The 288,358-nt window shown below is 43.1% G+C and overlaps 1 protein-coding gene and 1 non-coding gene across 3 annotated transcripts; both read right to left on the bottom strand.

The window, feature by feature from the left end:
• Positions 1-102,064: 102,064 nt before the first annotated feature.
• Positions 102,065-273,021, bottom strand: LOC126292118 (mRNA decay activator protein ZFP36L1). Of its 2 annotated transcripts, none has more exons than XM_049985945.1 (2): positions 272,538-273,021; positions 102,065-105,778 (listed from the first exon to the last, which is right to left on the bottom strand). In XM_049985945.1, exons 1-2 carry the CDS (start codon positions 272,598-272,600, stop codon positions 104,792-104,794), a joined length of 1,050 nt encoding a protein of 349 aa, XP_049841902.1. In that variant the 5' UTR covers positions 272,601-273,021; the 3' UTR covers positions 102,065-104,791. The 2 variants fall into 2 exon arrangements, with proteins under 2 accessions (XP_049841902.1, XP_049841901.1); XM_049985944.1 differs by lacking the exon at positions 272,538-273,021 and adding an exon at positions 147,620-147,791.
• Trnas-cga (transfer RNA serine (anticodon CGA)) lies at positions 268,693-268,769 on the bottom strand. Its single transcript has one exon. It is a non-coding gene; the product is annotated as a tRNA-Ser (tRNA).
• Positions 273,022-288,358: the final 15,337 nt, after the last annotated feature.

The following is a 288,358-nucleotide window of genomic DNA, read 5'->3' as shown; positions in this document are numbered from 1 at the left end:
GAAAGTTAAAACATAAAGCAAGGGGTGGCAAAGCAAATAAAATACACAGGAGTCAGACAGGGAACATAGTAGACAGACAATTTAAAAACATGGCGACAGTCTTGTTTCTGTTCGCAAGAAATATAAAAATCACACCCTGCGACAGTACGATGTCCGTACGCAACACTTCGGAGAAGACACACAACACTGAACACTCCCTGTAAACACTGTACTAAAATGTCGGCACAAAGAGGACACATCATAACCGAGGGCAGATGGGGGGTGGACCTGGGCAGATGGGGGGGGGGGGGGAACAGGGAGGGAGGAGAGGAAAAACGAAAAGGGGGAACCAAAGGTGGGAGAGGACTCATAAGGGGGGGAGGGGCAGGGCAGACGCGCGAGAGAATAGCAAAAGGCAGAGGAGGGAAATGCAGAAGGCCTCGGGCGTGAGAAGGGGGGCATTGAGAGCGTAGGTGGGGAAAAAAGGGCATGGAAGGGGGGAGAGGAAGCCCAGGAAAAGGATGGAGGAAAGGAGGGGAGTGAGGATAGGAGGGATAAATGGAGGGAGAGAAGGCAGCATCTGGGAGGGGGAGTTGATGGAAGCCACCTTGGGAAAGGAGATGCTGTAAAGATGGAGGGTAGGGGGGACAGAACAGTGAACAAGTGGTAGGGGGCGGTGATGGGAGAGGAAAGGAGCAACCAGGAAGTGAGGGGGATGAAGGCGGCAGGAGGTGTAGAGGATGTGGATATGTTCGAGGAACAGGAGCAGATGGGGGAAAGGAATGAGGTCACAGAGGATCCGCGTGGGGGACGGGAGGCGTATATGGAAGGTGAGGCTGAGTGCATGATGCTCAAGGATCTGGATGGACTTATAGAATTTGGGGGGGGGGGGGGGGCAGATATACAGTCAGGACTGGCATAGCAGAGGATGGGACGGATTAAGGATTTGTAGGTGTGGAGGACGGTAGAGGCGTGCAACCCCCATGTCCGGCCAGAGAGGAGTTTGAGGAGTCGGAGGCGGTTGTGGGCTTTGAATTGGATGGAGCGGGGAGGGAATGGGAAAAGGCAAAGTGCAAATTGACTCGGGGGAGAGAAGGGGGGCAGAGAGAGGGTAGGCGTGGAAAAAAAGAGGATGGAAGGGGGGGAGAGGAACCCAGGAAAAGGACGGAGGAAAGGAGGAGGGTGAGGATAGGAGGGATAAACGGAGGGAGAGAGGTGACGATCAATGGTAAGGCCAAGGTAGGTGAGGGTGGGGGTGAGGCGGACAGGACAGGCGCAGTAAGGGAGAAATCCAGGAGCCGGAAGAAGCGAGTGGTACGACCTACGATGATTGCCTGGGTCTTGGAAGGATTGATTTTCAGGATCCACTGGTTACACCATGATTCACAAAGGTCAAGGTGATCCTGGAGAAGACATTGGGACCGTTGGAGGGTAGGAGCGCGACTGGCGAGCTCATAGCGCCCCTTAAATGCACGTGAACAGGCAACCTTTCCCCTTTCCCTCCATAGGGAGACACCAAAGCTGCGATTGCCACAGCGGCGCCACCGCCAGAAACGGACGGCGACTGCTTCACACTACGCGCTGTGGCACGCTCTTCAAAACAGCAAATTTTACTGCGGCTCAAAAACAGTTGCTCTGTGTGATATGAGAACAATATAGATTTGCGGAGACGTATAGTGTCCACTGTTCGCATCTGATCATGGTTCAGAAATCATACGATGCCTGCATCAGGCCTATATATATAAAATGATAGTAGCGGGGGATACATCCTACAAGGAAACAGATAAACGCATAGCAGCAGCGTCCAACATGTGAAAATTACAAGCCATTCCGTCACTAATTCTGTAAACAGCACATCAGTCGGGCAAATGTGTACACAGGGATTGCAGCGCATCACAAGCTCTTACCGCTAAGTTAGTAGTGACCCTGTAGTCTCGATTTTACACCCAAGATGCGACAGGGGGATCAAAATTCGTTTAGAGGAATGTGTCCAGATGGAAGTCCTCTGATGACCGAGAGGTTTACCGTTAACGATCGCAAATAGACACTGTTTTAAACCACATACCGAACACGTGGCTGTATACGAGTAGAACGCAGGCTATGTCACGTGACTCATGCATCCGGATGGAACACTGGAAAAAAAATTGACCTGCACCAACTTCTCCTTCTCTAGAATGATTTACTCAACCTTTAAATCGTATCTCGTTACAGCTCTTTCTCGATCGATCAGCGCCTCCACTCTCTGTTGTCCTATAACGCAGATGCAATAAGTATAGAGGTGAAACGATCTCTGTACTCCTCAAAAGCACCAAATACAGTAGTCAACTCGCGTGTATCACTGATACCTCAATAGACATACAGAATGATACTGACTCAACGGGAAAAAGTTGACTCTCGCTGGTTCCACTTCGTTTCGATGTCAACGTTTTCTCGCATTCCTCTTGTTGGCGCGTACTTGATCCCACGCACAAACTGTTCAGCGCTAACCAGAACATACACAAGTACTTCCTCACTTTTCCCTCATTTCGGTGTATATTCGATCAATTTATACCAATTCCCTAGACATTTTTCGCAATTCTATCGACTTTATGTCGAAGATGCAAAGCTAGTGCTTTTTGCCGATGATAAAAGTGTAGCTATCACACCCAACAGACAAGAATTAACTGGTGAAATTGTAAACTATGTTTTTCAGAAAATCATTAAGTGGTTCTCTGCAAATGGCCTCTCATTAAACTTTGACAACACACAGTATATACAGTTCCACACAGTAAATGAAATGACGCCATTAATAAATATAGACTTCGATCAGAAATCGGTAGCTAAGGTAGAATATTCAAAATTTCTAGGTGCATGCATTGATGAGGGGTTGAACTGGAAAAAACACCTTATGCTATTAGGGTCATTGCAAATTTTGGCAATATACATCTGAGTAAATTAGCTTACCACGCCTATTTTCATTCTCTGCTTTCGTATGGCATCATATTCTGGGATAACTCATCATTGAGTAAAAGAGTGTTCATTACACAAAAGCGTGTAAACAGAATAACTGCTGGAGTTCATCCAAGATCATCCTGCAGACACTTATTTAAAGAGCTAGAAATCTTCACTGTAGCCTCACAATGTATATATTCACTTATGAAATTTGTTATTAACAATCCAAACGAATTCAAAAGTAATAGCAGTGTACATGGCTACAACACTAGGAGAATGGATGATCTTCACTACTCACGGTTAAATCTAACTTTGTCTCAGAAGAGGGTAACATGCTGCCACAAAAGTCTTTGGTCACTTACCTAATAGCATAAAAAGTCTGACAGATAGCCATATAGCATTTAAAAGGAAATTAAAAGAATTTCTTAATGGCAACTCCTTCTACTCATTAGATGAATTTTTTGATATGGTAAGTGGCTAATTTCCCAATACCCACAAAATATTTTTTAAAAAAAATTTGAGTGTCATGTAATTTTTTGTGTAATGAAATATCTTGTATAGACACCTTTTATTAACCTGACACGTTCCAAAAAAACATGGTTCAAATGGCTCTGAGCACTATGGGACTTAACATCTGTGTCATCCGTTCCCATAGAATTTAGAACTAATTAAACCTGACTAACCTAAGGACATCACACACATCCATGCCCGAGGCAGGATTCGAACCTGCGACCGTAGCAGTCACGCGGTTCCGGACTGAACGCCTGAACCGCTAGACCACCGCGGCCGGCGACACGTTTCACATCATTACGAAGTCTCGTATTCATGATCTATGGAACAAGTACTAATCTAATCTAATCTAATCTAATGTCAGATCTGTCCATGCGATCACGACGTAACCGCTCGTTCTGGGTTCTAAAATTGCCTTTAACTTTAACACAGCTGCCTAGCCCAAATGCATTAATCGGGAGGCGTAATACACCACTGTACTCTACTGTTACCTCCACATTCTGGGAGCGTTTGCTCTGTTTTTTGCATGTCTGGTGTATATGCACGTCTCGCAGACGGTTCTCAGAACCCGTAGTAAACCTGAGTTAGACTCCAAACATAGCTGCGTATATATAGTCCGCGGCAGATCCACACCTGAACGCTAACTCGGATGTGGTATATTGTGGATCTGCATCCCAACACCACTTCGTACATTGCGAGTGCAGTTTTAATCTGCCAGGAAGTTTCATATCAGCGCACACTCCGCTGCAAAGTGAAAATCTCATTCTGGAAACATCCCCCAGGCTGTGGCTAAGCCATGTCTCCCCAATATCCTTTCTTCCAGGAGTGCTAGTTCTGAAAGGTTCGCAGGAGAGCTTGTGTGAAGTTTGGAAAGTAGGAGACGAGGTACTGGCGGAAGAAAAGCTGCAGTTTTAATCTGCCAGGAAGTTTCATATCAGCGCACACTCCGCTAAAGAGTGAAAATCTCATTTTGAAAACTCGAATATCAATTCGAGAGCTTACTGAAGAACTTACCAACTCCTATAGGTGCGCTGCGAAGTACAGGGTGTATCAAAAACAATCATTTGATTTGGCACGTCTATATTTCTGACACTAACAAAAACATAAAATGAATTTAGTTTTTTAATGAACAGGAAACCCAAAAACGGTTTTTCATAGCTATTCATAGGCGGTCAATATACTCCCCTTGAAATTCACGGCATATGTCAGTAATCAAATTGTTCCCACACTGCAGCGAGTATGTCTCGAGTTTCAGCTTCCACAACTGCTGTTATGCCATGTCCCAGTTGATTCATTCTTGTTGGTGACAGAGGCACATGAACAGGGTCTTTTATAAACCCCCACAAGAAATAATCACATACAGTCTGGCCCAGTGACCTTGAAGGCCAGTAATGTAGGGCTGAATCATTTGGTACACTGCGACCGATCCATCGTTCAGCAATCCTTTGATTTAAAAAATTCCCCCACCTCCACATGCCAATGTGACGATGCCCCATCCTGTTGGTAAATGAAGTCGTTTGAATCAGTCTCCACCTGTGGGATAGGAAAGTTCTCAAGCATTTTGAGATATGTGCTTGCTGTAACAGTGACCTTGGCAAAGAAAAATGAACCATACTTCTTTTCCTGTGTAGCTGCACAAAACGCATTAAATTTTCGAGAGTCCCACTCATGTTGTACAACTTCATATGGTTGTTCCGTACCCCTTTTTTTGTCGTCAGTCTACTGACTGGTTTGATGCGGCCCGCCACAAATTCCTTTCCTGTGATAACTTGCAACCTACGTCCTCAATTATTTGCTGTCTTCCTCTACAGTTTTTGCCCTCTACAGCTCCCTCTAGCACCATGGAAGTCATTCCCTCATGTCTTAGCAGATGTACTATCATCCTGTCCCTTCTCCTTATCAGTGTTTTCCACATATTCCTCTCCGATTCTGCGTAGAACCTCCTCATTCCTTACCTTATCAGTCCACCTAATTTTCAACATTCGTCTATAGCACCACATCTCAAATGCTTCGATTCTCTTCTGTTCCGGTTTTCCCACAGTCCATGTTTCACTACCATACAATGCTGTACTCCAGACGTACATCCTCAGAAATTTCTTCCTCAAATTAAGGCCGGTATTTGATATTAGTAGACTTCTCTTGGCCAGAAATGCCTTTTTTGCCATAGCGAGTCTGCTTGCTGCGTCCGTCATTGGTTATTTTACTGCCTAGGTAGCAGAATTCCTCAACTTCATTGACTTCGTGACCGTCAATCCTGATGTTAAGTTTCTCGCTGTTCTCATTTCTACTACTTCTCATTACCTTCGTCTTTCTCCGATTTACTCTCAAACCATACTGTGTACTCATTAGACTGTTCATTCCGTTGAGCAGATCATTTAATTCTTCCTCACTTTCACTCAGGACAGCAATGTCATCAGCGAATCGTATCATTCATATCCTTCCACCTTGTATTTTTATTCCACTCCTGAACCTTTCTTTTATTTCCATCATTGCTTCCTCGATGTACAGATTGAAGAGTAGGGGCGAAAGGCTACAGCCTTGTGTTACACCCTTCTTAATACGAGCACTTCGTTCTTGATCGTCCACTTTTATTATTCCTTCTTGGTTGTTGTACATGTTGTATATGACGCGTCTCTCCCTACAGCCTACCCCAACTTTTTTCAGAATCTCGAACAGCTTGCACCATTTTATATTGTCGTACGCCTTTTCCAGGTAGACAAATCCCATGAACGTGTCTCGATTTTTCTTTAGCCTTGCTTCCATTATTAGCCGAAACGTCAGAATTGCCTCTCTCGTGCCTTTACTTTTCCTAAAGCCAAACTGATCGTCACCTAGCGCATTCTCAATTTTCTTTTCCATTCTTCTGTATATTATTCTTGTAAGCAGCTTCGATGCATGAGCTGTTAAGCTGATTGTGCGATAATTCTCGCACTTGTCAGCTCTTGCCGTCTTCGGAATTGTGTGGATGATGCTTTTCCGAAAGTCAGATGGTATGTCGCCAGACTCTACACACACCAACGTGAATAGTCGTTTTGTTGCCACTTCCCCTTATGATTTTACCCCATATTCCCACATTATGACGGTTCACCTTTCCATTTAACTGGAATGTTCCCTCGTCACTAAACACTAAGCATGAGAGACAACTGTCATCCTACATCTAGTTAAGAATGACACTACAGAGCTCCACACGTTGTTGTTTGTCACCTTCACGAAGAGCTTGCAGTAGCTGAATTTTGTGTGGTTTCATGTGGAAACGCCGACACAACACACACCAGACGGACATCAGGGTCATGCTGAGCTCTCAAGCTACACGGCGAACGGATTTCTGCGGACTCCCTCTGAAACTGTGGCGGATGCGTTCGACGCGTGTGTCAGACACTCGGGGACGGCCCGGCGATTTGCCTCTACACAATCAACCTCTTTCTTGGAATTGTTCGTGCCATCGTCTAATGCTCTGTGCTGTAGGAGGGTCCACACCATAGAGTAGATATCTCTGGAGTGAGCATTCACATGCGCAGAACAGGTTTTCTGTTGTCAACATACATTGCCGGCCTGGTCACGTGTTCTCGGGACGTCGTGTGTTTGTCCGTATAGCGCCCTGTATATTTGGAATGTCACTACATCCCTAGTACAGACGGATTCTTTTCGTACGTGTCGTGGATTATTTATATATGTTGCGCAAACATTTTAACAGTGGCCATTTGATACCGGGAATAAACCAGCTACGTAACTTTTAAGGGCAAGTGATATTGCATTCTGCTTCTTTGCGATGGGTGCCACAGTTGAGATGCACTCAATTTTTTGTAGTTTTCGGTATAATACGGCACTTTGTAGTATTACACAGCCTGGCGTACATTTTTGCAGTGATAGTCTTGCAAAACGACTTGACAGGCCGCAAGTACTTTTGCAAGTCTCCGAAAAACACCGAATTTGCCACACATTAACGATTATATCCCTGCTAGTTCGTCCTTTCTTTCTGCTATTTCTGCCTATTTATTTTCTCGTTTCTGCGACCTAAAGCAGAATTTTTCTTACTGCTGATACTATGAAGTGTTTATTTAACGCATTGTACGTACTTGCTTCCAGTTTGTTAAATAAATGGTTCAAATGGCTCTGAGCACTATGGGACTTAACATCTATGGTCATCAGTCCCGTAAAACTTAGAACTACTTAAACCTAACTAACCTAAGGACATCACACAACACCCAGCCATCACGAGGTAGAGAAAATCCCTGACGCCGCCGGGAATCGAACCCGGGAACCCGGGTGTAGAAAGCGAGAACGCTACCGCACGACCACGAGATGCGGGATAAATAAATGGTAGACTGAGTAATAAGGGGGGGGGGGGGGAGGCGATCGGAGAACAAATGTACTGTAAGGCAAATACAGTTGGTCGTGTAACAGTCAACCCATATAACATTAAGGGAAGTGGCAAGTGACACAAATGAAAGAGTTTGGGGACATGTTTACTAATATTTTACGCTTCTTAATCAAATGTTGAAGAAAATAAATTGAAGGCAAAATACACCAAAGAAGATGAATGTGTACTTCGATTAGCTACACTATTGTGTTTAGCATTTGATTTGTGCAGAAAATGTATTTAAGCTGAATGCAGAAATTGGTAGTAGGTGCTGTGAAAAATTAAAAATAGGTGGTATAGCATCTACCTTGAGCCACACACGTCCAAATTTTTCACTGTCTAAACATTCCTCTTCAAAGTGTTTTGAACATACTTCGGAATATTTTGTGGGGACAAAATTACTCCTCCTTATTTTCTGGAGCCACATCTTTACTCGTTGTTCATCCTTCGGGAAACTAGAATATAAATCACACATAGTCATTCTCCATATCCTAGACACACTTAACATGGTCTGCTACTGTAACTTTATAGTAAAGAAAAAGGTTTGGACACACATATTATACGAAGAAAATTACAGACTGCCACTCTATTGAATTTATCTGTCTCCCGTCTTTCAAATCTATATACATAATCGACAAGTCACTGATAAATGCATGGAGTATAGTATTTGCTGAAACAACTAACCATTCCCTTTCCTGCTCCACTAGCAAATTTACGAGAGGAAGCGATTGTTTGTAAGCTTTTGTACGAGCCGTAATATCTATTACATAGTGATAAAATCGTAGAAAAATAGGTCGACAGAATCAAGCCTTAAGTATAACGTGTCTCGAAATTTTTAATCATAGTACCTACGAAAAGTTACTATCCCTGCTTTCACATACTTTTCTGTGCATCCGTAGCAACAACAGTAATTCAACATAGCTATTACGCTTTCAACAAACGGTGAAAACACAACAACAACTCTTGATATTATAAACTTCAAACTCTGCAGAAAGCACACACGCACAACGAGGCCCCGAAAACACGTGACAATTCTGGTTTAATGTTGACAACATGCGCACAACGCAATGCTCACTCCAGAGATATTTACTCTATGGTCCACATCATACCTATTACGAAAGTCACGCTGAACAGTTACTATGACGCGCACTGCGCCAAACGTAGACCACAGAAAGCTCTTTGTTGTGCCGACACCATTTTTGCTAGAACAGACGTGGGCGCACACTGCTGCTACCTAGCGGGATCCACGTAAAATTGTAGAGTTTGCTGTTTCCAACAGCACGTTGTTCACGCGCACATCTCAAATAACATAATAGTTATGATTTTTTTTTAAATCGGATGATTCTTTTTGATACATCCTTTATTTTGACAATAATTTCCAATTTGGCAGAGTGAGTGCAAAAATTTTTCCCACAATTCTGAGTAATCAAAAGAAGGAAATTCGTGTCTCAGTTTGCAAAGAATTGAAGGATCGTCTCCATTCATTTCCGGACTTCGTGTCCAAAATTGAAACTGGAGATGAAACTTTCGTCTATGGGTATCACCCTTAGACGAAATTCAGAGTTCCCAACTGAACACAAGAGAATCTCCTCTCCCTAAAAAGGCACATCAGTGAAAATTGAACATCAAAAACATGCTCATGGTTTTTTTTCGATATTGAGGACTTAGTCGGATCAGAGTTCGTTCCGAGGGCAACAACTGTAAACGACGAATTGTACAATGAAGAGCCAAAGAAACTTGTAAACCTGCCTAATATCGCGTAGGGCCCCCGCGAGCACGGAAAAGTGCCGGAAGGCGACGTGGCGTGGACTCGACTAACGTCTGAAGTAGTCCTGGAGGGAACTGACACCATGCATCCTGCAGGGCTGTTCATAAATCCGTAAGAGTACGAGGGGGTAGAGACTTCTTCTGAGCAGCGCGTTCCAAGTCATCCCAGATATATTCAATAATGTTCATGTTTGGGGAGTTTGGTGGCCAGCGGAAGTGTTTCAAATCAGAAAAGTATTCCTGGAGCCACCCAGTAGCAGTTCTGGATGTGTGGGGGTGTTGCAGTGTTCTGCTGTCCGCCCACGGTAGCTGAGTGCTCAGCGCGACGGATTGTCAATACTAAGGGCCCGGGTTCGATTCCCGGCTGGGTCGGAGATCTTCTCCGCTCAGCGACTGGCTGTTGTGTTGTCCTAATCATCATCATTTCATCCCCAGCGCTTTTCGCGGGTGATGCTGTAGTATACAGAGAAGTTGCAGCATTAGAAAATTGCAACGAAATGCAGCAATATCTGCAGCGGATAGGCACTTGGTGCAGGGAGTGGCAACTGACCCTTAACATAGAAAAATGTAATGTATTGCGAATACATAGAAAGAAGGATCCTTTATTGTATGATTATATGAGAGCGGAACAAACACTGGTAGCAGTTACTTCTGTAAAATATCTCTAAGTACGCGTGCGGAACGATTTGAAGTGGAATGATCATGTAAATTTAATTGTTGGTAAGGCGGGTGTCAGATTGAGATTCATTAAGAGAGTACTTAGAAAATATAGTCCATCAACAAAGGAGGTGGCTTACAAAACTCTCGTTCGACCTATACTTGAGTATTGCTCATCAGTGTGGGATCCGTACCAGATCGGGTTGACGAAGGTGATAGAGAAGATCCAAACAAGAGCGGCGCGTTTCGTCACAGGGTTGTATGGTAACCGTGATAGCGTTACGGAGATGTTTAACAAACTCAAGTGGCGGACTGCAAGAGAGGCGCTCTGCATCGCGGTGTAGCTTGCTCGCTAGGTTCCGAGAGGGTGCGTTTCAGGATGAGGTATCGAATATATTGCTTCCCCCTACTTATACCTCCCGAGGAGATCATGAATGTAAAATTACAGAGATTAGAGCGCGCACGGAGGCTTTCAGACAGTCGTTCTTCCCGCGAAAAATACGCGACTGGAACAGGAAAGGGAGGTAATGACAGTGGCACGTAAAGTGCCCTCCGTCACACACCGTTGGGTGGCTTGCGTAGTATAAATGTAGATGTAGATGTAGAAGTGCTCTAAACATTCAGGGTGGTGTCTGTTTGTACTATATCGTGTCTCCCTACCACTTTCGCGCAACGACGCTCTGAGCGTGTTTTTTTAGGGAATTAACTACTTTGAACCTGGGGCCTGTTGCTGGTAAGGAGACGCCAGACCACACATGACATGTAGAATTCAGAAGAGTTCAGTGAGACTAGCGATGATATAACCAAATACTAAATGATCTCAGCGTCAGCTCCACTGCACTCCCTGTAAAAGAATCTTAATACTAACTAAATTTAGTGGAAAGGGTTCAAGGCTTTCCTATTTTTAGTTAGCTGGTAAAATAACGTCGAAAAAGCAGTTAAGTTTACCATTGGAAATTTTATTCTACTCACAAAACATCGTTTATAAATTGCACTATTGATAAAAGGAAATGTTTTAATACAGGATGGTAAAAACCAACTGCGTTCAACAAAAATGTGAACGAATATTCCCTGAATGGGTTTCCAAGTTCTACAATCGATCGAAGGATGACCTATGCCATATCACATCTATAATCTAGGTTTAAATTAAGTTTCACAAAAGAGCAAACTATCAAAATGGTCTACAGTGACCCTCAATTATCTTTAATTACTTATCTAACTTGTCGTAAATTACAGTGGCTGATGTGGCTTCTCAATAAGTATATAACAGAAAAATTATCGCGTTTTAGATTCTTACTTCAAGCGGCAAATGTGAAAACTATGAGTTTTAATTAAAGGTCGACACTAGTATTAAGCAAAGAAAAGGGTGTAACAGATGAGACTTCTGCAGTTCTGAGTGAAGCCTTATGCGCTCAAAAATGCGGCATCGCGTGCGTTCATTACCTTGTCGGTGTTTAGGCAGCGTCAGGGCGACAGCGGCCGGCGCAGCAGCCATTCAGCTCGCCGTCTAGGAACCAACTCTCTAACTTCTCCTTACTACAATTTACCGAAGTTGGTTTAAAAAAACTATCTGGCTGTCTTTTTATCTGACCAATCAGGGTCTTAATGTTAACCTTAAGCTCCGCCTACAAAAATTCTGTCTATCCAATGAGAAACGTTATACTTTTCGTGGTGGGGCAATGTTTTTAATGTTTGCAACGTAACAGAGACGCTAAAAAGTCTCACGCTAAAACCTGCAGCTGGTGTGGTCCTTTTAGCGTTATCGTGAGATCTATACTGTTCTTCTGGAGGGCTCTATCTTTTAACATAGGCTGGAGGATTGTCCTAATGTAACATACACGCGAAAAAGTCTCACGCTAAAACTTGCGGGTGATAGTGGCCCTTTTTGTGTTATCGTAAGATATATACTGCTTTTCTGGAGGGCTCTAGCTTTTAACATGGGCTGGGGGTGGTCCTTGACGTACCTGAGACGCGAAAAAGCCTCACGCTAAAACGTGCGGGTTGTGTAGTCGTACAGGTAGTCTGGTGGCGTGGGTGTCAGCTCCTCCCTTAACGTAGGGCCTTTTACCTTAACACGGTTCCGCTCTCGGCTTCTGTTCTCGTTTCTCCCCTCGGAACTGCGTCTGTCTCACGGTGGGAAGGTATGACATGCATTTAGGCATTCTCGTGTTAGTCTGTGGTATTCCATTTGCTCACTCGTTACTCGTATTTCTTTGGTTAATTAAATGTCACGATTTATTCGGAGCTATGTGACATACTAGTAGATTTGCTTATTATGTCAGGATTTTCATGGAAGGTGTTGGATTTACCTGACACCTTACAGTGCGTCGCATCGGAAGACGTGCAGCCGGCGAACGGTCTATCCGACGAGAGGCCCTGGTCACACGAAATTTTAGTAAAAGGAACAAAAGAAAAGATCGGACTAGGTATTAAAATCCATGGAGAATAAATAAAAACTTTGAAGTTCGCCGATGTCATTGTAATTCTGTCAGAGACAGCAAAGGACGTGGAAGAGCAGTTGAACGGAATGGACAGTATCTTGAAAGGAGGGTACAAGATGAACATCAACAAAAGCAAAACGAGGATTATGGAATGTAGTCGAATTAAGTCGGGTGATGCTGAGGGAATAAGATTGGGAAATGAGACACTTTAAGTAGTAAAGGAGTTTTCCTATTTGGGGAGCAAAATAACTGATGATGGTCGGAGTAGAGAACATATAAAATGTAGACTGGCAATGGCAAGGAAAGCGTTTCTGAAGAAGAGAAACTTGCTAGCATCGAGTATAGATTTAAGTGTCAGGAAGTCGTTTCTGGAAGTATTTGTATGGAGTGTAGCCATATATGGAAGTGAAACATGGACAATAAAGAGTTTGGACAAGAAGAGATTAGAAGCTTTCGAAATGCGGTGCTACAGAAGAATGCTGATGTTTAGACGGGTAGATCACATAATTAATGAGGAGGTATTGAATAGAATTGGGGAGGAGTTTGTGGCACAACTTGACTAGAAGAAGGGATCGGTTGGTAGGACATGTTCTGAGGCATCAAGGGATCACCAATTTACCAAGGGAGGGCAGCGTGGAGGGTAAAAATCGTAGAGGGAGACCAAGAGATGAATACACTAAGCAGATTCAGAAGGATGTAGGTTGCAGTAAGTACTGGGAGATGAAGAAGCTTGCACAGGATAGAGCAGCATGGAGACCTGCATCAAACCAGTCTCAGGACCGAAGACCACAACAACAACAACAACAAGAACAGTTTCACTACCGGGAAGGTCACAATTAATAAAATGTATTTCACCTTAAAACCCAACGTTTCGTCCCCAAATGTTGAGGACATTTTCGAGGGGGATGGCAGCTACTTGGAATCTCCGATTCACAGCTTGGCTCGCTAAATTCCTCCTCGGCGTTCTTTCGTGCAATGGAGTGACGTCACATGTTTTGAACGCGCGACTGCCGTCCTCCGCTGTTGCTGAGACCCCTTGGTGGAAGATTCGAACATGCTTCTTCAGCACCGGAATCCATATTTCATCCAATTTCAAGCCCTCCTACATCCTATTAAAATTCTTGACGTGTTTCACAGTCTCTACGGCATCTCTGCATAACCTTTCGTGGTATCCGTTTGTGGCTTCCGGTACTTGAGTCGTATCAAAAAGAATGCGGCCGTCTCCTGGTTACAAAGCATGATCCGCAACAGCTGGTCTGTCAGTCTCCCCTCTTCTGCAATTACCCTTGTGCTGTTCTAGTCGTTTTCCTCACCGTTCTTGCCGGCCACTGTGGCCGACCGGTTCTAGGCGCTTCAGTCCGGGACCGCGCTGCTGATGCGGTCGCAGGTTCGAATCGCCATGCCTCGGGCATGGATGTGTGTGATGTCCTTAGGTTAGTTACGTTTAATTAGTTCTAAGTTCTAGGGGACCGATGACCTCAGAAGTTAAGTCCCATTGTGCTCACAGCCATTTCTTTGACGCATTACATATGTTACAACATGAATAACGTTTTACCTATCAAGGAAAAACTGACTTCACGAATGTGTTTCCCGTCAAATTTTACCCGTAACGCACGTATTATTCGACCCACTCCCATTGAAGACATGTAAGCTGAATACAGTATGGCGGGTATCAAGATGGCGGACGGCTCTCGCAGATCATCCTCAAAGTTACCCCTCACCCCACCTGTTAATAGCCAGATACACTCCATGTCTGCGTCCTACCATTTTCGCGACATTTAGCCCTGTCCCGACTTTTGGGACAACCTCTAGGTTTTTTATGAAGCACTGTTCCGAGTAAGAACTATTTATTTATTTACACTCCTGGAAATGGAAAAAAGAACACATTGACTCCGGTGTGTCAGACCCACCATACTTGCTCCGGACACTGCGAGAGGGCTGTACAAGCAATGATCACACGCACGGCACAGCGCACACACCAGGAACCGCGGTGTTGGCCGTCGAATGGCGCTAGCTGCGCAGCATTTGTGCACCGCCGCCGTCAGTGTCAGCCAGTTTGCCGTGGCATACGGAGCTCCATCGCAGTCTTTAACACTGGTAGCATGCCGCGACAGCGTGGACGTGAACCGTATGTGCAGTTGACGGACTTTGAGCGAGGGCGTATAGTGGGCATGCGGGAGGCCGGGTGGACGTACCGCCGAATTGCTCAACACGTGGGGCGTGAGGTCTCCACAGTACATCGATGTTGTCGCCAGTGGTCGGCGGAAGGTGCACGTGCCCGTCGACCTGGGACCGGACCGCAGCGACGCACGGATGCACGCCAAGACCGTAGGATCCTACGCAGTGCCGTAGGGGACCGCACCGCCACTTCCCAGCAAATTAGGGACACTGTTTCTCCTGGGGTATCGGCGAGGACCATTCGCAACCGTCTCCATGAAGCTGGGCTACGGTCCCGCACACCGTTGGGCCGCCTTCCGCTCACGCCCCAACATCGTGCAGCCCGCCTCCAGTGGTGTCGCGACAGGCGTGAATGGAGGGACGAATGGAGACGTGTCGTCTTCAGCGATGAGAGTCGCTTCTGCCTTGGTGCCAATGATGGTCGTATGCGTGTTTGGCGCCGTGCAGGTGAGCGCCACAATCAGGACTGCATACGACCGAGGCACACAGGGCCAACACCCGGCATCATGGTGTGGGGAGCGATCTCCTACACTGACCGTACACCTCTGGTGATCGTCGAGGGGACACTGAATAGTGCACGGTACATCCAAACCGTCATCGAACCCATCGTTCTACCATTCCTAGACCGGCAAGGGAACTTGCTGTTCCAACAGGACAATGCACGTCCGCATGTATCCCGTGCCACCCAACGTGCTCTAGAGGGTGTAAGTCAACTACCCTGGCTAGCAAGATCTCCGGATCTGTCCCCCATTGAGCATGTTTGGGACTGGATGAAGCGTCGTCTCACGCGGTCTGCACGTCCAGCACGAACGCTGGTCCAACTGAGGCGCCAGGTGGAAATGGCATGGCAAGCCGTTCCACAGGACTACATCCAGCATCTCTACGATCGTCTCCATGGGAGAATAGCAGCCTGCATTGCTGCGAAAGGTGGATATACACTGTACTAGTGCCGACATTGTGCATGCTCTGTTGCCTGTGTCTATGTGCCTGTGGTTCTGTCAGTGTGATCATGTGATGTATCTGACCCCAGGAATGTGTCAATAAAGTTTCCCCTTCCTGGGACAATGAATTCACGGTGTTCTTATTTCAATTTCCAGGAGTGTATTTATCGTATGGCAATACAGACACATAAGAAAGAAACAGACAAATCACTAATATAACAAACGTTAATAATTGCAAACAAACATTACTAATATAACAAAGTTTAAGGATTACAAACAAACATCAAGTCTATTAATATAATCTATCGACTCTGATGTTGCGCGCAGGAAGTCGTCGTGGCTCCCATTATATGCTCTTCTGGAACACTTTTCAACAATGTGGCTGATGGTCTGATTTTCTCCGCAGTCACACTGAGGGGATGGTATTTTACCCCAATTATACAGGGAGTAAGCACATCTTCCATGAGTTCTAATCCTTTTTAGACTGGACCACGTTTTGCGTTATGTTATGATTTTGCCATGCGTTCCATTTTTCAGACCATGCGTTTGTGATATTGAAACCTTCTTGTACACAGTTCCTTGCTGTTCTTGTTGGCGTGTTCCTAGATCGACGCCTATTAATGTTTGCAGCCTCAATGTCTTGGTGGACTGACAGGCTTCGATTTCCCATGATGTTTTTGTATTTGACGTACAAGGGCGTCAGTACGTCGCAGATGTGGCGGCGAGATGTGGCATAATATTGGGAGCCAATGCGTTGGAGTGGCTTTAATTACTCCAGAAATAATCCTTAGAGTGTTATGCAACTGGACATCCACCTTTTTTTACATGGCTGTTTAGCCAAATCGGAGCACAGTATTCGGCACCCGAGAATACAATTCCTAAAGCACAGGTGCGGAGAGTGGAGGCCGTTGCTCCCCAGGTGGTACCACAGAGCTTTTGAATAATGTTGCTTCTTGTCTTAAATTTTTCTACAGTCTTTGTTAGGTGCTCATTAAAAGATAGTGTTCTGTCCAGCGTCATGCCCAGGCACTTCGGAATTTTATTATGGCTGAGAACGGTGTTTTCAAATCGAATGTTGACTTCCTTCCCAGTGAGTATGTTGTTGAGATGGAAGCAACTAACCTCTGTTTTGGAAGCATTTGGTTGAAATGTCCACTTACGGAATTATTCACCCATTATCTTCAGGTCTTTCGTTAGGATGTCCTCAGATGCTTCAATTGTGCTACATCTTGTAGCGAGGGCCCAATCGTCAGTATACCCGAATTTTTTTGATTGTGTTTCCGGCAGGTCTGCAATATAGAGGCTAAACAGCAGTGGTGCGAGCACTGATCCTTGTGGTTAGCCATTCTTTAGTTCTTTTGATGGAGCTCTAGTCAGTGTCCATACCTATTTGGAACACCCTGTCATTGAGCATGCTGCCTATTAAGAACTGACGAAATTTATACAAGAGCATATGAACTATTTGATCATAACTGTTTATTATTGCAAACCTGCCATTATTAGCATTCCGTCTAATACATTTTAGCCCGAGCTTGGAGCATCTGGCGGGGCATAATGCTCTGCCGCTTTTTTAGATACACACATAGCATTACTATGGGGAGTTGAAAACTGAAATTCCGAATCATTTAAGAATTGCAACCCCCGCCAGAGGACTAATGTAAGCCCAAAAATGAAGTGCATACCTGACGTAGACAACATAGTCTTCTCTGCCAAGTACTGTAAATTTTAACCATGCCCTCATACACCGCACTTAATGTCCGCCTCCCGGAAGACAGTATCAGTAAGAAAATCATCTTATCTGTCTCAAAGTAATTAGACGCTTGCCAAAGATAATCTCGAAGATGCAGTACTTATTAAATACAGTGACACAGTGAGATAAATGAGGGAGTATGTTGCCATGAAACCAAATAACGGTGCAAAAGAGCACTTTTTTGTTTCTTTTGAGCAACGGTCAAGTACGCTTTCAATAAAACTTTCTCTTCTGAGATGTTTACATCTACGTCTTTGACTTAAGAGCAGATGTCTAACCCAAAGCCGGTATCAGTTTTGATGTTGTTTTGACAGTATCATCATATTTTAAGCACATCTGATAAGATCCTTGTGGGGGATATAATCAAACTGGGCAGTGTCGCACACTTAATTTTAGTAAACAATGTGATACATCATTTCAGTAAACAGTGCGGTACATTAATGATACATACACGAGTCATTGGGTCTGTTTTATGTTATAATTTGCGAGTCATTTATACGAGGGCTGACCAGCATAGACTGAGACTTTTTGTTTCCACAGATGTTTGTTCATTTTAGTGCTTACATGATCTTTTTCGAAGTAATCCCCTCTTACTTGAATGTACTTTTATAGTCTTTGCCAGTCCACGAACACATAGTTCAGGCCATTCACGTTTCTTGAGTCTTCAAATCGAATGCTCTGAAGCTTTGACTTTAGCGATGGGAATAAAAAAAAATCACAGGAAGCAAGACCAGGGCTATAAGTAGGATGCGGTAGACAGGTAATTTTGAACCAGAGCCAGAAACTGCTTAACCTGATTTACAACGTGAGGCCGGGTGTTATCATGACGAAGTTGCCACCCAGTCTGAGGAAGTTCTGGTCCTTTCCTTACAGTGCGCTTCCTCAGTTTACCCAATGCTGACGTGTAGTACGCTGCTGTTACAGTAGTGGGAAGGGACTCTGCGTGCTGGTACGTCATTTCATTACAAACAAAAAATGTGATCACCATAATTTCCCCTGCCGATGGATGTGCTAGTTAGACCGAATGCCCTCTTGGGCATTCGGTTCATCGAAAGCCCGCACATACTGATTTGTATTTAAATTCGTCCAGCTGCCATCACCCATCGCAAACAATGAGTGTACTTAAAACACTTGTCCACAGAGCTCATGTAGTGTCAGACGCTGATAGTTTGCCTGCAGAGCTTGCCCATCTGAAGAGGGTTTTCAAAGAGAACGGATATTCTACCCGGCAAATTAGCAAGGCATTACAATTAGGCCAAAGAAACAGGGAGTGGAGAAAGAAGATGGTTGGTTGGTTGTTTGGGGAAGGAGACCAGACAGCGTGGTCATCGGTCTCATCGGATTAGGGAAGGATGGGGAAGGGAAGTCGGCCGTGCCCTTTCAGAGGAACCATCCCGGCATTTGCCTGGAGCGATTTAGGGAAATCACGAAAAACCTAAATCAGGATGGCCGGACGCGGGATTGAATCGTCGTCCTCCCGAATGCGAGTCCAGCGTCTAAGCACTGCGCCACCTCGCTCGGTGCAGAAAGAAGAGAGCACGCCTACTAAATCTTTAGCTTTTCTTCCCTTTGTTGACAACACTGCCTTCAAAATTGCAAGAATCCTCCACGGTTTCGAAGTGAAAGTAATTTTCCGTCCACCATCGAAGATTTCCAACCTGCTGGGATCAGTGAAAGACGATCTGGTATTGCGGAAGGCGGGAATTTATAAACTACCTTATCAGTGTGGCATGTCATATATAGGACAAACATTGCGAACAGTGGAAGAACGCTGCACTGAACATCAACGCTCTACTCGTCTTTTGCAACCTAGCAAGTCTGCAGTTGCTGAGTATTGCATTTCCAATGGAGTATGACAAGACAACAATTTTGGCCACAGCAACATCCTTTTGGGACTCCGTCGTAACAGAATCAGTGCAAATTCGCACGACAGACAATCTTATGAACCGTAACAATGGCTACCAGCTAGATAATGCGTGGAACCCCGTCATCTCTAGGATCTGCTCCAGACGAAGACGTCAGAGTACTTCGACGGCCGCGGCAACTGACAACGCCGAAGACAGCTGAGCTCTGCAGCTCCACCAGCGAGGGCGCTGCTGGCGGGCGGTATGGTTCGTCCGTCCATACGATTTTGACGCAAGAGCAGAATACTCACTGCACGCTATATATTACGAAACAGAGGACGTCTTCGTCAGTCTTCGATGGCTCACCTGTGGATGGCTGGCAAGTGTCCAGTCGAAATATCGGGGATGGGAGCTAACGAAGACGGGAAGCAAGCCCGAAATCTGTTTTGAATATTTATTTCGCCGAGAAAATTTTAAATTTCACGATAGAGCACATCATTGAAATAGTGGGCTGGTGGACAAAGTGGGAAAGAGCCCATTCTGTTTACCTGCCGCGGGGGGAAAGGGGGGGGGGGGGGGAGAGACTTGTGCCGGCAACAGCTGAGCATTCTGGGTACACGCGGCTGCAAATCGCGGTTCACGTCGACACAAACGACGGCTGCCGCATGGGTTCAGAAGTCACAGGCCATCCGTGGTTCCTGGGGGCAGATGGCTCTTCTGGGGAAGACAGCTAGATTCGCTCGCGGTGTGAGTAGCACTGTTCCCAAATCAGACGCTCGTCCGGTTCTCTTGCGATCGTGGATGAAGATTTCTGGACGGCCGCTGTCGGGTGAAGAAACTTGGGACCCCTCTTAATAGGTCAGCCGTGCACGACATACAAGAGGCAGTACCAGCGTAACGGAATACGTGTGGCGCGCGCTTGTGTTTTATTTTACACTGCTGGCCATTAAAATTGCTACACCAAGAAGAAATGTAGATGGTAAACAGGTATTCATTGGACAGATATATTATATACTAGAACTGACATGTGCTTACATCTTCACGCAATTTGGTTGCATAGATCCAGAAAAATCAGTACCCAGAACAACCAACGCTGGCCGTAATAACGGCCTTGATACGCCTAAGCATTGAGTCAAACAGAGCCTGGATGGCGTGTACAGGTACAGCTGCCCATGCAGCTTCAACACGATACCACAGTTCATCAAGAGTAGTGACTGGCGTATTGTGACGAGACAGTTGCTCGGCCACCATTGGCCAGACGTTTTCAATTGGTGAGAGATCTGGAGAATGTGCTGGCCAGGACACCAGTCGAACATTTTCTGTATTCAGAAAGGCCGGTACAGGGCCTGCAACATGCAGTAGTGCATAATCCTACTGAAATGTAGGATTTCGCAGGGTCGAATGAAGGGTAGAGCCACGGGTCGTAACACATATGAAATGTAACGTCCACTGTTCAAAGTGCCGTCAATGCGAACAAGAGGTGACCGAGACGTGTAATCAATGGCACCCCATACCATCACGCCGGGTGATATGCTAGTATGTCGATGACGAATACACGCTTCCTATGTGCGTTCACCGCGATGTCGCCAAACATGGATGCGACCATCATGATGCTGTAAACAGCATCTGGATTCATCCGAAAGAATGTTTTGCCATTCGTACACCCAGGTTCGTCGCTGAGTACACCATCGCAGGCACTCCTGTCTGTGATGCAGCGTCAAGGGAAACCGCAGCTGATAGTCCATGCTGCTGCAAACGTCGTCGAACTGTTCGTGCAGATGGTTGTTGTCTTGCAAACGTCCCCATCTGTTGACTCAGGGATCGAGACGTGGCTGCACGATGCGTTACAGCCATGCGCATAAAATGCCTGTCATCTCGACTGCTAGTGATACGAGGCCGTTTGGATCCAGCACGGGTTTCCGTATTACCCTCCTGAACCCACCGATTCCATATTCTGCTAACAGTCATTGGATCTCGAACAACGCGAGCAGCAATGTCGCGATACGATAAACCGCAATCGCGATAGGCTACAATCCGACCTTTATCAAAGTCGGATACATTATGGTACGCATTTCTCTTCCTTACACGAGGCATCACAACAACGTTTCAGCAAGCAACGCCGGTCAACTGCTGTTTGTGTATGAGAAATCGGTTGGCAACTTTCCTCATGTCAGCACGTTGTAGGTGACGCCGCCGGCTCCAGCCTTGTGTGAATGTTCTGAAAAGCTAATCATTTGCATATCACAGAATCTGCTTCCTGTCGGTTATATTTCACGTTTGTAGCACGTCATCTTCGTGGTGTAGCAATTTTAATGGCCAGTACTGTAAAATACAGAAATTCCTCGACAGACTCGATAAGATGCGGCCTCAGTGCAAACAGGGTAGCATTCGTCATAGCTGACGGGAGAATATTAATGTCGTATTAATCTCGTGTTAGTTAACTGCAGGAGGCTCTGGAAGAAGCCCGGAATTCTCTTAGACGAAATAGCCAAACACAATGGTACGCCTGTTTAAGACCGTGTGGCACACGGAAGTGCCGTAACACGACGTGGCATCGGGTCGATTAACGTGTGAAGTAGGGCTGGAGGGAACTGACACCATGAATCCTGCAGGGCTGTCCATAAATCCGTAAGAGTACCAGGGGGTGCAGATCTATTCTGCAAAGCATCCCATATTTGCTCAATAATGTTCATTTCTGGGGAGTTTGGTCGCCAGCGGATGGGTTTAAACTCAGAAGAGTGTTCCTGGAGCCACTGTATAGCAATTCTGAACGTGTGGGGTATGGCATTGTCCTGCTGGAATTGCCCAACTCTGTCGGCATGGACAATGGACATGAATAGATGCAAATTATCAAACTGGATGCTTACGTGTGTGCCGCCTGTCACAGTCGTATCTAGACGTGTCAGGGGTCCCATGTCACTCCAGCTGCACAACACCTAACTCCATTACAGAGCCAGCACCAGTTTGAATAGTCCCCTGCTGACACGCAGGGTTCTTCGACTCATAAGGTTGTTTCCATACCCGTACACGCCCATCCGTTCGGTATAATTAGAAATGACACTCGTTCGACCAGGCAACATGTTTCCAGTCATCAACAGTCCACTGTTGGTCTTGATGGTCCCAGGCGAGGCGTAAGGCTTTGTGTCGTGCAGACATGAAGTGTACACGAGTGGGCCTTCGGCTCCGAAAGCCCATATCGATGATGTTTCGTTGAATGGTTCGCTTGCTGACACTTGTTGATGGCCTAGTATTGAAATCTGCAGCAATCTGCGGAAGCGTTGCATTTCTGTCACACTGAGAAATTCTCTTCACTAGTCGTTGGTGCCGTTCTTGCAGGATCTTCTCCGGCCACAGCGATGTCGGAGAACTTGTAAGTAGGCTGTTTACGTTTTTACATTGGTACACCATGTAGCGGTCTGTGTGAAAATCACTGGCTGTGCTGTGTGCAGTCTGTGGCTCTGTTACCCTACAAAATAAGAGGAGCCGGTGGAGGGCACAGAGAAATGGTATCCCCCAAGGAAGTACGCTAGCCCCACTGCTGTTTAATATTTACACTAATGACCAGCCTGTTAATTCTGTCACAAGATCTTTCGTTTATGCAGATGACACAGCACTTGCAACGCAAGGAAGAACCTTTGAGGAGGTGGAAGAAAACAAGTCTTGAGGCATTGTCTAACTACTACGATAGCAACTACCTGAAGCCAAACCCCTCCAAAACACAAGTGTGTGCATTTCACTTACGGAACAGAGAGGCACGGAGGAAACTGAGAATAACCTGGAGAGGTCAACAGCTGGCCCACTGTGACACCCCAAAGTACCTCGGAGTGAAGTTGGACCGGTTCCTCACCTTCAAGGACCACTTTACAGATACAAAAATGAAAGTCAGTGCTAGGAACAACATTATTAGGAGACTCACCGGCAACAACTGGGGAGCACATCCACAGGTCCTCCGCACATCTGCCCTCGCTTTGCGCTTCTCCACTGCTGAATATGCAGCACCTGTATGGCAGAACTCCAGCCATGCCAAACAGGTAAATATTGCCCTAAATGAAACGGGACGAATTCTAACCGGCTGCTTGCGGGCAACCCCTGTTGACAAAATTTACCACCTCATGGGCGTAGCACCGCCAGACATCCGAACGAGAACAGTAGCTGAAGTGGAAAGAAAGAAGCAGGAGACAGATGAGAGACACCCCCTGTTTGGATGCGAACATCAAACGCCAAGACTCAAGTCGAGAAAAAGTTTTCTCCAGACAACGCGAACCAATCCAGACATCACCTGCAGACCATAGGATACAACTCTGGCGTAGCTCATCATCAGAGAAATATTGGGACAACCCCAAGGAAGAACATGCTATAGGTCATCATCTCCCATACACAACATGGAAGGTACTCAATAGACAGAACTGGCGTATCTCGATGTAAGGAGAACATGAAGAAATGGGGATACATCGCAGGGGACGAACTATGAGAATGTGGTGAACCTCAAGACCATCAGCACCTACTCAACTGCAGGAAACTGTCGGAACCTGTGTCCATGGACGATCTGATTATCGCCAATGATAAGGCAGTCTGTGCAGCGGAATACTGGGCAGCACATGGAATATAAAGACGCAGATATTCTCTGTAATACTTCTAATATATATGCTATGTATGATATGCTATGTGATATGCTATGTATGATATGCTATGTACTATGAGTTATATTTAATATGTTATGTTCTGGACACGTATGAATAAATAAAGTCTGTGGCTGGTTGGCATTGTTGGAATAGTCGCTATTGTAGTGTTGGGCAGTTGAATGTCAAATGCGGGTAGCGTTGCGCAGTTGGAGGTGAGCCGCCAGCAGTGGTGGACGTGGGGAGTGAGATGGCGGAGTTTTGAGAGCGGATGATCTGGACGTGTATCCATCAGAGACATGAGCTGATATGGTGACTTTTGAACACTATTAAGGTAAATACATTGTTTGTTGTTTATCAAAATCTTTCATTTGCTAACTATGCCTATCAGTACTTAGTCCCTTCACTAATTAGAAACTTTTATTTAGCTGGCAGTAGTGGCGCTCGCTGTATTGCAGTAGTTTGAGTAACGAAGATTTTTGTGAGGTAAGTGATTCATGAAAGGTATAGGTTATTGTTAATCAGGGCCATCCTTTTGTAGGGATTATTAAAAGTCAGATTGCGTTGCGCTAAAAATATTGTGTGTCAGTTCAGTGTTGATCAGAATAAGTAAATAGCGAAATGTCTGAGTACGTTCAGTTTTGCTTAGCCGTTTGAAAATCAAATAACGTAAGGGGTTTATCAGCACAGTAATTCATTAATTTTTCTATGGGGAAGTTTCAAACTGTTGTTTAATCGGATTCTTCATAATCACGGTACAGTCGTGAATCCGCCGAAGGGGAAAACCCCACTTCATCGCTACCTCTGACATGCTGTGTCCCAACGCTCGTGCGCCGATTATAAAACCCCGTTCAAAAGCGCTTACATCTTGATAACCTGCCATTCAAGCAGCAGTGATCGACCTAACAAGTGCGCCAGACACTTGTTTTACGTAGGCGTTATCGACGGCAGCACCATATTCTGACTGTTTATGTATCTCTGTATTTGAATACGCATGCCTATACCAGTTTCTTTGGCCTTTAAGTGTGTAAACGGTAAGAATGTCCACATCCAATGGAGACAAACAGCTGGGTGAAACCATATCTTAAAAGGCTTAAGATTCTGAAATCCGGCTGGAATTTATATGGCAACGAAAGAACACTGGTGGTGGAGCCGTGATTATGGCAACAAAAAAAAAAAAAAAGAAGAAGAGCGTATCAGACCAGCTGTGTGATTGGATTGAAGAGTAAAAAAATACCAAATAGGACCACAGTAGGTCACTATGGACAAAGTATTCATACGTAAAACTACGTTCGGGTATGGTCGAAGGGAGTGTTACAATAGTTACGTTTTCAACAAAATGGTTGAAATGGCTCTGAGCACTATGGGACTTGCTGATGAGGTCATCAGTCCCCTAGAACTTAGAACTACTTAAACCTAACTAACCTAAGGACATCACAAACATCCATGCCCGAGGTAGAATTCGAACCTGCGACCGTAGCAGCAGCTCGGTTACAGACTGTAGCGCCTAGAACCGTTCGGGCACCCCGGCCGGCGTTTTGTTACAGTTTCATTTAATAAGCAAGAAGGCGTCACGGAGCCGCTCAGCCGACTCCAGTGGCAGACGCTGTAGGGACACGATCTGCATCACGATCAACCGTTAAAACCCCGATAGCGTGCATTCCTGGAAGAATCACCTAATGTATTGCTTCCTCCTACGCATGTCTCGCAAAGAGACCTTCAACATAAAATCAGCGAGGTTACCTCGGGGTAAGACGGTTCGAATCCGGATGGTGAAAAAATTTTCGCTGCCAGCATTTGGTCGGCAGTGGGAGGAGAGGTGGTGACGTAAAGCTGCTGGTCATCAGTCTTTGCGCCAGCTGTAAGTAGGCTGTTTAGGTTTTTTTATTGGTAACGCCGCCGCCACGTATCGCTCTGTATGAAAATCACTGGCTGTGCCGTGTGCAGTCTGTGGCTAACATGTTCTCTGCTTGAGCTTTGTCATGTTTAGGTATAAGTTATAGCATTTGCTGGTGCTGTTTGCCATGCATAGTGCTACTGAATGTCACTTTGTATTACTAGGTTAAGCCAATTTTATAAATGATTTATTTTTCTTGTTTGCTGCGCATTGCCTTATATTAGTTGTAATATTGCTGCCTTTTTTTTTTGCCAATTTCCATTTTTTATCATTGCTGTTTGTGTTAATTGTTTTGTGCTGCTGCATTGCCTCGTCCCTTAGTTTAGCATCTGAGCTCAGTAGATTTAAGTTAGCTTAAGAGGGGTAGACTATATAAAAGAATGAGTTGCAATGAGTTGGAAGAAATGCACTGAGAGGTTATACGAAAAATGTACAGAAAGCAGGTATAGGTAGGATTCTCTTGGAAATAAACGATGAGGTAAGATACTGGAAAATAAATGATGAGGTAAGAAATATGTAAACATATAAATACAGAAAGCATGCTTTGATAGGATTTTTTTGGTGGTAACAAATGTTGAGATATGACGAAAGATTTACAGAATGAAGTTTTGGGTTGGACTGCAGTACCAAATGTCACACTGAAAACAAACCCTGTCCTTTCCTTGTGTTATCCCACTATGTGTTTGTGTATTTATGTTCTACCGGTCTTTATATGTTTATCTGATAAGACAGAATTTTTGTAATACTAAGCTACATTCACTAAGATGAGGAATACTGTTATCCTCAAATATAATTTGCATTAATAACATGTTATTTACTTTGTAAAGATGTTTACACATTATTTATTCTGTTTTGTTCTAATGCTCATGTGTGAAGTTGATGTTTCAAAAGTTATTCTGATCTTTTATGTATGTACTTATGTCATAATTTTTGTAACACTGATGTATTTGCTATTTCGGTTCTTTTGTAAAGCCTGTACTACTGCAAATGTTATCTGTATTGTTATGTTCTTTAATGATATATTTTGTACCTTTGTTATTGTATTCTTATGTTATAAAATTGTAATTGACACCAGTTGATCAAATTAAGTTATTTGTAAGTTACATTTCATTGCACACGTTTCTGTTGGTCATAGCATATGGACAATATGTGAGTTGTAGGGACTGATAGTGTTTGCACATGTGTTAATAATTCAGCAAGGGACTCGATAACAGCATTGTTGGTTCTAAGAACATTTCAAACAAATTCTTTGTCAGTGGACAAGTCGTGGTTTATGGACTTCCTGTATTCTCTGCAAGACTCTTCAATGGTGATTGTGCACCTGCACAGTTGCAAGAGATGGCTGCTGGCCGTCTCTACAAGGACTACAGTGGGTCTACACCTTTGATGACTCACCAATACCATTATTTCTACAAGGACTGCAGAGGGTCTGCACCTCTGGTGGCCCACCAATACCGTAATCTCTACCAGGACTACAATGGGTCTACTCTGTGTTGATCTACCTACCAATATTCTTCAAAACTTCGACTGACTCTGCTGTGGGTTTTCTTTGTTGTGGCCCATTACCTGTCTGCATGTCAAGAGTCAGCACTGTCTTTCCGTTGGAAGGACAACACTACTTCTTCAAGACTGCATGGAAATCCACTACTTCTGTGTGCATTTTATTTTACTACTCAGACTTTGAGAAAAACATTGCAATTTTACTTTGATGAATGATCAGGACTGTCTTTATAGACTGTGAGAAAATTTTAGCTTTTGACCAACATTGTATCGATACGTGTGTGCATTTCATTTCATTTTCATTGTAATTATGAAAAAAAAATTCAAATCTGTATTGGCCACTGCCCAAAACAATTTATAAATTTTTTTGTGGGGAGCATGGGGGCTATGTAAGTAGGTTGTTTAGGTTTTTTTATTGGTAACGCCGCCGCCACGTATCGCTCTGTATGAAAATCACTGGCTGTGCCGTGTGCAGTCTGTGGCTGGTTTGCATTGTTGTCTGCCATTGTAGTGTTGGGCAGCGGCAGCTGGATGCTAACAGCGCGTAGCGTTGCGCAGTTGAAGGTGAGCCGCCAGCAGTGGTGGACGTGGGGAGAGAGATGGCGGAGTTTTGAAATTTGTAAGAATTGGTGTCATGAACTGCTATATATATTATGACTAGTGAGGTAAATACATTGTTTGTTCTCTATTAAAATCTTTCATTTGCTAACTATGCCTATCAATAGTTAGTGCTTTCAGTAGTTTGAATCTTTTATTTAGCTGGCAGTAGTGGCGCTCGATGTCTTGCAGTAGCTTGAGTAACGAAGATTTTTGTGAGGTAAGTGATTTGTGAAACGTATAGGTTAATGTTAGTCAGGGCCATTCTTTCGTAGAGATTTTTGGAAGTCAGATTGCATTGCGCTAAAAACTATTGTGTGTCAGTTTAAGCACAGTCGTGTGTATAATTTTTCTAAGGGGCGTTTCACAGCGTTCTGGTTTAAGTATCATACCTCTCCGCAGTGTCTCATGAAGTGATAGTGTTGACTGCGATCCGTCCTTCGGATGGAGAAGTTAAGCTTGGTAAGCTATAACCTGGATTCAGGTTTCAATCTCTTGCTTCATTATCATCATCATGATCATCAAATAACACAAACATTACACTCCACACACACACAGTACATAGATGTAATAAATATTGTAAGGGAAGATCTTGTAAATAAATATAAAAAAATATTGATACGATTAACTTTTCTTGTCATTTACACAAACACACAATCACACACACACACACTCATACACACACACACTCACACACACACAATATATACATATCGTATTATATCGTAATGCAATATCTTATAATAAATAAATAAAAACATATTCAAACAACGGAGTTTTTTTGTCGTTCAATAAATAAAAAATTATTGGAATGCAATGTCCATTAATTACCTCAAACATTGCAAACAGATGACAAAGAAACTTTTAGCAGTACTTGAATCTTCCATCAACGTACATTGTGTAACACTCAGCAAGTATTTTAAGGTCTTCAGAGTCCCCGAACATTACAACTCTTTCGTCAGCATTGTTTTATTGCAAGAAATTTGTCTCGTCTGTAGTATCCACATTTAGCGTGTCGACACCATGAGGTTCTCCAACACTCGTCGGCAATTTCTGCAGGATTTTCCGCCTGGCTTTGTAAACAGATTTACGAAAGCCGTCATCATCGCTGATGGTTATTTCCTGCTTATCGTTTCCTTTTAACAGACTGGAAATTTGTCTTCATGGTCTCTCACAAATATCAGCTGTGACTCTTCAGATTACAAATTGTTTTTCGGCTCCGAATTTTGTCACAAGCTATATCCGCTTGACTGTGGTCTTTATCAATCCCAACTCCTCCACAGAAGATATTACAGATTTGTTTCACACTTCTGAGAAATAACAAAACAGGGAGGAAGTTATGGTAACAGTAATAAATTAAAAATTTAACGGCTCATCCATAGTATACAACAAAAATGGAAAGTAGTTGATCTACTACCTGTTGTTGTTGTTGTGGTCTTCAGTCCTGAGACTGGTTTGATGCAGCTCTCCGTGCTACTCTGTCCTGTAGAAACTTCTTCATCTCCCAGTACCTACTGCAACCCACATCCTTCTGAATCTGCTTAGTGTATTCATCTCTTCGTCTCCCTCTACGATTTTTACCCTCCACGCTGCCCTCCAATACTAAATTGGTGATCCCTCGATGTCTCAGAACATGTCTTACCAAGCGATCCCTTCTTCTAGTCAAGTTGAGCCACAAGCTCCTGTTCTCCCCAATTATATTCAATACCTCCTAATTAGTTATGTGATCTACCCATCTAATCTTCAGCATTCTTCTGTAGCACCACATTTCGAAAGCTTCTCTTCTCTTCTTGGCCAAACTATTTATCGTCCATGTTTCACTTCCATACATGGCTACACTCCATACAAATGCTTCCAGAAACGCCTTCCTGACAGGTAAATCTATAATCGATGTTTACAAATTTCTCTTCTTCAGATACCCTTTCCTTGCCATTGCCAGTCTACATTTTATATCCTCTCTACTTCGACCCTCATCAGTTACTTTGCTTAGGAAGTAGTAAAACTCCTTTACCACTTTAAGTGTCTCATTTCCTAATCTAATTCCCTCAGCATCACCCGACTTAATTCGACTACATTCCAGGATCCTCCTTTTGCTTTTGTTGATGTTCATTTTATATCCTCCTTTCAAGACACTGTCCATTCCGTTCAACTGCTCTTCCAAGTCCGATCGGTCTAGGGCGCTGCAGTCATGGACTGTGCGGCTGGTCCCGGAGGAGGTTCGAGTCTTCCCTCGGGCATGTGTGTGTGTATGTGTGTGTGTGTGTGTGTGTGTGTGTGTGTCTGTGTGTGTTTGTGTGTGTGTGTGTGTGTGTGTGTGTGTGTGTGTTTGTGTGTGTGTGTGTGTGTGTGTGTGTGTGTGTGTGTGTGTGTGTGTCCTTAGGATAATTTAGGTTAAAGTAGTGTGTAAACTTAAGGACTGATGACCGTAGCAGTTAAGTATCATAAGATTTCACACACATTTGGACATTTGAACATTTCTTCTCCATGGATTTTAATACCTACTCTGAATTTTTCTTTTGTTTCCTTCACTGCTTGCTCAATATACAGACTGAATAACATGGGGAAGTGGCTACAGACCTGTCTCACTCCCTTCCCAACCACTGCTTCCCTTTCACGCCCCTCGACTCTTATAACTGCCATATGGTTTCTGTACAAATTGTAAATAGCCTTTCGCTCCCTGTATTTTTAGCCCTGCCATCTTTAGAATTTAAAAGAGAGTATTCCAGTCAACATTGTCAAAAGCGTTCTTTAAGTCTACAAATGCTAGAAACTTGGGTTTGCCTTTCTTAATCTTCCTTCTAAGATAAGTCGTAAGGTCAGTATTGCCTCATGTGTTCCAATGTTCCTACGGAATCCAAACAGATCTTCCCCGAGGTCGGCTTCTACAAGTTTTTCCATTCGTCTGTAAGGAATTCGTGTTAGTATTTTGTAGCCGTGACTTATTAAACTGATAGTTCGGTAATTTTCACATCTGTTGACACCTACTTTCTTTGGGATTGGAATTATTATATTCTTCTTGAAGTCTTAGGTTATTTCGCCTGTCTCATACATCTTGCTCACCAGATGGTAGAGTTTTGTCAGGACTGGCTCTCCCAAGGCCGTCAGTAGTTCTAATAGAATGTTGTCTACTCCCGGGGCCTTGTTTCGACTCAGATCATTCAGTGCTCTGTCGATCTCTTCACGCAGTATCGTATCTCCAATTTCATCGTCATCTACATTCTCTTCCATTTCCATACTACTGTCCTCAAGTACATTACCCTTGTATCTATCCAAATTAAACACCTTTATCTCCATGTAGCCCCTGAAAATGTGGAAATTAACATTAAGAGTAGAGCTCTTCAGCCACCTCTGTGTGTGGTGTGATCACCGATTACAACACGATTCTTGAACAGAGTTTTAAAAAATTAGAATCAGTATTAGAATACTGATGATTTTTTGGTAGAAATCAACCACTTATCGCTTTTCAAGAAAAGCAGTTACGATGGACGGGCTAAGTCTTCTTTTATTTGTCTATCCAGTTTAATATTTTGAGTCTATGTATCTTGGAACTGAGTGAATGAAGCAAAGGGAACTTCACAACAAACATAAACATAGCCAAAGCCTTGCAGACAAACAAAAATTACGCGAAGAGAAATGTAGTGTGAGGAGGGCTATGCGAGAGGCCTTCAATGAATTCGAAAGTAAAGTTCTATGCACTGACTTGGCAGAAGACCCTAAGAAATTTAGGTCTGATGTCAAAGCAGTAGGTGGATCAAAACAAAATGTCCAGACACACTGTGACCAAAATGGTACTGAAACAGAGGATGACAGACTAAAGGCCGAAATACTAAATGTCTTTTTCCAAAGCTGTTTCACAGAGGAAGCCTGCACTGTAGTTCCTTGTCTAGATTGTCGCACAGATGACAAAATGGTAGATATCGAAAAAGACGACAGAGGGATAGAGAAACAATTAAAATCGCTCAAAAGAGGAAAGGTCTCTGGACCTGATGGGATACCAGTTCGATTTTACACAGAGTACGCGAAGGAACTTGCCCCCCTTCTTGCAGCGGTGTACCGTAGGTCTCTAGAAGAGCGAAGCGTTCCAAAGGATTGGAAAAGGGCACAGGTCATCCCAGTTTTCAAGAAGGGACGTCGAACAAATGTGCAGAACTATAAGACCTATATCTCTAACATCGATCAGTTGTAGAATTTTGGAACACGTATTATGTTCTAGTATAATGACTTTTCTGGAGACTAGAAATCCACTCTGTAGGAATCAGCATGGGTTTCGAAAAAGACGGTCGTGTGAAACCCAGCTCGCGCTATTCGTCCACGAGACTCAGAGGGCCATAGACACGGGTTCCCAGGTAGATGCCGTGTTTCTTGACTTCCGCAAGGCATTCGATACAGTTCCCCACAGTCGTTTAATGAACAAAGTAAGAGCATACGGACTATCAGACCAATTGTGTGATTAGATTGAAGAGTTCCTAGATAATAGAATGCAGCATGTCATTCTCAATGGAGAGAAGTCTTTCGAAGTGAGAGTGATTTCAGGTGTGCCGCAGGGGAGTGTCGTAGGACCGTTGCTATTCACAATATACATAAATGACCTTGTGGATAACATCGGAAGTTCACTGAGGCTTTTTGCGGATGATGCAGTGGTATATCGAGAGGTTGTAACAATGGAAAATTGTACTGAAATGCAGGAGGATCTGCAACGAACTGACGCATGGTGCAGGGAATGGCAATTGAATCTCAATGTAGACAAGTGTAATGTGCTACGAATACATAGAAAGATAGGTCCCTTATCATTTAGCTACAATGTAGCAGGTCAGCAACTGGAAACAGTTAATTCCATAAATTATGTGGGAGTACGCATTAGGAGTGATTTAAAATGGAATGACCATATAAAGTTGATCGTCGGTAAGGCGGATGCCAGAGTGAGATTCACTGGAAGAATCCTAAGGAAATACAATCCGAAAACAAAGGAAGTAGGTTACAGTACGCTTGTTCGCCCACTGCTTGAATACTGCTCAGCAGTGTGGGAACCGTACCATATAGGGTTGATAGAAGAGATAGAGAAGATCCAACGGAGAGCAGCGCGCTTCGTTACAGAATCGTTTAGTAATCGCGGAAGCGTTCCGGAGATGATAGATAAACTCCAGTGGAAGACTCTGCAAGCGAGACGCTCAGTAGCTCGGTACGGGCTTCTGTTGAAGTTTCGACAACATACCTTCACCGAGGAGTCGAGCAGTATATTGCTCCCTCCTACGTATGTCTCGCGAAGAGACCATGAGGATAAAATCTGAGAGATTAGAGCCCACACAGAGGCATACCGACAATCCCTCTTTCCACGAACAACTCGAGACTGGAATAGAAGAGAGCGCCGATGGAGATACTCAAGGTAACCTCCGCCACACACCGTCAGGTGGCTTGCGGAGTATGGATGTAGATGTAGTCAAAGTTGTTCAATCTTCATCTTATATCCTCGTTTGTTACAGGAAATAATAAGAATTATAAAAAAAAAACGGAAAATCGGTTATTTCAGAAACCGGATAATTTGATGGGTTTCAGCAGCCTGGTTGAACTGGCGTGTAAGAAAACAGACACAACTGAGAACCGGTTGTTTGAGCCGTGAGTGCGGAGCGGCCACGCCTGGACCTCCCTCGGCCTTGGCCAGCGCCGCCGTCCCACGCGGCACGCGGGCTGCTGGAGCCTGCTGGACGCGCTGGAGTGGCGCTGGAACGACATCCGGCTGCGCCAAGGACGCCGCCTGCCGACTCCGCCAAATTTCTGCACGCGCCGCGGTCTGGCTGCGCGCCTCATACCGAGCAGGTAAACAGCGCAGCGCAACGAATGCCGGACATCTGCCACGCCGGACATTTGCCACACTTGCCCCTTCTCCAGGTAGCGATTGCTCAGGTAAGGGACGCCCTTCCTCGTACTTCTTCTGTCCACTTTCAAACCGCCGTCTCCACATCTTACTCTATACTACCAGTACATAAGGGACCTTCTTCTTCGACATGGTGGCCAAACACAGAGCTTCTTGTCCGATATCGAAATATTTACAACTTTTGGGAAACGAAAGCAATACCGACGATTATGTCAGTATGTAATTAGTTCCGCCAAAGTATAAATATACCGGGCGATCAAAAAGTCAATATAAGTTTGAAAACTGAATAAATCACGGAATAATGTAGATTGAGAGCTACAAATTGACACACATGCTTGGAATGACATGGGGTTTTACTAGAACAAAAAAAAATACCAAAGTTCTATAAATGTCCGACAGATGGCCCTTCATCTGATCAGAATAGCAATAATTAGCATAACAAAATAAGACAAATCAAAGATGATGTTCTTTACAGGAAATGCTCAATATGTCCACCACCATTCCTCAACACTAGCTGTAGTCGAGCAATAATGTTGTGAACAGCACTGTAAAGCATGTCCGGAGTTATGGTGAGGCATTGGCGTCGGATGTTGTCTTCCAGCATCCCTAGAGATGTCGGTCGATCACGATACACTTGCGACTTCAGGTAATTGCGACTTCAGGTAACCCCAAAGCCAATAATCGCACGGACTGAGGTCTGGGGACCTGGGAGGCCAAGCATGACGAAAGTGGCGGCTGAGCACACGATCATAACCAAACGACGCGCGCAAGAGATCTTTCACGCCTCAAGCAATATGGGGCGGAGCGCCATCCTGCATAAACATCGTACCTTCCAGCAGGTGTTTATCAGCCACGCTGGGGATGATGCGATTCTGTAACATATCGGCGTACCTCTCACCCGTCACAGTAGCAGTTTTGCTGGAAAACCCCATGTCATTCCAAGCATGTGTGTCAATTTTTACCTCTCTATCTACATTACTCCGTAGAGTATTAAGTTTTCAAATTTATTCTGACTTTCTGATCACCCGGTAGAGCCCTCTGTCTGTACGGTATCTTCCATTCACGCTTACTGATTGCGATAGAAACAACCCATCGGCATGGGAGCAACAAGGGAGGAACGTTGTAAAGTCAATGGGAATGTACGTTAATCATTTCTTTTTGATGACTGCGTTTGTGCCCACTTTAATTACTACAACTGCATGCCTAAAAGACAATAAGGAAAGAACAAATGGGTATGTGAATGTTTGAAAAGAAGAACGACATACTCCATATTAATTTACTCTCTAAAACCCGATATCCCTTGCGGCGAAACAATATTTTATTGTTGACATGTCATCTAAAGTCTACTACAATTTTAAAGTGTTAGAAATACGGAAATGAAGTATAACAGAATGCTGTGCTTGTAACGTACGTTGTTGTTCTACATTGTTTAGCTCTGGTATTTACAGGGTCACAGAGAAAGCGTCCTAGGTTTTGGAGGGAAAAGCCATAATTGTAATGGTCTACACTAAAACGGAAACAAGAAGCACAACTTAAGGAAAAATAATGTAATGTGTGTTCCAACACACAAGCGAGATTGAACCATATAGTTCCTGTGACTTAGTGTGGGCAGGGGTTGTATTCGACAACCGGAATAAATTAATCAGTGACTCCTTCTACCGACCCCAGGTCTCAGATAAAACAGTTGCTGAACTGTTCAAAGAAAACTTGAGTCTCATCGCAAGTAGGTGCCATACTCATACAATTATAGTTGGCAGTGACTTCAATCTACCTTCTGTATGTTAACAAAAATACAGTTTCAAACCCTACTGTATATAGAAAACAACTTCCGTAATAGTTCTAATTTTTTTAAATTATTTTGAACAATTAGTTCACAAGGCCATTCAAATTGTAAATGGTTACAGAAACACACTTGACCTCTTAGCCACAAATAACCGCGAGCATCAGGACGTATACAGGAATTAGTGAACACACAGTCTTAACGAGGCTCAATTCCGGAAGAAAGAAATTCACCAAAACTAAATGCGAAATATATCTCATTATGAAAGCAGCTAAAATTTCGATTGACGTCTTTCTAAGACACAGTCTCCAATCCTTCCAAACTATGTAAGTGAAACCATACGTGGCTTAAGTTCAAAGAAATAGTATCAACAGCACTCGAGAGACTCGTTGTTGTTGTTGTTGTTGTTATGGTCTTCAGTCCTGAGACTGGTTTGATGCAGCTCTCCATGCTAATCTATCCTTCATATCCCAGTACCTATTGCAACCTAGATCCTTCTGAATCTGCTTAGTGTATTCATCTCTTGGTCTCCCTCTATGATTTTTACCCTCCACGCTGCCCTCAAATGCTAAATTTGTGATCCCTTGATGCCTCAGAACATGTCCTACCAACCGATCCCTTCCTTTAGTCAAGTTGTGCCACAAACTCCTCTTCTCCCCAATTCTATTCAATACCTCCTCATTAATTATGTGATCTACCCATCTAAACATCAGCATTCTTCTGTAGCACTACATTTCGAAAGCATCTATTGTCTTCTTGTCCAGACTATTTATTGTCCATGTTTCACTTCCATACATGGCTACACTACATACAAATATTTTCAGAAACGACTTCCTGACACTTAAATCTGTACTCGATGTTAGCAAATTTCTCTTCTGCAGAAACGCTTTCCTTGCCATTGACAGTCTACATTTTATATCCTCTCTACTTCGACAGTCATCAGTTATTTTGCTTCCCAAGTAGCAAAACTCCTTTACTACTTTGAGTGTCTCATTTCCTAATCTAATTCCCTCAGCATCACCCGACTTAATTCGACTACATTCCATTATCCTCGTTTTGCTTTTGTTGATGTTCGTCTTATATCCTCCTTTCAAGACACTGTCCATGCCGTTCATCTGCTCTTCCAAGTCCTTTGCTGTCTGACAGAATTACAATGTCATCGGCGAACCTCAAAGTTTTTATTTCTTCTCCATGGGTTTTAATACCTACTCCGAATTCTTCTTTTGTTTCCTTTACTGCTTGCTCAATATACAGACTGAATAACATCGGGGAGAGGCTACAACCCTGTCTCACTCCCTTCCCAACCACTGCTTTTCGTTCATGCCCCTCGACTCTTATGACTGCCATCTGGTTTCTGTACAAATTGTGTAACTGATTTAGGTAGTCCCATATATTCTCGGTTGGTATTCATCTTGAGGTTGAAGCTTTTTTGTCTTTGTTTGCCCCACCCAAAAACATATTTTATTCTCGACTGGCATTAAATTCGAGGAGTACGGTAAACACAACCTGGTGCTGTCTCAACAACGCACGTCCCGTGTGAGCTGTGTGACACGTAGCACTGTTCTGCTGCTATGCCATCACGGAAGAACAAAGTGCTTTTAAGGGTGTACATGGTTCCCAACGATGGATGTTTGCCTTCTATGATGTTTTTAAAACAACTGAAAAGTCAGGATCGCTTCAATATCGTTTACTAGATGACCGGTTTCAGCACTCTGAAGGTGCCATCATCGGATCTGTGAAGGTGTAACATAACAGGTTTGAGGGAGGGCTTACATGAGTTAACTATATACATTAGAATTATTACAGAAACACATACCTAAAACGTGGATTAACATTTATAAAACCATATGGAACTCATGGCATGTGAGACACACCATCTGACAAAATCATTGTCACAACCAACAAAAAAATAATAAAAAAATCTGCTCTCGGGTCGTTCTTTCCATAAAATATAAAACTGGAGTCACCGGATAAAACCACCACTGCTCGCCTAACACCGGTCGGCATTATCACTGCCCTATTCCGCGCAGGCTTACCTGCTGCGATTCCAGCGGTTCACAACCGGCCACCAGATAGCGCTGTCCAAGCAGCGCACACTCACTCCCACAGTATAACCACTCATTACTACTAAAACACAACTTTACTATAACTGCTTGTCACATACCCACATTTGCGCATGCATTTCGTGTACATACTACAATCACTATTGAAACCTTCCCGTCTCCTCTCCATCTTTTTTTTTTTTTTTACGCAATAACCGTCTCCTCTGTATCACTTTTGTTATGCAACTTTCGGTTTTTTTACAGTAACCTATGTAACCTTCCCTTAGGATTTCTAACTCTTGCTTAACAATAACAAATGAAATCTTCCCTTTGAAATTTATTCTCTTTCTTAATCTTCACATACAGATTTAAATGCTGCTTATTAAAAGTTATTTTCTGATTATTTCGACGAAACATAGAATGTGTCGTCGTCGTGGCCCTCAGTTGTTACTTGCAATAACCCAAAACTGTTCCTTACCTTTTTTACTGTTACTGGATCGCCATGTGATTGCTACACCGTACTGCGACATGATTATACACTCCTGGAAATTGAAATAAGAACACCGTGAATTCATTGTCCCAGGAAGGGGAAACTTTATTCACACATTCCTGGGGTCAGATACATCACATGATCACACTGACAGAACCACAGGCACGTAGACACAGGCAACAGAGCATGCACAATGTCGGCACTAGTACAGTGTATATCCACCTTTCGCAGCAATGCAGGCTGCTATTCTCCCATGGAGACGATCGTAGAGATGCTGGATGTAATCCTGTCGAACGGCTTGCCATGCCATTTCCACCTGGCGCCTCAGTTGGACCAGCGTTCGTGCTGGACGTGCAGACCGCGTGAGACGACGCTTCATCCAGTCCCAAACATGCTCAATGGGGGACACATCCGGAGATCTTGCTGGCCAGGGTAGTTGACTTACACCTTTTAGAGCACGTTGGGTGGCACGGGATACATGCGGACGTGCATTGTCCTGTAGGAACAGCAAGTTCCCTTGCCGGTCTAGGAATGGTAGAACGATGGGTTCGATGACGGTTTGGATGTACCGTGCACTATTCAGTGTCCCCTCGACGATCACCAGAGGTGTAAGGCCAGTGTAGGAGATCGCTCCCCACACCATGATGCCGGGTGTTGGCCCTGTGTGCCTCGGTCGTATGCAGTCCTGATTGTGGCGCTCACCTGCACGGCGCCAAACACGCATACGACCATCATTGGCACCAAGGCAGAAGCGACTCTCATCGCTGAAGACGACACGTCTCCATTCGTCCCTCCATTCACGCCTGTCGCGACACCACTGGAGGCGGGCTGCACGATGTTGGGGCGTGAGCGGAAGACGGCCTAACGGTGTGCGGGACCTTAGCCCAGCTTCATGGAGACGGTTGCGAATGGTCCTCGCCGATACCCCAGGAGCAACAGTGTCCCTAATTTGCTGGGAAGTGGCGGTGCGGTCCCCTACGGCACTGTGTAGGATCCTACAGTCTTGGCGTGCATCCGTGGGTCGCTGCGGTCCGGTCCCAGGTCGACGGGCACGTGCACCTTCCGCCGACCACTGGCGACAACATCGATGTACTGTGGAGACCTCACGCCCCACGTCTTGAGCAATTCGGCGGTACGTCCACCCGGCCTCCCGCATGCCCACTATACGCCCTCGCTCAAAGTCCGTCAACTGCACATACGGTTCATGTCCACGCTGTCGCGGCATGCTACCAGTGTTAAAGACTGCGATGGAGCTCCGTATGCCACGGCAAACTGGCTGACACTGACGGCGGCGGTGCACAAATGCTGCGCAGGTTGCGCCATTCGACGGCCAACACTGCGATTCCTGGTGTGTCCGCTGTGCCGTGCGTGTGATCATTGCTTGTACAGTCCTCTCGCAGTGTCCGGAGCAAGTATGGTGGGTCTGACACACCGGTGTTCTTTTTTCCATTTCCAGGAGTGTACTTACTCTGTTTTACTATACTCTATTAGCTGCTGGTCATAATAAGTGGCTGTATTTTTTACCAAAGCCGACGTTATTCTTTAATAGCATAGCTGACGTTATTCTTTAATTATTTTGACTGAAGTTACTTAATTCATAGTTACACTTTTTCTTGACAACAATAAAATTTTTGCAAACTGTTATGTTGATGGTTTTTGGGATGGATTATAATCAGTAATACAACATTGCTGGCAAAAATTTATTATATTCTGAAAACGCTTCAGATATTTACTGATGTTAATGAAATTATTTTACAAACGAACAAATGGGACTTACTTTTTACAATAATCTTATAACTAGCATTGTGCAAACATACCTTCAGTGGTCTTGAATTTTGCAAAGAAAATAATTCAATAATATTAGTTCCTCTGATAATAATAGTTAGTTGATGTCTCTGTACATCCGTTTATAATCTCTTGTAAATCATAGCTGGTGGCTGGCAGGCACACCGCTCCTCTCAACCTCTCGCTTCAGACCTGCTACCGACTCGCTTCACACCTCGCTTACTACTGACTTCCTACGAACGCTAAAGTGCGGTCTCTTCTGCGAACAATGATTTGGTGCAGACATTCCCTGCTACCACCATTATTTCCAATATGACAAATATTAATTATTCCTACTTAATCCTATTAATCAAATATAAACTGTTGTGTACATAGTTCCGTGTCGTCAGCCCGTACACAACTTTCCCAATAGAGTGCACCCCGCTAAGCACAACATCGCAGGCGCAGCGCTCATCTGTCTCCCCACTACGAGATGGCGCTGCCATAGAGACGGACCAAATTCTGCTTCCGCCGATCCGCGTATTAATATGTAACGCAGCCAATGAGATTGCTGCTACCGTAGAACCTTTTCTCCTCGCGGATCACACTCACGCAGTGATACCTGAATGCTCGATGTACTATAACTAGTGTACAGACCTCCGATTAGTCAGTCTGCATTAGTCTATAGTCAAGTTTCAGTCTGCACCTGAGAAGATTACCATATTCCTGTACATAGCCATGAACATAAATGAATAGACACTTTTCAAGTATCAGAGATATGTGAGAATAACATTAACGTACCAAGACCAAAGGAACTTCAGATTGTCAATTCTAAATAGCATCCAGAACCAAGTTAAGTTATTTTTATGCTTGTTATTATTAATAAATGTGTGTGAAAATTAATCAAGTTCTGTTTAAAGTTGGTCACCGTCAATCTGCTACTCTAAACGTGCAAGTGGCATTTCTATCGTCTGACCTAACGGCAGAAGATAAACACACCACTATAACATCACGAGACATATTGCTGACACTCGCCTACTTCGTTAGAGCGACAAATCAAATAATCTGATGGTGTGTGTGCCGAAGGTCTTACAGTACGCACACCACATAAACATCTCTCATAAATTGTGATTCGACCATAGACAATAGAAATATACACGTGGTACACTATAAAGTATGTCAATTACAAAGTAAAAGAATCTGAGGAACAGACATTATCCACTAGCGCCCTACAAAAGTACATATTATAATTTACCTTCATTCATATAAGGACGTCAGGAATATGCACACAGGAAGCTATGTGGTTCTGTAATAATTGTAATGTACGTAAACCCTCCCTCAAACCTGTTGCGTTACACCTTCACACATCTGAAGATGGCACCTTCAGAGTGCTGAAACCGGTCATCTAACAAACAACTGCAGCGATCGTGGCTTTTTAATTATTTTAAAAACATAGTGATCGCTCCACGACACACCATGTGTTCACCGCTTTTTTGATGTATTATTCCTTCCAGAATGACGGAATCACCTAGCGAATGGGGCGAAAAGTTTCCCCAAACCATCACGCTCCCTCCTCTGCCCTAAACGTTTTGCTTTCAGACGTATCACGCCATACTCACAAAAAGCTGTCTGTCTGAAGGGGCACAACACGTGGTTCATCTGGTAAAGCCACCTGCCATCACTCAATGGACGCCCAGTTGCGTTACTAGAGCGCAAGTTCCAGACATCATCACCAATGAACAGCAATCAGCACGGGTTCATAAACGAGGTGCCAGCTACAGAGAGCCACACTTGTAAGCAGCAATGTTCGCTTGTAACCTCCCCCCTCACTTATCGACCTTAATGACAGTGAAAAACTTAGACCGCGTGCACCTAATGGAAATTTGGGAAAAGCAGTCATCACCGACGTTAATTTGTCGGTAAAGGGGGAGGAAAGGGTTACATCGAAATGAAAGGAAAAATGCAAATGAAATTGGTGGAAATTAATTTTGAGAAAAGGGTAAAATTAATAAAGAAAGTAAATTTGGCGTCATTACGTTAACAATTGTTTTGTTGTTGTTGTGGTCTTCAGTCCTGAGACTGGTTTGATGCAGCTCTCCATGCTAATCTATCCTGTGCAAGCTCCTTTATCTCCCAGTACGTACTGCAACCTACATCCTTCTGAATCTGCTTAGTGTATTCGTCTCTTGGTCTCCTACGATTTTTACCCTCCACGCTTCCCTCCAATGCTTAATTGGTAATCCCTTGATGCCTCACAACATGTCCTTCCAACCGGTCCCTTCTTCTGGTCAAGTTGTGCCACAAACTCCTCTTCTCCCCAATTCTATTTAATACCTCCTCATTAGTTACGTGATCTACGCATCTAATCTTCAGCATTCTTCTGTAGCACCACATTTCGAAAGCTTCTATTCTCTTCTTGTCGAAACTATTTAGACTTCCATACATGGCTACACTCCATACAAATATTTTCAGAAACGACTTCCTGACATTTAAATCTATACTCGATGTTAACAAATTTCTTTTCTTCAGAAACGCTTTCCTTGCCATTGCCAATCTACATTTTATATCCTCTCTACTTCGACCATCATCAGTTATTTTGCTCCCCAAACAGCAGAACTCCTTTACTACTTTAAGTGTCTCATTTCGTAATCTGATACCCTCAGCATCAACCGACTTAATTCGACAACCTTCCATTATCCTGGTTTTGCTTTTGTTGAGGTTCATCTTATATCCTCCTTTCAAGATACTATCCATTCCGTTCAACTGCTCTTCCAAGTCCTTTGCTGTCTTTGACAGAATTACAATGTCATCGGCGAACCTCAAAGTTTTTATTTCTTCTCCATGGGTTTTAATACCTACTCCGAATTCTTCTTTTGTTTCCTTCACTGCTTGCTCAACATACAGATTGAATAACGTCGGGAAGAGACTACAGCCCTGTCTCACTCCCTTCCCAACCAATGCTTCCCTTTCATGTCCCTCGACTCTTATAACTGCCATCTGGTTTCTGTACAAAATGTAAATAGCGTTTCATTTATGTATAATGTCAATGGCAACGGTCCTACGACACTCCCCTGCGGCACACCTGAAATCACTCACTTCGGAATTCTCTCCATTGAGAATGATATGCTGCGTTCTGTTATCTAGGAACTCTTCAATCCAATCACACAATTGGTCTGATAGTCCTTATGCTCTTACTTCGTTCATTAAACGACTGTGGGGAACTGTATCGAACGTCTTGCGGAAATCGACAAAACACGGCATCTACCTGGGAACCCGTGTCTATGGCCCTCTGAGTCTCGTAAACGAATAACGCGAGTTGGGTTTCACACAATCGTCTTTTTCGAAACCCGTGCGGATTCCTATAGAGTAGATTTCTAGTTTCCAGAAAACTCATTATACTCGAACATAATACGTGTTCCAAAATTCTAGAACTGATAGTTCTGAACATCTTTTCGACGTCCCTTCCTGAAAACGGAGATGACCTGTGCCCTTTTCCAATCTTTTGGAACGCTACGCTCTTCTAAAGACCTACGGTGCCGGCATCTCGTGGTCGTGCGGTAGCGTTCTCGCTTGCCACGCCCGGGTTCCCGGGATCGATATCCGGCGGGGTCAGGGATTTTCTCTGCCTCGTGATGGCTGGATGTTGTGTGCTGTCCTTAGGTTAGTTAGGTTTAAGTAGTTCTAAGTTCTAGGGGACTGATGACCATGGATGTTAAGTCACATAGTGCTCAGAGCCATTTGAACCTACGGTACACCGCTGCTTCGCGTACTCTGTGTAAAATCGAACTGGTATCCTATCAGGTCCAGCGGCCTTTCCTCTTTTCAGCGATTTTAATTGTTTCTCTATCCCTCTGTCGTCTATTTCGATATCGACCATTTTGTCATCTGTGTGACAATGTAGAGAAGGAACTAGAGTGCAGTCTTCCTGTGTGAAACAACTTTGGAAAAAGACATTTAGTATTTAGTATTTAATGTGACTGGACTGCGTACACAGGGTGGTTCTTACTATCCTGTAAGAAACACCAAACACTCGAGCGCCAAAGAAACTGGTATGAGTATTCACATACAGAGTGCATAAACAGGCACAATACGGCGCTGCCTGTATGAAACAAAAAGTGTCTGGCGCAGTTGTTAGATCGGTTACCGATCTTACAATGGCCGGTTATCGAGATGGAAGTGAGTTTGAACCTGGTGTTATAGTCGGCACACGAGCGATGGGACACAATATCTCAGAGGTAGCGATAAAGTGGGGATTTTCCCTCACGACCATTTTACGAGTGTATCGTGAATATGAGGAATCCGGTAAAGTATTAAGTCTCCGACATCGCGGCGACCGAAAAAAGATCCTGCAATAACGGGACTAACGACGGCTGAATAGAATCGTCCAACGAGACGCAAGTGCAACTCTTCCGCAAACTGCTGCACATTTTAATGCTGGACCATCATTTTCACATGATATCTTGCGAAGCATGGATGAAGGGTATCAGTCGGATGCCATATTCCTTGACTTCCGGAAAGCGTTTGGCTCGGTGCCCCACTGCAGACTCCTAACTAAGGTACGAGCATATGGGATTGGTTCCCAAGGATGTGAGTGGCTTGAAGACTTCTTAAGTAGTAGAACCCAGTACGTTGTCCTCGATGGTGAGTCTTCATCGGAGGTGAGGGTATCATCTGGAGTGCCCCAGGGAAGTGTGATAGGTCCGCTGTTGTTTTCTAACCATATAAATGATCTTTTGGAGAGGATGTATAGTAATGTGCGGCTGTTTGCTGATGATGGAGTGGAGTACGGGAAGGTGTCGTCGTTGAGTGACCGTAGGAGGATACAAGATGACTTGGAGAGGGTTTGTGATTGGTGTAATGAATGGCAGCTGACTCTAAATATAGATAAATGTAAACTAATGCAGATGAATAGGAAAAAGAATCCTGTAATGTTTGAATACTCCATTAGTAGTGCAGCGCTTGACACAGTCACGTCGATTAAACATTTGGACGGAACATTGCAGAGCGATATGAAGTGGGACAAGCATGTAAGGGCAGTTGTGGGGAAGGCAGATAGTCGTCTTCGGTTCATTGGTAGAATTTTGGGAAGATGTGGTTCATCTGTAAAGGAGACCGCTTATTAAACACTAATACGAGCTATTCTTGAGTACTGCTCGATTGTTTGGGATCCCTATCAGGTCGGATTGAGGGAGTACATAGAAGCAATTCAGAGGCGGGCTGCTAGATTTTTTACTACTAGGTTTGATTATCACGCGAGTGTTACGGAAATGCTTCAGGAACTCGGATAGGGGGCTCTAGAGGAAAGGAGGCGTTCTTTTCGTTAATCGCTACTGAGGAAATTTAGAGATCCAACATATGAGGCTGATTTCAGTACAATTTTACTGCCACCAACTTACATTTCGCGGAAAGACCACAAAGATAAGAGAGATTAGGGCTCGTACAGAGACATATAGGCAGTCATTTTTCCCTCGTTCTGTTTGGGAGTGGAACAGGGAGAGAAGAGGCTAGTTGTGGTACGAGGTACCCTCCGCCACGCACCGTATGGTGGATTGTGGAGTATGTATGTAGATGTAGATGTAGATGCAGATGTAGAAAAAGTATCAGCGTGCGAACCATTCAACAAAACATCGCCCATTTGGGCTTTGGGAGCAGAAGGCCCATTCGTGTACCCTTGACGACTCCACGACACAAAGCTTTCCGCCTTGCCTGAGGTCGTCAACATTGGACTGTTGATGATTGGAAACATGTTGCCTGGTCAGACGAGTCTCATTTCAGATTGTATCGAGGGGGTGGACGTGTACAGGTGTGGAGAAAACCTCATGAATCCATGGACCCTGTATGTGAGGAGGAGAGTGTTCAAGCTGTTGGAGGTTCTGGAATGGTGTGGGGCGTGTGCAATTGGAGCGATATGGGATCCCTGAGACGTCTAGATACGACTCCGACAGGTGACACGTACGTAAGCATCCTGTCTGATAACCTGCATCCATTCACATCCGTTGTGCATTCCGACCAACTCGGGCGTTTCCAACAGGACAATGCGACACTCAGAAGTTCATAATTGCTACAAAGTGGCTCCAGGAACACTCTTCTGAGTTGAAACACTTCCGATGGCCACCGAACTGCCCAGACATGAACATTATTGAGCATACCTGGGAAGCCTTTCAACGTGCTGTTCAGAAGAGATCTCCACCCCCTCGTACTCTTACGAAGTTATTAACAGCCCTGCAACAGTAATTCAGACATTAGTCGAGTCCATTCCATGTGTTGCGGCATTTCTGCGGGCTCGCGGGAGCCCTACACGATATTTGGCAGGTGTACCAGTTTCTTTGGCTCTTCATTGTAGATTACACTGATACGCGTAATTTATTATAAGACACATGGAGCCATAACCGTCTGGAAATATCTCAAAACTGGGTGACAAGTGTTGAACATATGAAGTAACCACATGACGCACCTCTCTGCACGTACAGCCATTGGGTTTGTCGATCCTAACCTCACCGGCAGGCCTCGGTGAGGCTACTCTGTTTTCAGCCACTGAAGATCTGTTGTAAATGAAAAAGTTACAAAATTATTGGCCTCGCTGTAACCGAGCAAATGTTGTTTTTCTTTTGAGTTTCTTTCCTTTCGTCTCTTTTATTTTTTATACACTTTAGTAACTATATTAAATAAAACCGTCGTAACTTCTGAACGGTTTGCGTTAGGACGTCCAAACTGTAAGGCTGGCCGCGGGGCATGATGGGAATTAGTGTGCACTTACGCGACGAAGCCCACTTTCGTTTGGATGGGTTCGTCAATAAGCCAAATTGGCGCATTTGCGAGACTAAAAATCCGCATTTCGCAATCGAGAAGTCTCTTCACCCTCAACGCGTGGCTGTGTGGTGTGCAAAGCGATTTAGAAAAGATTGCTGTATGGTGTGTCAGGTGGCAGTTGACGCTAAATAACGAAAAGTGTGAGATGATCCACATGAGTTCCAAAAGAAATTCGTTGGAATTCGATGTCTCGATAAATAGTACAATTCTCAAGGCTGTCAATTCAACTTCAGTTGGAAAGACCACATAGATAATATTGTGGGGATGGGGAGCCAAAGGTTGCGTTTCATTGGCAGCACACTTAGAAGATGCAACAAGTCCACTAAAGAGACAGCTTACACTACACTCGTTCGTCCTCTGTTAGAATATTGCTGCGCGGTGTGGGATCCTTACCAGGTGGGATTGACGGAGGACATCGAAAGGGTGCAAAAAAGGGCAGCTCGTTTTGTATTATCACGTTATAGGGGAGATAGTGTGGCAGATATGATACACGAGTTGGGATAGAAGTCATTACAGCATAGACGTTTTTCGTCTCGGCGAGACCTTTTTACGAAATTTCAGTCGCCAACTTTCTCTTCCGAATGCGAAAATATTTTGTTGAGCCCAACCTACATACACTCCTGGAAATGGAAAAAAGAACACAGACCCACCATACTTGCTCCGGACACTGCGAGAGGGCTGTACAAGCAATGATCACACGCACGGCACAACGGACACACCAGGAACCGCGGTGTTGGCCGTCGAATGGCGCTAGCTGCGCAGCATTTGTGCACCGCCGCCGTCAGTGTCAGCCAGTTTGCCGTGGCATACGGAGCTGCATCGCAGTCTTTAACACTGGTAGCATGCCGCGACAGCGTGGACGTGAACCGTATGTGCAGTTGACGGACTTTGAGCGAGGGCGTATAGTGGGCATGCGGGAGGCCGGGTGGACGTACCGCCGAATTGCTCAACACCTGGGGCGTGAGGTCTCCACAGTACATCGATGTTGTCGCCAGTGGTCGGCGGAAGGTGCACGTGCCCGTCGACCTGGGACCGGACCGCAGCGACGCACGGATGCACGCCAAGACCGTAGGATCCTACGCAGTGCCGTAGGGGACCGCACCGCCACTTCCCAGCAAATTAGGGACACTGTTGCTCCTGGGGTATCGGCGAGGACCATTCGCAACCGTCTCCATGAAGCTGGGCTACGACCCGCACACCGTTAGGCCGTCTTCCGCTCACGCCTCAACATCGTGCAGCCCGCCTCCAGTGGTGTCGCGACAGGCGTGAATGGAGGACGAATGGATACGTGTCGTCTTCAGCAATGAGAGTCGCTTCTGCCTTGGTGCCAATGATGGTCGTATGCGTGTTTGGCGCCGTACAGGTGAGCGCCACAATGAGGACTGCATACGACCGAGGCACACAGGGCCAACACCCGGCATCATGGTGTGGGGAGCGATCTCCTACACTGGCCGTACACCTCTGGCGATCGTCGAGGGGACACTGAATAGTGCACGGTACATCCAAACCGTCATCGAACCCATCGTTCTACCATTCCTAGACCGGCAAGGGAACTTGCTGTTCCAACAGGACAACGCACGTCCGCATGTATCCCGTGCCACCCAACGTGCTCTAGAAGGTGTAAGTCAACTACCCTGGCCAGCAAGATCTCCGGATCTGTCCCCCATTGAGCATGTTTGGGACTGGATGAAGCGTCGTCTCACGCGGTCTGCACGCCCAGCACGAACGCTGGTCCAACTGAGGCGCCAGGTGGAAATGGCATGGCAAGCCGTTCCACAGGACTACATCCAGCATCTCTACGATCGTCTCCATGGGAGAATAGCAGCCTGCATTAGTGCGAAAGTTGGATATACACTGTACTAGTGCCGACATTGTGCATGCTCTGTTGCCTGTGTCTATGTGCCTGTGGTTCTGTCAGTGTGATCATGTGATGTATCTGACCCCAGGAATGTGTCAATAAAGTTTCCCCTTCCTGGGACAATGAATTCACGGTGTTCTTATTTCAATTTCCAGGAGTGTAGGTAGGAATGATCATCAAAATAAAATAAGAGAAATCAGAGCTCGAACAGAAAGGTTTAGGTGTTCGGTTTTCCCGCTCGCTGTTCGGGAGTGGAATAGTAGAGAGATAGTATGATTGTGGTTCGATGAACCCTCTGCCAAGCACTTAAATGTGAATTGCAGAGTAGTCATGTAGATGTAGATGTCGAGACGTGGAATAATCGGTGCGACATTCCTTGATGCAAGTCGTAACCTAAATCCGAATACCTGCAGTGACATGTTGAATAGATTTTCAAATAACTTCCGGAAATTCAGCCAGGTAACACTTTCAGCGACCGCCGATATTTCGGCGGGAGAACACCACGCCATTTTTTAGGCAAACTGCAACGGACAGGCGGCGTACGTGGTAATTTAAAACCTCGGTTCTCGGACTGAATCAGGAAAGATAACACACACACTAAACACGAGTGCCACCAAAGATGACCAAAGTCAGAGACATCGATAGTGAGACTATGAATTCGAAGGTGAGGTAGCGTTGACTCTGTCCCTCTGTTTTTTGACAAGGGAGAGAGCCGGGTTCCAGAGTTTAAACAGAAACCTCCATCCCTGTTAACGAGATTGGCCGCTAATTTAATCTCAACTGCCTCCCTAATAACACTGTCCCAACAGCTGGACGTGCATGCAAATACCTCGGTATTATTATACAACATGGGGTGACCAGTATCCAAGCAATGTTCGGCAATAGCAGATTTGAATAATATGTTCTCGGGTTTCCAACCGCGTCAATTGGTTAAAACTACACGAGCTTTCGGCCAAGCACTCCTTGGCCATTGTGCTTGGCCGAAAGCTCGTGTTGTTTTAACCAATTGACGCGGTTGGAAACCCGAGAACATTTTATTCAATGTTATCGCCGCGAGACTCTGCATTCATACAATAGCAGATCTATTTGGCTGCTGTAATCGTGTGTGCCGTTTACGCTCAGTACATCGGTCCTTCACGGTCCTGATAGTTTGACCAATATATGTCATGCCGCAGCTACAAGGAATACGATATACACCCGCCTTACGCAGTCCACGATCATCCTTAACGGAACTCAAAAGTGCTTTAATTTGAGATGGAGGTCGGAAAACACATTTCACATGGTATTTCCGTAAAATACGACCGATCTTGTTGGACGTGTTTCGTACGTAAGGCAAAAAGGCAGTTGACTTAGTTGTCGACTCAGAATTATCATCAATCACCCGATGTACATTTGGTCGATAGCGCAACACACGTTCAATCTATCACTATAACCATTTTGACGAAATGTAACTTCAATATGTGACAGCTCAGCTGGCAAAGTCTCACCGTCAGAAACGACATGCGCCCTGTGTACCAAGGTACCCCTTCACGCTGAGCCGGATGATGACAACTATTAGCCTGTAAGTACAAGTCGGTGTGAGTACGTTTCCTGTAGACTGCATGCCCCATGATCCTTCATCCATCCTCTTAACCAACACATCAAGAAAGGGACGGCAACCATCCCCTTCCACCTCCATCGTAAAACGAATGTTCGAGTGGATCGAGTTCAAATGTTCTAGAAAGACACTCAAATTCCTCCTATCATGAGGCGAAACAACGAAGATATCATCAACGTATCTAAAGAAACAGGCACCGACTCCAATGCACGTTCCTCGAAGTCTTCCATACACAAATTTGCGATCACAGGAGACAACGGACTACCCATCGCAACTCCATCTGTCTGCTCGTAATACTGGTCAGTAAATAAAAAGTAAGTGGATGTCAACACATGCAGGTCTCACATGTTGAATAAAGTGTGTGTGCACGCCGTAGTTCGTAACTAATTTAAATTTTTGTTCAGTAATGGTGCCCTGTAAACAACTTGCCTTAACGTCGACTACGTGGGTTTGGGGTTTTTTAAACGTTAATAAGAATCGCGCTGTATGTAACACGTTAGAATTCGGGTGGGCGGTAAGTTAGATTCACTGGTGTGGAAGACTGAAATAAACTGTGAATCCCCCGCAACCGTCTTCGATACTCACCTGGAACGCTCAGTCTGTTTAACCTGAACTGCTTCTGGGCGCCGGTGAATCACATACAGCAGCAGTCTTAAAGGTTTTGAGTCAATGCCTAGTTGCACTTACGTCGGCCGCTCTGCTGGCTTAAACATTTATGAGAAGCTAATAGATTTCAATGGGACTCACGCACTCCCCGCCGATAAGAAATTCAATCAGCAGCCTTTGTTTCTGTCGCGCTGTTAGCATGCATCAGCTGTGAACGTGCCAGGTGACGCAATCCTGACTGAGCTACTGTGTTTGTCTCCTAATACGGCCAACTGGGTGACGTCTACTCTGGTGGGTGGACTGTAGTGCGAGAAACAACTGACAGGTCGCATCGAGCGTAAATACCGTGGAAATGGTTCAAACGGCTTTGAGAACTATGGACCTTAACTTCTGAGGTCATCAGTCCCCTAGAACTTAGAACTACTTAAACCTAACTAACCTAAGGACATCACACACATCCATGCCCGAGGCAGGATCCGAACCTGCGACCGCAGCGGTCGCGCGGTTCCAGACTGTAGCGCCTAGAACCGCTCGGCCACCCCGGCCGGCAAAATACCGTGAAATGACTGCTTCTGTGTTTGGGTGTCAGGTGATATATGATTACATTTGCTGCCTCACTACACCTACATCTACATCTACATCGAGAGTAGAGTGTAGTGTGGGGTCCTGGCCACTCGTATAGGGTGCCAGAAGGATGCTGCGTTCTCGTAATGCTTTACAACAATTCAAGCAAATAACATTAATAGCTTTATCTCAATAGATTTGACAATACTTAATTTGTATGAACAGCAAGTGCCGCGAGCGATGGGCAGCATGCAAACAGCAATGTTCTTCGCTATAGACAATGTCCAAACAAGCAATGGATAGGGATCACTAATAACTGTTGTGCGAGTGCCGGTCTACAACTCTCCGAATACAGTCCCAGTACTGAGCCGATACTGAGCACTACAGCGGCGCCTGTATTCACCTCTTGTAGAAGCCGCACCTGTCGTAGCGCGGTCGTAATAGGCGCACCATTCGCCGATGTCGTTTCACCGCCTTCTCTTGTCTTGCGTTCTTCATCTCCGTCCCGGAGCTTGTGGTTAGCGCCAGAACATGTGGACCACCGTGAAGTGCATGGCAGAGAATATTTATCACGGTACTAAATGTTAGGATATCTTCCCGTTCCATTTATGCAAGGATTGTATGAAGAGTGACCGCTTAAATGTTTCTGCACATACTGTACGGTCCAGTCACGTTAATGCGACAATCAGCCACATTTCGCGTCAACTTGCAGTAACGACTCATAACCGGCAGATGGCAGCAGTAGCAGCGGAGCGTATACAGGGTGGTCCATTGATAGCGACCGGGCCAAATATCTCACGAAATAAGCGTCAAACGAAAAAACTACAAAGAACGAAACTTGTCCAGCTTGGAGGGGGAAACAAGATGGCGCTATGGTTGGCTCGCTAGCTGGCGCTGCTATACGTCAAAAGGATATCAACTGTATTTTTTAAATAGGAACCCCCATTTTTACTACATATTCGTGTAGCAAAAACAGACATAATGTCTTATGGGATAACAGCAATCAGTGACTTTATAAAAACCGTCTTGATTGCAAATTTTTATTCATTCATATGACCGGGTTTGGGTCACTCAGATCCATCTTCAGATCTGATATTTCAGTTACAGGAGTAACCCGTCCAAATCCAGCAATTTTCACATGCTATGTCACATGCTATGCGACGTAGCATGTGAAAATTAGCATGTCACATGCTATGCGACGTAGCATGTGAAAATTAGCATGTGACGTATTATGTGAAAATTGCTGGATTTGGACGGGTTACTCCTGTAACTGAAATATCAGATCTGAAGATGGTTCCGAATGAACCGAAATCGGTCATATGAATAAAAAAAATTTGCAATCAAGACGGTTTTTAAGTAACATTATATTCGTGTAGTACGTAAAGAAATACGAATGTTTTAAAAAATTGTTCAGATGGCTCTAAGCACTATGGGACTTAACATCTGTGGTCATCAGTCCCCTAGAACTTAGAACTACTTAAACCTAACTAACCTAAGGACGCCACACAGATCGATACCCGAGGCAGGATTCGAACCTGCGACCGTAGGTGTCGCGCGGTTCCAGACTGAAGCGCCTACAACCGCTAGGCTACACTGGCCGGCATGAATGTTTTAGTTGGACCACTTTTCTCGCTTTGTGGAAGATGGCGCTGTAATAGTCACAAACATATGGCTCACAATTTTAGACAAACAGTTGGTAACAGGTCGCTTTTTTTAAATTAAAATACGGAACGTAGGTACGTTTGAACATTTTATTTCGGTTGTTCCAATGTGATACATGTATCTTTGTGAACTCATTATTTCCGAGAACGCATGGTGTTACAGCGTGATTACCTGCAAATAACACATTAATGCAATAAATGCTCAAAAAGATCTCCATCAACCTCAATGCATTTGGCAAGACGTGTAACCACATTCCTCTCAACAGTGAGTAGTTCGCCTTCCGTAATGTTCCCACATACATTTACAATGTACTGACGCATGTTGTCAGCCGTTGTTACTGGATCACGATAGCAAACATCCTTCAACTTTCCCCACAGAAAGAAATCCAGGGACATCAGATCCGGCGAACGTGCTGGCCATGGGTATGGTGCTTGGACGACCAATCCACATGTCATGAAATATGCTATTCAATACCGCTTCAACCGCATGTGAGCTATGTGCCGGACACCCACCATGTTGGAAGTACATCGCCATTCAATCATGCAGTGAAACATCTTGTAGCTACATTAATTAGGAAATCGTCATACATTGCACCAGTAAGATTTCCATCGATAAAATGGGGCCCAATTATCCTTCCTCCCATAATGGCGCACCATACATTAACCCGCCTAGGTCGCTGATGTTCCACTTGTCGCAGCCATCGTGGATTTTCCGTTGCCCAATAGTGCATATTATGCCGGTTTACGTTACCGCTGTTGGTGAATGACACTTTGGCGCTAAATAGAACGGGTGCAAAAAATATGTCATCGTCCCGTGATTTCTCTTGTGCCCAGTAGCAGAACTGTACACGACGTTTAAAGTCGTCGCCATGCAATCGCTGGTATGGTACGGGTGCAGTCGACATTGATGTAGCATTCTCAACACCGACATTCTAGCGCAATTTGTCTGCTACTTATGTGCAGAATAGCCGCGACATCAGCTAAAACACCTACTTGGGCATCATCATTTGTTGCAGGTCATGGTTGACATTTCACATGTGGCTGAACACTTCCTGTTTCCTTAAATAACGTAACTAACCCGCGAACGGTCCGGACACTTGGATGATGTCGTTCAAGATACCGAGCAGCATACATAGCACACGCCCTTTGGGCATTTTAATCACGATAGCCACACATCAACACGATATCGACTTTTTCCGCAATTGGCAAACGGTCCATTTTTAACACGGGTAATGTATCACGAAGCAAATACTGTCTGCACTGGCGGAATGTTACGTGATACCACGTACTTATACGTTTGTGACTATTACAGCGCTATCTATCACAAAGCGAAAAAGGTGGTCCAACTAAGACATTCATATTCTACATGAGTATGTAACAAAAAATGTGGGTCCTATTTTTAAAAAAACGCAGTTGATATCCGTTAGACCTATGGCAGCGCCATCTAGCGGGCCAACCATAGCGCCATCTGGTTTCCCCCTTCAAGCTAGACGAATTTCGTTTTTTTGTAGATTTTTCGGTTGTCTCTTATTTCGTGAGATATTTGGCCGGTCACTATCAATGGACCACCCTGTATAAAGTGCGTCTAGAGGCCGCAGAAAACGAACGATTTATCTGCTGTCCAAATGGTCTTGATTAGCAAGGGTGGAAGCATTCCTGGGCTATGTTTATAAACTGTTGGTGTGCCGCTATGTTTAAAGTACACCTTGCAATGCAAAACGGCGTTATGCCAACCGGCGCCGGGGGAGCTGCGGTGCGCCACGAGACATAGATGTCGTGGGTGAATGACGGCTGTGGAGATGTGTACAGGCGGATAGATGTGTAACTTCTGAGCGACCGGCCACCCAGATGGACCAAGGGGCTACCTACAGTGCCTCCTCAATGACCGTTCAGCGAGCGTTGCTGCTTATGGACCTCTGCACCAGGTGTCTAGCACGTGCAGCCATTCAGACTGGTGTTCATCGGCAACAAAGGCTGGAACTTGCACGCCAATAGCGCATCTGGATGTCCACCGAGTGGTGACAGGTGGCCTTTTCAGATCAATCATGTTTTACATTCCATCAGATCCGTGGGCGTTGGCGTGTACGGCGTGAAATGGTTGAAAGCAAACGCCCTGCAACGATCACAGAGGGGTTCAGACTCGAGGACAGGGGGAGCATTAAGGTCTGGGGAATGTTTTAATGGCATCCACTGGGTCATGTCGTCACTCTGGAGGGCACAATGGACCTACACAAGTATGGATCTATCCTTGGGGACCATATCCACCCCTAAATGCAGTTTGTTTTTCCTTGGCACAATGATGATGATAAACATTTTTGGAACAGTGATCAATAGAGTATTATATTTTAACTTGAGTGCAGTCTTGATCACAACGCTTATGTCTCAATAACATAGGTGACCGGTTTCGGTTATATTTTTATAACCATCTTCAGACTTGTGAATTAATTTTAGAAAATATTAGAGCCAATCTTAAAATAAAATGAAAAGTGTCTAATGACAACAAAATTTTAACAAGATAAAATAAAACTTATTATACCCATGGCTTCCTCGGAGGATGGTAGGCGGAGCTCTCCTCCGCTGCTACGGAGGCAACTCATGGTTATGAGTGCTGAGCATGAGCTTAAATATGCAGAGGCCCCACCTACTTCCTGTCACACTACTTCACAACTGCCAATCAGCCTTCGTAATATGACGCTATCGTCAAAGTATAAAAGTACGAAATACACTAATAACATAAAATTTATTCATATAAAATGTCTGATTAACAGATAGTTAGTATGTGTAAAACTTACTTATATTTTGAGTAAGAACGGTAAACTACGATGTGCAATAGCTGTGCCCTCTGTGGGCAACCTTAACACTATTACAGTGTCAGTTAAATCAAACATGTAAAAGTCCTTGGAGTTGTGGTATATATCGATTATACCGAGTCACCTACATCACAATTGCATCTTTGATGGATGTTGAAGAATCATCTTACTTTAACTGTAGTTTTCTTAGTGACATTCTTTATAACAGTAGGGTAGCAGCCAAGAGTACATTCTGCATTATGTATGTCTGAATAACTGAGGAGACCGCTGATTAAATATTTAGAACTAATCGATCTAATAGTTTTTATAATAATCAATCTCAATTTAATAAAAAATTTATATATTGTATAGCGTATTTTTCATACAAAGCTTTTGCCATGGGTATAACCTTATATTTTCAAAGAGTAGGTGCATCTTCATGCTATGGGAAGGAGGAGATGCAGCAACTCCCTGGATGTGACATCTAGGCGGTGGTATATGTCACATATCATGCACTCTTTCCCTTACCAGCGCGAGGCTGGCACAGTATTTGATTCTGTTCGCCGTTCTTGTGTTGACATGATGCTTGAACCTGGGGAAACAGGAACTCTCGGCATCTCAGAAGGAAACTGAGAGGACTCAGCATCCTCCCCTTCCTCTGTTGAAGCTTACCCAGCTTCTTGATATTAAGGTACATCCACACTGTAGTCTTCTGATGTAACTCTTACCAATCCAAGTGCTTTCTTAGGTATGTCGATGACACTTCTGTCATTTGGCCCCATGGCAGGGAGAAGCTAGATGCTCTTTTTGGAATATCTAAATTCGCCCCACCCAAGTATACAATTTACTATGGAGCTAGAGAAGGATGGACAGCTCCCATTCGTGGATGTCCTGGTCAAGAGGAAGGCAGATCTCACTCTGGGGCACGGTGTGTATCATATTCCCACCCACACTGAGTTACACCTTCAAGCCAATAGCTGCCACTACCCGGCACAAAAGAATGGAGTCTTGAAAACATTAGTTCACAGGGCTCGGGCTCTGTCTGATATGGAAAGTCAGGCCACAGAGATAGAACATCTACAGCTGTTGTTCAGTAGAAATGGATACGCCCCCACAGACATCCAAAGGGCACTTCATGCTGCCAGCCAACCACAGAGTACAGAAGAGGAGCCAGAGGAAGCGAAGAAGGTATATACCTTTCCTGCAAATATCAGCAGAATTCTTTCAAAATATGATACAAAGAGTATCTTCCGTCCACCCTCCAAAATTGGGACAATGCTAGGGAGTGTGAAGGACAACCTGGAGCTATGTAAACCAGAAATTTACAACATCCCGTGCCAGTGTGGAAAATCATACATTGGCCAGACAACCAGGACGGTGGACGTCAGGTGCAAAGAACACCAGAGGCACGTGGACAGGCAACCAAATCTGGCATAGCGGAGCACTGTCTGGAGCTCGGTCACTAAATGGACTACAACAACACCAAAATTGTGACACAGACTTTGGGACAGTGTCATAAAGGAGGCCATCGAAATCAAGATCACAGACAACCTAATAAACCGAGACAGCGGTTAGCAGCTCAGCTTGGCGTTGAGTCGGGGTCTGGAGCTTATCAGGGCCCAAAGAAAGTAACGAAGAAACTCCTCAAGAAGTAGTAACACCGAGAATCAGCGCCATTTGAACCATTTCCACGGTATTTACGCTCGATGCGACCTGTCAGTTGTTTCGCGCGCTACAGTCCACCCACGAGAGTAGACGTCACCCACTTGGCCGTATTAGGAGACAAACACAGTAGCTCAGTCAGGATTGCGTCACCAGCGCCGCGAACGCAACTCCCGACTCAGGACGGGCCCCTGACAGCCGCCACGAGCGCAGATGATGGACGAGCCGAACGCAGACGACCGTCAGAGCACCAGGGAAGCGCTAACACGTCAGGAGCAGCGCCAGGCGAGCGCGGACCGCGAATGGAACGCCCAACAAACGACGGGCCTCAGAGAGCTGCCACAGATGGAGACCAAGTCGGTCGCGGACTTCCGAGGGAGCACCAGGGAAGAAACAACAACTTACAAGCAGCGCCAAGCGGGAGCGGGCGCGGACCGCGATCAGCGCGCCCGACGCGAGACGGGCCTCAGGCAGCTGCCACAACTGCAGATGGTGGACGAGGCGGGCGCGGACGTCCGTGGGAGCACCAGGGAAGTGCTAACACCTCAGGAGCAGCGCCAATTAGGCGCGGACCACGAACGGAACGCCAAACGCGTGTCCGGCCCCAGACAGCTGCCACGACCACAGATGATGGACGAGCCGGGCGCAGACGTCGGTGGGAGCACCAGGGTAGGATCAAAACCTCAGGAGCAGAATCAGGCGGGCGCGGACCGCGAACGGAACACCTGACACAGGACAGATCTTAGACAGCTGCCACAGATGGCGACCAAGTCGGGCGCGGACGTCTGAGGGAGCACCGGGGAAGAGACAACAGATTACAGGCAGCGCCAGGAGGGAGCGTACAGCAGAGAGAGCACCCAGCGCCGTCTGGGCATAAATACTGGACAAGATCCTCCAATACGGCAGTCTCAGGTCGCACCTGAAGAAGGCAACGAGTTACGTGGCGGAAATATTGTGCCAGAGTGACACAAACATCCGGCAGTAGACCCGATTATTCCACATGTCAAGATCTCGCCAAGAAAGCTTGAAGAGTATTTAATTGATGATTCATTTATCATTATATTTTTATTTCTAGTTAGGAGGGGAATAAAAGAAAGTAACCTGATCTCAAGTCCTATTCAAACCCCAAATCAGGAATTTGATGAAATATACAGAATTGTTCCTATCATTAATGTTGATAGGAAGAGAAATTTTGTATAGTTGTTGGTCATTAAAAAGGAGATGGTTGATACCTCTATAAAAGGGGTATAAACCCATTAGGTTGATTAGCTTACCTTTTTACATTCAGGTGTATGATACACATTAGTTTTTGATACTAAATGAGGTAGTTTAATGCTATCTTATGTAATTAGTTTAATGAAGGTCATTTTTATTTACTTAATTTTCCCTATCAAGGTAACCCTTGCATTAGGCACTTCATTTATTTTATACATAAATCAAAAGTTTTTTAGAAATGAGGTTGTGTATTGTTCTGGATATTTTGAATTAATTTTTTTCGATTTAACATATTTTCTTCGTATATATATATATATATATATATATATATATATATATATATATATATATATATATATATATATATGTGTGTGTGTGTGTGTGTGTGTGTGTGTAGAATTTGTTTAATGTATTACATCTAATTAAATATAAATACTTATACATTTATTTTATTACTATTAAGTGATTATTTTAATTCATTTATTTACCAAGGATTATAGCTACTTATGTTCTTATCTTAAAATAATTTATTGCATTATAAAGTATACAATAATATGTAGATTAATATAAATATTATTATAACTTGATATAATAAATAAAATTAATAATATTAAATTTAATATCTTATATTAATATAAATAATTATATTAATTATAATAATATAATTATGTAATTATCTATAATTAGATTATAAGTTAATTTTATATTAATAACATATTACATTCATTTACATATTTATATCGAATATATTTATTATATTATTTAATCTTTCTTTATTATTAGCGAAAAGAAAGATTAAATAAGGAAGAATACAATACATTTATTGGTATATGTGTTCCATATCTATCTTTATTTACATATAATAGAGAAGTAATTGTGGTCGAAAAGGGGTCTGTTTCTCTTTTTTGCTATTATTTGTAATTTTTGCTATCTTTTTTGTTAAATATTTGTACCTTTTCTTTTTTTACTATTTTGATTAATTTCTAAATTTCTTATTTTTTGTTCCTAGTAGTCTTATTCTTGCTTGTTTATTCACTTTTTCTTTGTATTATATGTAAGTTTTCTTAAACTAAATGTTCTTTTTTGCAGTAATTTGATTTAATTATCAAGTGATTTTTGGATTTAGCAATTGATTTAGTATTGGCATAATTCGTGCCAGCAGCCACAGATATATGATTCATACAAGTGAATATTCTTTTTTTACTATTTTGATTAATTTCTAAATTCCTTATTTTTTGTTCCTAGTAGTCTTATTCTTGCTTGTTTATTCACTTTTTCTTTGTATTATATGTAAGTTTTGTTAAACTAAATGTTCTTTTTTGCAGTAATTTGATTTAATTATCAAGTGATTTTTGGATTTAGCAATTGATTTAGTATTGGCATATATCGTACCAGCAGCCACAGATATATGATTCATACAAGTGAATATTATTGGTTAAAACTGTTGTTTTTAGTTATTAGGGTTAAAATATTCATTTTAAATTATATTTACCAGGGTACTATTAGTTGAGGTCTTTAAACCCAAAGAATTTGGTGGTATCTCATTCCATTCAGAAGAACCTACCTTGTGATTGATAATACATGATTAACTCTACTTAATTAATTTGTTTGTATATCTGTGTTATCAGAGAGTCTTTTTAGAGTTATAATTCTCAATATTTATAATTATAAAATATTTCAGGTCAAGATGCAGCTTATAGTTAAGAGGAGGAAGGTTATAATTTTTGTTTGTAACGGATTTTACGGTGAAACACAGTTGATGAAGTTGGATTTGATAGTAATTTGATTTATTTAATTTAACTGATATTGTCTCTGAGGTGTGTACACATCACCCATCGCTCTCATTATTCTATTTTGATTATTGTAAGGTAGCTTCAATTTAGATGAGATAAGTTGTAATATAGTAGATGTAGTGGAAAGTGAATCTAGGAAGGGGCTCAAGATATAACTTATTAGTAATATGTTCCACTTACACTGAAAATTTTTCTGTGCATATCAGAATTTCTCGATTATTTATTTTATTGTATTGAATTTTTGTTTATTTAATTATTTAATATAAATAATTTTGTTGGTTTTTGTCTTAGTATATTTATAAAATTTTAAAATTATAGTTTATTGGTAATGTTAAATGTTTTATAAAATACTATTTTAAATTTTTTAAAGAAGATTTTATTTATTGTACCTTTTGTACCAGGGTTTATCAAAATTTTAGTATTTATTTTAGTTGTGGGTTTGATTTAAAAATAATTTATACTTAATGTATCATAATTATTATTAAATTATTTATAGAAATGCAATGTTAATCGTTTCCTAAGCCATCTAGTTTCTTAATGAAAAATTTAATTTTTCAATGTTAGTTGGTTTTATTTAATTTTTTAAGTATGAATATTAACTAATTTACTCTTTAAGGAATAAGCTTTGAAGTTATTAACCTATAATTTGGTTTTTAAAATAGAATAGTTAGCTTTAAACCAGTCATCTTTAACATTACATTTTAGTTCATCATTTTATATTTTGATTTAGTATATTTAGTTGTATAAAATTTTTACCTGTTAAGTTTATTATAAGGAACTAGGCAAAATTTATTTCCGCCTGTTTATCGAAAACATGTTCTCTTGAAAATATTTTGAGATTTGGCCTGCTCACTGAGCGGATTTTTAAAGAGCCATGGTATTTTGACAATGCAAAGGTAGCATAATCATTGGTCTCTCAATTAGTGGCTGGAATGAATGGTTTGATGAGAAATCAACTGTCTCTTAATAAATTTTCGAATTTAACTTTTGAATCAAAAGGCTTAAATTCTTCTTTAGGACGAGGAGACCCTATAGAGCTTAACATTTTCTATTTATACAGTTTTTTGGATGTCTTTCTATATTTAATGACGATGTTTTGTTGGGGTGACATGAAGAATAAATAAACTCTTCATTATTATATCATTGATTTATGTTTGTTATTTTGATCCATAATTTATAATCATAAGATGAAGTTCCTTAGGAATAACAGCGTTGTTCTTACTGAGAGCTCATATCGACAAAGCAGATTGCGACCTTGATATTGGATTACGAAAAATTTTGACTGCAGGAGCCCAGTGATTAGGTCTGTTTGATCTATAAATTCTTACATGATCTGAGTTCAGATGGGTGTGAGCAAGGTCGGTCTCTATCCTAAGACTATTAATCGATATTAGTATGGAAGGACCATATGTTTAAAATATTTTTACTATATTGATTAATATCAATTAATTTACTGCTTTGACAGATTAATGTGTCGAATTTAGAATTCATTTATATAGATTTTTTCTACAAATATTATTGATACTTAATGATTTATTTATATTTATTTTAAATTTTCTTTTATTAGTTATTTGTGTTTTAATTAGTGTTGCTTTTTTAACTGTGTTGGAGCGAAAGGTTTTAGGTTATATTCATATTCATAAGGGTCTGAATAAAGTAGGATTTATAGGGAGCCTTTTAGTGATGCTATTACCTTAATTTGTAAGGAGCAGCCTATTCCTATTATATCTAACCTCTTGTTTTTAATTTCATGATTTCTTTGGCTGTTTGAGTAGTTTCCCCTTACCTAACTTACATGTGTTCGTTTTCTTGTGGGTCTTTGTTTGTTATACTGTACTAGTTTAGGTGTTTATACTGTTATAATTGCTGGATGATCATGTAATTCAAATTATTCTTTATTATGCTAACTCTGTTCTGTTGCTCAACAATTTCATATGAAGTTAGCTTAGCTGGTTTTATCGTCTTTAATTATTTTAATTGGTAGTTTTAACATGTTTGAATTTATATATTATCAGCTTTATTGCTGATTTCTTAGTCTTTCTTTTCCCTTTGCTTTAGTTTATTTAGCTTCTTGTTTGGCTGAGACTAATCGTACACCTCTTAATTTTGCTGAAAGTGAGTCTGAGTTAGTTTGAGTCGTTAATACTAGAACCGTTTTTAAAGAATATTCTTAGCTTTAATTTTTTAGAAGGTGATTTTTATTATTTTATTTTTTATTAAGCTTGCTATTATATCTTTTGGTTTTATTTGGGTTCAAGTTGATACACTTAGCTTGAAAAAGTTTTCTACCTTTATCTTTAATTTATTTTATTTTATTTTATTTGTTGGTTGAAAGATATTATTTATCTCATTTATCTAGTGAAATTTTTAGGATAAGTTAATAGAACAGTTATGGTTTTAGTTTTATGTTTTCAATATGTCTGAAAGAACAGACACCATATCCATAAAAGTATATATGTGCAACAAGGGTCCTGACACACTTCTCTGGGGCACACCTGAAGTAGCTTCTATTCTGCCTATGCTCCATGCAAGATAATTTGCTATGAACTCCCTACCAAGAAATGCTCAATCCAGTCCAAATTTTGTTTCATATCTCACACAGGCATATTTTCGTTAGGAAATGTTGATGTGGTACCGAGTCAATTGTTAATTGAATGTCAAGGAAACCTGTACTTATCTTCTTTCCGTGATCCATGGCTTTCAGGACGCCAAGTGAGAAAATCTCAAGTTGTGTTTCATTTGATTGATGTTTTCGGTCTCCACCCTCATTGGCTGGAGGAGATCAGTTTGCTGGATATAGCTCGTTACTCTTGAGCTCCGAACATGTTCTGAGGTTCTACAACAGACAGAAGCCATTGAGACTGCTTGAAGCATCTTAGAAAATTTGAATCTTTTTTCCTATTAGATAGCCCTGAAAAACCTATAAAGGGAACTAACCTGAACAAATCCGTTCTGGTGCTGCAATATGCAGATGATATTGATAGAACTACAATGAAAGAAGTTGGTTGGTTTGTTGGTCTGTAGGGTAAAAGAACTAAACTGCATTGTCAGCAGTCAAAAGAGCTGCTAAAAAGAGGAATCTACTGATAAATGGTTCTGCTAATGAAACCCACTCACAGAAAATGATTTTGTAACTTCCATGCTGTGTCTACTTTCCCTTGGATTGGATTAGACAGTAACTGTAAGAAATAATATCAGGTCTGAAGTCAAAAATGAATACTGTCGAGCAACAAGTCCTAACATGGCCTCAGAAAACATCTTAAATCGAAGCTGCTGTTCAGGGAAAGTAATGATGTACAATGTTTTAGTGAGTTCAGTGCTAACATACGATGCTGGCATCTGGACACTAATGAAATTCGGTGAAAAGCAACTTACTATATTCGAAAGCAATATCTTCAAACACATTCTTAGCCCAGTGGAACAAAATGTTGTCAGGAGAAGAAGATTCAGCTATGGATTATGTAGTCTAGGGCATATGATGAACCAGAGATCGCAGTTGCATTAAGATTAAAAGGTTCAAATATGCTGGACATGTAGTGAGAACTACTAGCAGAATGATTAAGAAGGTACTCAGCGCAGTGTCTCAAGGAATCAATAGGTTTGGGAGGCCAAAGTTAAGGTGGAAGGTAGGTTGAAAGGTTGCTGTACCATCTCTGTGATTGAACTCCATGCTTAGTATGGCGTCTTTTTCGCGGTAAAGCCATTCTTGGCTAAAATCAACCTGTAACGTTCTTTAAAGAATATATCTGTGTCATTCAAATATACTGTGTGTTATGTTGTGTTGATGTTTTATTGTAATCCAAAGAAAAACCAAAAGCTTTATCTGGAAAACCAGTATGTGATGCCTATACTGAAATCAATCCCTCTGAAATTTACTCAGTCTCATGAGCCCCGACTTCTATTGCCCTGTGCAATAAACTGATAAAATTCCCTATGCAAATATACAATGAAATACATTTTTCTTAGCTCTCGAGTTGCAACAGATGTAATTTTGATATTTTGTTCTCTCCATAGAACACATACTAAATATTCAGTCTTGGCACAGTAAAGTACAATGCTGGCCCAACAATAGCTTCATAGAAATAATGTCAATAGATTAGTTGATAAAAGAAAAACCTTGCAAATGTTCATTGGTAATTTTGGATATTGGTTCAGCGCTGTGTAATTCTGCCCACATTGAAACTGTTACAAACATCAATACTTTTCTGATTCTGGCACATTAATATTTTTTCTAACTATGATGGAAAAATCATTTCTTTTTTTAAAAAATATTCATCAGTTTTCAACAAACACGACATGGAAGATGATGAGGTCCTGATACCAGGATATGCTAAGACCAAATTCTTTAGTTCAAAATAAAGTTTCTCCTTCACAAAATTTGATATGAAATATCAGTGTTCTTAGTTATTCTACAATTCTCACTTACTGACGTAATTAAACGCCCTTGGGTTGTTGCAAGACAAAAGTCTAACTCGTTTAACAAAATAGATTCCAAAATTTAATTTCTTTGTATCAGAATTAGCAAAATACACAAAATATTACAAATCAGGAATACCTAATCAACCTAAACATTAAACCCGATGTCAAATACTTGGTTCTGACATTCAAGAGCTGGTACTGTTAGAATTAGCAAAATCCACAATGCGCTGCTGCAATCTTAAAACTAAATATGCAAGTTGAAACAAATGAGCCCTCAATCACAATTTTTAGTCTTATTAACCAGATTTCAACACTTCTAAGAGTGTCTTCATCAGAATTTAAATGTTTAAAATGGCTTAAAACATAATTACAAATTTGTGGCAAAAGAAATTTTTTTATATAAAAGTGTAAGTACTCACTATCAATACAAGACAGAGACAGTACTTACATGTCACATATAGGCCAGAAGGGCTTTAGTCACAATTTTTTTCAAAAAGAATGCATGAAGGCGAGCCTCTATGGGCTGCACATATCTGTAAAGCCACAGGTAGCAACAAACTGATGCGCCCGCGTTAACGAGTGCAGGCAGATGAACAGGACACCAAGAGTGCCATCTGGTAGCCATAAATATAAGTAGACTACTTAACATTTAGAATATAGACAGCTGAATGTTGAAATGAACAGTATTTAGTACTTAAACTCACAGGTAAAGTTTCATATGACAACAGCAGACATGGTAACAATTTGCTTAGGTAAAAACATAGAAATACAGTTTGAAAACTGAAAACCGATTAAAGGTACAAAAATAAGCAGTACTTACATGTCACGTATAAAATAAATATAAAGCGAAACAGCTTTAGTCACAATCTGAAGTAAAATGTGTGGAAGGCGAGGCACAGCGGGCTGCTCGCATATGTCTTGCTTCAGACTGAGGTGCCCGCGTTAACAACTATGGGCAGCTCTACACTGCACTGAGAGTGCCATCTAGTAGCTGCATCTACAACTAGGCTACTTCACATTCAAATGTAGACAGATGAATATTACGATGGACATTATTCAGTACATGATGTAAAAGGCAATATTTTGTTTAACAGTGGCAGATAAAGTAACAGTTTTCTACATCAGAACTTAGAAGTAGAGTTTGAAGTATAAAAACATCACTATAGAAAATGGAACTTAGAAGTAGAGTTTGAAGTATAAAAACATCACTATAGAAAATGGAAAAAGGGGTGAATGACACAGCCTGTAGAAAGCTATCATGTTTAATGAGGTATGTTTAAAACTTTAAATATACAAAGTTTCATTACCTTACAAAACTGTATTATGGTATGTATGTAGGCCAACAGCTAAATCCTCACAGCTAGCCCCTAGCTTAAAGTCTTATATACTACTTTTAACAGAGTGCAATGACAACTGCTACTGCACTCTGTGCTCCCCTACTTACAATCGATTCTGCCACTCAGGCAACATCTTTTGTTCAGTGGTGTCAAAGATACAATCTCTTCTACATGTGGTAAATATTTCATGTCATTTTTCATGAAACATTTCACAAAATCGGGATCCACATACAAATGGATCCCTCACATAACCCTCCAGTGCACTTTGTTAAATTTGGCATACTGTATGGATGTGCAATGAACGCCAAATGTAGGCTAATTTTTTCTATTACATCAGGATTTACAATATGAATAATAGGTATTACATAATCATTACAATATAATCCTAAAGACAGTACAAATCATTGTGCACTGGTGCATAAGTAGTAAATGTAAAGACTGGTCATCTCATATGCAAAATATTCTAAAATCATGTTGCTGAAAGGTACATAATATTAGCAATACTAAGAGTAAAGTATACCCTATTGGTCAAGAAGATAATGGGAAAAGGGTTAAGGAAAGGGTGTTGCATAGCTGAAGCTTATAACCACGTAGACATGGGTGCATTATAAAGTCCAATTCTTTGCAGTCTCACATCTGTGCATTAGCCATAGTAGGTTGGTCCCATGTCCAGGAACACCTAAAAAAGTCTCCATAGTCTCACTCCAGTACAAAGGTACATAGTTACCAACACCCAAAGTTGGTCTTTCTCAGTACATCAGTATTGTGACGATCATCATCAAACTATATCTGAAATTGAAGATTCTTCATCGATCCATATTGCGCATACCAACACTGAAGTATGAATGCTGATATCCCATAGCTCCAAGGTCTTGAGTAGAGGGAGGTGGTGGTGGTGGTTAATGTTTAACGTTCCGTCGACAACGAGGTCATTAGAGACGGAGTGCAAGCTAGGGTTAGAGAAGTATTGGGAAGGAAATCGGCCGTACCCTTTCAAAGGAACCATACTGGCATTTGCCTGAAACGATTTAGGGAAATCACGGAAAACATAAATCAGCATGGCCGGAGACGGGATTGAACCGTCGTCCTCCCGAATGCGAGTCCAGTGTGCTAACCACTGCGCCACCTCGAAGTAGAGGGAGGAAATTGGATGTTGGAAGGTGTGAAGCAGTAAGACAGGTAAGGTAGTGGAACATATCCTAATAAATGTAGTAAAATGTCTATGTAAGTTCTAAATTAGCCTATACTGAGTGTTGCAGCATGACAACTTCTAATAAATACGGCAGCAGTGAACACAAAGATACAACATCATAATAAAACCATGAATTGGACTAAACCATAGTGATGTACATTATGGCATATTAATACAATATAATGAGAAACGTGGCACAATCTGCCTGTAAGTATAGTAATTATCCAGAAATGTGGCATCAGTCTGTCTCTGAGAATGTCAGTACTGGCATATGTGCTAAATAAATAAGACATAAAGACTTAATCAAAGACAAAATTATTGGTAATCGATAATCCTTCATAATGACCTAAAGTGGCCTATTTAACTATCATACTGCATTTATCACTGGCTAGACATATGAGAAACATAGTGAGATGGCTACAAACTCATTTTACATAGTAGACATCCTGACAAAATATTTAAGAAGATAATAAGAATTATTGTATGTCTGCATATGGCCAATATATAAGTATATATATATATATATATATATATATATATATATATATATATATATATATATATATATATATATATATACTTACAAATGTATACTTATATAATGGCCACACACACACACACTCATATATATATATATATATATATATATATATATATATATATCTGTGTGTGTGTGTGTGTGTGTGTGTGTGTGTGTGTGTGTGTGTGTGTGTGTGTGTGTGGCCATTATATATAAAGTGTAGATGGAATGTCATAGGTTGGTTACAAGTGACCATTATAGAGTATGCATGATTGTATAGCTACCTAAAATTGTAATGTAAATTAAAGTTCCTGGATCTCAATGGCCATTTGACATAAATGCTTACACAAACTCCTCATAAAATTCATGAAAACTACAGTGCTGGGTCTCAGTGGTCTTATTTATGCAATACTGTGACACAGTTACTTAAGAAGACCTAACAGTAAAATCAAGAACTGAATGGCTCCAAGTTGCCTTCTATTTGGAATATATGAAAATCTTAATATTTAAAACAATCGCATAGAAAATATCAAGCAGAGGCTCAAACTGGCCTTCCTACATACCTAAATACTGGTCTTAATAGCTATAAAATGACTGGGGCTCAAAGTGGCCTAGTACACGAAATACATGCCAATCTTTATATTTAAAACAACTGATTAGAAAATATAAATCAGAGGCTCCAAGTGGCCTTTCAACAAACATAAGTGCTCATGTTAAGAGCTATAAAATGATTGGGTCTCCAAGTGGCCTAGAACTACATGAAGAAATTGTTGAATTTAATAACTATAAGAGACAAGAATCTTCTTTGCAGCTCATAGTGGCCTGATGTAACATGGCATAAACATCAAAGCTAAGAAAGTATCATAAAATACCATTTACCTATAACTTTGTATGGCACTTAGAGGCCTATGCATAATTCGTGATGAGAACACATAACTCGATATGGCTTTTAAAAGAACAAGCAGTATTATATAAAAGTGTGGCTCTATATGGCCTACATTAGTATGTACTAGACATATAGAATCATAGAATCAACAAAGTATTTCATCATGTGAGTAAAGACACAGTATTTATAGGTTGTGTAGCACCTGTGGGGCTTCATACAACTGTTAAATTACCTATATCTCTAACAATGCACATTGCTACAGGGAAGGATATGGGAATGAATGATAAGGGCAGTGAACTTAAGCTGTAAAGAAAATGATTAACAGTCAATTGTTATTCATCTTGTGTCAAGAACTGCTACAGGCAAAGCGAAGAAAAAATGTGATTGTAGTATATGCAAGCTTAAAGACAGGAGGAGTAATTGCTATATAGCTTACTGACGAGGTAAATGAAACATATCACAGTGAATCATAAGATAAATATGCAAAGATACAAACGGATTGCAGAAATAGTGGAAGATGAAAATATGATTATTAACCTGAAGAAAAAGGGAGTCTTACATGCTAACATAAGAAGGCAGCATCATATGCAATATGGAAAGGAATGGTGAAAAATAATGTTTTTAGGTGCAAAGCGTCTATGACAATCTCCCACACACACCTCCAAGCATTTGGCATAATGCAAGACAGATTTTCCTAATAAGGATTCAACATACACAAATACATATTAGCATCATTATGAAAAATCATCAATATGTCAATATAATCCTCATTATTGGAGTGCAGCTCATAGCATGAACACTTATTACACATCAATATGCCATCATTAATCCACAAAATTGGTGCAGCTCAGGGCATGAACACTCATTAAATATTCTAATAATACACTTATATCTAACATAAAATTCAGAGAAAAAATATCCTTAACCCTAAATATTTTAGGCAATCTGCCTAATTTACCTATTACACTAAGAGGAAAATGTTTATAAAAGGTCTGCCAGGAAACAGTGTGAGAAGTTTCAATGGTGTTTAATTCCATATAATTTGCTTAGATAGTGCTTTCTTATGTACTGTGTTTCCTGCACTTTCATGTGCTTCTATTTATGAGCATAATGTCTCGTTTCTATACAATGAGACTTGGGTAAAATGGTTCTGCAAAGTATACAAATTAGATGAGTATATGCAATGGGCATGAGCTACAGGATACACTGATTTCTTAAACCTACATAGGTGAAAGCAAATAACTAGTGACATCATCAAGAACAAGAGATGTAGCAAATTAGAGCACAAAACTGGGCATAAATGAAACATGCCAGAATGAAACAGCGAAAAAATCCATCAAACCGAGGAATCTGCATAGTTGTTTTTTGGTGGGCGGAATTGTAAAGTCACGGATGGCTTGTAGTTTGTTGGGATCGGGCATAATGTCGTCACCCGGAACTACATGACCTAGAAATTTAATGCAAGCCTTGCTAAAATGAGACTTACTGAGGTTCACAGTAACAACTTCTGTAAAAAAAAAAGTTTGCAATATCATCTGAAGAACAGAATTGTGTTCCAACCAAGAAGGTTCTGCAATTAGAAATGTCGCCAATGTAGGTGGTGATTCTGTCTTTTAATTAATTTGGAAGAATGGTATTCATCGCATGGATGAATGCAGCGAAGCTATTTGTTAAACCAAAAGACAATTTAAAAAATGGTAGCAGTTGCCGAAACAAAGGAAAGCAGTGTATTTTCTGCAATTAGGGTCGAGTTGAAATTGCCTAAATCCAGATTTTAGGACCAAAATGCAATAGATTGACGTTCTGTGAAATTTTTTCAAGAGCTCTTCCAGCGATTGCGGACGATCGGTTTCCGTAATGATGATTTCGTTGATCTGATGTGAATCCAACACAAGGCGAAGTTAATAATGTGAAAAGGGTTAGTATATTGACTAACGGCTGGTTCAATGACACCTTGGTCTAACATAGCGTGCAGTTCTTGCTTCACTTGATACCTACTGATGCAGGGAATGGACTAATGTTTTGAATTAAATGTATCATGCGGTTTTACTTAGAATTCGTAAATAAAACTGGACATGGTTCCTGGTACATTGCTAAATACTTCAGAGTGCTGTAAAAGAATATCCTCAAACTGTAGGGGCTCTTCGTCGGTTGAAGCTTTACATTCATTCTCCTTACTGTAAAACATACCCTTAGAGAAATTATAAATGACTGTGCTTAAACTAACACACAATATTTTTAGCGCAACGCAATGTGACTTTTAATAATCCCTACAGAAGAATGGCCCTGACTAACAATAACCTATACCTTTCACAAATCACTTACCTCACAAAAATCTTCATTACTCACACTACTGCACTACAGCGACCGCCGCTACTGCCAGCTAAATAAAAGATTATAACTACTGAAGGCACTAACTACTGATAGGCATAGTTAGCAAATGAAAGATTTTGATAAACAACAAACAATGTATTTACCTTAACAGTGTTCAAAAGTCATAACATATATCAGTTGATGACATCCAGTCTTACAAATTTACTGTCTCTGATGGACACACGTCCAGATCATCCGCTCTCAAAACTCCGCCATCTCTCCCCACACATCCACCACTGCTGGCGGCTCACCTCCAACTGCGCAACGTTACGCGCTGTTAACATCCAACTGCCCAACACTACAATAGCCAACAACAATGCAAACCAGCCACAGACTGCACACAGCACAGCCAGTGATTTTCATACAAAGCGCTACGTGGCGTTACCAATTAAAAAACCCTATACAGCCTACTTACAACTGTTGATTATCTGCACAATGCCGTAATTAAATTCCTCAGGGATATTGTTACTACGGAAATATGTGTGTGTAAAGAATGTTGTATGCCAATTAGTATTCTTGGCTGTTGATATGACGTCTACTCTCTTAATGTCTTGCACCTCTACTGACAAAGATTCTGAAAAGTGACAGCTAGTTGTTCCGTGTCATATTTCAGTATAAGCAATGACTTCCTAAAGTTAATAACAGCGTCATGTTCCACAAGGAGATCCATGCCAAGGACGACGTCGGTTGTAAAGAGGGGAACGACACAGAAATTAGCATAAAATGTGTGATCAGCAAGTGCAAAAGATAGGTGGGTTTGCAGTGTCACTTCTACTCACTTTTCAGAGATTGCGCCTCGGACTTCCGTTTTACCAGGTGGACAGGTAGGACAGGTATTGTCAGCGATACGTTTTTGGAATGCTGTTTCATTTATCACTGTCACGGTTGTACCAGAGTCGATCACTGCAGAAAATAAATAAAAACCAATTTTAATTTCAACTACGGGCTGACAAGGGAACCTCCCCATCTCACCCCCCTCAGATTTAGTTATAAATTGGCACAGTGGATAGGCCTTGAAAAACTGAACACAGATCAATCGAAAACACAGCAAGACGTTGTGTGGAACTATGAAAAAAATAAGCAAAATATACAAACTGAGTAGTCCATGCGCAAGATACACAACATCAAGGAGAATATTAGCTCAGTAGCGCTGTGGTCCCGTGGTTAGCGTGAGGAGCTGCGGTACGAGAAGTCCTTGGTTCAAGTCTTCCCTCGAGTCAAAAGTTTATTTTCTTTACTTTCGCAAAGTTATGATCTGTCGGTTCGTTCATTGGCGTCTCTTTCGCCGTAATAAGTTTCGAGTCTGTGTTTCGCGACCGCATCGCAAAACCGTGCGACTGGTAGACGAAAGGACGTGCCTCTCCAATGGGAAGCGAAAACATTTGGTCGCAAGGTCATAGTTCAAGCGATTCCTCCACAGGAAAACACGTCTGATATATTCTATACGACACTGGTGACGGCATGTGCGTCATATCACAGGATGTAGATGTAGATGTAGATGTAGAATATGTTGTTGACCCACCTAACTTGTACACTTGGCGAATGGGTAAAAAGATTCTTCTACCTTGCCCGATTTAGGTTTACTTGTGGATGTGATAATTACTCGCAATAAAGTGATGAAAACATAAGAGTTTGTCACATAAACTGCAACAAAAGAATGCAACAGTTTCACAGTCGCACAGTTTTCCCTGTGCTCTGTCAAAACATATGTTTTTAACGTTTTCAAACTTTTCCGTGTGTAGACCGTCAAATCCTGCATGTGTCCAAGCAAATCTGAACATGCCCTGGAATTCTGGAGAGCTAAGTTGATTATATAAAATAATTAAACTTTTTACTCGAGGGAAGACTTCAACCAAGGAACTCTTGTTCCGCAGCTGCTTACGCTAAACCACCGGACCGCGACGCTCCTGAGTTCGTACTATCCTTGATGTCGCCTATGTTGCGCATGGAATACTCAGTTTGTATATTTTCCTTATTTTTTCATAGCTCCACACAACTTCTTCCAGTTTTCTCGACTGATCTGTGTTCAGTTTTTCAAGGCCTATCCTCTTTGCCAACTTATAACTAAATCTGAGGGTGGTGCGATGGGGAGGTTCCCTTGTAAAAAATATTCTTTTGAGGTTGGTGTCTCTCTTGTAATAATGTGTGCCTAATGTCGTCAAAGGTTATGACGATTTGCTGAATAGTATTATGAATAGAAGAATCGCAATGAACGTTTTTCGATTGAACAGCGTCGGTAGTTTCTAGTCACTCATTACTACTGGAATGATTGGTGGCAGAGGATTGCTTTGGTGGTTCAATTATATATACTGTACGGTTGTTTTGGCCCGCAGAATGCCGCGGTGGATGGAAACGAAAGTTAGGTTCTTTGAGAACCACCTGAGGCTGATTCTGATGAAAGCTGCAGTTGCCGAAATCACGCTTAAATAGTTGATTATTCCCAAGGCCTGTGGTAAAAATTTCATTGCTATTGATCGTTTCGATGTTACTGTGGCCATTGGTTTTTGTGGGAGAAGTTATTCCCTTGCGGTAGCGTAAAATTACTGGGCTGGGCTGTACTGGCAAAGCCGGGCGGTGGCACATTGAGCATCGACTGGACTAGTTGGCCGCATTGTTTTTTGGATATTTCCAGGCTGCTGCGGCTGCGGCAAGAATTGCGGTTGGAAACTGACTGTTGGCCTCGAAATTCTGATACAGCTGCTGCTGCTGAATACACTGGTTATCAAAATGTTGTCTCTCGTTAGCATTTCCATCTTTTATTTCTTTTGCTGTGCAATGGGCGGGATTGTTCGTCGTAAACGAATGAGTTGTTACCTTGATTGCCGTAATTAAAGTTCTCATTGACAAAAGAGTAGTCCGAGTGCTGAACTTCTAATACATTTACATCTACATTTATACTCCGCAATCCACCCAACGGCGTGTGGCGAAGGGCACTTTACGTGCCACTGTCATTACCTCCCTTTCCTCTTCCAGTCGCGTATGGTTCGCGGGAAGAAAGACTGTCTGAAAGCCTCCGTGCGCGCTCGAATCTCTCTAATTTTACATTCGTGATCTCCTTGGGAGGTATAAGTAGGGGGAAGCAATATATTCGATACCTCATCCAGAAACGCACCCTCTCGAAACCTGGCGAGCAAGCTACACCGCGATGCAGAGCGCCTCTCTTGCAGAGTCTGCCACTTGAGTTTGCTAAACATCTCCGTAACGCTATCACACTTACCAAATAACCCTGTGACGAAACGCGCCGCTCTTCTTTGAATCTTCTCTATCTCCTCCGTCAACCTGATCTGGTACGGATCTCACACTGATGAGCAATACTCAAGTATAGATCGAACGAGTGTTTTGTAAGCCACTTCCTTTGTTGATGGACTACATTTTCTAAGGACTCTCCCAATGAATCTCAACCTGGCACCCGCCTTACCAACAATTAATTTTATATGATCATTCCACTTCAAATCGTTCCGTACGCATACTCCCAGATATTTTATAGAAGTAACTGCTACCAGTGTTTGTTCCGCTATCATTTAATCACACAATAAAGGATCCTTCTTTCTATGTATTCGCAATACAGTACGTTTGTCTATGTTAAGGGTCAGTTGCCACTCCCTGCACCAAGTGCCTATCCGCTGCAGATCTTCCTGAATTTCGCTGCAATTTTCTAATACTGCAACTTCTCTCTATACTACAGCATCATCCGCGAAAAGCCCCATGGAACTTCCGACACTATCTACTAGGTCATTCATATACATCGTGAAAATTATACTAAGTCCCTGAAAACTGAAATGCTTTCCTTTTGCTGTCCGGTGAGAAGGCAAAGTCTTGATGAGTTCGGTCAGGTACTGGTTTTGTTGAAACATATGTTAAAAAAACTGGTTGATAGTTGGAAAACTGGAGTGTTCAAAATTGGGTCAACTAATTAGTTGCTCTTCAACGCGTCGCTGAGTCGTTTCCGACCAATATGCAGATAGAAACGCATTTTGAAACTCTTCCATGGAGTAATATTGTCTTGCTATGGGCCTCATACGCATCGAAGGTTCTTCCTCTTACAAAGCTACAGATAAAATCGAGCTTGTGCGTCACTGGCCAGTTTGGTGACAGCAAAAATTAAAACTGCCGCACCCAATCAAAGGGATGCAGATCTGTGCGGTTATTTCTAAATACCTTGAATATTTTCGAGACAGGAAATGTTTATAGTCGAATCCTTCGCGTTGTAGATTTTGAAAGGGTTCGGAGAACTGATTGTGAGATAAGTGGCTTGTATCAGTCACGTACTCTTTTTAGTCTGCTCATATTATTGTGAGGCTGAAAAGCAGGGGACTTGCTGTGGCACATTAGTTTGTAACTGATTACGTGGAGAAAATTTTCTGATATTTTCTACTTCCTGATGTAAAACGTTAACTTTCCTATGTAGCGACCTGTTATGTGCATCAAGCTGATTTAATGTTTGCTGCATGGATTGATATTCTTGAGATTCGGTGAACGGAGTAGGAGCTGTGTCGTCTGATTTATTTTCTGTTTGATTTTCAAGTGTTTCTAATCTTGCCGGTAGCTCATCACATCTTTCCGTGAGCGTAAGAAAATTAACAAGCAGTGAAGGAAACAAAAGATAAATTCATAGTAGGTATTAAAATCCAAGGAGAAGTAATAAAAACTTTGAGGTTTGCCGATAACATTGTAATTCTGTCAGAGACAGCAAAGGACTGGGAAGAGCAGTTGAACGGAATGGATAGTGTCTTGAAAGGAGGATATAAGATGAATATCAACAGAAGCAAAACGAGGATAATGGAATGCAGTCGAATTAAGTCGGGTGATGCTGAGGGAATTAGATTAGGAAATGAGACACTCAAAGTAGTAAAGGAGGTTTGCTATTTGGGGAGCAAAATAGCTGATGATGGTAGAAGTAGAGAGGATATAAAATGTAGACTGTCAATGACAAGGAAAACATTCCTGAAGAAGAGAAATTTGTTAACATCGAATATACAGTTAAGTGTCAAGAAGTCATTTTTGAAAGTATTTGTATTGATTGTGGCCATGTATGGAAGTGAAATATGAACGATAAATAGTTTGGACAAGAAGAGAATAGAAGCTTTCGAAATGTGGTGCTATAGAAGAATGCTGAAGATTATATGGGTAGATCACATAACTAATGAGGAGGTATTGAATAGAATTGGGGAGAAGAAGAGTTTGTGGCAGAACTTGACAAGAAGAAGGGACCGGTTGGTAGGACATGTTCTGAGGCATCAAGGGATGACCAATTTAGTATTGGAGGGCAGCGTGGAGGGTAAAAATCGTAGCAGATTCAGAAGGATGTAGGTTGCAGTAGGTACTGGGAGATGGAAAAGCTTGCACAGGATAGAGTAGCATGGAGAGCTGATCAAACCAGTCTCAGGACTGAGGACCACAACAACAACAAAAACAACAACAACAACCACAACAACAAGAAAATGTGTGGAAGTGTTTAAATCCATGGAGTCGATTTCCTTCTTTAGTTTGCGTGTAGTTTCTTTTCACCTTTTTTAAATATGCCTTAATCGTGTCAGGGTCCTGCACCAGCTCTGTTTGTTCAAGACAGAAGCTTAACGAACCAATGTCTTTTCTTCAACTTTGCTGGATTCCTGCGACAACAGTCGTTTTGAAATCAGTTACGCCTGCCTCTTGTGATTGCTTTATTGTGTTACACTCGTCTGTAACGGAAGATACACTAGCGTCAACATGGGTTGTAAGACTAGTGACCAACTGCTGTTCTACTTCTGTCTTTGTGCTGCTATTGACTGTAAAAACTGATTGTTGTCCTCTGTGTGTTTACGGAGAAATATGGCGTTTAGAGGCCTATGCATAATTCATAATGAGAACACATAATTCGATGTGGCTTTTAAAAGAACAAGCAGTATTATATTAAAGTACGGCTTTATATGGCCTATATGAGTACATATTAGACATATAGAATCATAGGATTCACAAAGTATTGCATCATGTGAGTAAAGACACAATATTTATATGTTGTGTAGCACCCGTGGGGCTTCATAAAACTGTTAAATGAGCTATATCTCTAACAATACACATTGCTACAGGGAATGTTATGGGAATGATTGATAAGGGCAGTGAACTTTATCTGTAAAGAAAATGATTAACAGTCAATTGTCATTCACCTTGAGTCAAGAGCTGCTACGGTCAAAGCAAACAAAAAATGTGATTGTGGTACATGCAAGTATAAAGACAGGAGGAGTACGTGCAATATAGCTTCGTTTTGAAATCAGTTACGAATGCCTCCTGTGATTGTTTTATTGTGCTACACTCGTCTGTAACGGAAGATACACTAGCGTCAACATGGGTTGTAAGACTAGTGACCAACTGCTGTTCTACTTCTGTCTTTGTGCTGCTATTGACTGTAAAAACTGATTGTTGTCCTCTGTGTGTTTACGGAGAAAATCTTTGTATCTCTTTTCTTATGTGTTAGTGTGAACTCCAAGCCGTGTTCGTAATCGAGTGTCTTGTTGATCTGTTCTTTTATAAACTGGTTGTATTTCGTCTGTAAGCTTTTTATACAGGGTGAAAAGTATTTATACCGACAAACTCTGGGAAGTTGTAGGGGACACCAAAACAAATATTTGTCGCTAATGTCATTTTTTCCTATGAGGAGTATTTAAAACGATGGAGGGCGTATTATGGTCTTCAGTTGTTAGAGGCCGTATTATGCTCTTCAGTTGTAGGCAACTGCTGTCCACCAGTGTAGTAGTGCATTGTCTCTCTTTACTAATGGAGCGATACACCTGAAGTGAGTACACTGATATGGTTGGTGCGTACTACGTAGCGCACCCCAACGGACGAGTTGCACAGTGGGTTTATCAACAATATCCTAATCGCCGTATCCCGCATCATACGACCTTTGCTGCTGTGTACCAACGTCTGCGTGAGATCGGGTCATTTAGCAGATTACCTCGACAGCGACGCCGTCGCACGGTAAGAACGCTGTAATTTGAGGAAGCTGTCTTGCAGCATGTGGAGCGGAATCCTTCAATCAGCACTCGTGCAATTGCACGTAACATGGGGACGAATCAGACGAATGTAAGAACAGTCCTTCGAGATCAATTTCACTTACAGCTTGTCCACATCTTGGAACCAGTTGATTATCCAACCCGGAGCACAGTTTTCGCAGTGATACCTGGAACACTGTGAAATGCATCCTACATTTCCATCCTCTGTGTTGTTTACCGATGAAGCAACGTTCGGGCGTGATGGAGTCTTCAACATACACAATTGGCATGTTTGGAGTGATGATAACCCACATGCCACAGTTACTGGCGCTCATAAATTGCGGTTCTTCGTTAAAGTGTGGGTCGGTGTTATTGGGGACTGTTTAATTGGGCCGTATCTGCTACCTAGGCCATTAAACGGCAGGCACTGTTACAATTTTCTCGCCAGAGCATTGACAGAACTGCTGGAAGACGTCCCGCTCCCTACAAGACAACGCATGTGGTTCCAACATGACGGGGCGCCGGCACATTTCAGTCGTCGTGTGCGTCGATTCCTGGACCGACGGTTCCCAGAAACGTGGATTGGCAGAGGTGGTCCTGTACCATGGCCTGCTCGATCCCCAGATACGTCCCCTCTGGACTTCTTTGTGTGGCGAGAGATGCGCAACCTTGTTTACGCAACTCCTGTAGCATCAGAAGAGGATCTGTTTGCCCGGATAGCAGCAGCACCAGGAACAATTCAGGATGCTCCTGGGGTTTTTGCCCGTGTCAGATAGAACATGGTCCGACGGTGTAACCTTTGTTTACGTGTCAATGGAGGCATTTTTGAAAATCTACTGAAATTGAAATTGGGTTATGTTAATGTGTTGTCTCTTGGTCATAAAAAAATGGAAAAGTGTTTGTTGGTTTAATTAATTTGCCGCCAGAGAAATCTTTCTCCACCGGTTTAAATATTCCTCATAGGAAAAAATGACATGAGGGAAAAATATTTGTTTTGATCTCCCCTACAACCTCCCAGAGTTTGTCGGTTTAAATATTTTTCACCTTGTATGTTTCTCTACATTGATGTCTTAAAGCATTAATGTCAACTGTCAAAGGTTTGGAGCTGTCTGCGCATTGCGTGGCTATGGCTTCATTTTTATGCCAGAGACGTTTTTAAGTGGCCTTAATGTCTACATGTACCTGTTTGAAATGGTTATCAGTTGTTTCTCCGTATGATTTAAGCTCGTTACGTATGTTGGAAAACTGTTCATTGAACTGATAGGTTTTGTTATTCTGTTTAACCATCATTTCATCGGACTTATTAAATCGTAGACTGAAAGTGGTTGTGTCAGCTTGTATTTCTCGTATCCCTTGTCGTAACTGAGTGCTGGTGTCGACCCGTATTTCTCGTATGCTGGAAAATTTCTCACTGAACTGAGTATTCTGGTTAACTATCATTTTCATGAGATTTTGAAGCGTCGCTTCTGTATTCTTTTCAAGTGATGCGTCGTGCGTCACTTGTCTAGTGTTACGCAGTGTGGAGACATCATCTACAAGCGTGGACGTTTAGTTTGTTGCATTATCTGCACGATTACCGTTAATAAAATCTCACGTGTGATAAGTACCGGGAATCGAACACGGGACCTCGTGAACGGGAAGCGAGAACGCTACCGCCTGACCACGAGCTTCGTAGAACTCTGACTGACGCCCGAACAACACGGACTTACATGCATTGAGAATAAAAGATAGCGGATTTAGAATGGCTAGGTACTAGTCGAAATCTGGATTTGCATAATAAAATATGAAGAGGACAACTGATTGCTGCACTCTATAATTTATAAATTAATGAAAGAGTTTCAACAGGACTCTTTCAAGGTGTCAGAGAGGACAGAACGAAAACTGGAATTCAGAACAGAGTAATTCGATTCTAAATAGGAATGAATAGATTAACCTTCTACGAAAGACCAACCCAGATCTGCCATGCCACTGGAGGTGACTATATGTGAACTGAAGGTGGAAAAGGAAGACAGTTCGCCAGCTGGCGTACTGTGACAATCCTATGGGACAGGACAGCAGAACAGAGTGTGACTTCGTACCGAGGTGCATGTGAGCCTCGCCTGGGGGTAGGGAGCCACCTGTGATGCAGAGCACGGCATTCTCTTCCCGGCTGCGGCGGGAAAAGCGTTGCGCAACGCTCCAAGGACAGCAGCGACAGAACACGGAGACAGACGGAAAGGACAGGCTGCGACAGACGAACCGTCCTCTGCACGCAGCCGCTCACATCGCGTACTGGCAACGGATGCTCTGAAGGAGAAACGATACAAGTCATCCTTAAAAAGTACCAAGTGGCGCCAAGTACACAATTGGCCACTAAAATAGCTACACCAAGAACAAATGCACATAATAAACGGGTATTCATTGGACAAATACATTATACTATAACTGACATGTGATAACATTTTCACGCAATTTGGGTACATAGATCCTGAGAAATCAGTACCCAGAACAACCACCTCCGCCGTAATAACGGCCTTGATACGCCTGGACATTGAGTCAAACAGAGCTTGGATGGCGTGTCCAGGTACAGCTGCCCATGGAGCTTCAACTCGATACCACACTTCATCAAGAGTAGTGACTGGCGTATTGTGACGAGCCAGTTGCTCGGCCACCATTGACCAGACGTTTTCAGTTGGTGAGAGATCTGGAGAATGTGCTGGCCAGGGCAGCAGTCGAACATTTTCTGTAACCAGAAAGGCCCGTACAGGACCTGCAACATCCTGCTGAAATGGTTACGCAGGGACCGAATGAAGGGTAGAGCCAAGGGTCGTAACACGTCTGAAGTGTAACGCCCACTGTTCAAAGTGCCGTCAATGTGAACAAGAGGTGACCGAGACGTGTAACTAATGCCACCCCATACCATCACGCCGCCATGACGAATGCACGCTTCCAATGTACGTTCACTGCGATGTCGCCAAACACGGATGCGACCACCATGATGCTGTAAACAGAGCCTGGATTCATCCGAAAAAATGACGTTTTGCCATTCGTGCACCCAGGTTCGTCGTTGAGTACACTATCGCAGGCGCTCCTTTCTGTGATGCAGCGTCAAGGGTAACCGTAGCCATGGTCTCCGAGCTGATAGTCCATGCTGCTGCAAACGTCATCGAACTGTTCCTGCAGATGGTTGTTGTCTTGCACACGTCCCCATCTGTTGACTCAGGGATCGAGACGTGGCTGCACGGTCCCTTACAACCATGCGAATACGATTCCTGTCATCTCGACTGGTAGTGATACGAGGCCGTTGGGATCCAGCCCTCCTGAACCCACCGATTCCATATTCTGCTAACAGTCATTGGATCTCGACCAAGATGAGTCTATTGGTGTTTAGATAGAGGCTACGTTTGTAATTCGAAAAGAGGGGATGAGAATGGTAAATTGATTGATGGACATGGTTAATGGGGTGATAAATGAGGGTCAAGATGGGGTTGAGGACGTTTGCGTATGTTGATGGTGGGAGGGGTGGGAGGTTAGGTGTGATGGGAGGAGTAAATTAGATCTTATTTTTTAAAAAATGTTGAACAGTAAGAATAATATTGAGAAGGTTTTAGATGGCCGGTCATGCGACAAAGCAAGAGCAGGGATGTGTAGTTATGTTTAGTTAAAGGGCCTTGTAATGTCGTGTCAGGAGCAATGTGCAGTTAGTTGTAAGGTGTCAGACTAATCCAACACCTTCCATGAAAACCCTGACATGATAAGCAAATCCAGTAGTGTGTCACATAGCTCCGAATAAATCGTGATATTAAATTAACCAAAGTAATACGAGTAACGAGTGAGCAAATGGAATACCACAGACTAACACAAGAATGCCTAAATGCACGTCATACCTTTCCACCGTGAGACAGACGCAGTTCCGAGGGGAGAAACGAGAACAGAAGCCGAGAGCAGAACCGTGTTAAGCTGCAAGGCCCTACGATATGGGACGGACACCCACGTCGCCAGCTAACCGCTAGGACCACCCCCCAGCCCATGTTAAAAGCTAGAGCCCTCCAGAAGAACAGTATAGAGCTTACGATAACACTGAAAGGGCCACCCCAACCGCAAGTTTAAGCGTAAGACTTTTTCGCGTCTCTCTTACGTTGCAAACTTTAAAAACGTTGCCCCACCACGAAAAGTATAACGCTTCTCATTGGATACACAGAATTTTTGTAGGCGGAGCTTAAGTTTAACATTGAGACCCTGATTGGTTAGATGAAAACACAGCCAGATAGTTTTTTTAAACCAACTTCGATAAATTATAGTAAGGAGAAGTTATGAGAGAGTTGCTTCCGAGACGGCGAGGTGAGCGGAGCTGTGCTGCCCGCCACCCCCTATCAAACACAGACAAGGTAATGAACGTACGCGATGCCGCATAACAGCGCATAAAGCTTCACTCAAAACTGCAGAAGTCTCATCTGTTACACCCCCTTTTTGCGTAATACTAGTGTGGATCGTCAATTAAAGCTCATGGTGTTCACATTTGCCACTTCAAGCAAAAAGTCTGAAACACGATGATTCTTCTGTTATATAGTTATCGAGAAGCCACATCAGCCACTGTACTTTACGACAAGTTAGATAAGTAATTAAAGATAATTAAGGGTGACTGTAGACCATTTTGATAGTTCTCTCTCTTGTGAAACTTAATTTAAACCTAGATTATGGATGTGAGATGGCATAGGTCATCCTTCGATCCATTGTAGAACTTGGAAACGCACACAGGTAATATTCGTTCACATTTTTGTTGAACGCAGTTGGTTTTTATCATCCTGTATTAAAACATTTCCTTTTATCAATGGTGCAATTTATAAACAATGTTTTGTGAGTAGAATAAAAATTCCAATGGTAAACTTAACTGCTTTTTCGACGTTATTTTACCAGCTAACTAAAACTAGAAAAGCCTTGAATCCCTTCCACTAAATTTAGTTAGTATAAAGATTCTTGTACAGGGAGTGCAGTGGAGCTGACGCTGAGATCATTAAGTATTTTGTTATATCATCGCTAGTCTCACTGAACTCTTCTGAACTCTTTATGTCATGTGTGGTCTGACGTCTCCTTACCAGCAACAGGTCCTAGGTTCAAACTAGTCAATTCCCTGAAAAAACACACTCAGAGCGTTGTTGCGCGAAAGTGGTAGGGAGACACGATATAGAACAGCAAACAGACACGACGCAGAATCTTAGACAGGTAAAGACATGTGCTGCTGCTATGATGTGTCTAGCGTATGGAGGCTGCGCTTTTTAATTATGCAACGTTGATATAAAGTTGACTTTCACCCGCGTTCGGTGGTCGCGGCTCGGGGTTGTGACGGATCGCGGTCTTGGACGGACGTATGTGTGTGCTTTGACAGCTGAAGACCACATCGTCCGCGCCAACTCACACTTGTGGACAGGGTGCTGTGGGCGGTACCTGCGCACCTCTGCTGAGTTATTTTGAGAGCGGATCTGCAGGCTCTGCTATGTGTTATTTGGATAGTTCACGAGTACTGAGCGTGTCTAACATCTGTGTGAAGAATTATTTAGTAACAGATTGCTATTGTGTGTACTGAAATTATGATTATGTGCGTGTCTGTGGGATGTGCAACATGGCCCAGGGCACATCTGGGTGGGTGTTTTGTGATAGCGTGACAGATGTACTGTGTGGTTAAATAAGTTGTTTGAAAAAAATAAATAGAGTGTTCTCAATCACTACACGCGCCTGCAGCACTGGTCAGAGTGATTGGTTTTCGATCACCATCTCGGTTGCATGCGAGAAGTAAATTTTCCCGGCCGCGTTTATCATGTGTGTCAATGAGCTATGGCTATTGTGACAATAGACGCGAAGGCAGGTCCCTACCTGCCGGCGGTATACATGAGAAGAACAATGCAGCTTTCACATGTGTCAAAGGAGAGTGCCCTTTCTGATCGGCTGTCACGAGCGCTCGGAAGCTGAACTTGGCTGGAGGCTCTGGAACCCCCACCACCGCCGACCGCACGTGCGCGCGGCCTTGGAGCGTAATCTAAGGCGCATAGGCGATATCAGTTTCTCCGGTGTTAGGCGTGAATGCGACTGTTTTGTTGTCATGTTTGGGGGAGGCCGAGCAGAGATTTTTGGTTGGGCGTGTCTGTTACACATTTTGGAGCATGTCTGTGCACTGTGCTGTGCTTTATTTGGAGAGTTTAAGAGTACAGAGCTCGTCTGCTGATTTTGTGTACTGCAGTATTTAAGAGCTGTTTGCTATTGCGTGGTGAAATTAGGAGTTGTTTACGTGTTTGTGGCCTGTGTCAGGTGACCAAAGTCGGATCAGTGCGGGTGTTTTGTGACAAATATGCTCCACGACTAAATAAAAGGGCTCAAAATAAATAGAGTGCAGTCCTTCCTTACTTCCCCGAGCAGCATAGCGCAGTCTGAGCGGTTTTTGCGCAAAAACTGCAATCTGGTCAGACTGTAAGTGAGTCAACAAATAACTGGGCAAATTTATCTGTAGAGGAGTTACAAGTCTGGACTGGAATGAATATCTTGATGGGTATGGTTGTTTTGCCACGTGTAGTCCACTACTTGAGTTCAGAAACTCCCCTATGTCAGCCTTACATATCGAAACCTATGAGACTCAAAAGTTTCAAAAAGATATGTCCCAAATAAATAAGGTACACTCGTTCCTCCTTCCTTCAGCCTATGCACTGAAATTATTTCCGAAAATTAGGAGTTGCTGGGCTATTTGGATGTAAATGTTTTGAATTATTTACGAACGGTTCGCATGTCTGTAGGCTGTGCTATGCGTTATTTTTAACTGTTTACAATTAGCAAGCGTGTGTCTAGAGCATTATAAATGAGTTATGTAGGAGTGTTTTGCAGGTCTGTATGGTGTGGGACATGTCGATGTGATACATATACTCCTTTTCTAAATAAAGTAAATTCGTTCCTCCATCCATTGGCGTAGTGCAGGGTGAGTCCTTTTACCTGAAATGTGTAGAAAGAGGTTGAGTCCTGGTGGCTTAGCTGAGTGGTAATGAGCTTCGTTTGCAACAATTTTCTTAGGTTGGTGGCGGAAGCGCAGGTGAGCTTTGCTTACTGGCAGATTTCAAACTTGGCGCTGGTTCCTAGGGAGAGGTGGCTGTCGGGTCCTCGAAAAGTAGTTGAAATTAGGTAGTTAAACACCTTTGCATATGTACACTCCTGGAAATTGAAATAAGAACACCGTGAATTCATTGTCCCAGGAAGAGGAAACTTTATTGACACATTCCTGGGGTCAGATACATCACATGATCACACTGACAGAACCACAGGCACATAGAGACAGGTAACAGAGCATGCACAATGTCGGCACTAGTACAGTGTATATCCACCTTTCGCAGAAATGCAGGCTGCTATTCTCCCATGGAGACGATCGTAGAGATGCTGGATTTAGTCCTGTGGAACGGCTTGCCATGCCATTTCCACCTGGCGCCTCAGTTGGACCAGCGTTCGTGCTGGACGTGCAGACCGCGTGAGACGACGCTTCATCCAGTCCCAAACATGCTCAATGGGGGACAGATCCGGAGATCTTGCTGGCCAGGGTAGTTGACTTACACCTTCTAGAGCACGTTGGGTGGCACGGGATACATGCGGACGTGCATTGTCCTGTTGGAACAGCAAGTTCCCTTGCCGGTCTAGGAATGGTAGAACGATGGGTTCGATGACGGTTTGGATGTACCTTGCACTATTCAGTGTACCCTCGACGGTCACCAGAGGTGTACGGCCAGTGTAGGAGATCGCTCTCCACACCATGATGCCGGGTGTTGGCCCTGTGTGCCTCGGTGGTATGCAGTCCTGATTGTGGTGCTCACCTGCACGGCACCAAACACGCTTACGACCATCATTGGCACCAAGGCAGAAGCGACTCTCATCGCTGAAGACGACACGTCTCCATTCGTCCCTCCATTCACGCCTGTCGCGACACCACTGGAGGCGGGCTGAACGATGTTGGGGCGTGAGCAGAAGACGGCCTAACGGTGTGCTGGACCGTAGCCCAGCTTCATGGAGACGGTTGCGAATGGTTCTCGCCGATACCCCAGGAGCAACAGTGTCCCTAATTTGCTGGGAAGTGGCGGTGCGGTCCCCTACGGCACTGCGTAGGATCCTACGGTCTTGGCGTGCATCCGTGCGTCGCTGCGGTCCGGTCCCAGGTCGATGGGCACGTGCACCTTCCGCCGACCACTGGCGACAACATCGATGTACTGTGGAGACCTCACGCCCCACGTGTTGAGCAATTCGGCGGTACGTCCACCCGGCCTCCCGCATGCCCACTATACGCCCTCGCTCAAAGTTCGTCAACTGCACATACGGTTCACGTCCACGCTGTCGCGGCATGCTACCAGTGTTAAAGACTGCGATGGTGCTCCGTATGCCACGGCAAACTGGTTGAGACTGACGGCGGCGGTGCACAAATGCTGCGCAGCTAGCGCCATTCGACGGCCAACACCGCGGTTCCTGGTGTGTCCGCTGTGCCGTGCGTGTGATCATTGCTTGTACAGCCCTCTCGCAGTGTCCGGAGCAAGTATGGTGGGTCTGACACACCGGTGTCAATGTGTTCTTTTTTCCATTTCCAGGAGTGTATATGGAATTCTAAATTGAATTATTTAATATGATTAAAAATGAAATGGAATTAAGTATTTAGGTATCTATAGAAGACTTTCCGTCGCGTGTATGGAGGGTGTGTGACGTAGTCAGCACGGCGACGCAGCGATTGTACAGTTATGACGAGCGAGCGAGAGTGAGTCAATTAGCGAGCGTTCTAGTGCCGACCAAACGTGCTGTCATACAGTCATGGAGGATTCCACTGTCGAGCAAACTTTGGCGCCAAAAGTGTAGCACTGCGTTCTCACTCGCTCAAGGACACGTGGTGGACGGTGAGCGGCCGGCGTCGACAGGTTTGAACGTGCCCAGGAAAACAACTTTGGCGCCAAAAGTGTTGCAGGGAACGGCCGACCGTCGTGTGATTCAGCTCCGAGGCAAACAATTTTGGCGGGAAACGTGCGGAGGCGACGAATACATGTGGCGAGAGGAAAAGGGACCGCTGTGACGTCAAACTCGGCAAGTGAAAAAAGATAAGTGAGGGAGAAAGTTCGTAAGTGCGATCGATTATGGTGTTGGGATTTAGACTTGTGATAGAGTTTTGTTATGGATGTAAGGAAAATGGCTTTCTCACGAAGAAAATCGGACATCTTGAATAAATAATAAATGAGAATAATAAATAGAAGTACAGTTTTCGAGACAATATCGTGTTGCAATTTGAATTTGGAGCAACTTTCTAGTGGTGGTTACCTATAATAATAAATAATAATAATAATAAATGATAATGAATGATAATAAATGGCAATGAATGATAATGAATGTTATTAAATGATAATGAATAATAGTAAACAAAAGTAAGATTTTGAAGCCATTATCGTGGTTTATTTTACCCCCCAAAATTCAAACTTCCATCCATTTTTTCTGGAGGTTAGGTTAATGGACATAGCACAATTGGCCTATTTTCCCTGCAACCAACCAATCTGATTGTTCAACACACACAGGAACCGCTACTGGAGTTATGGTCTGGGATGCGATTTCGCATGATGGCAAGAGCACTCTGGTGGTTATGCCACGCACCCTGACCGCAAAATTTTTTGTCAGTCTGATGATTCAGGTTGTTGTACTGCCATCCATGAACGGCAGTCCACAGGGTGTTTTCCAACAGGACAACGCTGGCCCACATACCGCTGTTCTAACGCAACATGCCCTACAGAATATCGACACGTTTCTTTGGCCTCTTCGAGCGCTAGATCTGTATCCAGTCGAGCACATATGGGACGTGATCAGGTGACAGCTCCACTGCTATCAACTAGCATTAACTGTGCTTGTACGACGAAAATCAACATTAACCCTCCTTGTACTGACTGACAAAGTGTAACCGGCATAGACTCCAATCCACAAACTGGCATCGGCCACCTGTACAACACAGTACATGCACGTTTGCATCATTCCATGCAACATTCTGGTCCTTACAAATATTATTTCACATTCACAAAGGCTTATCTGTCGTTTACATTAACCTGTAATCTCGCAATGTTAATTACTTAAGGATCCAGGGTACTTTTCCAGCTCAATATTAAGTAAAAATTAGCACCTATTTCCTCCAGGCACTGTTTATAATGTATAATGTTTTACAGCTTTTTTTGTTGATACAAGGTAATTCAGCACACTTTCTAAACAAATTATATATTATTGAATATTTTTAACCTGCTTAAGGTTATTAAAAAAATTACAGAGAAATCAAAGCAATTTTTTTTTTCAAAATGCTTCCTCAAATTGAGATATCATTTAATCCAATGTTATACATTTGAAAGAGACCAAGTTTTTACCAGATATGCAAGACATGAAGGCTGAGGTACTAGACCCATTTAGTTCCACCTTATTATGTCTATTAAAAGGATAAAAAATATCACATCTCACATTTTAAGTTTTATAATTTTTTTCCTATAAAAATGTTACTTTTTTTATATAACTTAGATGATTCTGCAATAAAGCTTAGGTCTGCTAAATAAGTACAGACTATTGCAAGTTACAGAAAAACTAGAACAAAGCTTTATAAACTTTAGGAAATATTTGTACCTGAATTCTGAAAAATAGAACTTACGGGAAATTGCGAATGAAGATATGAGTCCAATTGAATTCTGCCTCTGAACATTCCTGAAGCATAGTCTTCATCCTTCAGCATTTCTTCATCTTCAAACTTCTTCTTGGCACTTCTTTTTTCTTTAGTAACTTAAAGAGTGAATCTTTCAGCTTCATGCACCCGTTGTCTGCCACATGCAAGCAATTGATCTTCCATATTAGAGCCACATTTTATGCCTAAATTTCTCAGGACTTCCAACCTTCCTATCACTCCATCATTGAAACATATCACTGCACCTACTACACCAACTTTAATGTATTTGTTCCAACAAAAATATTTTTGGGTAATCTTTCCCATATGAAATGGTTGAAACTTTCATTCTGAGTGCCACCATGAAGATATTTACTAAGCAGAACAGGGCCACTCAGGTCTCGAAATATTGGTTTTATTTCATTCATAACAGGCTTAGGAAGAGAATGCATATGATAGTATATTTGACCACTTTCTTTTGCTTCTTGGTAACACCACCAAGAATCTGCTCCTTTGGGGCAAAGTCCGTGAACTGGGTGATCTGTGGATAACTTATGAAAATATGTGGCCCATACAACTTTTCTCATTGCTGTAACATCATTCAGACATGCAGTTCGTATAATGACCAGTCCATAATAGCTCTGAAGAAGGACTATTTCAGTTTCAGTCTGCCTGGGCCAGACAGAGATTTTCCATCAGATAGCAACTTTCCTTGCATTTCTCGTCATAGCTTCCTCAGTCTAGCACCCAACCTCTTTTGCACATGTCCGCAACACACCAGTTTTGTTACCAAGGTATCCCCATAAACATTGCACTCATTGATTTTATTGAAAGTTTTAGAGTCCCCATCGCCTAGGTACTTTGTATACCTAACGTTATAAACGAGCACCGATCTCTGAAATATTTTTAGAGCTCTATCACACTCCATACCTCCACTGTAACTATCATAATTCTTAGAACATTGATGTTCATTATCTCCTTCAGTGTTACCATTGCAGGTGTGGCAGTACTGAGATAAGCAGTCAACATCAATAACTCTTCCATTCTGCAGAGAAGTAGCTCTTCCAACACCATTCAAGGAATGATGTCCTCAATGTTGCCGTGTCCTATCAAGTGCAACAGAAATGTCCCTAGTTCCACTAATATTTACAGTTTCTTCTACTGCGCGTTTCAGAGACGCTTTAGACACAACCGTCAAGGCACTTAAAAGTACGGGATGATTCAAAAAGCTTACCACAACTTTAGGAATTTAAAACTCTGCAACGACAAAAGGCAGAGCTAAGCACTACCTGTCGGCGAATTAAGGGAGCTATAAAGTTTCATTTAGTTGTACATTTGTTCGCTTGAGGCGCTGTTGACTAGGCGTCAGCGTCAGTTGATGCTAAGATGGCGACCGCTCAACAGAAAGCTTTTTGTGTTATTGAGTACGGCAGAAGTGAATCGACGACAGTTGTTCAGCGTGCATTTGGAACGAAGCATGGTGTTAAACCTCCTGATAGGTGGTGTATTAAACGTTGGTATAAACAGTTTACAGAGAATGGGTGTTTGTGCAAAGGGAAAAGTTCTGGACGGCCGAGAACTAGTGATGAAAATGAAGCACACATCCAGCAAGCATTTGTTCGCAGCCCAGGAAAATCGACTCGCAGCGCTAGCAGAGAGCTGCAAATTCCACAATCAACTGTATGGAGAGTCCTACGAAAAAGGTTAGTTATGAAACCTTATTGTCTGAAATTGTTTCCAGCACTGTCTGCAGCTGAAAAGATTAAAAGAATCGATTTCTGTGATTTTATCCTTGCTCAAATGGAAACAGATGAATCTTTCGTTTCAAAGATTGTGTTTAGTGATGAAGCAACTTTCCACACTAACGGGAAAGTCAACCGTCACAATGTCTGTATATGGGGCACTGAGAATCTGTGGGAAACAACTCAGTATGAACGTGACTCGCCTAAGGTGAACGTTTTCTGTGCCATTTCAGCCAATAAAGTTTTTGGTCCCTTTTTCTTCGAAGGTGCTACTGTAAGTGGACTACAGTTACAGAGATGTTAGAGAATTGGCTGTTCCCTCAGCTCGAACAAGAAGCACAACAATTCATATTTCAGCAGGATAGAGCGCCACCACATCGGCACTTATCTGTCCGTGTACCTGAACGTCAACTACCCGAGGCGATGGATCGGCCGCCAGGCAGCCCGTGACAGAGCACTTCATCACTGGCCTCCAAGAAGCCCTGATCTTACCCCCTGCGATTTTTTTCTTATGGGGGTATGTTAAGGATATGGTGTTTCGGCCACCTCTCCCAGCCGCCATTGATGATTTGAAACGAGAAATAACAGCAGCTATCCAAACTGTTACGCCTAATATGCTACAGAGAGTGTGGAACGAGTTTGGAGTATCGGGTTGATATTGCTCGAGTGTCTGGAGGGGGCCATATTGAACATCTCTGAACTTGTTTTTGAGTGAAAAAAAACCTTTTTAAATACTCTTTGTAATGATGTATAACAGAAGGTTATATTATGTTTCTTTCATTAAATAAACATTTTTAAAGTTGTGGTATTCTTTTTGAATCACCCTGTATATTTATGTAATTTTGAACCTACAGGGAGGAGGAGAAAGGTCCATCAAACCACAAAACGTTTGAGCAGCCTTTTTTCCTTTTCCTACTGCATGCATTGCATACACTAACTTCAGGAGGACTGGCCGGCGTAGGGCGTTGCCCGCTGCTGCACCGGTGACTCCCGGTGTCGTCACGAGCCGACATGTCTTCAGGAGGCGAGCTGGGCCGGGCCTCGTGCTGCTAACCTCCTACCGCCTGCGCAGCCGCTGACCGAGCACGGCGTCGCGCTCCCCGGGGCTGCATGCGTCAGCACGTATCCACCACGACACGAGTGGTGGGGCTGAGCTACAGGATAATATAGTGGAAGGACCAACAATAAAGAGGAAGATTGGTAGAAACAGCCACCTTCTACCCAGCCACGCCCTACAACCCCGACCATGTGACCCGCTCTGCTCATCCCATTACATTAGGGAGACTGAACTGAAATAACATTACTCTCCTGGCATTGAGATTAAAATTTTCCACAGTTCAACTGAGCAATGTAGTTCCTTCCAGCAAGCCACACTCAATGCGACGGCCACAGTGGTCCACCTCAGGTTGTGCATAATGATTATCATCAAATAGGCTTCAACTTCAAATTTAGTTTTTCAAAGATAAAGTTTTCTCAGGTTACCAAATTACTGATAGTCTGCGGCAATCTCCTCAATTAAATTCGTCGAAAATTACTGCAGTCTCCTGCATTCATTCGAAACACTGTCGTTTTCCAAATCTTCTGTGATCATTACGGCTGTTACGATCTTCAGTCTGAAGACTGCAGTCTATCCTGTGTACGGCTCTTCATTTCTGCAACCTAAATCCACTTGCACCTGCTTACTGTAGTCAATATGTCGTCACCCTCTACGTTTTTTTTGTCTCCCACACTTCCATTTCTCACTCACATTCGATCCACCAGGTCCCTCTCATTAGTCGTTTGACCTGCTCATCTAATCTTTAGCCTTATTCTGTGGCATCACAACTCAAAAGCTTCTGTCCACCACCTTAGCTGAATGGTCAGTGAGTCTGCCTGCCACACAGTGGATCCGGGTTTGATTCCCAACCTGGCTGGGAATTTTCTCTGCTCGCGTGCAAGTACCCCAACGTGGCATCAACTGAAAAGATTGGCAGCTTGTTAGCTGAACTACTCCAGATGGGGACTCACAGCCCCCAGTCCCATACGATCAATTCATTTCTTTCAAAAGCTTCTAATTTCTTTCTGTCCAAACTGCTTATCATCCAAGAGTCACTTTCAGGCTATTCTTCTCATAAATAGTTCCAGAAAAAGGCTTCCTAAAACTTCTTCTTTTTTTTAATCCTGTTCTGCCCAAGTTCACAGAATTGTAAGGATTATATTTTCACTATTTCAGTCGGAATGGGCCTCTTGTCTAATTTCCAACAAAACTGCAACGTTGATGCTGCTGTTGATTGTTGTGCTTCCACCGTTCGCCAACAGACTGCGGCACACACAACTGAGTTTTGTCAAGACGAAAACACTATGCTGCTGCCAGTCATCAGCTGGGTTGGCGCATAAGTACGTGGTGTGGTTCCATAAGTTTAATAAACACAAGAGATACACATAACAGAAACTGCAGTCATAAGTAATATATCTTGCTGCACTATTTGCGAGAGTTAGCCTACGCGGGAGTAACTTTTCGATTTTGCGACTGTAAGAAATCATGGTTTTGAGTTGAAGCACTCGTCGAGCCATGTTCGGAGCGCATTTTTATCCGGTTGTTCCGACAGACAGCGGAAGAGGTGGAAATATGAGGGCGCAAGATCAAACAAATAAGGTGGAATCGGAAGGACTTTCCAGCCCAACTCCTGTATAGTGTTTTCTGTCACCCTAGCAGAATGTGGGCGGGCTTTATCGTGAGGTAGCATCACTTCACACAGACATCCTGGTCTTTGTTCTAGGATTGCGGCTGCGAGACGTCTCAGTTGATGAGTATAAATGTAAGCTGTGCTGGTTTCACATTGGGAAGCTATTAGCAGCTCCTCACACCATCACTGTTCTACCATATGCATAACAATCTTTTGTGGAGTTGCTGCATTGTTCAGGCTCAACTTTCCTTTCTTTTTCCTTAGTTTAGGATAAAGACACTATTTCTCGTCACCAGTAACGATACACCATAGGAACAGTCGGTGCTGTGTGCGAGTCAATTGGGATGACGATCATGCAGAGACGAATTTATGGCCACCTCTAATTTTTGTGATCTTGGCTCAAGAGCATGCTGTACCTATACAGGCGATTTTTGAACGTTCCCCAACGTATGCAAATGTCGCACGATGGTGGAATGATCGCAGTTCATCACATTTGCCAGTTCTCGAGAACACTGATGTGGGCCATTTAGGATTAATACGTTTAAACGATCTTCAAACTCCGAAGGTCTTTCAGTTTTCTGACCGGTTTGATGTGACCCTCTCCTGTGTCAACCTCTTCATCTCGGAGTAGCATTTGCTACGCACGACCTTAATTATTTGCTGAATATATTTCAATCTTTGTCTACACTTTTTGCCCTCTACAGCTCCCTCTAGTACCATGGAAGTCATTCACTGATGCCTTAACAGATGTCCTATCATCTTGTTCTTTTTCCTTATCACTGTTTTCCATACACTCCTTTCCTCTCCAATTCTGCGCAGGAGCTCCTCATTCCTTACCTTCTCAGTCCACGTAATTTGCAACGTTCTTCTGTAGCACCATATCTCATAAGCCTCGATTCTCTTCTGTTTCGTTTTTCCCACAGTTCATGTTTCACTACCATACAATTCTGTGCTCCAAACATACATTATCAAAATTTCTTCCTAAAAGTAAGGCCTATGTATGATACTGGAAGTCCTCTGTTGGTCAGGAATGTCCTTTTTGCCAGCGCTACTTTCCTTTTTCTTTTGATGTCCTCCTTGCTGCCTAGGTAGTAGAATTCCTTAACTTCATCTGCTTCGTGGCCATCAATCCTGATGTAAAGTTTATCGCTGTATTCATTTCTGTTACTTCTCATTTCTTCCTTCGTCTTCCTTCGATTTACTCTCAATCCATTTTCTGTACTCATTAGACTATCCATTCCAGCAAGCAGCTCATGTAATTCTTTTTCACGTTCACTCAGGATAGTAATGTCATCAGCGAACCTCATCATTGATATCCTTTCACCTGGAATATTAATCCCACGCCTTAATGTTTCTTTTATTTCCAACATTGCTTCTTTGCTGTACAAACTGAACAGTACGGCCGAAAGACCACACCTGTGTCTTACACACTTTTTAAACCAAGCACTTCGGTCTTGGTTGTCCACTCTTATTATTCCCTCTTGGCTCTTGTACAAACCTTATATTACCTGTCTCTATCTATACCTTGCTCTAATTTTTCTGAGAATTTTGAACATCTTGCATCATTTTGCATTCTTGAACGCTTTTTCCACATCGACAAGGTCTATGAAGGTGTCTCTATTTTTATATAGTCTTGCTTCCATTAACAACCACAACGTTAGACCAGCTTCACAGTTGCCTTTATCTTTCCTGAAACCAAATCGGTCGTCATCTGACACGGCCTCAATTTTCTTTTCCATTCTTCTGTATATTATTCTTGCCAGTAGCCTGAATGCATGAGGCCATTAAACTCATTGTGCGATAATTTTCACACGTGTGAGCTCTTGCAGCCTTCGGAATTGGGTGGATGATATTTTTCCAAAAGCCAGATGGTACATCGACAGACTCATATATGCTACACACGAACGTGAGTAGTCGTTTTGTTGCCACTTCACCAATGATTTTAGAAATTCTGATGGAACGTTATTTATCCCTTCTGCCTTCTTTGATCTTAAGGCTTCCAAAGCCCTTTTAAATTCTGATTCTAATACTGGATCTCCCATCTCTTCTAAATCGACTCCTGTTTCTTCTTCTACCACATCAGACAAATCTTCCCCCTCATAGAGGCCTTCATTGTACTCTTTCCAACTATCTGCACTCTCCTCTGCATTTAACAGTGGAACTCCCGTTGCACTCTCACGAATCCTACTTAAAACAAGAATTTTCTTGCTGTGGCCTGCCCAATGGTATCAGCCCCATTCGTGGCACAAATGTCTGGCTGCTTCTGCTGCTGTCAACCCTCTATTGAAGTCAAATGTTCAGATTTCTCCACTTGGCACACCATTTTTTAGCATACACAACTGTACTTTCCCCAAATGAGGAAAGGACGATATGTAAATTCAGATAGCACTAACGAACGACAAAAAAATTACAATCGATAAATAAACCCATGGCAAACGCTCTATGATTCAAGAAATTTAAAGCACATTCACAAACGTAACAACTCATATTGCAAAAAATGAAATGTACTTTAAAAGTAATGCTTCTCAAACCACCGATTGCAATATTTTTCCGTGATCTATTGAAATTCGTTTCAGCAATAGTCAGAGAGCACCACAAAATGGATTTACTGTGCCTGCGTAGCTATCACGATGTAGGTAGTCTGTATGTTTGTACGTATACAGCATTAAGAGACCTTACATTATGTCATAAATGAAACAAGACATCAGAGGATACTCCAAGAGCATCAGAATTTCGTAAACCGTAATGTTGTTGTTGTTGTTGTTGTTGTTGTCTTCAGTCCTGAGACTGGTTTGATGCAGCACTCCACGCTACTCTATCCTCTGCAAGCTTCTTCATCACCCAGTACCTACTGCAACCTACATCCTCCTGAATTTGCTTTGTGTATTCATCTCTTGGTCTCCCTCTACGATTTTTACCCTCCACGCTGCCCTACAATACTAAATTGGTGATCCCTTGATGCCTCAGAACATGTCCTACCAACCGATCCCTTCTTCTAGTCAAGTTGTGCCACAAACTTCTCTTCTCCCCACTCCTATTCAATATCTCCTCATTATTTATGTGATCGACCCATCTAATCTTCATTCTTCTGTAGCACCACATTCCGAAAGCTTCTATTCTCTTCTTGTCCAAACTATTTATCGTCCATGTTTCACTTCCATACATGGCTACACTCCATACAAATACTTTCAGAAATGACTTCCTGCCACTTAAATCTATACTCGATGTTAACAAATTTCTCTTCTTCAGAAACGCTTTCCTTGCCATTGCCAGTCTACAATTTATATCCTCTCTACTTCGACCATCACCAGTTATTTTGCTGCCCAAATAGCAAAACTCCTTTACTACTTTAAGTGTCTCATTTCCTAATCTAATTCCCTCAGCATCACCCAACTTAATTCGACTACATTTCATTATCCTCGTTTTGCTTTTGTCAATCTTCATCTTATATCCTCCTTTCAAGACACTGTCCATTCCATTCAACTGAGGTTCACCGATGACATTGTAATTCTGTCAGAGACAGTAAAGGATTTGGAAGAGCAAAGTTTTTATTTCTTCTCCATGGATTTTAATACCTATTCCGAATTTTTCTTTTGTTTCCTTTACTGCTTGCTCAATATACAGATTGAATAACATCGGGGAGAGGCTACAACCCTGTCTTACTCCCTTCCAAACCACTGATTCCCTTTCATGCCCCTCGACTCTTATAACCGGCATCTGGTTCCTGTACAAATTGTAAATAGCCTGTCGCTCCCTGTATTTTACCCCTGCCACCTTTAGAATTTGAAACAGAGTATTCCAGTCAATATTGTCTAAAGCTTTCTCTAAGTCTACAAATGCTTGAAACGTAGGTTTGCCTTTTCTTTATCTTTCTTCTAAGATAAGTCGTAAGGTCAGTATTGCCTCACGTGTTCCAGTATTTCTACGGAATCCAAACTGATCTTCCACGAGGTCGGCTTCTACTAGTTTTTCCATTCGTCTGTAAAGAATTCGCGTTACTGTTTTGCAGCTATGGCTTATTAAACTGTTTGTTCGGTAATTTTCACATCTGTAAACACCTGCTTTTTTGGGATTGGAATTATTATATTCTTCTTATAGTCTGAGAGTATTCCGCCTGTCTCATACATCTTGTTCACCAGATGGTAGAGTTTTGTCAGGACTGGCTCTCCCAAGGCTGTTAGTAGTTCCAATGGAATGTTGTCTACTCCGGGGGCCTTGTTTCGGCTCAGGTCTTTCAGTGCTCTGTCAAACTGTTCACGCAGTATCGCATCTCCCATGTCATCTTCATCTACATCCTCTTCCATTTTCATAATATTGTCCTCAAGTACATCGCCCTTGTATAGATCCTCTATATACTCCTTCCACCTTTCTGCTTTCCCTTCTTTGCTTAGAACTGGGTTTCCATCTGAGCTCTTGATGTTCGTACAAGTGGTTCTCTTTTCTCCAAAGGTCTCTTTAACTTTCCTGTAGGCAGTATCTATCTTACCTCTAGTGAGATAAGCCTCTACATCCTTACATTTGTCCTCTAGCCATCCCTGCTTAGCAATTTTGCACTTCCTGTCGATCTCATTTTTGAGACGTTTGTATTCCTTTTTGCCTGCTTCATTTATTGCATTTTTATATTTTCTCCTTTCATCAATTAAATTCAATATTTCTTCTGTTACCTAAGGATTTCAACTAGCCCTCGTGTTTTTACCTACTTGATCCTCTGCTGCCTTCACTACTTCATCCCTCAAAGCTACCCATTCTTCTTCTACTGTATTTATTTCCCCCATTCCTAACAGTTGTTCCCTTATGCTCTCCCTGAAACTCTGTACAACCTCTGGTTCTTTGAGTTCATCTACGTCCCATCTCCATAAATCCCCCCCCCCCCCCCCCCCACACACACACACCTATAATATCAAACCAACTTTTCATTGTTGCTCTATTTCCTAAAATAAGGTCTGTTCACTCAGGTACCACATTAATTTCCCATTTACATTAAAATTGTTTCCTTTCCATTTGTCATTGTAAGGCTCTTCCATTTATCTGTTGTTGCTTATGTGGTCCCAAACTTTGGTTCCAGTTTCTTGGTCTTTTAAGCAGCTCTGAAGAAACCCAGTGAAGTTAATTTCAATGAAACACGAGAACAAAAATCGATTTTAATGTGAACTGTGAATACGTCACTACACACTCGTGTGTGCAACAGTGGAAATACGTTATTGGCATCCATTGTGCCCAGAATGAAGCGATATCACAATCCAGTGCGGCATCAGTCTGTCATGGGAGAGAGACCGGTAAGTCAAGCAAAACTGATGCAGTAGTTTGATAATAATCACGACTAAACAAATTTCTGGTAGTCAGAACACAGCGGCCGTACTCATAGCAGATACATTTAGTTGTGAGGTAGGCGACTGAACAACTTCCCAACACCAGAACGAAAATATTTGGTGAGATTTGCAAATCTTTATATTTTGGCTCATAAATTATGAGATCTAGAATAAAAATTGGAATTGTTCGAGATTAGATTACAGTGAACGGAGAGTTATTGATGCTAATGGGAATTAAATTATGCATTTCTGAACCACTATAAACTGATATGTGCAGTTCGAACAGCCCATCCATTGGTCAACATTTTACTGGTGTCCTTTTGATGCTGTGTGCACTCCTTTGTGATATGTCATTTGACATTTCAACGTGCAGAGTGGCTCAAATCAGATGTCTTAATAAGCTGTTGTGAAACAGCATTTTGCAGCATATCAGTACTTCGAGTGATACAGTTTTTTCCATTTCTTGATTAAAAGTGATTACTGTTGAAGCAAACAGTTTACATCTGGGTGATTGTACAATTTCCTTGTAATTATGAGTGTTTTTAAGCCATGCATATGGAATATAATTTTCATCTGCTACAGGCCATTCATTTGATTGAGAATTACATAATAATTGGAGAGAAGATGAAGATTTATTTTAACCACCAGCAGAAATAACAAAATACTTCATATGTCCCAGGAATCCTGAATAATCATTCATGTCGTTCCTGAATATTGATATTTCCACCTGGGACACCCTGTACAGAACTCATCACAGTCCTCACCCAAGGCAAGAGCATTGGCGTGAGAAAAAGAATAGAGTCACTTTATTTGAGCCTCTTTCATAAGGCATTCACCATAAACATAAAAACAAGGATTCACCAGTTGAAAGAACATTGTTATTTCATTAATACACCGAAAGACGCCGCTTAAAGTAAACTTTACTAGTTGCTATATTTGCCAGGGGGAGACACTTTTTTTTGCAACGTCTATCCAGATTGCCACCTTTTTGTTTTTCCTTTTCCACCAATTTACTGGAGCGATGAGAGGCTGCTTAAGAATTCTATCTGCTCTGCCCTCTCATGTCCAGATGAGACATTCACTGACTTGCTCCTTTTTTCCCCTAAAAAACTGAATTACCTGGTTCTTTCCCCTTACAGCACAATTGTAAACAGTAAAATCTCTGGACTTGTTTTGTTCTCTCTCAGATGTGAGCAATTCGTCTCAATCTAGGAGTGGCAGGGGGAAAAAAAAAAACAAAAAAAACAAAAAAAAGAGAGAGAGAGAGAGAGAAAAGAAGAAAACAAACCTTACCTCTTTTTCCCTGGCTCTTCAATACTGTAATTTTTGTTTTACCCATGGCTCACTTCTTGATTCTTGCAGTACCAATAAAACTTTGCTGCAGCTGTCACTGATAATTTTTGCTTTCATTCTTTGGAAGCACCTTTTGTGAAGCTTCTAATCTCATTAGAAAATGGTCTTAGTAATATTAATGACACGAGTTACCTAAATGCATACACCTGTCCTACAGAGCAACTACTTCTGGCGGTAGCACTGATGCACTGTGTACCGGAACTATTGTTTCTTACTGATGTGACTAGTGTCTGTAGTTGGTTTGATGATTTACTAGGAAATTTGCCATAGCTGGCTGAAGGATGAGAAAATATTAAGGACCTATTCAGCTGAATGAAGTAAAATGTTGCAGCAACAATACACAAAAAAAAAAGTTACCTTGGCTGATAATTTATGACATGATGGCAGTACATATTTTACATACTACCAGCCAAGAGTGCTACCATTACACATGGAACAATTTTGCATGTCTCGACATACGAGTTTTTGAATGTACTGAGCTTGTTGATAAATTTTCCACGGTTTAGCTCCACCAACATCATATCACACTGCATAACACAACTTAATACAATCAACACTGACTTGATCAGAGTGTAATGACACACATTTGTGTATTCCACAGAGAATTTCTCTACCATTCCACAGCATAGAATGTTGAGTTACCTATGCATTCTTTTATCTTTACCTTACAGAAACTATTCAGTAAAAGTTTAAAACATCTCTTCTGAACAAAGTGCTGTATTTGTTGTGTTCCTTTATTTTTCCTCCTCAACAACTTGATATTACCTATGATGTGCTACGAATTCTGTTGATAGTTTTAATCACAATAATTACTACATATGTAATAAGGTGCTGGCTGCTTGGTACCTCATCAAGAATTAAAAATAATTTGGAATTTTACAAAGTGCTATGAAGGTAAATTATTAAGTTCCTTCAGCACAACATCGTCAACACTTAGAGCACCTTGCTTCTGAAATAACTGTTTCAAGAAAAGTTTTTCATTGTTAAGCACCTGAACCACACTTTAAAAAAGAGAGAATCTTTTGTCCACAATTTGCTTCCTGTTATGAGTAAATTGAAATTTGTAGTCAAATACAAGAAATCACAAAGAATATTGTCAAAGATAGTTACATTATTGAATCTTTCACACGGAAGTGCAGTGTGCACTGTTTTACAACTGCCTACACTATTAAAAGCATGCAGAACTGGGACTTACCCATCACATTACTTTTCTCAGGCAACTCTTACCTACTGAGCTAGCAAGACAACTGAATCCGTGCCATAGTTTTACTTCTACCATATCAATCTCTTAGTAGTTCTCCACAGACTATTCTCACAGTGTGCTATATCCACATAACTTGGGATAACCTCTGGTAGTTCATGTTTGAAAACAGGCAGAAATACTGGGGACAAAGTTCAACAAGGGCCTTAAGGAGTTATCAAATAGCCCAATGATTAAAGCATCTATCTGTACCCGACAGGTAGAAAATCCAATTCTGAGTTCCAGTTTCTGCCCCCATCACTTTTTCATTTCAGGTGCTTTTAATTCATTTCATACTGAAAGAAATTATCTTGTTTTGTAAACAAGAAAGTGCGCTACTTACAGTATTTCTCAGAAATACTTGTATTTTCTCAGTATGTAACCTGTTAGGAATTTATTTTTGACCTTCAATTAAATCAGTCCAATTAGATCTGTATCCAAGTTGTCAGGCCTGAGTGGCACATGAAGTTATTCCAGTTATTTCCCACTATGATATTTAAAGGGAAAGAGCAGGTTCACCAATTCTCACATGAATGTTAGCTTTTCTGAACTACTCCTTTAATTTGCGTTTTTGTGAGAAGACTTACATTTGCCATACCATACCACCAATACTCACACTCTCATTGATTCAGTACTTTGCAATCTCCAAACATCAGCGTACCAATAAAATGAAGTGTGTGTGATTATATACATGTTTTCCTTGTGTGTGTTCATTGCAACAGTCAACAGCAATTCGTACCACAAATGGATTTTATGTCCAGCTGCATGGTGTATGGTGTATTTTATCACGGCAGTTTTTTTTTTGTTTTTTAATTTTCACTCATTTTTGTAATTATCTGTGCACAATGCAGGTTTAGGTACTTCATAAGGATAAAGAGTGTGGTGTCCAAGAGGAAAGGAAATTGTTAAATAAAAACAATAATTTAATCAAAATGCTATAAAATTATATTCATCCACTTTATAAATATTTCATTCATTGCATACACACTGAGCTTGTGCACATATTAAACGTCTATAAATAATGACATTTTACATGAGTTGTATATTGCAGATATAATAACACACAATATACAATTATGTCAGACTAAGTAACACACAATCTGATGACATCCAAACTCCTTAAATGAGCCACAAAAACGAAACAAAAAAAAAAAACTTTCCCAATGCAAAATTGTAATATAGTGCCAAGCAAACATAAATACAATTGTGGTTTCACAGGTTCAGCTTTTTAATTAAATATTTTAATGAGATAATAATCTGATAAATATATTTTATTCATATAAATAAGTCACATAAATATAACATTGTGTAAACACAAGAACAAAAAATACCCCCCATCCCATTACTTAAAAAATTATAAAAACTAAGTTTTCATTTTGTGGAAAGGAGTGTGTTGTTGCTACAACAGCATCACTGAAAGTTAAATGACTGCATTAACGCATTCCCAAACTGAATTGAAGAATAGTAACATACTAACATTCTGCAAGCAACATATTCGAACTTCACTCCCTTTAAAGATAATAAATAAATAGAATTCAGTACATTTAAATTTGTACAGATTTTATTTCTTCAGCCTTTCACATCATTTTGCATGCAAAACTATCCACTTTATCATTAATAAATAAGAAACTTACATTTGAATCAATATAATTAAAAAACAAAGTTCATGATGTCATTATGAAATAAATATGTTTAAATAATGCTCAGATATTTTAAAAATGGAATGAAAATGTTGTCTGTACATAAAATAAATAAAACAATACAAGAACCCAAATGACTTCACACAAATATTTAAATGAGCTTTTCGAAACATGAAAAGGAGAAATTTGTCAATATTGCTGTTTGGACTTCCCTCAAATATTAGAAGCGGAACAAAAATTTTGAGGCAATTTTGTATTAATTAAATAAAGTCTTGCCAGTCAATTCTATACCTTCCAAATACCATAACAGATCAACACACAATATAATTTCTTTCCACAAGGCACATTTCAATTAATCAGTTCAGTAGCATAATCACTTCCAAAACTAGTGCCACAACAGCGTCACTTAACAGCATTTTGTTAACCAGAATTTTTAGATACTCATATCAAGAATAAGATTACTATAAATAACGAAAGTCCAAAGCATCATAGAAAGAGAAAGAAAATAATGTTATGCATCATGTAACAGAATCAAAATATAATTTAATGTGTATAAATTAAATAATGTGGCACCCCACTTTCACATATATATGTATACATAATATATTATATTTATAATAAAACATTCTCCTCCAATTTAGTACGGTATCAGAAAGACAGCAGGTTTATGTACAATGTGGTATACAAAGTTTTGTACAACTGAATCTTATTATCAGTCTGTTCAAGGAGAGGAAACAAAAATTAAAACTCAAAGCAATACTGTAACCATAAATAAAATGAATGTACAGAAGTTTCCTGTTTGGAATGTTGCTGATTTCTCATTTGAAAACTAACCAGATTTCAGCAACGTTTGGTCCTCACCCATGCTAGAGACACTATAATACCGGATAATTACAATCTATCAGTCTATAGTTCAATAGTGTGTAAAAAATCTGATACACTGAGAAATTTGGAAAATTTCGTGTGCTTCTGATTCAAGCACTTTTATGTGCAGATATACACATTCGTGAAAAATTATTATTGCAGGCATTTATGATATGCACACTGCCAAATTTCTTTGATATGAAGGTTAGTTGCAGCTGAAACATCAATAAAAAAGTAAGTCTACTACTAAATATTTTTCTTCCTCTTATGGCTTAATTATCACACCAGAAATATATTATATGCCTTGGCTATTGCCTCTCTTACTTCTACATTGGCTAATTTATTGTAACTGTTTTTCCATGCAATCAAATATACACATGTTTATATATATAAACACACAAAAATATTTTACTGTACGAGAATGCATGTATAGCGTCAAGTGCATGAATTTTATTCCCAGGGATTTCAGACCTGGATCTCAAAAGAGAATCTTAATCATATTAAACTGGTACAGTATTAGTCAAAAAGGCACTTAGATCTTAAAAATAAATGGTGTTTATTGCTGCCTATAGGGAATTATTTGTTTCATTGCTGCTGAGTGTCTGAAACAACTGCACATATATGAGAGAGAATGTGGAATGTTCAAGAAATGTGCATGGAAGACATTGCTACTTGCCAAACTTTGAAACTTTGATGTACTAGTTTCAAGAAACTCTACAACCATTTTCAATCTGGCTCAGTTGTTAAGTTTCACGATATTGGTACATTAAATTACACTTCATGACCAGTTTACTACATCAATAGCAAAAGAAAACAACTGGAGAAACAAACCACTGAATTGAGAATACATCATGTGCACGGTAAACAAAGTACACTTATTTACATTTAATGAACCTCAAGATAAATAAAAAAAACTTATTTAAATGCCCAAGAATCATCACAGCAAATGGTAAAAGGCACCTAATTTCTGCCATTAAGCATGTCCAAAGAAAGGGAATTAATGTGAGAGCGTTACTGATCTTAGTGGCAGAGGGAAAGGATAATTCCACATTCTCCCTCAAACGAAACTTATCCAACCTCTGTATTTCTGGGATGGTTCTTTAGGATTCAGATAATGTCGTCCTCTCCCTCTGCGCCCCTCCCCTCTATTGTCCACCAGCCAGAAGCTCCGACATGGCAGCAACCCTTCTGAAGACTGGCAGGCGTGTCTCCGGCGACGGACGGAAGCACGCCGGAAGAGTCTGCAGCGAAGGCGCCGCAGTGGAGGGCGGCTGCGTGAATACCATGTTGAAAGTGAAAGCATCGGTCGGGGACTGCGGCACAGCAGGAGAGGTGGCAGCTGGCGGCGAGGACGGCTTGCTGCCCGGTGGGGGTGAAGTAGAGGTGGACGACGCAGAGGCGACGCCCAATGCAGCAACCAGGGGGCTTCCGGGGGCCAGTGGGCTGCCAGGAGCTAGTGGGCTTCCAGGAGCTAGAGGACTACCTGGTGCTAGTGGGCTACCCGGAGCCACTGGCGTGACAGGTGACACTGGAGAAACCAGCAGAGGTGACTGCGGAGGAGAAGCTATGGTCTTGGGGCGGGCCTCGTCAGCATTATGTATGAAGTGACAGCGTGGCCCATACGGGCAGAAACCAATCGTGTGGAAAGTGCGACAGAGCTCCGTCTTGTACTTGGGGTGTCTAGCAAGCGAGCGCAGCTCTCGGGCGCCATGCGCGAACTGGCACTTGTCCCCGTACTTGCAGGAGCCATTTTCCTCGAAGGGGCGGCAGAGCTCTGTCTTGTAGCGAGAAGTGTTGACGGCTGCAGAGGCAGAGGCTGCAGATGCAGGCTCCGACTGGCTACGATCCAGCTTGCGGTGCGGTTGGGGCTGCGGCGTTTGGGCGCCACTCGCTGGCCCGTGCGAGTCCCCACTCAGAGGGTTGGAGCTGCGACGGTAGACGCCGCCCTTGCCGCACAGTACCACAGGGCAGCCCAAGTTGGTAGGGCTGCTACACGTGCTGCCAGAAGAGCTGGACGCTGAGGACGGGGGCGGGGACGACCCGCCAGCCTTGCTGCTGCTGCTGCTGCTGCCGGAGCTCGTGGTGCTCGCTGCACTAGACGCGGCTGAACTTCCGCTGCTCATCCCGTGGCTCTGCAAAAATACAAACGAAATACTTCAGCACACTGTGTGAAACTGTTGTTGAAACAAGTATCATGTAGTAAGTCTAGTTCAAAGTCACTTTCAAATACTGATGGATGATGCTACTGTGTAACTAGTAACTAGTAACTGTGTGAGCCAACAATGGCCCAATTTCTCCTTTGGGTAAATGTTAGTATCAAACCTATAATGTAGGGATTGCTGTATAAGAATGTTTATGCTACGTTATTTATCGAATGCACCGTTTCCTTCATTTAGCTATCAGTTCCACACTACAGTTCCTTTAATTTTTGCTCCAATCCCTGGTCAGTGCATCAAATTTATCACTTCCTTCACCTCAGTGTGTTTGTTAATATGAAAAACTGCTGGTTGCATTTCAGTTCAGAGCCCACATTACACTGTTGGTGGTCTGTAACTGGCCAAGTCAGTCAGTTCGCAGGTCACTGGAAAGGAACATACCATCTCTATTAGGACCATGCCTAGGAAAGTGGTGTGGTGTGGTGTGGTGTTCAATCTTCGAATTAATGGCAGTTTTAGCCTTTTCTACCATATAGCTTAACAGTCAAAAATGGAGGTTTTTGACTGCAATAATAAAATTATAATGCAACAATCATTGTCATTCGCCATTATTTTTCAGCAATCCATTATAGTATCTGCCCATGTTCACCTGCTGATGGCTGCAACGAACAGCTGAACCAGTAACTTTTGATTGTTGTAACTGAATGAACACTATACAAGGTATCTTTTCCTTCAACCTTTAAGTCATTTTCACCCTACTGTTCACTGCTTCACAATTACCAGGCAATCCATAACAATTTTAACATTTTCACCTGGATATCCTTCATAACCGTGCAGTAGAGAAAACTTGAGCAGTGTTTAAGCCTATTCTGAGTCTCTGAATCCTTTAACCACGAAGGGTTTTTGCATTTGGTGTTAATATGTACAAATACAAACTACTTTTAGACCAAAAGATGTATGTGTGGTTAAAATGAGAAACCTACCACTCTGCCCAAAAAGCAAAACATTAATTAAAGTACGAAAAGTAACACCATGGGGCATCATTAGGCTTTAGAGTCAGCTCATCAACCAGGGATGGTGACAAAGAATTGTCACGTAGTTCTCAGTACACACAACATTTTCTGGCTGTAGAATGTTGCTACCTGTGAAAGGTGTAACTGCCTGACAATTCTCAGCGTTCTTCAAGTGCATATTGTACATAACTATTAAAATTGTGGCCTGGTGCTCTGTCCCTTAAAATCAAAATTTAACAGCAGCATAATTTACTTCCTCTTACGTCCGTTTTACGTGAGCATCTTTCTAGTCAAAATAGATACTCACGGCGACCATGAGTCAAGTGCCTACAAGGAAATCAGAAAGAAATCAGCCAGAAATCACATAGAACAGTTAAGAGGCCAATAACCAATTAATTGAACGAAGTGCACGTTCTAACATACTCTGTATACTGCATGTGCAGAAACAGAGGTACTGTGGTGTCATTTGCTAACATTTAAAGTTAATCAATTTTTGACGCCCTCCTGTTACACTGATGTGCTTTTGTGTTTGCCTTCTTTTCGTTACTCACTGAAAATGTTACTCGATGTATCGATATTGATTCCGAAAGTGTTCTCCCACAAGAAACAAAATACCCTGGACACGAAAAACGGATTTATGTTTTACAACACAGAAAAAAATATCGATCTGTGCATAAAATACAAATTTCAATAGATAAACTGTTCTAATTGGAAATTGTTTCAGGTAAGACAAATGTCGATTGCAGGCAATGAAATCGTTGTAACTATGTTGTTAAATTTTGCAGGAGATGCAAAACCGTTTTCTTAAAAAAATATATATAATGTGATACAGAAAGATGCCACACTTTGCAACTGTACAGGACGACTCTAGTTATTGACAGAACAGAGAAATCCACGCATTTTCAAAGATCTTTGACTATGGAGTTACTGGCTATTAAAAGTAGTTTTCAGAGGCACGTGGTTCAAATGGCTCCGAGCACTATGGGACTTAACTGCTGAGGTCATCAGTCCCCTAGAACTTAAACCTAACTAACCTAAGGACATCACACACGTCCATGCCCGAGACAGAATTCGAAACTGCGACCGTAACAGTCGCGTGGTTCCCGACTGAAGCGCCTAGGAACCACTTGGCCACCGCGACCGGCAGGCATTTGGAGTTAGAAGGTTTTCACTGCCTAATATCTGCGGGATATCTAAGAATTATTTCTTTGACATTTGGCATTTGCAGAAAAGATACAAAGAACAAAATTAAGAGGACGTCATTTACTGCGACTATATATGTCGCTTTTTGTGTTTGTACATATTTTGTCATGCAAATGAATGTATGTTGAGATTATTAACATGTGACTCCAGGGACGCTGCGGGATACATTTGCCACATGTCGTGAATTGAGAAGTCGCTAATGTAAATATTGTTTAAGTTTGATGTCATTTGTAGAATTATATTCAGATGGAACATTAAATTCCTCTTAAGCTGCCCCCACGAAGTGGTTGAGGCCACGTGGCCTGCTGGTCCCGGGTTCGTTCCCCGCCCACGGCCGACGGTTGTTTTGCTTGCTGTGCCGGCGCTGCCCGGACTAACCAGTTCCGCCGGCCGGCCGCCGTACAAGGCAGGGCCTCCTGTTCACCATCACCGCCGAGCCAGCCAGCACTTGGGTGAAGCGATGCAGCCAACCACTGTTCGTCTCAGACACTGTCTTACGGAATCCATCTTCTGAGAAATGTGGAGGTTGTAACACATCTCGGTATTCCCGCCTATCGGTAACTGACGATGCAAAAACAAGAGCGGTACCGCAGTTTGTGTTACTGCATCGCAAAATTCCACTGCTAAAAATCGATAATAGATCGTACACTTACCCCCATGTATCAAATCAACAGGGGTTTTCCAGTTTTTTTGTGGATCTTCCTCAAAGTATGACGGTCGACACAAATCACACTTCGCTTCTCTTGCTCTTCTCTTAAGAAATTACTGTTTACTTCTTTTACGCTACATGATCATTGCAATATTACATAGTAACATGTGCTCTCAATAATCGTCAATGGAAACTTATATCCATTGTTAAGAGTAGTTGTTAAACAGAATTGATCTCGCCGTTCAGCTCAGGTCACCAATTAATTTTAAAATCGAACTTAACACACAGCAGGTAGGTACGTCGGAAGTTGGAGGCTTACAAATACTCTGCGCGAACCGAGCACGAACTGCATCCGGGAAAGGAAACATGCCGAGTGACTAATGTATTCGGAACTTCTATACGTGACCTGCGCTTACAAAGAAATTCGCCTGTGGTATAGGTCTACAGGAGGAGTTGTCCAGATAAATTATTTTGGGTTCCGAACTTGCGTTCCTACCTGCAACTTTATTGCAATGTTATTGGTCAAATGACGGTTATTTGTTGACGCACACTGAGCGCTTTCCTGGGCCACACTGGCAGATTTAATGATGGGTAATAAAGTTCAATTTTTCTTTTAGTGTCGTACGTATGAATAACGTATACATACAGAGTGAAGGTACAGTTATGCTCAATTACAAGAGGTATCTGCAAGATGACTGTGGGCTAATACCAATACTGCTTGTGGAAAATTATTTCATGAGGCACTGAGTGGAGAAATGCAGAATTTTAGAAAGTAGATTCGTTTGTTTGTTTGTTTTCAACACAAGGAATTATACTTACAGATTAAGTAGCTGAACTTGAGAGGTTTCTTAGGTTCAAGTCTTCATGAACGTATTTGTACATGCAAAAATTTGTTCCACTCTACGCGGTTAAATGAACACTGTACATGCGAGCAATGAAGCATTTCCGTCACTCCGGGTCCGCTGTGGATCACGTAATGGAGGAAATCGGGAACGACAGAGTCGACCAGAGTCGGACACGAACTGCGTAACAAAGTGTTCCAAACAGTAACGGAACTGTTTGGTGGACTGCTCGTTACCCTGAGTAGGTAAAAATGATGGTCCACCTTAAAATGTTTCGATAATTTATCTGCAATCCTTACTACGGAAGCAATTAAGTGTCACTACGTGGCGACTAGACGCTGGCAAATTTTTGCGGTAAGGTCTCATGGGACCGAACTGCCGAGGCCATCGGTTCCTATGTGGGCAAGAAACCACGAATGCTGCAAATCAGAAGTGATTGACAAGTCGCAGTTTACAGAATTATTTTCTGTATCCGGCTGTGATTTCAGTCAGAAGTACAAGTCAAATTACAATGATGTAGCTTTTAACGCAGTGTGCCAATCTAGACTGTTACAATGCTAAGATAACATTGTAACATTCAATGTTGTGTGCAATCGGTTGGCCGACGTTCGTACTTCGTTCTCAGAACCTCGTGTCTCACGTTATCGATGGATAACTCGATTATGATCGAAGAAACGAGCCAAGACGTTAATTTTCTCCGATAACTTTACAATGTTTTTTTACAAGGCAACAGACCTGAATAGCTTAGTTGTTGACTGACCAGGATTAACTGAAAGGTGATTATTTGGTTGAGAGTTGGCGACACCAACGATTGTGCATGCTAAATAAAGGTACCGGTAACAGATCACACAGTAGGGTAGTCTAATGTTTAACGTTCCAGGTATATCTGAACACAAGCAAACGGGTTTTCACCATAAAAGTAACTGAACGGTCAATTCAAAAAATTTATACTGGGTAGTGTATTAGTCATCGAAAGTATTTTGATGCGTATTGTAAAGAAACATCGTGCATCAACTACGATAAATGCAGAGGGGTCCACTACGTAACTTTAACAAAATGCTTGACAGTATTGTGTTATATTACAATACACACGTAAACTGTGTGTATCCTGTCCACTCAGCTGGAATACCCGTACTTCTCACTCTTTCATATGGTCAACCTTAAGACACACAATGAAGTTTTTATCAATAACTACGTGGTAGAAAACTTTGACATATCGAACGACTGACACGAGCAGAAAGCAATTTTCATTGTACGTTCACAGGGTAATCATATTTATCATCCCTTTCTAATCGGATGACGACTCCGATGAGACACTGTTCAAATACTGAGCTCTCACACTCCACAGTCGTGGACGTATCACTTCCGTTGCAGTGTGTTAGTTGTTACCCTTCCCTAATACCTACGTTGATCACAAAAAGGTTCAAATGGCTCTGACCACTATACGACTTAACTTCTGAGGTCATCAGTCGCTTAGAACTTAGAACTACTTAAACCTAACTAACCTAAGGACATCACACACATCCACGCCCGAGGCAGGATTCGAACCTGCGACCGTAGCGGTCGCTCGGTTCCAGACTGTAGCGCCTAGAACCGCACGGCCACTCCGGCCGGCGATCACAAAAAGGAACATTTTAATGTTGGTGGAGTGCGGAGGGATGATAATTAAGATGTGATTTTAAAATCTGACAAATCTCAAAAATAGCCGTTCAACCGAAACTGGAATTTGCAGAAACCACCGGTGTCCGAGAGTCGCCGCTCAGGACCGGTCCTCTGCAGCTGCAGCAGCACCAGCAAGGTCGCGTCGCTCCCTCGTGAGCTTTCACTGCCACCGTCGGTCGCAACGCCTCCGCACTTTCTACAGCGACCACAACCGGCCGCTTTCCACCAGCCACATCCCACGCACAGCTCTGCCTAGAGCCGCGAGCAACACCCGAGACACATCACGCTTTCGTTTAAATCAGCCGCCATCCGACGTCCGAAGTTTCTACCTGGTCGCGACAAATAGTGTGTGCACGTAGCCGCCACGGCTACCCACTCGCCCGTGACCGTAGAAAATCTCTCTGAACAGCGAACGCAAAAATCTGGAATCACATATGCTATAGATTTCTACCACTAACCCCCCCTCCCTCAATTCCTTTAAGAGTCCAACTCCCATGCAACGTCTAATTACAAATGAGCTAATGTGTTAAATATTTGACGTTGGACATGTACGCCTCAAAAGAATCATCAGATTTGGCACGTGTAAATTGCTGAAACTGATAAACATATACAGAATTCATTGTTTTTTGATGAACGGGAAAACCAAAACTTTTTCCCAACACCTATTAAATGGGTGTTCAATACGCTCGACCTAAAATGCACGGCACATGTCAATGCGGTATTGAAACTGTTCCCACACTGAAGCGGGGCACGCCATAGAGTCACAGCTTCCATGGCTGCTGCCATACCATGTCTCTGTTCATTCATTGTTGTTGGTAACTGAGGCACAAAACGGTTCAAATGGTTTTAAGCACTACGGGACTTAACATCTGAGGTTATTAAGTCCCCTAGACTTAACCTAACCGAGGAAGGATTCGAACCTGCGATCGTAGCAGCAGCGCGGCTCCGGACTGAAGCGCCTAGAACAGAGGCAAATGAACAGACTCTTTCATAAACCCCCGCAAAAAATACTTAGGTCGTGTGACCTTGGACGCCAGTAATGTAAGGTGCGATCGATCCATCGTTCAGTAATCCTTTGATTTAAACTTTCACGCACTAACTGATGTCAATGTGGCAGTGCCCCATCCTGTTGGTAAATGAAGTCGCTTTCTGTTGTCCCCGCACCATTTTTACTAGACGTAACTGGACAACTGTAGATGCATTCTTAGTACTAGATAGCGGAGTTGTCGAATTCCACTGGACGCACATTGGTCTCACTGAAGTGGGCGCACATTGCTGCTACGTAGCGGGGACCATGTAAAACTAGAGTTTGTTCTTGCCGACTGTTCACGCACATACATCAAATATCGTAACAGTTGTGATTTTTTCATCAGATGACTCTTTTTGATATGCCCTGTACTTGCTTGTTGGAAGTGACAAGTGCTCTTATCATCAAACCCTGGGTGAATATATTCCAGGTAGTTTGCGCTCCCTCAGTTTTAAGCAAAAGCTCGTTTTTCACGTATTTTAGTGTTTATGAACGTCATATCTGCTGCTGCACTGTGTGCTGTAGATGATGTAACTCAGCACGTACATTCAGTGTTATATGTTAGTACTGTCTACGAAGTGTGTCGCGATTCGGTTTGCATAGTAAGGAAGTAGTAAATTGAAACACGGTACCTGCTGCTTAAGTTTAACTGCACGAACATCTAAAGTGTGCGATGAACTTTTTCCTCTCATTATATTCGTGGAGGGGATCGGTGTCAGCGAGTATTAGTTTCGCAAATATTTTGAAATTCTGGGTAAAGTTCGTTGTGCTCTCTCTCCAATACTGGATGGGTCTGAGTAATCTGTGCGCTGAGTACACTGCTCAGAAGTGTAATACTTACTGCGTTGATGCATTTACTGTGACATAACTCTTATTTTTTATTAAGACAGCATTTTAATATTTTAAATTCATTCAATCAGATGAAATGCTGAAAATAAAATTTTTGTTGCTTCTGGATGCCCTTGGGTAGGCAAACTGCAACTGGGAATGGTTGATCGTGCCCCGTGTATATCTTTTAGTAATATAGATAGCGTCTCCAACCGTGTCAAAAGTCTGCTTTCGATTTTAGTTAGGACCGAGGTGAAATTTTCTTTATTCACGGCTGAAATTATCTGCTGAACACATGACCAGTTTTTTTGTTGTTCATTCACTTCATATCGCTAGGTTATCATTCACCCATGTTAATGATAGTGGGGTCTTACCTCTTATTTGTGGCCAATACGTAACGCGTCTTTGTGTTGGTCACTTACTAGACATTCGCTACAGCAAGCGTGGACCCTCTGGTATCGAGAAGTTGCTTATATGAAGGTTGGTCAAAATAAATGGGAGGGAAACTGTGGACGCAAAACCAATCTTAGCCCGTCACTGAGCTACTTTGCTTATCTGCAAGGCATAGTATGAACTGCATTTTCTCTGCTGTTTTCTGGTCTCTGAATTCTCCATAGATACTTTTCGAATCACCTCTCTGCTGTTTATGTTCTAACGAAATATCGGTCGGTTTTATTTCAGCAATACCGTACAGTGTACAACGATACTGTCCACGAAGCGCCTGAGGGTGCTTCCACCGTTAATCACAAACCGTAACGGTCCTTTGGGTACGTACGGCCGACGCTACTTTCACAAGTGACTATTCTCGATCACATTAAACGTCGCGATGTTTCATTTGCAATCCCACGCACAATGGGCAACTGACAGACTTTGCTATTAATATATGTCACTGATCCCCTTTTGGCAAATTCAAAGAATTCCCACTGGCGCTTTCCGGGGCCTGCACGGTGCTGCCTCCTGGGCGGCTTCGCGGTGAACTTCGTTTGCATCCTTCCCATTCTCTCTCGCACTGTGCCAAGGAGCGCGCAGCCAAGCGCAAGAAATTCGGAGGCACTGGGGCGAGAATCTGCCTGGATGGTGGGGCTGCTAGCCTGCCTCGGTAGTTACAACTTGCACTATAAACTATGCCCTCAATCATTATTTGTCACTTCGAAATTATTCCTAACTTTCCATCAATAACACTTGAAGACTTTGTTGCTGCAGGAAGGCAGAACGAAAAACGCTGTCGTGTAGCCTGTTAGACACCGAATGGTGGATTTCAAATTTGCATTACCTGTATATTTCTCGAGACGACTGACAGGCGCCACATGCTCAAGCATAATGACTGGCACTGTACCGTACAAGGCATACTCCAAGTGTTACTACTATTTCATATTCTACACGCGAGGAAATTACCAGTTGAAGAGACGGAGATAGATGCAAATGATGATAGCAACGTTTCCCAAAAAGAGTCAGATGTACAGAACGTGATGGATATGATAGTCTGGTACAGCTGTCTCCTGTTATTATATAGAACATCCTGACTGGGGGGCACAAAAACACAACCTTTGCCTCCTGTGGGCAAATACTCAACAGACTGAGCTGTCCTGGCAACAAATCGCTGCAGGGTGAAAAATTTCGTATTCCTTGTTTACCAGTGCACAAGTCTATTTTTACGGCAAAGTCACAGATCCAATCGCTGAACATGGAAAAAGTTTTTTTTTTTTACTTAGTTGACTACGACACAGGCGACACCTCTGTTTTCCAGAAATATCTCGCACTACTCTGTATTGCATGAATATCAAGAGCTCAGACGGAGATGAAGAATGGGAGATACGATCCTGCGTCAAGAGTTCGAGAGAGCACTGAAAGACGAAACAAGACCCCGGGAGTACAATATTCCATTTGAACTACTGACAGCCTTGGGAGAGGAGTCCTGACAAAACTCTACCATCTGGTCCGCGATATGTATGAGACAAGCGTCAGACTTCAAGAGCTATATAATAATTCCAATCCCAAAGATAGCAGGTGGTGTTGACTGATGTGAAAATTACCGGACTATCAGTTTAATAAGTCACAGCTGCAAAATACTGACGCGAATTCTTTACAGACGAATGGAAAAACTGGTAGAAGCCGACCTCGGCGAAGATCAGTTTGGATTCCGTTGAAATGTTGGAACACGTGAGGCAATACTGACCCTACGACTTATCTTAGAAGCTAGATTAAGGAAAGGCAAATCTACGTTTCTAGCATTTGTAGACTTAGAGAAAGCTTTTGACAATGTTGACTGGAATACTCTTTCAAATTCTGAAGGTGGCAGGGGCAAAACACATGGAGCGAAAGGCTATTTACAATTTGTACGGAAACCAAATGACAGTTATAAGAGTAAAGGGGCATGAAAGGGAAGCAGTGGTTGGGAAGGGAGTGAGACAGGGTTGTAGCTTATTCAATCTGTATATTGAGCAAGCAGTAAAGGAAACAAAAAAAAATATTCGGAGTAGGAATTAAAATCCATGGAGAAGAAATAAAAACTTTGAGGTTCGCCGATGACAGCAAAGGACTTGGAAGAGCAGTCGAACGGAATGGACAGTGTCTTGAAAGGAGGATCTAAGATGAACATCAACAAAAGCAAAACAAGGATAATGGAATGTAGTCGAATTAAATCGGGTGATGCTGAGGCAACTAGAATAGGAAATGAGACGCTTTAAGTAGTAAAGGAGTTTTGCTATTTGGGGAGCAAAATAACTGATGATGGTCGAAGTAGAGAGGATATAAAATGTAGACTGGTAATGGCAAGAAAGCGTTTCTGAAGAGAATTTTCAGAACATCGAGTATAGATTTAAGTGTCTGGAAGTCTTATCTGGAAGTATTTGTATGGAAGTGAAACGTGGACGATAAATAGTTTAGACAAGAAGAGAATAGAAGCTTTCGAAATGTGGTGCTACAGAAGAATCCTGAAGATTAGATGGGTAGATCACATAACTAATGAAGAAGTATTGAATAGAATTGGGGAGGAGTTTGTGGCACAACTTGACTAGAAGAAGGGATCGGTTGGTAGCACATGTTCTGAGGCATCATGGGATCACCAATTTAGTATAGGAGAGCAGCGTGGAGGGTAAAAACTGTAGAGGGAGACCAAGGGATGAATACACTAAGTAGATGCAGAAGGATGCAGTAGGTACTGGGAGATGAAGCTTGCACAGGATAGAGTAACATGGTGAGCTGCATCAAAGCGGTCTCAGGACTGAAGACCACAACAACTCTGCCTGAACCCTCTGCCATAAACTGGGCGGTATGGTCGATGCAGAACTGCGATCTCGTGAATTTAAGCTCCAGGAAGACTAGGCTGTGGCGTGCCCCACAGTCAGACAAAGGAGGACTCCCCAGTATTTCGTTTCCTCTTCCTGCCCATCCAGCTGCGCATCGTTGGCAGGAAGTAGTGACGCGGCCGGCGGCCGACACGACATTTCCAGATAAAAACCGCAGCCCAGGGAAACCGCGGCCACCGCGCACTAAACATATCGCCACAAATCCCTACACACGCACCCTCTTTGTCCACATCTGCTGACGCACCAACGTTGCTCGCAGAAATTAGATTCATACTGGCTGACGAATGAATAGACACAAAACTGTGGCGGTGAGTACGTGACACAATACTTAGAAGTGAAAACAAAAGCAAATAAACAGGTTGCACAGTACAGGGAATCGGGCATACTTAGTACATTACAATTTCTTGTTTATGGTCAGGTAGTATACTAAGCTCTGTGTGATTGTAGCACTTTACAAAATGAGCTTCTTATTCATCACTTGCTTTCGTTTGTGCAAGTTCCCAGTAGGTAGCTTGAAAGCTTTTTATTGGAGTGTCAGCATGTCTTCGAGAAATAAGACTAGTAACTGCTTGTATTCAATAGTTCTCTACTACGAATTGTTTAGAATATGCAGGGACATGCTGACATACCCTACTTTATCGAATAAGCAATTTTTTTTCATCACAAAAATACTGCGACATGGTATCCGATGTAGCAATGAGTCTACAATGGGCAACGACCTACATTTTCACATACCAGTGGCATTGTGTTCCTAATTTCAGTTATTCCCTAACACACACACACACACACACACACACACACACACACACACACACACACACACACAAGATAGGTAAATGCTTGAGTACGTAGAATCTTGATGAACACCTTGGTTCGTGTTCACGGTAACCGAATGAGTGGGCCCAAGTCTCTGCACGCAACACACTCCCAAAACCTAACAACCACTTCCGGCCTAAACTATACACTTCGCACAACAGTTAAATGCTTCTCTGGACCTAGTCGCACTTGGCGGGCCTCTTCTTGAAACAGGCGAAATTTCGACTTGTCGGTCCTCACTACACACCTCTATTGCCTGGCTCAAAGAAGACGTGTGGCTTCATGTGCTGCCGTAAGCAGCCCTTTTTGTGGTTTTCGGTCGGGAGTGAGTTGAAACTGCATTAATTACAGCACAGATTCTTGTCGGGAGTGGCCGAGCGGTTCTAGGCGCTACAGTCTGGAACCGCGCGACCGCTACGGTCGCAGATTCTAATCCTGCCTCGGGCATGGATGTGAGTGATGTCCTTAGGATAGTTAGGTTTAAGTAGTTCTACGTTCTAGGGGACTGATGACCGCAGCAGTTAAGTCCCATAGTGCTCAGAGGCATTTGAACCATTTTTTTTGTCGGGTTTGGAATAGATCGTCACTGACGTAAGGCGTGATACTTTGTCTCTTGTCCCTGTCGTTTATCGGGCAACCTCATTCACAGTGTTTTGTTTCATAATTTTGAATTTGCAGTGGGATGAGCACAGATAGAGGATTGTACGACGGACTGGGACTAAGGTCGGACTTGCCTTTCGCGGGCCAAGTTCTGCAAGCGGTGGAGCATTTACGCACATAAGGCAGAGGCCCTAGGTTGAGACCCGGTCTGGCGCATTTCAAACTGCTAGGAAGCTACGCATCAGCCCATACTCCACGGCGGAATGTTGCACGGTCAACGGTGCACGCAACCTTAACCGAGCAGTAGAATTGCGCTGCGTGGTGGAAGCTCTGGGTACCGGGTGAGTGGAGCACTACGGTCCGCACAAAAGTTGTCGGATGGTGAACCCTACTTCGCTGAGAGAAATATTAATTCTGGAAACAATCTCCTCTGGCTGTGATTTAGTCACGTCGCCGCAATACTGTTTCTTCCAGGAGATGACTAGGTCGTGGGATACCTGCTAATACCGTGTCGGACCTCTTTCAGCAGGTGTAGTGCAACAACTCGGCATAGACTCAGCACATCGTTGCACGGCCCCCTGCATAAATACTGAGCCGTGCTCCCTCTGCAGCAGTCCGGAACCGCCCCATATGGGTGGCCAAAACATTCCCTAGAACTGTCCAGAAAGGTTTTCAAATCAATTGCGAACGACGGTGGCACGGATTAAGCCCATGAATGGCTGCAATGGTCCGCAAGTACCCGAATGTAACCATTTCCAATCAGTGACCGGTTCAGTTGGACCACAGGACCCACTCCATTTCCGTGAACACAGCCCACACCACCAGTTTTGCACACTGTCTTGCTAACAGCTCGGGTCTACTCATTTGTCGGCTCTGCGGCACACACTAACCGTAAAATCTCCTCATAACTGACATCAGGCCTCATCTGACCAGGCCACGGTTTTCTACTCCTCTAGTGTCCTTTATGATCACGAGCCCGGGAGAGCTGCTGCAGGCGATGTCGCGGTGTTAGCACAGGCCCTCGCATCGGTGGTCTGCTGCCATGGCCCATCCACACCAAATTTCGCAGCACTGCCCTAAAAGATACGTCAGTTAGTCGTACGTCCCACAATGACTTCTGCGGTTATTTCACGCTGTGTTACTTGTCTATTAGCACTTACAACTCTACGCTGACGTCGTTGAATGCCACCAGCCGCAACGTCGTCCGTGGTGAGAGGTAATGCCTGGAATCTGGTATTCTCAGCACTCTTGACACAGCGATCTCGGAATCGCCCTTACGATTTCCGAAACAGCATGTCTCATGCGTTTAGCTCCAACTACCAATGCGCGTTCAAATTACGTTTTTTCCCGTCGTACAGCCATTATCCCGTAGGAAATCTTTTCGTGTGTATCACCGGAGTACAAATGACAGCTCCGCCGATGAACTGCCCTATTATACCTCGTGCACGCGATACTACAACCACTTTTATATGTGCATATTTCTATGCCATGACTTGTCACCCCAGTTTAGTAGGTAGGGCGTAGGTAAATCGGAGACAGTTCGTAGCTGTGTTGCCACTATTGAATCAAGAAGCGCGATAACGGCAGCAGGCAAAGCAGTAGCCATCTATTGTATGCGCAAACAACGAACCTTCACACTCTGCGAGGTAGCTGATGGGAGCGACTGCAAAGTAATTTCCCATTTACAGCCACCCCCACCAGCCTTTGTTTGCGGGTTTACATACGTAGCACAAAAACTCCGTTAAGATGCTGTTTAAAGTAGATCCCCGAAGCTGCCGTGTCCAGCCCACTACAGCTGTCACAGACAACTTTCACAGACGCAACTGTAGTCCCGGAAGGTGTGCTGCGAATTTTCTGTGCAGTTTGGAAGGTAGGAGATGAGGTACTGGCGGAAGCACGGCTGTCAAGTTGGCACTCGTGCTTCGATCGCTCTACGGTGCAGCCCATGTTCGCGAAGCTTGGAATTCCAGATTAAAGTCCCGGGTTCCATGCACTATTTTAATCAGCTGGAGAAAGATTCATGACACCTCCTTTCTTTCACTGGAGCAGAACATTGGCCACAGGGGGTCTCGATGCTAAATGGAAGAATGCGAGGCAGGGTCTGAGGAGAGGCGTCGCGGAAAACCATAGCTAATCTACGACCCAACCAACAGGATTGAAGGCTTCAATCCCAACAGGAAACACTGGCCGGCTCTAAACAGGTTTCGCACGGGAGTTTGGACGATGCAGACAGCAAACAACCGAGTGGGACTACACAGACGATTCGTGTTGTGACTGTGGCGAGGTAGAAACAACCATCTTCTGGTTTGTAACATTCATGGTTTCAGAGGCGGCTCTTGACGTCGCTCCACAATTTAACGGATAATGCCAGAAAATGGCTCCATAATCTTAATGTTGCTGTGTAATTAATTGTCTTCAATTTATGTGATTTTTGTTCCATTTAATGTCATAATGTAGTTTCCCTGACATAGTTTTAATAACTGATTTAATTTCTTTCCACATTGTAAGTTCCAAGCGTTTATTGTGATTTATATTAATCTTATATATTCTTTGTAAAATGTATCTGGCAGATCAAACAAGATATATAAGTTATGTTTCACTCCGTGCGTCTCCCCAGTAGACCCATCTTTCTGAGCCGATCCAGTATAACCGACTGGCACCAACACAACACTACGATGACCTACTACAGCAGTGGACGGTCACAAGATGGGCGGGTACTAGGTCGCCTCTATCACCTACATCGCTCAGAAGTGACCAGTGTGCTATCATGGGCGAGGGGCACTAATATTTTGTCTGGTGAGCTTATACCATCTAAGCGTAAGAAAACGCTTTACCGTGTATCAAAATCGCCCAGTATCCCTCAACTGAATCGGCCTGAAGTTCCCCGGAGCAAAGTCCACTTAAGTACGACAATCGTAGAGGACGTCCACGGAATTCTATTCCCAACGTTTCGTCCAATACTACGTTGGACATCCTGCCGACTGCATTACTCAGCACGCCCAGCCATACTTCTGAGGATGTCCAACGTAGTATGGACGAAACGTTAGGAATAGAAGAATCCAATGGACCACGGCCATATAACCCAGAAGAATTAACAACAGTACCATCCGGCCGTGAAAGCCTTCATTGTATGTTTGGTTGGTTGGTTTGGAGAGAAAGTGACCGAACTGGAGACTCATCAGCCCTTTTTTCCACATTCAAACAGGTTGCGGAATAAAACCGTTTCCCAAAGACAGTCTGGGAAAGTAGAAAAGGCAGAAAACTCGTAACCTCAGTGAAAGAGAAAACGGGAGAAGTAAGACAGAAGAGAAAAACGTGCACTAGAAAGGAAAAAAAGCGGTAGGTGTTAATATAGCAGATGGCCTGGACTGGATGATCGCCAGAATAAAAAAGGATGAGCCTGCCTCGCTGCAACACACAAGGCCAGAGAAACACAAGACTGAGAATAGACTAACACCAAGGCGAACAAACACGCAAAGAAAGAATGGAGAAGAGATAAAACTGAAGGAGTGTGAAGGCCTGGGAGAGAATGCCAGATTGTGTGATAAAACCGCCCCGTCTCACGAATAAAACGTACTAGTTGATCAGCCGTTGAGGCATTGTCTCCGAACACCGTGGGCAGTGTGGCGGCTGAAACTGGACAGTACAACAAGGCGTGGACCACAGCGACACTGAGGTGGTTCTCGCTTCTCGCGCTCGGGTTCCCAGGTTCGTTTCCCGGCGGGTCCAGGGATTGCCTCGTGATGACCGAGTGTCGTGTGATGTCCTTAGGTTAGTTAGGTTTAAATAGTTCTAAATTCTAGGGGACTGATGACCATAGATGTTAAGTCCCATAGTGCTCAGAGCCATTGGAACCACTTTTTTAACCTCGCGACGGAGGTGGTGACCATGAGCCAGCCAAGTATGGTCGATGGGGAGCCGGCAAAGGAGACCCTGCGAGTGGCTCGCAATGGATGGCCACACATTCGTTGCCTCCTTGATAACACGTAGTTTATGTGGTGCACCGAGAGTGCGCCAGACCCCGAAAACTCTGCGCCATAAGACGACGCGAAGTTTAACAGCTGAAAGTTAAGCGACGGCAGAGGGGCGTCTACTCACAGCCCAGTGCCACCGACGCATCGCCGCTGTTTCGCTGCGCCCGTGTCGCGCAGCCAACATACGCACATCCGTGCTTCCGACCGGACGCGCAGCTGCGGCGGATGCTGGGCGTCTCGCTCATGACGCGCCGCGACGCCACCTGCCAACCAGGGGCCGCTCCTTCCGCTTCGCCAGATACGTCACCGGCGCTTCTTTTTCGGCGCGGAGAAATGGCCCGCTCGGCACAGCTGCCGTGACGAAAGCGCACCTGCTGCGCCCCGGGCCTTCCGTAGCGGGCGCTTTTCGCAACTACTCCTCGGGCCTCGCACGCCGCCCACAACGTGAACGGAGACAGGCAGCTGCTCGCAGAATGGCCCGGCAGGTGTGTCTCGCTCCCTTCACAAAGAAGTTCGACGAACTCTTCTTCGGTATGCACGCGAGCTACACCACCCCACCGTCGCTTCTGTCCCAGCCAGCTGTTCCGGTATGACAGCTGGTAAACAGTAACAGAAGAGCGGCTCCCAAAACATCCGCAGTCTAAGGCTACAGATGTTGATACCGCTTCGATGTGTCGAACCGTAGGGGGGGGGGGGGGGGGGGGAGGGCGATTTTCACCGAGGCGATGCGACCCTAGATAAGACGCAGAAGCAACCCCCATTGGTGAAGCACGTAGAAACGTTGTAGAAGTGGCTTAAATGGTTCGCACTAGGACTACAGCGATACTACACTGATAAGATTGCTGCCATATCGTTCGGCGCAGTAAGGAGTGATGGTTGCTCCACCCAGCTACAACGTAGGATAAAAGGAGAGGTAAATCAGTTGGTTGGTTGTCTGGGGTTGAAGGGACCGAACAGCAAGGTCATCAGTCCCTTGTTTCAAATGCCCATTCCAATAGTGTGACATCTCAGAAAAGTGAGAACGATAAAGGGGAAAAGGCTAAAAAATGTAAAAGGGCAGTCATGTTGTCAATGATAAAAACAAAATAAGGTAAGTCAGCAAGAGGGAGAGAACCCAACGCGATGATAAGAGGCAGGAAATATCCCACCTCTGAAGCAGCAGAGGCAAGACCACCTGCGACTGAAAAGGTGCAACCGCTAAAATTTAGACGTGCGTATGGGAAAAAAGAGGCTAAGCAACCCCAAAAAATGATAAAAACAGAGGATAGAAAAGGGGATCTCTGTCAGGGAGGGGAGTCTGAAATCTCCCAACAAGGCTGACAGTGGGAGATACCCCAACACTCACCGCCCTGCCCCAATACTAGAGATTGAAAACCTTAGAACTGATAATAAAAACCACTTTCCCGGAGGAAACCGAGAACCAGGTCGACCATCTGGGAATCGTCAGCCAACACCAAAGGTAAAGTGTGGGGGAGCCTGTACTTAGCCTGCGGAGCCAAAAGAAGGGAGGCATTCAACCAAAATGTGGGCTACTGAGTGGAAGGCTCCACAACCATAAAGTGGGGGTGGCTTATCACGCAAAATAAAACCATGGGTCAGCCTGATATGGCCAATGCGGAGACGACACAGTGTGGTCGAGTCCTTTCGGGAGAGGAGGGAAGTAGCCTCCCAAGAGTTGGCCCATGATTGTGCGAAGTGGGATTTGATGTGAAGCCGTAAATCTGCTGCAGGAGGGGTTACAGAAAACGGTGGGTAAGTGATCGCTCCCCCAGCCAAACCATGAGCGAGCTCATTACCCGGGATACCCACATGGCCATGAAGTCAACGGAACAAACCGAAAGGTGAATATCAGCGAGATGGTCATGGACTGCAGAGACCGAGGGATGGCGCGAAAAACACCGGTCAATAGCAAGAAGGCCACTCATCGAGACCGTACATAACAAAACGCAGTTGTATTGGGACTGTTTAATAAAGGTAAGGGCCTGGGAAAGGTAAATCAGTCATTTCATTAAAAAAGGTTATGTAGATAAATCAATGCTATGCCCGTCTGATTAGTTTTCCAAATCTTTACTGCTTTTAGGATTCACTACGCAATGTCATTCGATTTTCAGGGGGACTGCTACGGTCGCAGCTTCGAATCCTGCCTCGGGCATGGATGTGTGTGATGTCCTTAGGTTAGTTAGGTTTAAGTACTTCTTACTTCTAGGGGACTCATGACCTAAGATGTAAGTCCCATAGTGCTCAGAGCCATTTGAACCATTTTTGACTATTAGGCATAAGAATACATTTCATTAGTTTTACAGTCTGCCACAGACTCCAATTGCCTTTTTTTTCGCGCCATTGTTCCGATTACTGCTATACCTCCATATTTTGGAAATTTTGCTATCAACGAATGTAGTCGCTGACCGGTTAACGTTTGGTGCATTTTAGGTCACACAATGCTGCGCATCAAATATACCCAACACATCTGTACTCTTTATAGTGCGTATCTCTTAGCAGACTCATGTTAATAGTGGCGTTGTAGGAAGACTACAACGCGAGGCTGTTTCCGCCTGCTGTTGCTGCTCGCATAACAGCGGTGTCGTCGGCCTTTATTCCGTACAGTGAAGCACTATCATCTCCTGTCAATAAAATGACCACAGCCTTGAATGTGCTGCATTTTTACCCGCGGTCAGTGTATGTACCTATGTCTATCCTGTGCTCGAGAAGATGTGCAGGACTGCAGCAGTGTTTTGGACTGTCGCCAGCGGGCCCCCGCAGTGCGTGTGTTTTTTTTTTTACGAGTCTGTTCGTCGTCAGCTGCTACTGCTACTGCTGCCGCCACTTGCGCACACAGCTGCCGGGCAGATAGCAGGCATGTAAGCCGGCAGGCACCAACCTGCCCGTGGCGTTGTTACATCTGCAGCGCTCTCGAACACCCCCTCTCCCCCCAAGTCTTCTTCCAGAGCTGTTAAATAACAAAGGAAATTCGTGTTGAAAACAGATGCGAAGATGAATCACTTTATTTTGCCACCAGTTTCGATTATAAAGCACTTCAGTGTCTAAGACACGGTCAAATTGTAATTGATAGAGAGATATCTGTAATCAACCCATCTCAAACTTCCACTTGATTACGAAAATACGAAACCTACGCCATTCTTAGTAAAATGTTCTGGCTGAAGGAAATAGATGCAAAAATTGTCAACAGAAGCTCAACCATTTGAAATGAATCTACTTCAAAATGTACGGCAATATTTTACATTACAGCACGCACCCCCCCCCCCCCCCCCCCATCAATTTAATTCACTATTCTTTCTGTCAATGACGTGATCATTAGGGGTGGTGGAGACGCGGTTGAGTTCGCGTAGCGTAATGTGCTTACTGTGTTCTTAAATACTTGCGTGAAAACCGCCGTTTTCTATTCACACTGTTAACGACTGTCCGCAATTGCGTTATTCGACACAAGGAACTGCATTCATGGTTCGTCGTAAAATTTAGTAATACGCCGAAGACGCGCGAATGAAGGCGACGCACATACGCGACAACAGTGAAGCCCCCCCCCCCCCCCCCCAACTTGTCAACCACAGTAAATTGTTACTTCTGGCGCCCACGACTATGTTGTTTCAGGCATTTTTCTGTTGCAGTCTACGGTCTTCCGTGCTCGCAGCCATCCAAATTTTCGCGCTACGGCATTTCCTTTTGAAACTATTAGCTAGTCTCAAAAGTTGGACATCCCCTGCCGCGCGCAATCCGCGACGCAATAGTGTAACGGCGCTGTGATATCATCCAATACTCCCAAATGACTAACACGCGGCGCCAGCACATACAACGCTAACTGTCCCAGTGACGAAGTGTCCACAAATGTCGAAACTGGTACCCTGTGGATACAGTACATTGTTCGTCTGGACTACTACTCTGCTAGTGCATGAGGTCGCAGTGCTGGCGAAACTAGAATGTTAAGAAACCCGCCGCATAATGTACATACGGCGTAGCGATGTTATTACTAACATGTCATTAAATTAACGCTATTAAGGTAAGTTCGTAGATTGGAGCTGTTTCAAATATTGTGCACGATATGCACAAAAACTGGGGTTGTTACTAGGAGATCTGTTACTGCCCCGTCATCAGCAACTGCGATTCTCAATATGAAGGCGAATCCGCACAGTTTGCAAGTTGTGCCCGGCAACAGCTCAACCAACTCCTTAGCCACTATGGGCGTCAGTTCCTCTCTACGTTTTTGGGGTGCCATATGAAAAATAATGCGATACTCCCTATAGTCGGATGGAGATCTCTTTGCAACAGTACTGGTGGCAGCATAAATTATTCAGCACACACCAGGGTTTGTGGACGATATGAAGATGTGTGTCAGATACACCTTGTGGAGCAAGGAGCTATGAACCAGCTCTTACAGAGCACACGGGTCCGAGTTCCCTGTCTACGCTTTGTACGTGCAGTGAAGCGGAAGATATTAAGGTTATCCGATCCTCCAACCTATTTCACAGCCTAACGGTACATTCATGGAAACGAATTCCTCATCAATACTATCTACTACGTCCCCTCAGAAACCTCGAATCCTATAAAGGCGATTTTAAGTATATATGATTGGTGACACCTGACTCACAATTATACCGCCACGTGGTAAAATGTCTTGTATTGAAACTTATCTCCGTTATGCGCAACTCTAATGCTTGAACAGGAGTTGCATTTAACTTCCGCGCTGGTGAATATCGTTAGAAAGTGACATACTTCACGAGTCATGTCGCGAAAGTTAACAAAACAATATAGCTATCCTTTACGATGGCAAATTCTACGTAATTCTATTTTCACCTCTACTCCAACCACACACAGCTCTTGGCTGCATTTCGTGCAAAATGTAAAATTGCGTTGATCAACAGTCAGCCAGCAGCGGTGGCCGTGCGGTTCTAGACGCTTCAGTCCGGAACCCCGAGACTGCTACGGTCGCCGGTTCGAATCCTGCCTCGGGCATGGATGTGTGAGATGTCCTTAGGTTGGTTAGGTTTAATTAGTTCCAAGGTCTAGGGGACTGATGGCCTCAGATGTTACGTCCCACAGTGCTCAGAGCCATTTGAACCATTTGATTAACTGTCCCGTTGCTTCTTAGCAGAACGTTTTATACATTATGAATGAAGACACACAACACTGGTGTAATATTCTACAATATTTATTATTTATTTCACAAACCGGTTTCCGCCGGTACTCATTCAGCAGGAATAGACGAAAACCGGTTTGTGAAATAAATGTGTTGTTTAATTAATTAAAATGCTTAAGAGTACTCACAATCTGAAGGCTCGATATCTAACTTAGAAGTAGACGACGAGTTTACAAAATATACAGCGACTGGTCGCAGTTTCAGTACCGCTCTCTTGTTGAACGTATGTAATGAATATGTGCGAAATTACTGTCAACGGCATGATCACAGAACATGATTAACACTTGCAATGCTACGACAATTCGTGAGAAATCTGATGTGGAGAACAAGTAATGGTGCGCTGCATCACCGTCTTTGCCCTCCACCAGCGCGAACAACGTTGAGATACGCCAATTCTGAGCCACCTACGACGAACGGAGCGGTTTCGGAGAAGCCACACAACGCGAGCTGTTCCGGCGTCTGATTCAGAGGCTCTGGCCGCGTGGGATGACTCGTCCCAAAGCTGATTACGAGCAGAAGGCTCAGCTCGCTACGTGAGTCAACCGCCGCCTGGCCGGCTTTGTCCTACAACGCCCGACGCCGATGACCACCGCTACGGCTCCTCGCGCTACAAAATTAACAGTTTCTAAGGGCTACGAGGCAGAGTGGAGGAATATCCTGTCTCAGAAAATAAATAAGTGTCCAAGGAATAGAAAAGCAACTGGAATCACTCGACACTGGACCTGACGGGATACCAATTTGATTTTACACAGGGTACGCGAAAGAACTTGCCCCCTTCTAACAGCCGTGAACCGCAAGTCTATAGAGGAACGGAAGGTTCCAAATGATTGGAAAAGAGCACAGGTAGTCCCAATCTTCAAGAAGGGTCGTCGAGCAGATGCGCAAGACCAATATCTCTGACGTCGACCTGTTGTAGAACTTTAGAACATGGTTTTTGCTCGAGTATCATGTCGTTTTTGGAAACCCAGAGTCTAGTCTGTAGGAATCAACATGGATTCCGGAAACAGCGATCGTGAGAGACCCAACTCGCTTTATTTGTTCATGAGACCCAGAAAATATTAGATGCAGGCTCCCAGGTAGTTGCTATTTTCCTTGACTTCCGCAAGGCGTTCGATACAGTTCTGCACTGTCGCCTGATAAAGTAAGAGCCTACGGAACATCAGACCAGCTGTGTCGCGGGATTGAAGAGTTTTTAGCAAACAGAACATAGCATGTTCTCCTCAATGGAGAGACGTCTACAGACAAAGTAACCTCTGGCGTGCCACAGGCGAGTGTTATGGGACCATTGCTTTTCACAATATATACAGATGACCTAGTAGATAGTGCCTGAAGTTCCATGGGGCGTTTCGCGGATGATGCTGTAGTATACAGAGAAGTTGCAGCATTAAAAAATTGTAGCGAAATGCAGGAAGATCTGCAGTGGATAGGCACTTGGTGCAGGGAGTGGCAACTTACCCTTAACATAGACAAATGTAATGTATTGCGAATACATAGAAAGAAGGATCCTTTATTGTATGATTATATGATAGCGGAACAAACACTGGTAGCAGTTACTTCTGTAAAATATCTGAGAGTATGCGTATGGAACCATTTGAAGTGGAATGATCATATAAAATTAATTGTTGGTAAGGAGGGTGCCAGGTTGAGATTCATTGGAAGAGTCCTTATAAAATGTAGTCGATCAACAAAGGAAGTGGCTTACAAAACACTCGTTCGACCTATACTTGAGTATTGCTCGTCAGTGTGGGATCCGTACCAGATCGGGTTGACGGAGGAGACAGAGAAGATCCGAAGGAGAGCGGCGCGTTTCGTCACAGGGTTATTTGGTAAGCGTGATAGCGTTACGGAGATGTTTAGCAAACTCAAGTGGCAGACTCTGCAAGAGAGGCGCTCTGCATCGCGGTGTGGCTTGCTGTCCACGTTTCGAGAGGGTGCGTTTCTGTATAAGGTATCGAATATATTGCTTCCCCCTACTTATACCTCCCGAGGAGTCACGAATGTAAAATTAGAGAGATTCGAGCGCGGACGGAGGCTTTCCGGCAGTCTTTCTTCCCGCGAACCATATGCGACTGGCACAGGAAAGGGAGGTAATGACAGTGGCACGTGAAGTGCCCTCCGCCACACACCGTTGGGTGGCTTGCGGAGTATGAGTGTAGATGTACACACTTAACATTATATTTGGTTGTATGTATGTAACTTACTTTCCTTATCATCTAAACCACTGGGTCGATACCAACCAAAGTTAATACACGTATCAAAAGGAAGATGCACTTGGCTCCCATTGGAGTGTGGTGAAAAGGGTGTGCCAAGTAAGTGTAATTCACAAACGTCTGGAGAAATTAACTAAATTTTGTATACCTAACAATTATTTCTATAAAATACTCTGGGAGAAGATATCACTTCCAACACGAGAGTAAAAAAAAGCGACAGGTTAAAATGTTGGAAACCTAACTAGTAAAATTTCTTTTTTTATTTAGTTGATTTTAAATACTTTGAAAGTACGCAATGTTTAAAAAGTGTCATTCCTCAATGACCTATTATTCGTGAAATCTCTAAGAATAGTTCTCATAACTATGTCTCGAAACCATCCGTCCGTTACGTAGAAGATACTCAAGTCATTGCTGCATATGGTTACCACGCACCGTAACATCATTCAGTCTTATCTTTTAATGTCAAGGAAACTTCAACATCTGAACCCCTGTCTCCAAAATATGACTCATAGTGTCCTGATTTTCCCGTTAATTTCCGCAGTAACTCCCGACCTCCTGACTTACTCAAAGACGTCGCCACCGTGGTAACGTTCGCGCAGAATTTTTCAAAACTGTTTCTCGTGCCTGGAGATTGAAAGCTTTGTCGCACAACCTTTCGCAGTTTTTGAAATTTTTTCGACTATAATGGACAGTTTTTGAAATCTTTTCGGCTACAATGGGCAGTGACGAAGCGATACGCCAGACGAGTGCAGCTGACCTTGCTCTCGGCATGAAAAACACGAAAATGGGCGCCGCCATATGCGCTTCCGGCATTACTCGCTCCAGATAAGCACACGTTTATGTTATTTTTACGGAAATTTCGGGACCCCGCGATAACGCATAAGTATCCTGCGAAGGACGACCTGCCTTATACGCAATTCCTTCGACTTCTGAATGCCCTCTAACAGCTGCCGACCTTCACAGCAATTACAGAGCTGTTGCGCAGATAGCTAAGATTATTTTCGAACAATGTTTTTTATCTGAAGTCTTTACACTATCCTCTCATGATTCGCAAGCCACGTTAAATTTTGGATCCTCTAATGTCTGGCTGTATATGTCAGTTCAAAGGTCCGAGGAAGGCGACGGCATACTACCCTCCAACACGACCATGCCTAGTAAAGCAGTGGTGTTCAACCTTCAGGTTGACTGCAGTCTTATCTTTAAAGAACAACAACTTACTGAAGACTCCAATATTTGGCCAGAACGGGGAGGAGAAAGGTAGGGTATATTTCTATATCGCTAGACTTAATCCCAAAACGACTCGAATGATACCATGCGACAGCTGGCGTTCCGAACGTCGGTGCTATTCAGAAGGATGGAGAAAATCAACTTTGTAACAGGGCTGTAGGGAACGTCCAGTACAGTAGAATTTTCCCGACAGGTCAGAAATGCACCCTTGTGGAGCTATGGTCATATGATTGCGTATCAACGCCAAGAGTACGGGAATATGTGCCTTTGAAGTAACTTGCTCCAGATAATATACGTTGCACTAAAGAGCATAATTGCTAATTACACTAGCTGAACCTTATTTCAGCGTAACAGTCAACACTAGGCAAACTTTGAATTCCTACCCTTGGCTTTGTTACGACAACCGAGAATTTGCTGCGCACACCACGAAGTACAATACTGATGTAATGTGGTCGACATGTGGAAGGTGCAATGTTATTCACAATAAAAAGCCACGATTTTAATTTTTGCTGACGTACAGACAGTATGAACTTATAATTTCCGGGTATGCAGCCGGATCACGTCGACATTCTGCCACTTTAGTCTTTAGTCCTTTAGTGGCAGAATGTCGACGTGATGCGGCTGCATACCCCGAAATTATTAGAAGAACAAATACGCCAGGAAAATTTCAGAAGTCAGCATGAACTTACTTTTATAATAATACTTTTACTTACAATAAGTACAGTAACTCAAATGTCAACACAGGCAATGATCAAACACGAAACAAATTAAATTGTGAACAATCCTTTTGTTCTCAGATCAAGTATTTTGCAGAAAATACCAAAATTCCTCCTGCAACATCGCTCTAAAGAGGACACTGTAGAAGAAATGATTGGCGTTAACACAGAAGCGCTTAGTCGGACACGGTAAGCGCGTTAATGAGACTACCCCCATGTTGTCTCTAGTAGGTCTGCAACATTGCGTGCTTTTCAGTAGCCGATGGTTTACTTTGGCCGACTGTTGTAGCAGCATGCACAATGATCATGAAATTGATCACGTGACTACAAGTTTCCACGAAAGTGAATCGGTGTTAACAGCCCAGCGACAATAGCCTGGGGATACAATGCCCATACTCCATTCCCCAGGTCCCGTCGAAAGAGATGGGTCGGCTGTTGGTGTCTAATGTTCGAGCTTGAGAAATCGTCGGTCTCGAGATGACGTCATGCAAGTAGATGAGGAAGAGAGGAAACCACAGGGAAGCAGTGCTTGAAATTAAGGGGTGGATGTGCAGTAAACGTCTCAAAAGACATGTTTAACATGCTTGGAATCAATTTAGTTGTCAATTATTTTCAGAAGAACGCCGTGTACAATCTATAGTATAACCATCAACATTTTTTTTTCAAATGAGCAATCGTTTTCATGATTTTTCCTCTTCTATAGACACATTTTAGTAGGCGAGTGCAACACGAACGTACGTATGTAAGACGGGGGTAACTATCAAAACTGCCGCTCGTCGGCTGACGTTTCAGGGCCATTCCACACTGGTGCATTTCCGACACACGGTTGTCTGAAAAACTTCGGCTCTACTCCACGTCTCAAGATCCAGAAATAGCGCCCTGCATGCCCTCGCCTCGCTGCAACATGAACACAACAACACGCACTGGGAGCCTCCCAGACACCGGCGTTGCACAGCTGCCAGAAGCTTCGCAGTCTGCGTACCGCATGCGCTTACAGCTAGCTGGAGGTGGTCGCGCCCGCCTGTATACACGGGCGTCGCTATAAATACGGGCAAGGCCCGTTTTCACGGAGGCTAGAGTATTTCTGACCGCCTGGCCGGCCGCTGGAGGCTTTTCTTGGAGAGGGCACTTCTCCAGCCACCACCGACCGGGCCTCACATAGCTTCTCCCGTAACATTATCCCTGTCAACCACCACCTACCTTGCTCGAGATGTGGAGGAACACGATTTCGCTTGAATTCTACTGCCAAGTGCCGTTTGTGACGCCACAATATTCGTCCTTTAAAGATCCCTGTTCAGTCGGTGAATTTTCCAGTAAAAGATTTCTGTTAATGAATCTATTTTAACACTGTGTTCGGTTTTCTTGTCAATATCTCCTTTCCCCACAAGATTTGGAGCTAAATCCTACAATCATTTGTCGTATATCGAGCGACTCGATAAGAAAGGTTCGAAGTTTTGACACAGCTGCGCTGTTTGTAGCAAAAAAAATGGCGACTACACAATAGGAGAAATCATTCTCTGTTGGAAACTTCACAAAGCCAATCCATTGTTGAAGTGCAAAGTTCAATTCCAACGCCGACTCTGCAGGAAACTGCCTCCTGAAATCAGATTTACGACTGGCATAAAAAAAAAACATATGCATGAGAAAGAACATTCGCCAGCCACGCACCTCCGGTGAAGATTTCGAGCGCATCCGAGATGCGTGTGACGGACCCCTCGTCAAGTCCACAAAACGGGTAGGCCAGGAACCTCAACTTCTTCAAACAACAGTGTGGCATATTGTGGATAGACAACTGCGCATCAAGCCTTACAAGTTGCTGTTACTGCAGCAATTGCGTCCCGGCGACCATAATACAAGTTAAGACTTTTGCATTTCAATTCTCCAGGATATGGCAGGACACTTTCCGGGTGACTCACTTTCGGGCGAACCGCTGTTTCATTTACGGATTAATGTAAACCACCATAATGTAAAAACCTGAGGGTCGTCGATCATGAAAGAGATTCGCCGAACCAATGGGGTTTGTGTCGTTATTGTTCACAAAGTTTAAGGACACTTAGTCTTTGCTGAGGAAAAAGTGGTAGGAATGTCATACCTAGTCATGCTGCAAAATTGGTTGTTTCTTCAACTTCACGAAGATTTCAATGGTTTCGTTTTTATGCATGACGGCACCACGGCTCACTCTCTCTCTGACATCTGGCAATATTTTAACAGCAGTATTCCACAACGTTGCAGTGGAACAGGTCACCAGATCCCACATCTTGCAAATTTTTTTTCTGTGTGGGTACATAAAAAACTATCCTGTCCACGGCAGCTACTCTTGAAGAGCTGAGATGTCTAATTGTTGCAGCTTTTGATTCAATAAGGAGGACCTGTTGATTCGTGTGTGGAATGAAGTGGGCTACAGTTTCGATGCTTTTTGAGTAGTGCAAATGCAAGTTGTTCATGTTGTGTGTGTGTGTAGTATAGTGGCTGCGCGAACATAAAACTCCGAACCGTCCTCTACCCAATGACATGAGTGATATTTTCAATCCTCCATGGTTTGTCAGGAATACACAACTGAAATCTGTTCTTTAATTTTGAATCACCCTGTACTACGTGTCGTGTCATTTCAATCCCTTCTCCGCGGAATATTCTAAAGTTTTAACTGTCTTTATTTGTAGGTAGACGACTGCAGTCCAGTGCAGACTGACTTCAAGCGACACAGTGCCGTACCAAGCCCCCACGAGCCAACACAAAATGCCGCAGACCACTGACGAAGTGGGCTATCGACCGGGGATTCGTATTCGGCAGCAGTGGGAAGTGCTGCAGTTGTGTCAGGCGGTTCTACACTTACTTCATCGTCCGCTTCCGTAGCTTGGGAATTAGCAAGTCTGACTGCCATGCGCAGGACCCGAGTAGCGTTCCCGGTGTGCCAGGGATTTTTCCTTTGTGACGCCCACTGCGGAGCTGCTGCACCGAGTAGAAGCGGCTCCAGGTCATGAAAAACTAACAACGACCCTAAGCCCATCCATACCGTATGAACTGACCCCATTGGCGGATGAAGACACGGCGGTCGGCTAATACCGAAGGGCCGGGTTAGCAGCCCTCTGTAATAAAGAGAGTTAACCGATCAAAGACGAACTTAAACGGATGTCTTATGACGTCCGCCCCGAGCAAATACAACGAACGAAAACGAACAAAATGAGAATTTAAAAAAGAAAACAAATGGCCCGCCTGGGACTGAGGACCGAGTTTACTTTTGTTTCACTTTATAGGCTGAGCCGTCTTGTTCTGACTCCGTTACTGCGGATATTGTAGCGCGGGCATTTCAGTCTACCAGGACTGCAATATATATACACCTGCAAACGAATAAAAGATTAAAACATTATGACGACCTCTCATACTGTAGTATGAACTCCTAAACCAACTTAAAGAGTTTTCCCCATGCGTATATAAATGTCAACTAGAATGTATTTAAGGCCAATGTCATTATCTGAAAATTTAATTTTCTTCGTTTTCTCAAATATTTTAACGAAGCAGTTGCTCGCGAACTGACGCAAATTGTGAGTGGACACGCCTAACATTTCAGACTCATTCAAAATAACTGGATACATGAAATTCGGAGCAGAATGGCACTTTCAATCCGCAATTCAGAACCATCTCATACCGCAATTAAAAGTTACGCTCTGAATTGGTTTTTCACGTCTGCATTACAAATCAACCTATTCATAAACCGAGGTAAGCTAGAGGTATGTCATCACCTGAAGATAACGCACCTAGCTAGAAACAGGCAGTGCAAGATTTCACTAGTTACCACTAAACCTACTCCTAGCACAAACTAATTCCACTTCATCCAAGACCCACCATCAACTCCTTCGTCTCTAAATTTCCCATTTCATCAGCTCTGACCGATGCCTTCCCTTCTTCGAAGAACAGGAAGGCACGACTGTTTGGCACATAATCGTCAAGGAAACTAAAATCATCTTTTCCTCCAACGGGACCGGACAACCGCATCCTCTTCTGAGAAACTTTTTTGCATGCAGAACTGGAACCCAGCATTTGTTCCTTCGGAAGTGTGGTTGCGCGTGCGGTACGAACTATTGTGAAATTTGTAAGAGCGTGTTTCACAAGGCCATTTCACAACAGATACTTCCCCATACATGGAATATAATTGTTCCTTTTGTAAGCATATGTTACAAGATGAAGAATTGTAATATTGTAGCAGTAGTATTCAATCTGAAGACTGGTCTGATGCAGCTCTCCATTCTACTTTATCCTGATGCAACCGACATCCTTCGGAATCTGCTTACCCTATTCGTCTCTTTATGCCCCTCTACTATTTATACCCCTCCCTCTCTCCCTCCCCACTTCCAACACTAGACTTGATGCCTTCAGAATCTGTCCTATTAACCGATGCCTTCTTGTTGCACCGCAAATTTCTTTTCTTCTCTCTTCTATTCAGTACCTCGTTAATTACGTGATATAACAATTTGATCTTCAGCATTCTTCTGTAGCACCACATCTCAAAAACTACTCTCTTCTTGCCTAAACTGTATGTTGTCTAACTTTCACTTCACTATGAAGTATCTATCAAATTACATAAAAAAATAACACGTTCCCGCGAAGACTGTCAAATTGTAGTCATTTTGCTGAAGCTGACACTCTTATATGATACAATGGAAACTTAAGTACAGAAACGCCACTAATGTTACTCTGGTAAAAAGAAAATAACTGGAAAATAACTGGAACTTTGCGAGATCGTGGGGCAGATAGCCTCGTCAATGTGCAGTACGAATGAAACTGATTCACACATTTTTGGTTTTATGAATAAATTTGTCTTTTCTATTTACATCCTATTTTCTAACTTCTCTATTCATCGGAAGTGAGAATACAACTGCACAACCAAGAATTTGCAAACGACTATTTAGGCCGTGGAACTCTAAAGTGTCGGACGAATCAAATTCGTCCGCAACCACAAGTAATACGTCAAATGTACAGCTCATTTCTACTGTCTTGGAATACAATTTAAACACACACACGTTAAGAGACTGTAAGTGCTGATACTAAAAGAAATTGGATCTTGGCACCTCCGTCACTAACTGACTGTGCACAGTCCCTGTTGTTAAATTGGCTATGGAACCGCTTCCAGTTGCAATACAGATTTGACATCAAATAATTCATGCCTATGTTCACCAAATTTAAAACATCAAAATCTAGCCAGTCACAGGTACGATGTTGTACTAAGGTTTTAACACTTTATGCCAGGTACTACATTCAAACTACAGTATTCAATATTTGAGAATTAGAGTGCTTATCAACTTCCAACACACTGTCTGCGAAACGTCAAACTTTTTCTAAATCTTTTCTCGCTTACAAACTTGTCACATACAAGTTGTGCCAGGAAGAACGGTTAACGCTCTCATTCGAAGCAAGAAAGTCTAGTTAACATGGGCTCTCAATTGCGTACAGTAAGAAGACGAGCACTTGTTCGTCTTCGCTACTGTGGAACACGTCTTCCGCTAAAGAAGGGCTCGTGGCTCTTGCAAAGGAAACCCCCCATCGCACGGCCCTCATATTTAGTGACAGAATGGTGCAGTGGATGGCCCGTCAAAAACTAAACACGAATGAAGGTGTTTTGAACTGAGAAAAAGGAAGAAAAATAGAAACAGTAAACGGTCAAAACTCAAGAAGTGCAACATTGAGCAAATTGGAAGAACCCAGCGTCGTGGTTGTGTGGTGTCTGTGTTTGACTGAAGCGGAAGGTCCTTCACAAAGTTAAACTTTCCGGCCAGTTACCACGTACCTGTTCTCATTCTGAAGCCTTGGCAATCGTCATGCCACACATTGGTCACAGAATATGTCACGCGGTAAGAGTATATTACTGTCCCAAGTAAATGTGATGCACAGTGATCAGGCGAGATGTCGCAAACAACAAATAAGCAGGTGTGGACTATGTTACAACACAGAAATTCAAGAGTCAAAACTTCCAAAACGGAACGCAAGAGTCGTTCAATATAGTACTAAGAAGAACAAACAGGAGATACGTACGCCGGCCGCGGTGCTCTAGCAGTTCTAGGCGCTCAGTCCGGAACCGCGCGACCGCTACGGTCGCAGGTTCGATTCCTGCCTCGGGCATGGATGTGTGTGATGTCCTTAGGTTTGTTAGGTTTAAGTAGTTCTAAGTTCTAGGGGAGTTATGACCACAGGTCGAGTCCCATAGTGCTCAGAGCCAGATACGTATACGTCTGGCGCCCCCTTCCTTGCGCCTCACTATTGCGGACGTTACACAGTTCATATCTCTGTGGTTCGAAATCCAACAGCATAACCGCGACGTTTTGGCTACTCGTATTCGCTCGATGCTGCACACCTTACGTCATCTTAAGCTTGGATAATTCACTGTTTCAATTTTCCTTCTTTTTGTCAATGTTCTGTACAAAAATGGTTCAAATGGCTCTGAGCAGTATTAGAGAACATCTGAGGTCATCAGTCCCCTAGAACTTAGAACTACTTAAACCTAACTATCCTAAGGACATCACACACATCCATGCCCGAGGCAGGATTCGAACCTGCGACCGCAGCGGTCGCGCCGTTCCAGACTGAAGCTCCTAGAACCGCTCGGCCACATTGGTCGGCATGTGTTCACTTGTTAGTAATAACGGCTATGAAGTCCATACCCTAAGTAGATTTTTTTCTTCGAATGCCATTCTTGTCATATTGCTAAATATTGACCTTTCTTCCTGCGACATCTTACATTTACACTACCTTATATTTTTTTCCTTGGAAGTATGGAGTGCAGGGGTTAGTGCTGCTAAATAAATGGGAGAAAGCCGGGGTTTTGCGAGAGCCAAGACCGGCCCGCGTTATTAAAAGTAATTGCTTCAGCCGCATTGGAGACGCGTGTTGTGGCCCTGCTGCGGCTGGCGCCGCCCCTCCTGATACAAGCCTTCCGTTGATAAGGCGCAGAAGGGGGGGAGTGATACCGATATAGCAGCTTCTGGTTCTTTCTGCTCGTAAACAAACGAGCGTCTACAGTCTCAGAGCAGTTTATCAACAGCGCTTCAAAGGTCTCTTCTCAACTGCTACCTACAGCGGTTTTTCCAGTATCTTTCCTATACGTACAGAACTGACTGCAATACTCTTCCACGGAATCTTATATTAGCAACATGTTGGAAGGAAGGTGAAAATTAAACTTATTCAGTGGAGCACACCGAAACTGCCAACAGTGTGTACATAACGAAATTATTTCATTTATATTAATGGCATTGTGTCTTGAAAGGAGGATACAAGATGAACATCAACAAAAGCAAAACGGGGATAATGTAATGTAGTCGCATTAAGTCGGGTGTTGCTGAGGGAATTAGATTAGGAAATGAGACGCTTTAAGTAGTAAAGGAGTTTTGCTATTTGGGGAGCAAAATAACTGATGATGGTCGAAGTAGAGAGGATATACAATGTAGACTGGCAATGGCAAGGTAAGCGTTCCTGAAGAAAAGAAATTTGTTAACATCGAGTATAGAGTTAAGTGTCAGGAAGTCGTTTCTGAAAGTATTTGTGTAGAGTGTAGCCATATATGGAAGTGAAACATGGACGATAACTAGTTTGGACAAGAAGAGAATAGCAGCTTTCGAAATGTGGTGCTACAGAAGAAGGATGAAGATTAGATGGGTATATCATGTAACTAATGACGAGGTAATGAATAGGATTGCGGAGAGGAGAAGTTTGTGGTACAACTTGACTAGAAGAAGGGATGGGTTGGTAGAACATGTTCTGAGGCATCAAGGGATCACAAATTTAGTACTGGAGGGCAGCGTGGAGGGTAAAAATCGTAGAGGGAGACCAAGAGATGAATACACTAAGCAGATTCAGAAGGATGTAGGCTGCAGTAGGTACTGGCAGATGAAGCTTGCACAGGATAGAGTAGCATGGAGAGCTGCATCAAACCAGTCTCAGGACTGAAGACCATCATAACAACAACAACAACATGTGATGATTAGGCTTTGGTCGGGTAATCCCTACGTTATCCACGATCGAACGGCTTGTCTTGAGTAGTGACATCATTTACTCCTAACTTTCACGTGTATCTAAAATCCCTGTAGTAATTCATTAGATACGGCTTCACGTATAGACAGAAAAACAGGCCTAGGAACTAACAACAGAAACAACCTGTTATTACATTGTGCTTCAACAATTTCAACCCTCCAGGAAAGTACCTGATTACGTCCATGTCTTACTATTTAACTGAAAGCATGCGTTAGGTGAGAACGAGACCATGTATAAAATAAAAATGGTGTCAAGTGAACGCTCACTCTTACCATTATTGCCATCTCTTGCATAAGCATTACAACTACACAGTTTTACTGTTTGGTGGCAACAAACTTGGCACAAAGAAAATATGCAAAGGTTATAATTTGTGTGCCATCGTCAGACATCGTAAGGCAAGGCACACATTTGCTAGTCGAATACATCTAATTCTAAGCCGGTTGACACATTGTTAGTGCTGCTTGATGATTGTGTAACAATATGATGATCTTTATGTGACATACTACAAATCAATGAATAAATATTAACGGAATGGTACTAGTTGGTTCAAATGGTTCTGAGCACTATGGGACTTAACTGTTGTGGTTATCAGTCCCCTAACAAAACAAGGACGTCACACACCTCCATACCCGCGGTAACACTCGGACCTGCGACGTAGCAGTCGCGCGGGATACTAGTTGGTTTACACCAAAACCCGACCACCTCATCGACTATGTATTTTAAGATACTGAGGACGAAAATACACACACACACACACACACACACACACACACACACACACACACACACAATACGTGTGCTTTTTATAAACCTGAAGCCGACAGAAAAAACCTAGATGGAAGGCAAGAGTTATTCGTTCTTGTTAGTATCCCTAAGAAATACCACCAGAAAGTAATGTGTGTGAGGCTATTATGGTAGTTTTTCCTCCTGCTTTTGCCTTATGAATTTGTGTGTGCTACTTATTTCTGAAAAGCTTCAGGCAACTACATAGATATACTCACTGAAAAACAAACACGTTTTTGGTTTCAAGCAGCTCTCTATGCTAGGCATTCATAACAACTCATCTCTGCGTTAGCTACTGCAACCTATATCCATTAAAGCAAGCACACTGCAGTCAATTCTTCGTCCTTCGCTACAGAATTATCGTTCCTAGAACTTCCCATTATTAATGAATGAACTATTACTTTATACTTCAGAATGTAGCCTGTCAACTGCATCAATTCGGTTGGGTAACAACGATTTAGTTTTAAATTTTTTCCGTTGTAACACCATTCCAATTTGTCTCTCAATATATCCAGAAAAAACGCAATTTCTTATGTAGTTACATCTATCTCACTTTCCTCGTTGTAAACTAAATGTAGTGGAGAGCTCATGTAATTTCAATACGATGATATAGTTGAATTCCCGTTTCGCCGACAAATCCTGGAACGACCCTTCACGCATAAACGACGTGTTTTGTCGACGGAAGCTATGCTAGCAGTTCCGGTGTCCTCCGCCAGGTCGGCGCTGCAGACGGCACCGCTTGCCGGAAGCTGTGGCCTTCCCGCCCAATTTTTACCCCATTAGTTACGGAAGCTGCCACTTGGAGCCGCTGCCAGCAGTTTCAGAGAAATAACCGCGAAAACAAGCCAGCTACCAGCCAATTTATATCCTTGAAAAGTTTCTCACAAGGGAACGTGGGTACGACCTTTCTATGGGCAGCGGGCTCCTAAACTTATGAGCGTGTGCTATTTCCCGTCACACAACTAAGGTAGTTATTTGTTTGTCGGACTTCCCATAAAATGGCGCAATGTCTCTTCACGGCCGCGTGAAGAATTGGCTCTATTTGAGACACTCAAACCAGCAAAAAAAGAAGGAACTTTTTCGGCAGAACCTCGTCCTTTGTCCTTGTGATGGCTAAAAAATACCGCCTCTGGTTACAAGCCTTGAAAATTAGAAAACCTAAATGAACTGACAACCTAACGATATTTATCACGCCGTATTCCAACTCACGGTCATGTTAACGCCTCCTTTGTTAATTCCCCGAGGTGGCTGCCGAAAAGCTGTGAGTCACAAACAACAAGAAAAATAATGCAAAATACTAATTCGTTTGTGCACGACTTACGGTTAACAATGGTCAACACAGCAGCATCATTTTTAATATAGACTGCTCAGTCTCGACTGGAATACACTGTTATCATGCTCTAATCGTTGGTTATCATCTCTGCATTATCACAAGCAATTTTAAGTGGCAATGCTGACTACTTCACAGAAAAATATACTTAGATGGGTACGTCACAATACTGAAACTGTAACAGTGAAAACTAACTTTAACCTATAATGACGCACGGTACATACTTGCACAAGTAATAATGTTTCAAGTCTTGCTAATCTACAGCAACGTAAAAATTCCACGAACTTTCTATCATAAGAATCAAATTCACTCCATTACAGAACTATTCATAACGTTAGACAAGTCGCTGAAAGGCATCTACCACGTAGCAAAGAAAGTAATACACGAATACGATACGCCAAAACTAGTTTTTTACGAAGGTTAACTATGCAACCCTCCCAGTACATCTCTATCATTATATATATATATATATATATATATATATATATATATATATATATATATATATAAAGCCCCTTGCGCAACTTCGTCGAATGTCAACAACTTGTAGAAACATATGTGGAGCAATTATTTCCAAGCCATCCTTGGATGTAGAATCTACAACATTTGTCAGCTCCACAAACCTCTTGTGAACAGCTTTGACGTCTGATTTAGAATCATTCTGGAAATTAGTTTTGCACCGATACAGTACACGCTGCTTTTTACAGATACTAACCAACAATCTTCGACCATATGACACTACAGCGGTCGAAAAGTACTAGACACGAAATGTGGTCCGATCGAATCGCCAAGGAAGATCTTTACTTTCATTAGTAACAAATCTCTGCAATTACTTGGTGCTTCGACTATGTGGAGAAAGAGGGAATGAGAAGACTTGCTGAGTGAAAGAATAATTATTTTATTCACTCAAAGTTACTTTCAGCTGAAGAGAGATCCATACGACTGGAGCCATTATTATTTCTAGATAGTGAAATATTTGGACCCCATTTTACATGCAATACCTTCAATGAAGGTGGGTGCATTCATGATGAATCTGACACCTCACCAAAGACTCCGCGAGTATCATTGATTAAATCTTCTCTGTTCATCAGCCGAGTCACTGAGTACTGTCGCACTTTTCGACGAGTTTTCTATTAGGCACTTTCATGTTTCTGCCGGTAGATGAGTAGGAAACTTGTGGAAACGTTGCGACAATGAGGTGCTAAGATTGTTGACAGCCCATGATTTCATCAACTGACTTAGTACATCTCTTAGATATGCCCTCTCTAAGTTCTAAGAGAACTTATAGTTTCAGTAAGACTTTTGTTCACGACAAGGTTTTAAAGACTTTGCAATTTGTTAAAAGTGAAACGTATACATCTGCGTTCAATGTGACAGGCTTTCGGTTTATGGCTTGCTTTTGTACATTCGTATAGGCTCGTCCAGCTATCTTCTACTGATTTGCTTATTGTACCTTGTGTAAGCCTGTATATCGTCGGTATACAGCAACAAACATACTTTGGTGTAATTGCGCAACTTGCATGAATGAAAATCGATCAGACTTCCGTCTGTCAGCTTCGATAGTTCTAATGTGAGTAAAATTACGCTGATGACGATCAAGCATTCTCGCACACAGCATTGCAGGTACGTGTCTGTGCGTCTTACACGCACGGCACCACCTAACTGGACAAACCTAGCGAGTTAGGTGCGGAAATTCCACTAACAGACAACGTATCAGGTGATGCTATGAAGTATCTCCTGTTCTGCGTAGCTGACACACTTCTTCGATTGTGGGTCCAAACAGGAAGCGGCGTGAAGTGTGTACTCCGCGAGCGTTTACCGCGCAAATCGCACGCAGCACAAGCAGGAGGGAGTCCACGGCAGTGCTTGCTAACTACCAGTTGCTGAGCAGCGCGCATCTGAATGAAAAATTGCCGAAATCGCCACTCAGTATGTCACCGGTCGACTTCGCGCTTTCGCAAGGCACGACAACTCAACCACCGTGACCATCTGCCAACCTCGTCTAGGACGGATCTCTCTCCTTTGCAGTACCAAGGAACGCACAATGAATGCATAATGACCTGAAACAATTCTTCCTTTGTGCAAATTGGTACCTAACTGTGGAACTGCGGATCAGTATGGAGGAGTCAGAGCTCATGTGAGCCATGACTTTTCTGATATTTCTCAACACACTCTACTCTCTGTACTCTTAAACGTCTTACGATGTCACACGGTCCCAATTCAAGTTGCCTGTATAGCGGCTTTCAGGGCGGCAACAATTTTACTTTCAGTATTTATGTAATTAGAGAATTTAAAAGTTTCAAACGCTGTCAAACTCTAATTAAAACGGATAACCTAAACTGTCTCACCGACGTCTCCTACAAAGTCACTGTAGGTGTTTGCCCGTCTGACTTCTAGTATGGCTGAATGATATTTAGAAGAACTGCTTTTGTATTTTATCTAAAGCATGTTTGCATGTATGATTTGTCTAACTCTTATGCCCTAAATTCTCTGGTAATGTTGAAATTAGTCGCTTGTCTGAAGCATCAGGAAAATGGATTACTAGCTGGTGAATTAGTTGGTGGGTCGAAGTAGGTGCCTTGTCAGAGTTTTTCTGAATTTTTTTTAATGTAGGTGTAGGTTGGTGGTTCGTGTAACAAGGGAACCTCCCCATCGCACCCCCCTCAGATTTAGTTGTAAGTTGGCACAGTGGATAGGCCTTGAAAAACTGAACACAGATCAATCGAGAAAACAGGAAGTTGGGACTATGAACAAAAATAAGCAGAATATAGAAACTGAGTAGTCCATGTCCAAGATAGGCAACATCACGGATAATGTGAGCTCAGGAGCTCTTTGGTCTCGTGGTTAGCGTGAGCAGTTGCGGTTCTAAGTTAAAGTCTTCCCTCGAGTGAAAATTTTAATTTTTTATTTTCACACAATTATTATCCGTTCGTCCGTCCGTCCGATGCGAGGTTAACAGCGCCGTAGTATGGGGACGCTACACCTAAACGGGAAAAAATTGAAAACGTTAAAAACCTATGTTTTGACAGAGCACAGGCAAAACTGTGCTACAGTGGAACTGTTGCATTCATTTGTTGCAGTTTATGTGACAAACTAATGTTTTCATCACTTTATTTGGGAGTGATTATCACATCCACAAGAAAACCTAAATCGGGCAAGGTAGAAAAATCTTTTTACCCTTTCGCCAAATGTAAACATTAGGAGGGTCAACAACATATTCATGTCATGTGACGCACATGCCGTCACCAATGTCGTTATAGAATATATCAGACGTGTTTTCCTGTGGAGGAATCGATTGACCTTTGCACCTTGCGATCAAACGTTTTCGGTTCCCATTGGAGAGGCACGTACTTTCGTCTACTAATCGCACGGTTTTGCGGTGCGGTCGCAAAACACAGACAAACTTATTATTGTGAACAGAGACGTCAATGAACATACGGACAGATCATTACTTTGCGAACATGAAGAAAATAAAACTATTCATTTGAAGTAAGACTTGAACCAAAGACATTTCATCCCGCAGCTGCTCACGCTAACCACGGGACCACAGCGCTCCTGAGCTCGCACTATCCTAGATGTTGCCTATCTTGCCATGGACTACTTAGTTTGTATATTTTGCTTATTTTTCTGATAGTTCCACACAACTTTTTCCTGTTTTCTCTACTGATCTGTGTTCAGTTTTTCAAGGCCTATCCACTGTGCCAACTTATAACTAAATCTGAGGGGGGGGGGGGGGGGGGGTGGTGCGATGGGATGGTTCCCTTGTAAGAGGTCTTTAATATGTCTGTCTGGTGTGTAGCAGTCTGCAGCGGCGCTGAGGATTCAGTTTTGGAGTCTGAATTTTTTGCAGCGTATCGCTTTGTGTTTGTAAAAAAATCCCAAGTTCCTCCTGGTTCCCACTGTACGTCCCACAAAACGGGTTGCATATATATTCTAATGTAAGCAGCATATACTACTAACGACAGCACTTAAGTATTCGAAACTAAACGTTTTTTTTTTCCTCTCCAGTGCCTTAACACATACGATTCACCTCTATCTGCGGGGTCAGCGCGGTAGACAGCCAACAAAAAAACCCGGGTTCAGTTCCCGGCCGGAGCCATAATTTTCTCCATTCGGCGACTGGATGGTGTCTTGTGTTATTTTTATATTCGTATCGTTATTACTGACACGAACGTCGCCTCAAATACACTGTCGTGTCGTCTTACTGCTACTGAGATGGCTCCATGATCACAAACCAAAAAACAAATTGAAATGAAACTGCAAACGAAAACATGTTTCTGGTCGGCAGTTCATCAGGAAATATTGGGATAAGCACTTTGCGAACTGCTTAAACTTAGTAAGCCACGACACCTAAAGCCCATCACGTCATTCGATCTGACTATTCCATGTGTAATTACATGGAATGATGCAGACTGCTTATAAAGCGACAATCACTTCACACTGGAATCTAATATGCACGCGCGATTCATACTCGAGACGAACGAAAATCCGATGAAAAGTACAACGATAGAGCAAAGTAAAAATGTTGTAAAACTTGAATGAAGTCTCCCGAAAAACCTTTCTTCAAAACAGACAATTCAGGACAAACGACCAGTTTTCTAGACACTATTTCCATCCTCAGGCATGGACAGGAAGAAACCCATGAAAGTGTTACACTATTAATAACCTTCTGCAGCCCACTCCATTGATTTGTAGCACACATACCTAGGATCTTATAACGAATTGGTCGTCTCGCCTCCGTATTCTGAGATTTACCTGACCAATTAGTTTTAATACGCATCGCCATGGGACAGCAGACTGGAAAAGCTACGTACTAACCCAAGATTTAAATATCGTGCGCTGTGCAAGAAAACCATTTTAATACTTGTAGCCTTCTGTAAGACCACAATTGACAGGAAAACGTTCAGTAACTGGATATCAAACCCAGAAGACTTGAGCATTTGTAACGACGAATAAAAGATGACTTCGCTGCATACAACTCTACACTCTAGAATAATGACGCAATAAAAGCAGAACTTCAATTGTTATAATCCGGCATGCCAATTTCGACCTTGCCATATGTGTTGGATGGATTACATTGTTTCCTGTGCATTTTTCGATTGTTGGAAAGTTACAACAAGGCAATGCCATGGTGTTCTTACGTCGTGTAAAAAGACATATTTGAAAATGGTGTAGGGTGATTGTGTGTACAACATTCACCAATTTCTAAAAATTGGAAGTGCGAACGTAATGTATACTAGTGAACGAACATACCATCCGTCAGAAACCAGTTCAAGGAAAAGGAAGGCAGTGCTGCCAATGTGACACTACGTAATTACTTATCCTTATTACAGACAATACTCAGCATTTATCACAATTTTATCGATTACCTGTTGGCTATCACATGGATTAGTCCTATCATCACACATGAGTTTATTTGTTCATACGTCATTTAGCACTAATCTTTGGAATGACCTGCACTTTCCATTGTCTCTGCAGAAACACAGTAACCAAAGTGATTTTGTCAACGAGTCTATTTATCCCGTAATGAACTCTAGTACGTTCAGTGTCCCAATGACATCTCATCATAAGCTATCATCAGATTCTTAAACAAGGTCTCACCATTAAACTACGAGAGGCTAGTAACGTGTGTGCAGGTCGCAGTGCGGTACGTTAGGAAAACAGATTTCATGAATTAGCTCACGAAGGGAGACTACTGTACGCAACTCGCATTCCGTAGGAACTGGGTTCAGAAGCAAACTAGTGTGAGATAATGATCCCCCTGAAATTGTGGTTGTGGTGGCAGACTTCTTTGTGGCGTAGCCCGAAGTTCACTCTAGGTAAGGAGATGATAGTTTGGTTACGAGATGGCGACGCCAACAGTGTGTATTCCAAATAAAAGATTCGCTCAGAGACTGATCAGTTGCTCAACCTAATGTTTAAGTTCTCGCAACATTACCGCAGTTTTCGTCATAAATACAAACTGAAAAATAAATTTAGGAAGCCTAAAGGGACACGTCTTCGACAATTCCAGGCTTATTACGTGCGTTAACTACAGGAATTCAAGGGGGTCCACTACGCAGGTTTTACTCAAATCCCGCTCTGCCATCCATTTTCACTGAAGCATCTCACTTCATACTAATACCCAAATGGTTTCCAAAGCACGGTCACAACGCCGTCATACTTCACTATCCCTGTCTGCCCTTCCAACAGTTATGCATCCCCCGTGATATGAGCATCGACAGTTTAGAAATATGTTAAAGATTTAATATGTCGCATGATCTCGGCGTGATTATGCTGCACTTTCGGATGTTCGGCCTAGCTGTATCTATTTTTCTGTGAAGTCATCCGAAGTTACACCATTAGGGGAAAGATCGATGTACACCTAATTCGAGATAGAATAAAAGTTTGCGTGCCAGAGTCGAGTCTGTCGACTAGAGCCAAGATGTGAGAAGCAACTACGATGGTGAGAGTTAACATACCAGTATGAGAGGCGACGGCACACCAGCCAGGCGCAACTGGCAGATGTGCGTGCAGGGGCACTGCGAGAGACACATGGCGGCTGCCCACGGTCCACGTTCCAGCTGACACGACCACACTTGACGGCACACTGAGACGAGACTGACAAACACCGCCTTATGCAAGGCGCGCGCCACGACACACTATAGGCCGTTATCTGTCCACCGCCTTCTCTGCTCCACTGCGCCGGCGCGAGAACTTCCAGCTTTAGCAGGCTGCGCCGCAAGTGCGTCACAGCGTGCCACGAAAATAAGACGACTACTAACTGCCCCCCGCGCTTGACCACGCAACATCGCGTTCACAGCTTCAGTGTTTGGGAAAAGGCGCTGGGGTACACATTTCGACACCTGCGGTTTACGTGAACGGTTCACAAAAATACTGGTAGCTCCAGGGCTTTCGATGTTTCCCCGTTTAAAGCCTGTCAATTTCGCTACTGTTTTTGTTCGAGCGGTTTCGCATTTGGTCGCTTTCCACGCCGAAAAATCGAGAATCGAACCACAGGCGTCCGCACTAGTAACAGCAACGCTAGCCGGCGTGCGAGAGAAGTGGCCCAGGCGAAGTGAAACTTCTGGATACTACTTCAACAATATATAAATACATCAAATAAGAAACAGTTTTCTAATGTTCTCGTGCGTATGTATTTGGTTGGACAGCTTTCGTCTTCTTTATTCTTCGTCAGAAAACAACTGAACGTCGCCAACACAAATGTTACTTCACAATGAAATGAACACCTTGATCTGGTTACAGGCGTTGACATACGTCGAGGAGGACAGATGAAAATGTGTGTCCCGACCGGGAGTCGAACCCGGGTTCTCCTGCTTACATGGCAGACGCTCTATCCATTAGGGCCACCGAGGATAGCGCGACTGCAGGGATTTTATAAGGTTCACCAGCCACTTGGCCATCTTCTTCTTCTGTGCGAATGCACAAACTGTGCCCGAACTCTTACGGGAATCGGCAACGCGCCGCGAGTAATGAGTATAATGTGTGGGGGCAATACGAATGTGGTACGGGACAATACGTTGAGAATGTGGGTTTCACGTGAGGCGTGCCAGAGATAAATCCCTGCACTCGCGCTATCCTCCGTGTCTTCGATGGCTCAGATGGATTGAGCGTCTGTCGTGTTAGCAGGAGATCCCGGGTTCGTGTCCCGGTCGGTGCACACATTTTCATCTGTCCCCGTTGAAATGTGTCAACGCCTGTAAGCAACTAAGGGTGTTCATTTCATTTTAATTTCATTCTAACGAGCTGCATGGTCACCGATGGTATCTGTTCTTTCGGACATGTCGGAAAGAACAGATACCACCTTAGTATATAAACATTAGTTTTACGGGAGACACAAAAAGGATAACTATACACCCTCGTCACATTAAAATGAACGCCCGTCAAAGTCCCGAATTACAATATTCGGCAGCGCGGACGTTCCGAGACGTGCAGCAACATAGTCAATAAGATTCTATGTATATGGCACACCGACTTCAATGCAGGGACCTGCTGTGCTTGGTGCGAAATGCCCAGATCGGTGTGGTCCCTCAGATTCTCGGCTGGGTTCAAATCCGAGCAGTCTGTTGGTCACGCGAATACGGTAAACATGTCCTTGTGCTCTTGTAACCACTCACGTACACTGCGACATGTTGCATTGTCATGATGGGAGATGTCATAGTGCAGAGGAATAACAAATTGCATGTACCGGTGGACGTGGCTTCCTAGGGTAAGAGATATAGTTATGCTGATCCACGCTGCCTTCTAGAATGACGGTATCACCGTGACAGTGCCATGAAAACATTCCGCAGCTCACAACGCTCCCTCCTCCAGACTGGACCACTCAGGAGATTGTTGCAGCGTGTTTGCTTTCCAGACCGACGACATACAAAGTGGTTCACCCAAAAAGACCACTCAGTGGATGTCCAGTTGCGTTACTTGGGGGGGGGGGGGGGGGGTTTCAGCCTTCGTCGCCGATGAACATCGGTCAGCGTAGGTTCACGAATCAGACGCCAGCTGCGGAGGTACATAAGCAGCAACGTTCGCTTAAAGGTCGTTCACGAGTCGCTGTTGGTAGCCACTCGGTTCATCCGGGTGTTCAACTGCTCGTCGGCTGCACTTCTATTCGCCCAGAAACATCTCCGCAGCCGTCGTTCACCCCTGTCCAACTACGGCACGTACTTCACAAAAAAATGGTTCAAATGGCTCTGAGCACTATGGGACTTAACTGCTGTGGTCATCAGTCCCCTAGACCTTGTTGTGGTCTGCAGTCCTGAGACTAGTTTGATCCTCCACGCTGCCCTCCAGTGCTAAATTGGTGATCCCTTGATGCCTCAGAAAATGTCCTACCAACCGATCCCTTCTTCTGGTCAAGTTGCGCCACAAACTCCTCTTCTCCCCAATTCTATTCAACACCTCCTCAATAGTTATGTGATCTACTCATCTAATCTTCAGCATTCTTCTGTAGCACCACATTTAGAAAGCTTCTATTCTCTTTTTGTCCAAACTATTTATCGTCCATGTTTCACTTCCATACATGGCTACACTCCATACAAATGCTTTTAGAAACGACTTCCTGACAAACAAATAAATTTCTCTTCTCCAGGAACGCTTTCCTTGCCACTGCCAGTCTACATTTTATATTCTCTCTACTTCGACCATCGTCAGTTATTTTGCTCCCCAAATAGCGAAACTCCTTTACTACTTCAAGCATCTCATTTCCTAATCTAATTCCCTCACCATCACCCGATTTAATTCGACTACATTCCATTATCCTCGTTTTGCTTTTGTTGATGTTCATCTTATATCTTCCTTTGAAGACACTATCCATTCCGTTCAACTGCTCTTCCAAGTCCTTTGCTATCTCTGACAGAATTACAATGTCACCGGGGAACCTGAAAGTTTTTATTTCTTCTCCATTGATTTTAATACCTACTCCGAATTTTTCTTTTGTTTACAGCTTGCTCAATATACAGATTGAGTAACATCGGGGAGAGGCCACAACCACTGCTTCCGTTTAATGTCCCTCGACTCTTATAACCGCCATCTGGTTTCTGTACAAATTGTAAATAGCCTTTCGCTCCCTGTATTTTACTCCTACCACCCTCAGAATTTGAAACAGAGTATTCCAGTCAACACTGTCAAAAGCTGTCTTTAAGTCTACAAATGCTAGAAACGTAGGTTGGCCTTTCCTTAATCTTTCTTCTACGATACGTCCTAGGGTCAGTATTGCCTCACGTGTTCCAATATTTCTAACGGAATCCAAACTGATCTTCCCTGAGGTGGCACGTACTGCACAAAAAATGGTTCAAAAATGGCTGAGCACTATGGGACTCAACATCTGTGGTCATCAGTCCCCTAGAACTTAGAATTACTTAAACCTAGCTAACCTAAGGACAGCACACACATCGATGCCCGAGGCAGGGATCGAACCTGCGTCCGTAGCGCGTACTGCACAACAGTTGCCTCTGCCCCGGTTCTGGATTTGCCATGCACTGTATACTTCAACCACGGCAGCCGTGCGAACAGTTCACGAACTTAGCCGCTCCACTAATGCTTCCACCCTCGGCCAGAACGATAATTATCATCCAGTTTTGGACTGCTCAGGTTGACTACAGGCAGAGGCAACGATGTTGCGCCATAACTGACGCCCGAACTACCATCTGCCGGTGATGAAGAACTGGTTGGAGTGTAAGCTACAAAAGGTTGTGGAAACCGAGCACAGCAAATTACTGTGAAGACTTCCAACTTGGGGCAGATCGAATGCCGGAACAATATACTGGACATCACAAAACTTGTGTATCACAAATACTGCCATCCCAAGTGATGTACTGCGAATTATTCAATATGCGATTCTGACACAGAAGGCTTATTTTAAATACACATTCCTCAGAAGAAACATGCATACACACGATTTAATTAGTGCATCCTCTCCACCTATTTTTGAATACATCAAGCATTAGATCTACTTTTAAGCGACGCGCCATCATGTAATGTCAGACATAAATTCATCATCTATTACAACATTAGGCCCAAAATGAAAACACACGAGGAAAAATATAGAAGAAACAAAAACCAATCTGTAACAAAAGTTTCCGATGTACTCAATTATAGCAGTCCGATCTACAATCCTACATTCTAAATTGCAAACCAGAACATACAGAACGACTACAATACAACACATGTTGTAACATTATGTGATTGCTTATCATTTTAAATCATTCACTAATCAAGAAGTCGCTCGGCAACTGCGAATAATGTTGCGAGAATGTGAAAGGTGAACCACCTGTGACGTAACCTGTTTATTGTCGAAGCGCTGTCAGAGATGCTGTGAGTTATTGACTTTGAAAACCGCGGCGCGAAAAACGGACAGAAGAACACTTTACATTTTTTTTTTATGTACGAGATATTCTCGAGGATCAGTTACTCAGTTACTCATTCTTTTCTTGTCTCTTGTAACTTGTGTCGGACGCGCATGTCTTGCCGCCGTATTATTATCGTTAAAATTAATATTATTTTAGTGTAAAGTAAAGTGCAATACTGAAAGTGCAATACTGCACAGCAGTAGATTTATTGTGCGACACGTATGTGAAAACGTCAAAGGAATTATTTTTATTACGAGAAGAGAAGTGCCAGTCGAAACGGCATCCATGTTAAATCTTTCATTGCAGTGTAAGTTCATGTATTAATTGCCATAAATTCAGATTTAAATGGAATTGGTGTATGGACTATTTATTTAATATAGAATCTATGTCTCACTCCTTCATGAAGTTATTTAATTTTCTTTATGTTTCTGCCAAATAGAGTTCACAGTCACGAATTCTTTCGTCGACCTCGGACGGAAGTTGTATGCGGCGAAATATTTTCTCCGCGTCACATTCTACTGGTAAATGCACGATAAACTACGGTCCCTTAGGAAATTCATGATGAGCTATCCAAAAGTAATTATATTTTGAATAGGCATTTACTCTCCTCTGCAATGCAACTTCCGACTGATCAGACGATCCAACAAGAAACAGCCGCACACGGTCGGCGTTCGCAAATATATTTCCACTGCTGATTACAGCTGTATGTTACAGCACAAAAGTAAGCGTATTGTTATAACTAGCGACTACGAACGGGGACATTTATAACTATGTTTATTTTTACACATTACGTAAACATATCGTTATAATGTTCATTTCTCGTTGCGTACAAAAGCGATGATACTTTTCCCAAAGACCATTTCAGCAGTGTTACCCCACACAACAAGCTAGTGGCTACGACTTCAGTGAATGCTGTTTTACGAGCACCACCTCTTTTTTTCCCTCCACTCAGCGCAGCGAGCGAGAACTAAATGGGTGAAAGAGGACCGCAGCCAATTCGCGGTACGACCGAGCATCCCATTAAACTGTACCGCCATAGCTGTGATCACACACTACAAAAAATAACACGCGTCGCAAGTCAAACTAGGTCCGACTCCCGCCCCCCCCCCTCTCCCTCTCTCTCTCTCTCTCTCTCTCTCTCTCTCTCTCTCTCTCTCTCTCTCTCTCTCTCTCTCATGATCACTGGATCTCATCCGGTGTTAGCTGCGAGTATCAAAGTCCACAGCAGCCGCAGCGGACACAGCAGAAGGAAGAGCGAGCGAGCGATCGAGTAAACACATTTGCGCAACAGCTGCGAAAGAAGAAACTACACACACACACACACACACACACACACAGGCTGGTACAGTGTCAACACTGTGAGTGGAGACTGTTTCTCGGAAAAACCCAGAGCGTGGTACGCAGAGAGCAAGCGGCTTACGGCACAAGACTCTCACTTTCACCGACGACGTCCGCACACGAGACGAAGGCAATTCGCATCCAGCAGACACGTCACTGCCCCCTCGCGAAAAACGAAGAAACCTGCACAATTATGGGGCATATACAGGGCGAGTCGCGTACGACTTGCTTTACTCAACGGTTCAAGATAGCGAAAAAACATGCACATTAATTTTATTACGTAGTTGATGCGTCCGCCTCCCAATGCAAATATCTAAACTTTTTTTCCTCAAACTGAAGGATGATCAGGAGTGCACCGATATATAACGCTTTAAGTTTAGCACTGAAACGTTCAGCAGATGTAAACGAGGGATGTGCTGTAACTGAAAGACACTTTTTTTCCCCCTTCAGTTGTTGGGTGCACGCAGCAACCTACACTCGCGTGCAAAGCGTCGGGGCGAAAGTTAACTTTCGCACAACGTGTCACTACCAAGCAACACAGTGCGATGTAATTTTGAATATGCACAGAAAGAGAACTATTACAGTGTACTGCGGAAGGTAATGCGGATTCGTTCTTGCCTGTTGCACAATGTAACAATCATCTGCTTGCTGTAGTTTACCGTGGTCGACCACCCTCTCCCCTCCGGACAGCAGTGCCTTTGGTTCGGAACGCTACTCTCATCACACTTCGCCCTTCTACCAGTTTCTCAGTTGTTCTTCCCCGTGTGAAGTTATCCATATCGTATCTCCGAGCCTCGTTGTAATCAACGCCATCACGACAGTGCATCGTAACCACTGACTAGTACGTGCTGTCTTTTTCCCGTTTATTCAGCTACCTCCTGTTGCGGAGCCAGCCGCACGTGGCAGTCAAGCTGACCACATGTTACGTCCAACTATCTATCCACTGTTTGGACGCCTCTGCCAACATGCTCCCACGCAATATTAATTATCACGGCGCATTAATATGTTATTTTATCCATCTCGTCTTTCAGTTTTCCACAACAGATAATTTTGATAGAGAACGTGGTTCCCGCAAGGGTTTGTATCGTTTAAAAACAGCGAAACGCTTGTTACATCTCGTGGTGTAAAACTGTAGGCAGTTACTGACCACAAAAGGGCACGGCATGGCTTTCATCCTGTCTTATAAAAATACTGTGTCACTGAGATCAAAAGCAGGAGAATACGTAACGAACTGTAGCGTTCGTTTGATCTGTCCAGTACGAAACACTATCTCTACATGAAATACCATCAGGAAATTCGTAGGATTGGCTGCGAGTGCATCAAGAGGGTTCTTCAACCTCCTGTTCCAAAGTTCTTTCAACTGAACGCCCGTTCGACGACTTGTCTGTTCTTAATCTACGCCGGTTATCCAATCAGGAAAACGGGGCCTGCAGTGGAATCCGGCCCACGTGTGTAGTTCCCAGGATCGCTGTATCACTGGAGAGAGAGAGAGAGAGAGAGAGAGAGAGAGAGAGAGAGAGAGAGAGAGAGAGACGAAGGGGGGGGGGTCTTACAGTGTGTGTTATTCAGTCTGTACGAGGAGCAAATAGTGAGGGAAACCAAGGAGAAATTCGGAAAGAGAATTACCAGTTCAAGAACAACAAATAACTATTTTACAGTCTGCGAAGAGACTGTGATTCAGCAAGGCAGCAAAAGGCTTTGAGAAGCAGCGGAACGGAATAGACAGCATCTTGGAAACATGTAATACAAAACATTGAACTAGATAAGAGGTAACAGAATGTATTCGAATATAATCATGCGACACTGAGGAAATCAGATTAGAAAATAACACTGAAAGTAGATGGGTTTTATTATCCGGCACCAAGCTGACTGATGCTGAAGAAGTAGAGAGAATATAAAATAAGGACTGCCAACAGCAAGAAACGAATTTCTGAAAAAGAGCAGTTTGTTTTCATGTATTAAGTGTTACGAAGTCTCTTCTGAAGGTAACTGTTCGGAGTCCAGACCTACGGAAGCGAAATGTGGACGGTAAATAGTTGAAACAACAAGACAAAAGAAGCTTTCGTGTGTGGGAGGAGGGAGGGGAGTTCAAAACTGTAGACGAAGACCATAGATGAATACAGTAAACCGATTCAAAGAGATGAAGGTTCCAGCAGATATGATTAGGCTTGCACAGTAAGTTATCGGCGAGGACAGTCATTTCAAACGTCATTTCGGACTGTAGATCACATCAGCTGCAGCAGCGACGACGACGATAGGTGGGAGTCACGAATTACGCAAAAACGTCGCTCTGCTGCCACTATATTTCTAATAAATTAGCAACTGTATCTATCAATTTAGGCCGTTCACGTTTGCTTCCTAATTATCTTGCGAGGGCAATTTAGATGATTTTCGTTGAAAGAACAGCGGCAAAGCGAACTCGTGTGTGTGTGTGTGTGTGTGTGTGTGTGGCAAAACATCCGCGTGCAGCGTGTCGCCGCTGAATAGAACAAAAGGTCAGAGCTGCAAGAAGCAAAACAAAACCACACATCCGGCAGGCACGCGACGCTAAAGCCAGCGCCACCCTGCCAGAGGCGAAGGTTCGCGTTCTGCGCATGCGTGGCATTTGCAATGCAGATCATGCGCTCGCAGGCCGGCACCCCCGTCGCAAGTACGTACCCGCAACAGGTGGCTCGTAGTGTGCCGAAGAGGGGGGGGGGGGGGGGCGGAGGGCACGTTGAGGAGGGGGAGGGGGGGTGAACAAGTCAGATGGAGGCCGGCAGATAACCGCTGCGGGCCAGAGTATACAAGGCCAGGGCTAAAGGGCCCCCAACTGCCGCTTGCACTGTATTGTATTGTATGCCGGAGGTTACCTGTACGAGAATACCTACACTCTCCCTGGCGCTAAATGTTCTCTCTCAGCACACGAGTTTTGTACGCTGACCGGAGTTCTGCGGCTGGACACTTGCATGCAAATCACCGTCCACTGCGGTTATGTTCTTCCTTGCTTCCGATTCCTTTTTTCCCTTAGGGCGTAAAAAAACTTGCACCTACTTTGAACGGTAGTGAATGCAATTTAAATTTATTGCCCCCGACCTTCTCCTGAATGTATCTGTACGATATGCGAACTGCTAACGCGCCGTAACTAAACGAGATTCTATTCTGTATTACATCACATCAAAGTAAGTTTCACGGCTTGAAGCTTTTAAAGTATGCTTTCTTAGGTCTCTTTTCATGGCTCAGAATTGTCATGCAGTTTTGCCAATGTTACGCGGTTATCTTTTCCAAGAGAAAAACTTGTTCATGGACTAAAACACACACACACACACACACACACACACACACACAGAGAGAGAGAGATAGAGAGAGAGAGAGAGAGAGAGAGAGAGAGAGAGAGAGAGAGAGAGAGCGAAAAGGGGGGCGGGGGGGGGGGGGAATTTCTACAAAGTTCGTCCTTTCCACAGTGAAGCCATTACGGACAGAGCCACAACAGACGGGCGGACACATGAAATTTATTTCCTACTCCAGCACCGAAACTATTTCGTGGAGATGCACATTATACTGATTTTGGAAGCTCTTTATCGTAAAAGCGATACGACCCAACCCAGCGACCTAAAGCCAGAATCGACAAGCAGTCGGATAATTTCGTAAATACACTCATTTTTTTTAAGGGGGAGAAGCAGGGCTGGAGGATTCAAATGTTTGACTCAGGCAAGATGAACACTTTTTTGTTCCTTACACGAACCCTGATCGGCAACGTGTTTCATGAAACATGTCCTTTCTTCAGTTTTTTTTTCATTAAGTCTTCACAGCGTTATAAACGAGAATATGAGCTGCACTAAGTTTTACTTACATTTTGTATTCGTTGAGCAGAAGATACACTTTTTTAAAGAAGGGGATGGTGGCGTGACATTGCCACCCGTGATTAAACATGAGTGGCTGTAGAAACAAGCAATAATATTCCGTATTAAGCAAGTACTGACTTGTACGTTGCTAAGTGTTGACACACCGAGCTATAAAGAGGAGATAGTTCCTGCTCGAACAAGTTGATAAATTTACTTATCTGGCCAGTAATATTACCAGGGATGGAAGGAGCAAGGCAGAAGTGAGAAGTAGAATTGCTCAAGCAAAGGCTGCTTTTAACAAGAATAAAAACATCTTAACATCTAAGACCATCAGCCTTGAAATCAGGAAAAGGTTTTTGAAATGTGTGTGGAGTGTGGCATGCTATGGATGTGAAACATGGCCTCTCGGGACAGAGGAAGACCAGAAGCTAAATTATTCTGAAATGTGGCGCTATAGACGCATGCTCAAAATAAAATGTATCGACAAGGTCGCAAACGAAGTGGTTCTGGAAAGAACAGGTGAGAAGAGAAGCTTCTGGAGTTTCATTGTTAAAAGAAGAGTGCAGTTTACAGGCCATCTATTAAGACATAAAGGACTCCTGAACACAATCGTAGAGGGATATGTCGAGGAAAAAAGAGCAAGAAGAAGACCACGGCTGAGGTACATGGGTCAAATCGTGAAGGATGCGTGATGTAACACCTATAAAGAAATGAAGAGAAAAGCTGAAAGACGCACAGAATGGAGACAAGGTGCCATTGTTGCTGTTGGAAACCAATCCTTGGATTGAACACTACAGAAGAAAGTTCCTGCATCGCCACAGTGGTAACTGTAGCATCTGAAGTTAAGAAGTTTACATACGAAAACGCAATAGTTAGCATAGAGTTCTAGGGCTAATCAATGACGCGACAAATGCTCGTTAACGCGCTTATCTTCAACGAGAACAACATGAGCACAAGGCCACGTCCATTCTTTTTTTCTCCCCAACACTGTGAGGTTGTAACGACAAGACAAGAGGAGACAGTTCGGTTCAGCTATTACCGCGGTGAGTCTATTATTAACAGGAGATACGTTTGTATGGGGCAGAGGTGCGCGCTGCAAGGTGAGTGGGTAAGTTTCCGCTGGGAAACGCATCCAGAGCGTCAACAGGTAGCGCGCTACCTCACACAAGGCCAAGGTTGCACACTGGCGCCGCGTGACACAAACCTCACGTGCCTACTCAGACCCGGCCACACGTGACCGAATGCTCACTCCAACGGCTCAGAGGCTGACATACTCCCCTCCCAAGTGCTGAAACTACTGCACACTCATCGCGGCCCCTGACTACAGGGACTGAACAAAAAAAATATGGGATCGGTACGAGAAATGCACGCTCGAACATGGACGCAGCTGCAGGTGTAGCTCGCTGACCACGAACGCTGTGTCCTCAGTAAGTTGTACGTGTCAGCCGTTGTCACGAGTGTGTTCAGTGTAGTTGTGAGTGGACTATGGTGGGACTACGTGAAGTAGGACGCGGAGGATCTGTTGGCACTCTTATGCTGGGTGCCTGTATAACGAAGGTAGCCGAAGTGTATGGTGTTTCAAGGATGCCGCACACAGGGAAAGAAAAAACACCCGCTAAGTGGACGACAATGGAAGTTACGTGATCGTGGCGGCAAGTCACTGGAAAGGATTGAGGTGAAAAGTGCGGGGACGACAACCACAAAGGTCACTGCAGAACTGAAGGTTGCATTCGCGAATCAAGACACGAAGGGATCTACCGGGTGATCAAAAAGTCGGTATAGGCTTGAAAACTGAGTAAGTCACGGAGTAATGTAGATAGAGAGGTACAAATGACACACATGCTTGGAATGACATGGGGTTTTCTTAGAACCAGACAACCACAAAAGTTCAAAAAATGTCCGTCAGATGGCGATTCATCTGACCAGAATAGCAATAATTAGCATAACAAAGTAAGACAAATCAAACATTATGTTCTTTACAGGAAATGCTCAATATGTCCACCATCATTCCTCAACAATAGCTGTAGTCGAGGAATAATGGTGTGAACAGCACTGTAAAGCATGTCCGGGGTTACGCTGAGGCACTGGTGCCCGATGTTTTCTGTCAGCATGCCTAGAGATGTTGATCAATCACAACACTCTTGCAACACCAAAGCCAATAATCGCACGGACCTGGGGACCTGGGAGGCCAAACATGACGAAAGTGGCGGCTGAGCACATTGTCATCACCGAATGACGCGTGGAAGAGATCTTTCACGCGTCTAGCAATACTTCGTTTCCTTTTGGTTATAATAAAACCCTATGTCATTTGAAGCATGTCTGTCAATTTTTACCTCTATATCTACATTATTCCGTGGTTTATTAAGTTTTCAAATTTATACTGACTTTTTGATCACCCGGTATATAAGCTCGGAATTTTAGGGCGATCTGAAATGCCAAAGCCAGTCATCAGCTATGCAAATGCCGATAACAGGAAAACGAGCTGCTAGAGCCATAAAACCTGTACCGTGGAGCATCTGAATGAAGTCACTTCTATTTTGGTATCATTTGCACATCCTACATTGGTATGTTTACATATTTTTATATTACGGCTGTCGATTGTCTTTGCGCTCACGATTGTAAAAAAAGAAGTTTAACCAACATCTTGAGACTTATTAGCGAGCTATCAGCATCAGCAATATGGTCGCATACCTCATACAAAACAATCTGATGTATTTAAAATAGCTTTACAACTACCGCATTTTTTTACGTCGTATCATGATTTATGATTCTATAGTCATACTTCCAGTTACTTTCAGTCTGTGAAGAAATTATGGTATGGAGATGGTAAAATAAAAATGCGTGTGTAACGATATAGCGGTTCCTATGACAAACAGATGAAAAGCGGAGGACAAAAGACGGAGTGTGGCTGAGCAATGTCGCAGCGTGACAGTCGTGTACTGTGGGCCGCATGTGATCAGGCGCAGCTCTTCACCTACCGATACCGAATGACAGCACGCACATCACACTTGGCGAGACACACTCTAGGCTCTAGCCACGTTTACGTGCTCACCAGACACTCAGCCATGGTATGTGCGAAATGGTGCGGTCGACGGCATACTAGAAACACTGCGAAATATCTGTGCGAGGGCGTCACTGGATTTTTCGATACGGTTTCCCGAGGGATCACGCCACGGGGAAGAAGAACTCTCTAAAGAATCTTAAAACCTGGGAAACAAAGCTAAAGAATCAAAAATCATGTCAGTTCCCGGGATTTTAAACTATGTGCCGGACCGAGACTAACTAGACACCTTTGCCTGTCGCGGACAAACGCTCTACCGATTGAGCTACAAATGTTCAATCGTTCGAACCCTTAAGGAATTTTCCGATTGCTTACAGTCCGAAAAATATTCATTGACCTTGTTATTGAAGTCGCGAGCTATATTTGCCGGATTCATGTTGCCCACGGAATACACCTGACGTATTTAATGCACTCTCGTCCAAAGTAGCGAACAGTCAACTGCCAGCGAGGGAGCCACGTTATGAGGAATACTCTCTCTTCCGTGCGCTGTAGTCGACTGACGTCGTGTGCTTCGATGTTTGTTTAGGTGTAGCGTCCCCATACTACGGCGCAGTTACCTCGCATCGGGCGGACGGACAGATAATAATTGTCTGAAAATAAAATATTAAACTTTTCACTCGAGGTAAGACTAGAACTAAGGACCTCTCGTTCCGCAACTGCTCACGCTAACCACGGGACCAAGGCGCTCCTCAGCTCACATTATCCTTTATGTTGCCTATCCTGCACATGGACTAGTCAGTTTGTATATTTTGCTTATTTTTTTCCTAGTTCCACAGAAGTTCTTCCTGTTTCCTCGATTGATCTGTGTTCAGTTTTTCAAGGCCAACTTATAACTAAATCTGAGGGGTGTCCGATGGGGAGGTTCCTTTGTGAGAGTGGCGTCGCACTGCTTTAGGAAACTGACGTTCCGGCAATGTGCTTCAGATTTACTGTGAGGCAGACCCACCCCCCCCCCCCCCTCGTCAGATGGGGAAGTGGATACTGGAGCCGCCGGACCACCGGGTCGTTGTCGTCGCGAGAGAACGGGGGGGGGGGGGGGGGGGGGGCTGGACGAGGCAGCCAGCCAGCCACGGTCCGCCACGGCTATCGCCACAGCCGCGATAGTCGCTTCCGGCGCGGCCTACCGCACCTCTTTCGCTTCCTTCCACGAATTCTGCGCCGCAGCTCCGCCGTCAGACTCAGCAGTCCACCGACGAGCAGACAGCAGGCGCCGCCTAATTGCTGGCGAAAAAGCGTTCTAGGCTCCCACTCAGCAGTCCGAGTTGTTTCTCGCCGGCATGCGCACCTCCCTAGCTTCCTACTGCTTGTGACACCGTGTACGGCTGCCGCTTGCGTAATCAATCATCTATCACGAAGAATAAAACACTGTAAGATAAAGTACAGGGTTCTAGAAAAATATCAGCTACCAGTCACAATAAAAGGTTGTTTATTCGTCACACGACCGGTTTCGGGCTTGCGCTCATCTTCAGGTGTTTATTCATTCATTTACATGTTTGTCCTGTTGGCGATCACTGTATAAATACAAAAATTATTTTCTGGCGACTACACAAATACAAGTCGGACAATTGTGAGTGGTAAATATATCTGTACTTACAAAAATATGAAGCACCATTATTACATTTATGCTGTAATGATAGTTTTGCCACTTACACACTTATGGTCAATTTCACGTCCATATATCAGGTATAGCTCCACATTACACTATTATGATGTGCACTCGTGAAATACACTGTATTTACATACAAACATGTGGGCTGTGGTCAACGAACTTAGATGTAGCAGATGCAAAGATGTTGCTCACACAGAAACTCGTAGGTTCTGCTCAAAGAACTTAGCCACAGGAACTGCAAAGGTGTTGCATATATAGAAATTTAAAAAACTGTTCTAGACTGCGACGTTTCTTGACACACATTATGAAATTTTTTGGTTCACATTTTTGATGGAAAACTTAGATCTAGGAAGTACAATGCTGTTATATATATGAAATTACTCAAAGCTATTACAAATTTTAAAAAATGACTGCTAGAACTGTTTTGAGCCACACTGTTGTCAGAGAACTTAGATCTAAGTTCTTCCAACGGATCTCCGACTGGTATCTACCTTTCCTACCACCAGTAGGTATGTGCAGTTATTCCAGATTAGATCGGTTTGTACGCACACTCCCAAGGTGTTAATGAATGTAACGATTTCCAGCTATTGTTACACAATCACGTAATCATACCTGTTCTGCCCGCTTATTCATGCGTAATACATTACATTTATTTATGTTCTGACTTTTCTCCAGATTAAGGCATTATTCGTCGATCTCAAGTGCCAGCGGAAAATTATGCTAGGGTATGATATGGTGAAGAAGTCGGATGAGACAGGAACATTTGAGGCTTTCAATGTCTTGTCTCCAGTCAGGCTGATTGAAGTAGTGAACAAAATTTGTGACAGAAGTTGGGCCTGAAGATGTATTTAATATTTTACTTCCTTTACCCAAAAAATGCAATACAAAGTCATGTAAAGACTACAGAAGCATTAGTTTTGTGTGTTACGTTACAAAACTATTAAGACAATAGTATTAAGCAGAACTGAAAAGAAATTAGAGAAAAATACTGGAGAAAACCAGTTCAATTTCAGTGAAGGGTAAAGAAACAGGAAATGCTATAGGGTGTTGGAGGATGACTGCAGAAAGAATGACAGAAATGCCAAGGGGTGTGTGTGTGTGTGTGTGTGTGTGTGTGTGTGTGTGTGTGTGTGTGTGTGTGTGTGTGTGTGTGTGTGTGTGAGAGAGAGAGAGAGAGAGAGAGAGAGAGAGAGAGAGAGAGAGAGAGAGAGAGAGTTTCAGCGTACAGTTTTTGTGAACTGATAGGAAAGGCCACAGAGGAAACGAGGCACTGTAATTGAACGAGAAAACAAAAACTAAAATACGTGGATGATCAAACAGTGCTGGCGGAACCAGAAAAGAAGCTACAGCAGATGATGTGGAGTACTGTAAGAAGGGCAAGTATGGACTGAAGATACATCAAAGGAAGACTAAAGTTATGAACAGCCAAGAAGAACGATCCAGTTAGCATATTCTTAAACGAACAAGGACAGAACAAATAAAATCGTTTAAGAAAAATATGTAGAAAGTTCTGAACTGTGGTAAAAAATTCTTAAGACTAAGTGGGGCTGACAAAGTTACGAATTAAGACTGAAGAACTAATGGAATAAACAGTGGAAGAAAGAAGATTACAGGAAGTTAACAGAAAGAGGGGAAAAATCTTGGCTGGGGCATACATTCAGCGGGAAAGAGAAAGGGATGAATTTGTAAAGTGGATGGCATTAGAAATGGGAGACACATAGCTCAGAACAGGACACAATGAACAGCATTCATTCGAAACATGTCATATGACGTACATAAAGAAGAAGAAGAAGATGATGGATGGTAAATGAGATGTGGAATACAGGAAGAAATCCCGTTAGGTCCTGCTGGAAAACGAACTCACCCAACCGTATACCGACACGCTCCATGTCGGCCGCTAAACTCGGCACTCACCTGTAACAGAAGAAAAATAACGCCGTCAGCACACTAGTAACACACTCTGTATGTAATATATTAACACGTTATGTTACGTCAAAAAGTGATGAAAATATCACATCTTTTTCTCAGATACAAGGCATTCTCTTTCATTGGTCTGTCAGCTAACCGATTTAGTTTCCCCTTTATATACCCGCAAAACGTGACTGCCTCCGGAGTTAGCTACGCACAAAAAATATGATGACCGACAGTGAAGGATTTCAGTGATTATGTCCTCTACATGGATCAACTTTGTCTCTCTTTACAACACATTTGAAGTTTGTTTATGGTTGTGGTGGCAGTTATACAGCCAACCACCAACCGCACGTCGAAAGCTGATTCAAACCTTTACGTAGGTTTAGGCAGATTTTTCTTCAGAAGTAGTAACACGAGTCACATACTGCACGAAAAGAGAAACGAAGTCATTCGGTTTAGTCAACAATAAAATGATCCATATAAATGATCTGGCATAGCCATAAGGTTTACTAAACAGCAGAAATGAATTAAGTAAAATCTCTCTTACGCACAAGAACTTACACTGCCAAAGACGAATTTATAGGTACCGAAATAAACCAAATTAAACGGAAAATTTAAGAATACACACGGAATGCTTTGATTAGATTTAGTATTGTCCAATTACCCATGTACATATTGTGCGTACACAGTGATGTAACGAAGTATGCACAAAACAGTATGCTGAAATCCTATATTTTCACAAAAAATTAGCTACTTGCTGAATTAAGAAATGTGGGTAGATGTGCCTTTACACCCCCAGCAAAGGTGTAACCGAAACGAACTATTTTACAAAGTAAAATTAGTGAGTTAATTAAGTCTGTACAAAATAGCGGTAACTCATTTTGCAAGTCCAGACGCTGGGCAAAATAAACATATTTTACCAGTAAACCTATAGTGGCAACAACTTTAATCACAAAACACAGGGAGCATTTAGCAATCCCCGCGAAATACATACTATCATAAAGCAACACACAAATGGCAAGATAGACAGAGCAAGACAATGGTTAGGGAAACGATCCAGTAAACGTACATTCCTGTTTAACTACACATCGCTCATTGTGTCTGGCCCACATTACGCTAGTCTGTTATGGTACCATCTACCACTCAAAGAAATGCAAAACATGCCGCCAAAATGTAGAACAACGTGCTACTACGAATTACGGAGGTTTCCTCAGCCCGAATGGGTGCCTGAGCATAACAGCGCTATAATAACCTTGGTCCTGCTGGAGATGCTATGACCTTGCCTTCCCGTGACGGAGTTCAACAAAATATTTTGGGATTTGGAGGACCAAGTTGTTCTCAGCAGTCTTTGTGCCAAATTTGTTGTACATTCTACGTGTTCCGCCAATAATACTCTGTCTCTGGGTCGTATTCCCTGCAACGTTTTCTATGAGGTGTAAAGCAAAGTGTTCAAACCAGTGTTCGTTCTAAGGATAGTTACACGACGTAACAAATCTATGACATTAATACATGCATACTGGCAAAAACGTAGCGCCACTTTATTCGTACACGAGTCAAATACGAACGCCAGTTACACAGAGCTTTTATTCGATGAACTGCGAGGCAGCAGAAACAAACTGGCCACGCTGGTACTTCATTCATAAACGCAAACGTTCGAGATGCGCTACTGCACAAGCGCATTGACCTCGGCAGCGAAAATTTCATCACGCCCCCATCGGGGCACATTCGACCAAGCACCGTAATTAGCCGTGTGCCGGTATCTCGCGCGTTATTTTCCGCCGCCGAGTGGCCTGTTTGCAAGCAGAGGGACAGAAAAGCAGATACGCTATCAGCGCGGCCGCGCAGATTCCTAAACACTCGAGGCGGTGAGATAACAACCGTCAATAGGCCCCTACAGCCGCTAGGTGTACGTCAGCTGCGGCCCACGAACGATTTGTGTTCAGCAGAGCACGCGACACTAGGCAAAATGGCAGCCAAAGGTGGCCTGTCTGCGCGCACATATAACAGACACAGGAAGCATGAAGGTGGAACCTGAGGAAGTGTACGGAACTTTCAGTCTAATTAAAACTTAGTACCGGACGCGGAGTAACTCACAAACTCGCTTTCTCTCAGTGGTCGAGACAATCGCAGTAAAGATTTTTGTTTGACACACTCCTTACCAACAGTTTCTGCTTCAGCGTGTGAACAGTGACGTATTTCGGCGCCAAAGAAAACCAAGGTCGTTAGTCAAACATGAAAAACAAAAAAATCATTGAGAATTCCAGGTGTAGGATATAGATTGTGTCAAGAAGCTCCTGATAAATTAATGATGAGCGGATGCGGGGGCAGCTTACCACAATATTCACTTTTCTCTCCTCTCCCCAAAACGGAAATTTAACCGCAGTTTTTAAATAATATTTATATGGCATAATATTCACTGAAATATCAAGTATTTTATAATTTGTGACAAACTCAATAAAACCCAATTTAAATGACAGGTTAAAAAACGCAGAATTCCCTGAGATTTTATGGAATTACTGAAATTCCCTGAGATTTCCCTTATTTATCCAGGTAAAACATATATAACTGCCTGACAATTCCGAGTTTGCCAGAAGAGCCGCACCATGTGAACGAACTGATCATTACATTTCGTAACAAGTTTTGGGGTTTGCTGCAAAAAAAGTGGGCGACTATTTTAGGGAAAATTTGAGTATTATTATGCATGAAAAAAAGGGTCGTCTGCCAACAAAAGTGTTTGCTTCTGATTTCTTGCTGAAGAAATAGGGTCACCTACCTCTTTTGTGTGTACAAGAACGAGGTAGCTCGTGCGTTTCGTCAAACAGGTACGTAACCTAACATTGTTATCAGCAGCGGCGTGGTTTCCAGTCTTTCACGTCTTTTTTGTTACCCAAATGTAGCAGTGTATCCTGTCGGAAAGGTTACGAGTGACGGAAGCAGAAAGACCATACAGTTCTGGTTCTACCGACAAATACGAGCGCGCTCACACAGAAGAAATCACTATTAGCGAATGTGGTGCCGAAATCAATAATAATCCTGGACACTAAGTGTTAAGGGAATGACGGAACCCTAAAGCCAAGGAATACACAGCCCTAACTCGAAGAAAAAATAGTTTGTACTAATTTCTATTAACGAAATGGACGACAAGGGAGCGCCAGATATTTACTCAGGAATACGTCATTCACATCTATAGAGTTCAACGCAGAAGATAATAATGAGCAGCTTCCCTAATCGTATATTCTGTCCGCTTAAAAGCAATATTTGCATCACTTCAAGGCATACTATATTTGTAGATGGCCTTTCTCAAAAGAAATCTGCTTCCTAAAAGTAGACAAAGTATGTGAGACAAGAAAGATGTAGCTCCAATAATCAGAGATGTGCCACGAGATAGTTCACCTACAAGTCTGAGTGAAAAAACTGTCACGATTCGGAAGATTCATTGAGGAACTTACCTCCCAGACAATTTTCACACAACCCTGAATTCTGCTTTTTAAAAGGCGATTTCATTTTACCGTGGGTATAACAATCTGAAGCAAAATGTAATGGAGCAATAACGTAGTCGCAGGTGAAGGTGGTGTCAGACTGCGGGAAATGCATACAGAACATCTACGGGACAAATTCTGAAATACTGCTCCAAGTTCGTGGGACCAGTACCAAATAGGAGTAACAGGGATACCGAGCGGACGAAAAAGAAGGCCACAGCATGAATGGTCTTCTTCGAACCCTTGGAAACCTAGTCAAATCCGCTAGAACGAATGGCAATGAATGAATCTTTGAATATAATCAAGTCCCCTACGTATCGCTCCTATGGAAACCTCGATGACAATCATTTTTCGCGCGATCCATACGTGAATGAACGGGAGAAAGCCCTAAATTGGTACAATGGGAGTATCCTCTGCTATGCACTTCACGGTGGTTCGAAGATTACTGATGTAGTAGATTTGTACAACTGGAGCTACCTCCTTTATCTAGTAAACCCCGCTCATGCGAAGGTAATTCCGAGACCACGGCAATGAACTGCTGTACTGTAGTTTACTATATACCTCATCACGTGGGTAACGCCGGGAAGCCCAATTACACCATGTGCCGTCGACGTCTGCTGTCTCCATGCCGCTTGTAGAAGAACGCAGTAAGACCAGCAGGGGTCGGTGAATGGTTTAAGGACTGGAAGGTGACCCTCAACGTAAATAAATGTCATGTACTCCGCGTAAATAGACGAAGATATACACTGCAGTACGATTAAAGTAGAACGGCGACCTATCACTCTAAACAATGATGCCCGTAAAACACATGGGAGCAACCATTCGGAACTATATTAACTCAAATCACTTGACTAGAAGGCGTTCGACATAGCTCCACACTGACGCCGAATGAGCAACGTACGAGCGGAAGGAATATCAGAGTAGTAGTTTGACTGGGTTGGAGAGTTTCTTGCAAATCGTAAACAACATGTCATTCTCAACGGAGAGAAGTCTTCAGATGTAGAATTAACTTCAGGCGTATCGCAAGGGACCATTACTTTTCACAACACAAAAAAATTTTAAAAATTGAGCACCAGCCACTTCGTTATGAATATACACTGTCTATGTAACTACGTACTGACTGGAGACACAAATATGTATTATCAAACTGAAGATAAGTGGTAAGTCCTGAACGTGTGTTAGCTTAAATATGAATATATAAAAAGTGGATGGTCGCTGTATTAATTGAAAAATATGAAACACAGGCACGGAGCTTAACAGCCAGCACAACTGATAATGATATAAATAAAATCTATTCATCCCACCAGATAACGTCTGATCTTTTTTCCGCTTTTCGCAGATGACGCTGTCGTTTCTCACAGAGGTCGCGGCGCTAGAGGATCGACGCTTGGTGCAAGGAATGGCTACTGACACGCAACATTAATTAATGTACCGAGTGTAAACAGACAGAAAACCCACCATTGTACGATTAAACACTGCAAAACAATCATAGTAAACTGTTACTTCTGCAACATATCTAGGAGTATGCGTCCGAACCGATTTGAAGTGGAAAGAGCATGAAGGACTAATCACTGGAAAAGTGTTATATCAACAAATTCTTTAGAAGAATCTCAGGAAGTCTAGTAGCTTACTGATCGTCAAAACTGGGTTCTAATGTGACGGAAAGAAGAAATAGAGAAGATCCAAAGGAGAGCTGCACGTTTCATTGCAAGTCGATTTAGTAAGTGCGAAAGCGTGACTAACACGGTCTGCAGATGCTGCAAGCATGTGTGGTTTGCTGCTACATTTCCAAGAGAATACGTTCCTAGAATAATCACCCATGCAGATAAATTACAGACATTTGCGTCCTCACAGAGGCTTACGAGCAATCGTCCTTCCCGACTTTAGCAGGTACACTAAGTACCCCCCCCCCCCCCCCCCTCCGTCTAAAACTAAAGTGGCATGCGTACTACAGATTTAAATGTGACCCCTACCGATATATCGTTGTTACCTGTGAAAGATGTTAAAAATTTACCACCGCAGCCCGGAATCCCGCAGCTGTACACACGGCATACATGTCAGCGGCTCATGGAGTCGGCCGCGGCGTAAACCAGATCGAAAACGTCCATAAAAGGCGATTCGCGAGCAGCAGCCGCAGCCGGCGGACAAAGGGCACTTGTGCGTGGGGAAGCTTCTCAAGTCCCGAGGCCTGTACACGGCACAGGCAGACAGGTTCACCTCGCCAGCACCGGGAAGTGCCTTGGGCCGGCAAGGCGGAGGGCGACGATGTGTGCGTCATGCGGGCCCAGCCCTGCTCCCGGAAGCAGCCCGCAAGGCTAACTCCTTGATGCGGCTGTCAACATCCCATCTACGTCCGCCAGGCGGGGAGGACACGTATCTCAAGATTGCTCCATCGATCTCTTCTCTAGCGTTTAATAGGTCTGGTACGAGATCTGCTTTCTCAAGTTCGGCAGATTAACTTTGCGGCCAACGACACAGCGACGGCACGGTTCTGAAGATAACCCAAATGGGGGAAGTAGTGTAGCCATCTGTGTGTAATCTTTGTTGTGTGTATTTTAACTGTTCGTACATCGTATTCTCTGAAGCGGAATTTAGGGACAAGACTGAATTTGCCTGAAAGAGCGTGTCCGCAGCTCGTGGTCGTGCGGTAGCGTTCTCGCTTCCCACGCCCAGGTTCCCGGGTTCGATTCCCGAAGGGGTCAGGGATTTTCTCTGCCTCGTGATGACTGGGTGTTGTGTGATGTCCTTAGGTTAGTTAGGTTTAAGTAGTTCTAAGGGGCTGATGACCATAGATGTTAAGTCCCATAGTGCTCAGAGCCATTTGAACCATTTTTTTTTTAAAGAGCGTGGGAAAATGTTCGGAAGATTTACGCTCGATCGATCGTTAAGTGCCTCTGCTTTCAGGCAAGTTTACATTTGGCGGTGGACAAGTACCTTATTAGCTTACTACAGATGCGTTTTGAAAAACTGCACTATTCAAGACGATGGATGATGTCTACCTCAGCACAGTCAATAAAATGCAAATAAAGAGTTGAGATCTGGCAAATAAGTTTTATTCTGCCAGGAAGTAAAAAATACCAAATACTCCGCTACGAAGTGCATCATTCATTCACGCTATTTGTTGATTAAACAATTAAACATATTTTACTTCACGAGCTTCCCTAACACAGGTACTTTAATACTACGAACACCTTTTTCCTTTCACACAGCTGCAACAATGATATGCATCAGCAAATTATTCCAGGCACTTCAATTTTGGTCAACAATACTCTGTTTTTGACTGTCACTCTATTCTCTGTTTCTGCGAAAGACAAAAATCCTGAGACGAAATCTGACAGCGAACTACCGTGGCGATTGTCACTATCAACTAACGTGTTTTTATTTACATCCATCAACAATATACAAGTCGTTGGCACATGACAGTATCCTATGTTTCCGCATACAACATTTTTTCCTTAATTTAGTAGGTCCCAACTGGAGTGCAAACACACTGATAACAGAAGTAGCTCTTAGAATAACTTCAAAATACACCCATAGCCTGATAATTACATCAATAATATCTGGGAGTATGCGTACGGAACGATTTGAAGTGGAATGATCATATAAAATTAATAGTTGGTAAGGCGGGTACCAGGTTGAGATTCATTGGGGGAGTCCTTAGAAAATGTAGTCCATCAACAAAGGAGGTGGTTTACAAAACACTCGTCCGGCCTATACTTGAGTATTGCTCATCAATGTGGGATCCGAACAAGGTGGGGTTGACGGAGGAGACAGAGAAGATCCATAGAAGAGCGGCGCGTTTCGTCACAGGGTTATTTGGTAAGTGTGATAGCGTTACGGAGATGTTTAGCAAACTCAAGTGGCAGACTCTGCAAGAGAGGCGCTCTGCATCACGGTGTAGCTTGCTGTCCAGGTTTCGAGAGGGTGCGTTTGTGGATGATGTATCGAATATATTGCCTCCCCCTACTTACACCTACCGAGGAGATCACGAATGTAAAATTAGAGAGATTCGTGCGCGCGCGGAAGTTTTCCGGCACTCGTTCTTCCCGCGAACCATACGCGAGTGGAAAAGGAGAGGGAGGTAATGACGGTGCCGCGTAGAGCCCTCCGCCACACACAGTTGGGTGTCTTACGGAGTATAAATCTAGATGTAGAATAACACAGCCTCCAAGACTGGACGAATCACCAAGGATTGTGTAGTAATATCCAAAAACGTCAAAGTACTGGACCAGTCTTGGACTCCCCGATGAAAGAAAAACCCGAACATGTAAATTCTGCCCATCCGACAGCGACAGCGGGATATATTTAAGAGACGTATTTGCAAATTTCACTGTTCTCATAGTGCACAAAGAATAGTAATATTTTCTTGTAAATTTATACACCATACAAATATATACAGTTTCTGCATTAGATTGCAAATGCTTTATTTAAAAACAAAGTTTATTCCCTTAATTTTTACATGTTTACTGTCCACTTTGTACCGGACTTTACATTAGCAAACACTGCAAGATCAAAGACGTGGTCGTGGCATAAAAATCTTATGACTGACAGAGGATCGAAACCGAGACCTTTTCATGTCTTCTCACACCACCACAGATTCGGGTGAATACTGCCGCGTCGCACTGTGGTAGTTTCTTCGGAGTTCATGTTGAGGTGTTAAGTGTGGCTGTTAATTGGCAGGGGTAAGTCAGTTCGAAGTTCAGGGAATGGTAACACCATACTACCCCCAGTACATCGCGGATCGCCCTAGTATATAGGAACGGAACAGAACACCACGGCACGGCACGGCAGAAGACTCCCTTCTGGACACGCAGTATACCCACCCTGCGCTCTCGGTTCGCCTAGCCAGCGCCCGTTCGCGCCTGCTCCCCCAGAGCGAGCCCCGCCGCGCCCTGACCTTGGCCACGCCATTGCGCGTTAATCCCACCGGCGCACCGGTGCCAACAGACTTGCAATTACCGCGCCACCCGCTGCCGTCTCGCCGACGCTCCTGAAATCGAAAGCCACGGCCTCACTCGAGAACTGTCATTCCTGCTACGTGCACTGCTATTACAGACTGTACGACGCAAGTATCGCCAGGGTGGGAGCGAAAAAGTACGGAATAATACAAAGCAACCACCACTTAACAAGTATGTCCCTTGAGAGGTGACGTACTGGATCGTGTCTGTTACAAAAGGTTTTCATGTGACGTACAATGCGATTCACCTGTATTCAATTTCAGTTATTCCATTGTAATTATAAACTACACTTCCACAAGAATCACGAAAAAAGGTTGTATACATGGAAGAACCGTGGATAAACTAAAATGTATCAGATAGATTATATAATGGTAAGACAGAGATTTAGGAACCAGTTTTTAAATTGTAAGACATTTCCAGCGGCAGATGTGGACTGACCACAAGCTATTGGTTATGAACTGTAGATTAAAACTGAAGAAACTGCAAAAAGGTGGGAATTTATGGAGACGGGACCTGGATGAACTGAAAGAACCAGAGGTTGTACAGAGTTTCAGGGAGAGCATAAGGGAACAATTGACAGAAATGGGGGAAAGAAATACAGTAAGAGAGGAATGGGTATCTCTGAGGAATGAAGTAGTGAAGGCGGCAGAGCATCAAATAGGTAAAAAGACGAGGGCTGCTAGAAATCCTTGGGTAACAGAAGAGAGATTGAATTTAATTGATGAAAGGAGAAAATATAAAAATGCAGTAAATGAAGCACGCAAAAAGGAATAAAAACGTCTCAAAAATGAGATCGACAGGAAGTGCAAAATTGCTAAGCAGGGATGGCTAGAGGAGAAATTTAAGGATGTAGAGACTTATCTCACGAGGGGTAAGATAGATACTGCCTACAGGAAAATTAAAGGTACCTTTGGAGAAAAGAGAACCACTTGTATGAATATCAAGAGATAAAATGGTTCCAATGGCTCTGAGCACTATGGGACTTAACATCTATTGTCATCAGTCCCCTAGAACTTAGATCTACTTAAACATAACTAACCTAAGGACATCACACAACACCCAGCCACCATGAGGCAGAGAAAATCCCTGACCCCGTCGGGAATCGAACCCGGGAACCCGGCCGTGGGAAGCGAGAACGCTACCGCACGACCACGAGATGTGGGCAATCAAGAGTTCAGATGGAAACCCAGTTTTAAGCAAAGAAGGGAAAGCAGAAAGGTGGAAGGAGTATATAGAAGGTCTATACAATGGCGATGTACTTGAGGACAATATTATAGAAATGGAAGAGGATGTAGATGAAGATGAAATGGGAGATATATTAATGCGTGAAGAGTTTGACAGAGCACTGAAAGACCTGAGTCGAAACAAGGCCCTGGGAGTAGACAACATTCCATTAAAACTACTGACGGCCTTTGGAGAGCCAGTCCTGACAGAACTCTACCATCTGGTGAGCAAGATGTATGAGACAGGCGAAATACCCTCAGACTCGAAGAAGAATGTAATAATTCCAATCCCAAAGAAGAGGGAGACCAAGAGATGAATACACTAAGCAGATTCAGAAGGATGTAGGTTGCAGTAGGTATTGGGAGATGAAGAAACTTGCACAGGATAGAGTAGCATGGAGAGCTGCATCAAACCAGTCTCAGGACTGAAGACAACAACAACCTTCCACTTAAATCTTCGATAATGAAAGCCAGTTTGTGGAAGTATCAGTTGCACTGTCGACAGTAGGCAAACAAATTTGCTGAAACGGAAACAGGAAAAGGTACATTAAAAATAAATAATAAACAAACACCGGCCGAACACGCCTCTGACGCCTAACGCTGCCTACCGACCAGCCGTCGTGTCATCCCCAGCCGTCCTCGGAGGCGGATTCGGAGCAGCACACCGCTCTCCCGGCCGTATGTCAGTTTACGAGATCGGAGTCGCTACTTCTCACTCAAGCAGCTCTTGAATTGGCCTCTCAAGGGCTGACTGCTCCTCGCTTGCCATGCCCGACAGCGCTTAAATTCGGTGATCTGACAGCAACCGGTGTTAACACGGCGGCAAGGCTGATCGCATGATTAAAACGCTGAACGCCCAAGAGTTGTGAACATAATGTTATTGTATTATAAACAGGGACAAAGAAGACGATTCAATGCCAGCGAGAAAACTGTATCTTCCCCATATCTGTTCTCAATTTTCGTTTATGAATGTGCAGTAGCTTTACTTCCAGGCGTAATTGTTATTCCCATTTCATACAAAATGTATGTGTGTATAGAAAAATCTGTCTTCAATTCAGCTGTCCTCTTCTGGTGCTGCGAGTTGCGCAGTTTTTTTTCTTTCTTTTTTTTCTTTTTTTTCCGACCGAACAGTAGCGGCTTCTGTCAAGAATACCATCGTAACGACCGGGAGAGCGGTGTGTTGACCCCACGCCCCTCCTATCCGCATCCTCTCATGAGGATGACACGGCGGTCGGATGGTCCCGGTAGGCCACTCGTGGCCTGATGACTGAATGCTTTATGATTTGGGTTGCATCTAAAAAGAATTCCGTCCAAATTTAGGCGATTTATTTTCGCTTGGCTTTTCAAAAATTTTTAACTTTCAGAGAAGTGTCACGAGTCGCCAATCTTGAGTAAAACCTATACAACTGCGAGACAATTCTGAAACATTATAAAGTTTGTTAAGTGAGGAATTGAGGAAAAGTAAAGTCAGTAGCTTATGAAACAGCACATCCTGGGCACAAAAAAATCGTGTAACGTCTTCACTTGTGTTCTTCCAAAACCCATGGCATTTCCAGTTTCACCAGCTATGGATGGCCTTTAAAAATTAAGTGCTTCCACCGAAAATGTCTGTAGTTAGTGGAATAACACGGTAGATAACGAAGTTCTGCATAGTAATGATATGGCAAAATATTCTCCTCTATGCTTGCTGCCCTTTGAAAAAATCTCATTTCGGTATCTGAAACTGCTTATGAAATATAAGGAATGTTGTGGATATTCCACTCTGGCTTTATCGCTGACGCGGCGCGATCGCAAATTAGTGTGCTACATCACATCAATTTTCTCGACATTGGTGACGGACACATATTCCTAAGTCTAAAGAAAAATTCAATACGTTAGATAAATTTCATATGCAGCAATATATTATGTACTATACAGCAAACGCAAATTCGTAGTGACTTCTTATGTTTCACTGCCAACTTTCCCGAATTTCCACGGATCACCGTAACTATGACTATTAACGAAATGACGGTCATATCATGAGCCTGAACATAAAGCTATAACCAACGCAAAATTGAATTTTTTTACCCAATAGCTTCCGTAAAACCGTTTGAGAAAGACTGCATAGTGTGCGTCTCGATTCTCTCATCGTCAACCTGCCGAAAGATATTTATAACCAATTGTGAGTGCATAATTTAGTTGTACATGAAGTGGAAGCAACAATTCGTCTTTGCCCCCCGGAAGTGTTTCATCGATCAGTCGCCCTGGGGGAAGCCGAGAGCACACAACATTACTTTCACTCATACAACATCTACAAACGCTTTTAAGATGTACGGTCATGCTGGAATACGACAGTTACACCCCATACACAATCAAATAACTTGTTAAACTTTACTATGTTTGGCTAATATTTGAGTGAGTACGGTGCCGTTCTGCATGTCAGTCGCACAGAGTGTATTGGAGAGAAATCTTGACTGATGAAAAAAGTCGACAAGATTGCGTACTGTGTTTGTGTTGACTTTTCACCGCATGTATTCAGTGAAAATGGAAATTATGATCCATGAAAAAACAAAAAAAAAAAAAAAACAAAGAATACTGTCAAACACCGAAATGGTAGGTGACGCGTCTTTCCCATCCACCCATTACTCAGAAAGACGTTAAGAAAAAATATTTTATTCACAACGTACCAGCGGGAGTGAAATAAAATTTGAAGTTCTTCGGTTCTTCCATGGACGATGTGTATTTTAATAAAGTGTCATAAGAAGACCAAGTAGAAGGGAATAAATTTTCGCATAATTTTGTCTTTCTCGATGTGAGAGGGAATTATGTAACTGGAAAATAAAAGTTGCATTCGGCTACAGTTGAATGTTTTAAGTGTAACATTTCCTTTAACTGCTGTTCACGTACATATTTCTCTCCCATGTTCATGTACATATTTCTTTCCCATCCCACATCATTCCCTGGACCAGCATATTTCTTCTTCTTCAAACACAGTAACAGAGTGGAGCATTTGTAGCCACTTCCACCAGTGTGAAAACACACGAGCAAGGTCTGCTTCAAAAATGAGGTTAAGCTCAGAAAATACCTGCATCGCGTAAGGGCTTGTCTGACAAACTCTAGTTTGATCGAGAAATGGAGCCTTAAGAGTGCAGCTAATATTATTTTAAATATTCGCAAGACTGGATACTAGGCCGCATCGGATGCTTTGTTAGACTTGTGTTGAATTATTTAATTATGAGCATTCACTGGATTTGATTTTTACGGTTACTGCACAGAATGGAAACACTTTATCGCCAAGGCTGCACCCAAGCTGCCTTCAGAAGGGGAACACCGGAGAGCTTATTAAGAAATTTATGCCGGTCACTGAACGTTGACTCCCTGTTATGAACGGCGACCCTAACAATGGCGTATTGCCGAACACGACTGCCTACAGTTTTACAAGGCCCGTTCTGTGTCGCAGTGCCGTGGAAGACAATTGGTGTTTCCTCACAGGCCCGTGAGTGTGCGACTTTCAAGCGGTCTACTCGGGCACAATCATCTCCAGCCGACTCCCAGGAGTGTCTACACACACACACACACACACACACACACACACACACACACACACACACACAGAGAGAGAGAGAGAGAGAGAGAGAGAGAGAGAGAGAGAGAGAGAGAGACGCAATGTGTTTTGATTCGACACGCCAAAACGAAACGGCTTGCTATGTGACAAGCGTGCCTCCGTCTTAAATGTGGGCGGGGCCCATTAAACACCCGGCAGCCATCGGTCGCTTTCTCCCAGCCTCACACGTGGCGACGAGTGAGAACCACGTACTTAATGAATACAGTCGCTGAGCGCTGTGACAAACATTCCCCGCTTACTTCCTATCCATTCCTAAACACTACAATGAAATGCACGTAATAATTTACGCGGATCTTCTGTACGATGTCTTACAGGCGGCCACTAGAGAGCCTGGGTAAGTGTAACGGCATAGAGAAGAAACAGGTTGAAGGGAGTTCGCGCGTTTGGGCGCATCCGTGACCATACGTCAATTTGCCAGTTTTGTTGGGACACGGACTGCCTAATGCTACTAAAAGGACTGGCATACCAGTCGCCGCCGTGTAACACGACATAGTGGCCGTGCATAATAAGATCCTGACCTACAGGCTCAGGAAACCAACGTCACCTCTTGTAAATCACAGACTGTTTTAAACCTGACTAGTAGATTCTCCTGTCAGTTTCTTAGCGAATATTACGACGGGACCTACATACAATGGACATTCGGAGTGTGGTACCTCACAAAAGGCTGTTGATCACATCAGCGTATAAAAATTACATGTCTTCAATGAACCAAACATTTCAACTGCACACTAGCTGACGTTCGGCGTGTACCGTGGTCCGACAAATCGCCAAATGCGTGAAGTTGTCTAGTGTAGCTGAAGCCAGAGCTGGTTGTGTCATGTCCTGTGGTGTCTTTTGAACCATCACTTGGGCCCACTCATTCAGGTTACCGTGAACGTGAGTCAGGGTGTTTGTTTAAATATTCACGGTACCTAAATGTTGCCCTTGCCTGCACACGCATTGGACATTTCCGCCTTCTACGGTAACAGTCGTTTTCACAGGGATGCGCCCATACGTTCCTGGTTTGCTGAACACAGTTGAATCACATGAAAGGTCGGATGAAGCCAACAAGCCAACGACATACCACATTCGACCTTGAACGCTACGCTCACAACCGCACCAAAACATGCACAGAATACTAATCGCTGATCTCTAAGGCAATGGTACAAGTCATTTGCATGCAAAACTACACGTCTTACCACGAGATATATCAGAATGTTTACCACGAGAGACATTAATCACCTATTCGGTGTCTGAGTAGGTAACTTTGGTAATGCGAAGACAAAATATCGATACAATACGACCAAAAACACTCCCACTCTGTACTACATTTTGTACCTTAGTACACATTATGTTACAATACGCATGGCAAAAGGCATATATCATTATGTTTTGTCTGAAAATTTGGTTAGTGTGGCTTTTCAAGTGGGTTTAGTCAGATCTGCTCCAGTGTGCTTTGAAAATTTCGTTGATATACCACATACACACTTTGAAGACTGAACAGCTGTGCGACACTATAATCTAGTAGAAATAGTTTGTTATTCGGATCGTGTAATTAAGCAGAGGGCCGGCCGCGGTGGTCTCGCGGTTCTAGGCGCTCAGTCCGCAGCCGCGCGACTGCTACGGTCGCAGGTTCGAATCCTGCCTCGAGCATGGATGTGTATTATGTCCTTAGGTTAGTTAGGCTTAAGTAGTTCTAAGTTCTAGGGGACTGGTGACCACAGATGTTAAGTCCCATAGTGCTCAGAGCCATTTGAACCAATTAAGCAGAGGCAAATGCAGCGATAATTCCTGACATTTAAAATGTCAATATTACTGGAAAGGGTGGATTGCCACTCAACATACGGTGGAGACGTTGAATCGAAGATAGGCACAACAAAAAGACTGTTAAACAATTGACTATTCCATCCTGCCTTTCCATTGTTCTACATTTAAATACGTACGTTTTTAGACCTATTAAATCGATATTTGGTTTCTTCGCATTACCAAGGTTTCTCTCAAACATCTTGAACAGACGATCGTTCTATTGTCTCTCGCGGTTAATAGCATCACAGTTTTGTAATGGTCCATTCGGCTGTTTTTTATGATGGGTGATTTTTATTCCATAAACATTTTCGTACGGTTCTGAGCGTTCGATGTCACATAGATGAAGTTCCGTTACTATGCAATAGTCTAGCAATTCAGAGTACCGTGATTTCTGATCCATCGAGTGGTGTTCACAATCGGGAGACGCCGAATCTACTTCAAAATGTCCCTCTTGATACTCTTTAGCGAGTCCAGTTCGTCTCGGGAGATTTACAGCATAGAAAATTTTCGTTTTCGTAGTTTTACAAAATTTGAGTTAAGTTTTCAACTACATGCAATAATAATTAAAACTTACAGTACAAATTACAATTTCGCTATTTATGACAGAGTAGTAGACAGTTACATATTGCTTGAGCTTTTTTCTATGGATACAGTTGGTTCTGTTGTAAAACGAAGATGGCGTATTGAGCAATAGGGAGTGCTTTTTATTATATAGTTAATCATATGTGGGCACGCATCCATTCCGCAGATGCTGAGAACGAAAATTACATTTGTGACTTCTACAAACAGACGAATCTAAAATGATTTACCTTTACTATGGAGATAGCTTAGAGCTTGGTTTCGAAGTTAATAAATCTTAAGAAATTTCCAATTTAAACGAATTATTTTTTCTGTTGCTGGTAAATAATTCATTAAAGAACGCTCTCACAACTGCATTTTGTGTATACTAAATACGCTTTCCCGAAATATTTTAACTAACTACTACCCTTTTCCTTACTTCCCAACTAATTTCTATTACTCTCAAAGCGCAACTTTCGAATTTTTTTTCCCCCAGTGGTTAAATCCTTAAATTTTGAGAGAAATGCGAATACATATCCCTAAATAGCCGAAATTTATTGATGAAGTATGATCCAGACCTTTTGAGATCAATTTCGAGATACAATTACAAAAGTAAATGGTATTCCTTGCTCCTAAAAGTTGCTGTAATTCCACTGCTCTTAAACCAGTGCAGTGTTCAATCTGCGGATACACGACAGTATTTCCTTATTCCTACTTGAGGACTGTCCGCCACCGCAGCAGTATGGTCAGCGTAGCTGGCTGCCATGGGGAGGGCCGGAATTAAAACTCCTGGATTTTTTCCTTACTGGAACGACTGATAGGTGATGCACTCAGCTTGTGATACTTAGGAGCTAGTTGTATCATAAGTAGCGACTCCACGGTACGAAAAGTAGCTAAAACGGCTGGGAGAGAGGTATGCTGACCACATACCTCTCCTTGCCACGTCCACATGAAGCCGAATGGCACAGGATGACACGCCGGCCGGTCGATTCCCCTCGGTCTTCAGGACCTGAACGGGTAGCATTCATCTCACTCTAGGTGAAGAGAGGCCTACGTCATAGTGACGTAGGCACGCGTCATCATGAGCTTCACGAGTTGTCCTACCGACTGTTGCGTGCGTCTTGGATCTGCATTGTTATCTGTTTATGTGCTTTCATTGTCCGGTGTTGCTAGCGTGGCTCTAACGGAGATGAGAGAACTTCCGAGCAGATCCATGAAAATAGTCTGAAAGATTTTACTGTCTTTCTTAGTTGATTTATAACACGAAGGCGAAATTAAATGGAACTTGATGGTTTACTGTTTCTAGCAATATTCGGAATTATCTTCAGAACCACTTCAATTTCTCAGTTTAACGTTTCTGCCCAGATGAATTGTGTACAATTCACTGTATTTTATAAAATTCCTATTTCAAGTTTTATCCACATGATTTATTCAATATTTATCGGACTGAGAACATGACTAGACACTTCTTTAACTTTCGTTATGGTTACGACTCCTTCATTCAGATATTCGTTGCGTTCATGAAACACACAATAACATCCTACATTCTTTGGATTGCAGCATAGTAATTAATTACTTCACTCTTCTGTCCACACAATTCATCGGATTTAAAAATAATTACAATTTGTTTTATTTCGTTATGGCTCCTTCGCTCATGTCCAAAAATACATAACATCGCAAATTGTTGGGATTACATTTAACAATTCATTCAGCTGGGATGAACATATCACACAACTCCTGCCACTTCGTTTGTACACATATATTTACATTAAGCTTTGACGTTATCGGTACAACTGCGAAGATCGATAAACGTACTCATTTAGTCGCTTTAGCTTATTTACGTCACGTTGACGCAGCGTTACGTCATTATGACGTAGGTTTCTCCTCCCCTAGCGTGAGAAGAATGCTACCCGGCCTTGAACGAGGAACTCCCGCACTCTAATGGTTCAAATGGCTCCGAGGACTATGGGACTTAACATCTATGGTCATCAGTCCCCCAGAACTTAGAACTACTTAAACCTAACTAACCTAAGGACAGCACACAACACCCAGCCATCACGAGGCAGAGAAAATCCCTAACCCCGCCGGGAATCGAACCCGGGAAGCACTCTAATGGCAATTTTGTTGCATGCATGGCTCAAAACTAACTAAACGAACTGTAAAACCTAATTTTCGAAAGGGAAGGTTTCTTTAGCGACAGGCACCAGCTTGTGCGCGTCCGTGTGAACTTTCCAAACCGGTCGGGCGATTCTGCCGGGCCCCTAGGTACGGCACGCACGGGGGGACCGCCGGCGTATTTTGCAACACCCGGAGCGCCGCACGCTTTCTCCCGGCTACGCACGTGCGTGGCGGGCGACGCCGCCGCAGCAAGCCGTCCGTGCACCGCGTGCCGAGCGAACGACCCTCCGAGCGAGCGTACCTGCCTGGCGTCATACGCACGCACACACTGTCGAAACGCCCCCGCTTCTGCATGCCGACTGCGGACTCTGCTCATTACGATGTGTGCGGCGCTCCGGCCTCTTGCAGAAACTCTCGCTTTCGCACGACGCCGCGTGGAAGCCAGCGAGCGATTGACGCAAGGCGACAGTCACCTGCCCACCGCACATCCCACACACGGCCAGAGCTGAAGCCGCCAGCACACGGACCGTGCTCCCGAACGTCATTGTAGAGCGTGCAAAGTTCAATGTGCTGATGAACGCGCAGAAATGATGCGACGTGTTCTTACGGCACGTGAACCTCTATATGGTATACGCGACTGCAGCAGCAGTTGTCGCCTCTAACTGGTTACGAAAAGGACGCACGAAATACCCACTTTAGCTCTACTGAAACACATATTTCCTCCCTTGTCCATAGGCTATTTGCTTGTTCTGCCTCCGGTATATAAACAAAAAGTTGTACACATGAAGATTGTACACATGAAGATTGTACAAGGCAAAAGGCAAAGTACCAAGCCCATTCAATATGGATATCAGACTTCAAGAAGAACATAATAATTCCAATCCCGAAGAAAGCAGGTGTTAACAGATGGCAAAATTATCGAACTATCAGTGTAAAAAGTCACAGCTGCAAAACCCTAAAGCGAATTCTTCACAGACGAATGGAAAAACTGGTAGAAGCCGACCTCGCGGAAGATCAGTTTGGATTTCGTAGATATGTTGGAGCACGTGAGGCAATACTGACCTTACGACTTATCTTAGAAGCTAAGATTAAGGAAAGGCAAACCTACGTTTCTTGCATTTGTAGACTTAGAGGAAGCTTTTGACAATGTTGACTGGAATACTCATTCAAATTCTGAAGGTGACAGGGGTAAAATACTGGGAGCGAAAGGCTATTTACAATTCGTATAGAAACCAGATGGCAGTTATAAGAGTCGAGGGACATGGAAGGGAAGCAGTGGTTGAGAAGGGAGTGAGACAGGGTTGTAGTCTCTCTCCGATGTTATTCAATCTGTATATAAAGCAAGCAGTAAAGGAAACAAAAGGAAAGTTCAGAGTAGGTATTAAGACCCATGGAGAGGAATAAAAACTTGGTGGTTCGCCGCTGACATTGTAATTCTGTCAGAGACAGCAAAGGACTTGGAAGAGCAGTCCAACGGAATGGACAGTGTCTTGAAACAAGGGTATACGATGAACATCAACAAAAGCAAAACGAGTCGGGTGATGCTGAGGAAATTAGATTAGGAAATGAGATACAAAGCAGTAAAGGAGTTTTGCTATTTGGGGAGCAAAAAAAACTGATGATGGTCGAAGTAGACAGGATATAAAATGTAGACTGGCAATGGCAAGGAAAGCGTTTCTGAAGAAGAAAAATTTGTTAACATGGAGTATAGATTTAGATGTCAGGAAGTCGTAAAGTATTTGTATGGAGTGTAGCCATGTATGGAAGTGAAACGTGGACGATAAACAGTTTAGACCAGAAGAGAATGGAAGCTTTTGAAATGTGCTGCTACAGAACAATCCTGAAGATTAGATGTGTAGATCACGTAACTAAGGAGGAGGTATTGATTAGAATTGGGGAGAAGAGGAGTTTGTGGCACAACTTGACTAGAAGAAGGGACCGGTTTTCAGTGACACACACTCCCATTTCGCGATAATACAAAACGTGTTCCCATTCTTTGAAATTTTTCTATGTACTCAGTCAATCTTATCTAGTAAGGAACCCGCACCGAAGTGCCCCGCCAATAAAACGCAGTAACCTTCCCCGCAACGTTTTCTGTGTTCCTACGTATTTTGTTGAATGTACGGCCTTTAGACTTGACTGATTTATCGTATAACCGAAGTTTAACGGATTCCTTATAGCACTCGTGTCGATGACCTCTCACTTTTCGGTATTTAGTGTCAATTCCCAATTTTCGCAACATACAGATATCTCATCTAAATCTTTTTGCAATTTGCTTTGATCTTGTGATGACTTTACTAGTGGATAAACGACAGCGTTATCTGCAGACAACCCAAAATGGCGGCTCAGACTGTCTCGCAATATGGTTTATATAAAAAAGGAACAGCAAAGGGCTTTTACACTACCCTTGGGAACCGCAGAAATCACTTCTGTTTTACTCGATGACGTTCCGTTTACTACAAACCTTGACTTTTCTGACAGGAAAAATACTAATCCGGTCATAACTGAGACGATAGTCGATCAGCACGCAATTTCACTTCAAGCCGGTTGTGTCGTACACTGCCTTCCGAAAATTCACAAATAAGGAATCGATTTGAAATACTTTGTCTACAGTACTCAACAGTTCGTGCGAGTAAGGAGCTAGTTGTGATTCACAGGAACCATGTTTTCCAAATCCATGTTGACTGTGTCAGTAGACAGTTTTCTTCGAAGTAATTCATAATCTTCGAATACCATGTGTGTTCCAAAATCTTGCTGCATTTCGACGTTAATGATATGTACCTGTAACTTACTATATTACAGTAACTACCCTTCTTGAACACTGGTGTGCTATTCAGTATCAGAATCTTTCTAATATGTGAAACACAAAACGTGAAACACGAAAGTGCAGAGTACTGCAAGCTGTCTTGCAGATAACGGCAATCGAACAAACTCACTCCGCAGTACGAGCTGATTTTTATTTACGTAACACCGAAAAACGCAAAATTCTTCTACTGAAATAATAAGAAATTATCAGTACCTAATAGAAATCGTGAAAGTTAGTGAAAAAGGATATGAATCTAGTGCGGTGCGAACCAGCAACACATTTGTTTCGCTACTAATCTACGTCTACTCATTACGTTACACCTACCGTACAACACCAACGACCATACTTTGGATGTTGCCATTTTCTGGTAACAGATTGTACACACAAAGGGGCTTCAATTGACAGCCAAAATGGCCTCACGTGTGTTTGTATTGAAGAGACTTGGTGTCGGGTGCCAGGAGTATTAAGATTCTATGCCTAGGATTGTGCCACCGACGTGGGGAAGTTCCTACGTGGGAAACGTTACTCCGCCTCAGTGGTGTTCAAACGCTCGTTCAAAATATCTTACACGCTAGATATTACCCTGACGACCCAACGTGTCGGTTTTTTAATGTCAAAACTCCGCACACTCAACCGCTTGAGTGTAGGGTCCATTTGCCGATGGCTTAACGCTGCTACCGACATTTGATTGGACTGTTGGTGACTGGAAACATGTTGCCTGGTCGGACGAGTCTCGCTTCAAACTGTATCGAGCGGATGGACGTATATGGGTTGGAGACAATCTCATGAATCCATAGACCCTGCATGTAAGCACGGGGCAGTTATAAAGCTGGTAGAGGTTCTGTAATGGTGTGAGGCGTGTGCAGTTTGAGTGATATGGGACCCTGGTACGTCTAGAAAGGACTCTTGACAGGTGACACGTACGTAAGCATCCTATCCGCTCACCTGCAATCCATGCATATCCACCCCTTGCAAGGTGCTGTTCAGAAGCGATATGCACTCTCTCGTACTGTTACGGATTTATGGACAGCTCTACAACATTCCCTGCAGCACTTCCTCAGGCTTAAGTCGAGTCCATGGCACGTAGTTTTGCGGCACTTCTGGGTGCTCGTGGGCGCCCTACAGGTGTAACCAGTTTCTTTGACTCTGAAGCGTATATCAATAAAGAGGCTGGATGCAGTTTTAACTATTTATTTCAATTTCTTCTGACTTCTCGCCCTTTCCTACGCCATTTGGGGTTCTGAAACGTCCAGACGGTAGTCACGCTGCTCCCGAGACGCTCGAGTATGCTCCAGAAGCTCACGGTGGGCCGCGGTTTCTCCCGGTGCCCGGGCCTGTCCACACGACAGCCGGCCAGCTTTCTCCTCGCATTGTGCTGCCTCGTCCCCCTGCTCATTCTTTTTACTGCCGCGCTAAAAGAAACCGGTCCCCCCTAAAGCTGAGCGCGGAGCGCACTCGCTGCCTCGGGACGCAGGCGTCGCTTCGCACCGGTCAGTTCGCGGAAGGACACTCCACAACACGGCAAATTCTTCGGGCGACAGAATACATCACAACGGCCTTCAACAACGGAGAGTTGTGTGGTGCTGTTCGTCTCGACGTTGACGAAGGCATTTGATAGCGTGTGGCACCAGGGCCTCGTTTGGAAGCTCCACGCATTAGGATTCTCCAGGGCATACGTCGAACTCGTTGCTGCCTACCTCAGACAACGCACCTTCGCAGTCAGAGTCGGTGATGCGCTTTCCACGGCACGACCTATCCGTGCAGGAGTTCCACAAGGTTCGGTGCTTGGGCCGGTCCTTCACCTCGGACCTCCCTTCACCACCACGCGTAGAAAAAGCCATTTACGCTGATGACACAATGCTTTACACCAGAGAAAAAGAGCTCTAAGTACTTGTCCCACGCCTGCAGAGTGCCTGCTATGCCTTAGAAGACTGGGCGGCGAAGTGGCGTATCCGGTTTAATCCGCAGAAAACGCAAACTATCATCTTCACCAAGAGGCGACCTGGTCCTCGCCGGCTTCGTCATCTTCGGAACCTTCGGCTCTATGGAACGGAACTGCAGTGGAAGGACTCCGTTAAATACCTCTGAGTGACTATGGACAAGCAGCTTATGTGGAAGCTCCACGTCGACATCAGCGACAAAGTGTCTCTAAGGACAGGAGCACTTTACCCCTTCATAAACGAAGGTTCGGACCTCTCGATAGCAAACGGTCTACTGATATTCAGAATGTACATCCGCCCCATTTTTGACAACGCCTGCGAGGTATGGGGCAACACGGCAAAGATATCTTCAGCGCCTTCAATCGCTACAAAATAAGGTACTTCGTCGTGTTTTCCACGTCCCCCCGCAGTCCCCGCACCGGTACATCCATGAATCCGCACATTAACTGGAAGTGCCACAACGACATCAACACATGGCACCAAGATTCTACACCAGGACTGGAACTTCCGCCAATCCCCTGATATGAAACCTTGGAGCGCCGCATCAAAGGGAACGCTATGCGCGACCCATTGCTATGTAAATAATCCGAAATAAGACGGAATCTGCACCAAAGACAGGAGAGAATTCGTGCCCACCCACCACCAAGACACACAAGCAAATAAAGATGCTACACACAACCCCCCCCCCCCCTCCCAGAGAAAAGTAGGAACTGCTCCTGAGTAAACCCTACACAACCCAGCTGCCTCAGATCAGCCTGAAGGAAAGCGGAAGTAGCGGCTTAGCTACGGTCGCACTCCGTTCCACAACCCGTTCCAGCTACGACATGGAAGTTCGTGCTACACGTATTTATCGCCGTTTGGTTATGATGCTCACTTGTGTAAAAACTGCTTTTGTTTTAATACCCAAGGTTTCGCCACCTTTGTCCCACAATCTGTTGCTACGATCTCCGTACTTGTATACAGTTCTGTTAATACAACAAATTTTGATCGCCAGCCGGTGTGGCCGTGCTGTTCTAGGCGCTTCCCTCTGGAACCGTGTGACCGCTACGGTCGCAGGTTCGAATCCTGCCTCGGACATGGATGTGTGTGATGTCCTTAGGTTGGTTAGATTTAAGTAGTAAGTTCTAGGGGACTTATGACCATAGATGTTAAGTCCCATAGTGCTCAGAGCCATTTTAACGAAGTTTTGATCAACACTTAGTAGAATGGAAACAAAGCGTGGGCCCTCGTTTGAAGACCGTACACGATGGCTTTTCAAATATTAGGGTGACTTTTCAAATTGCGCGGGTAACGTACATTCGATTATCTATCTTTTTTTTGTTATGGTGGAATGCAGGTCCCTAAGATATTTTTATAGTTTTAAGTGTGCAGCATACTTTGTTTTTGACAGATAAAAGGGTGAGACTTGTTTCAGTGTGCTCGGTGATTTTCGATTATTATAAAAAGTGGAGCAAAGAATTTGCATGAAATTTTGTGTCAAAAATAGAATCAAGTGCTCTAGAACACGTTATTGTAGATAGCGCCTTAACAGCGTGTGTAGTCTAAGTAAATAAAAAAAAAATGTTCGTAAGTGGTTCAAGCTCATCCAATATGGCCGAGAAATTGCCAATGACGAACCTCGCTCTGGACGCCTCAGCATATGAACAACAGATGATAACGTCGAAGCTGTGAAAATGTTTTGGAAATGCGTCGAATGAGAAGTAGCTGAGGATGTTGGCATATCGGTCGGCTCGAGTCACGTAGTTTTTTCGAATGTGTTGGGCATGTGACGTATCTGCGAAGTTTGTTCCAGAACTTCTCAATTTTGATCAGAAGCACCGTTGCATGAGCATCGCTCAGTCAGCTCTTGACTGACGTCGATAATGATCCTGATATACTCAAAAGGGTGATAACTGGTGACGAAACATGGGTTTACGCTTATGACGTCGAAACCAAAGCCCAATCACCCCAATGGGAGCATCCCGGAGAGCCAAGACTGAAAGAAGCACGCCAAGTTCGATCAAATGTCAAAGTTTTGCTTACTTTTTTCCCTTGTTCAATTACCGTGGCGTGGACCTTCATGAATTTTTGCGTCAAGGTCGTACCGTCAGTAAGGACTATTAACGGGACGTTATACGCCGTTTGCGAGAAGCAATACAGAAAAAACGTCCGGAATTGTGGAAAAACAATTCGTGGTCATTGCATCACGACAATGCACCTGCTCAATCATCGTTGCTTGTGAGATTTTTTGGCGGAAAACAACACGAAAATCATGCCTCAGCCACCATATTCCCGGATTTGGCCCCCTGCGACTTTTTCCCGTTCCCAAAACTGAAGAGACGCGTGGCAAGGACGAAAATTTTCAACGACTGAGGAAATAAAAACTGCATCATTGGAAGTACTCAAGGCTGTACCAAAAATTGCTTGTGACAAGCGCTTCGAGGATTAGAAGAAGTTTTGGCACTAGTGTACTGTATCTGAGGGGTATTACTTTGAAAGGGACAACATGAAAATCGACGAATAAATACATCTTTTTCATAACAATATAAAAGTCCCCTTATTTGCTGAGCACACGTCGTAGCTTGCCGTCTGCAACGATATGATATTGCTTGTTTGCGAATTAAACGGTAATTTTTCCGCGACTATAATTTTACGATTATTCATGTCATTTTAAAAAAAAATAACAGAAGTAACCGTAAAGAAAAGCTGTTTATGACAAACAACGTGTGCTAGCGATGGAATCAAAGTAGTTTAAGCACATTTCGGTTTTGATTGGTTCAAATGGCTCTGAGCACTATGGGACGTAACATCTGAGCTCATCAGTCCCCTAGAACTTAGAACTACTTAAACCTAACTAACCTAGGGACATCACACACATCCATGCCCGAGGCAGGATTCGAACCTGCGACCTTAGCGGTCACGCGGTTCCAGACTGAAGCGCCTAGTACCGCACCGCCACACCGGCCGGCCTTCAGTTTTGACAATGGATTATGCAGTCATGCATCCACTGAGCCTGACTGTCAATTTGAATAGTTGCTCAACAATGTAACTTGTTCCTATAAATAAAAAGAATACCAGCCTGCCGCCATTAGTCCCTGATCTCAATATACTCAATTTCGGTTCCATCACCAGCTGCAAAATTTCGACTCGAAAGATTCGTTAAAACCTCAAGAAAATCACGCTGATGACGGATTTTTGCAACTGCGGTTGAAACACTGGAGCATTTGACGTAGCTATGTGGGCGTAAATCCAGACGACTTAATGGAACAAGTTTATTTCGCTAGGTAAGTCTAGAATGTAAAAAAATAAATATAAAAGAAAAAATACGAAGAACTGTTGAACTCTTAACTCATTAACACTCGACACATGGATTATCAGTCATTGCAAGCATATCGCTGACGAGATTTAGTCTAGCTGTCTCCGAAGCACACCAATGAGGTGGAGCTCGAAGGGGGAGGGGGGGGGGGGCGTGGGGAGGGGGGTTTATTTTCCATTATTTCGACATGGCCAAAAGACATACTCGCACAAATTTCCAGATGAGAGACTACTCCAATTGCCAGAGTTTGTTTCCAAACTTCTACGCACACTTCAGTAAGGGCATGCGACTTGGGTGCGCTGACCTATTCGTCGGATAGAAACCGCGTCAGCATCGAAACGATACGATAATCACCATATTCGTCGTCATCGACTATAATCCAATCACAGCAACCACCACCACCAACCATAGTCCACATCTTAACACCACACATTCTACATTCATACTCCGTAAGCCACCTGACGGTGGGTGGCGGAGGGTACCTTGAGTACCTCTATCGGTTCTCCCTTCAATGCCAGTCTTGTATTGTTCGTGGAAAGAAGGACTGTCGGTATGCCTCTGTGTGGGCTCTAGTCTCTCTGATTTTATCCTCATTGTCTCTTCACGACATATACTTAACAGGGAGCAATATACTGCTTGACTCTTCGGTGAAAGTATGTTCTCGAGAGTTCAACAAAAGCCCGTACCGAGCTACTGAGCGTCTCTCCTGCAGAGTCCTCCACTGGAGTTTATCTATCATCTCCGTAACGCCTTCGCGATTACAAAATGCTCCTGTAACGAAGCGCGCCGCTGTCCACTGGAACTTCTCTATCTCTTATATCAACCCCATCTGGTACGGATCCCACACTACTGAGCAGTATTCAAGCAGTGGGCGAACAAGCGTACTGTAACCTACTTCCTTTGTTTTCGGATTGCATTTCCTTAGGATTCTTCCGATGAATCTCAGTCTGGCATCTGCTTTACCAACGATCAAATTTATATGATCATTCCATTTTAAATCGCTCCTAATGCCTACTCCCAGATAATTTATGGAATTACCTGCTTCCAGTTGCTGATGACCTGCTATTTTGTAGCAAAATGGTAATGGATCTATCTATGTATTCGCAGCACATTACACTTGGGTACATTGAGATTCAATTGCCATTCCCTGCACCATGCGTCAATTCGCCCAGATCCTCCTGCATTTCAGTACGATTTTCCATTGTTAGAACCTCTCGATATACCACAGCATCATCCGCAAAAAGCCTCAGTGAACTTTTGATGTTATCCCCAAGGTCATTCATGTATATTGTGAACAGCAACGGTCCTACGACGCTCCCCTGCGGCACATTTGTAACACTTACTTCGGTAGACTTCTCTCCACTGAGAATGACATGCTGCGTTCTGTTATCTAGGAACTCTACAATCCAATCACACAATTGTACGGCTAAGTTACACTTACGTCACTTGGTAGAAGCGTCACTGTAGAGGCGGGAGCAGAGTTAAACAGCGTGAATTACTGGCATTACAGGTAGCGGAAAAGTATGGGCGGGGTGGCCTGACATTTGCGCTCATGAGGTCACGGGTTTGTTAACTCCAGGTCGTCCGTTGAACTCTTGTCCGACATGGCATGGAGTGGAGGACGAGGCAAACGAGAAACGAGGACACGGGTGTCGAAATTCCGATGGGGCGCTATCAAACCAGCCATCTAGGTCCAGGACGACGCCACGCTGCTCGCAACGACACACTCAGCCCACATTCTGCCAACACTTGCTAGGCCGCCACTATAGCTACTAGCTTCTGTTTATGCGCCTAATGTGTTAGACAAGTGTATTTGTGTATGGGGAGGGAGGGTGGGAGGGAGGGAGTAAAGTCAAAAGAAGTTTACGGTTTAATGTACTGTCACCGATATTGTCATTTGAAACTGAGTACAAGCAAGGGGTGGGGGGAAACAATTCGCCCGTGCCATTTCAAGTGAACTATTTCGGTCTTCACCTTCAGTGATTTGAACCAATGCCCTCTTTAATAAAGGTTTAATGTGTTCCACACTGCGACACCTCGCTCTGCAGATACTGCGCGACAACTGGTACCACAGGCCATTTAACAATATTTATTGGTTCATTTATAAGGCTCTTTCTTGTAGTGGAGCCTGCAGCTCTCATTTTATAATGTATAAAGTCACCATTGTTCAAAGAAGGCTAACTTCATACAGGGAAACAACATAGAAAGAAAAATCTAACAGCTATTACAGCTGAAAAATTTTCAGACACATGCACATTTAGACCGTGTGTCGTGGTGCAGAGAGAGAGATATATTAGGGAGCGGTACGAACGAGCAACTAATGAAAAGATAAAGGAAAAAATGGCGTTACTGACTGAATAACGGGAATATAAACCATAACCGCTAGACGAAAATCATTTACTTCATTGTTTCAAAGAGTGAAATGGCCATGCCAATAAGTCTTAAATTTTGAGAGAAAATTCTGAGGATCCCAAGTGCTTTCATTTTCTTAACAGTAACACAGCATACTGTTGCACGGAGAATGGAGGGTAGCTTCATCCACAGGCAGGTAGTAGCTAGTGAGCAGGGATTTGAGAATGCTGAAGTTCAATGGATTATCTCAACTAGGATAGTAGATAATCAAGACCTTTCGATGAGGTATAGATCACACGTCACCATCAATCCGAAATCTATTCTGGTTGGTCATGGAAACACGTTGGAATGTTGCTTGGAGACTGATAACGCGGTAAGGTATCACAAGTGAAACAGGATCTTAACGTTTCGCCTGCAGATTTAAAACCTACAGCACAATATCAGGTGATTTTCTGCACGAGCAGGTAGCTAAAGCCAGTAACAGGCAACACCATGCATCCACGGACCCACCTGCTCATAGCTGTCCGGAAATTTTGCCCTGACGAGGACGGATCGCCGGGGTTATGTTGACACTGGAGATATATCTTCTCCCCCAGCAGGTCCGGAGGGATTCCCTTGTACCTGCTATGGGGGAAGGGAGTCCCCCAGCTGTAGGGACAAAGGCAGCCCGAGCAGGTAGCCGGCCAGATGCGGGCCAGTGGAAGACTCTGGGCGCCAACGAGACGCCTCCGCCCGCTATTTCCCGACCCCCCCCCCCCCCCCCCCGACCCATCCATCCCCCACAAACACTCCCTCACCGTCCCTACTACACTCCCCCATTTCGAACTACTTACCTACCTGCGCCAACGCACACCTGCACTGCATTACAACCTTGACAAGGACGCAGATAAAGCTGAAGACAAAAAAGTTAAAAGCTCATCGGTTTTGTTTGCCTTGTTATGCAACGATCATATGAGAGAGAGTAAGGAAGACTCAACCTAAGGGATAGGACGTGAAACGGGCCAACTTTGAGCAGGAGAGGCACCACAGGACTTTCTAATTTACACTGTCTATACTTTTACAAATAAATTCATAAAACTTTAACAGCATGACCACGAAGGATTCAGGATTCACACTCATAGCAGAGGAAGTTCAAAAAACATAACTTTTTTTTTTTTTACCTGTGAAATTTCATCATTTTCTCACTTGGTATTGGCTGAATTTCTTGCTGTAGGTACACTTTTCTTCATAAGAAAGAGAGACTGTTCGATGAATTTTTCACAGCATAGAAACCATACTTAGAGGTGTCTGAAACTCTAGAATCTAATTTATGAAAAAATGAATAAGCTGTTACGTTTTAAACTTTATGTTTAGAAAAAAAAATCAAATTTTGTAGTTAATTATCTCAATGTTTACCACACTTTTCAATAGATTTGGAAATTTCTAGAGTTTCATACACCTGTAAGTATGGTTTGTATGCTGTGCAAAATTCATCAAAGAATCTCTCTTATTTGTGAAGAAAAATGTACCTATAGCAACAAATGCTGCCATTACTAAGTGAAAAAAATGATGAAATTTCATATGTAAAATAAAATTACTTCCTCATGTTTCCGAACTTCCACTGCTATGAGTGTGAATTCTGAATTCTTCCTGGTGATGCTGATAAAGTTTTATGAATTTGTAAGAGTATAGAAAGTGCACATTAAAATTTCCTGTGGCACATTAAAATTTCCAAGTCGGTCCGCTTGACGTCCTACCCCACTTATACGTTCGAAAGAGATTTTCAGTGTTACGTTCACTTGATAGACCAGAATAGATTTTGCACATCCGATGAGACCCATTTTTTGGCCGAACTCAGCAGTTTTAGACAAATGGTATCTTTAAACAGCTGTTAAGATTTTGTCAGCTTTACTGTTTTCAGGTGTAGTTGCCAGTACTTAGCGTTATACAGGAAGAAAAATGTCCGCGTAATCTCGAGGGAGAGAGTAGGAGGAGAGGAGGAGGAGTTTTCAAGAATCTTATCCTACCGAGTAATGTGTGCCAAAATATTGCTGACCACCTAGTCGGCCATCTTAGTGGAAAATAGTGAAAACGTTCCCTTTCCTCTAATATTTGGGGCCACAAAATGACTAGGAAAATTCAGCGTCACGTTACCTATTTTCTGTGACCTACTCTTCTACGTACCACCATTTCTGCATGCGTTTGGATCTTTTTTTTTAAGTCCGTTTCCTAGAAAAAGAAAAATAGCTTATTGGTCCGTCCTGAGATTACACAGGAACGGATATTGATAATGGCAGCTAAAATGAATAATTTCAGAATCTATGGTTTCCACTTTCACTTGTGGAATCTTCCGTAGTTATCAACTACCTTTGCAAGAAACGTTTCAACCAATTTCCCTCACTCGGCATCATCTTCAGATTTCGTCTGAAAATAACGTGTAGGATAAACCATTATTATTATTATTATTATTATTATTATTATTATTATTATTATTATTATTATTAGTGTGCAAAGCCACTGTGGGACCTTTTCGTGTCGGTTTTCACGGAGTTGAGATGTAGATGACTAGGTAAATGATAGACAAGAGTGTACGTAACCTCATCGAACTGTCATTTATCCAGAGTAGTTTGACGATAGCAAGCGCACATTTTACCGTATGACAGGCTATGTTTTCAAGTGACATCATGCTCGACCTCTACAGTTCTTAGCCAACGGAACTAAAATTACGAGCAAACGAAAAGTCAAACCAAGCTCAATCCTGCGTCAAAGCACAGTCGTACAGAACGGAATGCAACTGTCTGCAAAATTTTTAATATCAGCGGTTGGGGATATAAAGTTTGCAAGAAAACTGCCTTACGCGCGAGGGCGCCTACATGTAGCAGTCGAACGCATGAATACGAGTTGGTACCTCTTGATGCACCTTGCAACCTCGCACAAGCTCTCAGACGATCATGTAAGCTGATTTCGATGGCAAAGTTGCCGCATTTTCTAAATTCTGAAAGTGCCATTGCCAAATAATGGTTCCAACCTTCCTGTAGAAACAGGTAATCTTAAAAACAAACACACACACACACACACACACACACACACACACACACACACACACACACACACACACACTTGTCGATACTTTCAATATCGAAACAGCTGTTCCTCAGTTGTACATACCTGGATATTGTGCCATGATACATTAAATATCGCCTCATGACATGTAATGTTTCATTCTGGAAAACGCTCATTCCCTTCGCTAATGGCCGGAAAACACTGACACAAAACTCCTGGCTCATTACATGGTGATTAGGCTGCAATTTGTACCGGATCGTATGTTATTACTTCCACTGCGTCCTACAGTGTTAGAAGTTTCACATTTCTGCGTCCCAGGTTCGGTATTAAAATGACCATTCTGCTTTTACTCCAACTATATTCTGCAAGCCAACTTGTAGTGTACTTTGGAATACTACTATCACTTACCGCTTCCCCGTTCATTCGTAGAAAGCAACTGTAAGTAGACCTCCGTGTGAGCTCTATGATCTGTCATTTTATAATCATGGGTATTTTCATAAGGTATCCTTAGGGGGAAGCAATATATTGGTTGATTCTTTCAGGAACGTATGTACGCTCTCAAAATTTTAGCCGTCAACTATTTTTATTACCGCCACAATTACAGCGGCTAGTTGCATCTGGTAAAAAATGTATCACATGAGCCTGCAGTGGCTATAAAACTAGCTAATGAAAATGGTTAAACAAGTGCTTCATAAAGCGACAAGATGAAGTTTCAACACCAGCCTTACAGAGTCATAATAGTATTGATATGCCTGTCACACACAGATGGCCGACTAACGAAATTAAAGACTAGTGAATCTACATACACACTTTGGAAACAACTTCCAAGTTCATGGAAGAGTGTACGATGCATTTTACTACCTTTTTCCGGGATTTTTTTTTTCGTGCACCTTTTAATTAGTCTGACATCTCTGCGGAGGAATGACACGAAGTGGACGGCCGTATATCGTTACGCGTGGGATCCTTGGTTCATAACGGGTATTGAAATTTTGCTAAATAGGCTTTCGCGTAGTAGCTGGTGTGTGCCTTCATTCACCTGTCAGTTCAGTTTTTTTAATGACGCTCTCACGAGGGCCTAAGCCAAAGAATCTCTCTGGCCATTCGTGCTGCACATCTATAAATACATTCAGTATTCGCCGTTCGTTAGTCCTATTTAGTGCGCGCGCACACACTTTAGCGAGTGTGTAAGAAGAGTCGCACGCGCTTGTGAGCAGTCTCGTTTGTAGGTGGATCGCACTTTGCCAAAATCCCGTCAACGATCCGAGGTTGGCTACGTGCTTTACACACGAGTGATCCGATGTGATCATTCCACTTCGTTTCACGTCTAGGTGCGCCCGCTACTGTCGGAAACTACCTGCTGTCTGAGTCACGGCCTACCTGCAGTCCACATCCACGGGAACGTTTCGTGTGACTCACGGTCTATCTGCCGTCACAAAGTGCCCGTCCATCCCTTTTGGAGTTCGCGTTGTGCGCCCACAGTGAACTGCACTTCCGCCCAGTCCGAGCCGCGACGAGGCCCCCTGCAAGTGACTCGGGCAGGGTAAATAAATCAACAGCGTGTCTACTGTCCTTACACTTACGTCCTACATTGAGGACACGCATTTAGTGCTAAAAGTGGGCGGAGAAGCTTTGCATAGCTTTTGTAACCTGTATAGACGCACATTCCTGGCCTTTTGGTTAGTTTATGACAACGTGCAAGCAGATCGTTGGATATGGACCACATTTTACTTTACCACATTTTAAAGTATGCTTTGACAGGTAGAAGACAAACAAGTTTTAAATCCGTGTTTGCAATTTGGGTTTTATAATTTCCATTGTACTTTCTAAAGATCTGGTCGTAAGTAAAACATTTATTGCATGAGACGGAAAAGAACGATAACTTCCGATTGCAAAATGAAAAAAATTCACTGCAAGTCTTAAGCATATACAGCCCTTTTCATCAGTAGTCATCATAAAATACCGTGTTACGAGCCCTAGATGCTACAGCACGGGCAAACTTCAGTTTTCGGGCAGGAGAATTAGGGGCCTTTCTTCCACCTTCTCTGGTTGCAAGTTTCAGCGTTAACTTCAAGTGTTGTACGAGCTGAACGGTTTCAGCAGGCTCACCGATGTGGTAATCATTGGATACTTACTTTCCTGCCTTTTGTAAAGCGCGCATCATCACTTCCATTTACAAGAAGTTGACAAATTTTGAACCATCTTATCAAGATCAGACTGAATATCTGAAGTCATTTACAGGTGGCACTACATTAACGATACTATGTAAACAATGAGAACTCCGAGGTTACTCCTGATACTATTTACTAGGTCAAACCAACACCGCAAACACGAAAGGTCCAAATACACTTCCCTACGCGCGCCTGAAATTACTTCCTCTACCTATGAGTTCTATAACGGATCTTTTACGTGGGGATAAATTTCTTTTATTTTTTGATAGATGTTTTCGTTAAATAGCAGTATAAATTGTAATTAGAAATGATTTAACTAAGCAGAGTAGGGAAGATAAAGTCAAAGAGATGTTCACTGGGCGGAAATTGTCGTAATGTAACGTGATTGCGTTCTTCGGTTGTTAAAACAAGTCGTTTGTGTTCCGTTCTGCTATTCGGTCCTGCGCGTATCTGAAAGGAATTAATTTGGGGACTAGTATAAACTTTCACATAATAGTTACGATTCGATGTTCCGACAAAAGGGGTTAACGCCAGTGTTAATTTGAATTGTGAGCGACAGGATTAGCTTTGACAGATACCTGAAAACGGACGTAACGAAAGTTGTTTGCACATCATCCTTGAACGTGACTTTATTTAATTAACGATTGCTGGCTCATTATAAGCTATTATCTCATGATTAGGACCAATCCCGCTTTCCCCCTAGATAATGATCATTCATTAACATTTATGTCATAAGAAAAAGGATTATTAATAAAAGCGATGTTAAATGACAACTACGTGTTATTCCGTTATTGTGGAACCGACGTAATATATCTGAATTGACACTGATATACAATTTGTTTTAAATATTGAACTGCGATAGAAAGTAAATTGAAATTAGAGATTTGATAGTGAGACTATAGAAGCAGAAGCGCTTTAAGGTTTCTCTACTCTAAAATGGCAAAATAGGTACGAACTTCAACTCAATAGTCGACATTATGTATTGCAAAGACATTAGCATTTCATACTTATTTTGAATACGCGCTGTTAAACAAAGGAACGTTGAACCTCTGTACGAGTAATAAAATTAAATCTAAAAACATAACGGCGAATACAGCTTTAACGAACTGTATTGCGTGTCGACATCGGGCAATAACTGCTCAACCCTGGAGACTTGTGTGGAGAAATTAGAAGTCGGGCATATAAAACAAACTTAAAAATCCATTCAAGCTACAGTGGAGTCGGCACAACACGACGAGGGCAGTTATAGTTCCCTTCCAAGATAACATGATGCGATGCTGTATCCTGACTACCAAGAAATCCTCAATCAAATCACGAACTTTCTTCGATACCCCCGTGATCGCAGTTTTTTTAATCCAGTCAATAAAATGCAACTGACTGCCTTGATCCGTAGCTTTCGGGATGACAAAAATCCAAGTTTTTTTTTTCGCATGACTGACTTTTCGGGATTCCATGCTGACTGGCATGGTGGAGGTCAATCGCTTTTAAGTACCTTATCACGTTTGGGCTCCGAAAATGCTTAATACCGACTGCCGTTATTCCTACACACACACACACACACACACACACACACACACACACACACACACGTCATCCTAGACGCGAGGCAGTGCGCAGCTACAGTGTGGTTCGCAAGTTGTGCGCCCGTTCCGGTTATCGCTTTCGCACAAAGGACTCATTGTCCGCGCGCGAGAGTCGCTCTGTCCCTTCAGATCGCGTCGAGTTGCTCTTTTGTTGCGTGATTTATCGGCGGCCTAAGTGAAGTCTCGCTAACAGAGCGCGGTGAATGGAGAGACGGGAATACGAGCCGGAATTCACAAAGTAGTCGGCCTTTCTGTGCTCCAGTCTCTTCATATTGAGCGCAGTGTGAACTATCAGGGGGCCTGTTCCGAGTCGAAACGAAATCCTGACTCGTGTTTTTTTTTTGAATGACAGGCTAATATGTTTATAGCGAAAGCCTGATTCAGCATTTTTGATACCTTCGACTCACCCTATCTTCGAACCGGAACGACCACTAAATACTAATCTTACATAACGCAAATGCCAGACAGGTTCACTGGGATAATACCTGTGAAGTGTGGTGCAGCCACGAAGTAGATAGCTTATAAAAGCCCTCCTTTGATCGACACATGAATTCTGACAGTCTGGGGCTGCTCTTCATGCAACTTACAGCGACTGGCGGAAGAAACTGTCTCGTGCTTTTTTGGACAAAATTCCTGCTTCATGCTATTAACATAAATATTAAGAAATGAATAGATTATTAATTAACGTAGGCCAAACCAAATATATCGTCGGGATGTAAGGAAAACCGTGTATATCAAAGATTGCGCGTGATTTTCCTCACTTACTACGGCTGCCAAAAAAAACTTTTTCTCTCCTCACCAGAGCGCAGAACATGAGTTCTCTCTTACTGTATTGCTAATAGTTTAGAGACTAGGTTTTCTAACTAATAATGTAAAGAAAAAAAAATTTTTAGGAGATTTTCATTCTGATCTGGCGCTATGAAAATTAACCATTTATCTTAGCGAAGCTATAACGAGGTTTTCTTTGCCTAACATCGATATGGAGGTTTTCGACATACTAACGATTGCACAGTTTATTTCTGTTTACATGTACCTCTGTCACTGTGAAGCTGTACGAAAGTTGAGTAACTGTCTCACTGTATTTTGCTGTCAAGTGTATGACGTCTTTTTACTTATAGCAGTGACGCAGGATCGCTCTATTTTATGATAGCTGAAGATATTCAGAATAAAAGTAAATAGTTATTTATTAACAGCTCTTGGCGGATTTGGAGTACAACTTTTATCATATGGAAATAGCTGTTCTAAAAAACAACTGTACTGTTAGGGCACGATAAGACCGAGAATAGTGCATTATTTATCCCGTCAAAACAACTTCGGAAAAAAGTTGGCAGCAGAACGCAGATAGGGAGAGAAAAAGTTGGGTAAACTTCACAAAACGCTCCAAGAGGTCGAATCCGTGAACCAAAAACATTAACATACCGTATATGAAGTGGCGTATCTCCGGCCGTTGCGTCACGAGCCTTTTTTCTGGCAAACTCCATCTCGTTACAGTTTAGCGTCGAACGCGATAGCCTGGGGCCAAAATATGTTACGAAGGGGTCATCAACCGAGCGACCTCTGACGGTATTGCAAGGGGCTTGGCAACATACTGATAACAACCTGGTATATAAAAAGCACTCTTTCCCGAGTTTATTTTTTGACTTATCTGTTAAGAGACAGATGTTCCGTCGTGTTCTACTCTCAGTGTACCATCTGTAGCGGTAGTCTGAGCCCCCAATACGTATTGTGTTATGCTGACCTTTACTTAGATCGATATTATAATAACGGTTTGAGAAAAAACTAATTATTATATTTTATTATTTTCGGTAGTCTGCTATCAAATGGTTCAAATGGCTCTAAGCACTATGGGACTCAACTGCTGTGGTCATGAGTCCCCTAGAACTTAGAACTACTTAAACCTAACTAACCCTAAGGACATCACACACATCCATGCGCAAGGCAGGATTCGAACCTGCGACCGTAGCGGTCGCGCGGTTCCAGAGTGTAGCGCCTAGAACCGCTCGGCCACACCTGCCGGCCAGTCTGCTACCTACGGGTCATTATAAGCTTAGAACCATTATGATAATCGTTAAACAGTTGTTTTGCGTGTTCATGTTTTCGTTAAAAAAAAGACTTTATGTATCAATGCACTGTGTCTCGTTTAACTGAACACTTGACACGGCTTGTTTCTCGTCTCGGGATATCCGTAACGTACTGAAGACGATTCGGTTTGCGCGTCATCCGGTTGTATACCAATTACCTCTAATTTTTTTAATGTTCCGGTACCACAACATTCCTTTTTACCATTTCAAATCGATACTGAAGATGCAATTGTAATCTTCTTCATGCTTATGTAGCCATAAAACAATGCGTTTGTATAGCTTGTAATTTTTTTCTAATTTAAAATAAATTTGTAGTTTTATGTAACGTATTTCCGATTTATTATAAACAGGACCCACCAGAATCAGTAACGTGTTTCTCTCTCTAATTTTTCATTTTGCTAGTAAAGATTCTCAAATGGGTACAGGCACACTATTTTATGGTAGCTGTAAAATGAATTTTGATATTTGTGGAAAAGAACTTGGTTGGTGTGGAAAGCTAATGCCAATTTTCTGACTCTTGCCTTTGAGACTACTTTAGCTTGGCCATTCGCTGTTACAAGTTCGTAGAGTTGTTTGGAACTACTCACTCTTCATTGTTCCTTATCTGATATTTCATTTTATAGTATTATTCTTAATATCTGTCAATTTTGTTTTCTCTTAAGGTATCTGCAATCCTATCTGTTCAATTACTACTTTCAATACGTACACTTGTTCTGCTGCGTCTATTATTATTATTATTATTATTATTATTATTATTATTATTATTATTATTATTATTATTATTATTGTGGCAGTCATTTCACAAGTAATAATTTGAACAGACATCCCCGAAACACCATTTCATGCCACATAAGTCTCAATATCGTGGCAAAATTCAATCTATTGGAACACAGACATGGCTCGCTGATTTTGTTTTTAACTATACCCCTTCTCCACGATTATTTCGTTGGGCGGTTGCAAAACAGCAGGATTGTGTCTTAGACGATACAAGAGGATTGTCTTTAAGCGTTACGCTGCTGAGAGCGTGGGGCCGCGTATTTTTTAATGTGACGGGCAGCCGCTATTAACGCGATAACGAAAGTGATAGCGCTGTTTGCTGCCGTCATTTGCGAACTGCACAAGTGGGACTGTAGGAGAATGACTTGGGTACAGCCGTGACGCAGTGTCAACGGGCACCGACAGATCAAAGTCGGCTAGTAACAACAAAAGCGCATTATTTAACTGCATGTCAAGGCGTCTTCTGGCGCATGACTGTCTTATTTGTTTGCGGAGAGCAGAGTAATAAAGGCTGTTAAAATTTTGGTTATTTTCATTGCTTGGAATCTGTTGTGTCGTTGTCGTCGTCGATCAGTGATGGCAATGACTTTCAGAAGAATTAGCGAAGGAAGTCACCACAGATTTTTTGAGGAAGTATCATAGCAACGTGATTCTGGAAAACGACGATAATTTATACATGCGGAGTATCGCAGTTTAAAGCTTCTGAGAGGAAGGGTAATAGCATTCACACCCAGAACCATTATACAACTATATTCATGCCAAACCTGTTTTGAGAAGAGCACATTTTCCAAGTGAGCAGTATAGACGCAGGCAAAACAGTAAATACTGATGTATACTATTCTTCAGAAGATAGTACCCCGATAGAGAGAGAGGTATTTCGACTTGTTACAAAGTTCCGCCATTTCGACGAAATCATGCAGTTGCAAACAAGAGTATTTCATATATATTCACACGGGAGAGGGAACTAGATGAACAAAGTTGTGTTTTCCTCTAGGCGGAACGATCAGAGTATATTTATAGCGATGGCAACCATTTTCAAGCGGGCACCGGTGTTATGGAGGCAGATCCACGTAAAGTGTGGAGTGTGCGTCGAAGAGAACTACTTCGCGCCAGTACGCTACAGCTCGCGGGACCTGTGATTCAATTTCGTTGGGGTCCTAAGTTGCAACACGCAGTGTCTGCAGGCAGTCATTACAACGCTCCGTCCTCCGCGGCCTGAGAAAATGGTTCTGAAATTCATCTGCCACACAACTCACGTAACCGATCATACGTACACGTACAGCATAGATCTCTATTGTCTCTAAGCACGCCCAATTTGTTCTAAACTTAATTAAAATGCAGCTGGAGTTAATTCCTTTGAAAACTGTTAGGGAAACAGCTTGAAAAATATGACGACATGTATTAAAACTATTGCACACATTGACGTAACTTTTTTTTCATTCATTACCAAAATACCACGTGCGGTATACCGAAATACCACGTGCGGTATACCGAAATACCACGTGCGGTATACCGAAATACCACGTGCAGTATCATATTCAAAACGTTGTTTTCTCTAGATGAGATTTATTGCAGTTTTGTTTAACATTTAACTCTTAACAAGTATGTAGTTTAAAGCACAAATGCAGCAAAATATTTCTGGAATACACTTGCAGTTAATGACCCACCATCGATTCTTTAAAAAAAAAAAAATCGAAATCCCATGTAATGGAAGTCTATCTCCAAAACCATGTCTACAATGATATTAGTTTGCGGCTACAGTAAGTGGTACATACGGATACACCCTGCAGACTACTGCAAAATCTGACTTAGTAGTAAGTAAGTTAACAATGCCGTGCCACATGCTGCAGTTTTACTGCACGAGTAGCGATAAGCGTTTCTTCTTTCATCACTTCGTAGGGTTGTCTGCGAGAAAAAGATCCACAGTATCCTTTCTTTCGGGAGTGCTAGTTCTGCATGTTCGCAGAAGAGCTTCTGTAAAGTTTGGAAGGTAGGAGACGGATACTGGCAGAAGTAAAGCTGTGAGTACCGGGCGTGAGTCGTGCTTCGGTAGCTGAGTTGGTAGAGCACTTGCCCGCGAAAGGCAAAGGTCCCGAGTTCGAGTCTCGGTCGGGCACACAGTTTTAATCTGCCAGGAAGTTTCATATCAGCGCACACTCCGCTGCAGAGTGAAAATCTCATTCAAGATCGGAAAAGTTTGAAATTGTGTGTGAAGGTTGTTGGAAGTCGGTAAGTGCTGTCATTCTTGAATACTGGATAATATTTTCTGGGTGATTGGTAAACCGTAGAGTTAAGTCCGTGTCACACGGAGCAAGATTCGCTATTAAGTTTCCTTGTTGCTCGCGCGGCGGCTATCTTGCGGGCTCCGTCGTCTGCTAGCGGGCTACCTTGCTGGGAACCTTGTGAGATTTCCAGGATAGGTCCGGTGCTATTTTTCTTGTACGGTTCCCTGCGTGCTACCTGTGTTGGCCAATCATGAAACGTTTCGTTTGTGACGCCAGACGCGGAAGCTTGGGCGGGAAGCCTTTGTTGATAGCCGCTTTTCTACTGTTGTGAGGTGCGGAAGGAAGCTCTTATTAAATAATGGCACCGCAATGGTCCAAGGAAGCGATTGAAGCATTGATATGTACTTATAGGGAAGAACAGTATCGAAGTCGTGAAAAGCGCAAACTATTATAATAAACACTTGCGTGCAGAGTCACTCGACAGAGTTGCAAGTGCCGTGGATCTTGTTCTACCATATACGACGAGCAAGGAGTGCTATAGCAAAAATAAAATAAAGTCGTATATAACAGTCACTATTGCTATATTTATAAGGTCAAAAAGTAATGAAATGGTGATACTTTCAAACAAAAGTAGGTGCTACGCGAACTACCCTCAACTCTTATGTAGCTTAGAGAACACACCTTTTCCAGCGTTTCTCCTCTTAATCCAGTTTTTCGTCCTTTCTTTTTCTCTCATTAGCACGCATTTCTGCATCGTTTAGCACCAAAACAGCTAATAACGCTAGTTTGCTCTGAACATATGTACCTGAAGCAGCCATCTTCGTTCGATACAACATGCAGCCGACCACAACACAACTAGCTGCCGATCTTGCACTCTGGCAGAGCTTCGGCATGGAAGATGGCCGCCTCCTTTCCCCACCAACCAGCAGGCATGCACGCCATCTCGCAAACTTGCGGCGAACCTTGCTCCGTGTGAGACGGGCTTTACCCTGCCTCTGAACACAGTTTCTAGCAATAATATTCATCATGTTATACCTTTACCACAAATAATAGCTCTTAATGAGTAGCTGATAATTTTTTTTTAATTCGTTCCATAGCCGTGTGTAATATTAAAATCAAATTTTTGTTCCCCCGGTATAGTAAGAGACAGCATCTCTACGGGAAAGATTCCCACTTGAGAATGGCAAGCAATACACTTCGAGGAGCGGAAGTGGCAACACAGTGGGAAGTCAAAATAACTGCCACCGGTGTATTGCTGACTCGGCATTCCGCGTCCGCTGACGATCAAGCACCATCACACTGTCAGTGCGACTATAGGAAGTTCTGGAAGGCAGACTACTATTCTGAATCCACGACACAAGGAACCGAATGGCGCAGACCCCCCGAAAGTGGAGGCGGCTCATTAGATGGGCGTTAAGCACACCAAGTTGCGCGCGACGGCGGTGCTGGCCGTCAAATGAGATGCACGGCTGCTCCAAGCCGCTAGCGGCGCTGCGGCGTGTGAAGGTAACCCACTGCTCGTCTGAGCCCCGTGTCTTCCGGTGGTTGCCTAGCTGCACTAATAGCTTCCGGCGGCGCCAACGGCGGAACAAAACAAACCGGACACAAAAGCACGCGACGACTCTTCTACTCCCAACACGTACTGCTAGAACAAAATATCACACTAACGACACTCAACACAATTCAACTCCGTTACAGTGCCCTTTACGAAATTTAACTAATCCACAATCTTCTTCTTCAGGCATTTTAAAGTGGACCCTTGATTGACTTGGGGAAAGATAAGCAAATCGCCCAAAGTAAAATTGGTAGCTTATCCTTCACTACCGCACAACCCAAACGAAGTCCTAATGGAGCTGGTATGTTCTTGAATTCCTTCTACTTTTGAACTGAACAACTCATCGAGTTAAGGGGGCACTCCTCACTAACGTGGACCCCTACTGTAGCGCAGTTTGCCATGTGGCGCATTAACAAACATTGCCAGGGGTGAATTAGTGGCAACGTACTACTACGGTTGAACCTCTGGCCCCTACAGGGTAGTTTTGTTCCATCAGCAAAATATTTACCTGGTATTTCCGGGGTGAAATTTCAAATTTCGCTGAAGTAATTTTAGTTGCATGTGAGACCATTTTTTACCTCACTTGTTAGCGATTACCAGTAAGCCATCCCCAATTCTTTCAGAATCGACAGCAGACGAACATCGACAAGAATAGTTGAGGTATACATGCAGATATCGCAAGTATCTGAGCATATTGAACGGGAAATTCAGTACGTAAACTGAAATGAAAATTTATTAATCATGTGGTATTCGAATACGGTTGTAGCGGACAGAGTAGAAGAAAAGATTATGGCAGAATATGGACTTGGTAACACAAAAGAGAGAGGAGGAAGATTGAGTTCTTCAGTAAATTTCAGCCATGTAGAGAACAACATCGAACGTCTGATTACTTTACAAATGAGTTGTTTCAGATATTTCGTCTTGAACGTAAACGAAAACAGTTTTGAAATTCTGCTTTTAAGTTGGAAGTCGCTAGGTGCTGTTATTCTCATGTGCTGGAAGAATATAGTCTGGATAACTTGCGCGCCTTGAGTTACGCTGCCTCGAGACATCCAGGGCCATTCAACTGCACTTACCGAAGACAGGTTTTATGCAACCCACACCGCCTTCAAAATCCACGTGCAGGATTTTCATATTCTCTCGCGCGCTACGCACTAACTACTACTCCCACAGAAAAATCTGACAGTGCATTTTTGTAAAAAATTAATGTAGTGAAATTTTATACTGAGACAAATTTTTGTGGCGCTCATTGTTTTAGAGTTATTCAAGAAAAAGGAGTCTGACGGTCACTTTTGTACGTTTTTCTGGGATAATTCGAAAACTACGGTATGTAGTTCAACTATATCTCAGTAGAACACTTAACTACATTAAATTTTCTACGAAAACGTCCTGGTCATTTTTTCTGTAGGAGTAACAGCATGCGTGTAGCGAGCGAGATTACATGAAAACTTCGCGTGGTATTCACAGGTGTTGCGAGCTGAATAAAACCGTTGGAGAGGGGCACCATAATCGCCATATATATATATATATTCTGAAATTATTACTTGACTTACGTTAAGCCTTTGATGTTTATACCTCCTGACGAGCAGATTATGACAGCATATAACATTTTTTTGAATTCGGCCAATAATTATGAAAATAAAATTTCTGTTGGCCCTTGAAAGCATTAGATCGTCAAGCTGCGCTGGAACGGTGCGCCGTACACAGGTTAAGCCGTTTTCCGATATAGATCCCAAATTCAAGTAGCACTTACAGATCGAACGGGCCTGTAAGCTTCAAGCTCGTGCTCTAATAAATCGATTTTGTCCATGTAGAAATGTGTTTCGAAGGTCAGAAACTTTCTGGAAAGCCCTTATGAACATGGATTACAAATTATCTCGAGTCCACTGCACTCCCTAGCACTCACAAGAATAAAATGTTAGAGTTCTCAGGCGCGAGAAATCCACCGACAGTAACTAAGACTTTCAAAGCTTGTGAACACGCCGTGTGTAGCTACTACAACTTGATGCCCTTTAACTGTTCCTACACAACTACACAAACCATTATTTCCTATGCAGCATCTTACAATGACAAAGAACATTTGTGTCAGCTAAGGTCTACCTCAGGCGAATTTAGTATTGATTTAAACCAACACCATTTACATATTTCCTCTTGTATCACACAATGCGTTTTCAGGATTGTAAGCGTAGAATTTTACATTAGCATTATACGTGATTCCTGCATGTATGCTGTTCTGCCCCTCGCCGTGCGGTAATCTTTTGCGGTTTTACCGCAATCACAAAATTTTGAAAACAAATCTTTCGTATTTTATAACGCGCTGGTGTTACACAGGTGCGAACCATCACTCACAGTTTTTTTGATATCAAAATATGCTGCTTCCCGAAGTGTATGGATACAGCCAGAGGAGAACAGTTTTTCGTCGATCACTTGTTTACACGCAGTTATGGTTTGTAACAACCAAACTTAAATCATCGATTATAGTTTCATTTTCTCATGTACACTCTTTTGTTACAAATACTGAGTGGTAAGAAGTATTTATGCATTGTCGACAGTCAGTGTCTGTAGGAGAAACGTGTGAAAAAAATTAATCGACCCACTAGCTACTTTCCTGTCATTGAGAAGCTTTTTTTCGTGGTTTTCTGGTGTACAAATATTTCCAGATCCTCGATTAAATCCACAGTATGTCGTTTCTGGAAACGATGGAGTAGTCTCTTGGAATTCCGAACGATGGAGTAGTCTCTTGGAATTCCGATTTCTTTTAATGGCATGGTGTTTTTCTTTTGGCTGTTACTGTTTTCGATGTGCTATAGCAAATTCCGCTGTGTGTCTTCGTCAAGCCCAAGGTTCGAAGTCATATTGTGACACCGGAATACCGTTGTAGGTGTGTGGCACCTTTAGCAGTAACACAGTGAACAGCTGTTACGATACTCGTGGTATTCATAACGTGTCCAGCCTCACAAAGCTCTTTATACGTCTCAATACGACGTCCCATCTTGTGCTTGTGCTTGGCAACGGCGCATTGCCGGAACTACGTAAGCACAGTAGTAACACAGCCAAAATGAAAAAAACTACGTCAGTTAAAGTACTGCAGACCCACAATGTAGCGGAGTGGAGCCAGCATAGCAGATGAGCGTATTTAGTCACGGGGTTGGCTACCGTCTCTGACGACGACGACGACGGCAATAATAATAAAGCCAGTAGAGTTCTCGTCGACGTGACATAAGCACAGTACTGCTGACGAAAAACGCAAACTGTCTGATTCATGCAGAGGACGCGAGTCCCCACTCCCGGTAATGCCAGGGGCTTCCCTTGGTGGAAGGACTGATACGGCGTAGCCTCGTGATGATAACTGAGGATCTGCTTGACCGCGCAGTCGAGGCTCCAAGGTCCGAAAATGCGACAGCGAACGGGAGAGCAGTGGGCTGATCCTATGCCTCTCCATACGCACTGGAATACAGCCATGTTGCAAGGGAAGACACAGCGACCGTTCGACATCGTGTCGTCTTCAGGACCCGATTCGGTGGACCTGCACGACAAGAAGGTCCTTGAAATTAACCTTACTTTTCCAGGGAACTCGATATCCCTGGATAAATGCCGATTTCGCAGGCTAATAGCAACCCTATTAGTAGCCTCCGACTACCTAACGAAGTGCAGTGAGAAGCCCAACGTGCATATTATATTGGGAAAGTGAAGACGTTGTCAACGTCGAATAACGGGAAACCTCTCTTGGCGACCTCATTTTATGATTACTTTCGCTGCGCAATTGAGCCAACACGATCCTCAAATATTTGCTTGTTCCGAGTTGCCTCCGAGCAGACAGCAGATCGCAATAGACGCTGTACGAGAGAGAGAGAGAGAGAGAGAGAGAGAGAGAGAGAGAGAGAGAGAGAGAGAGAGACAACAGCAATTTTCTCCAGCGGCAACTCAGGCAGGCGGTCAGCGTGCCGCGGCGCTATGCGCTCCAGCAGCTTCCAGCGGCCTTGACTGGAGACCAACTGGCCTCGCGGCTGCGGCCAGCCAACCACCTGCGAGCCCGGAAAACAAGCGCCGGCAGCTCCACGCAGCCAGCCAGCCGTGATGGGGAACGGACGGACAAAGAGCGTAGAGTCGAGCGGCCGGCCTTGGCTGCGCACTTACTGCGCGATTAAGCTCTTTGGAAACGCGCCAGGCGGAGCGAAGCGAGCGCGCGCTTTCCGAGGTTCCGCGACTCCACGCGGCATTCAAAATACGCCACACTGCCGGTTATCCAGTTTCTGGATTACCGGTGCATGGTTCGGTGCTTTGTTAAAAAATAGGAATACTATGGTTTAAGTAGTCATAGCGCTAACCAACATCTCTAACTGCATACTCTAACGAATCAGGCATCAGGCAACAAAGAATTCTCGAGTAGGTGGTTCCCAAACAGAGGTCAACGACGGACCAGATGTTTGTCTTTAAATAGATCTGGCAGAAAATGCTCGAATACGGCCGTGGAAAAGCTTACGATTGTATCCGTAGACAGTCATGACAAGAGTTTGGGGTATCAAGCAAACTGGTTCGACTTTAATGACAAGAAAGCCAATTTTAGGCTACACTACAGCCTATCATCAAGTTTCAGGATTATCACATATCCTTTTCAATTTGGCGCTAGAGGCGATAATGCGGGAATTCAATAATCCGAACTTGCGTTCAAATAAATGAAAATATTACCTATCTCGCCTATGCAGGCTACAATGACCTAATAGCGTACACACAAGAACTCAAGTATACAGACACTGGAATTAGGGGCACCCAGGTTCAAGCTAAAAATTAGTACCAAAAACCTGAGTACAACATAACCGGAACTAAGTATCAGAAGTGGTTAAAATACATTGGATCAAGTTTTATTGAAGCAACAACAGAGGTTCAGGGAAGGCAGCTGGCGGGTAACAGATGCTACTACTCTATGTAATCTGTACTTGAATCTAAAAAACATAACAAAAGTATGATATGAATATATAAAGGATTAATAACGTCAATGGCACTAAATAAATCTCAAACCTGGAGATCTCCAAAACAAAGCAAACGAATGTTTATGTTTTAGAGGAGGGTCCTCACGGAAAATATCGACCAATCGGGGATCCAATAGCTGGAGAGTGGAGAAGCCGCCACAACCCTGTACTACAAGAGACATACAAGGAACCTAAGAAATACGGGTGGCGGGATGGAAAGCGAAATACTTCAATGGATTGGATATGCAGTTAAAATGGAAGAGAGAAGATGGTCCACAATTCAAATTGCCTAGATCGTATCAGGCAGAAGATCAGAGGGGAAATCTCGGAAGCGATAGATAGGAGTACGACAAGATTTGCTGTAGCTTTAAGTCATGGAGAACTGGAGGCATTTAGCAGAAGTCAAAAACAAAAGGAGACACTTAAGTGTGATATGTATGAGACCTCTGATGATCTAAATTGTTATCACAGCCAACCATACAGCAGAGATAATACAACTACTTATCTGATCCAACTTGTGAAACAAGTTTCTGCTTGCTACCACGCGAATATCGAAAACATTCGCTATTGGTTAAACAACGATGTTTGTAAACCAGTATTTGGGCAGCGAATATAGTGATGGCTCTGAGCACTATGGGACTTAACGTCTGAGGTCATCAGTCCCCTAGAACTTAGAACTGCTTAAACCTAACTAACCTAAATACATCACACACATCCATGCCCGAGGCAGGATTCGAACCTGCGACCGTAGCGGTCGCGCGGTTCCAGACTGTAGCGCCTAGAACCGGTCGGCCACTCCAGCCGGCGCGGATATAGTGAATGAAGTGTGTTTGGTAAAGGAAGCGAGCAAACACGAGACAATCCAGGAACCCGTTGTCAGGCATATCGAGCAAGGGAAATGCGTTAATATGTTACAAAGAGTATCTGGGACCAAATTCATAATCGGTAAAATTGGACTATGTAAGTAAGTGATACAAAGTACAAAGCGTTCTAGGTTGCCACTTTCCGGGGAGTAACGCCATTACAAAATAAAGTAGGCTTTCGAACTTGTCACATAGCCTATTTTCTAAATGCAGTTAATAGTTTAGGGCAAAAACTATTTTGGGTTAACCGTGCGATCTCTCGTCTGTATTAAAGCAGATAATCACGATCTTGCTACAATGACTGAAGTGTACCTGTGGCGTGCGGAATATCTGTCTCGTAAGCTGTAACTTCCAGTTAACGGAATGGAGGAAAGGATAACGGGTAGTATATCGGCAACAAGCCGCTATCTTATCAACAGGGATTCTGAGGGAACATTAACAATGAACACTGGAGAAATGTGACGTCTCCCTACGAAACCTTGTTGGGGTACTCGTGGTAACCTCGTCCTAAGAATTCCAACTTAACCATACTTAACTTCGGGGTGGGGAGGGCCACACATTTTAAAAATTCCTCGTTAGAAGTAATTTTCTTGCAACATGTGTAATTACACAAGCAAACAAAAAAATACATTTCGGATAGCCGACAGGAGACGCCTTACAAATAAAAGGCGTCTGGGATAATAAATATCATAGAAGCAAGAAAAAGAAATCTGGTTTCCATAAGAATATTTATGAATCTGCTGCCCTACGAACCTGTTGGGTGAATTCAGATAACCGGTATTCTTTGAACGCTGTGGGAGAGTTTTTCTGCCTTTACTGCGTTCCTCTTTTAGGGTCCATCAGAGTAAGAGATGAAAGATTTGGATGCACGCAGTTTCTCCACAGGCGAATGGAATAGTACATGAAGCTTCCATGGTAAAGGAAGACATAACGCTCTGGTAAACAACATGGCCTAGCAGTTTCTCGTGTTTCAACACAAACCCTAAGACTCGCCCTAGTTACAGCAGCCCTGCCGCTAGTTTAATCATTACACCGATGTCAGACTGTTGTGAGGCTTCAAGTTTTTGTCCATGCACCAGAAAGTTCTGCCACGCCATTAGATGACTGACAGCACATTTAGAATCTTATGACGTGCTTGGATTCTTTGACTCTGAAACAGATAGCGCGTTCGCCAGTTAACACTGTTCTGTGAAAAACGAAGAGATGGAGGGAAAACAATATTTTTCCTCACACAGCACGGGGTGGCTGATGCTGGACCGCCATTTATACTTGTGGGTTTTTGAGTGTATATGTAGACGTCAAAATTTGACGATGAACGAAAAACCTTGTTTCAAGTGGGCATTTTCTGTCGGCTTCAATGGCGTGCTCCATCAGGTAATCACAATACTCGTGGGTCTTAAGGAGAACAGCAAAAAATATGTCTAAAATTGTTTCAGGAAGAGATATCAAAGAGGTAATGACTTACAAATCCAAGCTAATTCGAAGGAAAACCAGTATTCCTTCAAGAATATTGTGGACTGGAGACAGCGTTCGGCAATGTGGGGAGAAATGCGATAATCACAATCCCAAGAAAGGTTGGATGTAACGTACAGAGACAGCTGAACGGCATAAAAGTACGTAAGATGAATACGAGGAATTTAAGAAAGAGGTCATGGTTCATGTTAGGTGGTGTCCCAGCTCTTCACCATTGAAATTCCAAAAGTACTTTAAAGGCGCAGTGAAACAAATGAAAGAAAATTTTAGGACACAGGGCCACGACTGAGGTATTCAAAGACTGGGAGAAACGAGAATACAAATGCTAAGTCATTTTTTTTTCAGTCTTCTGTAGTTCCCTTAGTTACTTCAAAATTCGTGTAGGTATGTTCCGTCTTTGCAACTAAACGAGGATCAGTGTCCTTTTGGCCATACGCGTTTCGCTTTTACTGTTTATGAAGTAACTTCAGTGACCTTTAATACAGGTTTGTGTGTATACAAATACGTTCTATGTTACGTTTTCTCTATTTTCAAAATCAGAAGCAAATTCTGCATCAAGTTTCGTGGGGTTAAATTATAGTTTAGTGTTACGATTTCCCATGTTGCTAATCATGTGTGTGGTCTCCATACTCCAAGTGGCCAATGGTATTGCTTCATAAATAAAAGAAGCGAACTGAATATGGCAAAAAACAAACTGCCTTTCGACAAACCTGCCTCGGGCTCAACGCCCGACGTTCGTCCGATGATTTTACTGACGTTTCGCCAGCACGAGTGGCTGGCATTGTCAAAGCTTCACCTTCCATTGATGGTGGTGAATGGGGAGTAAAGCTTTGACAATGCCAGCCACTCGTGCTGGCGAAACTTCAGTAAAATCATCGGACGAACGTCGGCCGTTGAGCCCGAGGGAGAAGCCTGTAGGCAGTTTGTCAAACAAGTGGCCACGAAACCCTTAACAATTTTCTAAACGGCCTTTCATTTAGTTGTAACGACGGAAGATGCCACCATGAACAAATGCTACATCTGTTTGATGTAATGGACGTCACACTTTGCATGAAATATTGCGTAACGATAAATAGATGAAAGCCGAAGGTAGGAACGGGAACAACGCCTGCTTTAGCCTTAAAATTCGGAACGACAGTCGTGCAAAAACTGACACATTTCTGCCACGTAAAAAGTGGACTGACAAGCGATGGACGCTGTCTTCGATTACACATGTGGTATCAGATTTTGATATAGAACGGGCGAAGTTTCTTAAAGTGGCCGTCTGTAGCACAGTACTGCACGGAAATGAATCGGAAACCATCCAAAACGCCTCGGAGAAGGAACTCTAAGCGTATATCGTATTCCGCTGTCTATGTTAGTAAACGCCTAACCCGGTACATGGTTGATGATGAGCGGCACGAATTTCAGGCTGCCATCTAACGGCATCCAGATCAAGAGGAAAATCATTTTCGATATCTCTTAATTACTTGTTGTTGTTGTTTTCAATCCTGAGACTGGTTTGATGCAACTTTCCATGCTACTCTATCCTGTGCAAGCTGCTTCATCTCCTAGTACCTACTGCAACCTACATCCGTCTGAATCTGCTTAGTGTATTCATCTCTTGCTCTCCCTCTACGATTTTTACCTTCCATGCTGCCCTCCAATGCTAAATTTGTGATCCCTTGATGCCTCAGAACATGACCTACCAACCGGTCCCTTCTTATCAAGTTGTGCCACAAACTCCTCCCGAATTCTATTCAATACCTCCTCATTAGTTATGTGACCTACCCATCCAATCTTCAGCATTCTTCTGCAGCACCACATTTCGAAAGCTTCTATTCTCTTCTTGTCCAAACTAGTAATCGTCCATGTTTCAATTCCATACATGGCTACACTCCACACAAATACTTTCAGAAACGACTTCCTGACACTTAAATCTATACTCGATGTTAAAAAATTTCTCTTCTTCAGAAACGCTTTTCTTGCCATTGCCAGTCTACAATTTATATCCTCTCTACTTCGACCATCATCAGTTATTTTCTTACCCAAATAGCGACTTACCGAATTAAATTTTAAATGCTGTCGTAATCTACACATTAAGGGGTACAATCTGAGAAAGGTTTAAACACAGTAAGACAAGGACTTTGGAAATTTAGAAACAATATGTTATTACGTCAGGCAGCGCAACTCACGACACGCCCAAGTCACCTAGACTACGTTCATCCTTTGTTTGATAATGAGAGCAAATACCACAATTTCCCACGCACTTGTAAGCAATTTTGGTTTTCTCTCAATCATAAGTTTGCGTATCAATGCTCCGAAAATACTACAACCAATCAACCAAAATAATTAGGTTTGTCTTCAAGTACGGAGGTTTTAGACAATTTTAGCGTTATATACTTAATACCAACTCTTCTGTAAAGTAATCAGACGCTGAAGCTGTTTTCCACATCGGAGTTCGATCCTGTTAATCGCGATTCGTATTGATGTGGGTAGGGGGAGTGGATTCCAGACGAATACTGGAAATGAATGGCGTAAGTACAATACGAAAAAGAATATACCAGGAAGTAAGTCTGTGCAAGACGCTGACCAGAAAAGAAGCACTTCAGTGGGCGATGTGCTACGGCAACTACTAATAGTTACTTTGGCACTGGAGGCAGCAGTACAGGGGAAAAAAGAAAAGAGCCGACACAGAATATGCAGATTCCGTTATTGCGTGGAGATGGAACCCACACAAGGTGGGACAAGATGGATAACATCGAACAGTGGACTGTAGGAGGATACAAAATGACTTGGACAGGATTTGTGATTGGTGTAAAGAATGGCAGCTAACTCTAAATATAGATAAATGTAAATTAATGCAGATGAATAGGAAAAAGAATCCTGTAATGTTTGAATACTCCATTAGTAGTGTAGCGCTTGACATAGTCACGTCGATTAAATATTTGGGCGTAACATTGCAGAGCGATATGAAGTGGGACAAGGGTGTAATGGCAGCTGTGGGGAAGGCGGATAGTCGTCTCCGGTTCATTGGTAGACTTTTGGGAAGATGTGGTTCATCTGCAAAGGAGACCGCTTATAAAACACTAATACGACATTCTTGAGTACTGCTCGAGCGTTTGGGATCTCAGGTCGGATTGAGGGAGGACATAGAAGCAATTCAGAGCCGGGCTGCTAGTTTTGTTACTGGTAGGTTTGATCATCACGTGAGTGGTACGGAAATGCTTCAGGAACTCGGGTGGGAGTCTCTGGAGGAAAGGAGCAGCTCTTTTCGTGGATCACTACTGAGTAAATTTAGAGAACCAGCATTTGAGGCTGACTGCAGTACAATTTTACTGCCGTCAACCTGTATTTCGCGGAAAGGCCACAAAGATAAGAGGGATTAGGGCTCGTACAGAGGCATACAGGCAGTCATTTTTCCCTCGTTCTGTGTGGGAGTGGAGCAGGGAGAGAAGATGCTAGCTGTGGTACGAAGTACCCTCCGCCACGCACCAACGTATGGTGGATTGCGTTGTATGTGGATGTAGGTGGACGAAGTACACTCGTTTCTACAGTTTACTTTTCGCGTATGATGAACGCTCCCCCAATGGGCCAAGGCCGGGGAGCGCTGAGCCGCGTGTCGACGCTGGGTCCCCTTCAGCCCGGGCTGCCACCTGTTGAGCCAAACATTCCCACGCTGAGGGGGAGCAGCCGCAGCGTTGCCAGCCCTGCGCCCTCACGTGTTTACGTCGCCTCCCGCCTCTCCACTCCTCTCCGTGCGTGCGTGCGTGCGCGTGTTTATAAGTGGAAGAATGTGCTGCCTCCCAGAGACGACCACTCGCTTTCGTACCATCTCCCCACAGGCGCTGCCACCGGGTAAGTTCAGAATCCATCGTAACCGAACGGGATTGCTGTGTGAACGGGGTCACCAATTTTTATGAAACCACCTTGCTGGATAGACTCGTCTGCCTATACTAGTGTGTTCAACACTTATCCATACGCCTCTGTGAACCATCACGCATGTCTGTCAAACCGTACTGCAGGCAAAATTAGTCCAACTTAACCTCAAATCGCCGGCCGGGGTGACCGAGCGGTTCTAGGCGCAATAGTCTGGAACCGCGCGATCGCTACGGTCGCAAGTTCGAATTCTGCCTCGGGCATGAATGTGTGTGATGTCCTTAGGTTAATTAGGTTTAAGTAGATCTAAGTTCTAGGGGACTGATGACCACAGACGTTAAGTCCCATAGTGCTCAGAGCTATTTGAACCATAACCTCACACCCTGAACAACTCTAGAGTTGTGTAGTTTTCGCCTAGCCGTGTACAGATGAATTAAATTATTGAACTACACGATTATTTTTGATACTCTTACGTTTTCTGGTGTAAAAATAGAGTGATTTCTTCTAATGGTTTGATTGATGCCACGAAATTTCCCTTTCGAGCAATTCACACATCACTGATTTTCCGCAGTTGGTAACTTTTGTTGTTTTCCATCCAAATAGTTCTGATGTTAGGTGTCTGTGCAAATCCTTTGTCTCTGTTTACAGCTATGTCTTATATTTCTATGGTGTACTTCAAATTCTCTTTTATTCTATCAACTTCTTGTTACATTACAAAGGCATTATACACCGTAACTTGAAAACTTGCATGTTTTTAGCTAGAGGAATAAATCTTCGAGTTTCGAAAGAAAGTGAGGGTATGGAGAAGACAAAAGATATTTCACGTCGAAAGTTTCGGCTGTGCTAGCACTTCTTGCTGAAAATCGTTATACACAGAAAAAAAATTGCTTGCAGAATCAGAATATCAGAGAAAACTGTCATCAGAATCAAACTTTCAGCGCAGAAAGGTGGTTAATACAAGCCAAACAGGAAAACAAAATGTGGACGCAAAAGAAAGATCAGTCCTAGAACAACGTTAAGACTTACAAACGTGGCAACAGTGAGCCATAAAATTACTTCCACAGACTTGAGCCATCAGCTGAGAAAGGTTTGGGCGTTGAAGTGTCACCTGTGACAGAGACACGGCGGCTGTTTGAATGTGGCTTAAAGCCATGCCGACCAAGGAAAAACCGAAAATCAACACCTCCCATTAAAACCAAAAGGTTGCAGCGGGCCAACAATTTCAGGAGTGCACAACTGAGTACTGGACTAAGGTATGTGCAATGATATGGTAAATTAAGTGGGTCTGATGTCCGAAATTAGGATTCTTTTTGCTTGAAATTGTGATGTCTCCTGTGCTACTATTCCCAAATTTCTAACTTGCAATTTTGTGCTCGTCCTTCCAAGCAAACGCCTTCACAGGATTTTTCTGTGCTCATTGTCGCCAGTGTTCAGGAGTAAACATGCAGGTAAGCCCTTAAGGTGTGCAAAAGCTGTTGCTTTGGTGGATGATGGTCGCGGCACGCGTAACGTTGAAATTTGAAAACTACATCTTTTGTGGTTTCCAAGACGGTAAGAAGATACGGGGGAATGTGGAGGATACGCAAGAAAATCGGGATCAAGTGCGAGAAGGGGATCACTGGCAAGATATGACCACTTCTTACAATTTCCAAGTTCTCAGCAACTGCCACACCACTGCCGATGAAGTACGAAATCGACTTCAAGTTCGATCATTCAATATCGGCGACATTACCGTGTCCGAACAACACTGGAAGAAAGTAATTCTCAACATACAACACCTGCCACAGGCTCAAAACTCAAGAGAGCACTGCACTGCTCGACTAGGCTTCGCAAGTGAATATCGCAGTTGGAGAAAGCGAACAATTGTTTATCGCGAGTCACTATTTGGTCTGTGACCACTTGACAGAGCGGAGGTTTGGGAAAGGTCTGGGGTGAAGTATTCCGCTTGGACACACTCATCCAAGATACCGTGTCTTCTGGCGTGGGCTGGAGTCGGTACGACTGCAAGGATTTAGTCTTCGTGAAGCATCGGCGTCTTGCAGCGCATCGGTATGTAGAGGAAATTCTTCTGGCCGATGTGCCTTTCGCTGGTGATTGTTTTGCACTAATGCATGACAATGACCGCCCACATGTTGTGAGAGTTGTGTTCTTCGCTAAAATCACACGACGTAGTCTGATGTGTTCGTCGGCCTGACTTGAGTCCTATTGAGCAAGTATAGAGCCAGTACTATTCGAAGACCTGGAAGAATATGGTACTGCAATATTAACCAGCACGCCTGAAAGATCGAATGCCGTGATGGGTGCCATAGGAGGGAACACACTAAGTGCAAGAAACCAAAACAAGGGTGCCATTAGCCTCTTCCATATTAGCCTTCCCACTGTTAAGACACCAATGTGGGACCGTAGCACAAAATTGGAGTTCTATGGCGGTCGAGTTTAGGCTTGTTCTGTGATCCTACCTCAAGTGTTCGCCGGCAGGCATGTACTGAGCGCGTTGCTGTGAATGTCTTAACTAATCCGAGTATTGAACGTGATCCCAGCGAGTTGTTTAGTGAATTTCGATTCCATTTGTTGCCGGTTGTCATCGCTGATTGGTAAGCGGTGCATTCTGTATAAGCAAGCAAGACAGATGATCTGCAGGATATATGCTTTCTTGAAGCGAAAAGTACGCGCATGCGAGTAACGCAACCGTCGCTTCAATTCGTCAACAATGCAATCCCCATCCGTGCCTCGACATGCGCGAAAAGCCATCGTTAGTGGACCTGACTATAGTAACGTAAAAATGGTGTTGCTTTTTCTTTTTCGGCGGTCTGCGCAGAACAGACTTCCCTGATGTTCGAAGTGTACTTCCTTAACTGCAGTAACCGAGTTTCGCTGCCAGTTAGGCGGGTATTACACCATCGAATTTCTTTGTCAAAGATTTGATCAAAGATGTGATCAAATATTGCGGCAAATATATTTGACAAAGATCTTTGACGTAGCGCTAGAAGCGGTATTACACTGTCATCATATGTTTCGTCAAAGTTCAAGATGGCTGACAACAACAAGTTATTAACCGCAGCAGTCAATTGCATTTACCCGCAATGTTTATAAAAACACTACAGACGCCAGAATGCACTTTGCAGTGAACAGAAGACAAGCGACTTCTTTGATCAAATCTACAGCGAGGCCATATATTTGATCAAACATTGGACGACATATTCCTCAGTTCCCTATTACACCATCAAATATCTTTGCAAAGATATTGGACAAAGAAATTTGATAGTCTAATACCGGCCTTAGGAAAGAGGGCAGAGGTGTCTATGTTCCGCTACTCTATTAGCTGTTTGACGCACTTGCTTAAGTCTATTTCGCGATTAGTCCAGTGTTGTATACAGCGTGAACAGAGTACATTGTTTATCCAAAGACGTGTTTTGGATCCGGTGCCAAATGACCTGCTAAGATTTCGCCGCTCCGTTTCCTAGGCCGCTGGGAGGGCATTCTTCCGCGGTCGTCCGCCTGTTTGTGAGGTTTCTTAAAGTAGTCCTCTTTGTTTCCCGGCGTGTGGGTAAACAAGCCAGTGACACTGCACATCGCGCAGAAATATCACACTCCCCGTGTGGGCGAGTATCCAACATTGCTCTGAGGCTGTTGCCTCCGACCTGTCCCCAAGGTTGCGCTCGTACGTTCTAGCGCGAAAATAGTATAATCATCTTTTCTAGTTTCGTGTTGATTCCTAGAAATCCGCAGACCAGTAGTTGTTATAAGTACCCCGCAACAAATTAACCTTTTCCATGGAAAAGGTTCCGCGAACTTCGATCATAGGAAATTTATCTGGAGAGGGGCGGCAGGATTCTACATGGTGAAAAGTATTTAAACCGACAAACGCTGGGAGGTTATAGGGGACACCAAAATAAATATTTTCCCCTAATGTGTCATTTTTTCCTATGAGAAATATTTAAACCGGTTGAGGCCGTATTACGCTCTTCAGTTGTAGGCAACTGCTGTCCACCAGTGTAGTATTGCATTGTCTCTGTTCACTAAAGTAACGATACATTTGAGTTGAGTACACTGATATGGTTGGTGCGTACTACATAGCGCACCACAACGGACGAGCTGCACAGCGGGTTTATCAACAACAATATCCTAATCGCCGTATCCCGCATCATACGACCTTTGCTGCGTGAGATCGGGTCATTTAGCAGATTACCTGGACAGGGACGCCGTCGCACGGTAAGAACGCTGCTATTTGAGGAAGCTGTCTTGCAGCATGTGGAGCGGGATCCTTCAATCAGCACTCGTGCAATTGCACGTAACATGGGGCGAATCAGACGAATGTAAGAACAGTCCTTCGAGAGAAATTGTTACATCCATTTCACTTACAGCGTGTCCGCAACCTGGAACCAGTTGATTATCAACCCCGAGCACAGTTTTCGCAGTGGTACCTGGAACAGTGTGAAACGCATCCTACATTTCCATCTCCTGTGTTGTTTACCGAGGAAGCAACGTTCGGGCGTGATGGAGTCTTCCACTGATACATAGGCCATTAAATGGCAGGCACTACTACAGTTTTCTCGACAGAGCATTGCCAGAATTGCTGGAAGACGTCCCGCTCCCTACATGTGGTTCCAACATGACGGGGCGCCGGCACATTTCAGTCGTCGTGTGCGTCGATTCCTGGACCGACGGTTCCCAGAAACGTGGATTGGCAGAGGCAGAGTGTTTGTTGGTTTAATTAATTTGCCGCCAGAGAAATCTTCCTCTGCCGGTTCGAACATTCCTCATAGGAAAAAATGACAGTGAAAAATATTTGTTTTTAAGTCCTCTACAACCTCCCAGAGTTTGTCGGTAGAGGTCTGTCAGGCCGCATGAACTGGATTTTACTGGTGACACACGAAAACTTATTACATCTCAGAGAATTGATTGTTATCCACTCCCAGAATTCTTGTCTCCCATTCCGGAGGCGTCACTACATTTACATGTGACGTCTCCCGAAAGACGAAAACCGAATTTGGCAAACAGTTTTTCGGTGTCTTATTTACTTGCTACGGCCTTCAGTGAATTTGGTAGCTCAGTTAAATACGCAGTTTGGAAAACAGCTGTTCCAGTTTCCGATTTAGTCAGCACATTCGTTGTTCCTCTTCCCTTGTTAGATGTAGACAACTTTACGATCAGTCTAATATTTCTGTTGCACTTCACAGCAGAGTAAGTCACGCCGTCCGTTTTGGCCGAATTTTTGGAAGACACGATGTAATCTGACAACCCAAGCACGTTTCAAATACGGTTATGCGTTTGCATGGAACGAAAATCTATTGCGCAACTGGAAAACCAGCAAGTAGAAGCGGATTTCCGGAATCGATATTTAAGTGTTTACATGACCACACAGAAGCGGTATTGGGAAATCGGTTTACGCAATCTGGTTTTTAGAGAGAGATGTAAACGGGATGAATGCTGAACTTCACACCTGTCACACAATTCCATCGCACAAAGGAAGGTGATTCAACGCTTCTAGACTTTTACAGAATGCTTTTAATTTTCGATACTCATGTAATCAAATTTTAGCTTTGTCCATGAAGTTAACTGTTTAGTACATTGCGGAATTATTCGCTCATTTTACAGACAGTAACCACATATACCACTGAATGTACCAGCAAAATTTTATCGATGTACGACACACAGCTCAGAAAACACGACTTCATTAGCACTGCAATGTGTGAAAAAACTGGTTCAAACTCTATTCTCAAAAGAATCTGCGGTAGGGGTTACAGATCAATCCAAACTGGTAAGGTGACAGACTGACAAAAGAATCGGTCGGAAAGATGCGTTGTTCGTGCATGACTAATTTCTTTGACATTTTTCCAGTGCTACCTTCCTTCTCTGCGGCTAACGTTGTGAGCCCTACTGGCTTGCTTTCATTCCGGAGTCTCTCTCTCTCTCTCTCTCTCTCTCTCTCTCACACACACACACACACACACACACACACACACACACACTTAACGTCTGTAGGCGATTGGAGAGGTAAATCGCCAATAACGTGCTCAAACGGCAGGGGAACTTTACGCTCATTTACATGCATCATGTTGTATTTGTGACTTAAGGGTGGACTCCTATTTCACTACCGCCTCCCCATCATTCACAGTTGTTCGCGATCAACAAAGTACCGGGCGTCTTGCTGGCAGGTGATCGTATACTACAGTCAGTCGGTTCAGACGCGAGGAAGAGTAGAACGATGATGCCCTGACGGTGCCTCACGCGGAAACAGCACTGGGGAGCTCTTTCAAGGACTTCGGGCTTCGCCGCGAAATACGCGGTGCAGCGAATGAACATCTACCGCAGTCTCACAGTTGTATGTTACCGCAAGGAACCTTACTACAGACGTTTCGACTGAAGACAGTTCCTTCCAAAACTTTACATATATTACACATTTAAAGCCACATACAGATTACATTTCTACATTCAATACTTCGTATGCATGCCTTTGCTCTTAATCAACATTTTATCCTGTTTGACAGTTTTTAATAACTTTTCACATCACATTTTAATACCATTGTCATTTCCTCTAGTTTCTCCATGCGATTCTGTTTGGTGTATATTATGAATTATCTTATCCTCTGTTCACAATAGCCTATAAGTTTTTAACTGCGTTCATATCAGGGCTATTCCCTTGCCAGGGCAACACTTTCACTTGCTTTTCTTCCACGTATTTGGAAACAATTTTGGTTTTGTGGCAACGTGTCCCATCATGCATAAAAATGGCATCTCTATAAGGAAACCGCTCATTTATTTGGGGAAAAGGTTCTTTTTCAAGGACTTCTATGCATTTTCTTGCCTCATTGTCCCTTCAACAATGTGTAATCTGCCACGACCTTTCACGGAAATCACACTCTAGGCGGTGACAGAAGTTGGATGCTTCACACATTGCACATTGCAGCACACACTCAGCTTTGAACTGTTGCCCAAACCTGCAACGAACATACTGGCTGCTTTCTTCCATTACAGTGAATACAGATTCGTCACTGAAGCATACCTGAAGCTAGTGTACAGAATTCCAAGTTAGAAAAGTTGAGCATAGGAGACCTCAACAGTCCCAAAATTCAAATGTGCATTTCTTCAGTATCAATAAAACATCACAATTGCAATTCTTACTCCTAACTTTAGAGATCAGATCTACTTAATTTACCTTATCATTGCACAAACCTTAGCCCAGTCCTCAGTTGTCCACTTCTGAAGTAGTTTAGCCCACTGAAATCTTTTGGTTTTCGTGGCAGGTGATGATTTTCTGTTTTTTCCCTTGGTCGGCATGCCTTTAAGCCACATTCACACAGCCGCTTCGTCAATGTCACAGGTGAAACTTCAACACCCAAACCTTTCAGTTGATGTCTTAAGAAGTAAGCTTATGGTTCATTGTGGCAATGTTTATCAGTCTTCTCGTTGTCCTAGGGCAGATTTCTCTTTTATGGCCACATTTTCCTTCTCTGTTTGGCTTTTATTCACCACTTTTTTGCACTGAAAGGTTGATTCTACCGTCAGTTTTCTGCGACATTCTCATTGTGCAAGCAATTTCTTGCTGTGAATAACTATTTTCAGCAAGAAGTGCTAAAACAGTCGAAACTTTCCGAGGTGAAACGTTTGGTCTTCCCCATAACTTCACTTGCTTTGGAAACTCCACGATTCATTCCTGAAGCTAAAAACATTTACGTTGACAAGCTATATAACATCCCGTTAATGTTGCAAGAAGTAGATAGAATAAATAATAAGCTGACGTACACCACAGAAACATTACTGTGAACACAGTTTCAAAGCATATACACAGACTACGAACACCAACAGAATTTCGAGGGAAAGTGACAAATGTTACCAACTGTGAAAAATGCAGTAATGTGTGAGTTACTTGGAAAATAAATTTCGTTGCGTTAATCGAACCATCAAAACAAAATCAATTATTACACTTTTCCTTTTATATTTACACTCGAAAACTTGAGAAAGTATCAAAAATATTCGTTTAATAATTTGAACACGTGTGTAGTGTGCACAGAACACGCACTCCAATATATGGGCTGATGATACTTGGCAGGCAATGTAATCACCACAATAAATAATACTTTATGCTCCTCACAAACTTAAATCCTATTTTAATTATTTCCAGTCGCCTCCATCTTCAGGATCCATTGGTGGAAGGCAGCAAAGGGGAATGCAAACTACCTCCTAAACATTTACTCTAAGGTATCGTCTTTCAGTCAGTTTAATTTGTGATTTATTGCCCGTTGCTGCACATCGGATGCATTTAAATGGTCGTCACAAGTCCATTCTTGCGATCATTTGATCCCCCTGACCGTCTATGTGCACCTTAAGCTTAGAAATGCTTTGGCCATTAACTGTACCATTTGTATTACAAATAGTTCCTCTCTACCTCACTGTACCTATGCACAAGAAAGATTACGACCAGCAAGTAACAGAACATTTATCATTTTCAATGTCAAACTGTAGTGCACTGTTGAATAGTTCGGTAGTTCGTATCTATCTTTTCACTTTACAAAAAAAGTAATAATAATAAAATAATAAAATAAAAAAAATAAAAATAAAATCAAATCAAATAAAAAATAAAATAAAAAATATGGCTCTGCGCACTATGGGACTCAACTGCTGTGGTCATCAGTCCCCTAGAACTTAGAACTACTTAAACCTAACTAACCTAAGGACATCCCACACATCCATGCCCGAGGCAGGATTCGAGCCTGTGACCGTAGCAGTCGCACGATTCCGGACTGCGCGCCTAGAACCGCGAGACCACCGCGACCGACTCTTTTCACTTTACAACGAGGTATTGGACACACCATAATGCAAACAGCATGGTCTATGGTTGAAGCACTTTTAAGCTTAAGGTGCGCATTGAGGCCATCTGTTGTCTCCATTTCGCAGCTCTCCACGCTACTTTACCCCTTGATGTCAGAGTGTCCTACCAACCGATCACTACTAGTCAGGTTGTGCAACAAATTTCTTTTCTCCCAGTTCATTTCATTGCCTCTTCATTAGTTCATGATCTACACATCTAGTATCAAGCATTCTTCTGTAACACCACATTTCAAAAGCAACTATTCTATTTTTGCCCGAACTGTATATCGTCCACGTTTCACTACACTAAATACAAACACTTTCAGAAATCTATGTTTGACGGTAATATATTTCTCTTCTTCAGGAACGCACTTCTTGCCACTGTTCCAATTCCCTAATTCTGTTCAGTACTTCCTAAGTTACGAAATCGACCCATCTAATCTTCAAGATTCCTCTGTAGCACCACATTTCGAAAGCTAATTTTTATATACATTTTTATCGTCCATACCTCAATTTCATACATGGCAAAACTGCAGAGAAATGCGTTCAAAAGTGTCTTCCTAACACTTAAATCAATACTCGATGTTAATAAATTTCTCATCCTCAAAAATGCTTTTCTTGCTATTGGCAGCCTACATTTTATATCCTCTTTACTTCGGCCATCATCAATTATTTTGCTGCCCAAATAACAAAACTCGTCTAAATTTAATGTCTCGTTAACCTAATACCTTAGCATCGCCTGATTTAATTCGACTACATTCCATGATCCTTTTTTTCCTTTTGTTTATGCTCATCTTATACCCTCTTTTCAACAGTATAGCTGTAATAAATAGGCCCAAGATCGTACGAGCAACTTCCTCTAAAATGTATCTCATGATGTAGCGACAAACTTCGAAATACACTCGCAATACGTAGATTGAAGTGACTGAAGGAGTAACTCTTAACGCAAATACTTATACGGACAAGTCACTGCACAAACAACAACAATCACCTACTTCATTTTTGAATACTGGCTTAGATCGTAAAAAGAAGGATTTATTTGCAGATAGAGTAATGTGTGGGGGGTTTTCAGCTACATTCTGTTAATCGCATATAGGGTACATTCCCACACGGCTACATTTCATTTAAGATATTCACTTTGCATTGAGGATTTCGGAATTATGCAGTACCACCCGAAGATGTCGATCCATTTCTGATTAAATTCGCAAACGTCACTCAAAATTCATCAGCGTAACTATGGTTGAGATGCCAGTTATTTCGATCAAGTATGGAAACATCCGAACGTATGATCGTATGAAATACGTTCGAAATGTTTTTGTTAATGACACGCCGCCATCGACATCTTCCCAACCCTGGAATTTATAGTCACGGACAGAAATTTCCCTCGATAGTGGATTGCATAAACGCGAAATCTATTATGGAATGCGAGTATGTAAGAGACTGCTGTGTGCGCATTTACCCATTATACGACTTGCTAACTAGTTGGATAGTAGGTTCGTGCGCCGTCCACTTACAGTAAAGGCGCCTCCAACGACTAAGGAATGCTGCGTGTGGAATTACCTGGAACAAAGGAAACGTGTAATTAGCAACAGCCAGGGAGCGCGCAGCGCATGAGTAATTAGGCTTAAAACCCAGCGATAAATCAAGAATGTTTGCCTCAGATAAAAAAAAATGTGGAAACAGGAAAGGCTTGCCACACAATCTTCAATTCTCACGCGGCTTTGCACGAGGGAATGCACGTGGTCGCCGTCACTACAGCAGTACTACGCAGAAATTTATCAACCAGGGCCGCATTCTCGCAGACGATCCTTTCACTCTCTATACTGCCTCGTAAAATACGTGAATCTGTTCTCACACGCTGCTCTCCGCTGTTCTTCACCATGGCCCTGTTTTGTGTGTTCGGTCGAATGTCTCACAACTTTCACTTCAGTAGGATTTAACGGCCAGCATGACCCTCCGCGTATCTCTCTCTCTCTCTCTCTCTCTCTCTCTCTCTCTCTCTCCCCCCCCCCCCCCCCCCGCCCACACACACACAGGACACAGGTACAAAAACAAAAGCGTGTACACAACTCCAGATGTGTGCACTGGTGTTAAGTGGATGTGAAGTAAGAGCAATGCACCTAGCAGCTTATTCACATTATTTCAACGTTCCTTACCCATTAAACTAAACGTCTAAATTTCTAAAAACAACTTAATTACAAGCTTGAAACAGTCATCGTCATCACGGAGTGTGTAAAAAGTAACTTGGAAGTAGATCACTACAAAGAGAAAGTAACTAGACAGACCACGGAAAAATAGTAAGGAAGAGAAATAACTTGCTGTGGCAAAGAGAGCTTGCAGGAGGGTAGGTAGATAAACAAAACGCTAAGCGCTAAGGATCTACAAATGTTAGTAATTCATTTCAAATATTCAAACATTTCACTATTTTCGTTTTTCTTTCAAAAAGTGATTCATGTGTTGTGTGTGTGTGTGTGTGTGTGTGTGTGTGTGTGTGTGTGTGAGAGAGAGAGGAGTTATCATCGATGAAATCTTACGGAAGTCATGCGACATCCGCACAGAACCAAGAACGACGATAGAAAGAAAGTGGTCAGCGTGTTTGGATGCAAGGCGGAGGACCCAAGTTAGATTCCCGGTACTGGCACGAATCTTTCCCACGGCGGGAGGCTGCAACGGGATGTACTCGAGTCTAGTAACGGCATTTGCGGGGCTACTAGACAAAGATTTTTGCGCACGGTGTCCACTGCCACAAGAATTTCAATATCTTGTCTGTTGTATTGACCACATTTTGTTTATTACTTCCAAAATCACTTTACCCGATTCGACATTCACTTATTTTCAAAGGCTGTGTTCACATCAATCACAAATTAGTCATTAGATACATTTGCACTTGTCTCCAGATTGAAATTGTTGACAAGATATCGTATACCTAATGAAGTTTTATATGACTGACATAATACTGTCTTTAAAAACGGCGCCACGTCGAAACGTGTATTTTGGAAATAGTTTCCTCATGTCTCGACCACACTTATTTAAGTATACCCAAATGTTCGCTTTGTCTCTCAACATTTTCATGAAAATTGCAGCGTCGAAAGGTTAGAACAAGTCTTATAACCAACCAGGAACAGAACACCGCACAACTAATTATGTACTATCACCGTCTAGCGAAGCCGTAACATTAAATAACCCTAGGACACCAAAATGGGGGGGGTTTCGTTGAACCCACAATATTTTCATGTCCCCTACTTTTGCCCAAGTAACTTTCATACCACATATTCCCTTTGAGTTATTGTTTTTGGCTATTTTATGAAACGTTACTGTCAATATATACTATAGAAAATTCCTACTTTGAAAGAAAAAATAAAAATAAACTTATGGGTCCAGCAAACCCCCACCTTAGGCTTCCATGCTATAGACAATTTCCCTTAGTAGTATTTCATATTACTCATCTCTACAACAATCCAAGTTAGTTTCTTGATGGTAGGTATTCTTGATATTCGCAACAATCGGTTTACTTTCAGAGGAAGTGATTGTTGATGTCTATCAGCTGTTGTTTATCTCGTAAACTTGCAGTGAGTTAGTGCAGTTCCCTACTGTTCACACCCAGACTTAGAAATGACTAAAAGAATACGCGACTCGTCTTTAGAAAGAGTTCTGAATGAAATTTTAGATGAAGATTCTGACTCGACGAGTGAAAGTGAAAATGAGGATGGTGTTATGGAGTAAGATTCAGATCGGGAAAGTGATGTGGATGTTAGAGAAGCGCAGCTTCAGGCAGTGACCATCAGGATGTTATTGTGGCCAAGTCTGGAAGGAGGTACGTAACCACACAGCCTAGAATTCCTCTGAGGTCTGTTGCTAATATAGTAAGAGAGCAGGCAGGAGTAACTCCAGCTGGAGTTTGCCTTTCACACAGAGAAGCCTTGAAGTTACTTCTTACGTCTGACATCATGGATGTTATACTGAAACATTCAAATGAAGAGGCAGTTAGGCGAAATATTACTTTGACTAATGAGAAGTTATTATATGCCTTTATAGGAATCCTGATACTTATGGGGGCAAATAAAGATAATTCTGTCAGTGTACACGATCTTTTGTCAGACCTAATGGGTCTGCCAGTTTACAAAGGTATTATAGCAAGAGAACGTATCAAGGGACTTATTGCAATCAGAAGGTTTGATAACAGAAGTACCCTCCAGCTATGAAGGGAAGCAGACAAGTTCACAGCAATCCGTGATGTTTTCAACAAAGTGAATTATAGGTTTCCACTACTGTATAAACCAGGGGTCCATCTCACCATTGATGAGATGTTCAAATTGTTTAGGGGGAGCTGGAACCAGTGAAATTGCAGGTAGAAGAAAGAAGTGCCAATGCAGAAGGGTGGTTGTTGTTGTGGGCTTTAGTCCTGAAACTGGTTTGATGCAGCTCTCCATGCTATTCTATCCTGTGCAAGCTTCTTCATCTCCCAGTACCTACTGCAACCTACGTCCTTCTGAATCTGTTTAGTGTATTCATCTCTTGGTCTCCCTCTACGATTTTTACCCTCCACGCTGCCCTCCAATACTAAATTGGTGATCCCTTGATGCCTCAGAACATGTCCTACCAACCGACCCCTTCTTCAAGTTGTGCCACAAACTTCTCTTCTCCCCAATCCTATTCAATACTTCCTCATTAGTTATGTGATCTACCCATCTAATCTTCAGCATTCTTCTGTAGCACCACATTTCGAAAGCTTCTATTCTCTAACCAAATTATTCAATCAATGGAAACTATTCTACTAAAGAAAATCAAAGAAGAAGCAACAGAAGCACGTCAGCCTCCTGTACGGAAAGGTCGGTGTCATATTTGTGTAACAGAAGCTAAAACAAAGAAGGAGAAGTGCAACATCTAAGTAAACCAACACAGTATTGTTGACAGTGTCATAAACATCTAACACACATTCAGAAAAAATTGCGAAGTGTGTCTCTTGCCTTGCAGTTGAGGCTCAGAGTAGTCTATTGTATATGAACACATCCGTATTTTGTATTGTAATATGTCAATTTTTTTATTCACTCAATCCAATATTTATAACAGTTAACAACACTTATAAACCGATGCATTAGTTAAAACACATAAACCATTTTGAAGTTGTAATTTTTCGTCAGTAAACTTATTTAATACCCGCGGGTTCGCCGAAACCCTCCCCCCCCCCCCCCCCCCTTAGGCATCGAAGGTAGGAAAAAAAAAAGGCTTGGGCGTCCTAGGGTTAACATTGTGCTCCCACGTGATGCAGGTACGTTCTATCCTGCTTTGTGTCACGCCATCGCCCTGGGCTTCTTGCGACCTTGAGGTGAGCTTGGCTTGCGCCACCCGAATGGCCGCATCCAATCAGAGGGGAGCTCGCATCGGTAGGGTGTAAGTTTACAGTCCGGCCAGCTGCGAACGGCGGATCCAACAGGTGTCTGGCTGACACAAAAGAAGCCGCCAGCACAGCTGGTCCTGCAACAGGTTGCTCCAGCCAGCAACTTGCCACCCTCTGACCAATTCTATCCCCCCCCCCCCTCGCCCCACCGTAGATCCAACCGGAAATGAACTCGCCTCGACTTTCTCCTCGAGAAAAGTGGCGGAAGTCAGGCGCTTTCACGCAGTCAGCCACGTTTTTAACTATCACTTCCTCTGGCAACAGCGTTCCCCGTACGTATCGCTGGTTCTCACCACCATACGAATGAACCGCCGTTCATATCTCTGTGTGTTGCATGCCTGGAGGTAAAATGATCGGTCAATCGGATTGAGTACAAAACTGAGAATGCTCCTCAGGAAATGAGGCAAAAAGGCACTAAAAATACTAGATGAATTACTTTCTTGTTATATGTGTCAACAGTTTCTATAAATTTGTATCTTATTTCAAATTTTTATTTTTTATTTTTTTGACAATTTCGGCATTAAGCCATTTCAAGCATCTACAAAACATAACGTGACAGACCAATTTACAGTGCGATTAAGACTAGAACCAATTTTATATTTGTTGATATTCATAAATCGTACTTCGCTAAATCAGAATTGCCTGCCGCTGATTTGAACCCTCGTCCTACATAATGCGAGTCCAGTGTGCTAACCACTGCGCAACCTCGTTCTGCGCGAATGTGGTACGCATGTTTCAATGGATTTTTGTTGCAGTGGTTATTCGATGATGATGGTGACTGCACAAGATACAAGATAGATAACCGTGAAACGCTGAATCACAGCCTCTTCGCAGTGAAGTCCGCAGCAAGTCCGGAGCACAATAATCTATGTAACGTCCGGAGCACAGTAATGTATGTGGATCATGGACTATGGGAAAACTGTAAAAATCTAATCACTTTAGATGTGGTGTTACAGAAGTCTGCTGAAAATAAAAAGATAAAAAATTAGGTTCTCTACAGATTCGGCCAAGAGATACGTGGAAAACACTCACCAAAGCAAGTGTATAACTATTTCTATACTGACCGCAATCCAGGCAGCTTTGACGATCTAGTAGATTATTTTTACTTTGTATTAGATAACTCGACTCCTGATGGACGTTCGTTGAAGCCGAATACTGCAATGCTTCGTCGTATATTTATCTGCAGACTTGTTGATTCGCCAAGGAGCAGAGAGAAATTCATCATCGATAAGTAGGATTGATGATCGTAGAAGTTCAAAGAAGGCCAACACATAGCAAAATGGTGGAAAAGTGTTACGGATATGACACGCGAGTGGTGTAGCAATCATCAGAAAGAAGGCCACCCTCGTTGTAAAGAGATCATTCCACAAAATTTCAACATGCAACTCCCCCTCCCCAAAAACGAGATTATTTTGTTGGCACCAGATGGGGAGAAATGATCGTGACACTACAATTAGGAGAAAGCTGAGCTCCCAAGAAAAGATTCAAGTGTTCAGTTTTCTCCCGTCCTGTTCGGTAGTGGAATGGCAGAGGATTGGTGTGAGATATCTGAATGAATCCTCAGCCAGACAATTTTGAATTGCAGAGCAGTCATGTACATGCAGAACGCGAACACGTATTTGGTTCTATCCCCTATCGAGATGTATAACGGCGTATACCTAGCTATCCGCACGATTACCAGGTTTATCACAAGCTGCTTCGACATAGGTCGCGCGCACGTAAAACAAATAAAAGAGGTTCGCTGCTGCTCGCCCCGTTCAGTGTGGACGTCAAACCGTGCTGCACTGCGCAACAACGAACTAGTTCCGCACAGTGTCGGTACATCAAAGAAAATCGTTCCTTCTGCGTGACCCTGGCCGGCATTTCAGTTTCCCACTATTACTGACGCGTACGCGAGCACCCTGGAACCAGTAGCAAATAAAGCACTACCTTCAAATACAGCTGGAAGAACCACTCATACTTGAGTGAAAAATTAAAACGATAGAAGTCTGGAAAACATGTTCGCCATGCTATTCAGCAAACCATGGTACAGTGAAGAACACTGAACGTTCCTGTACATAATTTTTATGCGTCCGTGGATCTTACCAGTGATAGATTGAAAGATATGACATTGTTTACGGTCTGTGTCAGTCGATTAATCTTCATCTCTGTAAGGACATTCCCAGCCCCTGCAGTGAAAACGGTTCCTTAAATTCATAGATTTTTCACGCGATTATCACGTCTCTCTGCAGTCGTCGGTTAATTAAGATTTTCCAGCACTTACGACGGTTCCAGGAAGATGGAAAAAAAAACCTGCGTGGATCTCTTTACTTGTAGCTGCTCTGCATCCCTGTTCTCAGTAGGGACACCACTAGGCTATGCAATACACCTTATGATGTGTACCGGAGGATACTTCTGGTACCACCACTTTTTTCCTCCATCCTTATTCCATACGTGAATGACATATGAAGAGAATGTCGTCTGCGTATGACCCCTATTGACTTCTATGGGGGACGAATAATGGCGTTTTTAGAACGTGCGCGCTATACATTTTGACGCCCTCTCTGTGATTCACAATGAATCTCACCCAATGGAGTTCATTCGTAACGCTCCCGCGCCGACTAAACGATCCCGTAACGTAAAGTGCCGTTCTGCGTTGTATCTTTTCTCTCTCTCTCTCTCTCTCTCTCTCTCTCTCTCTCTCTCTCTCTCTCTCTCTCTCCCCCCCCCCCCTCACTCTTCCGAGGTAACGGTCCTAGATTGATGAATAATACTCCACAACGGTTTTGCAAGCCATTTCTACATCTACATCCACACTCCGCAAGCCACCTGACGGTGTGTGGCGGAGGGTACCTTGAGTAGCTTTATCAGTTCTCCCTTCTATTTCAGTCTCGTATTGTTCGTGGAAAGAAGGACTGTCGGTATGCCTCTGTGTGGGCTCTAATCTCTGATTTTATCCTCATGGTCTCTTCGCGAGATATACGTAGGAGGGAGCAATATACTGCTTGACTCCTCGGTGAAGGTATGTTCTCGAAACTTCAGCAAAAGCCCGTACCGAGCTACTGAGCGTCTCTCCTGCAGAGTCTTCCACTGGAGTTTATCTATCATCTCCGTAACGCTTTCGCGATTACTAAATGATCCTGTAACGAAGCGCGCTGCTCTCCGTTGGATTTTCTCTATCTCCTCTATCAACCTTATCTGGTACGGATCCCACACTGCTGAGCAGTATTCAAGCAGTGGACGAACCAGCGTACTGTAACTACGATTCTCTCGATGACAAACGTTTCCTCACGACTCTGCCTATGAGTTTAAAGATGTTGTGCGCCCAAATTCAAGCGGCCCGCCAGAGACTGTGTCGCCAAACGTGTTTTTCGTTTGCTTTCCTAAAACCGAAGTAAAGAGCAATATACAAACTATCGATCCTCTGGCACAGGTTGAGCGATCTTGTACGCTTACATGTACGCTATGAGAACAACTGATACTAATTTTACGTGACAGGTCGTTTGCAATGCGATGTTCACCTTTGTACCTTCCCCCCATAGTGCACTGAAAGTCCCGTACGAATGGTTCCCTTTTGGACCTAAATTTATTACCATAGAGCGCACGGAGGCATTTCAACAGTTTCTTCCAGCGCTTCACGTGCAAATGGAACGGGAAGAAACCGTAATTACGTGGCAATGTGTGCAACATCCACTGCCGCGCTTCAGAAGTCTGCCGAGCACGTACGTACATGGAAGAATGCGGCCTGTATTTCCACACGAGTTTTGACATCCCAATTGGTGCAATATTCGCATCGCGGTCTACGATTCGTACGCTCGGACGCGGGTATATTCCTCCCCCCACCGGTGCGTCATATAGGCACACGTGCGTGGCGCGAGCAGCAGGCCAACCGCCCGCCGTTGCTTGCTGCGACGTTGCCAGAAGCCCGCGCAGTGCGTCGGCACGCAGGCGCTGCGGCAAAAAACCACACGCACGCTCGCCTGCGCTGCTCCTACGCACCGTTTTCACCGCCTCCCACCAACTGCCCGTCAACGGCCGCCTTCCGTCTGATAAACACGTTCTCCCGTTCGAGTCCCCCCCCCCTCTCCCCTCCCCTCGCCGCAGGCAAAAAACAGTATTGCGTCCGCCCGTTAGAAACTAATACATCATACGCTGAGGAGTTGATGAACAGTTCTTGTTAGAAAATAAACGCGTATCTGAAGAGCGGAAAGTCCTAGTCGTTCGATACTCATTCTCAATTGTGTTTTCATTTCTTTGTTCTCATCCTTGAAACATTTTTATAAGATTCTTATTCCGTAGAAATTTTCGAACACGTGAGGCAATACCGACCCTACGGCTTACCTTAGAAGAAAGATTAAGGAAAGGGAAACCTACATTTCTAGCATTTGTAGACTTCGAAAAAGCTTTTGACAATGGTGACAGGAATACTCTCTTTCAAATACTGAAGGTGGCAGGGGTAACATACAGGGAACGAAAGGCTGTTTACAATTTGTACAGAAAGCAGGTGGCAGTTATAAAAGAGTCGAGGGACATGAAAGGGAAACAGTGGTTGGGAAGGAAGTGAGACAGGGTTGTAGCCTCTCCCCGATGCTATTCAACCTTTATTTTGAGCAAGCAGTAAAGGAAACAAAAGAAAAATTCGGAGTAGGTATTAAAATTTATGGAGAAGAAATAAAAACTTTGAGGTTCGCCGATGACACTGTAATTCTGTCAGAGACAGCAAAATGACTTGGAAGAGCAGGGCAGTTGAACGGAATGGACAATGTCTTGAGAGGAGGGTGTAAGATGAACATCAACAAAAGCAAAACGAGTATAATGGAATGTAATCGAATTATGTTGGGTGATGCTGAGGGAATTAGATTAGGAAATGAGACACTTAAAGTAGTAAACGAGTTTTGCAATTTGGGGAGCAAAATAATTGATGATGGTCGAAGTAGAGAGGATATAAAATGTAGACTGGCAATGGAAGGAAAGCCTTTCTGCAGAAGAGAAATTTGTTAACATCGAGCATAGATTTAAGTGTCAGGAAGCCGTTTCTGAAAGTATTTGTATGGAGTGTAGCCATGTATGGAAGTGAAACATGGACGATAAATAATTTGGACAAGAGAATAGAAGCTTTCGAAATGTTATGCTACAGAAGAATGCTGAAGATTAGATGGGTGGATCACATAACTAATGAGGAAGTATTGAATAGAATTGGGGATAAGAGGAATTTGTAGCACAACTTGACAAGAAGAAGGTATCGGTTGGTAGGACATTTGTTGAGGCATCAAGGGATCACCAATTTAGTACTGGAGGGCAGTGTGGAGGGTAAAAATCGTACAGGGAGACCAAGAGATGAATACATCAAGCAGATTCAGAAGGATGTAGGTTGCAGTAAGTACTGGGAGATGAAGAAGCTTGCACAGGATAGAATAGCATGGAGAGCTGCATCAAACCAGTCTCAGTACTGAAGACCACAACAAAAATTTAGAGTAATAAAATGCACGTAAATTTCAGAAAATAAAATTAGCAGTACGTCAATAGAAACAAATGTACACGAATTGTAAATCATACCAAGAGTATACTTTAGCAGGATTAGCAGCGTTGCTCATTTTGTAAAATTGCTCAGTCAAATGGAAACGAAACAGTGAAAAGCAGCATATCTCCCATACGTGTAAATTTTGCCCACAGTGTCTTTCGCGGTGGCATGGTTCAATAAGATCTGTTTACAAGTCGTGTCATGTCGAATAAAATACTCGAGCTGTCCCCGCTATTGTCATCAGCAGCTCAAATCACTGATTTCTGGGGCTGGCATTGTGTCCTGCTTATATAGATTTAATTGCAGCCGGATGACGCTGGAGACAGCAGTCGAAACCTCGAGTGTTTTATACGTAAAGACGCGGCTTGTACATCGAGAAGATTTTACTGATGACGTGTTAATGATGTTAACATATAAATGATCTAACGAGACAACTATCACCAAATTTCCGTGCATTATAAATCTCAGGATATTTACGGCTTCAAAATAAAAATAACGATGTGCTATGCCGGGAGAAATTTACTACACTATAATCACTGTAACGCTGTTTAGTGTACAAAAAAAAAAATGCTATGAATGCCCAATCCGTCTGTCACAGCACTTTGGTTGCTACATACAGTCTGCAGTTAATATTTCTTTGAATGTATGGACGAATTAAGAATTTTCTTCGTTTTGTTATTCTCGAGTAATAAGAACGGAGAGGCCCATCTTCCTCTGACCTTGAATCTGTACCCTACATTACGAGCATAACCAAAAGACGTTTCGGTGGCTCAAACAATACTCCCTCCCCTCCTTCATCGCGTACTGCAATTGCGGTTTCTCGTTTGAGTTGCCCGTGTGCAGAGCTGGGTCGCCAAGCAGTCGCCAACCAGTTGCCAACCAGTTGCCGATGTCAATCGCCAGCCCGTTGAGTTCCTTTTTAGTCGCTCCTTATGCTGACAGCCTTTCTCGTCACAAACGTGAGCTAAGGGTCTTTGACTGTCCACTTCTTCCTTCGTATTACATTCTGCTTTCTTTCTCGAACTATTTGTTTTTCCCCACTCAGAATTTACTGCCACATCACAAACACGAACGCAATTCGCTCGACATTCAAAACGCGCTAGAAAAGAGACAACAAACACGTACGACCTTAGCAGAAAGGAAGCGTTTGTAAAATTCGGTTCTTACTGCCAGAGACTTGTATTCATGAAATCGTCCTGGCATCACGAATGGACTCTTGAATGACTAATTTTCACTTCTTCATCGTCGTGGCATGATAACATTTGTCAGAAAAAATACAAAATTACATTATAAAAATACAGAACTGTACAATTCAAATACTTGTGTACTTCTCTCCACTACCGACGTCGATTGAATCACATCCATGCTCTGCACGTCTTTTTTCTCCCCACAGGCTAGTATAGGCTCTCACGCGTCAAGATAGGAACGAGAGGCTTAAAGTCTCAGGCTGCCAACTTCTCCCCTCGTATTCTCTTTCTTGTGATACAACTTTATTACAGGTTGCCGTACACCCAATGGAAAAATACCAAGTTATCGACTGGTATTAACTCTTCTCTAGTCACTGCAAACGTTCATTTGCAAAACAACAATGCGTTCAGTCTCTACGCCTACGAAATCAGAAATTACACGAGAATTCTACGACCAATGGCGAGGCGATGTGTAATCGAATTTGAAGTCATCTTATTTATTGACACTTTCGAGATATTAAACAGCTGGGTTGCCTTCTATCTCAAGTATGTAGCAACCAGAAAACATTTAAGCAAAACCGATTAGACTTGTGCCCCCCCTCCCCTTTACATTCTCCGCTACAGTATGGGAACCAGGAACACAAAAATATTAAAGCCGCCGGCAGTTTATCTCGTCCGACTAAAACGAGTTGATGTGGGCTGTGTTTCCAGCTAAAGCAATGTGAAGAAAGCAATGAAATAAGGACCCAGAAACTGCCTTACCGAGACATTTTCCGGTCTCCGAAATGGATCAGCGTGTTCGACCTCTGCCCCAGCATTACTTTATTATGTTCCGCTGATGGATTTGGTGTGGAGTTTAGAAAAGGACGGGGCACGTTTCTGCATGGCCGCCTTGGACTGGACACGACGTAGCCACACCGTAACAGAGACAGCGCCTCTAGAAACACTTTCTCCCGTTCCGTTCAGTCAACAAAACGTGGTAAACAGCTTGCTCAACGGATGGTGTGGCAATGCACGAGTTCCCGTCTAACTTCCACTTTCAATAATGCGGAAGCAGTTTTTCCCAGAGCAGAAAAAAATCTATGGCGTTTCATAGCAAACTGTATTGTGACGACTTCAACCGTGAAATAAACCTAACGTGATACTCTCTTTCCGCGCTACTTTGATCACCATCATGCCTTTCAATTGCAATGTCATCCTCATGTGCAAAATCACAAGTAGATCAGTCAATAGCAGAAACAATTTTTTGCAGCAGCAGGCACGATGGCGAACGTTGTTTTTGTCATCTTGTATCGTACGGAAGAGAACTTGTCCATCATGGTACTAACATGAAAGTTAAAACTTATGAAAAGTTTACGTAAAAAGCGTACTTGCGGAGGAAAAGTAAGATGATTCAGCATACTACTACTACTACTGTTGTTCTGTGCTCTGCTCGCGAGCTACTACAAATATGATACAGCACAGATCATAGTCACAAGATACCAAAGACATGCACTTGAAGAGGAGGTGTCAGTCCTTGCTGCTCCGTGGCAGTGCATGCTCACTGAGTTTGTATGAGGAAGGACTAGGCGTGAAGAACTGGGGTGTAACAACATTCGTTACAAGAACACACCCTAATGCGATGATGGTATACCAATCAGGTTCCCTTCAGAGTATGGAGAACCATTGAATTCAGACCCATATCACTGACCTCAATTTGCAGTAGGATTTTGGATCATATACTGTACGCTAACATTATGAACCACCTTTAAGAAAATGACTGATAAACAACACGGATTCGGAAAATACAGTTCCTGTGCAAGAGCTAGCTCTTTATTCCCATGAAACTAGTGACTGCTATCGACAAGGGATCTAAGTTCGATTCCATATTCCTAGATTTCCAGAAGGCTTTTGATACCATACCTCACAAGCGACTATTAATCAAATTGCATGCATATGGAGTATCGTCTGTGTTGTGTGATTGGACTCGTGATTTCCTCTCAGAGGGGTCGCAGTTCGTAGTGATGGTCGGTAAAACATCGAGTAGAATGGAAGTGATATCTGACGTTCCCAAGGTGTCATAGGCCCTCTGCTGTTCCTGATTTACATAAATGATCAAGGTGATAATCTGAGCAGCCCCCTTAGATTGTTTACAGATGCTGCTGTAATTTACCGTCTAGTAAATTCACCAGACGATCAATTCCAATTACAAAATGATCTAGAGAGAATTTCTGTATGGTGCGAAACGTGGAAATTGGCACAAAACAAAGAAAAGTGCGAGGTCATCCACATGGGTACTAACAGAAATCCGATAAATTTTGGATATACGATAAATCGCACAAGTCTAAGGGTTGTCTATTCGACTAAGTACCTAGGAATTACAATTACGAGCTACTTAAATTGGAAAGACCACGTAGATAATATTGTGGGGAAGGCGAAACAAAGACTGCGCTTTGTCGGCACTTAGAAGATGCCACAAAGAAGACAGCCTACATTGCTGCGCGATGTGGGATCCTTACCAAGTAGGATTGACGGGGAACATCGAAAAATTGCTGAAAAGAGTAGCCCGTTTCGTGTTATCGTACAATAGGTGTGAGAGTGTCACTGATATGATACACGAGTTGGGTGGCAGTCACTGAAACAAAGGCGGTTTTCTTTGCGGCAAGATCTATTTACGAAATTACCATCACCAACTTTCTCTTCCGAATGCGAAAATCGAAAATATTTTGTTGACACCCACCTCCGTAGGTAGAAATGATCATCACAACAAAGTCAGAGAAATCAGAGCTCGAACGGAAAGATTTTGGTGTTCCTTTTTCCCACGCGCCCTTGGAGAGTGGAATGGTAGAGAAGTAGCATGACAATGGTTCGATGAACCCTCTGCCTGGTACTTACGTCTGAATTTTAGAGTAACCATGTAGATTTAATAATACACACATCAAACACAGAACCACGTAAGATTCAAGGTGACAAAATTTGCCTAAATGCGTTACATGACAGTAACACATTAAAATGAGACTGAAAGATGCAGGAGAGTGTGTCGTCGACGATTAGGTCATTTGTGGTGATATATTTGCTAAGAAGGGAGAGGAATGCGGACGGGGAGGGCAGTGTCTTCAAAGCAAAAAACATCAGACATCAACCTTCGGGGATTAAACCATGGAAAACTTTTAAGCTAGATGGTCGAACAGATTTTAACGGTCGTTTTTTGACGACTGAGGCACCGCTCTTGCTCCTCTGGATTGAGCCTATGTCTGGCTACTTTGATACTAAACGTCGGTCGGTCTGTTGCGTATCCACCACACAAAAATTAACAAGAAATGAAATTACGGTAACTTAACTTTTATTCACCAAACACTTTTCAAATAAATAGTAATGTTTCAGTAGTGACCAGTACGTGACAATCTCTCGTCACGAGTCTCAGCAATACTAGAACATTTCCCGTAATGTGTACACCGAGGGGGCGGGTACTTCAAGAACATAACAAAAAGTATGAAAATACAAATTTCGTTAATTGTCGTTGACTCGCATTCACAGCACACTTTTTCAAAATATATAGATGCGTAGGAACGGTCCTGACCCTGCTAATATAAATATTACGTTGTTACGAAAACTCACAATCGCTCTTAAGAATTTTAAATTTTTGACGCAAGTTTCACAGAAAAATTTAAAAGAATTACAGAATTTGGTGTAAGATATATTTAAAAACAGTAAATATTTCATTTCAAAATTTTAAAATAGAACACGCTACTATTCCCCTCCGGGTAGCCAGCCGGATTGGCCGAGCGGTTCTAGTAGCTACAGTCTAGGACCGCGCGACCGCTACGGTCGCAGGTTCGAATCCTGCCTCGGGCATGGATGTGTGTGATGTCCTTAGGTTAGTTAGGTTTAAGTAGTTCTAAGTTCTAGGGGACTGATGACCTCAGCAGTTAAGTCCTATAGTGCTCAGAGCCGTTTGAACCAACCCTCCGGGTATTGCGAGGGTAACGCCAATACACCTTCCACAAATTCTGTATGCTTCCCATCACAATTCCGCAACGTACAATTAAGAATACTGTGTAACCAACACTCACATGCGTTTCTAGTGTGTTGGCATCGACATAAATTTAACAATTGCGGTCCTGATAAGGCTGCTACTTCGAAATGCACACTCGCGAAGTAAAAACGCTGTTGATTTTATTCCCATTGGCTAATGTGGAGCAGTTCGTTTCAGAAATTTACGACATTTGTCCTAGTTACTGTTTACACCACGTTTGGTGGAAGAAATCAATTGTTTACAAACCAGTACCTGTTGCAAAACGATATGCAATTCCTACGGGGAACAAACGAAGCCAGAGAAAACAGCAAGCGCCAAGGACACTTTGCGCGTTACGACTCTTAACTAGGCGCTGTTCAATGCACTTCATACTGCGACGTAAAATTCTGTTGCCCCACATACTTTTAAACAAGCGTTTCCGCCGCAGCGGCGCAAGCGCCGTAAATCTACTACGCAGTACGCATAAGGCGTGACCTCAGGGGGTTGATCGCTCGTCATAATTTAACGTGTTACGTCACGCCCGTACTGCACCTGCTGCGCACGTAACCCAAACACGTAAATGCCCTGACCTTCACTGTCCCAGCCAGCCCGCCCGCCAAACGCCATTCACAGCTGCGAACACCACCAGCGAAGTTGCGGAATGGTTCTACCACACTTCTTACTCGTCTTTTCACATTTTAAGCTCTCTCTCTCTCTCTCTCTCTCTCTCTCTCTCTCTCTCTCTCCCTCCCTCCCCCTCATCACCGCGACACATTGCACTGAGCGTTTTGAAATCTCTTGTCAATGCGGAACGGAATAACTGACGTATTAACGACAGAGAATTTTGGAGGACGAATGGCGACAGTTCGGTTCCTGTTGAAACCCTACGTAATGCCGATCCTTAAATCATTTCCTCGGAAAAAAATTCAATAAATGTGATCAGTCACGAATTCAGTTTAATTACATAGAACACACGTGCTTTGCTTGTGCACGTTTGGATTTGCTTATAGCCGCTGATACCCCCTACATCGTTACATATGTATTGAATGTAATACAGTACATCTTTTGTGTGTTCATAAGTTTTTACACCCTTTTTGTCTCATAATTTTTTTCTAGCTTTCTGTGTACTTTGTAATCACTATTTCCACTACGAGGTAGCTTCGGTTCATTGGTGCTATAGAACTGGAAATGTTGAACAGTGTATGGTACTACAGAAAGTATGTTCTACTCTGTTCTCACTGACTTGGAGAGCACAAAATGTAATTGACTAAATAGTTGAGCAGCTAGAGGCCAAGTAAACGCACTAAAAAGGCTTGAAAAATTACTTGTATAAGGATTGAAATTACAACATTGATGTCCGCAAAACACCACAGGAGCGCGCGTTGAAGCAATTTTGTACGGATCTGATGCCACGTATGTCTCCCTCTTGCGCGCACACACACACACGCTCCCTAAGCTCCAACAAAAACGCAAACATCTTGCCCAAGGGAAACTGCTGCAACACACGCGGACTTGCCTCATTCACACTGACTGGGGTTGCATTTCATTTTGACGTTACACGTTTGTCGGTTGTCCGTCTTTAAAAAATTCAGTGATAATAGCGGGCATATTCGGGAAAGTGGAAAAAGAAAAACACAGCGCGCAGGTGGCGACAACAGGATAAAGAGCCGGAAGCCCCTGAATAGCTTCTGGACCTTTCTGCGCATGCGCTATCGGCAGCCTACGTCACAACGAGCACGAAAACGACCTTGCGGCGCTGCCAACAGCTAACGCATGCCGCACCAACAAAAGTGAAAGGATCGGCACGTAAAGAAAGAAAAAGTAAAGGCCGCCCAATGCGTTGACGCACCACTGTTCGTGCGTCTGCCACCGGCACGTTCGTAGAACACTGCAAGCCGACAACTGTCTTCCATTTCTCACACGCTGTGAAGAGTGTGCATGAACACAACTGATAACGACGGAAACAGGCGCAGTGGCACTTTGAAGATTCTTTGTTCGTCATGATGCTCTTACAACAAGGAAATAGGCTCTTCCTAAGTATCACAGTTGTTCCATTGTATTGTAATGTGAATGGCAATGAGGCACACCAAATATGTGAAAGCCTCAATTGATCTAGCCATCGGCCGTGTTACATGTTCAACTCACAAAACATGTGAAATAAAGGCGCAGAAACCCGTAAAGAAACAGCGATAGAATCGAACGTACTTGATTCTGAAAAGTTTTAGAAGAGAAACACATTCGTCGATATCTATACAGCAAATTTTAGGAACGGCAAACGAGCTTCACGGACTCTTGTGTCGAGAAATTAGATGCGCGGAAGTAAAAATAGAACGCAGGTGAACTGGCTACTTCTGGCGAGGCAATATGACAATCTCTTGTTTTAGGAAATTTTTGTGAAACTGTGAAGGCACGTGTTTGAATTGGATTATTTCATGGATCTTGCTTTTTATCAGCTCATCACTGCAGCAGATGCCAGCCCCCATTGTGACGTCGATTAATCGAACTCTCGATTTGCAGAAACTAATATTATTGGGCGACTAAGCACTGCCTTGCGTGGTTTCAGTATTTGGTTATTCGATAGACTCTCGTCACTAAGCTTTCACGTCACACATACCTCACGCAGCTATAAAAAAAAGTCCTTTATTTGAGACAGAATTTTCAGCTGCTCTTTCTCTGGTAACTTTCGCTTTCCGTTCGATTCTTTGCTAAGAGTATGGAACCGGAAACTATACTGTTTACCTGCATTCACACACAGGGATTTTGAGTTTCGCTTTTGGCTTTAATGTACCCTAAATCCTCTTCTAGCGTGGACTTGAGACAACGCAGGTGTATATTAAATGCACCATTCAAAGCCAAAGGGTACCACAGTCTCAAATATTTACTAGGCAATAATATCGTGTCAATATCTTGCGCGGAGGAATCCAAGAACGGCACCATATTATTGCGCAACATTTATGCTTCCCGAGTCGCGTCAGAACTGTGCCTTTGTTACGAAAATGTCTGCACGTTCACGTATTTCGATTGACGTGCTTGCCTTGCAAAATACAAACAAAGGATGCAGAATGGATGAAATACGTTTGGAAAGCTCCCAGTAAACATTTCAATATACTATTAATTATTGCTTATATTAGTGAACAACAACAACAGATAAAGTAAACAAGTGAAATGTGTAATTTATAGTGTACATGTACGGCTTTCTACGTATTTATCTACTGAAACAACTGCTGCAAACGAAATATTACAATTTCTTGCTGACAATATTTACATGACATTATGTCCGTGCTCGGCAACTGTTTAAAGGAAACAAGCATGCACGCTCGCTGGACAGCTGACCTGGTCTTATTTGCCAATCTTGGAAACTACTAGAACTAAAATAACTTTTTTTTGTGCTTAACATCATGATAAAACAACGGTCAATTTCCTCTGCTGTTGTGGACGACGAGGTACTGAATTTGGCCTTTGCTCAACAGTCAGGAATTTCATTTCTGTAAGAACCACGCGGTGTTTTAATATAACATCCTCTAGAACACGCACTGATCTTTTGTCATTTATTTGCGCGAATTCGTCCGGAGCGAAAATGATCTCTCCCGGTCCAGGCTGGTCTATTACGCAATACCACCATTACACGGTACAATACGTTGCGCAATATACTCAGCGAGCGTCAATATTTTACAGGTTTTGCACTCTTTCAATATTATCCTAAAACCGTCAACAAAATGTAGTGTGCGAGACCAATAATAATGTTTGAATCTAAAGTCTCTGGCAACTGCCAAGGCGCAATACTTAGTACGCTGTTGCCATTGCCCAAGTCTGAATCAAGTTATAACCGTAAACGGGAGAAGCAGTTAAAAAGCTTCCATTACGTCAACAGTCTTAATATTGAGCGTAATTCTTGACTGGTTCACGTACATTGTCGCACAAGCCGTTTGTATGTGACTTAGGGCAAAGGTGTCGGAACAGGGCGAGTCACTGACCTAGTAGCTTCCAGGTAGTTCTAGAACAATACGTACTCCAATGAAATTTGCAACAACATATCTATTTTTAATGGCGAAACCAATGTCGTAGTAGAAAGCAAATGACGAACAAACGGATCTTGAAAGTATTGTTTCTTGTTGTTGTTGTTGTTGTTGTTTTCAGTCCTGAGACTGGTTTGATGCAGCTCTCCATGCTACTCTATCCTGTGCAAGCTTCTTCATCTCCCAGTACCCACTGCAACCTACGTCCTTCTGAATCTGCTTACTGTACTCATCTCTTGGTCTCCCTCTACGATTTTTACCCTCCACGGTGCCCTCCAATACTAAATTGGTGATCCCTTGATGCCTCACACGTCCTACCAACCGATCCCTTCTTCTGGTCAAGTTTATTGTTTGTAGTTCCGGTTTAATACGAAGATAATCAAAAACGTCACGATCGTTTGAATGTAATAATTCTAGGATTTTTTTTATTGATAAGAGCATGAGTAACAAAACTGAGTCTTCGTTTGTTTCCCAAGATATTTGGAGGTTAAGGCAGATGTACAACGGCAGATGGATTACAATGAGCAGAGTGGAACTGCTGAAGAACAAATAAAAGCAATGGCGTTTTCAGAGGATTTGACGAATCAGTGCGAAATATGTGTACCAGCATTTCGACATACGGCAACGTATAGTGCAAGCATTTCGGATGACAGCAAAAGTTGAGTGCAAAATGATGATCACAAGCAGGAAAAAGGGGGGGTCTCAACTAAAATAACTGATGGGGAACGAATGAGAAACGTAGAGAGTTTCAAGTATCTGGGAAGCTTACTGGGAGAGTGTGGAGAAAACGACAAGCATAAGCATTCCGGAAGAATGTTAAAAGCTGGGCATGGAACAACATACGAGCGTACGGAATATGAGAACAACTGTATGATTGGATTGAAGCGTTTATAGAAAACATAAAACCAGCACGGCACTCTCAACGAATAGAATCTCCATACGTAAAAGTAACTTTGGGCGTACTCCAAGTGAGCGTTAAAGAGCAACTACTTTTCACTAGAACCTAGTGAAATAATGTCGGAAGTAGCATGTGGCTTTTCTTTTATACACAGAAGTCACAACTACCCTTGCGTGCACGGAGTATCAATTGATCTTCAACATAAACAAATGAACTGTATTACAAATACATAGACCCCAGACGGAGGATATCACGATTGCAGAAAATCAATGTGAGCAGTTACTACAGTAAATTACGTGAATGAAGTATGCGTTACAGAATGTTCTGATTGTGGACGGGCAATATAAAATCAGGTGCCTGATAGATTCACTGGACGAATCGTCAGAAGTTTAGTCACAAAAAGGAGAGGAGGAACAGTCGTTCGACCAATGTTTTAACACTGCTCGTCGGTCTTCCATACCAGAGAGGACTAACAGAAGAAAGGGAAGATCCAAAAAAGAAAAGCACATCATGTTAGAGATTCCTGTAGTAAGCGCAAAAGCATCGCGGAGATGCATAGCAACTCCAGTTAGCAGAGGCTGCAAGAGAGGCATTCTGTCTGACGGTGTGGTTATTTTCCTCACTTTGTTTAAAAACGTTCTCCTGGAGCAACTTCAAAACATCTTTAACTTTCTCCTAGCTAGTCAACGTAAAAACATGAAGCTGCCCTGTAGGTCTGACGGGACTTTCTAGTGCACAACCATATATACGAGAATTTAGAACAGCTTCCTTATTTTCAGCTTATAACCATTTATCATCATAAATAACCTACCACAAAATGAGCGGGAAATACGAATACCTGATTACCACAGGAAACGTTCGTAATTACGCAGTGAACGTCCATTTTATAATTGTAAGCAACCAAGTCGTGTTCAGCTGCTCGCGCAGGGATAGATACTGCTTTACAGCCACGGATCCGTGAATATTCAAATAGTTCAAATGGCTCTGAGCACTATGGGACTTAACTTCTGTGGTAATCAGTCCCCTAGAACTTTGAACTACTTAAACCTAACTAACCTAAGGATATCACACACATCCATGACCGAGGCAGGTCGCGCAGCGGTCGCGCGGACCCAGATTAAAGCGCCTAGAACCGCTCGCGTGAACATTCGGCAGTGTATTAACATCGTGCTAACACCATACGAAACTAGGAATTAAAGGGACACCGCGTGTCGTGGAGCCTCAAACAATAGAAAATAATATGCACTACTTATCTCTAAGCGGGACTCTAAAGCACCACCATATCAAAGGGTTAATAACGAGCAGCACAACCTTTGTGTTTATAAACTGAAAACTTTCCGGGTAGGCAGCGCAAGATAGAAGACTTTACGAGCCCAGTGGTTGGTGCGTTCGTCGACCCTGGGTAGAAGTTAGGAAACCACGCTCGCAGTCCACAGTATTCGTGGAAGGGGCGACCCACGAAGTGCTGGGAAACAGAGCGTGAACCAAGCGTTTGCCCAGAGAGCTGCAGAGGCTGATACACTATTTGAAGTAAACGGCTCAGGTCTGCCAAGTTACGAAATTCATTATGTATCACTTTATCACAGTTCCAGTCACGATTATTTAAGATTATTTGGTTTTAGTTAAGACACTGGTTTCGTCCTTTATACAAATAAAAATCAATTGCCGGATGTATGAAAATTCATCACTTGAGGACGGCTCGACCAATTGTGCTGACTTTATTCTTGTGTTCGTAATTGGCAGGACACAGTTTGTATGAAGGAAAATTTTCGGGCAATCCACCGGAAAAGTTGGAAATTTAAATTTATCGGGAACGTACACATGCTGTGCACAGGATTACATTCACATTACTTGTCTGATGGATTTCTGTCTATGCCTGCATCTGATAAGATGGTATCTGGTTCGCGAAATAATTTCTTGCAAGACACCTTGTGGTGAAAACCATGGGTTGCCAGTCTCGTCGTCACATGTCACATTTCATGGTTGGCTTCCATTCAGGTCCTGTCTCGCATTGCATAGAAGCTGTTTGAAGGCGGCATTAGCTAGGAGTATGAGCTAGCATCTCAGATCCTCTTATCAGGAAGGTGTCCCTGGTAAGTTCGTACACTAGCCTACAACTTGAGTTCTGCGTAACTCCTACAATTCACTTGAGGTATATAGCGTTTATTCGCTCCAATTCTTCCAGCTGTTTGTATGTGAGGTATTCCTCCACTGATTCTAGGCCATACGCCAGAACAGGTAATATCTTTAGCCTAAAGAGGTCCATATCTGTGCTGATCGATTGTGTGATGTTTCTGATTTCATGTATAGTTCTAGTGACCGCCACTGCTCTAGATCTTACATGTAGTCAATCTTTTTGCCGTTGCTTGGACTGTGGTGAATAGATATTTGGAACTGTAAACCCTCTTGTGTAGTTTTCCATTGCATTTAAGGTTCTCTGCTTCGGTTTGTCATCCGCCTCTCCTGTACACAACACACTCCGTCTTCTCTTCGCTCCGTGCATTCGCTTAGTGAGTTTAGCGCTACTTGTACTTTGGCTATACGAGCTTTGTCCGGAAAATACGTATAAAAGTTGAATAATGTCTTTATGTTACAGGTTGCAGTCATCGCCAGGTGGGACTACTGCTGTAATCAATCCCATCAACACTCAGTTCCAGTCAGAGCACAGAAGGTGGGAATGTGCGGCAGCTTGTTCACAGTTACCCTTCTTCACCTGCCGTCGGCATGGAGATATCTCTGATTGGGAACAGCGCCTCAACATCAGATTTCTTGCAAAGCTAGGCAAGGATCGCCGTGAGATTTCAGAGTGTTTGAAACAGGTTTACGGAGACAATTCTCTGATGGAACCAACCGTGAACAAGTGGTTAAAAAGGTTCCGGGATGGCCGCGAAGAAGTGAACGATGACCCTCGCCCAGGACGCCCGTCTATATCGAGTTCCGATGCAAATGTTGAACGAATTCGGGCTCGTGTTCTTAAAGACCGTAGATTGACAGTCAGAATGATTGCTGACGAACTGCCAATCTCCAAAACATCTTTCACGAAATCCTGACACAGAAACTTTAAATGAAGAAATTGTGTGCAAAAATCGTACCGAAGCTCTTGACGCCAGAACAGAAGGCAAAGAGGGTTGAGTGCTGTGAGGATTGGTTGGAAGCAGAGGAACGAGGGGACTTTCTCAACCGAGCCATCACTGGAGACGAGTGCTGGTTTTACGAATTCGATGTGGAGCTCAAAGCATGGAATGGAATCTAGCAGGAGAACCGAGAGCAAATCAAGGTCCAATGTGAAGACAATGTTGATTGTTTTCTTTGATTCGAGGGGGCATTGTTCACAAGGATTTTGTCCCTCGCGACCAGCGAGTGAACGGAAATTTTTACGCTGAAGTTCTGACACGTTTCAGTGCTCGTGTGGCCCGAGTTCGACCGGAGTTGGCAAAAGGGGGCAGGTGGATCCTTCATCACGACAATGCGCCCGCTCACACGTCGCTCGAGTTTTTGCCCCGAAGCTCAACCACCGTGACAGACCACCAGCCTTATTCACCCGATTTAGCTCCGTTGTGACTTCATGTTCCCGAAATGCAAAACGGTGCTTCGGGGGGCGGCACTTGGGAGACGTGGAAGCAATCAAGGCGAAAACGACACGGCAACTGAACAGCACAAGTGAAGACTTTCAGCAATGTTATCAACAGTGGAAACGGCGTTGGCAGAAATGTATCGCGTCTCAGGGCGAGTACTTTGAAGGAGACCATATGGCAATACCTGAATATTTGTAAAGTTATTACTCAACTTTTATACAAATTTTCCGGACAAACCTCGTTGTGCTTGTTCCTGCCATTCCTTTCAGACATCGTGCGTGAGGACGTTGAACAGGATACAGCTGAGTGGATCACCTTGGAGGACGCCGTTCGTCTGTGGCAGCCAGTCAGGTATGCCTATTCCATCCAGTATGTGGTTTTATGTCAGTATATTCGATATCAGGGTCGTTGTACTCGTTCTTCGAATTAGTTCCTCCAGTTTATCTATTAAAACGTTTCTGTTGACCAGACCGAAGGATTTTGAGTATTTAAAAAAAAAGTTTACCTTTGGGTCTTCCTAGCGTGTTTTATTTTACTCCTGCAGGTTTTCTACTGCCAGGGTCGTGGTCGTGGATCGTCGTTTCCTAAAACCAAAGGCTCCTCTGGTAGAAGGGGTTCAAGCTCCTCCAGCCTTTGGGCGAGGATTCCCGAGAGGAGTTTCAGTGGCGTGGATCCCGCGAAGCGCCCCATTCTGCTTTCTCGCTATGTCTAATGACTACTCAAGTCGGTGATATGCAGTACCTGGCAGTAGGTGACGACACAATGCACCTAATATGGAAAACTGTTTTAGGTTGTGTCCGGATACTTTTGCTCACATAGTATCACGAAGAGTTCGATTACAAGCAAAAAGAGAATTTAGATCATTGAGTCCTCATTAAAAAAGAGACTTTCACTTTAATAATGCCTACTTCGTTACGTACATTACCGCTGTTCTGTAGAACGGTTACGACTCTGCAAAAATTTCTCTTCCCTCCATTTTTTAATACATTAGTTCACTCCCCATCCTATCAGAGAAAAGAAAGGACCAAAATTAGATTTGCATCACTGTGCATCACACGCCGCAAGCTTGGAAATTTCCTGACCAAATTATGTGCTGGTGTTCTCACATTGCGTGGTGGAGGCTCTGATGACCATCTGGAATTATTTCCTGTGTCAAAGAAATAGGAGCTGTTACCTGTATCTGGATCTTCTTCTTGACTAGGAGACAATTCAGAGGCTGAACCATTTTCACGCTTCATGTGTTGTCCGTATAACTTTATTTACTTCAGTCTTAGACATTTTTTATTATAAGTAGGACCTGAATAACCCTTTTTTTTGCCACGTCTAAGCTTTTATTGCACTTCTGATAGCGAAAGAAATCAAGTCAGCTTCCGGATCAGCCATTCTTACGCAACTAATAAGCTGTTTTTTGAAAGAATAAGCCGCCATTTGTGAATTACTATAGTTTCTTCTGCATTTCGACTTCTACGTCATTATCGAGTACTATGCTGAAAGTTCTCAGACCATGAACATGTCATATCTGGTACAATCAGCCCAAAGCAGGTGCGACGGCTAGCCACTGTACTATTACGAGCCGAAGTCTACATAGTACTGGAGAAAAATACAACAATAAAATGGCAGTTTATTTTCTTTGAACAATACTGCACGACTGTGGCTCACCACTTTTCCACTAATTCTTTGACGTATTTGTTGCCGGACTTTTTTCTCCACGACGGGAGGAAGCAAATGAAACTACGATGTAGTCACCATGGTACGGAGGGAGAAGGATGATGTATCTCCCGACCAATTTTTGCAATGTTTTCTCGAGCCACTTGCGGGAGGACGGTAAAGGGGGGGGGGGGGGGGGGGGGAGTATCAAGCCTGTCCCACGAGACCCGCAGCGCTTTTCTCTCTTTGTCGGCTTTACTTTGTCCGTCAGCATGTCTGAGAAGCAGGCACTGTTTACTCGACGCATATCTCTATGCCAGTGCGGGTTCCAAGCGAAGGAGTTGACACCAACTGGCTGGCCAGAACGTTGCTCGGAAATCACTGAGATTCGACCGCTTTTTAACTGTTCTAACTATTTACAAAAATTTCCGCGGTTCACAGGACTTTTACCATACTGCAATGCCAGCCATAAGATTTTAGTCGGTTTTTCACCTTCAGAAAGAGAGAAAGAAAGACTCAGAACGCTGTGCAAGGCATGCAGAAACTTCTAGCAGGCAAACCATCGTTAAATGCAATACTGAGGTAATAGACAAAAAGTTTTTATCAGTCAGCTGTTGTCTGCTCGTCCCAGTCACTAAAAGAAAACTCTTACAAACTGTCATCAATACGTCTCTAAATTATTGAATGTCCTCGCATATGTACGGTTCATTATATTCAGAAAGGTAAAAATGGGTTTTTTCACTTTTTCTTACATTGAAAAAGAAGCGTTTAAGGTTTATAAATGTAAAAATAATTAACAAAATTAGAACACAAATGGGTTAAATCTTGTTCCATTATTAGGAAAGTGTGGGAAACAACTCCATACAAAAATCAACAGGGCAGTGTGAGCGTACGCCCCACAAGAGAACGAACAAGCGTGAATAAGCCCAACACGCTAATTCAAATTGCCGACAATGGAGCACTGGCTGAATAGCCGGCGCGTTGCAACTGTGAATGAAAACAGTGCAACGGGCGGGCAGTCAACTGTTCCCTGGAAGAGCGGAATCGCGCCGGCCGTTCGTGGAAGGGCAATCACACGCTTAATTAGAGCCGCTTCCCCCCCTGCCGACCCAGCAGCCTTCACGGCTCCGTTCGGGGCGAAATTTCGCCAGCACGCCTACCCATCTTCTCTACCACATTCCCCCCACTCCAACCACGAAGGTCGCTTCGTGGACAAATGACGGCTTATTCCACGAATTCAGCTACCGCTGCAGCCGCCAACGCGCTAGCAGGAAAGATAGCAGCTCCGCGAAAGGCAATTCTAAAGCCAGTTGTTTGCGTCACTTGCAACTTGGTCCGTATGGTTTAGGGCGCCGAGTGTGAATGGCGATTGCACAAATACTCCTGCTCAAAGCTATCTTGTCACAGACAGACATCGTGAGAAATTATTTTTCACATAAACGTTGAAACTCTTAGGACTGGGTGGAGAGTGAACACTTTACCACTGAGAACCGCGGCACATCTTAAAAACAATAAAAATATTGAGAAATAGGACAAGTAATAAAATTCGAATATTTGGGAGAGATTATTCAACATAACGCGGCAAAAGCTGCTCTATAGGATAGCATCACAATGTGCATAAGGTGTACGATGTAACTACCACGGGATACCTACGAAAACATGTGCTAAAAAAAATTAAATGCACTAAAACACATTACTGAAAATAGAATGCCAGTATGCTAGCAAATACCTAACGTTAAATTCTGAGCCTCAAAACAGAAATATTATACGGAAAATATTAGGTCTTAGTAAAATGAAGAATTTTGAAAATGAAATAAAGATGAAATTTATCAGAACACATAAAACACTAATTAATAAATACCTTCAGCTTTCTCCTTTTTAATAATGTCATTTACATCTATCGCTGGAAACACCTTCAACATTTCTAACACGAGCACTTTCACTTGGCCTTCCTTTTAAACATACAAATGCTGAAAAATTCCATCACAGAGCCATGTATCACAAACACATTACTTTCAGATTATACAGCTGTATCAGCTACTAGTTTTTATTAGAAATCTGTCCACGGTCTTACTGGACCTAGAAAGTTTTACGCATGATTTAGGAATATCTATTCGTGAAAACATCTATGGAAAATTTTACGGCATTAAAACTTCTGTTTGTAACACGCTTTGTTCCAATAATTTGTCATGTAGACTACACCGCTAAGGATTTCACGTCATCTAATTTATTCGACTTTTCTCTAAGATGAGAAATTTCATACGATACCTTATTTACTCCCAGTTAAATGTTAGGCGCAAAGTCATCATTTGTGGTCTTGCATTTCTATCACCAATGGACTAATGCAAACACAATACTAAGTTAAAAGTTTTCCGCCAAGTTTCCAATCACACAGTTTTTCTTATTTGACTCTGTCATGTGCACTTCTTTGCTTGTCATATTCTTTGGTATGAGATAACACGCATTATCGCTGCACATTTGTTCAGAAAGAATTGGCGCTGGTTTGCCACATTTCCTCAGTTGCAATGAATAGCTGTTTTAATGGCTCTTTACTACGGGTCAGAAGGTCGCCACTGCAGCCAAATTTCCTCCTAACAGCGTAATAGGCCGGAATGAGGTCGCTCATTTGTGCAAATTAAACGAGACGGCATATTCGAATACTGCCTGTCCGGGGAAGTTTGATGCAATAGTTTAGCCTTCTTTTGGTTTAATAATTTTCTTGCTTGCCAGCAAAATAATGCTCAAGTAACAGAGGTCCGTAGGGTGAGAAATAAATAGAGCTTAACAACTATATTTGCTCAGGCTGAGTGCTATAGAAAATTAAGACCACCCGCTTTTACTGCTTCCTGTTACGATAGAGCTGCATGGAATCCTGAAGGATCGAAGGATGACAAAAAGTTACGAATTTCATGTTAGGAATACCCAATGGCGCTACTACTGTGAAGTTATTCATTGTGAAAAACATCTAGTCTGAAGTTGCGTTAGGTAAGGAATTATTTTCCATGAACAACACTTCAAACCACAAAATACTCGCGATCACTTAGTAACATGCCAAAAGAAAAATATAAAAGGCAATGTGGACTAGTTTATGCTTAAAAATATTCGGATTTATTTTAAATGTACTGCCATCTATATCCTCAGAAATACTTTGGTTATCAAAATAAGGTCAATATTTAATTTTGCCGAAAGGCGTAGTGCAAAATATAAAATTTAAGAAGTAAATATGAATAAAAGTAATCAGACGGACTGAAGAGCATTACCGTCTTTGAAGCTCTTCACGAGTAATTCTGTTCGTATCGTCAAAACCACACACTGTTGTTAACATTCTAAACGGAGACACTATCACCTGATACTAAAAAAAAAAAAAATGTTAGGTAAATGGCGTATTACACATTAATTTCTCATGTGAAGCAAAGCAGGGACAAAAAAATTTCGGTTTGTAACGATACTTCAAATTAAATGCTATACCGAGTAACATTTTTCAGTTACGGGATTTTTGGCTTTATACAAGTGAGCGACTTTCGTTAAGAAATTACATATGAAATTAATGTTCTAAAACTCACAAAATAGAAAGTTACCTTAAATTGTGCAGACACGTTGTTCAATCAACCTGATTATACGTATCGGTTCAATCTGGAACATTTGGTACTTATTGGTCATGGAATGAATTAAAAGCTTGCAAACAAGTCTTGACTCATTTCCACAGAAGCAATAACTGCACTCGCGTGTGTAATCGGCCATTTCTTTCTTAAAACGAACGCCAAGAATGGAAGCTCGAAAGTCATCTGTCACGCTTCAACGTATACAGTTCGTAGCAGGGCCCGAAGATACGCGGACACGGCCGATCTGCCCACGAGACAGACTTCGGGCATCTCCGGCAGTGGGCGATGGCGGCTCGAAAGTGCGAGCTGAGCACTGCCCCACAAAACGGAACACTCCGCCACTTTCCCGCCACGGAGAAAGTTCTCAGCGGGTTAACCTTGCCTGTGCAGCCCGTCGCCACTGGAAAACAGCTGCGCCGGCAGTCCACGCCGTGTCTGCCTTTCTTTTCTCGAAGCTGTAAACTTTTTTCTCCCCTTTTACTACTGACGTTAATTTCCAGCCAGGCAGTGATAGAAAATTTAATGTATTGACACTTTTAACTGGCGGCAGAAAAGTCCCTATTTCTTTGTAAGTTCAAAGGGGGGCTACACTGGGTGTTGCAGTGTTACAACCGGTAGCTTTTTGTTGTTGGGTACTTCAATGTCGATTAATTCGGTCCGACAATATTCAGACATGACCTGTGCTTAAAAAGAAACATTGATATTTTTTACAAATTTCAAGTGCTTTATGCGGATGCGCTTGAAGAGCCTGAAAAATTTTGTCTATTTTTCGACGTTTTTTACAAGTTTACTCATCCATTTTTTATCCATAAACATCTTTCTTTTTACTGTTCCCTGACACACACACACACACACACACACACACACACACACACACACACACACACACACACACAGGAAATAGAAGAGGACGCAGATGAAGATGAAATGGGAGATATGATACTGCGTGAAGAATTTGACTGAGCACACTGAAAGACGTAAGTCGAAACATGGCCCCGGGAGTAGACAACATTCCATTAGAACTGCTGATAGCCTTGGGAGACCCAGCCTGACAAAACTCTACCATCTGGTGAGAAAGATGTATGAGACAGGCGAAATACCCCCAGACTTCAAGAAGAATATAATTCAAATCCCTAAGAAAGCAGGTGTTGGCAGGTGTGTAAATTACCGAACTATCAGTCACGGCCGTAAAATACTAACACGAATTTACAGGCGAAAGGAAGAACTGTTAGTAGCTGACTTTGGGGAATATCAGATTGGTTTCCGTAGAAATGTTGGAACACGTGAGGCAATGCTGACGCTACGAATTATCTTAGTGGATAGATTGAGGAAAGGCAAATCTATGTTTCTAGCATTTGCAGGCTTAGAGAAAGCTTTTGTCAATGTTGACTGTGATATCTGTTTCAAATTCTGAAGGTGGCAAGGGTCAAATACAGGGAGCGAAATATATTTACAGTTTGTATAGAAACCAGATGCCAGTTATAAGAGACGAGGGGCATGAAAGGGAAGCAGTGGTTATAGCCTATCCCCGATGTTATTCAATCTCTACATTGAGCAAGCAGTATCGGAAACTAAAGAAAAAATTGCAGTAGGAATTAAAATCCATGGAGGAGAAATAAAATTTTCGAGATTTGCCGATCACATTGTAATTCTGTAAGAGACAGCTAAGGACCTGGAAGATCAGTTGAACGGAATGGACTGTCTCTTGTGAGGAGGATGTAAGATGAACAACAAAAGCAAAACGAGGCTAATGGAATGTAGTTTAATCAAGTCAGCTCATGCAGAGGGACTTAGATTAGGAAATGAGACAGTTATAGTCGTAGAAAAGTTTTGCTATTTGGGGAGCAAAATAACTCATGGCAAGGAAAGAGTTTCTGAAGAACAGAAATTAGTTAACTTCGGGTATAGATTTGTCAGGGAGTCTTTTCTGAAAGTATTTGTATGGAGTGTAGCCGAGTATGGAAGTGAAACATGGTCGATCAATGGTTTGGACAAGAAGAGAATAGAAGCTTTTGAAATGTGGTGCTACAGAAGAATGCTGCAGATTGGATGGGTATATCACATAACTAATCAGGACGTATTGCATAGAACTGGGGAGGAGTTTGTGGCACAACTTGAAGAAAGGATGGGATCGGTTGCGTTGGGTTGTATGGGGGAAGAGAGCAAACAGCGAGGTTATCGGTCTCATCGGATTAGGGAAGAAAGTAGGCCGTGCACTTTCAAAGGATCCCGCCATTTGCCTGGAGCAATTTAGGGCAATCCTAAATCAGGATGGCCGGACGCGGGATAGAACTGTCGCCCTCTCCAAAGCGAATCCAGTGTGCTAACCACTGCGCCACCTCCCTCGGTAAGGGATCGGTTGGTAAGACATGTTCTGAGGCAACGAGCGACCACCTATTTAGTATTCGAGGTAGCGTGGAGGGTAAAAATCATAGAGGGAGACCAAGAGATGAATACACTAAGCAGATTCAGAAGGATGTAGGTTGCAGTACGTACTGGGAAATGAAGCTTGTACGGGATAGAGTAGCGTGGAGAGCTGCATCAAACCAGTCTCTGGACTGAAGACTATAACAACAAATACTGAACGAAATAACAGTAGGAACATCATATTAACATTGGGCTGGACTGAAGAGGTCCTTGCTCGTAAACTGGTGCACCAGCCTAATATCGAGAGGGGTCCCCGCGACCAGGCAGAAGCGCCGCAACACGACGTGGAATAGACTCCTCCAATGTCTGAAGTAGTGCTGGAGGGAACCGACACCATGAATCCTGCAGGGCTCTCCATGAATCCGTAGGAGTAGAAGGGGGGTGGAGATTCTTTTGAACAGCGCATTGCAAGGCATCCCAGATACGCTCAATAATGTTCGTGTCTGGAGAGTATGGTGCCCAGCGGAAGTGTTTAAAAATGGCTCGGCACTATGGGACTCCCCTAGACCTTAGAACTACTTAAACCTAACTAGCCTAAGGACATCACACACATCCATGCCCGAGGCAGGATTCGAACCTACGACCGTAGCAATCGCGCGGTTCCGGACTGAGCGCCTAGAACCGCTAAACCATCGCGGCCGGCCGGAAGTGTAAACTCCGAAGAATGTTTTTGGACCACTCTGAGGCAATTCTTGACACATGGAGTGTCGCATTGTCCTGCTGGAATTGCCGAAGTCCGTCAAAATGCACAATGGACATGAACGGAAATGAGGTGACCAGACAGTATGCATACTTACGTGTCACCTGTCGGAATCGTATCTAGACGTATTAAAGATCCCGTATCACTCCAGCTGCACATGCCTCACACTATTATAGAGCCTCCGCCAGCTTTAACAGTCCCTTGCTGACAGGCAGGGTCGATGGATTCAGAAGGTTGTCTCCATACACGTTCACGTCCTTCAGCTCGATGCAATTTGAAACGAGACTTAACTTACCAGGCAAGATGTTAAGTCACCAGCAGTCCAACGTCGGTGTTGACGGGCCCTAGGCGAGCTTTGTGTTGTGTGGTCATCGACGGTACACGAGTGGGCGTTCTGCTCCGAAAGCCCATTTCGATTATGGTTCATACACTTCACTTGTTGGTGCCCCAGCAATGAAATCCGCAACAATTTACGGAAGGGTTGCACTCTTCTCTTTAGTCATCGTTGGTGCCATTCTTGCAGGGTCATTTTCCGGCCACAGCGATGTGGGAGATCTGATGTTTTACTGTATTCCTGATATTCACGGTACACTCGTGAAATGGTCGTACGGGAAAATCCACACTTCATCTCTACCTCGGAGACTGTGTGTCCCATTTTTGCTCGTGCACAGTCTAACACCACGTTCAAACTCACTTAGATCTGGATAACCTGCCATTATAGCAGCACCAAGCGATCTAACAACTGCGCCAGACACTTGCCTTATACAGGCGTTGCCGACAGCAGTGCCGTATGCTGTCTGTTTACGTATCTCTGTATTTGAATACCCAAGCGTACATCAGTTTCTTTGGCGCCTCGATGTACATTGTTGTATACCTGTACGAGATTACATTGACGTACGACAATGTCTTCGGGGTGTTTCCCCCTTTTTTTCCTTCCCAAGGCAGTGTAGATTCAAAAGCTCACACAAAGTCTTTCCAACAGTAATTCTTAACTCACTATTCGCGCGCGTGGAACGCGAAAGATGCAATAAGCCGTAAGATGGCTTGCGGACCACAGATATACCTCGCGCTAACGAATGTTCGAACCCGAGACCTTTGGTTTCGTAACCTGACAGTACCGCTCGCTGCTACCACGCGCTTTATAGATCAGATTCGGTATCCTGCTAATATATGCTAGCCGCCGACACGGGACTTGTAGCCTCCATTTCGGACTAGTCACCCGCGTAGGTGGCGAAGTGGCTGCGGCAGTTTCGCGAAACACGAGATTCTGCCACGGCGGATCTAGGCTACCAGCCAGTTTTGGCTGGGAGAGCGAACAAGATTCTCGAGCGTCCGAAGCGCGTAACACGATACGTGGTGGTTGCGGGTCTTGTGCTCAGAACTGCTGCAGGTTAGCTCAGTAAAATGTCCACGACAAAAGGCGTTTACAGTGCAAAAATCACTCCCGAGAGAGGAAAAATACCTCACTGCATAACAATGCTCAAATGCATCAGAATCAATTTTGGGATCGATCAAAGAAAATTATAGGCTGTAAGACGAATGTCAACAAAATGAAAACTAAGATAGTGGGATGGAGGCCAGTTGAATTATACCATCCGGCCATTCTATACCCGTATTTCCCAAATCCAGATCCCGTAAAGATAAACGTTTCAGAGGAATACAGAAAGAACTTCGCTTCAACTTGCATTCACACGACGCGTAACTATGACGCACAATACTCGCTGGAGTATCGTCAAGAGAGTTTTATGGGAAGCTTTTCTTGGCAATTGTGTCAATATTGTCGAGAAGGTCACACAAGAAGTAAAGTATGATAACGAGGGACGGATCGAAACTTATAAGCAAAAATGGGCCTGATACATCTGAAAGTGGAATATATAAACCAGTACTGTTGTCTCGATTGTAAGGTACGCCCATTTCATAAGGGGTAGTATGAACCAACGCAGTTGGGCACTGAAATATATACCTAAAGAGCTACTGAGCACCTGTTCACTGGAAGAGATGGTTTCGCGGTAAGGAACAGGTGCCCATGGCTCTTAAGATATCCATTTATCAGACTTTGCACTGGTTTGATCCATACTATCACCTCTGAAAGTTATCTACCCTACAACCTTAGAAATCATACCGATTCAAGTATTCCCCTGTCAGAAGTATCAGAACGATTTTCGTTTACAACTTTCGACTCCGTTTCCGGACCACGAACCCTTTAAAAAAAAAAAAAAAAAAAAAAAAAATGCATTCACCCTTCATCATTCCCGAACATTGATGTCATCACGGAACTACCCAGCATTAAAAGGGGCACTGTGGAGAGTGCAAAGAAATTTCAACTATCAAATGCTTGAAGTTTAATGTTCTCCTCCTCCCCCCCCCCCAACCCACCACCACCTCCATGCAATTGAAATTTTCATGGAAACTATTTTAATAGTGTTAAATGGTTGCAGTAAATTTTAAATCAATTTGTGTACATTTTCCATCTATGTAAGAATAAATACCTAATTTAAATTGAATATGGATTGGTACTCTGCTGTAGAAATACTGCTTTTACATCTACATCCAAATTTATACTTCGCAAGCCACCCAACGGTGTGTGACGGAGAGCGCTCTAGGTGCCACTGTCATTACCTCCGTTTCCTGTTCCACTCGCGTATGGTTCGCGGGAAGAACGACTGCCGGAAAACCTCCGTGTGCGCTCGAATCTCCTCGGGAGGTATAAGTAGGGGGAAGCAATATATTCGATACCTCATCCAGAAACGTACCCTCTCGAAACCTGGACAGCAAGCTACACCGCGATGCAGAGTCTGCCACTTGTGTTTGTTAAACATCACCGTAACGCTATCACGCTTACCAAATAACCCTGTGACGAAACGCGCCGCTCTTCTTTGGATCTTCTCTATCTCCTCCGTCAACCCGATTTGGTTGGTTGGTTGTTTGTGGGAAGAGTTCAAACAGCGAGGTCATCGGTCTCAGCGGATTAGGGAAGGATGGGGAAGGACGTCGGCCGTGCCCTTTCAAAGGAACCATCCCAGCATTTGCCTGGAGTGATTTAGGGAAATCACGGAAAACCTAAATCAGGATGGCTGGACGCGGGATTGAACCGTCGTCCTCCCGAATGCGAGCCCAGTGTGCTAACCACTGCGCCACCTCGCTCGGTCTCCGACCTGGTACGGATCCCACACTGATGAGCAATACTCAAGTATAGGTCGAACGAGTGTTTTGTAAGCCACCTCCTTTGTTGATTGACTATATTTCCTAAGGACTATCCCAATGAATGTCAACCTGGCACCCGCCTTACCAACAATTAATTTTATATGATTATTTCCACTTCAAATCGTTCCGCACGCATACTCCCAGATATTTTCCAGAAGTAACTGCTACCAGTGTTTGTTCCGCTATCATATGATCATAAAATAAAGGATCCTCCTTTCTATGTATTCGCAATACATTACATTTGTCTATGTTAAGGGTCAGTTGACACTGCCTGCACGAGCAAAGGCCAAGAACACCCAGAAGGAGATTGTTCTGTTACGGATAAAATGGTCCTAAATGGGTAAATGAAACACATACTACAAATAAAAAGTAATATTTTACTATCGTACCACGACAGCTGGTTCAATGCTTCAAAGGAAATTGTTTTGGTGGAAACACGCGCGAATCGGACAAAGAGCGGGGTTGTACATAAAAGCGCACTATTGTGTTTTGGTATTGCAGGCGCGGTTTCGGGAACACCACATTCGTTTCAGCAAAGGCGCGATTTCGCCGCTCGGGCCTAATTCGGAAGAGTGCACAGCATTACCAAAGTCGCATAAGCACCGGAGTGAGTGAGTGCGTGCGAGTGCTTTGTCCTGTAGCGACTCGGCTGAAAGTTCAAGGCGGGAGGGCGAACTGATGACACGGCGGCGAGGTAGATTTGCGCGGTGTTTCGTGCCGGCGACGAGCTGCACAGCGTAAGGACGAGAGTCGTATTGCCGACAAGGCAGCCCATTGTGTCCTGACTTTCGCAGGCACGCCGTACAATGGCGCTAATGTCACAAGGGGATGCCGCCTGAGAAACAACACATTTGACGCTCCCAATTCTTCGCGAAAGCCTGGACAAGATCCTTAGTAACACGAAGCCGTCTGAATATTCATAACCAGCAGCATATATAGTTTCCCCATCCATTCACATGGCCTCCGCGACAGCAACTATTAACATGTAAACGTTTAAACTACACCTAACCCTATCTATATGGCGCAAATTCACATCCATTTTCCCATCTAGACAAGTATCATCAATATGGGATTCCCAACAACAAAAATCGCAAAATGAACTGGAATAGACATGCGTATTCCAAATACAAAGATACGGCACTGCGGTCAGCAAAGCCTATACAGGGTGTTACAAAAAGGTACGGCCAAACTTTCACGAAACATTCCTCTCTCTCTCACACACACACACACACACACACACACACACACACACACACACACACACAAAGAAAGAAAATATGTTATGTGGACATGTATCATGAAACGCTTACTTTCCATGTTAGAGCTCATTTAGCTCATTTTATTACTTCTCTTCAAATCACATCAATCATGGAATGGAAACACACAGAAACAGAACGTACCAGCGCGACTTCAAACACTTCGTTGCAGGAAATGTTCAAAATGTCCTCCGTTAGCGAGGATACATGCATCCACCCTCCGTCGCATGGAATCCCTGATGCACTGACGAAGCCATGGAGAATGGCGTATTAAAACGAGCTCTAACATGGAAATTAAGCGTTTCCAGACACAAGTCCACGTAACATCTTTTATTTATTTGTGTGTGAGGAATGTTTCCTGAAAGGTTGGCCGTACCTTTTTGTAACACCCTGTATACCGAAACCATGGTCAAGAATTTTAACAAATCTTTATCCTGCAACTCTTTTGGCTGTCATTTACCGTGAAGCCTTTAAATACGTTCAGGTGGATATGACAGCCGAGTTAATTCCGGCGAGCCATTTTGTGGTAGTTTTCGGTTGTAGGTCTGAAGTTTTCTGATTTTAAAAAGTGCTGTAAAGAAATATTTGCATCTGGTTAATCCATAATCAAAACTGGAACAAATGTTTACGTAAATTTATTTGATTATCTCATTTGTGTGCCGCTGATTTACACCCAGTCCAGTGGAAGATGCAGCAGACAGCTCTAGACACACATTGTTGACATGATAATCGATATACAGGGTGACACAAATAACGCGCAATTTCCACAATCCAATAAAACTAGAAGTGATAAAGGAAAGAAATCGCATTCACAGTAATTGAAAACTTACAACTCTGCCATTTACGAAACATTGATGGAATTTATCATTTTCTAAAAATTACAACTTTGCTGTTGAGACTTCTCATTGACCGCTTCAACATCTCAGCTGGGATACTGAGATCTGCCACCCTCCTTGTCTGTTTTAACCAATCGAGATTTCTTGGTAGAGTCGTGTAGACTCTGGTCTTGCGGTAGCCCCACTATAAAAAAATCGCAAACGGATAAATCTGACGATCCAGGGGGAAAGTGAATGTTACCGAACCGTGAGACCACACGGTTGCCAAACAATTCTGGCATATACATGGCATTGATCGTCGTGCCGTGTGTGGATATCGCTCCGTCCAGGCTGCTTGAACGCTTGGAAAGTTGTCAACGCAAGTGTAAAGAAAGTTCTTAACTCCTCCAAGTAACAATCGGCAGTTACAGTTATCGACACAATGGCAATTCATTTGTGATTTTTTTCTTGTGGGGTTACCTCACGAGCAAAGTCTACACGACTCGACCAAGAACCATGGGTGAGTTAAAACAGAGAATTCGGAATGCAGTTCACAGTATCCCGTCTGAGGTACTGAAGCGGTCAATGAGGAATCTCAACGGCAGATTTCACGAATGTATTCGTACAGGAGAACGCCATCTAAAGGACGTAATAAAAAAAAATTATGCCATCAATGTTTCATAAATAGCGAAGTTGTAAGGTTTCAGTTACTGTGCTTCCGATTTCTTTTCTTCGTCACTTCTAGTTTTATTGGATTGTGGAAATTTTCGTTTTTCTGTGTTACCCTATACACGCTAAGTAAACATCTAGAAGTTCTACCTAACATTCTAGTGTAGTTTGCTCTGAATTCGTGGCACGCTTACTTTTCTTAATAAAGAACCAATACACAAATACGAATTACGATTCATACAGGTCTATATTCCTAGTAGATTTAGCTACACCTATCCACTAGTCCATTCTAAAAGCAGAAAACTACAATTAGTTTGTTTTCCCCAATGTAATTCAGAAAATAATGAATTACTTGACCTGTTCACTTCTTCCTGAGTACTTTATCTGTAGCGCTACATTTCAAATGTCTATTTTCTTCTTACCTGGACTGCTTTATAGTTTTCGGACAACCGTACGAGACTACACGCCATACAAATAACGCACTTCCAGAAAATACATCCCAACACTTAAATTCCTGTTTCATGCTAATTTCCTCCTTTTCAAAAATGTTTTTCTATCAACTGGGTTGGTACGTCTGCCTGGTGTAGCTGGATAAAAGTTTCTTTTGTGAGAGGAGGGGGCGCATAAGCCCACTTTATTACAGGTTTGCGAGTATTACGAAATGAATGTGGTTGCGTTCTCACTACATAAAGAGCCTACACAAAACAGATTTCAGATCGTAGAAACGATAGCAGTAAAACATTCTTATATTCTCTGTATTTATGAAACGATGACGAGATCGTAATCTAGTCTTCCGCTCAATAAATAAATGTTCTAGCTCCTATGTACTAGCAAATAAAAAATAGCGATTGCGTCGCCAAAAGAGGACGTGCGATCAAAGCCTTCAACAGAATTGTAAGAACGTAAAATACTCCGGACAACGGAATTCTAAACAAAAGCTCACCTCTCATTTGGCTTATAATTAAACTATAAAAAAGCAGGAACTATTGCCAGATATGGTCTTACGATAGCAAGAAACAAAGGCAATGAGGGGAGTGGCGTACCTATATTTCTTTTGTCCGCGCATTGTGCTTCACCATACAGCCGAGCTTTGTCAGTTGTTCGGGTCTCGTCTTCCGTAACAGACCAATGTGATGTCACCGCACACATGTGGCACTGAAACCACCTCTCTGCTCTACCTCCGAATGAAATAGGACTCATTTAACACGATTATAGAATATCACTTTTGTAAGAGCAGGGTAAGGTGTACTCGATATCACATATACTAATAAGCAAACCAACTAATTACATAAAAGACATGTTTACGCCACTAACACTTTATTTCACAATTGCAATTCTCGGCCTATTATAAAGTGAAGATGTTATAGCTATTAGGCCTTACCACCCTAGAAAAGACACACAAGTATGTCGTCGTTCTTGACACTGTTACATAGCGCGAGCTCATATTTCAGTCTGTAGAAATGTTCGTTGGTCCATCACTTGTCATATATGCACTAAACTGCAGCGGCAGATTACTGTTTACAGGCTACTGGTCAAACTGATTTCAATATACGACAATGGGCTTCTCCACCATACCGACTGGAAGCGAATTGTTGGTTATAAATGTCGTAACAAGGCAACAATCCAACACCAGATGATCACTTAAGTTACACCGGGAAGCCTACCCTGTGTTTGGATCTTCTATCGGTCTAAAATTAGTATGCATGTAGAGTGGAAACAAAACGCACAGGGTTAAATTTTTATTCTGCATGTTACGACTGTAATTTATCAAGAAGGAATAAACAAAACTCAAACCAGTATTTTCTATCACGAAATAAAACTGCATAGTCAATTTCCGGGGGAGATGAAAATAAAATTACTGAACTGTACTTAAAAATGCAACTAAGGCACACACTAATTAACGCATACTACACGAATATTAATTACAGAAGAAAGATTAGGGGTTCATAATAGAAACAATGTCACATCACAATGCGTGATAATGTAATGCTTTCACAAAAAGAAAATCATGTACTACCAAGATCAAATGTCGATCAATAATGCACGATAGTAATGTCTTGTCCTATTGGACTCAACATCTCATTATTTAGGTTTTCCTCGATCACTTCCAGTAACTGCCAGGATGGTTCCTTCAGGAAAGCTACTCTCTGCCACCTGTCCTACACTCATAAAAGCATCTTTATCTCCAGTATATTCTTCGTCTACATTCAAGCTACCAATTTCTATTGATCTCTGTATCGATGTGGGATAATCACACGACGAATTACTGAACAAAGCCAGCAAACGGGCAGACGGTTTTAATGCCGCGGCGTTTCACTAGAAATGGTTCGTCACTTCACATGGTTACCTACGGGATGAACTAGAGTTTAGCGTCGAATATGACCAACGGTAGCATGACATTTAGCAGAGGAACAAAGGGTGCTTTAAATGCCAGTAAAAATGATAGTCACTACACGGATTTTAAGTCCGCCGCGGACTGCGAACAAAAACAAGTTACGAGGCTATAGAAACGCCATTGGGCTGCTCAGGCAGTGTTGGACGCATTCGCCAGGCTAAAGCTCAAATCACGTTTTACGGGCAGAGGAAGCGTCATGGCCTTTATGAATTACCTCTGACTCTAGAACCTGTTTCCTGGCAGCTCCTAGGACATGTTCGTGGATACACAGCATTTGCTTTATAAACGTCCTTACACCCACTACGTATCACCACAAGAACTTGTATCCACTTTTGAAATAATTCCAGCCAAGCTTTATGACTTTCGTGGTGGGATGGTGCACATCTCGTACAAAGCAATTCCACTAACGTATGGCAGTAACTATGGATACAAAGTCGTTTAGAACTAGCTCCAAATCACGTTAAGTAAGATCTCGGTCGAGATATTACGATAAGAACGCACTGACACGAAGACAAATTATATAAATGTGACGCACCAAACTCACTGACGTTGAAAGCTATCACAAAAATGTAGCACGTCTTTAACGTGAAGTGCTAAAAAACAAAGTCAAGCACACATACGATAATTTGTGGCGGAGGCGGGGGTGCCACACCTGGAGTTTTAGAGTACATTTAATATTTTGGACGACGAATGGCGACAAAGCCATAAAAAACCCAGTTCCGACCCTGTTAAAAAAATGCGTAATATAGAGTTAATATACAATAATTCTCTTGAAAGAAAAAGACCTACCTATACTAAAGTTTTCCTGCACTGAGAGGTGGTGGTGGGATGGGGCAGTGGCGCCTTGCCCCCCCCCCCCCCCCAACCACTGGCTACGGGCGTCCTTGTAACAGCATTCGCAGTATAAACGCAAGTACGTTAAAGGAAATAAAAAAAAACCGTTCATAAGTAGAAACACTCACATTCTCCCCCTGTCACATATCATTAATATTTTCGACAGCCGAATTATCTATGTAAATACTCGCCACTCAACGATTTTCTATCAATTTTCTAGATCTACATCCATACTCCGCAAGCCACCTGACGGTGTGTGGCGGAGGGTACCCTGAGTACCTCTATCGGTTCTCCCTTCTATTCCAGTCTCGTATTGTTCGTGGAAAGAGGGATTGTCGGTATGCTTCTGTGTAGGCTCTAATCTCTCTGATTTTATCCTCATCGTCTCTACGCGAGATATACGTAGGAGGGAGCAATATACTGCTTGACTCTTCGTGGAAGGTATGTTCTCGAAACTTCAACAAAAGCCCGTACCGAGCTACTGCGCGTCTCTCCTTGCAGAGTCTTCCATTGGAGTTTATCATCTCCGTAACGCTTTCGCGATTACTAAATGATTCTCCGTTAAATCTTCTCTCTCTCTCTCTCTCTCTCTCTCTCTCTCCTTTCGACCCTATCTGGTACGGATCCCACACTGCTGAGCAGTATTCAAGCAGTGGGCGAACAAGCGTACTGTAACCTAATTCGTTTTCGGATTGCATTTCCTTAGGATTCATCCAATGAATCTGAGTCTGGCATCTGCTTTACCGACGATCAACTTTGTGCGATCATTCCATTTTAAATCACTCCTAATGCGTACTCCCAGATAATTAACTGCTTCCAGTTGCTGACCTGCTATTTTATAGTTAAATGATAAGGGACGTATCTTTCTATGTATTCGCAGCACATTACACTTGTCTACATTGAGATTCAATTGCCATTCCCTAGACCATGCGTCAAATGGCACTGAGCACTATGGGACTTAACATCTATGGTCATCAGTCCCTAGAACTTAACAACTACATAAACCTAAGTAACCTAAGGACATCAGACACATTCATGCCCGAGGCAGGATTCGAACCTGCGACCGTAGCGGTCGCGCGGTTCCACATTGTAGCCCCTAGAACCGCTCGGCCACCCCGGCCGGCTATCTACTACAGCTCCGCAGCCTAAACACTACAATAAAGCACGTTTGTGCCTCCGAACTCCTATGAAGAGCTCGTAGATAGTCTCACGTTAATAGTTAATGAATAACAAAGTTACCAGAATGAGATTTTCAGTCCGCAGAGGTGTGTGCGCTGATATGAAACTTCCTGGCAGATTAAAACTGTGTGCCGGACCGAGACTCGAACTCGGGACCTTTGCCTTTCGCGGGCAAGCGCTCTACCAACTGAGCTACCGAAGCACGACTCACGGCCCATCCTCACAGCTTTACTTCTGCCAGTACCTCGTCTCCTACCTTCCAAACTCTACAGAAGCTCTCCTGCGAATCGTGCTTGGGTAGCTCAGTTGGTAGAGCACTGGCCTGCGAAAGGCAAAGGTCCCGAGTTCGAGTCTCGGTCCGGCACACAGTTTTAATCTGCCAGGAAGCAACAAAGTCGCTTCTATGCAAGTGGGGACTAACTACCGTACACACACTTCTGTAAAACAAACCGCGCTGGAGTATAGGAGTAAGTGAAGTCGCTAACAAGTGTACTGTAACCTACTTCGTTTGTTTTCGGATTGCATTCCTTAGGAATTTTCCGATGAATCTGTCTGGCATCAGCTTTAACGACGATTAATTTCATATGTTCATTCCATTTCAAATCAGTCCTAATCCCTCCTCCCACATAATTTATGGAATTAACTGTTTCCAGTTGCTGGCCTGCTATATTGTAGCTAAACGATAAAGGCTCCTTCTTTATATGTATTCGCAGCTCACTACAATTGTCTACATCGTTCTCTTTCCTATTAGTTATCCCAGGTTCTGCTGTCTCCATGATTTCACATCTTTAAAAAAATCCCAGTTTAACTTTGTGGCTAGGCTGTCTTTCCCTTGCCGAAGTTAGTGAACCTCAGAGAGTGAAGTCGTGTGCGCCTCTGGCGTTGGAATCGGGTAAACATTGGTGAAAGCGATGTACTACCACGAGAAATGTACACCTCATCCTTCACCTCTTTACCCGCCTTGCATTCCACTGCTCCTCTGCGTCTAAGGACTTCGCCGGTAAACACCACAAAATGAGAGGAACCTGCGACACGAGAGTGCGCTCTTTTACGAAAGGTTGATCAGATGGAGCGAAATTTCAGCCACGACCCCGGGCAGCTTTCCTGACACTTTCATCTCCGGCGATCACGAACTCAACAGGTTGCCCAAGAGATGTCGTCGCGTACGCCCAAGGCAAACCAAGTGTCTTAACACTGTTACAAAGCTCTGAAGTTGCTGAACCAAAGAAACGATCCACAGTTTCGCTACCCACTATATACGAACACACGGCGACTTCCTTGTTTACAAACAACAATCTGATCACAACTGCTACGATCTGGTTAATGTGTGGTAGCGGACCATTCGATTCTTAAGTCCTATCGGACCACTAGCAAGCCGCTTTCGACAATGTTGGCATACGCTTGGCTAAATGACTGAGCGATGGACACTCATTCTACAGTACCTTGGTTCGAACCCTCCTAGAACCACCGGACTTAAATTTTCTGTCCCTCATAGAGTGCCATCGCGTCGCCGAAAAGCCGCGAACTGAACAATAACAGCAGTTGCAACAACAGGATTACCGTTTTGTGGTTTGCGGCGATGAAGTGAATGAGCAGTTTTTGGAAGCTGCAAGATGTTTAAGGAAAAACTTTTGCTACTAGCTTCGTCTGGTCTACACATGGTTAATCCTCCGACACTACTACCAGGAAATTAGTTACGCATTATGTTTTCTGGAGCATTAAATTAGTATTAATATGTTGAATAGGCAATGATAAAAGTTTTCATTAACTTCGATGTCCACAGCTCGTCGTCGGTGTCGCAGACGCCACATCGCAGGGTCCCGGGTTCGATTCTCGGATGGCTCGGCCAATTTCTTTGCTTGGGGACTGGGTGTTTGTGTTGGACTAATGATTTCATTTCATATTCGTCGACACACAAAACGCCTAACAGGCGTCAAGTAGAAAGCCACGCACCTCAGGGCCAATAATACTTTACAATGAAGTCGCTTCATTAACTTCCTTACAGCTGTAAGCGTAGTTATTGCCCGAAAAAGGCTGTAGGCTGCGCAGGCTGTGCCTTCTAGGCACAATGCTTTCTTTCGCAAAATGCTAAATATGCCATTCACGGCACTAAATAAGCATTACACCTCGACGCTACAGCACGTTTACTTAAAAAAAAAACATGCATCATTCCGCAAACATTCTGATAAGCTGGCTTCCCTCGCGCTTGATTAGCTATAAATTTTTGCCATGTAACTTATTTACTGGAAGTGTAGAAGTCATTACCATGAAAACAAACTTATCCAAAGAATGACAACATAACATACAAATCTTTCAAGCAGTACTTTTGTCATCCTACGTAAATCAGTTGGCGCAAAACACTATGGAAATAATGTTTTTAATCTAGCCCATGGCAGGACGATGGGCCAACTCCAAAGAACACCCACAACAATGCTCTAAGCAAATACGGGCCAGATTCTTGCAGCTGCTAACACGTCCTTTCAAGATTCTTGCAAGAAGCCAGTAGCCTAACATCGAACTTACCACAAAACTGTGCTCTCCTGAAGAAACTAAAAAGGGAACATCACACTAGGTTGTGTGTGTGTCTTCATTCTTAAAGTATAAAATATTCTACCAAGAAACGAGGGAACAGACTATCACAATTTACATATGCATCGCCGCAGGTTACGCATTGTCTGTTGCTAGCTTCGTACTTCAAAGTGAACATCTTCATAGGTACTTCCATATCCCGAAAACCACTGAAGTGAATGGGTGATGGTACTTCCCATTGTAACATTTATTTGGGATTGCTCCTACTCCATTTTTCTTGTTATTCGTGGGTAGAGAGATTCACTAGTATCTCTACGTGCGCTTTAATCAGTCTAATCTCGTATTCGCGATAGCTGCCAAGACGATGCGACGGGCATGTAGTAGCATAACTTCGCCCGTACGCCTTCGCGAGACAACAGGAGTCAAGTCTCTAAGCGCGTGCCAAATAAATTTATTCAGCATCTTTGTGAAGCGTGTCAAAGATGTAAACATACTTGCTGCCCTTTGTACACGTTTAGTATCCCCCGTTTATCTACGGCATGGGCCATACACAGTTGATATTGTAAGACGGTTCACACAATTGTTTACAAAACACTCCTATGGAGATTGCATTCTCCTTGTTTCCCACCAATGAACCGAATTCTGCCAGTCATCTGTTTTACTTACAACTGATCTTCCTATTTTACATCCCTAAAATTTGTTGCAAGCTAGCACTAACATTGCAATCATTGAACTGTTTCCGCAATAGAAAAAAGTATTTTCTTCGGAAAGGGGAGTTCGGCAGTTTACACTTATCCGGAGTCGTAGCGAAATTCTGAGGCCCATTCATGTTTACAGCCAAGTTTTAGACCTAAAACCTATCATCGACACGTTTCACACGACTTTCTCCCCGAACACAAACTATCAGCTAAGGACCAACAAACAGGATTGTTCGCCGAAAACGACGGAGAGCATGACATACAATTTGGAAGTTACAAATTGCATCTGGCAACATCGCAAACACAAAACTGATGACAGTAGGATGTGAAACTAAGGTAGCATATTGCCAACCCATCAGCAAGACACTGTCAAACGTAAAAAAAAAAAAAAAAAAAAAAAAAAAAAAAAAAAAAACCTGGAAACGCGACTACGAACAATAAGTTTCCAGGATGACGGAGGTGGGAAAGTATTTACTCTTATTCGCTCCACTTCCCACGAATCCTTCGCCGGCGCGAGGGAAGAGGTTACTATGACAAGAAACTCTCTCTCAGACTGACTACAGCTCTCTCTGTCTCTCGGGGCTACCCACACAGCGCGTCCGAACTTTCACCTTTCTAAAAACGACGCACGCTGTCTCTCAGCGGATCGTTAAGGCGGGAACTATTGAAGACCGGCAAAAAGAGGATTAAAAAAAAAAAAAAAGCTTTGCGGAGGGGAAAAGTGTTCGTGAAACTCTGTACTCACCTTATAATGGAAATCACCAAAGTCGAAGACGCTTGCTCCGGCATTCATCACTGCGGCGGACATTGCGGAGCGAAATAATTCCTTCGGAACGGACGACTATCGTAGAAAAATAAAAAAAAAAACAGCTGCACTCACAAAACTGAGGAATAGGGGGAGGGAGGGTGAAGTGGGAAACAAAAAAAAATATGGAAACAAAAACACCCCTGTTCTATGGGAGGATCTGTCGGAGCACCGGGTAAAAAAAATATAAACACTTGCGCGTACCGCGGGAACGCAGCACGCTACGACGCCGGTATCGACACTTGTTGCGAGAGGGTGAGCAGGTGAGGGGGGAGTCCGCCACGGAACAGCACTGGAATCTCACTCGGCGCGCCTCTAGCGACTTTCTGTGTTGCCTTCGCCACTTGCGAGGATGGGCAGGACCGGACTTCGCGCGCTAGCACTCGGCGACTCTCTTACCGCCCAACTGACGCCGCGCGGGAGCGCGCGCCCGCACGTCATGAGCGGCGCACGGCGCATGCGCGCGCCGCGCTCGGAAGGGGGTGGAGCCAGTCGGCGCGGCGCGGCGCGGGCAAGGGCGCCAGGGGAGGGAGCGGCGGCGTGACGTCACGACCCCGGCAGTCAAGGACTGTCGGAGGGCATTGTTGGTGCGTCGCTGTTGACTTGTTTTGCTTTCGTGCGCCGTGGTGCACGGGCGCTGCGCTCGGCTGCGGCAAACTTCCTCCGGCGACTGGCAAGACGGGCGAACGGAGGTGGCGTAGCGAGAAGTTGGCTCTGTGGCAGTACAGCACGTTCACACGTCCGATTCTGCACACACGCTATCGCTGCACTAAGAGGACGGCAACGGTCACGATTGCAGTGACACTCATCCTTTCTTTCCCCTTAAGTCAGCGCGTTTTGAAGTACTCACAGCTAGGCTTGTTGCAGATCGTATGTATTCGTTACTGATTAACAAATATTCTAAGAGACTCGAGGTACAAGCATCTTGTCTTGTGGTGTCCAATCCGGTTTGATGCAGTTCTCTACGCTACTCTGTCCAGTTTTAGCCTCCTCTACATCGTCGAATTTCTATTGCAACCCACATCCAGTTGAACCTTCTTACTGTATTAATCCCCTGGTCTTACCCTACAATTCCTCTCTTCCCCCACCCCTTCCTTCGCAGCATTACGTCACGCCACAGGTTGTCCTATCAGCCGATTCCTCATTTTAGTCACGTTGTGCCATAAATTTATTATTTTACTAATTAGAATCGTTACCAGCTTATTAGTTTATCCCTTAATTAGTCTAGGTGGAGTGCTTATAAAATAAATCCCATTAATCAGGTACTCCTATGATCATCTACATCTACATAGATACTCCGCAATCCACCATACGGTGCGTGGCGGAGGGTACCTCGTACCACAACTAGCATCTTCTCTCCCTGTCCCACTCCCAAACAGAACGAGGGAAAAATGACTGCCTATATGCCTCTGTACGAGCCCTAACCTCTCTTATCTTATCTTTGTGGTCTTTCGGCGAAATATAAGTGGGCGGCAGTAAAATTGTACTGCAGTCAACCTCAAATGCTGCTTCTCTAAATTTCCTCAGTAGCGATTCACGAAAAGAACTCCTCCTTTCCTCCAGAGACTCCCACCCGAGTTCCTGAAGCATTTCCGTAACACTCGCGTGATGATCAAACCTACCAGTAACAAATCTAGCAGCCCGCCTCTGAATTGCTTCTATGTCCTCCCTCAATCCGCCCTGATACGGATCCCAAACGCTCGAGCAGTACTCAAGAATAGGTCGTGTTAGTGTTTTATAAGCGGTCTCCTTTACAGATGAACCACATCTTCCCAAAATTTTACCAATGAACCGAAGACGACCATCCGCCTTCCCCACAACTGCCATTACATGCTTGTCCCACTTCATATCGCTCTGCAATGTTACGCCCAAATATTTAATCGACGTGACTGTGTCAAGCGCTACACTACTAATGGATTACGGAATTCTTTTTCCTATTCATCTGCATTAATTTACATTTATCTATATTTAGAGTTAGCTGCCATTCTTTGCACCGATCACAAATCCTGTCCAAGTCATCTTGTATCCTCCTACAGTCACTCGACGACGACTCCTTCCCGTACACAGCAGCATCATTAGCAAACAGCCACACATTGCTATCCACCCTATCCAAAAGATCATTTATGTAGATAGAAAACAACAGCGGACCTACCACACTTCCCTGAGAGATGATACCCTCACATCTTATCAACACTCACCATCGAGGACAGCTCACGGGGTTCTATTACTTAAGAGGTCTTCGAGCCACTCACATACTTTGGAACCAATCCCATATGCTCGTACCTTAGTTAGGAGTCTTCAGCATTCTATTGTTGCAGCACGTCTTATTACAACAAATCGTAACAAACGACTCGTTTCCGATGGATGCTTAATGCACTGGCGCTTACAAAACAGCTGTTTTTTTCTGCACTCAGACTTCAATACAAAAACGACATTTAACTATGAAATCAAATATGTCGTGGTTGTAATGTATTCTCCATCAGCAAGTCACAGCAAACGGGCAACGTCGTGTAAGAGGTCAGACATGATTATTAACGAAAATAACGAGTAACGAATATTTTGTAACAGGTACATAATATCGACAGCATCGAATGCCAGCGGTTTAAATGCAACCAGTTACTTCTACAAGTATACTCATACCATCATGCTGACGCAATGCAGGTGCTATGACACACGGCTGCTCCCGTCGAAGGTTCGAGTCCTCCCTCGGGCATGGGTGTTGTGCTGTCCTTACCGTAAGTTCGTCTAACTTAGTTTAAGTAGTGTGTAAGACTAGGGACCGATGACCTTTGCAGTTTGGTCCCTTAGCAATTCACAGACACATTTTTTTTGCTATAACACAGGCGCTAGGTTGCCAGGTCCCGGTTTTTTTTCTTTTTTTTTCCCGCCGAACTGTTTAGTCTTTCAACCTCGTGTTCGGCGTTCGGTAGCGAGATATGAATATTTTGGTAATTTTTGAACTCCTTTCATACGTTCGTATCGCTAATTTACATAGTTTGTCCTCGTCATTTCATCATCATCATCATCATCATCATTATTAGTGTCAGTGGCTATGTTGGACTGTGTAAAAAAAAATGGACTGTGTAAAATCTGGGACATTGCACGAGCGCTGATGACGGCGCAGGTGAACGCTCGACAAACCAAACATGCGTTTGCGCTGCATTGTGCAACGAGTCGAAATATTTAGACATTGATGTTTAAAATTATTCCGTTTATAATGCGAGTAAATAAAACATAATATCCTTAATATACCTTCAGCATACATGTGGTTTCCATTCTTCTTCCGTCGACACTTTTTTAGACTACGGGTATGAAAGGGAAGCAGTGGTTGGGAAGGGAGTGAGACAGGATTGTAGCCTCTCCCTGATGTTATGCAATCTGTATATTGAGCAAGCAATAAAGGAAGAGAAAGAAAAATTCAGAGTAGGTAATAAAATCCATGGAGAAGAAATAAAAACTTACAGGTTCGCCGATGACATTGTAATTCTGCCAGAGACAGCAAAGGACTTGGAAGAGCAGCTGAACGGAATGGACAATGTCTTGAAAGGAGGGTATAAGATGAAGAGCAACAAAAGCAAAACGAGGATAATGGAATGTAGTCGAATTAAGTCGGGTGATGCTGAGGTAATTAGATTAGGAAATGAGACACTTAAAGTCGTAAAGGAGATTTGCTATTTGGAGAGCAAAATAACTGATGACGGTCAAAGTAGAGAGGATGTAAAATGTAGACTGGCAATGGCAAGGAAAGCGTTTCTGAAGAAGAAAATTTCGTTAACATCCAGTATAGATTCAAATGTCAGGAAGTCGTTTCAGAGAGTATTTGTATGGAGTGTAGAGATGTATGGAAGTGAAACGTGGACGATAAATAATTTAAACAAGAAGAGAGTAGAAGCTTTCGAAATTTGGTGCTACAGAAGAATGCTGAAGATTAGATGGGTAGATCACATAACTAATGAGGAGGTATTGAATAGAATTGGGGAAAACAGGAGCTTGTGGGTCAACTTGACTAGAAGAAGGGATCGGTTGGTAAGACATGTTCTGAGACATCGAGGGATCACCAATTTAGTATTGGAGGGCAGCGTGGAGGGTAAAAATCGTAGAGGGAGACGAAGAGATGAATACACTAAGCAGATTCAGAAGGATGTAGGCTGCAGTAGGTACTGGGAGATGAAGAAGCTTGCACAGGATAGAGTAGCATGGGGAGCTGCAATAAACCAGTCTCCGGACTGAAGACCACAACAACAACAACAACAACCACTTTACCGCATCTTTAAAATACATTTAATTTCCAGCGTTTATTTACATAATAGACGAAAAGAATACACCATGAATCTGCCAAGTGTCATAAAACAAAGGTTATTACGGGCAGGTTATTTAGATTCCATTATGTTACAATGTTTTTGTTGATGTGGTTAAATTGTTTAATATTCCATTATGTTTTGAGGTACATCATCATCTAAAAGTCAAGATTGGCAACACAACAGCATTTAAACAAATGCAGGGCGTTTTACAAATACCATTTTAGGCTTCTAGAAGTTATAGAGTGGATAAAGTGTTGATAAGGAACCAATTTGCCGATCTGTACCGTTTTTAAAATCGGACGACTGTCATATCTCCCACTTCACGGCACACACTAACACAGACGATTCCTGAACTGCGTGCTCCACGTGGCGAACGAGATGTTCGTTGCACAAGATGTATGCATTCATAGTCAACGGCCCACAAACTCTTTTCCGGGACTACCACAGGCAAACCTCCTAGTTGAGCGCTTACAAGTTTCTCGCAGAAAAATGGCTCTAAGCACTGTAGGACTTAACATTGAGATCACTAGTCCCCTGGACATAGAACTACTTAAACGGAACTAACCTAAGAACGTCGCACACATTCATGGCCGAGGCAGCATTCGAACCTGCGACCGTAGCAGCAACTCGGTTCCGGGCTGAAGTGCCTAGAACCGCTCGGCCACAGAGGCCGGCTTTCTCGCAGAAATCAGACAAAAACTGTTTTGTGATGGACAGAGGCGATCCGGCAAAGCGTTCTCGATGCATGCGTTCTTCAACTCTATCAGTACGTACCGTACCGTGGAGCGAGAGATTTGAAAGTGAACACATCTTCACATTTATTTAATATCCAAACAGTACATTTCCGAGTAGAGCTTCCTTATCAGAAACCTACTAAGTCCCTTCTACCTCCACAAGTCCGCGATCAATACAACAGCTTGTAATGATCTTACGCTAGTGGTATTCTGTTTCGGTGTTTACTGTAACCAGCCTACAAGGTTGCTCAGTTCATCCGAAATAGCTGCCCTCTTGGAGCGTTAGGCTTTTGTCCCGTCGCCATCAAAGTTGTAAGTCTTTTCCTACAGGTGCCTTCGCACGCTCATTATTTATTGCGCAATAATGTGCCAATACGACATGTGGCTACAAAATAACGGCTCTATTGTTGTAAAACATTTTATTTCAAAAACATACATATTTAATTATTGTCACCCTCAATACACTCCCCTCCTGTATCCCTACAACACTCCATGCGAATTTTCCGTTGAGGGAAACAGTGCTGAAATCTTCCTTTGTGAACACCTTGATGACGCGTGCCGATTTTTCTTTCACTGCTTCAACGGACTGAAATCTTCTTCCTTTTAATGTAAGTCTGACCTTAGAATAGATAAAAGTCACATGGTAATAGGTCAGGTAGTATAAGGTGGGTGGTCTGATACTGAGATGCTGTACGCTGCTAAAAACCTCTTGACAGACGACGCTAAAAACCTTTTGACAGACAACGTAGTAGAGGGCGGTAGGTTATGTTGACTCAGAACCCATGACTTGCTCTTCCACAATTTGGGTCGTTTGCTTCTTATTTTCTCGCGGAGTTGAACAAGTACTTCAAGCTAGTAATGCTCGTTAAAAGTCTGACCTTCAGGAACTCAGGGAAGGTACAGAATTTCATGAGTTTCGAAAAACGTCACTATCGCAAGATTAGTATGAATATCAGCCCGATAGATTGGTCTTTAAATGGTTTTTATTTTATAAATCACTCCCGATGAGCCCTTTCGGCATTTTTCCATCATCAGGTACTTTGTAAATACATAAGTGAGTCATGGTCTTAATGTAAACGTCTGTAACTATGACCAGAAAAGTTATAATACATTCGTTTGGTGTTTTTATTTTATAGACAATATCGTTGCTACCTAATGTCCTGTTCTTTTTTAGAATTATTAGCTTCTTCTTAGATGTACGTTGGAGACGTACATTTGACTTTAGTCGGTTTTATGTATGCTATTTTTCTCTTGGCATCTTGAATGCATTGCATCAGCGATGTTACATGTTTACAAAGTTACCATTATAAGTAGGTGATGTGTGGAAATCCGATTGTTTTTTATTATTGTTATAGGTTTGGTTCTATAATATTTTTGCGTGGAATTAGTTTTAGTTTTAATTGTGAATTTTGTGTTATATTTTTATTTTGTCGTGATGTTTTTGTTATAGTCTATGATATATGATTCATTCTTTGAAGTATGTCTTTGTTGTATACTGTTCATATTGTTAGCCCTTTTACTATGGAAGAATATACACCAAGACATAACACGAAATAAATTCACACACGATTTCAAAATTATTACAAAAAATAAAAATATAACATAAATATCTCACATAAAGCTACAAAAACTAGGCTAAAACATTATTAGAACCAACTCTATAAAAATAATAAAAACAACCGAATTTCCACACATCACTTACTTGTAATGGTAACTATGCAGATATGTAATATCGCTGATCCACTGTCATCCAGGCTGTCAAATGAAAAGTATCATATATAGAAACTTGCTAAAGTCAGATATACGTTTCCGTCGTACATTTAAGGAGAAAAAAATAAGTCTAAAAAAAAAAGACAAGATGTAGCAGCAAAGATATTACATGCAAGGTAAAAACACCAAAAGAACGTATTGTAACTTTTCTGATCACAGTTACATATCATTATGTTAACACAATCACTTACCTACGTATTTACAGGACAACTGATGACGGCAGAATGCCGAAACGGGCTGAACGCGAGTGATTTATGCAATAAAAACCAATTAAACAGCAGTGTAGCTGGGTGATATTAATGATGTATCATACACATCAAAAATAGCTCAAATGGCTCTGAGCACTATAAGACTTTACTTCGGAGGTCATCAGTCCCCTATAACTTAGAACTTCATAAACCTAACTAACCTAAGGACATCACACACATCCATGCCCGAGGCAGGATTCGAACCTGCGACCGTAGCAGTCGCACGGTTCCAAACTGCAGCGTCTAGAACCGCTCGGCCACTCCGGCCGGCTCATACACATCACCTAACTTTAATGGTAAGTATGTAAACTTGTCATTAGAGGACATATTTGGCACCACGGTCCACAGAGAACAAAAGTCATCATCACTTTGAATCTAGATTTACTCACTCGAGCTTCCAGTGCTCGGACTGGCGCTTAGTTTCTGGATCATCAGTGAAAAACCAAAATTCCTGACTTGTTATCACTCTTTTCAAGAAATTAGGATCATTTTCAATGGTTTGTGTATTGTGTGTGTATTGAAAGATGGACCTAGAAGCGACGGAGACGCTTCGCCTCGCCGTAGCCCTCAGTGGTTCACAACCCCACAACAGGCCACAGCAGTCCACCGACCCCACCGCCGCCCCACACCGAACCCAGGGTTATTGTACGGTTCGGCCCCCGGTGGACCCCCTGAGAACGTCTCACGCCAGACGAGTGTAACCCCAAATGTTTGCGTGGTAGAGTACTTACGGTGTACGCGTACGTGGAAACGATGTTTGCACAACAATCCCGACATAGTGTAGCTAATGCGGGATAAGGAGAACCAGCCCGCATTTGCCGAGGTAGATGGAAAACCGCCTTAAAAGCCATCCACAGGCTGGCTGGTACACCGGACCCGGACACTAATCCTGCGGTCGGATTCGTACAGGAGACCGGCACGCCTTCCCGCTCGGGAAGCAGCGCTGTAGAACGCGCGGCTAGCCAGGCGGGCTGTTTTCAGTGGTATTCAAAGTGTCAATAAAAACATTTTCACGAGCTTCTTTTTGTTCGATCGCGGTGATTTTCGGCATCAGAATCGCACATACTTTTCTCACGTTAAATTGGTTAAACAGGTTTTGCCTTACGTAGCTGCTACAAACAGCATAGTGAACGTATTATTGTGGCCAAGATAGACACGAAGCCCACGCCTACTACAGTAGTACAAGTTCATATGCAACTAGCTCAGCAGATGACGAAGAAATTGAAGAAATGTATGATGAGATAAAAGAAATTACTCAGGTAGTGAAGAAAATTTAATAGTCATGGGTGACTGGAATTCGAGAGTAGGAAAAGGGAGAGACGGTAACATACTAGGTGAATATGGATTGGGGGTAAGAAATGAAAGAGGAAGCAGTCTGGTAGAATTTTGCACAGAGCATAACTTAATGATAACTAACACTTGGTTCAAGAATCATAAAACAAGGTGGTATACATGGAAGAATCCTGGAAATACTAAAAGGTATCATATAGATTATATACTGGTAAGATAGAGATTTAGGAACCAGGTTTTAAGTTGTAAGACATTTCCAGGGGCAATGTGGACTTTGACGACAATCTATTGGTTATGAACTATAGATTAGAACTGAAGAAATTGCAAAAAGGTGGGAACTGAAGGAGATGGGTCCTGGATAAAGTGACTAAACCAGAGGTTGTACAGAGTTTCGGGGAGAGCATAAGTGAACAACTGACAGGGATGGGGGAAAGAAATACAGTAGAAGAAGAATGGGTAGCTCTGAGTGATGAAGTAGTGAAGGCAGCAGAGGATCAAGTAGGTAAAAAGACAACGGCTAGTAGAAGTCCTTGGGTAACAGAAGAAATATTAAATTTAATTGATGATAGGAGAAAATATATAAATGCAATAAATGAAGCAGGCAAAAAGGAATACAAACGTCTCAAAAATGAGATCGACAGGAACTGCAAAGTGGCTAAGCAGGGATAGCTAGAGGACAAATGCAAGGATGTAGAGGCTTATCTCACTAGGGGTAAGATACATACTGCCCACAGGAAAATTAAAGAGACCTTTGGAGATAAGAGAACCACTTGCATGAATATCAAGAGCTCAGATGGAAACCCAGTTCTAAGCAACGAAGGGAAAGCAGAGAGGTGGAAGGAGTATATAGAGGGCCTATACAAGGGCGATGTACTTGAGGACACTATTATGGAAATGGAAGAGGACGTAGATAAAGATGAAATGGGAGATACGATACTGCGTGAAGAGTTTGACAGAGCACTGAAAGACCTAAGTCGAAACAAGGCCCCCGGAGTAGACAACATTCCATTAGGACTACTGACGGCCTTGGGAGAGCTAGTACTGACAAAACTCTACCATCTGGTGAGCATGATGTACGAGACAGACGAAATACCCTCAGACTTCAAGAAGACTAATAATTCGAATCCCAAAGAAAGCAGTGTTGACAGATGTGAAAATTACCGAACTATCAGTTTAATAAGTCACAGCTGCAAAATACTAACACGAATTCTTTACAGACGAATTGAAAAACTGATAGAAGCCGACCTCGTTGAAGATCAGTTTAGATTCCGTACAAATGTTGGAACACGTGAGGCAATACTGACCCTACGACTTATCTTAGAAGCTAGATTAAGGAAGGGCAAAACCTACGTTTCTAGCATTTGTAGACTTGGAGAAAGCTTTTGACAATGTTGACTGGAATACTCTCTTTCAAATTCTGAAGGTGGCAGGGGTAAAATACAGGGAGCGAAAGGCTATTTACAATTTGTATAGAAACCAGATGGCAGTTATAAGAGTCGAGGGACATGGAAGGGAAGCAGTGATTGGGAAGGGAGTGAGACAGGGTTGTAGCCTCTCCCCGATGATATTCAATCTGTATATTGAGCAAGCAGTAAAGGAAACAAAACATAAGTTCCATGGAGAAGGAATAAAAACTTTGAGGTTCGCCGATGACATTGTAATTCTGTCAGAGACAGAAAAGCAAATCGAGTAGAATGGAATGTAGTCGAAATAAGTCGGGTGATGCTGAGGGAATTAGATTAGGAAATGAGACACTTAATGTAGTAAAGGAGTTTTGCTATTTGGGGAGCAAAGTAACTGATGATGGTCGAAGCAGGGCGGATATAAAATGTAGACTGGCAATGGCAAGGAAAGTGTTTCTGAAGAAGAGAAATTTGTTAACATCGAGTAGAGATTTAAGTGTCAGGAGGTCGTTTCTGAAAGTATTTGTATGGAGTGTAGCCATGTATGGAAGTGAAACATGGCCGATAAATAGTTAGGATAAGAACAGAATAGAAGCTTTTGAAATGTGGTGCTAGAGAAGAATGCTGAAGATTGGATGGGTATATCACGTAACTAATGAGGAGGTATTGAATAGGATTGGGGAGAAGAAGAGTTTGTGGCACAACTTGACAATAAGAAGGGAGTGGTTGGTAGGACATGTTCTGAGGCATCAAGGGATAACAAATTTAGCATTGGAGGGCAGCGTGGAGGGTAAAAATCATAGATGGAGACCAAGAGATGAATACACTAAGCAGATACAGAAGGATGTAGGTTGCGGTGGGTACTGGAAGACGAAGAAGCTTGTACAGGATAGAGTAGCGTGGAGTGCTGCATCAAACCAGTCTCAGGACTGAAGACGACAACAAGATATGGGACAGAGCAAAAAAATCTATAAAACGAAAAGGGTATGTATCACGCCCTTCTGCATGTATCCGGCACACGTTTGAGTGAAAGTGATACACAGATTCGTTGTTCACTGAGATGGAACTAAAGTGCTGCTTCAAAACGTGGGCGTGGCAGAGAGGCGGTACGGATGCAATTTCAACATTGGAACTTCGGGAACTTATTGTCCATGATTGTATTAATAAATAAAAACTAAATCGAAAATTGATATCTTTGGTCAGTTTCATCAACGTCCCCCCCCCTAAGAAAGTCAAAGAACGACTGTCTTTATACATGAGTATAGATCAAATTTGTTCGGAATCCTCAGACCGCGAATTTTACTTGCAGTCGTCCGCTTTAATCGTTACTATGAACGGTACCCTAAGAGTTCTATTTACTTATGGATGTGAAAGCCTACACGAGACTTTTTTCCAGCAGTGTACCTCAAATGGCTGATGTCGATGGTAGGTAATGTAACCTCTCGGTTCAGTTTACAGTAATAAAAACTATAGAAAGAATAAATTATAATTAAGAATAAATTTTTAGAGGGGAAAATAGTGTAGAGTCAGAATTCGGTAATTGCAGATCAAAATTGTAGTATATGAGCAAGTAGTTTAACGTCTAAGTACAGCAAAGTCACGGAAGCTCCGTGACGTTAAACTCTTGTGATGAAAAACCTATAAAAATGCCTTATCGTCATTGTCACCTTTTTTTCTTGATTGTTTCCTTAAAGGGTGGGGAACCCGTATCAGTCAGCGAGACAATAATTAGATTGGGGTTTATCGTATTAAGATTCACGATAAACTGTTAGAATATTACGGAGGTTAAAAGTGATGTAGTGTACGAGCTCTGACTGTTGGTAGCAACGGAGTATTAAGGGGATTTTAGGACTTTAGTGCGAGATTGGAACTTTACGGACATATAGACGACAGAAACTCAAATTATCTGCTGATACGAGTGAATTCAGAGGTACCGGTATTCAGATATTAGCGTGTCGTGTGCCGTTAGTTGCGAACCTGGTTGTAGAGCGCGTGCATATCGGCATTTGCGGACTATTTAGATTCCTCCAGGCTAGTAACATTTTAAATAGATATCATCCATCACCATCTTAATCCTTGAATATACTGTCAAAGTGAAATACAAGACTGTTGTACTTATTTCATTTACCGAGTACTAATCAGTGAAGGTTTTACGGAACCAAAGCTATTCAGCGGTAAGTCAGCACTATCTAGCGGAAAGCGTAGGCACTAATTAAGACGCTAACTGAAGTGAAGGTTTACGTGTTTTACGGACTGCTTAATATGAACTTTTGTGACTCTTTGACGTCCCCACTGCCTCCGAAAGGTGGCGCAGGCTGTCTTAATCATGAAAGGGGAGAGTTTTAGCCGTGCATATTACTAAATAAAAGCGATATTTACAAGACTCGCAGTAATTGCAAAACACAAGGCCCGCACCTCATCGGAGAGTCGTCGCTGTCACGCCGGGAAAGTAAAGCCGGAAAACCTACCGTATCCATGAGCAGACGTCGCATAGAGTAAGTAAATATCTCTGGAGTGAGCATTGCGTTCTGCGCATGTTGTCAACATTAAACCAGAATTGTCACGTGTTTTCGGGACTTCGCTGTGCGTGTGTGCTTCCTGCAGCGTTTGAAGTTTTTTACTATCAAGAGTTTTTGTTGTGTTTCACCGTTTGTTGATAGTGTAATAGCGATGGTGAATTACTGTTGTTGCTACGGATGCAAAGAAAAATATGTGAAAGGAGGGTTAGTAACTTTTCATGGGTACATACCAAGTAGCTCTAATTATAGTTATCATATTAGTAAGAGACACTGTATATGTTTAAAAATTTCGAGACGCATTATAATTAAGGCTTGATTCTGCAGACCTACTTTTCTGCGATTTTATGACTATATAATAGATATTACGGCTCGTACAAAAGCTCAGAAACAATCGCTTCCTCTCGTAAATTTGCTCGTGGAACAGAAAAGGGAATGATTAGTTGTTTCAGCAGATACTATCCTCCATGAATTTATCAGTGACTTGTGTATAGATTACTGAGTCTACTATTTATTTAATAAACTGGAAGGAAGTACGTAAAATGCGTTAAATAAATACTTCAAAGTGTCACCAGTAAGAAAAGTTGTGCTTTAGGTCGCAAAAACGAGAAAATAAATACGCATAAATAGCAGAAAAAAGGAGGAATTAGCAGGGATATAATCGCTTATGCGTGCCAAATTCGGCGTTTTTCGGACGCAAGAGTGGTAGCGTACTGTCAAGTCGTTTAGCAAGACTATCACTGCGAAACTGTACATCAGGCTCTTTAATACTATAAAGTGCCGCATCGTACCGAAAAGTTCCAAAAATCGAGTGCATCTAAACTGTGACACCTATCGCAAAGAAGCAGGATGTAATATCACTTTCCCTTAAAAGTTATGACCTGGGTTATTCCCAGTATTAAATGGCCTCTGTTAAAATGTCTGCGCAACATATATAAATAATCTACGACACGTACAAAAAGAATCCGTCTGTATTAGGGATGCAGTGACATTCTAAATATACGGACAATCACACTAGAACACGTAACCAGGCCGGCAATGTATGTTGACAACACAAAATCTGTTCTGCGCATGTGAATGCTCACTCCAGAGATATTTACTCTATGAGACGTCAACGTGGAGTACCTAAAAAGGGAACCAAAAGAGAGTTGGGGATGCTTCAGTAAAGCCGTCGGCACACGGACTTTGCAATCCGAACGTTGAGCGTGCCGAGTTTCTAACGTCATAGCGCCGAATGGCACGTTCGGGAATCTTTCCGAACGGACCGAGCAATATCTGGCATGTCAGACATTCTGAGCGGGCATCTGAGCGTTGACCAATGAGATGGCACAACGCCACCTACGTCACACGCAAGCCGTCTCCCTTCAGTACAGAGCTGTGAGGCGCCATATTGGCATTCATTTCAAGCCTATACGTATATATATTCCGTTTCTGAGCACCAGCAAATTGAGAATCACTGGAAAACCCGTTGTTAGTTGTGTGATTCGTTCCAATAAAATAATGAGAAACATCATACTCGTGGCAAAAGAATTATTTTAACTTGCGTGCTATGAGAGTAGGCTATTTGAAGGCGGCGACACACAGAAGATCCACCCATAACGCATTGTTCTTGTTGCAATTTGTTATAATTAAATTTCAATTAGTAACATAGTTATCTACGATTAACGTTTTTAGTAAGGGGTAAGATAATGTGATTAAGCACAAGAACATGTTGTTGATTTAGCACAGCCGGCACGGTAGCTCAGCGTGTTAGGTCGGAGGTTTAGCAGCCCACTATAATAAAAAAACTGAGGTAACCGACCAAAGACGAACTTAAACGGATGTATTACGACGGCAGCCCCGAGCGCATACAACGAACGAAAACGAACAAAATGAGAATTAAAAAAAAATTTAAAAAAAGCATGTTCGGTCTCGGGGTTAGCAGCCCTCTGTAATAAAATATCTTAGCTAATCGATCAACAACGAACTGACATGGGTGTCTTTCGATGTCCGCCCCAAGCAGATTCAACGAACGAAAACGAACAAAAATGAGAATTAAAAAAAAGAAGCGTAATGAGTAGTACCTCTGTCTGATAATGAGTTTTTGTTGAGGCACTGGTTCCCGTCTTAATACTTCCAATTTTTTTCCCTAACATCCGCGTTTTTATTATGTTCTGATACTTTATTATTAGTTTCATATAAGTATATGCTATAATATTTGATGTTATGTAAATATAAGTTCACCATTTTTTTTGAGGGATGACTTTGTGTGATTGCCTTAATCTACAGGACAGCTTGTGTTACTAGTATAAAGATTTTTTGCTCCGTTTTCTTTTACGCTTCGTAATTCACATGTTGCAAAAATTTTGCTACTGGGTAGAAACAGTGATCAAGTAAGACTGGCCTTGGGGTTTTACTGAAATGTGGGAATGATGAAATAATGTTTATCTTATGCAGAGAAGTGTTCCAAATTTGTACCGCACTGTTTGTAATGGAATAAGCCTGTGTCCTTATTAATTGGACATGGTACATTTATTTTCGTGGGCGATGGAGGAAACGTGTGTTTTAATAGAGCTAACGTGTGAATTTTACGCGTGCCCATTGAGTAAGTAGAAACATCCGTCAACTGCCGCTGGAGTGCGTTGCGATCGAGTATACCACGTTGGGGCCCACGTACCGTGTGCACAAGTCTTATAGTTCCTGAGCGTTCAGGAGCACGTTGAACTGGGCTCGCTCAACGTTAACGTTCGACAGCACGGTCCGTGTGTCGACGGATTTAGCCTGGATGACAGCTGCCACTCTCGCAGGCATACGTTCAGATGCTGGAAGGTTTCTTGGGGAATGGCAGCCCATCCTGCATGGAGTGCTGCACTGGTGAGAGGTATCGATGTCGGTCGGTGAGGCCTGGCACGAAGTCGGCGTTCCTAAACAACCCCAAAGGATTCAGGTCTGGACTCTGTGCAGGCTAGTCCATTACAGGGATGTTATTGTCGTGTAACCACTCCGTCACAGGTCGTGCATTATGAACAGGTGCTCGATCGTGTTGAAAGATGCAATCGCCATCCTCGAATTGCTCTTCAACAGTGGGAAGCAAGAAGCTGCTTAAAACATCAATGTAGGCCTGTGCTGTGATTGTGCCAAGCAAAACAACAAGGGGTGCAAGCCCCCTCCATGAAAAACACGACCATAATGCCACAGCCCCCGAATTTTACTGTTGGCACTACACACGCTGGCAGATGACGTTCACCAGGCATTCGCCTTACCCTCGCAGTGCCATCGGATCACCACATTCGCTACTCCACACAGCGCTTTTCCACTGTTCAATGTTTACGCTCCTTACAAGAAGCGAGGCTTCGTTTGGCATTCACCTGCGTGATATGTTGCTCATGAGCAGCCGCTCGAGCATGAAATCCAAGTTTTCTCACCTCCCACCAAACTGTCATAGTACTAGAAGTGGATACCGATGCAGTTTGGAATTCATATGTGATGGTCTGGATAGGTGTTCCAGCTAGTCTGCCTT

Source organism: Schistocerca gregaria, chromosome 9 (genome assembly GCF_023897955.1).
Source record: "Schistocerca gregaria isolate iqSchGreg1 chromosome 9, iqSchGreg1.2, whole genome shotgun sequence".
Taxonomy (NCBI): Eukaryota; Metazoa; Arthropoda; class Insecta; order Orthoptera; family Acrididae; genus Schistocerca; species Schistocerca gregaria.
Note: the sequence above shows the minus strand (reverse complement) of the source record. Positions and strands in the feature narration are given on the sequence as shown.

What these genes read in the sequence shown, in the direction of transcription:
- LOC126292118 (XM_049985944.1), bottom strand. Translation starts at nt 147,694, where the DNA reads ATGTGTCTCTCGCAGTGCCCCTGCACGCACATCTGCCAGTTGCGCCTG. An exon ending in TGCCGTCGCCTCTCATACTG is followed by an intron (nt 105,779 to 147,619) that starts GTATGTTAACTC and finishes GTATTTTTGCAG; the next exon opens with AGCCACGGGATGAGCAGCGG.